At 45.6% G+C, this 288358-nt stretch overlaps 1 long non-coding RNA gene across 2 annotated transcripts; it reads left to right on the forward strand.

The window, feature by feature from the left end:
- Positions 1–105356: 105356 nt before the first annotated feature.
- On the forward strand, positions 105357–223729 carry LOC138524447 (uncharacterized). 2 transcript variants are annotated; one of them, XR_011283338.1, is made up of 3 exons: positions 105363–105465; positions 192656–192780; positions 192867–193144. It is a non-coding gene; the product is annotated as an uncharacterized lncRNA (long non-coding RNA). The 2 variants fall into 2 exon arrangements; XR_011283337.1 differs by lacking the exons at positions 192656–192780; positions 192867–193144 and adding an exon at positions 220688–223729 and having other exon boundaries at positions 105357–105465.
- The last annotated feature ends 64629 nt before the right edge of the window (positions 223730–288358 follow it).

Consider the following 288358-nt stretch of genomic DNA (forward strand, 5'->3'; position numbering starts at 1 on the left):
ATTTATTTATTTATGCAATGTTTGTTGGATACTTGTATCCGACAAACATTGCATAAATGAATAAATATACAAGTATCTGACAAACATTGCATAAAGAAATAAATAGCCCTATTAACATTGAAACGATCACACACGATGCAGCCACCCAACTGCTTTCAGAGGGGAGCTGCAGGAGCTGTGCTGGGTGTGGTTCAAGTAAAGGAAAACGTTGCTTATGGCGAACAAAAATCACCCTGTTTGAATAGTACCCAAGGGGGAGGTTTTTTAATAAAATGGAATGCAAATTGTGCATTTTAAAGAATATTTACTCAGCAACACTGGTCAAAACTATTATCCACATAGGGAAGTAACTCATCACCAGTGCCATGTAAGTGGTTTAAAGTGGAATTGATATATAGTTTGTAAAAGAAGCACCATAAAAGAAATAGTGCCGTTTTAAACTATTATTTTGGACATTTCCTTTGATCGGAGGTCAACTGCCAGCTCCGTCCCCTTATACCCGCCTCCTCTGGCACCGCCCCCCCATCTCCGCCCACACCCCGGCCCTTGTCGGATCCCCCACAAATTTCTTTCCATTTCCACCATTGAAGGCAACCCAGCCATCATAGACACGCCAACACAATGTCACAACTCGGAACACAGCGTGTGCCCTCCAGACACTGGGCAAACACCTGACACCTTGCCCATTGCATGACATAGGCCAGAAAACATGACTGCATAACTGTAAACAGAAAGCAATGGCAATGGAACAGGAATCGCAAATAAGTGTATGCCGGGCAGGTATTGTTGTCAAGGCACACAGCAACCCCAGTATCTAGGATGCATTTTTGTTGGTTTTGATTTGCCCCATTGAGCAGCCTCTCACAATGGAGAGAGCAAGATATTGCTAACCACTAGTAGATGGTCCTTGGTGTCATGGTTACCCACCCTAATGTGAGGAGGTGAGCTACGCGCAAAGGATGTCAAGGTAACATATGCAGATAAGCGTGCATTTGGATTCTTGAAGGTCTAGTTCGGATGTGGGCACTACACTGTGGGCTGCGGGTAAGGTGCCAGACACTGCTGGCAAGGTGTGTAGGATCATGGTACTATGTGTACTATAATGAGGCGATATGGCATCCTATAGCAATTATCATACCTCTCTCATCACCCTCCTCACATTCATGAGGTGGCTTCTACCTCTTGAGAGTTTATATTAAAGGCATAACAGGCACTCTTGCTTGCTAACCCGTACTGCCTCAGTTAGTCCCTCCCATCAATCGGCATCAACAAGAAGGGCCCCGTCCATTCAATCATTCAATCTAGCTGTTTTTTTACGTCTTCTTTTCACAAAAGAGGCATGCCTGCAGGCTGAGGGCCACGCCGAAGATCCAAGAGATACAACAGAGGCACTAAAGGGGCCCGCTTCCTGCCGCAGACCCTGGTGGAGCCAGGGTCCTCCACAGAAGTGGTATAAAAAGGATCCATGACACTGCACATCAGCCCGTGCTTTCTGCCACACTGAAAGAGAATGCAGATGTAACAGTGGCAGAAGACAATAGCATGCATGGTACACAAATAAATACCTCAAGCAATCCTGCGCCCTCCCTAAAATCACAAGCCTTCAGAATCCTACCCCTCCCTACCCCAAATATAACATCACATGAGTGTCCCTCCCTATACATGACACACTCCATTAAACACATACAAACCTGTCCTCTCTCTAAACTCATCACACAGACACTCCTTTGCATAATAGCGCTGATAAGGTGTGAGCTGGTGCCTTTTTTTCCATCACACATCACTGACTGTCTAATTTTTCTTCCTCTCTTATTCTGAGAAAGCACTTGTGAACATATTCGGCTGCAAATTTAACCACCTGGGTTTGGCTCTTTTTAGTGAAACGCGTTTCCTGAATCTGAGTCAGCTTTTGGGTGGTTCGGGTGAAAATATCCCAAAAAAAGTCATGTGTGGTTCACTTTTGGAATCTGTAATCAGTCTTTTGAAGAGAGAGTCAAATGTTTACACGGACATTGCTGGAGTTGGCTTTAGCTGAGGGATAGGTAGAGATTGATAGTATGTATTTGAGGCAGAGGGAGAGAATTGATAGGATTACGTTTAGAAAGAGGACTATATGAGGGGGAAGTAGAACATTAAATTAGGACTTACAAGAGAGAGCGAGAGAGAGAGATGGACAAATACAAATAGTCACTTCTGTAATTACTACTTACTTTGCCGGACATAACTGGCATTGCTTGTCAGATTCAGGAGAAAGGCATCACAGACGTGATTAGAGGCACCTGCAGCTAAGAGATTAAATGTTGTGGCTTTATGTGGCCAGCCCAAATACTTGCTGCTTGTGAGGTTGCCAATAAAATGTATTAGGACCCTTTTTGTGAATAGAAACTCTGCTCAGGTACCCTAAATTTGGATCTTACACCAACCCCATCCTCTTTCTTGCAGAGCCACGTGAGCGCCTGGAGACTGCCCTTGGGTGGTAGTGTTGCACGGTATAAATCAACATAACATAACCTAACATAACTTGCATAGAAATGTCTTAGAATTCTTTGGAAACAGGAGTAGATTTTCTTCAGTGGCTTCAACTTTGTTCCTCATCCGCACGTGGTAAAGGACAAATACTTGCTGTTTTCAAAGTTGCAAATACAATGTTTTCTAATTACTTTTACATACAAAACATTTTGGAATTATTGTAGGCAAGTAAATGCATTAAATGTCTGTAACGGAGTGCATCGCTGTTTGGTGGGCAGCCCAAATCCTTGTTGATTGCATAAAAAAGGCGTATAATTGTTTGGAGGCATAAGGAGACTGACATTCAGAGGTTGTAAATGCGTGTGTCATCTCAGTATCAGGGATGAGGGAATCCCAGTGACCACTTTGCAAAGCATGAAAGCACATGCTATTGGGTGTCAGATTAAGGAGAAGACCATTACAGAATTGCCTGCACATAGCAGCAATCAGGAAACTACATCAAATGGCTACACCAGCTTTTTGTGGCCAGACCAAACACTTGTTGTTTGCTAAATTGCAAAAAAAAAAAATATCAGTCTTTCTAGGCAAGATATTGCAGCATTCAATGTCTGTAAATTAACGTATCATCTTTAAGTGGCCAGACCAAATTCTATTTGCTTGCACGGAAAGTCATATAATTCAGCGTGCCATCTTTTTGTGCCATACTTTTACTTGTTGTTTGTGAATATAAAAGTTTAGAATTCTTTTTAGGCAAGCATGTGCATTCATTGTCTGTAACTGAGTGAGTTGTCTTTTTATCCAGACAAAACACCTATTGCTTTTGTGGAAAGCCCCTAAAAGTCTTTGGAGACAGGAATGATATTTACTGGTTGTAAATCAGTACACCTTCTTTTTGTGGTCGGACCACACAGTTGTTGCTGCAAAGTTGCACATAAAATGCCTATTTTGAATGAATTATTTTTGGAAAGAGAGTGCATTCGGGGCCTGTAACTGAATGTGTAATCTTTTGTGGCCAGACCAAATGCTTGATGCAATTCTATGTGGAATGGATGGGTTTATATTCAGTGGGTGTAATGCAGTACACCGTCCTCTTGTGGCTAGGCCGAATACTTGTTGTATTCGAAGTTGCAGGACAAAATATTAGATTTTCTTTAGGCAAGTTCACTGTCTATAGCAACTGAAAATGTAATTTGGCGATCAGACCAAATCTTATATTTCTTTGAGGCAGGAGGGGATTACATTCAGTGATAGTTAGTGTTCCATGTCAATTATAAGAGGGCAATAACCCCAGTGGCCACCATTTATGAAATAAATGCATGTTCCATTGCTTGTCAGTTTGAGAAGAATGGCACCACATAATTGTTCGGAGCAGCAGTAGGTAGGAGATTACATTTAGTGGCTTTAACTCATTGCAACATCTTTTGTGGCAAGACATAATACTTGTTGCTTTCCAAGTTGTGATTAAAAGTCTTACAATTAGTTTTAGACAAGAGAGTGCATTCAGAGTCTGCAAGTGAGTATGTTGCCTTTTAGTGACCCCACCACATACTAGGTGCTTATGTAGAAAAGTATTAGAACTGTTTGGAGATAGGAGGAGATTATTTTCAGTGCCAGTAAGTGAGTGCACCATTTCAGTAATAGGGAGGCGAAACTCACAGTGACCACCATGCATTAAGTAAATTCATGTTCCATTTCTTGACAAATTGAGAAGAAAAGTATCACCGAATTTGATGGTGATAGTGGCAGCCAGTAGATTGCATTTAGTGACTTTAACTCACTGTGCTATCTGGTTGTGACAAGACAAAATAGTTTTCGAATGAAAAATTCTCAAAATTATTTTTAGACAAGAAAGTAGAGTCAGTGTCTATAAACGAGTGTGTTCCCTTGCAGTGGCCTGATCAAATACTAGTTTCTTATGAAGAACATTCTTTTAATTGTTTGGAGGTAGGAAGAGATTATATTCACTAACTGTAACTCTCTACACCATTCTTTTTGTGGCTAGATCATATAATTGTTGCTTGTGTTGCAATGTTTTATAATTATTTAGGGTCAGGAAGAGATTATATTCTGTGATTGAAACTCAGTGCAGCATTTATTTTAGGGCAGACCAAATATTTGTTTTTTGCAATGTAGCAAATCAAAAGTCTTATACTTTTATGGAAGCCAGAGAGTCCATTCAGTGAATTTAGACAAGTGTGTTGTCTTTTCTGTGATCAGACTTAATAGATGCTACTTGAGTATAAAAATCTTATAATTCTTTTGCGGTAGGACACGATTATAATCAGAAGCGGTAATTTAAAGCAGCATCTTTTTGTGCCATACCAAATACTTGTTGCTTGTATAGAAAAGTATTTTAATTATTTGGAGGCAAGAGGAGATTATATCCATTGGCTGTAACTTAGTGTGCTATTGTTTGTGGCCAAACCACATGCTTGTGAAGCTGGGAATAAAAGGTCTTTGAATTATTGTAGTCAAGAGAGTGCATTCAATGCCTGTAGCTGAGTATGTAAAAACTTACTATTTATATGAAAACGTGCTTACTTTATTTCAAGACAAGAGGAGATTATGATCAGTTACTGTAAATGTGTGCAAGCAGAGAATAAGAATAACCATCTTGAGTGCAGTACCTAAACTTGCAAAGGGTTAATATGTGGCCTTAAGGCATGTGATACCAGCCACATCAGCTGCTCCATGCACTGAGGAGTCCAGAATTGTGTGTGTTGTCTTGAAGTCACCAGTGTCGCATTCAGCAGGACTGGATGCACACGCGATAATAGAACATGCCAATGTATTGCAGTTGAATGAGGAGGTTCTGCCTATTGTTTCTGTGGCAGATGGGAGGGTGGGGCAGCAGATTGCCTCTAAAGTTGAGCGAAGAAAGCCGTGACATGTATAGGGCCATGATGTGAAAGGGGGTAAAGCACGGTATCGAAGAGGATGATGAGCCAGGAGAGACAACAGAAAGTATTGGTGAGCAGGACATGAGAAGTTAGTTCCTGGTCTCCAACACTGATATCCAGTGACAGTGAGAATAGTGCTGATAAAGATTATAGCCCATCTGAATGTAGGCATCAGCAACACATGGTTCTTTAACCCACTGAGGAGGCGGACGACAATTGCCCTGTTACAGGGATGAGAGAGAAAGCACCTGTGTACAGTGGCTTTCAAATGCCACTGATAAGTGCACAATATCAGGGGGTGGTAGCCAAACCAAGAATGCAACCATCACAACCACCAACTTCGCAGTCAGATGTCTGTAGTAGGCCACATCTTAGCCCACCACAAAACGTGTCATCTTTTTTCAACCAGGACAATGATCTACAGCATCTCTCCGCCGGTTTTCTTTGCAAGAAAATTGTTTGTCGGGGACGCCTGGGACCAAGTTGGGTACTACATCTTTACAGCTCCATGCAACGGACTGCGAGGAACACAGAAGAACTCTACCGCAGCCGCCCCAACCAGCCAATCATCAGCCCTCCCTTAGCCCATACTGTCACCTGAGAAAACTACTGTGCCACTACCTGCATTTTCCAGACACCAAGCCGCAGACTTACATCCTGCAGTAATACTACCCCTAAACCCTAAACTCAAGGTCTGTGTGTCAGAAGCGTTTGAGCATGGACACACATATCACACGTTGCATGACAGGGTGCACACGCTCACACATGACGTGGAGCTAAGGGTGCCTATTAAACTTTTGCTGTGCTCTTTTCTCAAAAGCTTCAGTTTACATTATTTCATGGGTAAAGTAAAGCAACTGAAGGGAAGTTCTCCATTGGCATTACTTTTCACACAGAGATGAACTAGAATCTTACAGCGGGATACTTTATGTAGTGGTATTAAACAAAGTGTGCCATTATCTATTGCGCTTATCGCACTTAATACATTGCCAATAAATCTATCTAGACAATAATGGGAATCTCAAGTTTACATTTTTGAACTGTCACTTTCAGAACAAAAATTGGTCAAAGCATAAAATGCCAATTACAAACTGAATTTGCCACTTGAATTTGCCGACACGTGTTTCGACCAGTATGGTCCTTATCAAGGCAAAACTGGGATGAACTGATCTTCACGACAATCTACACCATCAAATACTGCAACATTGTCATGTGGCTTGATTCAATAGTACTCCTAAGCTGTTCTTTTTAACATCTCCCTTGGTTCATAAGAACCACTGTCATGGAGCTCGATTCAGCAATAATATTGAGCTGCGCTAATTACTATCTCTTTTCGCTTGTAGAAGCCCTTTAATCATGCATCAAAGTCCATTCGGGTTCCAGTGTGAGAGAGAGCACTGTCTTTGTCTGGCGCCCGCGTGCTTTTACTTTGTTTAATAGGTTTATCATTTTCTTTTGTCAAGGTCTCAGCTTAACAGTGCCAGAATCTGAAGCTATCTGTAGTAACACAGTGGGCCTCATTACGACCCTGGCGGAGAACCATGGTGCAATTTGCACCATGGTCCATGGCGCAAAGCTGCCAACTCCGCCATGGGGGTTGGCGGACTTACCGCCCCATTCCGACCTTGGCGGGGCGGTAAGTCCCCAATCCCCATTTACCCTTCCCCATTCCCATTTTTGCCCCATAGGGTATAATGGGAGTGGGGAAGGCGTTAATTACGCCACCGTAAGTTACGGTGGCGTAATTAACGACAAGTCCCGTAGCGCCATGGATTTTTCCGCCTGCAAAAAGCAGGCGTAAAAATCACCATGGCGCTACGGAACTCGTAGTCGGGCGGAAAGGTACGCCATGGTTTACGCCGGCGTAAACCCCTTTCCGCCAGGGTCGTAATGAGGGCCAGTATCATCTTTCTTTTTCTCCAAGGAATGTAGTAGACTACTGATCCTAAATGCCCACGATCACTTGGATTAGTCTCAACTAACTTACAAACTTTATGTAGTGGAGCAGACCCTAGATCAGATTGAGGACCAGGAAGTCTGGGTCATCATGGACCTGTAGACCAGTGGACAGAATGCTGGCTTCAAGGCTGTGACCACAGACTTAGTGACCTTCATTTCCTCTGCCAGCTGAAAAGGCCTACATCCATAGGTGATCCTAAAGGAAAGAGAGTGCATGCAGTCCAGCATCAGGCAGCTTTTTTGGACAAGAATTTGAAGACAGAGGCCGCAGAGGAGTTTACGTATGTGAGACGGTGGTGGTGCAGTGGCAAAAACCACAAGACCAACAGCTGGGATTTATTGCTGCTGAAAATGGGTCGGCTCACTCTAAAGCCCTTCTAATTGGTAAGCCAGTGCATTGTACTTGCTGTGTGGCTGTCCTTCACCTTTTGGCAGCCCATTACATCTGGAATTGCCAGTCCTTTCAGGAAATGATTGCTGTGGCTCAAAAGATTATGCAACACATTTAGCCTGGCTACAGTCTAATAAATGTGATGCGCCAAGTGCAGGTGGACCACAGGTTGCCAAATCAACACTTGAAGACTGCAATTGCCACCCTCTCCAAATTTCCCACATTGGACCAGTCAAGTGAACAATGCAACGCTTTTGCTGATAACTGCCACACTCACACCCAAGCTTCAGATGGGGCGCTCTTTCTGCCAAGATAGTGGCAGCTTCGGTCTGATGGCTGTTGTGGGTTACACACTTTTAATGAGGCCAACAATTGTGGTACCTGGCACAGTGCACCACTCAATGTGGTTCATCCACTGGTGTACCTGCTAGAACTCAATCTATCCAACGTTATAAGAACCAATGATTTGGCTGTTGAGATGGACACAGGGATTGGCTCCCAACCATGCGTGTTAATCCTGGCATAGCCTCAATAAACGATAGCATGGATTACCTCCGGTCCTTGTTTCTTAGCCTACATTTCAAGATCAAATTGGCTGATGTTCAACCGCACGAGAACTTCGAGATCCCAGAAGAATGGAACACAGTTAAGACGTTTAAAGATGCACTTTTGGAGAAGTTGGATGTGGAGTTGGATGGTGAACAGAGTTATTAGGATAATGCAAACCCCTATTCCCACCATATATGTCAAGAACTTTGTCTTCTTCATCATCCTCTGTGAGCACCGCTGACTATAGCTATAGGCTGGAGATGGATGGCCTTGGGATTCACCCCTCACCATATCAAGAATCCTCATTGTGGATGTTTCTACTGAACATGCAGCCGGCCCTCAGCAGCTCAGGCGGTGCATTAATACCCAATTATATCCCCATCTCCATATCTACTGCACTTTTACCCTAGGACCAGCACTTTTGCCCGACGCCAGCTTGAAGAAATAGCATTCTTTAAAATGTGCCAACACTACATTGAGGGAGAGTATGGCAAGACACCTAGCCATAGCCAATACACCAGCTCTGTTTATGGAGACTTGTCTGCTTCAAGTTCCACACCGAAAAGTGGAGTGGGGCTGTTTAGTGGGGCTTGTGGCTGTGAAAATGAAAGCCCAAGTGATTGACTGTTGGTGTGGGAGAGCCGCGACTGACATATCATTTTTAGTGTTTTCCTGCTACGTAAAAACAACCAACATTAGAATTGTTCAGGTCCCCCTGTTATCTGAGTGCCACTTACATGAGAATAAGACCTAAAATGTTAAGCGCAGGACCACTGAATATTAAAGGTGATTCTCAGCTTTTCCTGGGAGCTCTAGTTGGTGGGGGCGTCACCCTTCCCTTTGTGGCTCTAAGACTGGTCACGGTAGTACTGGGCAGGGGCAAGAACGGACACAGCCGCACACACAGACACACGCATACACAGGCGTGATATTACTCTATGAATGTACTCATAGGGGAAATTCTATTCTCTGATGCACCAAAGTTCTGCTTATGGGTCACTTAGTTGGCACATAAGTGCCAACTCTGACTTCTGTGCGCTTGGCTTGTGAAAGTGAACTACTGGATCAGCCACATCCATTCATCCACGTGACCAGGCCCACAAGCCTTTGTTCTAGATTCTGGCTGCTACATTGGGTCCTACATCCACCCTCACTTGAGGAGGCAAGATGGTTCCCGGGGCAGAAAAGGGCTGGACATTGTCTTCCAGACTTGATCTGCGTAAAAACACGGGCAGCCAACGATAAGGCCAATCATCATTCGTGCTTCCCGTCTACCTGTCGGTTGTTTGGTTTTAAGAGGCCAGGAATGGCATTGCCCTTGTCATGGTCCGGGAAGGCTTAACTAGTGGATGAGTGGAGACACTGGCCCTAGTCAGTCTTCCCGGGCATTATCCCTTGGCTTCCATCTTTCCAGCCAACCTCCAGAGAACATTCTCTCAAGCACTTGCAAGATTAGTTCAGTTGCATTAACATTCGCACAGCCCCTGTCAGCCACCCTCTACTCTCCACTCCCAGTGGCCAATGTTTTGTCTTCCATCAAGGCCAAAGACTGTCCATACAAAGTTGCGAAAAGAGGAGGGGGAGGGACACTTACTGGATCTTTTGTGGCCACAGGTTGCCGTTTTTGGATCAAAGTGGCCTGTACGTGTAGACACAGGCACATTCAGCCCCTGCTCCCCGTCTCTGGCTCCTCCTAAACTGCTGCAATGTGCACATCATCCACAAGATGGTGCTGCTCCAAAACATTAAGGGAAACATTGATGACATCTGTGACTGCAACCTGTGAGGGTTGGCATTGATTGGCCCTGCCAGATAGGGGCGTCTGAGATTCTTGTCCTGGTGCAGGAGCAACCCAGGAGCCACTGTGATCTTCCCGTCTTGGAATCCCTGTGCATTCCCAATACACCATCATATGCCATGTGTAAGGAAGGAGTATGTCAGTGATTACACGTTATCATTAGTGGATGCTTATGGCGTTCATTCTTTCTTAGAACATGGCATTCTATGTAGGTAGCGTTGTATATGGCTCCAGTGCCCGCGCTGACTACTCTGGATCCCCTGTCTATATTTTATGAGGGACCCCTTAGTCCTGTGTTCTCATGATGCACGTGGGTTGTGTGCCCTTTCCTGCTGAAAATAACTACCTGGGGTGTTCTGCCACCTTGCTCTTCACCTGCCACTGCAGATGTTTCCACCCCTTCTGAATATGCTTCAGCGGTATGCCACCATTGCAGGCATCTGTGGACAGACATTCTCCCACACCCTGGGATGAGTCTGCAGCATTGTTTTTGGCAAGGAGATGAACATATAGCCACGCCCCCTCCATTAATTCCTTGGCTAAGTAAAAGCATCTGTGCACCCGGAAACGACCGTCTTTTTCTGGGGCTGGGCATGGATGAGGTCTGAGGGGCATGAAGGTTTCGATGCAGAGAAGTAGGGGGGCAATCCATCCGTTTCCCTGAGACTGTATGTGTGAGCAGAAGGCCAGAAGGACACGAGCGTCAGCAGAAGATGTCCCCAGGATGCCTCGGGGCCACATTAATAATGCATCTTTCTGAACCCCTTGGCTTTTTCCCCCCTTACAAAGTGCTGAGGTAATAGTGCAGAGTTTGCCCACCACATAATCAAAGGCGTGCTACTTACACACCAGGTACCTTTACTGGCAACTTGCTGATTGCAAAACGAAATCACACTCACTACAGGTTTTTATTTATTTATCTATTTATTTTTACAAGCATAAAGCACGCTAAGCCCAAAGGCATCAAGGCACTGTTACAAGACGAGTTACACATCAGACATAATACATAAAGCATCATTGTCGTACATTCCAGGTAGAGAGGACGTCAATGTTTTTTGCAAGGGAGGCCATTGCCCATATGTCCGGACGAGCATTAGACCGAGGATAGTTAAGTGAACAACATTGTTTTTAGAGATTTGCAAAAGGTCTTATAGGAGTGCTCAGTTCTCATGGCAGGAGGGAGAAGGTTCCAATGTTTGGCAGCCATGGAGGGGAAGCTGGAGCCTCCCACTTTGGCTCGTTTGATTTTGGGCTGGGTGAGATGATGAGCGTAGGCAGCCCTTGCCGTTCTAGAGGAGGCAGCTTTGGAGAATTTGTGGGATAGATAGGGTGGGGCATCATTGCTCCGTCAAGAACATCTGTGCTTGACGGAGAGCGTTTTAAAGAGAATCCGCTCATGTACAGGGAGCCAGTGGGCTTATTTTTGCTGCTGTGATATGCTCCAATTTAGGGATGTTCATAGCTGCCCTTAGTGCATTACTTTGTAAATACTGCATCTTTCTGATGTTGTTCACAGAAGTGCCAGTGAAGAGGGTATTACAATAGTCAAGCCTTGATCCCATTGTAGCCCTGGCTATAGTGTGGCAGCTGTCTTGGGAGGGGAAGGGTCCTGCTGCATTGATTAATTTTGTTGAGGAGGAAAAGGCATTTAATTGCTGTGAGAGGCATAGTGTATCATCCAGGTACACTGCTAGCATTTTCACAGAGGCTGAGACTGGTATCACAATACCATCAATACTTAAGGAGGAGTATTGTGGACTGAGCTTCTTGATCATCGACGGGGTTCCAATCAACAGGATCTCTGTCTTGTCATCATTTAAATGCAAGCGGCGGATAGCCATCAATGCCCGGATAGACGTGTGGATGGAGTTTACAGTGGTAGAGTCCTTGAGGTAATTTCCGGGAAGGGGAAGTAAAATGTGTGTATCATCGGCATAGTTTGTGTAAAATATGCCAACTGAGTCTAGTAGGATGAAAAGTGGTTTTGTAAAAATGTAAAGCGTTCTGTATACACAGGATCCTTGAGGTACACCACAAGTGATGCGTGCAGCGGGGATGCTGGCATTCTCTGCAAATACTCTGATGCCTTTATCGCTTAGGAAGGAGTAAATCCAGGTTGTGGCCTCAATTATATCCTATTAAGGTACATGTTTACTTATTAGCCTTAAAGCTTTCATAAACACATTTTGTTTTTGGTAGATGGATTCCCAAATGTTCTCAAAATATCTTTGATTTACTTTTGGTTCTGTTATTTTTTTCAAATTTATTTAATTGCGGTAGAATTCATTGACATTTATTTTTCCTGGAATATTACGGGGAAGACCCCTTGCAGCCTCCCTTAACCTCCCAACATACATTTTTCACCTAAACCCCCCGCCCACATATATTTGAGGGAAAATCCGATGCAAAGAATTCAATGAATTCTTCCACGTTTAAATATGCTGCAGCAAAACTCCTTATCCTTTTACTTTCTACAGTGGTGAAACCAAGAACAGCCGCATTGAGTTAAGACGCAAAGTATTCAAGGCCAGTAGTTACTCTACACTTTATTCCGCAAACCACAAAACAATACTCCAATGTTGAAATAATTCCTTGCAAACGTAGTTCCAATTGGCGATTGGCTGTAGGACGGAGTAACCATGCTTGCTGTCTGAGCCAGCCTCCTGAATTTGACATTAGATCTGTCCATTTGAGTTTCTGAAACCCCAAACTAGGGATCTTTACGAGAATTTGGTTCCATTCAGTGGTATTCACAGCAAATTACTGGTTTCACCAGTATACCAACATAAACCATTTTTATAATACAAATTTTGGAGGCCTTTGTTTAATTACTCATTGAAACTATCCATGGACTTCTGAAATGGGGTATTAGTCACACATGCTGATAAGTAGTTGCCTTCTCTCTGTATCACTAGAGTATTGTTTTTGAAATATCTAAATCGGGCGCGAATTTCTCTCAGTTGCTTTAACCCAGCTTCATTCCTCTTGAGTTCATCAGTTATCTCTTCTCCAATATCTGTCTGCCTTTGCGGACAAGTTGGGCGAAAACAGAAAAATACTGTCCCCTCGGCATACATACTTTTATGCTTAGTGTTTTGATCCTATTCAGACAGATGTTTCCTATTGGAAAAAGTTGGGACATATCAGCCAAAAGCAGATGAAAGGGCAAGGGATTCAGACCTTTAAACCAAGATAATTCTCTCCTCACATGGGCACGTGCCACCAGGAGTTCCTCGGAGCAAAGTTGAACCCAAGCTTCTTCAGATGTTTCAGTTTCTAAGCGAACTAGATGAAGGCCATTGCCAGCCTAATTCGCCAAGGGGAATATGCATTCACTTCCTGTGTCCAGTCCTGAAAACACCAGAACCCTAGCAGACAAGTGTTGCAAAGTAAACAACAAGGCTATGCTCTGACAATACTCTTCATATGCTCTGGATACTCATCTATAAATCTGCACCAAGATGCTGCCACTTCTTAACCTAGGAATCTTTGGAGAGTATACAGCAGAGTTGTTCAAAGAGGCTACAGACTTCTGGGTTTAGGTTAGGTCTGACTTGGTTAGGAATTGTGATAGCCGAAGAGGCCAACACGGAGATAATAATAATAATAATAATAATAATAATAATAATAATAATAATAATAATAATAATAATAATATGCATTTATATACTGCTACAAACCCTCAGGCATCTAAGCACTGCTTATTACTACCCACAGTGTGTGATGCTCATTTATTGACCTCGGAAGGAGGAAAGGATGAGTTTGACCCTGCTGGTATACAAATCTGCATCAGCAGGCTCTGCATGGATGTCAAAGTGAGTGCTCTACTCGCTTGCTATCTAACCGGCATGAAAACAAATATCTGACCAGAGATGAAAAGAGAATACTATTTTTCCTGGAAAACACAAAGATCCATGTAAAAAAATGTATCACAAACACACAATTCTGTTAAGGTTTTACATGTGAGTGCCCAATAAAAACATCCAACCAATTAGAAAATATTGTAATATTGCAATGCAGTCAGATGTTGGTACCTTTCACCACTAACTGTAAAATTCCCCTTACACACAGGTGATGTGAAGAATGCCGACCTTTACTCTTGATTTGTCTCTTGCAAGATTGTTTCATGAGCCATCATCATTTTGTTCCGTCCTTTTTCCACTTTTGGGTGATGGTTCACCACTTTGAACAGACTTTTCAATCTGTCCTGCCTTGGCGATTAGCATTTCCTTTAAAGATCTTTCTTACTCAGGACTGATTGTTGTTACATAGGTGTATGTGTATAGTTATTCATCTAACACTATGTAGAGAAGGAGCTAACTACCCCCACCTCAAGCATCTCACCCATATTGCCTATATGTTGGGAACCAGAGTGTGAAACACATGCAGTACCAGTGAAAATACTGATACTGAGGAGAATCCTGGAGGCAAGGGTCCCATTAAGAAAGCCATACCTGCATACACGACAGTATGATGGCCAACTGAATGAAATCCCAGAAGAAACAGGACGAATGCACGAACAAGCAGATTGGTGACCTCACACGAAATACGACTGACGTACATAGAAGAGATGCAGAAACAGAGAGAATGTATATATTCTATAAAGCATCAAGAAGGTATCAAAGATAGCAACAATTCGGGCTGGAGATGGAGAAGTTATTTTACACGAGTACAGATTGAAAGAAACGCAAGCAGACAAAGTATTCTTGAGGCTAGCTATGTAGTGAATAGATTGGGGCAAGGGCCAATGTATACATATATAGGAGTAAGTAAAGAATGGATGATTCTACTACGTATTATAGTATTATAGCAGAGCTGGACCATAGAAGGAAGGCCTTTTCCAGTGTGTTGCAGTTAAAAAAGCAATTGAATTGCAGAAGTGAATCTCAGAAGGGCAGGGCTGGACCAGCCCCAAGAAGCCAAGGTTGTATCAGACTGGGATTGGCAGACAGTAGTCACAATTGTGTGAAAGAACAAAACTCCTGTTCAGAAGGCATGGACAAAAACAAGGAAGGCGTTAGAGGTTCATTAAATAAAAATATTTTTAAATACACCAGAGCTCAAATTTGTGGTCTTTAGTCACGTGGAGGGATGAAGTTGGACAAACATGATGAACCACACCTAGGCAGATAGGCAGAGCGTGCCTCTACTCCCCTAGATTTTCCAGAACAAAGAACATTTCCTAGGCCAAGTTCAAAGTCTTACGTGAAGTGCAGACCACTGAGGTGATGATAGATGATATGTTAATTGGTGGGAAGCTATGGTTATGACCAGCTCACCAGCACCTGCAAGTCCAGCCTGTATGCTGCCAACATGGGTGGAAAAGTACTGACGGATGTAAGAGTGGCAACCAATTATAGGGGGCCGCATAATTAAGGGCCCTATAGCTTGTGTAACCAATGGAACATCATGTATTTAGTGATGTTCGTAGAGAAGAGCTTAGTTGCCCCACCTGACGTTAGAGAACCTATCACTTTCTTAGATTAGTATGGAAGATATACCTAGATGTTCCCTCTAAGCCTATCACATTTGCCACTAGGTTTTTGTAGTTTGCCACATAGGATGACGTTAGCAAATATGTAGGTTAACGTCAGTAGTGATGAGTTTTTGCTATAAAGATGATGTTTTTTATAATTTGCTTTGAGATCATGCTGTGAGACGTCCGTTGATGTCCGTTGTACTCCCTGTTTTAGATAATTGACATTAAAACAGTCAATTTTGCCAACTTCCTGAGTCGTTTTGATTATTGATGTTTGAGTGTCTTCTGCATCCCCATTCATCTAAAAAAATTGCTACCTTGTCTTAAATGGCTGGGTCGGCTGTCGCGGTTCATGTGGTAGCAGAGAGATGATGGTTAAAGAACCGTCGAAAGAGTAAGCTTTGGGGTCCCGGCAATATCGGATGTCCTCTGCCATTTGGCTGAAAGGACATGATGCTCCCTGTAGATAGCGGAAAATAGTTTAAAATAAGGCTTGCAAGCGTAGCTGAGACAAGTCCCTTGTTTTCAAGCAAAATCCCCCTCCTGATTTCTACAGGAAGCTGAGTGGACAGAAAGTTGAAGAGGCTGTTTGAAGAGGTGTCGATCCCGAGAGTCGGAAGTCAAAAAAGCGAATGGTGAGTAAAAACTGAGTGAGACGGCAAAATTGTGAATGGGCAGTGAGTGGAGAGAGTGATAAGGGGAAATAAGAAACAAAGGGAGGTTGGGGTAAACAACTGGAGACAATGAGCGTCAAGTTATTAAGTAATTGACTTGAGGAAAGGATAGCCAAGCAATTAAGAAACTGTGGGATGAGGAACGTTACAGTAGAGTAAGTCCAGTGTACTGCGTCATAGCACATATCAGAAGGAGTCATATCTACAGTCCCAATAGCGGGCGTCGTAGGCTACGGCCACATTTAAAAACTGTCTAGAGAGAATGACTCAAACTCCTTAGGAGTGCTTTTAGGGTGGTCATGCAGATCATGAATGAAGATATAGGGCCTGATTACGAGGTGGGAGGTAAGGGATTACCGGCACCGGTAAGGGCACCAGTGCCATTAATCCCTCACCTCCCTACTACGAGTTCCTGTTGCGAGTCGTTCCTTAACAGCTGGTTTTTGCAGGAGTTAAGGACGGGACCCACAAATGGACTCTAGAGCTAATAACGGTACCGCAATTTGTGGTACCGTTATTAGCGCCTTCCCCATTCCCATTGAGCCCTATGGGGGCTCAAATGGGAATGGGGAATGGCCCTGGTGAATGGGGAATTACCGGTCCATCAGACCTCGGAATGGACCGGTAATTGCTCCATTCCCCAGGGCGGAGTCGGAAGGGTTTTGGAGGCAGCCATGGAGCTAATAGCTAATAGCTCCATGGCTTCCTCCAACCTCGTAATGAGGCCCATAGTCTCGAGGAACGTAGGCTGAAATATATATGGGCCGGCCGAGTTTGTCCATTTGTTTTATGTGTTGTATAAATATATATATGTTGAAAAAGTAAAAGACAAATTAAGAGACGTGAAAAGAAAACACAAGACTTGAAAGTCAATTATTTGTTATTTAATTGATTTGATGGTGTTTTAGTGAAAAAATAGAACTTGATTAAACGAGATATAAAAGGCCTGGAGCTGCGATGATTGGTGCACGCTCATATTGTGTTGTTTTTGTGAAACGTATTTTAGAAAAAGTGCATAGAGTACAAGGTGAGTATTGACAGTCAATTATGATGAGTCAAAATGTAGGATACTACTCTGCTTATACATATATGCAAGCAGTTACCAAAACACGCACCAAAATGTAAACAGTACAGTGAGGAGGAAGAGTGAAGACGTGATTCAGTTCAGCTAATGATTATTCTCGCAGAAAAAGGATATAAAGTAGACAAGGAAAAATTGCAGTGTTGTCAAGAGGAGGTGTTGTACATAGGTCAGTTAATTTCGCATGAAGGAAAGAAAGTTACTCCTGAAAGAGCTGAGGCATTTTAAAAACAGCTAAGCCACACACAATAAAGCACATGCAAAGATTTTTGGAACTATGTAATTATGTGAGATCATGGGTCTTTGATTATAGTTCATATATTAGACCCTTGTTGCAGGCTCTGAAAAAGGCACAGGCAAAATAGGAAACAATTCTCTAGACTGAGGACATGGAAGAAGGATTTGTTGAGTTAAAAAAGGCGATTTGCACAGCTCCAGGTTTAGGGATTCCCAATTATGCTGTGGATGAATTCTTATTTTTCGCATACAAATGGCACAGTCATGACAGCAGTGCTCACGCAGAGAACTACGTTGGGGTACAAACCTCTAGCATATTACAGTGGGATTCTGGACCCAGTGATGAGGGGTCACTTTCCTTGTGAACAATCTTTGGCAGCCGCTGCGTTCACCATTGAGAAAGCTGCCAGCATAGTAATGGGGTGCTCTATGACGTTATTTGTTGAACATGCTTTGTTTGCCATTTTGGAAAAACCTAAGGGCGCATTGACTTCTCAAAGGGCTTCTGCCTATCAAATCCAGCAATTAAAATAGTCTGATGCAGAATAGTGAACACTGCCATATTTATAGCAGAACCATTGGCAGAAGACGAGCATGCACATGATTGCTCGAACTATGAGGCATTCTATGATGAGATCCCGAGGGTGAAAGAAAATGCCTACATGGCTGGGGAGATTCTTTTTATTGACGGTTCTTCTAGAATCGATCAAAATGATGGGCAAAGATATACAGGTGCCGCTGTAGTGAAGCACATGGCCAATGGGGAGTTTGAAGTATTGACAAGTGCATAACTACCGTCTCACTTTTCAGCACAGGCTGCAGAATTAGTGGCACTGATTGTCGCACTCGAGAAAAACGCAGACCAGGAAGTAACTGTACAGTGACTCCACCTATGTGACATTGACGGTACACGCAGGGCTAGCACATTGGAAAAGGAGGGGCTACCTCTGAGCGGCTGGCACTCCAGTGCAACACCCTGCCTTATTGCACAGACTCATTGGTGCACTACCACTACCATTAGCCATCGCAGCAGTTAAATGCGCAGCTCACACTAAGAGAGCAGACTTTATCTCACACGGAAATCATGCTACAGACAAGGAAGCAAAACATATTGCAGGTTCAGAAATCATTATGAAATTTGATACGCCTGATGTGAATGAAAGCACGGTGGTGATGACCAGTGTGTCCGATAGTTTTAATAACTTGTTGAAAGTTCAGCTAATGGAAATACAAGGAGAAGCGCTGCAGGATGAGAAAGACCTGTGGACACGGAGGGGGTGTTCTTTATCCTCTTCCGAAGCATTTTGGTGACAGGAAAGCACTGGTAAACCGGTGATGCATGTAGCCTTATTAAGGGTGGCATTGGAACAGCTGCACTACCCTGCACATGTCACTAGAAAAAGCCTTGCAGCAACTATTGCAGAGGACTGGTTTGTTACGAACTTGCTAGAACATGTTGCATTTTATGTAGTGAACTACATTGTATGTCAAAGGTTTACTGCCGGGCACATAATGCGTACAGTTAGTGGAGTTATATTGTGACCTAATGGTCCTTTTCAGAATTTACACTATGTCGATATGCTGCAAGTCTGTAATGGATACAGATATATGATTTTAGTGGTATGTCCCTTTTCAAGGTGGATTGAAGCAGGTCCCTGTAAACACCCAGATTCCTCCTACACAGCGACATTTTTAGCATGAGAAGTGTTTCCTAGATGGCGACTATGTGAAGTATTAAGATCAGATAATGGCCCTCATTTTGTTAATGAAGCCCTTCAGCAAATAAGCTTGTTGCTCAGTATAAAGCACACATTTTTATCTGCTTATCACCCGCAAGCGAACGGTATCTGTGAGAGACTCAATGACCTGCTTAAAGAAAGGATAGCCAAATTGAAGGTTACATAGAGGAAAGGATGGTTGCATTGCCTACCACTGGCATTGTATGCATTGAGAAATCAACCAGGTCCCGACCACCATTTTACGCCCCATGAAATAGTTACAGGGAGGTGGATGAGGACACCCCTCACACCTCCATCTAGAACTAGAAGTGATGCCCAGACGACAGCAGAATTGTTAGGAAATTATTGCTACCTCAGCTGTCCTGGTTCAACTATCATAATGCAGCTTGAGACTCCAATATCACTGAATGTACGGCTACATTAACAAAGTAGTAAGAACATTTGTAGGAATGGTATAGCTCAAGAGGTTGGTTTTACAATTTGAGGGTGACGGTGCACTGCAGGTCATAACAAATGTCGCTCTTATCTTTTGTTTAGTTTTCTTCATTAGGACTCGGGCTAGAAGCACAGCCAATTGGGACACTCAGAACATGGACTGTATTAACTAGCCCAAATTTGGGTGTTCTGTGCAGCCAGAGAACTGCTCACTGCTTGACCCTCTTGCAACCCTACATCCCCTTCAGCCACATTAGCACCCTCATAGACCTGCCGCAACTGGTCACGTCTCTCTTTAAATTAGAAAACAATGCAAAATAAAGCATACCTGAGGTGCCGCTTGTGTTAAGCTGCACTACTGAAGTCCCTTTTCTGTTTTGATTAACTTTGTGAAGCTACCACGCTCCATCTAGCCTGAAATACTATCATGCGTTACCTATTATTTGTACTATTATTGTTTGTCTGTACTTTCTCTTACTGTTGCCAGTGCCCAGTTGCCTCAGGGTTCGCTGCACTTTACAAATGCCTAAATAAATAAATAAATAAAGATTATGTCACCCTAATCAACACAAAACTGAAATTCATTACAGCGGGGTGATGTAAAAGATACATCAGGTAATATACATTTTTCATTTTTGTAAATTTGTAGGCAGCACTCAGCACCCGCGCTTGGTGTTCACGGAGGCTAATGGTGATATAACCTGTGGCGGAGGGCTGACCCTGCCAGTAATAGTACATGTGCCGATATTAAGGGACCCTTGCTTTGCTCAGGCTGTTAACTTGGGTGGCAGGCTGTTTCCAGCAAGGTCGGCACACCACCAAAGGTTATATCACCTCAGTAATCATATGTTGTGCACTACCACCAAAGGAAGAGTGCCCAATGTGTGATGATCAGGGTTAACCGAAGCGTAAAGTTGCAGGGGATGATCAAAGGTATCTGTCACTATGGGATAAATTGTTACAGTCTTACATAACCACAGAAGTGATAACACAGTTGGATCTTTTGAATGATCTTTCTGTTTCTCCGATTGGATAATACTTTCTTTTTACAGTGATCTTCTCTTAGAGTGATATCATGCCCTTTTGAAGATCCTTATTTTTTTTGGAGAATATTGACCTCATTGCATCATCCACTTTACTTTGGAAGGTTATTCTTTTTGAAGGCACTGTCTTCCTTTTGAAATATTGTTTAATAAAGGAGTAATTTTGTTTCTCTTTGTTTGCCCTGCATTCACTTTGCTGGATCACTCTTCCCCCGTGATGATCTTCCGTAACTTTGCTGGATTATTTTCTTCTATTGAGTGATCCATCATTTATTGGGAGAATTGTCACTCACAATACACACGTTCTGTAACTGGGATGCCTTTCAATAATTCTTCTTATTGCCCCTTACCAACATATGAGCCTGAGCCACGTTTGGGGGTGCACAAGGAGGGGAATAGACAATAAATATGTGATTGACAGGCCCTGTGGTCAGCAATGCTATTACTACATGCATTTTTCAGCACTGATGCCTGTGTCTGTGACAACCACTTTTTCTGTTCCTCCATTCAGCAGTTTTGCCCGTTGCTAATTGTCAAAGTTCGAATTAATTATTTTATGGGATAGTGGAGGGCTGTAACTTTAACTATTCTCAGCTAGCTGTCAAATGCGATTGGCCAGCCATCCCCAGCAATCCAGTGGGTGTTTTGTGCATCATGGTTCTTGCTTTGGAAGCAGCTCTCCTTGTCTCCTTGGTCTTTCGCGTCCTTAAATGGTATCTTTCCTAGGGTCCTTCCTCTTCATTCACTTCTATATCAAAGCTCTGTTTTATCTTTCCATCAGGATTCTTGCCTGTGACTAATCTTCCTTCTCTTTAACTTACAGTTTACCTCTGGTCAATTGGTCTCTCGTTTCACTCTCTATGAACATTCTACTCAGTGGCATGTCCATCTTCCTACTGTAGGATCACGATTTATTCTGAATATCCATTATCTCACTTAAGCGATCTTTCTACCTCTGGAGCATCTTCTGTCTAAGTTACTGTGTGTGTTTACTTCTTTGGGCCATCGTAATCTGAGTTAGAAGTTCTTACTCCTCTTAACAAGATTTATTTTTTCACCGGGATGTCGTTTTCTCTCTTTTTGGCAATAACAATTGTTTTTCTTTTTGATAAAGATTTCTGAAACTGGAGTTGTCTTGCTGCCATCCTGTGAAACCTTCCTAAATGTTATCCTACTGCCTCATCCTTCTCTTTCTGTCCCATCTCATCAGATGATTCATATTACATTTGTGTGATCTGGCTTTTTGGGAGTAATTTTTCTTATATCACCTCATATTTTGCTTGTTTTTGCCTTTCAGTTGCCCCAAAGGGAGCAAGGGAGAAGGAATAAGGTTGCATGATGCCATATCATGCGGATATTGTGCTTTTTGCTGCCTTTCCATCACCCCAAAGGGAACAAGGGGCCATATCATGCATATGTAGTGCTTGTTGCTGCCTTTCAGCCACCCCAAAGCATTGTGTGGCATCAGAAGAGGGGATGAAGTAATATTAGAGAGAAGGAGGAATCAGGTGACAGGGAATGCTAGTTAAAGAGAGAATCGGGTGACGGGAAATGATAGTAAAAGAGAGTGGTAAAGAGGGAGAATGTAGTGATGCCATGATATTTGCTTGTGTAATACTTTTTTGTAAGTCTATTTGAAGTACTGGGTAAAAGAGTCAAAATATATTGCAGAAGATGATGAAATGGACAAGAAATCTGCCATTGGCCACTTGTTTCCTCTGGGATTTTGTGGCCTAATTCCCACACTATGAGTGAAAATCCCAGCAGATTCCTGTGCAAAATCGTGCCAGAATACATTGAATCGTGAATTATTTGCGCAGCCACTGCACATATTTTGTTTTTTTACAGAAGTCGTTTTACCATGAAACAGCCAAACGCCAAATATGCTCAATATTCAAATTCCATGCCCCGCCACTAGTAATTTTGCACAGTCCTGACTCCAAGTCCCTCGTAAGTAACCTGTGGCCTTCAAGATGATTTGCGTTGTAACTTCCATCAAGACTAGCAGGCATGGTCATGGGTGAGGGATCAAGGGAATTGTAGGCCAAAACATCTGCAGGACCCCATGTTGACTACAATTGCTCGAAGTGCGGGGCTGGGGCTGGATCAGAAGAATGTCAAAAGGGGAAGAAACTAGGTGAGGGGCAGAATGATGTAGGGCAGAATGAGTCAGGTAACATGATTTCATACCAATTTATTGGAACATCTAGTGCTTATGCCACACTAAACCAATTTCTAAGCGAGAGTTGGCCATCATGTTCATGGGACCAAGTGCTACTCTCATACCCCCATCTGCACGGCTCCTTCCCCTCTTTTCTCATACTGAACTCTGCAGACAACCCCCTTCTTCACTGTGACGAGTGCAGCAATGAGTCAGAGCTCACTTCCTCCCCTTTTTACATACTTAAGATCAGACAAGTCCTCTAGCCCTCTCTCCCACACTCTCTCTTTCTTTTCCGTTGATAGGCACATTAGCACATGGCACAGGAAAGCCAGCCTATCATCTCTCTCAAAGACTGAATGTGAATGGGCACTGAGAGTCCACATTCAGAGGGAGCTGTAGGCTTGCTGTGCCACAAGTGCCATTGTACTTTGTGGCCCTTTCTCTTCGATTGTCTGTTTGCCCCCCACCTGCTGTCTCCCGCACACCCTCCTCTACCCACGCTTAGCTTCTTTGCCCAGCCATTGGTTGCTGCAACCTTCCTCATCACACCCGGCCACCCTAAACAGCAACAAGGGACTTGCTCCCCCATCTCTGGCAGACATCTTGAATTTGGGAAACCTTCCCTTTGATAAAGTATCGCATGACTGCACATGCCCCTTGATCAAAGAGAATGTTTTCCTTTATTTCTTTAAGCTATACATGCTATCAGCACCGGGGCAACAGACAGGGGTACTAATGCTATTAAGATTCACGTTCATGGTCGGGCTTGGCCATTAATGGTCCACAGCCCTTTCGAAGCCCTCACTTTGCTCAGGCCTTCTTTGGCTCAAGCAGCTGGGTTATTAAGAGCTACACCTGCCCACGGACATGGGGTGTTAACGCCACATTGTGCTCCCATTGTTCTTTCATGAATTTTCCAATTACTCAAAATGTAGATTGCCAGCTAGACATGGGTGACCAGCAGGGACTTGGCAACCACTTCATATCATCATATTGGCCAAAATGCACCCACGCATACTAGCACTTCCTTGAATTTCCCATACCTTTACTTCCGTCCCTCAGAGGGCATTCAACCTACAGCGCATTGTAATCATACCAATGGTGAAAGGCGCTATACAAGAGACACATTATATTAAACTACATTATATTATATTACATTACACAGATGGGGATACTTGGCCATTTGACTTCAAGACAATTACTCTACACTTGTGATTTGTGAATAATTGAAGGCACTAGCCAATTCAAAGTTGGATGTTGCTTCAACTGGAAACCACAAAAAAGGCATATTGTCCTATTGCGAAGTACCGAATCTTGTCAGGCATGCAAACCAGTAATTGGACCATTCAGACACTCGAGGAACAAAAGGTCGTTGTAGCACAGTTAACAAATACCAGTGACAAACCTAAATTAAAAAACTGTCTAAATCTCAAAACCCCCAAAACATCAAAACAAACCTTTCTTAATATGTTGGGAATGATCTCATCAAATTATTCAAGCTAGATAGCTCACAGGTTCAAAGCACTGCTCTGAAATGAGGGAAGCCTTATTTTTGCAAATTGGAATCCCAGCAAGACCAACACAGCCCTTATACTTCTACGGTTGATCAATTGAGTACCAAGAATCTGAGTACACATAACAACTATTGTAACAGTGCTTAGAAGTGAGGGGATTCTGCCACGAAGCACAATATGAAAACCTTATGTGAATCCATATGACCAATCATGTATTCATGTGCCCAATTTTGAAGCATACTTTGTGGCGTGCCAACTACAGTTTGTCACAGGATGGTTGTCAGATGAGCAAACTCAGGATACTCCCCTGTTGCAACCTGCATGTATCCCTTTCTTCTTGAAAGAGGTAATAGGGCTACACGTGACACAACTCACAAAGCTCCCGCTCTTATTGAAACTTGGGTAAACAATATGGCATAGGCTTGTCTTCTACTAGGGAATGGGACAACCTATTCTCCTCAGATCACACTGGTGGCAATGAGAGAAGAAGATTCGCAAACCAGGTTAAATGTGAGAAAGTATTGGGAACCCTAGGGCGTGGCGACTGTTTGGGACCTGCTATGGGAGAGTGAACGAGCAGACTTCAGTACACTCATCACAAAAACGGGATTACATGGAGGGCAACACTTACTCCATGTCTCTTTTCTCACAAGACTGAAGCAGAAATGGCCGGGCAGGGTGGGGGAGTTAAAGTAGGATGATGCGATAGAAGCACTCTATGATATATCAAAAGGCGGTCATGTAGTATCGAGATTATACAAACTAATTATGACCCAGCGAGGAAATGAGTTAGCGCTGACCCGCCAATACTGGGAAAAGGAAGTGAAGAACCAATAACGGACAGGGGATGGGACAGAGTGATAACATATCACAAGACAGTGCCAAGAACACGAGACTCTAGAAACACAAGACTCCAGCTAATACAGTTATACATGACTCACAGGGCATATCTAAACCCTGAAAATCACAAGATTTAACAAGGCAGCAGAACAACGTTGCCCTAAATGTGGTCTGGTTAACGTGGATGTGATACACATGTTCTGGGCCTGCAGAAAGATTCATCAGTACTGGGAAGACATAGCACACATGTTAGCCAAAGCAGATATAACACTAGACATAAGGTCTCCCACAGCTTGCCTGCTTGGGATTTTTCCACGTCCAAAACAGGCGAAGTATGTTAGCAAACTGAAGGACCTGGCGTATATCCTGGCGAAGCGCAAGATAGCTATGAACTAGAAGATGCACAAAAGCCCAGAGGCACGGCAATGGTGGGTAGGATCTCCAGAAATGGTCATACGCTGAGACCTTGGTTTAGCAGGAAGCAGCACGTCAAGGACACGAAGAGCAAAACTTAGACCTAGACACTTGGAAAACATTGCTTCAAGAACTGTTGGCCTCTGCACACACCACGATTCAGGTGGAGGAACAAAATCCTTCGCCATTATTAGAGGAGTAATTATAGACCTGAATACTCTGTATGGACCAGATTGTGTTTGGTGACAAAATACAGCGCAGGTGGCATAGGCTGGTGGTTGGGAGGGGGGAGTTAGGAGAGTGGGAGGGAGGGGATACAGACGTAAACATTTGCTCAGTGTTGCAAAGATACATTTAATGTCTGTAAGTCAGGCAAACCGTTAATAAAACATACATATATATATATATATATATATATATATATATATATATATATATATATATATATATATATATATATATATTTAAGCCTGGTATGATTATTATTATTAGTAGTATTATACTTGGTAGTAGTATTATTATGTGTAGTTCTGGGAGACAAACCGATAACAAACAACCATAACTGATTATTAACCCCTGAAAGGTTTACCTCTGGCAAAATATATAACAATGTATGTGCAAGTGTCAATGATTAGTGTAGCTCTAGGGTAGTGTACCAGGCACTGGGGGGGATGTTCATGGAGATGTATGCATCATGACAGGCAAATGAAACGGAACTAAGGAATCTTGCACAGAAAGCAGTAAGAAGCACGTAGTGTGATTGGGAAATAATCTAAAATATGTTATTTTTTTTTCAATTTATTGAGCATTGGCTATGTGATGAAATCATATTAAAAACAAATAGCAGGCTAAATGCAGAATTGAAGCTCTTTCTGTTATACCTCTGATAGTATCTTCTTCTGGCATGCTTCATTGCTGAATGTATTGCTTTTCTTTGTGGTAAATTCAATTATTCTGCTAGAAGATGTTTCTTTGTATAATGAACTCGTTCCGCACAGGCTAGAAGAAAACAGTAGTCTACGTATATTACAGAGTCTGCAATAGCGACTCAGTAGTCATGGTTAAGTTGGACTCATCACAAGAGGATACGTATCTAAATATATGTGTGTGTAGATATATGTATTTTATGTATATTACATATATAATGCATCAGACTAGTGAAGAATAGCATAGCTAAGGTCAACATGAATTGTCTATACGGTTTCAGAAAATAACATTTCCCAATAACTTTCGAGCCCAATTCCATGTACAATGATGTGCGGTATGTTTGGGTGGTCCCCTGGGGTGTCGAAGCGATATCATAAGATGTTAGCGACCTGTATGATAGCAGCCAGAAGGTGCATATTGATGAAATGGACTAATGCATCCCCGCCAGGGGTGACTAAATCGCTGAGAGATCTAACTTGGCTGAGCGATACGGACAGGAACTATGCAGCCATTTGTGGGCATCAGAATTGACCTAAAAACATCTGGGACCCTCTCAAGGCGTACCTCTTGACACAAGACAATGCTTTAAACAGAGAGGAAGTATGATTGAGAAGAGAAAAGGGCATGACGTCGGCAGCCCCCTCTGGGATGGAAACACCTAGACAAAGTGGACTAATGAACAGAATCCAATTGTTGTGGCAAACACCCCCGCAGGGTGGTTGTCAGTGAATATATGTTGTATTTTATGTACTACTGTGGTTTGATGATGTGATGATGTGAACCGTATAATAAAGATATGTTTAAAAAAAAACTTTCGAGCCCTTCCATGAACAATTGCCACAGTACAGTTTACATACCTCTGCTTCTATGTGGAACATTTCTTAATTTTTCATGGGCAGCTACACATTTTTTTAAAAGTTCATTTAATTGAGTTTTGAAAGCCTTTTAACATGGGTTTTTGAGCAGGGAAACAACCTATTTTCGGGACCACATATCTCAAAAGTGTCTGCTTCGATGTTTGAGAATTTGCTCATGTGCTGTGACCAGATCTGGTCCCCTAAAAAGCAAAATGGTGCTGGCCAATTTTGAGATATTTAAGTTTGAGAATGTATCTATATTTCAAACGTACACAGACTCAATACAGATCTTCTATACAAACGCTACATGCAAGAGATGTACATTTTGTACATGTACATCTGTGAAAATTCACATCAAAGCCAAGACTGACTTTGATGTGAATTTTCATATGAATATGAGAGGTGTAGGAGATGTAAATTGTGTACATGTAGGAAATGCAAAACTCTTATACGTATAAAAACTCACATCACAGTCAGACCTCATTTTAATGGGAGTTTTCATACGCATGAGAAATGTGCTTTTCATATGACTTTACACCAAACACTCATACACTACTTAAACTCCATACACACACAGGCCTGATACTAACACACCAAACATTCATATGCCTTACACCACACACTCCTAAGCCCCACACACTTACACCACGTGCACTTATGCTATGTGCTCTTAATCCACACACTCTTTGAGCCCACACGTTCACAACAAAGCTCTTACATTAATAGTGTGTGTTGTACTGTACTATGCCAAAAGCACTTATGCCATGTACTCTTACATCACACCCTACTACACCACATGCGCTTATGCCAATGCACTCTTACGGCACACATTCTTACGCCACACACACTCACTCCATGTGCACATACAACACGCACTCTTATGGCATGCACTCATAGGCCACACACTCTTACACCGCACGGTTTTATGACATATGCTCTTACACCACATGCACTTATACCAAATGCTCTTGTTCCTTACACTCTTATGTCACTCACTTTCACCAAACGTGCTCTTACATAACGTGATTTAACACCACAGGCACTTATGTCAGGTGCCCTTACATTACACACTTGTGCACCACACACTCTTATGCCATGTGCTATGGTGCCACATTCTCTCATGTCACATGTCTTATACCACACAAACTCATGCCATGCGCTTGTATGCCACACGCCTATGGCAAACGGTTTTATGACACAGGTTCATAGTGCACAAACTCAGAGGCCACACACTCTTATGTCACACACACACATCAACAACAGATTTTTACAACATGTGCCCTTACGACACATGCTTGTGTGCCATATGATCTCATGCCACACAATCTTATGTCAAACACCCCCTACGTCACATAATCCTAGGCCACACAGAAATGCCAAACGCTTATGCCAGATGCTCTTATGCCACAAACTCTTAGGCCACAGACTCTTATTTGAGAACACTAAAACCACTGATTTTGACTAAATGCGCCCATACGTCACATGCTCTTGTGGCACACACTCTCACAACACACATTCTTATGCCACAAACTCTTACACCACACACTCTTAGTCCACAGACATTTATAACAAATGTTATGTCACATGCTTGTAAGTCAAATGCTCTTAACTCAAACACTCTTATGCCATACACCCTTACTCCACACACTCATATGCCACATGCTCATATGCCACACACATGACATTGACTCACACACACGACAGACACTCACACAGCATACACTAATGCAACATACACTCGCACGACACACACTGATATGACATACACCCATAAGCCATGAAACAACACTCATATGCCAGGCACTCATATGCCACTGATATACCAGAAGCTCATATGCCATACACCATAGATATATGTCATGCACTCATATGGCAGACAATCATATGGCATACATTCATACACGATACAATAATATGCCATACACTCATTGACTTGAACACATTCATTATATATGTCATATGCCATACACGATATACTCATGCACCATACAACTATACCGTCATATGACATACACTCACACTCCACACACTCATGAGCCATACACTCATATGCCATTTGGCAATTTAATGTACCTCCGAAACTCACATACAACACACTTATAAATCAGATTCTCACATTGCAAATGTTCATATGCAACTCTTATGCTATAGACTCATATGCCATACATGGTACAGTCATAGACCATGCACTCATACAATCCTCATACACCTTACACTCAGACACCATACACTCACATGCCATACGCTTATATGTAATACACACATGACATAAACACATATGACATGAACACATATGACATATATTCATATGCCATGAATTCATATGACATACAAAAACACGTATACCCCATACACTCATATGTAATAACCATACATGATACATACATATAACATACATATTGGGCATACGCTCATATGCTAAATCACGTGATGAACATATACGTCATACACTCATGTGCTATACACCATGGTCCCACAAATATCAAAATAAAATAGATGTATTGTTTTAAACGAGTTATGGTTACTATATCAAAAGGTACAGTCTACAAACAGTAGAAATAACAATGTTAATGTGCAAACACTCATTGTACACCACCATACATTCAGCCATGAAGGATTAAGTATAGACACTCACTCTACATCAATAAAAATCCATACATATATATATATATATATATATGTATATATTTATATATATATATACACATACATTACGCAGCCACGGTAGTGGCTGTGTAGTTATGGTTAAGTTGCTGTTTCCATAGGAAGAGCACTTTTTGGGCAGCTTATAACTTCGCTCCCCCTGGACGAATCCTCACCAAACTTTGCAAAAAAAGTATATGGGCCACTCAGAATTGTTTTGCAAAGTTTGGCAAACATATTTTTTCCCATAGACTGAATGGGGGAAAAACTTTGCGCATGCCTACATCTCAAACTGCTGGATGGATTTTCACCAAATTTGCGTCGGGAGGAGGATCTTGGTGCCGAAAGCATGCTTTTGTAAATTTGGTGCCAATCGGTCCAGTAGTTTTCTTTAAAACAACCAAAAAGTATGTCTAAAAAAATTAGTGATAGCTATGTCCGCTCCGCGGTCACACTTCCCTGTTCGCTCCGCGGACAAGATACCGATTGGCTAAGGGGCTCGCGTCATGACCGCGGACACGCGACGTGTCCTCTGATTGGCTGGAGTGAGGTGTGATGTGCATCAGATTGTTTGGATGCGCCCGACATCTTGGATCCGCCGACATCGCAGCGCCGACCAGAGGCGAAATGCTGTTTTCGGGAGTGTTTTGGTGTGTCAGAGTGCTTGGGCAGGTTCAGAGAGTAAGAGATGGGTGAAATACTGTATTTGTTTAGGCGGCAGGTGCTAATGATGTATTCGCCATGCCCGCGCTGTCCGGGATGTTTGTAATTACTGAAAATGAGGGGTCTCATAAGGATAGTACTTCCGTCTGTGCTGTGCGCAGGCAAGTTGAAACTGTTCTAAGGACACGCGTGTTGTTAGCGAATGTTAAAATTTACTACATGCCGCAGTTAAAACTTTTGTTTCTATGGGTGTAGTACTGACTTATAAGCCGCCATGGGTGTGACATGCTGCAGTGGTTGTGGCCAGGGCCTAGAGTGTTGAGTGCATGGCTGTAGGCCGTAGCCCATACTCCCAAGACTCTAGGTCCTGGCCACAACCACCGCAGCATATCACCGCAATAGATACACCCATAATATCGGATATCAATCAGGTGGTTGTGCGGAGGGCCTAGAGCGTTGGGTGCATGGGCGAACGCCATGCACCCAAGACCAAATTTATGCGTAGTGAAGTTATAAGCCACAATGGGTGTGATATGCTGTGGTGGTTGTGGCCATAAGCACTGGAGTTATAAGCCACCATGTGTTTTATATAGTGCACACCCATAGATTTGATTATCTATGGTCACACACCCAAGACTCTAGGCCCTGGCCACCACTGCAGCATATCACAGCAATAGATACACCCGTAGTATCGAACATCGATCAGGTGGTTGTGGGGAGGGCCTAGATACTTGGGTGGATGGGCAAAGGCCATGCACCCAAGACCAAATTTATACGTAGTGAAGTTATAAGCCACAATGGGTGTGATATGCTGTGGTGGTTGTGGCGAGGACCTAGAGTCTTGGGTGCATGGCCAAAGGCCATGCTCCCAAGAACAAAGTTATAAGCACTGAAGTTATAAGCCAACATGGGTTTTATATAGTGTATGCCCATAGATTCCAATCTATATGGCCATACACCCAAGACTCTAGGCCCTGGCCACAACTACTGCAGCATATCACAGCTATAGATACACCCGTCGTATCAAACATCGATCAGGTGGTTGTGGGGAGGGCTTAGAGTCCTGGGTGCAAATTGAGTGTATGCTGCAGTAAAATGTGTCATTCTTTGGGTGTGCTAATGACTTATAAGCCACAATGGGTGTGATATGCTGCGGTGGTTGTGGCCAGGGCCTAGAGTCTTGGGTGCATGGCCGCAACATATCACACTCATACATCACATACATAGAATCGAATATCTATGATGTGGTTGTGGGCAGGGTGTAGAGTCTTGGGTGCAAATTGAGTATATGCCGCAGTTAAAATGTTTGAATGTATGGGTGTGACAATGTGTTATAATCCGCAATGGTTCTGATATGCTGCAGTGGTTGTGGCCAGGGCCTAGAGTCTTGGGTGCAAGACTTTAGGCCCTGGCCACAAACACCCCACCTTATCTCACCCATAGATACATCCATAGAATTGAATATCTGTCAGGTTGTTGTGACCAGGGCCTAAAGTCTTGGGTGCATTGGCCGAAGGCCATGCACCCAAGACCGAAGTTATAAGTTATAAGCACTGACGTTATAAGCCACCATGGGTTTCATATACTGCGGTGGTTGTGTCGAGGACCTACAGTCTTGGGTGCATGGTCGAAGGCCATGCACACAAGATAAAAATTCTAGGTACTAAAGTTATAATCCACAATGGGTGTGATATGTTGCGGTGGTTTTGGCCAGGACCTACAGTCTTCGATGCATAGCCTAAGGCCATGGACACAACACCAAAGTTATAATCAGTGTAGTTATAAGCAGTGAAGGGACCAAAGTTATAAGCCCTGAAGTTATAAGCTAACATGGATTTCATATACTGCACTGGTTGTGTCCAGGACCCAGAGTCTAGAACAAAGTTCTAAGTACTGACGTTATAAGGCACAATGTGTGTGATATGCTGTAGTGGTTGTGGCCAGGACCTACATTCTTGGGTGCATGACCAAAGGCCATGCACCCAAAACCAAAGTTATAAGGTGTGAAGTTATAAGCCAGCATGGGTTTTATATAATGCGGTGGTTGTGGGCAGGATGGAGAGTCTTGGGTGCATGGCCAAAGGCCATGCACCCAAGACCAAAGTTGTCAGTACTGAAGTTATAAGCCACAATGGGTTTGATATGATGCAGTGGTTGTGGCCAGGGCCTAAAGTCTTGGGTGCATTGGCCGAAGGCCATGCACCCAAGACCGAAGTTATAAGTTATAAGCACTGACGTTATAAGCCACCGTGGGTTTCATATACTGCGGTGGTTGTGTCGAGGACCTACAGTCTTGGGTGCATGGTCGAAGGCCATGCACACAAGATAAAAATTCTAGGTACTAAAGTTATAATCCACAATGGGTGTGATATGTTGCGGTGGTTTTGGCCAGGACCTACAGTCTTCGATGCATAGCCTAAGGCCATGGACACAAAACCAAAGTTATAATCAGTGTAGTTATAAGCAGTGAAGGGACCAAAGTTATAAGCCCTGAAGTTATAAGCTAACATGGATTTCATATACTGCACTGGTTGTGTCCAGGACCCAGAGTCTAGAACAAAGTTCTAAGTACTGAAGTTATAAGGCACAATGTGTGTGATATGCTGTAGTGGTTGTGGCCAGGACCTACATTCTTGGGTGCATGGCCAAAGGCCATGCACCCAAAACTTAAGTTATAAGGTGTGAAGTTTTAAGCCAGCATGGGTTTTATATAATGCGGTGGTTGTGGGCAGGATGGAGAGTCTTGGGTGCATGGCCAAAGGCCATGCACCCAAGACCAAAGTTGTCAGTACTGAAGTTATAAGCCACAATGGGTTTGATATGATGCAGTGGTTGTGGCCTGGACCTAGAGTCTTGGGTGCATGGCCGAAGGCCATGCTCCCAAGACTGAAGTTATAAGCACTGAAGTTATAAGTCAGCATAGGTGTGCTGTGGTGCGGTGGTTGTGTACACGACCTAGAGTCTTAGGTGCATGGCCACATGCCATGCACCTAAGTTCAAAGTTATAAGCAGTGAAGTTATAAGCCACCATGGTTTTGATATGCGGCGGTGGTTGTGGGTAGGACCTAGAGTCTTGGTTGCATGGCTGCAGGGTGTAGGCCGTAGGTTATACATCCAAGACTCTAGGCCCTGCCCACAGCCACTGCACCATATTACAACCATAGATCACACGCATAGATTCGAATATGTATGAAATGTGTGAAATTATACTTACTGTTTAATTTGTTGACATTCCATATATTTCTTACATGACTTTAGTACTTGGAGAAAATATTATTTTTCAATTTCTGTGATAAAAGAAAAGAGCATGTTAGTGTTTGAATTTTATAAAGACTTATTACATTGTATAAAAGACATTTTAGCTTTTTTGTACCCTCATATTTAGTTTACAAACCAGTGTACTGTGCATTTTGCTCAGTTTCTGTGTTTGTTTTTCAAATCATTGGGTCTGGGGGAATAGAAATCCTTGTTGGATTAAAAAAAAACCTTTCTTTGCTATGCTACAAACAATTTCTTTGTTTCCTTTGAGTGTTCACTTGTTATTTCTGATTAATGTTCTATATGTTGGCTTCTTGCAGATTTTTAAACAGTTAGATACCTGTTGACGTATTGTAACTGTGTATTTTTTGTTACAAATCAGTGGTACTGATTTATCTGTGTGGTTGTTGTACAATATTGGGCAGTTAGATACCTGTTGGCGTATTCTAACTGTTTATAGTCTTTTAATTGATTTTTTGTTAATGTTGACGTACACATTAGTTATTAAAGTTTGGCATTAAGAAGATTAAATAAGCATTTGTAAGATTTGCTGGTAATCTCTGCTTTACAGTAATGCTACTATCATTACATTTGAACCATCCACTTTTCTTTTTAATATATGCAGTGTATTGACCTGCAATGATTGTGGCTCCTGCGTGGAAGATCATACCTATTGTTGTGAAGGTTTTCTTACCAAGTGATACTTGACCGTGTGTGAATCTAGTCAGCTTGCAGTTGTTTTTGGTACCATCTGCATTGTAACGTAGAAGCATTAGTAGTATGTAGTTACCATGTGTTTGTATCAGTAAATTGGAGCGATTATCTGAATTGCAGATAGTACATAATCTGCCATGGTTTGCATTTTGTAGAAGTTGCTGAAATGGAATGGATTCACAATTATGTATGGATACATGCACAAATCGCTCATGAGGGATTTGTTACTGTGTCACATTGTTACAGAGAGTGCATGTATGTTTCCACATGTATGAACTCTAGAAGATTTCATTTATAGGTATTTTTTGTTTTCAAGTACTTGTAGTAAGTACATTAGAAATTCTTGTGGATCTTCTTGTGAGTTTATAGTGAACCTCACCATTCCAGCACAGTAGTCCAATTCTTGTCTTATTCCGTGAACACTATACGTGTTGTCAGGATTGTTTGTTGCATTTCTATGAAGGACTAACATTTGCAAACACAATTGGTCTATACTGTGTAAGTAAATGTTGTTAACAATTGGTGGCAATTGAAATAGAATATTCATTGCTACATTTGCGTAGCAACTTACACCAGTTTCATTTGAAAATTTGAATGGACCTGATAGTGTCTGAGTGATTTTTTCGGAGTTTGTGTTCCTTTTTTGAAGAAGTACCTGATTTACTTTCACTAATAGGTTCTTCTTTGCTTGTGGTAATTGATGAAGTATTAGTTTCTTTTGCTTTCTTTGAAGGATTTGCAGACAGATCCTGTTGCATTTCTGTTTGAATTAGTTTTCTTTTACAACGTTTTCCTTTTTCTGGTACAGCATATGATTTAAGTTGGGGGGTGTACAGTGAACACAGTCTATTGTATTCTAAAATGCAAGGAATATCAGCATTTACTTTACTTGCATCAAAGTTGATTAGAAATAGACCGTCAAGTGTACGTAAGCGTGATAGTGCTACGTAGCTCATGCCTTCTTTAAAGACTGTGTTTCCGATATCTATCAATGCTTTGTCTAGGGCATGGGTGCACAACATACGGCCCGCGGGCCAGTTGCGGCCCGCCATGCTGTTTTTTCCAGCCCGCGAGGCACAAAGACTTTCCTAATGGAGGGCGGCCCGCAAGCTGCATCGGCCGCCCTCTATTAGGAAAGTCTTTGTTGTCTTCCGGGCCGGACAAAACACTGGCCGTCATTGGCTCAGCACACACGCACCACGTCACTCCTACGAGCCACGTAGTGCGTGTGTGCTGCACCAATGGAGTGCCAGCACTACGACTGGCGTGGCCAGTAAGGCTTGATGCCAGAAGGCATTTCAGCCTTGCTTGCCACGCCAGCCGTAGTACGATTCCACTTACCTCACCAGCGTTCCAGCTTACCTGCCTTCCAGCACGTCTCCGGTAAGTGGTCTGTGTGTTTGTGTGTCGGGTCTGTTCTGCTGTATGTTTGTGTTGTGTATGTTGGGGTGGGGGGGTGTTGGGTGTGTATGAATGTTTGGTTTTGAGTGTTTGTGTTGTGTATGTTGAGATGGGGGGTGGGGGGTGTGTCGGATGTGTATGAATGTTTGTTTTTGAGTGTTTGTGTTGTGTATGTTGAGATGGGGGGTGGGGAGGGTGTGTCGGATGTGTATGAATGTTTGTTTTTGAGTGTTTGTGTTGTGTATGTTGAGATGGTGGCGTGTCGGATGTGTATGAGTGTTTGTTTTTGAGTGTTTGTGTTGTGTATGTTGAGATGGGGGGTGGGTGGGTGTGTCGGAGTTTTATGAATGTTTGTTTTTGAGTGTTTGTGTTGTGTATTTTGAGAGGGGGTGGGGGAGTGTCGGATGTGCATGAATGTTTGTTTTTGAATGTTCGTGTTGTGTATGTTGAGATGCATGTATGGGTGCATGCTTGAGAGTGTGTGCTGAGTTGGGGGGTAGGGGGTTCGGGTCTGTATGGGTTCATGGTGTATGCTTGAGAGTGTGTGCTGAGTTAGGGGGGTGGAGGTTCGGGTCTGTATGGGTGCATGTTTGAGAGTGTGGGTGCTGAGTTGGGGGTGGGGGTTCGGGTCTGTATGGGTGCATGTTTGAGAGTGTGAGTGCAGAGTTGGGGGTTGGGGGGTTCGGGTCTGTATGGGTGCATGTTTGAGAGTGTGTGTGCTGAGTTGGGGGGTTGGGGGTTCGGGTCTGTATGGGTGCATGTTTGAGAGTGTGAGTGCTGAGTTGGGGGGTGGGGGGTTCGGGTCTGTATGGGTGCATGTTTGAGAGTGTGCTGATTTGGGGGGATTGGGTCTGTATGGGTGCATGCTTGAGTGTGTTTGGGGCATAGTGTTTGGTTGGGGTGAGGGGGCCATGGGGCATAGTGTTTGGTTGGGAGTGAGGGGGCCATGGTGCATAGTGTTTGGTTGGGGGTGGGAGCCATGGGGCATAGTGTTTGGTTGGGGGTGTGGGACAGGGGACATAGTGTTTGCTTGAGGCGTGGGGGCCATGGGGCATAGTGTTTGGTTGGGGGTGGGAGCCATGGGGCATAGTGTTTGGTTGGGGGTGAGGGGACCATGGGGCATAGTGTTTGGTTGGGGGTAGGAGCCATGGGGCATAGTGTTTGGTTGGGGGTGAGGGGGCCATGGGGCATAGTGTTTGGTTGGGGGTGAGGGGGCCATGGGGCATAGTGTTTGGTTGGGGGTGGGAGCCATGGGGCATAGTGTTTGGTTGGGGGTGAGGGACAGGGGGCATAGTGTTTTCTTGAGGCGTGGGGGCCATGGGGCATAGTGTTTGGTTGGGGGTGGGAGCCAAGGGTCATAGTGTTTGGTTGGGGGTGAGGCGACCATGGGGCATAGTGTTTGGTTGGGGGTGAGGGACAGGGGGCATAGTGTTTGCTTGGGGGGTGAGGGACAAGGGGCATAGTGTTTGGTTGGGGGTGGGAGCCATGGGGCATAGTGTTTGGTTGGGGGCGAGGGGGCCATGGGGCATAGTGTTTGGTTGGGGGTGGGAGCCATGGGGCATAGTGTTTGGTTGGGGGTGAGGGACAGGGGGCATAGTGTTTGCTTGAGGCGTGGGGGCCATGGGGCATAGTGTTTGGTTGGGGGTGTGAGCCATGGGGCATAGTGTTTGGTTGGGGGTGAGGGGGCCATGGGGCATAGTGTTTGGTTGGGGGTCAGGTGGCCATGGGGCATAGTGTTTGGCTGGGGGTGAGGGACAGGGGGCATAGTGTTTGGTTGGGGTGGGAGCCATGGGGCATAGTGTTTGGTTGGAGGTGAGGGGGCCATGGGGCATAGTGTTTGGTTGGGGGTGAGGGGTCCATGGGGCATAGTGTTTGTTTGGGGGTGGGAGCCATGGGGCATAGTGTTTGGTTGGGGGTGAGGGGACCATGGGGCATAGTGTTTGGTTGGGGGTGAGGGACAGGGGGCCTGGTGTTTGCTTGGGGGGTGAGGGACAGGGGGCATAGTGTTTGGTTGGGGGTGGGAGCCATGGGGCATAGTGTTTGCTTGGGGGGTGAGGGACAGGGAGCATAGTGTTTGGTTGGGGGTGGGAGACATGGGGCATAGTGTTTGGTTGGGGGTGAGGGGGCCATGGGGCATAGTGTTTGGTTGGGGGTGGGAGCCATGGGGCATAGTGTTTGGTTGGGGGTGAGGGACAGGGGGCATATTGTTTGCTTGAGGCATGGGGGCCATGGGGCATAGTGTTTGGTTGGGGGTGGGAGCCATGGGGCATAGTGTTTGGTTGGGGGTGAGGGGGCCATGGGGCGTAGTGTTTGGTTGAGGGTGAGGGGGCCATGGGGCATAGTGTTTGGTTGGGGGTGAGAGACAGGGGGCATAGTGTTTGGTTGGGGGTGGGAGCCATGGGGCATAGTGTTTGGTTGGGGGTGAGGGGGCTATGGGGCATAGTGTTTGGTTGGGGGTGAGGGGGCCATGGGGCATAGTGTTTGGTTGGGGGTGGGAGCCATGGGGCATTGTGTTTGGTTGGGGGTGAGGGGACCATGGGTCATAGTGTTTGGTTGGGGGTGAGGGACAGGGGGCATAGTGTTTGCTTGGGGGGTGAGGGACAGGGGGCATAGTGTTTGGTTGGGGGTGGGAGCCATGGGGCATAGTGTTTTCTTTGGGGGTGAGGGACAGGGGTCATAGTGTTTGGTTGGGGATGGGAGCCATGGGGCATAGTGGTTGGTTGGAGGTGAGGGGGCCATGGGGCATAGTGTTTGGTTGGGGGTGGGATCCATGGGGCATAGTGTTTGGTTGGGGGTGAGGGACAGGGGCATAGTGTTTGCTTGAGGCGTGGGGGCCATGGGGCATAGTGTTTGGTTGGGGGTGTGAGCCATGGGACATAGTGTTTGATTGGGGATGAGGGGGCCATGGGGCATAGTGTTTGGTTTGGGGGTGAGGGACAGGGGGCATAGGGTTTGGTTGGGGGTGGGAGCCATGGGGCATAGTGTTTGGTTGGGGGTGAGCGGGCCATGGGGCATAGTGTTTGGTTGAGGGTGAGGGGGCCATGGGGCATAGTGTTTGGTTGGGGGTTGAGGGACAGGGGGCATAGTGTTTGGTTGGGGGTAGGAGCCATGGGGCATAGTGTTCGGTTTGGAGTGAGGGGGCCATGGGGCATAGTGTTTGGTTGGGGGTGAGGGGGCCATGGGGCATAGTGTTTGGTTGGGGGTGAGAGCCATGGGGCATAGCGTTTGGTTGGGGGTGAGGGACAGGGGGCATAGTGTTTTCTTGAGGCGTGGGGGCCATGGGCATGGTGTTTTAGTTGGGGGTGGGAGCCAAGGGGCATAGTGTTTGGTTGGGGGTGAGGTGACCATGGGGCATAGTGTTTGGTTGGGGGTGAGGGACAGGGGGCATAGTGTTTTCTTTGGGGGGTGAGGGACAGGGGGCATAGTGTTTGGTTGGTGGTGGGAGCCATGGGGCATAGTGTTTGGTTGGGGGTGAGGGGGCCATGGGGCATAGTGTTTGGTTGGGGGTGAGGGACAGGGGGCATAGTGTTTGCTTGAGGCGTGGGGGCCATGGGGCATAGTGTTTGGTTGGGGGTGGGAGCCATGGGGCATAGTGTTTGGTTGGGGGTGAGGGGGCCATGGGGCATAGTGTTTGGTTGGGGTTCAGGTGGCCATGGGGCATAGTGTTTGGCTGGGGGGTGAGGGACAGGGGGCATAGTGTTTGGTTGGGGGTGGGAGCCATGGGGCATAGTGTTTGGTTGGGGGTGAGGGGGCCATGGGGCATAGTGTTTGGTTGGGGGTGAGGGGGCCATGGGGCATAGTGTTTGGTTGGGGGTGAGGGACAGGGGGCATGGTGTTTGCTTGTGGGGTGAGGGACAGGGGGCATAGTGTTTGGTTGGGGGTGGGAGCCATGGGGCATAGTGTTTGCATGGGGGTGAGGGACAGGGGGCATAGTGTTTGGTTGGGGGTGGGAGCCATGGGGCATAGTGTTTGGTTGCGGGTGAGGGGGCCATGGTGCATAGTGTTTGGTTGGGGGTGGGAGCCATGGGGCATAGTGTTTGGTTGGGGGTGAGGGACAGGGGGCATAGTGTTTGCTTGAGGCGTGGGGGCCATGGGGCATAGTGTTTGGTTGGGGGTGGGAGCCATGGGGCATAGTGTTTGGTTGGGGGTGAGGGGGCCATGGGGCATAGTGTTTGATTGGGGGTGAGGGGGCCATGGGGCATAGTGTTTGGTTGGGGGTGAGGGACAGGGGGCATAGTGTTTGGTTGGGGGTGAGGGACAGGGGGCATAGTGTTTTCTTTGGGGGGTGAGGGACAGGGGGCATAGTGTTTGGTTGGGGGTGGGAGCCATGGGGCATAGTGTTTGGTTGGGGGTGAGGGGGCCATGGGCATGGTGTTTTAGTTGGGGGTGGGAGCCAAGGGGCATAGTGTTTGGTTGGGGGTGAAGTGACCATGGGGCATAGTGTTTGGTTGGGGGTGAGGGACAGGGGGCATAGTGTTTTCTTTGGGGGGTGAGGGACAGGGGGCATAGTGTTTGGTTGGTGGTGGGAGCCATGGGGCATAGTGTTTGGTTGGGGGTGAGGGGGCCATGGGGCATAGTGTTTGGTTGGGGGTGAGGGACAGGGGGCATAGTGTTTGCTTGAGGCGTGGGGGCCATGGGGCATAGTGTTTGGTTGGGGGTGGGAGCCATGGGGCATAGTGTTTGGTTGGGGGTGAGGGGGCCATGGGGCATAGTGTTTGGTTGGGGTTCAGGTGGCCATGGGGCATAGTGTTTGGCTGGGGGGTGAGGGACAGGGGGCATAGTGTTTGGTTGGGGGTGGGAGCCATGGGGCATAGTGTTTGGTTGGGGGTGAGGGGGCCATGGGGCATAGTGTTTGGTTGGGGGTGAGGGGGCCATGGGGCATAGTGTTTGGTTGGGGGTGAGGGACAGGGGGCATGGTGTTTGCTTGTGGGGTGAGGGACAGGGGGCATAGTGTTTGGTTGGGGGTGGGAGCCATGGGGCATAGTGTTTGCATGGGGGTGAGGGACAGGGGGCATAGTGTTTGGTTGGGGGTGGGAGCCATGGGGCATAGTGTTTGGTTGCGGGTGAGGGGGCCATGGTGCATAGTGTTTGGTTGGGGGTGGGAGCCATGGGGCATAGTGTTTGGTTGGGGGTGAGGGACAGGGGGCATAGTGTTTGCTTGAGGCGTGGGGGCCATGGGGCATAGTGTTTGGTTGGGGTGGGAGCCATGGGGCATAGTGTTTGGTTGGGGGTGAGGGGGCCATGGGGCATAGTGTTTGATTGGGGGTGAGGGGGCCATGGGGCATAGTGTTTGGTTGGGGGTGAGGGACAGGGGGCATAGTGTTTTCTTGAGGCGTGGGGTCCATGGGCATGGTGTTTTAGTTGGGGGTGGGAGCCAAGGGGCATAGTGTTTGGTTGGGGGTGAGGGGACCATGGGGCATAGTGTTTGGTTGGGGGTGAGGGACAGGGGGCATAGTGTTTTCTTTGGGGGGTGAGGGACAGGGGCATAGTGTTTGGTTGGGGGTGGGAGCCATGGGGCATAGTGTTTGGTTGGGGGTGAGGGGGCCATGGGGCATAGTGTTTGGTTGGGGGTGAGGGACAGGGGGCATAGTGTTTGCTTGAGGCGTGGGGGCCATGGGGCATAGTGTTTGGTTGGGGGTGGGAGCCATGGGGCATAGTGTTTGGTTGGGGGTGAGGGGGCCATGGGGCATAGTGTTTGGTTGGGGGTGAGGGGGCCATGGGGCATAGTGTTTGGTTGGGGGTGAGGGACAGGGGGCATAGTGTTTGCTTGGGGGGTGAGGGACAGGGGGCATAGTGTTTGGTTGGGGGTGGGAGCCATGGGGCATAGTGTTTGCGTGGGGGGTGAGGGACAGGGGGCATAGTGTTTGGTTGGGGGTGGGAGCCATGGGGCATAGTGTTTGGTTGCGGGTGAGGGGGCCATGGTGCATAGTGTTTGGTTGGGGGTGGGAGCCATGGGGCATAGTGTTTGGTTGGGGGTGAGGGACAGGGGGCATAGTGTTTGCTTGAGGCGTGGGGGCCATGGGGCATAGTGTTTGGTTGGGGGTGGGAGCCATGGGGCATAGTGTTTGGTTGGGGGTGAGGGGGCCATGGGGCATAGTGTTTGGTTGGGGGTAAAGGGGCCATGGGGCATAGTGTTTGGTTGGGGGTGAGGGACAGGGGGCATAGTGTTTGGTTGGGGGTGGGAGCCATGGGGCATAGTGTTTGGTTGGGGGTGAGGGGGCCATGGGGCATAGTGTTTGGTTGGGGGTGAGGGGGCCATGGGGCATAGTGTTGGGTTGGGGGTGGGAGCCATGGGGCATAGTGTTTGGTTGGGGGTGAGGGGGCCATGGGGCATAGTGTTTGGTTGGGGTGAGGGGACCATGGGTCATAGTGTTTGGTTGGGGGTGAGGGACAGGGGGCATAGTGTTTGGTTGGGGGTGGGAGCCATGGGGCATAGTGTTTTCTTGGGGGGTGAGGGACAGGGGTCATAGTGTTTGGTTGGGGGTGGGAGCCATGGGGCATAGTGGTTGGTTGGAGGTGAGGGGGCCATGGGGCATAGTGTTTGGTTGGGGGGTGAGGGACAGGGGGCATAGTGTTTGGTTGGGGGTGGGAGCCATGGGGCATAGTGTTTGGTTGGGGTTGAGGGGGCCATGGGGCATAGTGTTTGGTTGGGGGTGAGGGGACCATGGGTCATAGTGTTTGGTTGGGGGTGAGGGACAGCGGGTATAGTGTTTGCTTGGGGGTGAGGGACAGGGGGCATAGTGTTTGGTTGGGGGTGGGAGCCATGGGGCATAGTGTTTTCTTGGGGGGTGAGGGACAGGGGTCATAGTGTTTGGTTGGGGGTGGGAGCCATGGGGCATAGTGGTTGGTTGGAGGTGAGGGGGCCATGGGGCATAGTGTTTGGTTGGGGTGGGAGCCATGGGGCATAGTGTTTGGTTGGGGGTGAGGGACAGGGGGCATAGTGTTTGCTTGAGGAGTGGGGGCCATGGGGCATAGTGTTTGGTTGGGGGTGGGAGCCATGGGGCATAGTGTTTGGTTGGGGGTGAGGGGGCCATGGGGCATAGTGTTTGGTTGGGGGTGAGGAGGCCATGGGGCATAGTGTTTGGTTGGGTGTGGGAGCCATGGGGCATAGTGTTGCACTCCAAGAATGAACCCAATAATAAAGCTAAAACAGGCACAGTTAGGAGATGTACATCCTTTGCTTTTTTGAGGAAACCTGACTCAACGAAGGCCATACTCCTCTTGGGCAACCCAAACAGCAAACTATAGCAGTCCAAAATAACGGAATGTCCAATCAAGGGTCAATAAAATATATATAATTTAATTAAACAGACGATATACAATAACTACATTGAAATAAATGATAACAATGGAAAATGTGTAGTACAAAATGTAAGTTTGAAATGCAATAAAAATCGTTACCCCTCAAAAACATTCTTTTTCCATGTGTTTAATACAAATTGGGGGTTGAAAAAGCCTCCTGACATGTCCCGCCTACCGCCTCACCCACTTTTACTTTTCGGCCCACTATAGCCCCCATGTAAGGTACTTTCGGTTCTCTGTCAAAATCAGTTGTGCACCCCTGGTCTAGGGTAAGACCTTGGGATGTGTGAATGGTGACTGCATATGCAAGACGTAGAGAAAATTGTTCTCTATGTACATACATATCTTTGAAGAGAAGGAATCGAGCTGTTGAGTGCCCTATCCTTTTTACTTCTGAAAATTTGGCAAAGAGAATATTGACAAACTGAATGTTGTTGTCACGTGGGGTATGTTTGAAAGCCAACAACTGTACCCAGTGCCCCATCAACTAGTCCTTGCTCCACGTCAAGGTTACGTTTAAGCATTACTCTACAATTTAAGGACAATTTTAATATTTTTTCCAACCCAGCTGTGTTGGAGATTGAATTTTCTAAGGTATTTAGTCTTGTTGTGGCTTGCTGACACATGGGTAGTGTCATACCATGTACGTCCAGTTTGTCTGTGGAGCAAATTTCAATTATTGGTTGCATTTCTTTTTTTAACATTGTTTCATTGAATTTGGGACAGCTTGCAAGAGTTGTCATTAAGGCCATACAATTGACATTTTTGTGCGTTAATTGTTCCATAACATCAGTAGCACTTGCGTTATCGCCATAAAGTACATGGATGTGCCGGTTTTTCAATATTGCTTGTGTTCTTGAGATAGTACACCAATTCTAATACTTTTAAAAATGTTGGCGTAAGTGAGGTCTGCAGATTGACACATGTTTTCTGTTAATTCTCTGTATTGGAAATGTTGCCAAAAGTTGACATTTCCTATGCTGCCAACAGTTTTACGGCAGAGTTTGTGTCCTAAGGTTTTAAAAATAGGTTTACCTTTCACTGGTGTCAATTGTAGAAGATCTCCGAAAACGATAATGTGTTTTTCTGAAAGAACATTCATCTATTAGTAGCATTTCCATTTGTTTTAATACTCTGTGTAGTTCCATTGCAGCTTCTGTATAACGTTTATAGTAGTCTAATTTGTTTTGGTGTTCTACTGGAAGGAGTAGTAATCGGTGTAAAGTCACACCGCCTATGTTGCAGGCAGCTAAACCTGTGGGGGCAGTTACAACAGCTGACAGTTTGTTGTTTGTCAATTGTTGAAGGAACTTGCTGATGATTCTGATTAAGAATGTTTTGCCTGAACCAGCTTCCCCACTGACGTACAGCAGTATAGGTTTGTAATTTTGGCAGGTACATTCTTTATTTTTGTGCTGTACACCATGTGCAATTTCTTTTGTTACTTCTTCAAAAATGGTGCGCTGGTCTTTGCTAAGTTTTGATTGTAGTACAGTTAAGTCTTCTGTATGTTCTTCATAGTGACACATGGTGTTTTCCACTTCTGTCATAGCTAATTCTGTCTCATTTGCTATTAGTGGCTGTCCTAGTGGTTCCTGACTTCCTGTTACAGAAGATTGACTACTGTCGGAACTGTCCTTATCTAGTTGGGCCTCGAGTTCTTCTTCGTGTTGCTGTTCATTGTGCAATATTGTTTTGTACTGCGTAAAGTTCACATCAGTGATAGCGCTTCCTTTTGCTTTGAAAGCCTCGTCTTAGCAGTCATAGTTATCTAGTATCTCTTCCTCTTTTCTCCATGGTTTAAAAAAGCTGTAGCAGGGACATGTAATATAGTTCTTTCTGTTGAGGAGTTTTTAATGACAATTTGACATGATTAATTAAGCTTTGTTTGGTAAGTTTCACTAAGCTGCCTTCACAATCTGTCACTCTATATCTACCTTTGTTTTCATCGGGTTTTATATTATTTTTGTATGCAAAGTTTTGGGCTATGTGGTATAGACACATGGTTTCCAAAGTGGTACTCCTGTTCGGGTAGTATGTGTCCAGTAAATTGTTCTTTAAATGTCTTGGCTGTTGGGATCATTTTTGGCTATTGTTTCTATGTCCTCATATGATTTGAGAACTCTTTTTCTAGATTTAGCAGGACCAAGAATTAGCCATACTATATTTTCAGATTTTCCATACAAAGCAGTACCGGTTAAACAATCTGCAGCTTCATAGGCGCCACATTCTCTATGAGAGAGCATTTTTATGGCTAGGCTGTACAATTTCTGAGATAGTATTTTGTCTGATGATAGGTCATTGCAGAGGTCTTGCAACTCTGTTTTTTCTGCTTTTGTTAAGTAGGCTGTAACATATTGTGCATTTGCAGTGGAATTGTCTGCACTGTACTGCACATCTATGTTTGCATTCCATAAGAGGGCAATGATTGCATTGTAATCATTGATATATTTTGATTCTTCTGTTCTTTTTATGCAATACGTGTTCTTAGGTGATTTACCTTTAACACTATGTCGAACTGAAGACATGAAGTTGTTCACTTCAGCTGTTTCTGTAACTGGTCTAGGGAAACCAAAGCAGCATTTGGTGTAGTATTTCCCTTTGCTTTTGTATTTGCGATGACAATATTTGCCACATTTGTGTCTTTGAAATTGTACAATCTGTCCATGAAGGTCACTATGTGTCCTTTGTGAAGGGATTTCACAAGTGACATATTTTTGGATGAACTGCAAAACAGTGGCATCACTGTCCTGACCAAATTTAGGTGCACCTTTAATCCATAAAAGCATGTGGATATGTGGTGCTCCTCTGGCTTGGTATTCTTTTCTCCAAAAGAAGTGTTGCACTTCTCCGAGGGGAGGAACAGTTTTATTACAAATAAAGTGTAGCATAGCAATGAAACAATGGTGGAAATATCTTGAAACATTAACAGGATCTAGAGAGCAAAGTTCTCTGGATGTTAGTATATCTATGTTGGTTTCGTTGTTGTTTGATATGCGTAGGAAATCATGTAAATCTTCCCATGTATATTCTGCACAACTTAATGTAACAAACCAAGTGGGTGGTCCAAGGTTTCTGATCATACAACGTACATTTCCGTGACGCATGTTTGCAAACAGATTTGTTATGCTTGATTGTAAAACCTCATCTTTTTCTTGCACTTTTTGTATTAATTGCATAGCTGACATATTTTGAAAGTGGGTTCCAGATTTCAATATGTGTGCAGCTCCATAACATAGGGTTGCTAGTTCACTTTCAAAGACTATGTGAATATGTATTCCACATTTTGTCTAAATCTGGGATCTTCTGAATACATTCGTAATGAGCGGTATTCTGATGCTGTTATCTGAGTGGGTCTATCCTCGAATCTTCCTCCTTTGCCAGTAGGAAATAGCAGTGGAAAAGCACATGCTTCTATACTTTTTTCCCATATGCTCATTGGTGACCCTTTGGTTTGTCGCATTTGGTAAGTTTCTAGTGCATCATCTATGCTCTCATTAGAGTGCAATGGATGAATTGTATAATGGTCCAAAAGAGTGGATACTGCAGCAGGATGCAGAAGTTCAAATTGACCAGTTTCTGATGACTCTTGAATTATTTCAGTTGTTTCCCGTAAGCTTTCTTCAATATTTATTTCTTTGTAGTATTCATTATTGTCTTTCAGATATTGCAAGGCTTGTCTATCTTTATGTAAGTCCACGAGTTGTTGCCAAATTCTTTTGTCTTTTGTTGGTACACCATTTACTAAGGCAATTAAAGAATGCTCTATTGGACGTTGCACTCCTAGAGTGTGCACATTTTCTGTGAGATCTAATGGCAATTAAACTACTTTGCCATGAATGCCTTTCACCAATTCAGAGGCAGGTAATTTTGCTGTTTTTGGTTGAAAGCGCAATATTGCTTAAAATAGGTGTACTGTTTGAATTACGATGCTCTGATACAAATTGAGTTGTTGCAGGGGTTTTGGTAGTGGGAATAATTCCAAATTATTTGTGATAGCACATGAAGGAGTTTGGTTGTTGTCAAGTTTTGTAGTGCAGTAACTGCAACATGTTAGGGGTTCACTTATTTCGTATTTGTTTTCTGCTAAAAGGTAGAGAGCTAATTCAAACTATTTGGAATCTTCATTGTCTTCTATTTTGTATGTTACGTCTATAGTTTTTGTGTTACTTTTGTAAAAAGTTCTGCGGCAACACACACACACATGAAATTTTAGTATTTCTTTTTTGTATTTGTGTAATAGAAGGTTGCCATGTGCAGAATTGTTGCTAGTCTGTTCTAAAAGTATTGCATTTTGTAAGTGGCTTTCACCTCCAAAATATTTTCTCTGGATACGGTCGATTTCTTCTTATAGGTATTTGGGTGTACCATGCAGAAGAGTGTTATTTAAATTGGCTAGTTCTAAAGCTGGACTTTTAGCATAGTACAGTTTATACACTAGATTTCTTACATTTGAATGATGTGTTGATATCATTTTGATATCATGGAAGGTGCTTTTGCAAATAGGTCCTGAAATGCAGGCTAATGAATGCCCTTGTAGTCCTGTGTATTTGCGCACTGGACAGGTATCCATATTTTCCAGCACTTTCATTTTGATTTTGTCTTTACCTTTCACATACTGATTGAGGAACTGGTGTAAAGATTTGAAAGATTTGTTAGGAATGTTACACATTTACGTGCACAGCCATTTGTATACTGGATGGTCTGGTTCAGTCGAATGGAGAGGTAATTTTGAGTTTTCTGGGGATGCTTTTGTAAGCAGTGTTTCTTGTTCCATGATGGTATTATTGATTTTTTCATATCCTCGTCCACTGCTATGGATGGCAATTGTGTTTGTTTGATTTTGTTTGTATGCTTCTTCATTAAAATATGGTTCCGTGGTCGTTGTGTGACTCCATTCACCTCCACAATTAGCTAAGAAGTTATTTTTGTTGACGTTCCGTTTATTGAGAAGTTTCTTTTGTAGTTTAGTACTTAGTCTTGTTAGTGGTTTCATCCTATTTAACACTAAAATAAATATCTTCCTTTTGAGAAGGATTGTGCTGTCTATGCTAGCTTGTAGGATTAATTTTCTACGGTAGGTTTTAAGGGTTGAAAATGATTTCGTTCCTCTTCTTATTAGTGGTTTCATCCTATTTAACACTAAAATAAATATCTTCCTTTTGAGAAGGATTGCGCTGTCTATGAGAGCTTGTAGGATTAATTTTCTATGGTAGGTTTTAAGGGTTGAAGATGATTTCGTTCCTCTTCTTCTTATTAGATTCTGTGGCGGAACATTTTTGCTAAAATACTTTTTTTACTATGGTTTCTTGCTAGTATATCAGGATTTATAGGAGCATTGTTAGCAGTAGTGGTATCCGAATTCTTGTAAAGCATTTTCTGTTTCGTGTCACATTTTGATAGAGGAGGCATAGTTTCTGTAGTTGAAGCTTCCTTTGTTTCGCTAAATGACTGTATTAGCTGTTTGTTTCAACATTTTGTACAAACTCTGGTACAGATGGATGCTTACTTTGGACACTTTTATTTTCATTTGCTCTATTTCTGCGTTCCTTTTTACGGACCTGCTTTTTGGTAGGGATTCTTTGGGGTCTGTTGAAAATAAAAGAAGGTATGGGTTGTTCTGTTTTACAATGTATGTGTGCTGTGTGCATGCGTGTATAAGTTTGATGGGGAAGATGTTTGTGGTGGTGTGTGAATGTGCATTGGGCAGTTACAATGAGTTGGGAAGGCCATTTTTTTTGTTTGTATATTACTACACTGTGGTTCAGATGAGAGTAGAAAGTGACCTAGTGGTGAGGAGAACCATTAATAGTAAATGTAATGGTATTAAATTAAAACAGCTATTATTTTTGTAGTACTAACATTCTAAGTCTTGTGTATGTTATTTGTGTTCCAAAACACAAGGATTTGAGTGCCATTCTACCTGTTAATCTTTGTTTAATAAATGGAGATTCGTGGGCAGAATGGTTCAGAAATCGATGTTTTTTTTGGTGCGCAAATTACATAAATAACCCACACAGTCTCTTTGAGGAACAGTAAGAATATAAAGGAAGTACTGTATTTACTTTTTTTGTGGAATGACCAGGTTTCTTCGGATATGTTGTTTGCAGTCTAGATGCTGTTGATTTTCAGGAGAGTGGTCTTCACTGCTATTGTAAAAGGAAGAAGTTAGTAATTTTATGTGTTTAAAACAGTGATGTTAATGTACATGTTCATTTTACAGCTTTCATGGGAGTATTCTCATTTGATATCTCAGCACAGTGTATGCGTGCATTTCATTTCACTATGTGCAGCCTTTATATGTTATTTGCAGTATGTTAGTTGAACCTGCTTTGCAAATGAGTACAATTTTCAGTTCATGAAAATCCCTTGTTTTTTTCCAGCTGTGTTGTACATAGCAGAGAGGTTTGGAAGTGATAGGTCATTATAGTAGATGGGAAACATTTGAATACTTTCATATTATAAGTAGGAATGTGAAAAATCGGGAGCACCTGAGAGGGAGATGTCGCCACAGCAATCGGGAACGTTTATTTCTCTTATACAATCACATTGGAAATAGCATTAATTTAGGCGGAAGACAGTAAAAATTGGTGACTTTTTTAATGGAAAATCGAGTTTCACGTGTAAATCGGGAGGGTTGGTACGTATGTATAGGTTATGCGCAAGATAGTAAGAAGTAGTGCGATTTGTCAATGAAAAATCGGCAGTCTCACGCTTAAAGCGGGAGCGTTGGTATGTATGTATTGGCTATGCAGATTTAGTGGCATTCATTTGTTTAAATGGAATCATAAGAGTTGCACATATACTCTGAATAAAATATGCATACCTGTACTTTGTAATCATGCATGTGGGTATGCATGGAGCTGTAAGTAGAAATCTGCGACACTTGCACAGTAGTTTTTGTACTAGGTGCTTTGCAATGATATGAGACTTGTATTCAGAGTGATCAACAGTACATTTGAAGTGTGGAACTCTGATTACGGAGTTAGATGTAGAGGTCTTGGATGTGATTGGTGGATGGTTGTGTGACTGCTTAGCGGTGTCCAATGAGGGAATGGATTCGCGAGTGATGTGGAAAGGGTAGAAGGACTGGCTAAGAGTTACGTGCCGCATGGACACTGCGCTTGTCTGCGGGTACGGCGTGCCACATACGGGATTTCACAGCAAATCCAGAATGGAAAGGGTACTGTAGGCATCAGCCAATCAGATGTTGACATTGTTGATTTGTGTAGAAAGAGAGTGTGTGTAGTGAAGATGACAGAGGTGGAGACAGTCAGGGTGTTGGCGCTCGGAGACATTTTTGTCCATGGTTTACAGCACTATTCAGAATGTAGGCATGTGGCAAACAATTTCGAACTCAGAGGAGTGGAGGTGGTGTGGAGCGCTGCAACGGATTGCAATGTAGAGGCAATTCTCCAAGTTTGCAGAGATATGCGTAGGATGAACAGTCCCCATGTGGTAGTTTTGCACTATGGTGCTTGCCATTTGGGCTACGTGAGTTCACCTACTTTGTTGGGAGATTTGGAACAGGTGGTTCAAGCAGCCATAAACATCTTTCCAACTACGAAAGTAATTTTTTCTGGCTTACTCCCTAGAGCAAAATGGGACAACAGTTCTGTTTTTTGTCCTGATCAAAGTATTGGTAGGTTTGCAATTAATCGCGGCATGCATGCTTTCATGTTAAGAGCTCGTATGTTTTTCTGCAGCCACAAGAACATTGTTTCCAGTAATGCGGCTTATTTTGAAGCAGATGGTGTTTCTTTATCTTTTTTGGAAATGCCATGTTCTTTTGGAATTTAAGGCTTGCTTTGGAGAAGGTTATGTGATGATTGTAGGAGTAAACTAAGAAGAACGAAACCCCCAAAAAATACAAAATACCAGGTGTCTGTCAAGCATCTGCAAAAAAACAAAAAAAAAAGGCTCTTTTCAGAGCCCACCTTAAAGGGGAAAAGGGGAACACTGTTTAAATGTACAGTCGTCACGCTCAGATCCTCTACATGTCCGCGGACATGGTGGTAGTCTGCAGGCCGCGCGTACTACATACAGGGATTCTGGGGTGGAGAGGCACGCAAGTGAGAATGAGCAGAGCTAGGGTTTGGTCAGTAAAGTTCAGTGGGTGTGTTGTGAACGGACACAGTTAGTGAGAACGTCTTTTTCCTGAGAGGAGAACAGACAGCTATGGCTGTGTGTGCTCGAAAACAGATTATCTGGATTTTGGGAGACTCATGGATACATTGGTTGAAGGTGCATGCAGAACGTTGTGGTATATTTGCAGATCTTGGTTTCCCTCATGTGGAAGTGCACTGGCATGGAGTGCGTGGAATGAAGTGGCTGGACTTGGTACCTTTCTGTGCTACTTTACAGACAGAGCGTCATCCTGATATAATTATCATTCATTGTGGAGGAAACAGTTTAGGGCATGTGTCGGGAATTTCTTTGCAATTTGCAATGAAGGAAGGACTTGAGAATGTTTCCAAAGTGCCACGTAATTTTTTCACGTATTGCACAAAGACAAATGTGGCTGCCTTCTTCTTTATAGGGTCCACAAATGGAGAAAGCGAGGCAAAATGTCAATAAGCCTATTTGTGCCTTTATAAGAGATGTTGGCATGTCCTCTTTCCACAATGAAAATATTATGTTTTGCAGCACATTCATTTTTCGCAGGGATGGCGTCCATTTTACATATGCTGGCAATAAGATTTTTCTTCAAAACGTACAAAATGCATTGCAACCTTTTTTGCCATTCTAGTCACCTATTTTGCATTACAAGTTGAGGAATCTAAGTTTTTCAAACACACAAAACACCACCAAAAGGCTCTTTTTAGAGCCACCACTTACTCCCAGAGAAAAGTGCATTGGTTGCACCCAAAAATTTTGTCTGTCCTAAGACTGTCCGCAGACTTTTTGAAAAATGCACGGAGGCCTACACCGTTTACTTCATAGTTCCATTTTTAAACTGAGAAAGGCGGCTCTGAAAAGAGCCTTTTTTAAATTTTTGTTGTTTTATATTTTTTGGATTTTTTACACACGACACACTAGGAGAGGAGGGGAAAGGAGGGTAAGGGAGGGGCACCAACCCCGGGGATAAGAAAGGGCAGGTGGAGAGAGAAAGATGTAGGTGGGCCTTATTTAGGTAGCTAGCAGCTCTTCTGGTGCTCAGTGACCTTAGTCTCGAAAGCACTTCGAAGACTCTCCCCGTTGCAGTACATACACAATATTGTGACCTTCGAAAGGTAAGGGTCAACAGCATTGCGAATGGCCTGTGAGGCAGCTGGAGGGATGCGCTCTCCCACAGGAGTGTCTCTTGTGGTGAGAGGATTGTACACGGAGGATGCTGCGGAGGAATTCAACCTACTATGTTCTTTACATGGTACCACCTTGCGAATGTCCGCACCGTGGAACGAAGTTAGGTGTCGCTTCATGGTTGTCGTACCAAAGCTGTACGCACCAGGTCTCCCATGACTTAGCACCAAGTTGCACTGTTTACAGGTGACCAGGTTCGCATGTGCTTTTGGTACGTTACCAAAAACGGTAAACAACAGCCACAGCCACGACTCCCGGCGAGTGCTGGTAGTAGGGAGTTCCACCCCCTCATTCTCTTCATCCTCTTCTTCCTCGTTCTCTACATCCTCATGCGTATTTCCCTCTGCAGGCCCTTGGGGAGGTGGTGGCATGGAGGGTTTGGGGGTGGTGCTGAGGCTGATGTAGCAACAGCAGCCATGGATGCCATTAGGGTTGGTGAGATAATCTCTGCTAAAGCACTAAAGGCAGCAAAACTCAATCTACAATCGCCAGAAGTACAATGGGGGTGTGGCCTTTAAAAGGGGTGGAGGGGTGCGCCTCGTGACCATATCGATCACTCAAAAGCGTTGAAAAAGTTCCTAGCAATATGTGGAAAGCTAGGGCAATTGTATGGGACTGTGAAATGGTGATTTTGTATTGTAAAATAATTTGGCTTGTCTGCATAAGTTCTTTTGAAATGTTGTGGAAGCGGACAAAGTGTGCAAATTAGGACACACGCTCAGCGTGGGTGCATTCACATGATGACGTCGTGAACACATCCGTGAAGGAAATGGGTGCCCGCAGGACACCAAATGCACAGGACCGGTCGTGCGCATGTGCGCAGGTGTTCTACGGACAGTGTTCGGGTCCTGAAACTAATTAAAAGTGCGACACAAGTGAGACGGACAGTTACGAACAGGCGCAATGTTCGCAGGACTTACGTCTGTGGTGCGCATGTGCGTAGATGTTCTGCTGACTGTACGGCCAGGTACAGTGTCCTTAGGACACCTCCATTTTGTTTGACTACAGACATGCCGGACACCGTGCCTGTTCAACAGACAGTTCCATCTTCACTGCGGACGGTACGGACAGGTATAGTGTCCTTAGGACACTCCCTTTTTGTTCATTTACGGACATCCCGGCCACCTGGTGTGTTCTAAGAACAATTCCATCTTGGTTGCGAATGGTACGAGTAGGTGTATTGTCCTTAGGACATTCATATTTTATTAATTAGGGACAGGCTTCACAGGCGCTCTGTCCGCAGACATTTTAACTCTTTTAAAAAAAAAAAAATTAGACACACACAATTCCATTAAAAGTAACATAACATTTTTTTTTATTAAACACATACACAGCAATTAAGAGAGATAGGGGAAAGCAGACTCTGAAACAAATATAGGGGAATTAGGGGTTTCCACAGGCTGGTTGAGAGGGGATGAAGGGATGGAAGTTTTGTCGAAATGTTTATGTTGTTCTTCAGGGTTTGGGGATAGTTCACTGGGAAATGGAGAAGGGGGACAGGTACAGGTTGGACAGTGGTATCTAATTTTTCCTTTGACGTGGTCCTCCACAAATAGCCTTAACCCATTAAAATTCTCTTTTAGCATGTCCGCTTTTTGTTGTATCCATTTCAAGGTGTCTTGCACTGTGTCTTTTGGTGGACTTTCTCCAATTTTTACCTTGTCCGTTAAAAATAAATATATATATATATGTTAAGTACCCATAAAGTACTGACTATTACTTTGCTTATGCAGAGAAGTGTGTACCATTGTTATCGCTATCTTCCGACATTTCGCCATGCGGAAAATTCTCCTCCAGCCAGTCCAAAGTACTGCACATTTCTGTGTGAAAACAACAGAAATACATTCTTTGTTCTGCACCTCATACAAAACGTGTACAAACATACAAGAAAAATGAAGTTCACTTACTACTTTCTTGTAATTTGTATTCGTTGTGTTGTGTTCGTCTACTGTCACTCCTAGCTGTACAGTTTCTTTGAGGTAATTACGTTGGAGGCATATCTTTGATGTCATCAATGATATTTGTGATGTCATCTTTGATGTCCTGGGTGTTAGTGTTAGCAGTGCACGGTGGTGGCGCGAGTTATGGTTGCTTAGCTTACCATAACTGGCGAATTTCAAGGGTTTTTCGGTTTTACTTCGAACCATAACATTCCGTTAATAAAATTAATTTAGTGAATTTCCTAGGTTTTTAGTAGCGCAACTTAACCATAACGTCCCTTTAACAAAGTTTTTTTTACTGAATATATATATATATATATATATATATACATATATATTAAGATAGAGTTACGGTGGTCAGATTTATCACCAAAGAAACCTTGAAATTCAGCTGTTTTTTTGTTTTTTTAATATGGAGCCGCAGGCATCAGGGCACACCAACATAGACACAAGTGAGAAAGATACAAAGCAGACAAGACACCAAGAGCTCCAGCAGGATTAAGAGCAGGAAGGGATTTATTCAAAGAGGAAAGTGTTCCATCTACAACGAAAGCTGAGATGGTTTTCCTCAAGTCTCAGATTAGAAGGAAGGATAAAGATCTTACTAACCCTATCTCGGAGGAGCGCAGGGATCTAATCGGGACATAGGAAAGAATCATGGATTCAATGTAAGCAGGGGAGGTGCCATAAAGGCTGTTGTGTACCGATATCGCTGACTGAAATATACTAGTGGTGATGGGAAGCCAGTGGAGTTCTTGCCTACTCTTAGAGATGTGGTCCCGCTTCGATTTGATTTTGACAATTCTAAATGCATCGTTCTGGGAAATGTTAAGTTTAGATAGGCATTTCCTATTAGCTCCAATCAAAAGTGAGTTTCAATTATCTAGTCTAAACAAGATTATGGCCTGGGCAATAGAGCCGCAGTTTTCTCAGATAGGAAGAGCTGGGTGTTCCTCAGCAGTTGGAGATAGTAGGAGCAGTTTTTAGACACTTGGTTTACATGAAGGTCTGCAGAAAGAGATGAATCGAGGTATGTGCCAAGCGTTTTGACCATTTCTACAACTGTGATATCATAATTGTCAGGGAGAAAAGATTGACATTTGGGGTCCAATTAACTTTAGTGAAGATCAATAACTCTGTTTCGCTGCCATTAAGGCACATTCAATCAGTGTTCCTCCAAGACTCAATGGAAGCATAGATGTACCCTAGATGACTTCAAGTCCAAAGAGTAGTCACCCGATAGTTCCATCACCAATTGTGTGTTGTCGGCATAGTGAGTAAAGTAGACACCCATGCCTTCCAGGAGGCTACACAAGGGACTGATGTAAAGTTTGAAAAATATGGGAGACATACAAGCTCCCTGTGGGACACCGCAGGTGATCAGAGCTTGAGAGGATGTTGCGTCACCGCAGCCCACTCTGGACATTCGATATGTCAAGAAGTAATTCACCCAGTCAATAGAATCCTGACTACATAAACCCACATCTTTTAGTGTGTGAAGGAGGCGTTCGTGGTCCAGCAAATTGAAAACCGATGAGAGATCTAAAAGGACCAGAAGGACTGTATGTCCCTTATCAATGATCCCAAGCACATAGGTCTGAAGATCTAGCATAGCTGTCTCAGTGCTGTGACAGGGTTTAAACCCTGACTGCTTAGGGTGTAAACTCCCAACAGATTCCATGAAGTACTGAAGCTGTAATATAGAAAATGTATCTAAGATTTTCAGTAGAAAATTGCAGCTGGTGATTGGCCTAAAATTACTGGCTTCCATGGGGTCCAGGCCTGTTTTTGTTCAATAATGGGGTAACTGTGACAACCTTGATGTCCTCTGGTACCAGTTTGCGATAAAAGGATTAGTTAACTAATCTAACAAGAAAAGTGGCAAAAACGCTTATGTTGTCAAGTATCAGTTTTGGTGGAATCACATTTTCTGGACAGGAGGACGGACACATTGTAGATAAGGTTTTATTCATGTCAGCAATCAATACCAGATAGAATTCGAAATGCTGCTGTCCTGTCTCACTAGCGTGCACAACTGTAGGTGGATGAGCCTTGTGTTTTAATAGAAAGTCTCGATTTTATCACATGCTTTCAAGATCTTGGTATCAAAAGAAAGCTGAACATTGGCAGAATGTAGTAGAGATTGGTACGTCCAGGAGGTCTTGCGTGGCGTCTGGGATTCGAGGGATTGCTGCTTTGCGAAGATATTCCCTTTGTTTGCTCACGTCCCGTGGTGGAGCGGTCATTATCTGTTTCAAATGTTCAGCTGCCAGGCGTTGTTTGTCTTGTTCTGCATACTGGATTCGACCATGTGTGTCTCAGAGCCCAATAACCGTATTGTTTCGTTTTGCTTTGGCTAGTTTGGCCACCAGTAGCTTATTTGCTTTATTGTTTTTGGCGTAATAGAATTGCTTGGCCTTGGCAATTTGGTGTGCTGTGTGTTCGGCATAGTGGGCCTCAATCTTCTTCTGTGCCGTGCGAATGGCTCGTTGGGTTTTCGGGGACCATCCTTTTTCTTTATGAGTTTGCTCCGCCTTCCGGAGGTCTTCTTCGAGGGCTAAGCGGGTTTGACGTCTGGCTTTGTGGAAGGCAACTCCCCTTGCTATTAACTCCCCCCTCACGACCACTTTCATAGCGTTCCAAGTGTTGGCGGGCGATGTGTCCATTACGGGGTTTTCCAGGAAGAAGTTCTTGATTGTGGTGGCGATCAAGTCCCTAAGCGGCATTTCGTTGAGAATTGGACCATAGAGTGTCCATCTACGTCGGGCCTGGTGGGGAGAGCCCTGGATTCGGATTTCCAAGGATACTGGACCATGGTCCGACAGAATCCGTGGGCCTATGGAGACCTCGTTGGTGAATGAGAGAATTTGGGGGGAGACCAGAAGGAGATCAATCCTTGAAAATGTTCTGTGGACGTGGGAGTAGAATGACAAGTCTTTTTCGGAGGGGTGGAGAACCCTCCACGCGTCTACCACATCCAGAGTCCTGAATAGCTGTAGTAGTGCCAAAGCTAAGATGAAGTCCCCAGATGATGGGGGTGGGACTTGTCTATTGTAGGGTCCGTCACTCCGTTTACGTCACCCCCAATGATAACTTGGCCTTCTAGGAATGAGGGGAGAGCAGCGCATAGGGCCTCGTAGAAGGCGGCTTGAGCCAAATTAGGAGCATATTTCGACACAAAGGAGTATAGTTCCCCAAGTAGAAGGCATTTCACAGCAACGAACCGGCCCTCCGGGCAGGGCTTCGTGTCGAGAATCTGGGGTTCCACCGCCTTCCTGAAGAGAATGGCTGTGCCCCCTTCTTTGGAGTTTCCAGATACAACAAATTGTTTCGGGAAGAGACGAGAGAGTAGACATCCAAAATCGGCTGGTAATAAGTGTGTTTCCTGCAGCATGGCTACCGCCGCCCCTTCAAGTTTTTGAGGTTTTTGCAATATTGACTTGCGTTTGGCTGGGGAGTTTAGACCTCTGACATTCAGTGAGACGAAGTTCAGGGTGGAGTGGTCTGGATTGCTAGACAAGGGAGTCGTTATGTCTGGTGGAGGTGCGGGGGACGAGGTTGTGCCCGCCAGCATCTCATGGGTACTGCGGATGCGTGCTTCCCTGCCATTGAGGTTTTGCTCCAGCCTCAACAGGGAGGTGGAGATTTAACTGGGGGGGCAGGTTATTGTGTCCAGCACCCCCCCTTGGCCAACATGGCCACGTAACTATTCATAGCCAACATGGCTAAACTTTTAGGTATCGCCTTCCAAGGATATAGATGGGTTGATCCTCGGAAGCGGGCATTGGCCGTGGGGTAGGGCCCGCCACCCCGACAGTCTGGGTCTTCTTTTGTTTCTTATGGATGGTGAGGTTCCTTTAGGTGTGGCTATTTCTTCTTTCTGAACCTCGGGACTCTGGACCAGGAGTTTGCCTTAGTGATTGGCGATTTCGGGAGGTCTGAGTCAAAGGCCCTCTCAGAGTTCATGGGTGACCGCGCTTCAGAGGGCGTCGGGTTCATGATCTTTTCAGCGTCTTCCAGGTGGCTGATTCTTCTTTGAGTGCCTTTGTAGGAGAACTGTAGGGCCATGGGGAAGAGCCATCGGTAACAAATTTGTTGGTCTTGTAGAAAGACAGCTAGGGGTCGAAGGGCTCGTCTTTTCTGGAGAGTGAGGATGGATAAATCTTGGTAAATTTGGATTGGTGTGGTCTGGAAAGTTATTTCATCTTGAGAGCGACTGATTGCAGAAATGGCTTCCTTTGTCGTAAAGAAGTGCACTCTGATAATGACGTCTGGTGGAGAGTCTGTTTCCACGCCCCAGCGAGGGCGCATCCTGTGAGTGCGGTCCAGGAGGAGTTGTGACTTATCGAAATCCGGTAGAAGAGCTTGGAATAGGTCCCCCACATATTCCGCCAGGTTTCTATCCGGAACTGAGGTTGGGACCCCTCGGATGCACAGGTTGTTGCCTCAGGCCCTGTTTTCTAGGTCTTCTTGTTTAAATTCTAATATTTCACATTTATCCTGGAGGAGTTTGACTGAGCGCTGAACCTCCGCCAGGGTCGATGCTTGGTCCTGTGTCCGGTCTTCTACTTCTCCTAGCCTCTGCTAGGCATCTGTTACCCTTTGGTTGGTGTTTTCCAATTTGGTAGACAATTCCAGCATGCATGATCTGATTTCTGATTTAATGTCTGCTATGAAAGCCTTGATATCATTTTTCGTAGCGAGGGTACCCTTATCCCCTAAGGCTGTTAGAGGGGTGGAACCAGGGGGTTCTTGTTTTTTAGACTTATCCATCACCGTCAGCATTGTTGTAATGTCTGCATTTTTGCCGGTCTTGGCTTGTTGGACATCTCGTTCCCCTGGGCAAAACAAGGCTTCTATATACCCCAGAGTAGAGGGGAAGATTACTGCAGTGTTAGGGGACAAAGAGTCGCAGTGGGTGGATGGGGGGTTGCAGACGGTGGGCCGGGGCACCCCAGGAAGATGGAGGAACTTTTTGTGCGTCAGGTAGGTAAGGGGGTAGTTGTGTCTGGTTGCCCCCTCTTAGTTGCTGATGGGAGATCACCAGGCCTGCTCAAGCCCTGCTGCGTATCTCCTAACATGACTCCAGAGCTGTAGCTTGTCCCACCCAGAAGCTGAGCAGAGATGTAGTAGGGAGGGATCGGGGGAATAAAATGTATACCATGTCTGGGCGTAGGGTGGGGGCTCCGGCGGCCCAGTAGGGGCCCCCCTGCTGTTGGCGGCCTCTTCCGATGGTGGGGAGGAGGGATTGCTATAGGCCACTAAGGACGGTGGCTGCCACTGGCTGTGGTGGTTCAGTATGGGAAGGCACTGGAGCAGCGCCGCTGATGTCCCCCCCCCCCCGGCTCACCTCCACTCCAGGCCGGGGCTGCTTCTTATTGTTGTTGGCGGAATCCTCCCGGCAACTCCCCGCCCGTCCAGGGTGCGGGCGCAGGCAGGGCCGCCAGGACGTCCGCAAGGGCCCCTTCTCTCTGATCACGGGCAGACCGCCGCTGGCACCCTGCAGCTGGACTAGGTCACATTCAGGGAGGCATTGAGTTAGACTTCAAAGTTTTTCCCGAAGTGTTATTCGAAACAATATTTTAACACACAAGAACACTTATTGGGGTACACCTTTTCGGTGCGGAGGCTGATCCTTATTTAGGTCCCATTTAATGGGTGACCTCAGAGGATAGGTTTCACAGAAGATTCCTCATAATGTATGGGGGCTCCTGTCCTTAGGCATGAGGTGCATGGGGCTGTTGCCCATTTCAGAAACAGTTGTGTTGTTTCATAAGAATTTGGGGCCACATTTCAGTGAGGAACTATTTTTTCTTTTTATTCGACCTTCATAGGAAGTGTGTGGTCCCCGAATTACAGATCACTCGGTGAGTCTTCAAGAGTGAGGTTTTTGTAGAAATTTTTTTTTTAAAAAAAACAATGAACTTCGTCGATAGAGTAAAATTATGTGGTGTTATTCACAGGGTATCCCGGGTTGGTTTTTGGGATATCCTTAGTTAAAAAATGGTCGACCGGTTTCGATGAATTTAATTGATCATCTTCTTCAGGACCTTGATTTTGGCTTGTCTCTATGAGATCAGGGGTATGGGAGGGGCATAGACACCATCATCCCTTTTACCTAAGAGAAATCAAACCAGAAATGGGTTTTAGATCTTGAGGTCACAGTGATTGTTGAAGTTTTATTCTATAGTACTTTCTATTGATTTTATACAATTAAATTGATATGCTAACATTTTTTTTAACAGTCATTGGCAATTTGGGCTAAAGTTGACATAAAAGGCAGTTGGAGATTACCTTATATATATATAGACGCTGACAGCCAGGTCTTTTTTGTATCATGCGTGTCTCCAGTCCTGCAAGACATTAACAAGGTGTATTTTAGAAGACAAAAAAAGCTGCATGAGACCTCGTGGTGCTGTATCATAAGCGAATCGTAATACGACTATAGGGGTGCCTGGTACCGTCTGTTTTGGGTTTGACAGACGGAGCGCTAGTATGCGCTTATATCTCTATGTTTGCTTCCATTCGCACCTGCAGCCGTTGGTGTAGCTGTTCGCGGCACAGTGCGGGGAAGCCATTTATTCTAAGGAACGCCACTTTTCATAAAGAGGGGCCATCCCAGTCACATGTGCATGGGCCATATGGGAATGCATCTGTCCGCATTAATGCGCGGTGAACAAGTCTGCATACCTGTCCATCGGGCGTTGATGTGCGCCCGAATGCTTGTGAAGATACCGATCGCGTGCGCGGCTGCTGTCCCAGTAACAGTTCGCGGTCGGGCACGAGGGATCTTAGTTTTAAAAAAAGGGGGTCGTAGGTGTCGACGCATAAGTCGCGTACGTTTAGGAGATCACTCACCGTGTGTCATGAATGCTTCCTGGTGTCTATGAGACGCCGAAACGCTGTTCTGTTTTTTGCAGCCGTTGCCCGGCAACGGCGGCATTTATACGTTGGCCGTTTTCGCTGTTGCTGATCCTCGTTTTTGGGGGCCATCTTAGAGTGACTAAAGTTACATTTAAGGAATATACATTTTTGCTGCAAGAATAGCTGGGGCAGCAGCCTTATTTACTTTTCACTCCTGTGTTTGTTACGGCAATCCTTTTTAAGGTGCAGTGTTCTCGTTCCCTTATTTGGTTTTTGAAAAAAGGGGGAAAGGGCAGAGATAATTTGTTATTCCAAGTAATGTCCATATTTTGTTTATGCCACCTACATATGTATTCGCCTTCTATCTTCATCGCGGGCGCTGGGCAGGGGACTTGGGCGTAATTGCGATTCCTTATTGGGGTACTTAAAAAAAAAAACCTGCAGCTGGAGCCAGGGGGCCGGCGGGCCTCTGCCAGGCCGCACGGGCCGCGTCAGGCTGTTGTGTTGTGGCATCAGCGTTGCCCGCAGACACAGGGCAGGGGAATGAAGGGGGGGCAATCCCCAGCAAGGAGAGTTATATATGTGGGGGTCGGCGTGCTGGAAGGGGACCGCCGCGAAGATCCCCCGGGAGCAGGAGCTCCTCCCCTTCTTTACGCCACTCCTCGGCCACTGCAATCCTCTGAGCCCTCGTCCGCCATCTTGGAAAAAGGTGCGGACGGGGAGCTCAAAGCTTCGTATCTCTGCGGCTTGTCCCCAGAAGACTCCCGGAGCGCGGCCATCACTGCAGCAGGCTTTCACCAAGCCTCGGTTATGTTTCGGTCCATCGTCCTAGCCTAATATTGGCCCCAATTCCACACGGCCGCGGGCATCCCACAGAGGCCGTCCAAGGAGCGACTGCATCATCGGCGCTCCAGGACACGCCCCCCCCTTTTCTTTATCTTTTGTCATTGTATGCAGCTCTTGGGTGAACGATTTTTGATGACTTGGGTTCTCTCTACTTAGTTTAGGTTTAAGAGGGGCCACTTTGTCTAACATTTGGATCAAAATAGACTTACGGTTTGACAGTAAGTTGGCTGGGGGATCAAGATCATTGCAGGAAAGCATAACTTGATCAATGGAGATCTGCAAATCTGGCAGGCAAATGTTATTAAAATGTTGAATAATAGCTTTCATTAATGGGTTCTTGGCCTTTGGGAGGGGATCATGCAACTGGATCTGAAAGATAATGGCATAATTATCCGACCATATGCAGGTGAAGGTGCTATCAATATGCACATCAAGATTTTTGGCCACGAACCTGTCAAGAGTGTTACCTTTGGCAGTGGTGGGTTCACTGTTAGCCACAGTAAAGTCAATGGCCCTCATTACGACCCTGGCGGAGAGGGGTTTACGCCAGCGTAATGCATGGCGTACCTCTCCGCCAGATTAAGACTTTCCGTAGCGTCATGGTGATTTTTCCGCCCGGATTTTCCGGGCGGAAAAATCCATGGCGCTACGGGACCTCTTGTTAATTACGCCACCGTAATCTACGGTGGCGTAATTAACGCCTTCCCCACTCCCATTATACCCTATGGGGCTAAAATGGGAATGGGGAAGGGTAAATGGGGATTGGGGACTAACCGCCCCGCCAAGGTCGGAATGGGGCGGTAAGTCCGCCAACCCCCATGGCGGAGTTGGCAGCTCTGCGCCATGGTCCATGGTGCAAATTGCACCATGGACCTCCGCCAGGGTCGTAAGGAGGGCCAATGTCATTTAGGGTCCCAACAAGTGTGGAGGCTTCTTTATCAGCTTTATGGTTTAGCCAGCGATTGAAATCACCAAGTAGTAAGGTGGAATGATTAGGACCATTCAAGTCTCCTAAAATTGCCAAGAGATCTTCATTGAAGCTTGGCATACCAGCTGGAGGGTGTTATGATTACATTTACACAAGTGCAGGGACTTGTGGTCATCTTTAGATGGATTATTTCACATTTTTGACAAGAGATAGGTGCTTGAAACGATTTCAGGGTATTTTTGACAATAATAGCCACTCCCCCTCCATGCCACAAAGCACCATTTTTACACGTAATAGTGTATCCATCAGGGGTTGCAAGGGAGATCATAGGGCCAGTTGTATCCATGATCAAGGTTTCAGTTAAGAGGAGCGTATTTAAATCTAGTTCTAGGATGTAGTCATGAATGTTAGTAGCATGGTTATTAAGGGATCTGTTGTTTAATACCCGTCTCTCCTATATGTAATTTTATATGGCATGGTGAATCTCTTTGGTAATATCATGAATGTGCTCATGGCCTTTGCAAAGGGGGTATTGGGCATCGAGTTAAGATGGTCATCGCTTCCTACACCAGCTACATTTCAAGGCTTTTGTTAAATTATAGTTTATTCGGTGCCCACCAGCCATAGCCTTCCCCTGTGGCCACTGTACATGTTGAACCAATGATTTTAAAAGAGGGAGGGCAATGGTCAATTAACCCCTAGTGACCTCAGCAATCCACTGCCCGTCTGCCATTTCAGGTGGTCCCCTAGCCATGGCCAATGGACTCAGGATCTCATTACCATGGCTGTTTCCATTGTATTCCACTGGTCACACATGTGTCCATTGTACATGAAAAAGTCATCTGTTCATGTGTATAAGACTATCCCAGTGACTTTTTTCCCCTCTACCTATTCTTGCACTATTCATTTTCAGGAACGCTGATTCCCACAGTAACATAACATTTGCCAGTTCCTGCGGTAATGGAAAATGTTTGAAAATTAAAATGTCTTCCCTGTTCTCGCTGGCACTCCCCATGAGTCCCCTCCAATTTCCTTGTTCCCCCCACTCCCATCCATTGTGTTTTCCCTCGGTGACCCTCTCCCTATTTCCGCCTTTCACTCTTCAGTTTGTGTGGCGCATTTTATTTTCCGATTTCGTCTTGCAACGCTACTGGTGTAATCACACAGGATTTTACAGGTATTCCCCCGATAACCCCAAAAATGTCTCCCACACAGACTCACCAGCCCATCCCAAACACCTGCAGTTCACACGTTGTCCTCCTTCCGCCTACCCATTACAAGCCTGATGTTAATACACCCATTTCCCCCCTCCAAATAGCATTTTGAGTGGATTTTTTTGTTTTGTTTTTAGCTTACCTCAGTATTACTGCAGTAATCACTCACATCGAGCAAAAATAAAATGGCTCCATTTCATTTCTGAAAATACACTTTGCTGCAAAGGACCATGGGATACATATATGGGAGATATAAAAACGTTTTTCGGGAGCAGGGGTTATTGGAATGGTGCATATGTCCTGCAGGAAAAAGGACACAGAGACGTTCTTACATGATAACTACTTTATTCGAAAACCAACTTGTAACTAAACGTTCCCCAGAATTCCTCCCTGGGGCTCCTCCTCTTCCTCTTTAGATGACTTGTTCTTAAAGGGCAGGTTTGGCATTCGGTTCCCTCACAACACCTCTCCCCGCACTTATCTCCTTACGACCATCTCATATTTCTTCAATGAGTCTGCTGGGTCTTTTGTTGGCTCGTCGCGGCCGGTCGCCTCCCTCAGTTTCAATTTCCGGGAGCGATGTACCCTACTGCTGTGTGACTCCTCCTTCATCTCGTGCCGTGTCTTGTGTAGTCTGCATCTCAGGCCATTCTTGGTCTGCCACTCTCTCATCCCCAGTTATAGGGTGCTTGAAGAATGACGTATTCCTGGTCACTTCCCTCTTCCCTTTGGTGCCAGTGATCATAATACCTTTTATCTCTGTCACCACTAATGACATGTTTTTATATCTCGAATCTGACACTTTCTTTTATGTCCCTTTGCTTCACCAGAAGTTCATCTCCTTCGTCAACAACCTTAATTTTCATCTTTCTCGCCCAGTCTGTTTGCTCCTTGGCCACTTCCTTCTCTCGGGCATCTCTCTCATGTACGTCTGCTTCCATGATATCTGCCTCTCCTGACTGGGCCTGATTCGCTCCTTTTGCCAGAGGTAGTCGTGTCTTTGCATGGTAGGCCCTCATCAGGTTGCCGGGCGGCACTCCCGTCACAGTGTGTGATGTGTTCCTGTAGTGTCACAACATTTGACACAGAGCTTGCTGTACTGGCATCCCTGCAATTACAGCTTTCTGTATTGTTCTCTTTATGGATGACATGAATCATTCAGCAATGCCCTTGGCCTGTGGCCACAGCGGACATATCTTCTGGTGCACGAACCCTAGGTGTTTTGCTAGTTTGTGGAGCTTCTGGCCCCTGAACGGTGGCCCCTTGTCCGTTATTACGGTGTGTGGAATGCCCCATTCACTGAAGACCTTGCATTTTACCCCCACCACCTGAGTGAATGCAGTGGAGGCAGGTCTCTTCACCAGTGGAAATCTCGAAAACTCTTCCATGATCACCAACAGGTAGTCTCCTGTTTCCAGTGGTCTGCAGAAGTCCATTGCGACTCTGTGCCACACCCTCTCATGAAGTAATGTCACTTGTAGCGGGAGCGGTGGGTCGCTCTTGGCCGCACATTGACGTGGCAAAAACTGCCTGACCGCCTCATCCACCATAGCATCAATGAATGGGAACAATACGGTCTGTCTGAACATCTTCCTGGTTTCCTCGACTCCCCAGTGTCCTTCATGCGCCAGCAGCACCAGGCCTCTCCATAGGGAGGACGGTGTAACAAGGCAACACGCTCTAAGCAGTGTCCCCTGCTCAGACATGGCAAGCTCCGTGATTACATTTGTCATTCATTCTATTTCCTGCCTGTTGGCACCTCTGTGTTGTGGAAGCTGTCGCTTATAGTCCCTCCACTTGTTGGTGGCTCTCTGGCCATGCTGATGGACTGGTCAGCCATTGACGCCTGCGTCAGTTCTTCGATGGGCAGTTCTGGCGGGATGGCATGTTCAGTGACGTAGCCGAGATAATCTGCATCCCCTTGTCTCAGCGCCTGTAGCTTTGGGTTCGGATGCCGCAAGATGTAGTCGGCTGGATTGTAATCCCCTCCAGGTCTGTGGATGATGTCATAGTCGTATTGTTGGAGGCAGATGCCCCATATCTCTATCCACTGGGGTATCTTCGTCCTCAGGGTGCCAAACAGTGACAGGAGGGCCCGTGATCAGTAACAAGCGTGAACCTCTTCCCGATTACAAAGTGGCGAAAGTACTCACATGCCTTCCATTCCTTGGATCAGTGGAATGGTTTTTCTTTCTGCAGCAGTTTCTGTAACGGTTCAGTGGTGATGGCATATCTCATAAGGTACCGAGCGCAGGACCCTGCCATCCCTAAAATGACCTGACATCAGCTACTTGTGCCGGTGCCGGGAGCTCCCTGATGGTGCGCACCTTCTCCGGGTCTGGTTGGATTAATATGTGGCCGTAAAAGCGTAGTTTGTCCTTGCTGATGTTAAATTTCTCATAGTTCAATGTGAGCCCAGGCCTACTCAGGATGCCACCAATAGCCATGAGGGCTTAATCATGCTCTTCTTAGGATGTTCCAAAAACTGGTAGTCATCAGAGTAGTTAAAACGTGACTTTACTGGAATCAGTAGTTGCCAAACTGTGAGGAATTTGACCATCCACACGAGGAGAGTGCGTTCGCCTGGGCTTTTTTGATTTTTTAATAAAGAAAATGAATGATGGAAGATCAGCCTCCAAGAAATGTGTGGGTCATTCGGCCCCCATTTCATCTGCTTCCCGCACAAAACGCATAGTCACATGTACTCCGGGAAGACACCACCTACAGACCCCATCTTGCCCTGTCATATTCAGCTGGAATGTGACAGCCACGGTTACATCAAAGCATTCCAAGAAGGAGAGAAGTCACACCTTCCTCCAGCAATGAGCAGCCTAATTTAAATATCAAAGACTCCATGGATCTGCATTCCTTTTGTCTGCTCTGGCTGGGGGCGTTACATACTAACGAGATAATTGAGGCAAGCATGAGGGCTTTATTGGCAGACAGACAACAGGAAGGCAGGATTAACAACCCTTTGGTATGCAATGTGTCAACTTGAAGCTAGTTTCCACCTCTGCATGAAAGGCAGTGAATGTCCTGTCTGGGTCCAGCAGTTCCCGCAGGTGACCCCTTTCAGAAGGGAGAAGTATGTGATTTGGGGAGACAAGAAGTCTGCTCTTGCCACATACTTCAAAATCAAGAGTCACAGAGTGCTCAGTTAACCAGAGAGACACTTTGATGTACAACAGAGAAGAAGACGGGTGGGAATTAGGTATATTCTGTCACCCATTGTCTGTCCTGTTGCAGAGCACTCTCGTCCTGACCTCATGCATAACAGAAGACTGTTGGTGAGGACCCAGGATTGGTGGATTAAGGTGGGCTTAGCCTGCACCAGTCCCTGGGGCCCATTTGGTTTTAAAAGAGGGCTGAACCCTTCACTTAGCAGATCATGCGACGGCTTCGGAAGGTGTAAAAAGAAGGACTCATTTTTACCCGTGCTGAAGGTACAGTCTACCTTACATCTTCCGCCAGTGAAGGAAGGCCAGGAATTCTAAGAGGGAAGCAAGATCCCTCCCCTAAACATCTCCCAGGGAACAGAGGGAGATACCATACTCATAGGACTGGTCCAGCAGCTCCAGAACCAGAACCAAGCCAGCACACAGCGTGCCCTGCTAGGTTCTGCCGGCAAGCTTCCTAGGTGGGAAGCGACAGAGAGTCTCCGGACAAAGGACAAGGCCGTTGTCTGCAAACACTCTCCTGAGCTTTGGGCCATCTGCCTTCAAAGGACGATACGAGCCCTGCAAAGAAGCTAGGAGGAGTGCCACACAAGCATCATCCAGCATCCATCTGTTAAGGACATTTTCGAGACAGTCCAGTCCTCAAACCACATCCGGCTGCACCGCTGACTGTTGCCACGCCGCAGTCACAAGAGCCGTACGAGCTGCCTCGACCAGCATTCCAGCTCGGCCGACCAGCACAGAGACAATGATTCTAGGTCCCTAACCACCGCACCGAATATCCTGCAGATGTCCGTCCAGCCTCGTTTGCCAAACTGCCTGCTGCCTGGTACCCGCAGCTGTCCCCCGCCACTAACTCTGTCTCAAGGGCCGCAAATCATCCTGGGATCGCCTCGACTCTGTTGAGCACCAAGAACTTCTTCAGCACCAGGTACACTGTGCTTCTGCCCCCCCCCCTGGTCCTTCCTCGAAAGCTCCTAGAGACAGTGATGACCCTATGCTCCCTCCATGCTGGAAACGAATAACCTTGAACAGTAAGACTGATTACTTTACCAACTACCTTCCTGTCAGTATCCAGAGTGCAACCCTTTCCTTCATGAATCTGTCTGTCCTCTGTGTTCCTTTACAGGGTGGGTTTCATTTTGTAGTGTGCTAGAACTGTCTGTTGCAGTAATAATAAAGTAGATATAATTATACAACCTTGACTGGACAGTTCCTTTTATCATTGGGTAATAATTGTATGTTCGCTGTATTGTGAAAACAAGGAAATAATATGAGGCAGGGTAACCAAAAAGGAAACACACCAAACACAGGTTACAAAGGAACATACAAAGCACTTTATTTTATACTGAATCCAGTTACAAAAGAACAGAACAAAATTCAGATAGCTATCGACCGTCAGTACAACACAGCGTACTCCGGCGTGGTTCGGTGTGCTCAGTGAGTGCAAAAATTCATTGAAACAGTCAGGCTTTTATACATTTCAAGCCTGCTGTTCAGCCCTCCTTTGGGTTAACCATTCCATAAATAAGTTACTGCTCTAGGGTTCCTTGCCAGGTCAAATCTAGTTCATCTTAGGTTTATACATTAACAAGAAGAAATGGTAATAATGTATGCTCTAGGCCTAACATTACAATGCGGGCCTTCATTTATACAATATAGTTAAGCAGGTGTTCTCATTCAATTATAGATCAGTTTCGGTGATACAGGTAATCCATTGCACACAGGTCAACAGAAGGACAAGGTCTCAGCTCATGACCCTAACAAGTGGCCTGCAGGCAAGTTATACATTGGCTGTACAGAGGTCATGACAATCGAGTTCTGTTCTGAATAACATAGTCTACCATTTTAGCTCACATGGTGACTTTATAGAGCAAGAAAACCTAAAATGGCGGCTTGACCCATAATGACAGTTTACATGGTTTCTAAGGTCAGGACCTTGCAATGCGAGTTTATTCACATGTAGTTTATAAGCAGCTTGTTAGCAGCTTGGCGTAGGCCAATATACATATATTCATAGCAATAGGAGGCACGATATAATTTCTAGTTTGACAAACCCTCCTTTTGGCCTACGCCAAGTGCTAAACTACTTCTGATCTCCCTGCAAATAACTCCATGTGTCATCGTCCATACACCCTGAATAGCTGTCAGAAATATCTATCGCCATTAGATCTTTTACTAAGATCTCTTTCAGTACACACTCCTTAGAGGTTTTATCCGGGGCATACACTTTATGTCCTATTGTACCTATCGCCTGAGCGCAACATCCCCCTATCATTGAACATATACTTGGTAGACATTGGATACAACAACAAAGAAATAGCAGAATTCCCAAAATAATCAGCAAGACTGAAAGCACTTTCCAACCCCAAGACCGCAAGAAGTCCCAGAACCAAGCGCTAAGATCCCAATTTCCCTCGGGAACATGCACTTCTGAACTAAGAATGTGCAGATTCTGTATTGCCTTAAAAATAGTTGGGGAGGAATCCGGTACAAAAACACAGCAAGCGGACCCCACTAGTTTACATACTCCACCACGTTCAGCCAGAATGACATCTAATGCCATCCGGTTCTGAAGCGCTACCAATCTGATCGCTTTCTGCTCTAAAGTCATATTATAGAGTATATCTGTGATCCGGTTGATGGTTCTCTCCAGTACTCTCGCTAGCTTCCTGATATCCTCGGAATTCGCTATCTGCCCAAAGAATGGAAGGAATGATTTCGCTACATCTCCTAAAACCTGTGCTGGAGTGTCGCCATTCTCGTCCCGCCGTGGACGAGCCTTCGAAACCTCTACAGTACTTGCTATAAACACCCCAGGTAACAGGATTCCTAGATAACAAGTTCCCTGCCAATCCCTGGGCAACCATGGAAATGCTACATTACCGCAAACAAAATAGATAGGTTCGCCTACATAGAAAGGTCTGTCTTCCCCAGTCAAATTTGCAACATTGGCACAACCTTTAAAATCTCCCATTGACCGGGTGCCATTCCTCTGTATGCAGAAAGAAACTGAATCGGGGCTATGGTTAACAGTATAAGAAGGAGGCACGGGATCCTTATTGCCTATCGGAGCCATTTTAAAGGAAATCAAAGATTGGAATGGACGAGACAGTCTATCAGAAGGCCTAATAGAAGCAATATTGAGCTTACTCCTATTTGCAAAAAGCGAGCATCCCAGGGGAGTCAGAACACGTTTCTCAAAACTATTCAAATTAGTGCCATCAAAGTTCCCCGAGATGCTATCGTTCCATCGGCCAAAGAACAGTGCTCTAAGTGAAGCATAACAAGCAGTTGTCAAAGGTAAAGGGTGAATATACCAACCTAGCCCCTTATCCCCATGTTGCGGTAAATGTGAGCAGACCCAACAATTAGTCTTATTAAAAATGGCATGTGTTGCATTCATTATAAGCAACAAGGTATTATTGTGATACTTCTGTCTATGCTGTGAGTCCCTAGGTGACAGAGTATGCAAATGTACAAAAGCTGTAGGAACAGTGGGTACAATTTCAGTCGGCAGCAAAGACTCTAAAGAATGAGTTTCTTCGAAATACCAAAGGCCTAAGACAGTGACTATTATAAAACCAAATATTATCATAAAAACACAGCAATACGTTTTCGGGGGGCCCAGGCACATTGTTCATTGTCTGAGTTGGTCACCCCCTTATTTATAAGTCCAATACAAGCAGCAGCGGTGGCGGTAGCAGGCATTGTAGATTTTCAATTGATGACCCCAATGTTCGTTGCTGGCGACACTACGGTCGCGCGGCTTCTTAGTCCTTCCACAACCCCTAGCCAACAGAATCCCCTTCCTCAACTTTTTGGGCAAAAGCAAGCCCTTGATGATCCTTTCCTTCCTTGAATGCACAGCCGAACCATGCCGTATGTCTATCAGATGCACAGCAAAACCGTGCCGTATGTCTATCTTCGTGGCCGGAAGTTGTATCTTGTTGTGCCTGGTATTGTTTGATCTGAGAACAAGATGTCGTCACTTCCCGTTGGAAGCAACGTATCAGAGGCAAGTGAAGTTGGAACAGCAATTTCTGGGAGCAAAATTTTCAGAGAGTGCGGAGACAAAATGGCAGCTTCCCCAAGCCTCACGGGCTCAGAAAGATTCTCCGATGCACTCTCAGTGCTACTCACTGCTTTGGGATCATTGGTTGCAGCGTTAGCGAGGGGTTCTGTTTCTTCTGTAACGTGTGACACTGGGTGAGGAAGTTTCTTGACATGCGTCGCGTGGATCCAATGCTTCCGGCCTGCGACACGCACTGCTGTTTGGGTGACCAGCAGGACCTGGAACGGGCCCCGCCACCGAGGTGCAAGGCAGGAAGATCGGTCAAAGGATTTGACCAAAACCCAACTTCCAGGTTGTATACTGTGGTCTGGGCCCTCGTATCGCGCGGGTAAAGCGTCTCGTACCTGGTGATAAATTAAATACAGGTTTTTAGTCAACTGGCTACAATAGTCTGAAAGCAATACATTTTCTACATTCCTCAATGCCCTAGGCTTCGGAAGATCCCAGATATTGGCAGGTCTCCCCATTACCACCTCAAATGGAGAGAGCCCAGTCTTAGTTTGAGGGGTTGTACGCATTGAAAGTAACACTATCGGTAAGGCGTCCGGCCATTTTAGTTTGGTGCCGGCACACGTCTTAGCGAGCTCGTTTTTTATGATACCATTGTGTCTTTCCACTAATCCGGCGCTCTGGGCATGTCTGGCCGAATGGAATCGTTTGTCAATTTGCAATGCCGTACATATCTGTAGAATTACAGCAGCGATAAAATGCGGACCATTATCCGACCAGATAACTCTCAGCAAACTGAACCGTGGGAAGAATTCCTTTAACATGGTCTTTGCAGTGGTCATGGCTGTAGCGTCTTTAACAGGGAAAGCCTCAACCCACTTACTAAAGGCGCAAATGACCACAAGGACATATTTTAGATTGTTACATCGCTCCATTTCAATAAAGTCAAAGTGAATCACTTCAAACGGGACAGAAGGAGGCCCAAAGCTACCTCTTGGAGTTGCTGTCCCCTTTCCCACATTGTGTTGTAGGCAAATCATGCAATTTTGGACATAATGCTGGGCAATTTTTGAAATCTTATCATTTACCCAGACTTTCTCTAACATTCTCGTGATCTGTTGAGCGCACACATGTGTGGGACCGTGTGCCATGGTAACCATCATTACTATATAGGCATTAGGAAGCAACCATTTCCCTTCAACCATGTCCACCTAACACCCATCATCATCGAGTTTCCCCAAGCCCTCAGCCCATCTCTTGGATTCTTCTAATGTGGCATCGGCTTGGATATCCCGTACAGACCCGACACCCTCATCCATTGCATAGGCACCTACAGTCTCCCTTGAAACATACATCTCCGTGAAGAGATCAGAGGAAGTTTGTCTAGCTATTTGATCAGCAAAAGCATTCCCTTTCCCTACATCATCTATAATCTTGCGATGTGCTGCGCACTTAATGATTGCTAACTGACTAGGGAGCGCAAGCGCTGAAAGCAATTGTACTATCAGGGAGCCATGTTGGATCTTGGTGCCATGCGAAGTTAAAAACCCTCTCTCTGACCAAAGTCTCCCAAAGTTGTGAGCCACCCCAAAGGCATACTCGCTATCAGTATATATGTTTACTGTTAGCCCTTCGGAAAGCTCACAAGCTCAAGTCAATGCTATAATCTCTGCGGCCTGCGCAGAGTTATGCGTAATTCTCTTGGTCTCCACAACCGTACTCAATGTAGTGACTGCATAAGCAGCTGTGGATGTACCATCCAGTAGTTTGAAGCACTAGCCATCGCAAAACAGCTCCCCTTGTGGGTTATCCAAAGGAGTGTCCCTCAAATCAACTCTGCCTTTTGTATCTTGTTCAGTAGTATACAGGCCGTCATGTGACTCTTCGTCACCGCAAACAGTATTTTGCGGGAAAGGTAGGAGTTCCGCCGGATTAAGAACGCAGCACCTCCTAATTTGAATGTGGGGAGCAAACAAGATGAATTCATATCTTGTCAGTCGTGCGGAAGTGAGGTGTTGCGTTTGGGTTTTGTTCAATAGAATATCTACAGAGTGAGGAACCATCAGGGTTAAATCATGGCCTAGGACCATTCCCTCACTCTGTTTTACAGACGCAGCAACAGCAGCGACAGCGCGCAAACATCTTGGCAAAGCGCATGCAACAGGATCAAGGGCGGAAGAGTAGTAACCGCATGGCCTATTCTTCCCTCCATGTTCCTGCGTTAATACAGCCAAAGCACATCCATCACATTCATGCACAAACAACACAAAGGCCTTCTCATAGTTCGGTGTGCCCAAAACTGGCGCTGAACATAATGCAGTCTTGAGCAACTCGAATGAATGTTGATGCTCCGTATTCCATGGCAATGGCAAAGAAATACCCTTCTTCGTCAAGGCCAACATCGGTTTTATCACTAGTGAGAAGTTTGGGATCCATAACCTACATTAAGAAGCCATACCTATCAAGGCTCTAACTTCCTTTTGTGTATTTGGGACAGACATGCCATGAATGTGTTGTATTCTTTCAGGTGTCAATCTTCTTCCCTCATTTGACAGGAGATAGCCTAAATAGGCGACCTCCTGGCAACAATATTGAAACTTTTTAAGCGAAGCTTTGTGACCATGCTTAGCTAGATGGATGAGCAACAACACAGTGCCCTCTTTACAAGAGCTCTCAGAGTCAGCGGCTAAAAGCAAATCATCAACATATTGAAGCAACGTACAAGTAGGGGGCAATCCAAGGGTATCAAGCTGCTCTTTCAAAGCCCTACTATAAATACTAGGACTCTCGGTATAACCTTGAGGTGCAGGAGTAAATGTGAATGAGCGTCCTCCTAAGGTGAACGCGAACAAGTATCTACTATCCTCATGTATAGGAATACTGAAGAAAGCATTCTTTAGGTCCACAACACTGAAGTGAGTAGCCGTAGCTGGAATCATGGTTAATATTGTCGTCACACCAGGCACAATTGGAAATTGCGGAGCGACGACTTTATTAATGGCACGTAAATCAATTATAAAACGAAATGGAATTGCATTATCACCTTTTTTGTACACGGGTAAAATCGGACTATTGCACAAACTTCCTGCAATCTCCTCAATCACCCCACGATGCACAAAATCAGAAACAATGCTCTTCAAAGATCGCTCGCCTTCAACTGAGATCTTATACTGTGGAATACGGGGCAGCTAAATTCCATGTTTCAAAACTATTTTAACAGGCTCAATCTGCAAAACACCGACATCATTGTCATCAACTGCCCACAAACACTCTGGTACATTACTGAATTCTGGCGTCAAAGGTCTAGTCAAGAATTGCGAAACAGAACATTGCTGTGGTGAAATCGTCAAACGCACTCCATCAGAAGAACAATGAATTACCGCATTTAATTCCTTCAACAGATTCAACCCCAGCAAATTCTCTCCACAATTCGAAGTCAAGAGAAATGGACAGTGGTCCGTAAAGGGACCCAAAGAAATAGGTACCGGTGAAGAAACCAGACAAACAACTGGTGTGCCAGAAAACCCTACAGAAACATTGGTTTGCCCTTACAGTGGAATGTTTGGAACCCGAGAATGATCAATGGAGCACTTCTGTGCTCCAGTGTCTATCAAAAATTGATGTTTCCTATTTCCCACTACCATTTCAACGTAGGGACCTTTCTGATTAACGGGAATAGGTGTAGGTTCCAAACCCTGCTTCGGGCAATTCTAACGAAACAAAATATCATCAAAAGGAAGCTCTTCAGATAGATATGCAGCAGAAGGATGATCAAATATGTTTCTAGTATCCACACTCGAAGTCTGATTATCCTGTGAAAAAGGTTGTTGGGGATCCTGCGAAAACTGACCTCTACCAGGGCCCCCTACACCCGGGCGACCTCTGGATCGTCTACCCATATTTCCAAATGTGTTATTCGACCTCTGTCGAAGGACGGGGCATTGTGCACACCAATGACCCTCCTGGCGACAATAGGCACACTGGTTAATATTCACAGGACCCAAGGGCACATTCCCTTGTGGAACATACTGACCTCTAATCTGCGAACTACCCCCTCTGGGGCCTCTAACAATTTGCTGTAACAATACTTTAGACTTCAAATCACCTTTTCTCTTCTCGACTCTATCTTTTTCATTATTGACGCGGTTCTCGTAGTGCTGAGCCATGTGCAGTACTTCTGATTGGGATTTCGCCTGCCAAGCGCTCTCAGAAGACATAATTTGTGACTGGATGTCAGGCAGCAATCCACGTACAAATTTGTCCACAAATAATATTTTCCCAGACTCTGTGCCTAAGTCTTGTCCACTGAAATCCGAGAATACCTGTTCGAACCGATTAAAGAACTCGGTAGCACCCTCAGATTTTCCTTGGACACAGGCCGTAAGCTTGTCCCAAATAATTCTCTTTTCGGGGATTATAGTTTTCAGTTTTGCAATGATTCTGTCAGGCAAAGTTAGTATCACCTGAGGTGGTCTCTCACCAGCTGGCCTTTCCCCATCAAGCCTAACTATGTTAGCCCATGTATCTCCCAACCCTGGTACATCGTCTATAGTTCTAACTTGTTTCCACAAATCTACAGGCAGGAGTACAGGGAATAGCAAATCAATGTCGCCTAGGGTAAACACTGAGGACTGCAAAACGGACTCTATCTCTTTATAGAACCCTGTCGGATTTTTCCTAATGTCAGGGATAGTTTGTCTAATAGTATTCACTTCCTGTCATGAAAACGGGACGTGAACAAACTGCGATACATAATGTGCAGGAATGTCCACAGCAGGTGTACCTGCTGCAGCATTAGCAGGAATCTCAACCTTTGGGACAAATGTCGGAGGAACCTCTCTCATAGGCAACTGAGATGTAGGCAACTCCGAACGCTTACTAAGCAACAGAGCTAAGTCGAGCGCTAAAGCAGTTGAAGAAGTGTCAAGTGAAAAAGCTCTCTTATAAATGCTCAATAACTCTGTGGGACAACTAACCTTTCTCTTTAAACATTCATCCTGCAGGTACTCTACCATTACCTGTATCACTTTCCTCTGCATTTCTAGCGTATATTGACTGTATGTGTCATATACCTCAACTGGAGTTATCGATATGTCTGAAATCCATCTAATCGCATCTTTTGTACAATTTCGCGCCTCCTCAGATGTCGATTTACGACACGGAAGAAATCGTTTCTGTACATACATACTTTCTTCTTCGTCATCCTCATTCCGTAACCTTTCCAACTCCATTCTATGCTCAAATATCCTCTCAACATGCTCATGTACCTTCTCCACAGTGTCTCTTGAAAACGCTAAAGTATTCAGGTCCCTCAACCCTTGTGGGAGGTCTGCATTATTTAATTTACCCCACATTACACATAAATGAATCCCTAAACCTTCAATGAAAACATTTTTCTAAGGAAAATTATCCATATTAGAAAGTGTGGCAAGAACATTAGCTCGATCATCTCTCTCCATACAATGCTTAGCCCATGCAAACAAATCCTGTTTCTTTTCTGTAGGAACAGTATTACGAGTAACAATCCTTGACCCCGCACCCTGATCAACTACAAGCGGTACAGAACAACTTGGGAGTGAGGGTGCAGGCAAATTCAATGGAGGTACTATTACTGGTGCAATGGGAAGAGGCAGAGGAGCAGGTGGAGGAACAACAACCGGAGGAATAGGAACAACAGGTTGAGCAGGAAGAGCAGGAATAACAGCAGGAAGAGGTATAGTAGGAGGAAGAGGAACATACGGAGGTGGTGCAGAGGCACCAGGCCTTCGTTCATTTAACAATTTGTCGATAAACTCATCAGAAACATGAAGATCTTTAGAAGGATAGATTTTCTGAATACCGAGTGAGAAAGCCCTGTCCATATTCCTAACCGACTCAGACTGTTTGTCCTGATTATCTAACAACACCTTTTCAGCATTTGTTTTATGACGGCGCACATGTTTTTCCCTACTTTTAAGCTGTTGCAGTGCTTCCCTTTTCCAATTTTGCAAAACATCAAATGCTGCAGGTCTGGCCTTCTTTTTTAACAAGACTGACTCTAAATATTCAATACGAGGGATCTCAAAACTACCATTGACTGGCCACTGAAGTTCAGAGGCATGTCTGGTTTGTCTGTGCCAAATTTTATTAAATACTACACTTCCAATGCCATGCTTACAGTACATAGTACATGCCGGTGACCCCTCCTGTGGTGCTGGACGGCTAAATTCCAAAGATTGTCTATCGCTGCGGAATAATGCCCTAAAGCAGCTAGACAATTTCCCAGGCATTTCTCAAATACCCGCTGTTACCTGGTCAATAATTGTGTCTGCAGATACAATGCGCCAAATTCAAATTGTCAGGGTTGAATTAAGAGTCGGGTAACGACTCACCTGACCAAACCTAAGGAGGACCGATCGGTTTACAAAGGACTTACCTAACGAATTTTACCTTGTTTATGGTGATTTCGGCAAATCTGCCCGCTTAAAAAAATTGACCCTCGTCAAGATGCCGTCTCAGACCACACGGCTATCGTCCAGGGAACGGATCGTGCAGTGCTGTTGAGGTGTCGCGTCTTGTTCAGTCGGGCCCGTTATGTCACACCGTCCGATCCCGGTCCGATAGCGTGCGTCAACCTTCAATAATCCGGCATCAATCTTGAGGGTCCCTATTCGGGCGCCAACTGTGAAAACAAGGAAATAATATGAGGCAGGGTAATCAAAAAGGAAACACACCAAACACAGGTTACAAAGGAACATACAAAGCACTTTATTTTATACTGAATCCAGTTACAAAAGAACAGAACAAAATTCAGATAGCTATCGACCCTCAGTACAACACAGCGAACTCCGGCGTGGTTCGGTGTGCTCAGTGAGTGCAAAAATTCATTGAAACAGTCAGGCTTTTATACATTTCAAGCCTGCTGTTCAGCCCTCCTTTGGGTTAACCATTCCATAAATAAGTTACTGCTCTAGGGTCCCTTGCCAGGTCAAATCTAGTTCATCTTAGGTTTATACATTAACAAGAAGAAATGGTAATAATGTATGCTCTAGGCCTAACATTACAATGGGGGACTTAATTTATACAATATAGTTAAGCAGGTGTTCTCATTCAATTATAGATCAGTTTCGGTGACACAGGTAATCCATTGCACACAGGTCAGCAGAAGGACAAGGTCTCAGCTCATGACCCTAACAAGTGGCCTGCAGGCAAGTTATACATTGGCTGTACAGAGGTCACGACAATCGAGTTCTGTTCTGAATAACATAGGCTACCATTTTAGCTCACATGGTGACTTTATAGAGCAAGAAAACCTAAAATGGCGGCTTGACCCAAAATGACAGTTTACATGGTTTCTAAGGTCAGGACCTTGCAATGTGAGTTTATTCACATGTAGTTTATAAGCAGCTTGTTAGCAGCTTGGCGTAGGCCAATATACATATATTCATAGCAATAGGAGGCACAATATAATTTCTAGTTTGACAGTATTGCAACTAATCAATTACCCACAACCTTGCAGAGATAAGCCTGGCGTTCTGTCCATGTTACCAAAAATGGTACATGCTTGTATTCCAATCTGTTCCGATCCCTTCTGGTGTACTAGAGGTGTGGGGTTCATTGATGGTTTAGAAACCGATATTCATCTCTGGACCACTGGTGCCCCGGACATTGATTTGTCACACTGATGGCCTCCGGAAACATTTCTGTGGCTGATGATATTCCAAAATTCAGGTGTTTGTAGCAAAATAACCCTTCATGGCTGGCGGATGTTGTGATCACCCTTGAATCTGAATGTAGTTCCAACTGGTGATACCCCTGGTTGAGGTCCGGTTAAGAGAATTTTGTGGCACAGTTTAGCTGAACAATCATATCCTCAGTTTTAGGCCCTGGATGTATCTCCCTCTCTATCATGGTGTTGGCCACTTGCATGTCAATGCATAGTCTTATTTTGTTTCCTTCCTTTGGCACTATGACCTTGGGTGAGAGCCACAGTGTGGGGCCAGTTGCCCTCTCAATAATGTTGTTGTCCATCAGCTGCTGCAGTTCCCAGAACACAGCCTCTTGTACGTGAAACACTACCCTCCTGGGGTGTTGTAGGACAGGCCCGATGTTTTTGTTAATGTGTAGCCGAACCACAGTGTCTTTCAGTTTTCCTAGTCCTTGAAACAGCTCCAGGAACGCTTGTTTGATTGCCCTTTTCCCCACTGGCACCCCGGACATGTGGGCAATGTTCTGATCCCCCAATGGTTCCTCAATACACCAGACTACATCATTGTCCTGGAAGTGAATGTCTATCAGGCCAAGTGCCATCGCTGTCCGATAGCTGAGCAGACACTTCCTGCTCACTGGGCTCCTCAGCACGTGGAGGGTGGTGTCGGTCATCTTACCATTGTGCAAGAGCGTCCTCTGAAACTGACCAAGTGATGGAAGCAGTGTTGTGGCTCCCCACAGGAAAATGCATACCTTGGATTGTGTTAGATCTCTCTTGTCTCCTGTCTTCAATAACTCCAGCTCCCCCATAATGTTGCTGGCGGAACCTGTGTCAATCAGAAAGCAGTGCCTTGCCTCCCCATTTTAATAATTACTTGCGGGGCTTCTGTACCTTCTTGCTCACCATGCATTACATTAACAAACTTGTCAGTGTACTCGATGTATGGTTCCTGTGGGAATTCATCATATTCATTGTAAAAGTCTCCCAAATATTCATAATATTCTGGGTAGTACCTGTCATGCGCCGTATTATGCCTTGGTGCATTTGCCACCGTTTTCACTCGAGGGGACGCTAACATTCCGTCACGTCTTTTCCCTCATCCGTCCAGCGGTCTAGTTCTTTTCCGCTCACGGACGTAGGGGCTCATAAGCCTAACCACACTCCCTCGCATTGCGTTGCAACCTCTACGGTCAGCTACTCTCTCGCACTACCGCTGTTGCCAAACGCTAGTTTTCTCCTGCTAACCACTTTTTCTGTGCTTTCAGCAGGTATTCTCTTTTCTATTACTTCCTTTCTTTGTTTGTATTTTGCTGCGCTTGCTCTCGTGCAGAACGGAGTTCCCTTCCTTTCTCCTGTATTGTTTATCTTGCTCTGCCCCTGGTTCCCCGTCTCCTGCTTTCTCCACTTCGCTTCGCTCTGTTTATTTGCTTGTTTTGCTTACCTGCTTGCTGAGGAGCCTTCCTGTCTTTTCCTCAGTACATTACGACCTGTTTCTTGGGCATCATGGATTTGGACACTTCAAGACCCTCTTATTCCATCGGAGCCCAGTTTCCACGAGGACCACTGCCACAGTTACACTTAAACTGTGGTTTTTGCGCCTTATTTGGCTTTTTCCCCATTTGGTCCCTGCCGGGAAGGGGGTCACAGCGGGGGCTCCCTGTTAAGCCTTTCCTGTGGCGTTCTCCCGTGCGAGACACAGTCTTCTGACCAAGAAAGTAAAGGATTACAGAGCCAGAAGAACACTAAGCCCGGTGGACGCGAACTCCACTGGATCAGGTGAGGAGGAGGAGGAGCAGTGGCGGCTGGTGAGTTTTAAAGCTGGTGGGGCGTAAAGTTCCCAGGTGGAATTTGGGAGCGAGTGCAAGCAGCGCGCAAGCCCGCACCACCCAAGGAGGGTGTGGGAGGGTTCTCCCCGCAAAACATTTTGAAAAATGGCCTCCAAAATGTGCCATTTACTGTCCAAAACCCACCGAAAAATGACATAAAATGCATTAGGTTTTACCTACTAATGGTGGTACATTATTATTACGTGTGCAAGTGTGATGGTGTATTTTACAGCAGCTTGTATTAAGAATCGCTGGTACTATGATGTATGCATAAAGAAATTCATCATTATATAGTCAGTAATGATGGAAAAATATCATTTTGTCATGCTGTTACTGGCATTCATATGCATTCATCCTCTCACTTCTAAGGCCACTTCTACTCCTCCTACTCCTCCTGTTCTCTGTGGCCCCGGTCTTCTATTTCTCAGGCCTATTACATTCCTAGCCCTCCCCTTTTCTATAACCCCTGTCCTCTACCTTTCAGGCCTCTTCCACTCCTAGCCCCCACACCCCCTTCTCTGTACCCACGTACTGTACCTCCTAGCCCTTTGTACCCCCGTTCTCTTTCACCTGGCTCTGAAATATCCCATAAGGTGGGCGCAGCTGCACTCAACAAAAGCACTTAAATAATTCAAAGATGTGTTGGAAACAGATATATCTGCTTAAAAGTGTGCTTTTGCTTTAACAAACACTTTTGCAATTTGATTCACATTTTTCTTAAAATGAGCAAAAGTGTTGATAGAATGCATTTTCCTAACCAAGACACCATTTCATCAAAAAATAAACCTCAAACTTGCGTTGCATTTCTGGTCTTCCAATGAATCGATGTGAGCAATCGCCTCCCAGTCCCGACCCTAACCCAGGAAACCGTGAACCCCCATTTGTCTGCATCAACAAAATCTGGGTTCATCCCGCCGTGAGAAAGAGGGGCTGACAGGGGAGGAGGGGTAAGCAAACCCTTCACAAACTACATCCTCTACAAAAGATCATAAAACAGCATATGGAGAACAGAAGAATAACTCATCTAAATAAAATTCAAGTCAACAGGGGCTCTGACCGTTCTGTCGAGCACAACAGACACCACAAGCTATGTCTGCCAAGAACTTATTAGATATAGTTCAAATAAGCAAAAAACATATGTTCCCAAAAGTTTCCCTCTGTCGGGTAGGGCTATTACACTAAACTCTATTAAATTATACTGGCTATTATGTAGATGGTACATCATTATTATTATTATCAATGATGATGTAGGATCTGGGGCAGATTAGATAGCGTTTTGTGCACTTCTTAGGGGCTTCAGTGGCAGTGCAGGGTTGCATCACTTACGCATAGCTGCAGCAGCGACGTGAAAGGTGCGACGGGAGTTGCTTGGCGGGATTCGGGAAGGACCACCCTGCCTATGTGTCCGGCATTGCTGGTCATTCAAATCCCTCAACATTCTACATGCACCATGCCATGGAAACACAGGGCAGTTTTCGTAAGCACGCCACTTAAGGTCCCGCGGGCGCCCCTTTTAAGACCTGCTCTTCAAATATAAGACTGTGTAATACTCATTTTACCTACCCCCAATTTAATTCGTCAGGGTTCACCAAGTGCATTAGCGAACAAATGCACTTTCAACCCGCTACCTTCCCATTTCGCACAAACTCACACCAGCAGCTTTCAGTGACTGATATATTCCTCCATACCCAATCCGCCTCCCTGAAAATTTACCATTTCCAAAAATATTCCAGCCCTTTGTACTATTCCCTATCTCCAGAAGGACGCCTGATGGTAACCGCATGCACTGCTTTGCCAAAAGCTGCGCACGTTATACTGGAAAAGTCTCTCATGTTAAATAGCAAAGCAGGATCCTCACAGCCGCACCCTTTCAACTCAGACACTCACATGGAGCTTTTTTAAATCCCCGCTTTGAGGCCATAAAAGACTCCAGTCAGAAATTAAATAGTTATAATTAGACATACCACTGCTACTGCTACCTGGGTCACTTCGATGACAGTGTATAGCACACGGAAGAGACCCAGGCCAGCCGCTGAGCCGCTAAAAGACATTCAAGGCCTCGACAACATGATAGGTGTCTTTTACTCGGGAGGACACAGCATACATCTCTCACTGAGAGTCAGGTAGAGGTAGGCCAAGTGTCCCGCGGCCGCCATTAAGTTTTAGTTAAGGAAACTGTCTTCTTAGAAGACTAATAGTTTCCTTAACTGAAACCTAATGGCGGCTGCGGGACACTCAGCCTACATCTCAGTTTTAGTTAAGGTTAAGGAAACTCTTAGTCTTCTTCGCCAATGCGGCATGGAAGACTAAGAGTTCACTTAACTAAGAAGCCAACACAAACACAATTTATATGCTCACTTACCTGGGGCTGCAGCAGCACACGTCCGTCCGTGGATGGGCCTGGTTCTGGGCCTGGGTCACTGCGACGACGAGTCCTCGACCACCACACCAGCAAGCAACTAGGATCAGATGGAAAGAACGAGAAGAAGGTGAGGCACACTGTGTGCCCATGACCGTCACCCGACTCCACCCACACGGATTGTCATTGGCTGGTAGACAGCCAATGACAATCCAACACAACCTGTTGCTATGGTCCTGCATGGCCTGCAATGCTAGCACAGGAGTCAGGTTTCCTCTACTGCTGCGCTGTTTGCGCAGAATACCGACAGTGAGGGGCCACCATTCCACCGCCCCGACAGCCTCCCAAATGTGGGAATGGGATACGTAAAGTGCGTGGAGCTCAGAGCTCCACGCACTCTACATGGTAGAATATGGACGTAGTCTACGTAGATCCGGACGCGCCCCGCTGCTCTAGGTTGGGCAGGAGCAGGCCTGGCAGCCCAGCATACTGCAGACATAGCGGCAGATTAATAAATAAATAATCTGCCGCTCTGCAAAAATTGATTAAATTAATTCCAGCACAGCAAAAAGAGTTGTCTCTTCTTCTTTCTGTGGTGGGGAGGGGGGGGCGGCGCCCCCCCGCCCTAAGTAAGCAGCCGCCACTGAGGAGGAGGAGGGAAACAGGGAAGTTAAGGACACACAGAACACAGAGTTTGACAGTACCCCACTTGCACCACCTGGTATTTGCTCGGGGCCTCTCCGTAGTCTTGACTGTGGTGCATCACCCTGATCACCCTTCTTGGCAATTGCGGGTAGAATGGTGATGTTCTCCACTGTTGTTGTGGGTTTGATCTGGCCGGTGGCCACCATCCCGTGGGAATCGCTTGCGGTTGTCATCCAAGTGGGAATGGTCTCCCTTCCCGACAGTGTGAAAATGGCCCTCTTGGTCCCACTTCGAACATCATTGGCTGATGACGGCACATCCCGAGTGCGGGAATGCCTGGCCAGATCTGTAGCACAGTCTCTGAAGGCGGGGGCCCGTACGCACCTGCATGTATCCGTCCCTCTGCGGGCCTCTCATTGTGATTGGATTGTTGCTGGTCCTCTTACCCTGTCTCTCGATGCCGAGAGCACTGCCACCGTCTCCTCCATTTCAGTTTTCTTCTTGGGCATCTCCATGGTGGTTGTCTGAATTTCTACTATTTCATGGACCTTTGCCATCTCTGTGACCTCGTCGATGGTCACAGGCTTCTCCAGGAGCAGCTTCCATATGGCGGAAGATGCACACCCCTCTATGACAAAGAGTCGAATTGCCGCACCATCCGAAAAATCCCCAAACTGGCAGTGTATCAATTTCTGCCAAAACGGGTGATGAACTCCTACACAGTCTCATGGGTGGATTGTTGGCACTGATTGAATACGTATCGCTCGTAGACCCTATTGGGTTGTATCACAAGCTCCTTGTTCGACTGAGTCACATGTTAGTCATAGGTGGACCTTTCCCCAGCCGGGATCGTCTGGATGATACCCTTTATTTCTTTACTAACAAGGTTCATGAAGATGTCTTTTAGGGCTGGCGATTTCTCCTCCCCCGCGGCCCTGATGAAGTCATCAAAATCCTCAACCCATTCAGTCCACTGAGGCCCTTTGTCCTGTTGCGGTCGGAGGGTGAATGGGCACGGTTTTCTCAGAAACACCACTTTCGCTGTGCCTTGCTACGCGGTCCATCATGACAGCTTCTCACTGATCACACTTTACACCTTGCGGCTGTCCGCCACTCTTGTCCACGAGCTAGCATGGTCTGCTGCTCCCTAGGAGGCACCTGTTGCACTGCACCAGTGTGCACGTGTTGATGTGAGCCAGCACACTGCTCGGAGGATGGGTCACTGGTGGTGTGGGTTTGTGAAGGTCCAAATGTCCTGCAAATGTCCTGCAATATGGGCCAGCAATGTGTAGATATAAAGGAATTTGAATGTCCTTCCTTACGATGCCCTGAAAGTCAAGTCAGATGCAGGGTAGTGAGTGTTGTCCTTTACACCACACGTGGTGAAATGTAGCAGCACGTTCACTGTTGTATATTTTTCTTTTTTCTTTGGGCTTGTTCACTCCCTGTGCCTCACAACATGTGTGTGCATATCACAAGCCCTGCAGCCTGAGCCTGAGCAGTGTGGCACCGCTGCACAAGGCCCCTGTCCTTGGGGGAGGCCTCCAGGCCTCATGGCAAGCTACACGATCAGACAGAAGCTCCCGGATCTCCAACGGGCACACAACGGTGCACACATGCACTTTACCGGCAGCACCGCCCCTGTGCGGGGCAGGCAGATAGTGTGCTGCCTTGCCATCACTCACACACCTTTGGTGGCGATCTGGGCTGGATCCCAACGGGGCCCTCAGCCGCTTCTCCGGCCGTGCAGGACGCAATAACTCGGCCGCAACTGTACCAGGACGCGGAGTACCAGCCGCAGTAAGGACCACAAAGGACGCATCAGCGGATGTGGGACGCGTCGGCAGATGTGAAGACAGCCGCACAGCTATCTCAGGGACTGCAGGACATGATGCTGCACATGGAAGCTGGCTCATTTCGCCTCGTTGCCAGTTGTTGGAAGGGTGCATATGCCCGGCAGGAAAAAGGACACAGAGACATGCTTACAGGATAACTACTTTATTTCAAAACCTAACTTAGAACTAAACTTCCACTATCCTTCCTCCCTGGGGCTCCCCCTCTTCCTTCTTATATGACGTGTCCTTAAAGGGCACGTTTGTCTTTCGGTTCCCTTACAACAGGGGGCACGTCATTCTCCATCATATATTTTAAAACTGCTGAACAGATTTACCCCAAAAAAACAAAAGCAGTGATGGCTGGAAGGTTTAGAATTATCTTAACCTCTGGCATTGCTCCAGAGGCGTTGCTGGGGGGGGGGCTTAGGGGGCTATAGCCCCGGGTCTTTTGGTTGTAGCCCTGGATAGAATCTCAGGAGCCACAGCCAAAAAACTAGCTAGTCCCCAGTCCCGACAGTTCCAACATTAGCGTAGCCCCGGGTCTTTTCCAGACCAAGCAACACCCCTGCATTGCTCTAACCCTCCAGACCATCGTTCTTTGCCCGCCAAGCCATTACAAAACGGAGAAAGACCATATGCAAATCAGGCTTGGTTCCACCCCCAAAGGGGCAGTCCAGCCCGAAGTGCTTGGTCACATCCCTTCTGAAGGAGACCACAAGCATCCCCAGACATCTTTCGGCCTGGTCTTTCTCCCTGTTGTAATGGCTTGGCAAGGCGAAAAACGATAGTCTGGAGGGTTGCCCAGAGCAATGCCAGAGGTTTAGATTAACTCTAAACCTTCCAGCCATCACCTCTTTTGTTTTGCCCAGATTTACCCCAGAACAGCAAAAGGCACATCTGCAACGCTTTTTTTCCCCAAGTTGTGTATATTTTTGTCCCAATCTGAACCTGTTTTCTTTCTGAAACACTTGTGTACGAGGGCGATAGAAATAAAATATCAATATCAATATCTTCTGGTCTGAAAGGGACGCCATGGAAATTAATGGGCCATGGCTGTCACTGGGGTGGGGGCTTCTACATACTGGGCACACCATTTTTTTCACCAAATGTGCATATTATACTTTTATGGAAAAAAGTAATTTCCAGACTCAAAAACTTACATTCACTAGTTTTCTTTGAAATATGTTTCTTTTTTTTTGTCAGACTTCTACACAAATGCCCTGTCGTTTTGGTGCCCCTTCCTTTGTGTTTTATGACAGGTTATATTTATAAAGATGATATATGCTTGTCAAACTGTTAGATCACAAATACATGTTTCTGTTGTGCTGACAGCAGTTATTAGGAAATTAAACTCTGGGTTCATGGGTGCCAGCTTTTGATTTTCACAACAGGGTAGACATACCCCCACCTCTGCCCTGTATATAAGGAGGCGACCAGCCCAACCCATGCTCCTACCAAACACATTTTATAGCACTTGTTTTTTTTTTTATAAGGAATGGCAACAAGTGATACGATTAACAACCATGTTTTTAATATCTAACATGTCAGCAACGGTCTCTCAACCTGCCGAGCTACCCTGGTAACCTGCTACTGTAGAGCGTGTCTATGGATCCCATAATGTACTAAAAATCAACAGTATTTTGGGTGCACCACTGCCAGAGAAGTGATTTCAAGTGGAATTGATGTACATTGTGGAGTTTGGAAAGAAGCAGCATGAACAAACTGCCCCATTGTAAAACTATTATGTTGAACATTTCCTTTGAGCAGAGTTCAAATGCCACCTCCGCCACTTTCGACCTCCGCCCCCACCCTGGACCTTGTGGGATCTCCCTTCACATGTTTTCCATGTCCACCACTGCATGTTTGCATATAGTGTGCGTCATGCTTCCGGGAGTGCTCAGTGGTTGCCATGTTTTGAGCTGTGTCAGCCCTCAACTGAGCTGTTGTTGGCCCACCCCTAGGAGCACACGAACACCTTCTGCTGGGAGAGAGGGGGTAGGCCATCGGAGGAGCTTCCCATCCTCTGAATGTATAATGCCTTCGAGCAAACAGAGTTATTTATGCATTTTCTGGCAAACTCAACTTTCAATGGACTCGCGTGACCCGCCATTACTAATGGCTGCTTCGCTTTTAATGGACGGGTTTAAATCAGCGAGAGGTACTTACACGGCCATTTCCGCCTACATTATCCCCCTCGCGCTCCCAGGCCCGCCCTGAGTGTCTGCCCGGCCCATCCATCTGCCTGGAAGGTTTGTTAGACGGCGCTGTTGGGAGTCGCAGCTCCTGCTTTGCTCCCCTTGGTCAGGCAAGGCAGATTGGGGCAAGTGGCATTTCGCACACGGTTTAAACCACTTGAACCAGAGAGTATTTCTCAATTCGTAGCGGACATCAAGCACGGGGGAGCTTGAGCAAGTCACCATATCACCCTGTCTGTTTATGTAAATATGCTAGGTTTGCTGGATGGGTATAGCACTACAACCTTATTTAGGGAACCAATGGCGTCGTACGGAAGCGCTCAGACCACCCCCTTTACAGGTTCGTGGAAACAGGTGGGTTTTGGGTAGCAGATGTTGTTCTCTGCTCTTAAATACTGTGTTTTTTATGTATTTCCCACCCCTGCTCCCTTGCCTGGACCTGTGGGCGCTTTGAAACAGTATTGTCTTATTGTATAAGCATCTAACAAGCAAACAAATAAATAAACACTGGAAAGTCAATAGGTTGGGGTGTCGAGTGAACAGGTGAGGGTCGGGTTGAGTCCCAAGTTGTGGTCTAGAAGATTTTTATATTTGGGATCTTATGATGTGATATGATATGGCATTTATAACGCGCTTATACACAAGTGTCGTGTTGCAGTAGTGGGTGAGAACTGAGTTGCTGATTGAAGGCTGCACATCTGGGGCTTAGGGGTAGTGAGTGATTCTTGTTCTGTTTTTTGAAGTGGGTTTATTTGGTGTGTCCGCAGACCAGGCGAGTAGTGAGCTGCTGTTTGGAGGCCCCCAGAGGGGGCACTGGGGTACAGGAAGGTCTTGATTTGAATGCAGGCAGGTGGGCTGGGGGTGTTCAGAGGACAGGTTAGTCACATGGTTGTATAACGTATCATTGGTGGGTTGTTGGATGGAAGGTGAATTGGTGTTCAGCTGTTGGCTGCAAGCGCGCCGGTGGGTTAGTGTTCCAGTGTGGTATGACGGGTAATTGTCTGACATGCTGGGCTGACACACGAGTCTCCCGTTGTTGCCTGGAGGCAGACAGTTTGGGTTTGGGGGCCGAAGTGAACGTTTTGAGGCTGGCTTGACCATTAGTTCCGCTCCACTAGAGGCTCATATTTTTCTGTTTTCTCAGATCCTGACAGCTTTCCCAGTGTTTATGTTTTTCCGGTTACATGTTATTATAACTAATGAAATAATAACTAATGAAAAAATGTATGAATACAAAATAACTCATTACAAAATAATTATTTGTATGTTGTTTGGGGGGGGTTCCCCCAAACCCCTCCTTTTAATAAATAATAATACCTTTCTGCAACTGCCAAAACCACTACTCTCTCTCACAACCCCATTTTTAGTTTTTTTCAAAATTAGATATTTTGAAATCCGTTATTTTATCATTCGTTATTTTTTCATCAGTTGTTTTGGATTCGATATAATCACTGCATACCGTTTTTCCTGATTCCGCCAGATGTAACACTGCTTGCATCCTCTTAATGCTGAAGTTTAGCGATGTGCAAATATGCCTAGTCCTGAAACTGTAAACCCCTCTTTGGGGAAACCTTGGCAACAGTCTGGTGGTGGTGATCTGAAAGAAATCAGAAAATAATTTAGTTACAAGCTTCATTAAAGAGTGACAGCAGCATTTGGCTACAGTGACCTTGTTTAACAGCAAAGCACCATTACAAGATGGCTCTAAACTTGCCTTTCATTTGCTTTGAAATGCCAGAAAGCAACATTGTGGAGGATTTGTGGTTGTCAAACGAGCGCATGGAAGCAAGGGGCTTACCTAGGGGACTCCCATAGACAGCCAGTGGCACGGGGACCTGTACTGAGAAGTTACAGGCAAAACTACCCAGCCCAAAGGATTTCCCATTGATTAAACTCTTTTTTCCAGCTGCACAGAAGCTCCCTCTGCTTCTGAAATTCTAGAAGATCCCGTCTCAAAGATGGTGGCTTCACGGTAGTGGGCATTTCCGTCTTTGGAATAATCCACTGTGTGGTGCGGCATTTTCGGTCACAGTTGCTATAACCTGATTGGAGGCATCGCTATGTGAAGTCCCCACGTTGTACTAAAAATGGAGTCCTCTTTTGACTTGAAATGGTGTACTACGAAACTGCCAGTGATGGCCTCCTGGTTTCAGTGCTAGGATTCGTCCTCTGCTTGTGGCCATCTCTCCTGGAGGAAGCACAGCCGGCTGCATTCTCACTGGGGTCCAGAATCAGTGCCTCCTCTAGGCAGGTGCTGCCTTGCTTGCGGAAGCCAACCTGATCCTTGGACGTCTGTATACCTACTTTGGGAAAGAAGTGCCGGTTTGTGGCACCCATTTCTGTGCCACCCGGTGGCAGCCTCTTCAATCATGGTGCACCAGTGAGCGTCCCCCTCTGCAAAGGGCGGCCCTTCTCATCCTTACACATTGCTTGGCAAGGGCTGTTTTTTCCCCAGCAGCTACTGCCTAGATTTGGGCTTTGTGAGAACTGAACACATTGGACACTGTCCTTGTGATGAAGAAAGCTTTGCTGCCCCCATGCAGCCCAGAAGCTGGAAGATTTGATGTAACATATGGCCTGAATCATGGAATTTTTGCGTGGTGCAAAATGACCTTGCACTGGTGCAAAGCGACTTTGCACTGCCAACACGCACCCTGATACACAGAGCAGTGCAAAGTATAATGTTGCAGTGCAAAGTCAATTTACATTACAAAAGTACTCATTGCACTCTAATTTAGGGCCATTTAGTGCAGTCCAAAGAGTACTTTTGCATTGTAAATTGCATTTGCACTGCAAAAATACACTTGGCACCACTCTGTGAATCAGGGTGTTTGTTGGTAGTGCAAAATCACCATACACCAGTGCAAAGTCACTTTGCACCACGCTAAACATGTCATGAATCAGGCCCTAAGTCTCACACTTGTGTATCACAGTCCATCCTGCCCTGGATGGGGGAGCTGGCATGTTTACTAATTTGACGTAATAATACTCCTTTTGTGTTTCTTATGCAGTCTCATGTGCTAGATTTCTCCTGCTTCTCAACGCGCTAATAACAAGTGTAACACACGTGTTATGTTATGTAAAAGGATATTGATACCGTGCACTATCACCACCGTAGTGGTCCCCCAGCGCTCTGGCGGAACTGAAAAGAAAAGAGGGTGGGATGTGTTAGTGAGGTTGAGCGGGAAAAGAGCAAGAGAGCTCTGATGTGCTGTTGGCAGCCTCAGTTCGGTTAACACCGTTCGACGAGCCTAGGTGTGCTTTTCGTTCGGTAGCCGTCATGTGTTGTTGTTGAGCGTGGCTATGTGTGTTGTGTTTTGTTGTTACGATGTAGTGAAGAGGTTTGTAGTGCTTTGGAGGCGTGGTTGTGTATGTGTAGAGTGTGAGAGGTGTATGCAGAGGGGAGAGGTTGTTTAGTGTGGTTGGTAAGTGGCATCGCTATTTAGACATGACGCATGCTAATCTTCACAATCCTGTCCAGGCGTGGCGTAGTGCTAATCTTTACACTTCTATCTAGATATGAAATAATGTGACTTTACTCACTGTTCTTGGAAGGATAAAAGCCCACACTTATCTGTGAGGGGTGCGCTTAACTCGCTGAGCTATCCTACAGGCGTGAACTGTTAGATCCTACAATTTGGGAACTTTTCATGTCCCTGATAGCTTTCCATTCCATTCACGGTACCATCTCTGACTCACACGGAGCTTGTTCACTTCTGTGTACTCTTTACAGCATTAACGCTGTTTAAAGGATTGTCTCCAGTATTTGCCGCATGACGTGTAGTTTCGACGGCTTCCGAAGGACTGACCCCTGGTCTTCTACCTCCTACTACCTTTCAGTAGAGAGCACCCACAGGCATCAATGGAGATGCTACGAAATTCTCATTGTTAAGATTTGTCTTTCATTGTTAACTTGGTTACGTGGTCATCTATGTACCTCCTGATGAATGTTCCATACTAATTCTAGGAATTGAAACATGTCGAGATAGCTCTCTGTATTTTAACCAGAGATTATAATTGATGACACATTGACTCTAACTGGTGTAGGGTACTATACCCTTGATTTGATATGTACCGTTTTGTGTTCTGTGTGTTTATTTTTGATACACTGGTAACTAGCTAGCCAAGCTTGTCACGTAACTTCTGTTCAAGTTTTTTTTGTTCATTCATTTGTTTGTCCTGTGGACCGCATTATTTAATTAGTTTCTACCTTTGTGACCTAATAAACTTGATATTTATCTTTTAACTGTGACTGATCCCCTCGTGGTACTCCAATTCTGGGAGTTTTGTGTTTTTCTGGCATCTAGCTTTGTCTCACTCTATAATAATGGCTTTTGGAGCAGCCCATGCAGACTCTCTCTTTCTTACATAATTTTGGACTCATGGACTAAGGTGTTGCAGTACCACAGGGAAGTCCTGCAGCGGGCGCGAGACTGTGTCAGGCAGCACCTACTTTTGTGCATATAGTGAACCTCTGTGTAGACCCTTGCATGCTATGCTACGAGCCCGCCGGTCTATGTGCAATACCAGACCAGCTGCTGTGGGAGTTTGCAGAACATAACCGGCACTGCCAGAAGCATTCTCCTGCTGCAGATTCGCTAGAGACTAGCCAGTGACTTGTTCAGGGAAGAAATGCTGCACCGCTATTGCTTGAGCGCAATGCAGGTGTGGCATACTTCTCCACTTCCCATTGTGCTCCCATTGTTCCTGTCCTTTAGAAAATAGCCACAGCAAGTCTATTCCGATGTTTGTTATTGATTGTACTGCTGCTTACGTGTTATTGTGTTATAATTGTCTGCTCCACAAAGGTGCTCTGAACCAGAGCAGTTTCTTGCCAACTTGGTTCCCATGGTGAAACACTAGAATGCGCCCTCCCCCCCACCCTCGCCACCCCCCTTCCCCCGACTGCCACACGTCACTCCCAATCTACTCCTCTGTGTCGTCCGACAAAACCCCTCCTTAATATCAATACATAATTGGTATATACCTCACTGATGATCCCCAACAAGGGTGAAACACGTGTGTGGGGTTGCTGGTGGTACTCTCGTTCAGATTGGAATTGCCATTGTATTTCGGTGCTGGACTGCCCCTGGGCAGGACAAAGACTGATATGCAAATGGATATTTCCCATCTGTGAAAGGCACAGTGAGTAAAAGCAGTGGCTGCGAACTCTCAAGTGGTTAATAACCACTGAACAGTTTATCATGTCTGTTCTTGCGAGAGAGGGGCGCCCGCTACCTTTGTAAAACTATTTTTTAAGGAACCTGGGATTGGTAACCCTAGGTCTCCTGGGGGCAACCAGACGTGGTCTCCCTCTCACTGTGCTTAGAGGGGCATCAGCTTCACCTCACTGATGATCCCCAACAAGGGTGAAACACGTGTATGGGGTTGCTGGTGGTACTCTCGTTCAGATTGGAATTGCCATTGTATTTCGGTGCTGGACTGCCCCTGGGCAGGACAAAGACTGATATGCAAATGGATATTTCCCATCTGTGAAAGGCACAGTGAGTAAAAGCAGTGGCTGCGAACTCTCAAGTGGTTAATAACCACTGAACAGGTTATCATGTCTGTTCTTGCGAGAGAGGGGCGCCCGCTACCTTTGTAAAACTATTTTTTAAGGAACCTGGGATTGGTAACCCTAGGTCTCCTGGGGGCAACCAGACGTGGTCTCCCTCTCACTGTGCTTAGAGAGGCATCAGCTTCACCTCACTGATGATCCCCAACAAGGGTGAAACACGTGTATGGGGTTGCTGGTGGTACTCTCGTTCAGATTGGAATTGCCATTGTATTTCGGTGCTGGACTGCCCCTGGGCAGGACAAAGACAGATATGCAAATGGATATTTCCCATCTGTGAAAGGCACAGTGAGTAAAAGCAGTGGCTGCGAACTCTCAAGTGGTTAATAACCACTGAACAGGTTATCATGTCTGTTCTTGCGAGAGAGGGGCGCCCGCTATCTTTGTAAAACTATTTTTTAAGGAACCTGGGATTGGTAACCCTAGGTCTCCTGGGGGCAACCAGACGTGGTCTCCCTCTCACTGTGCTTAGAGAGGCATCAGCTTCACCTCACTGATGATCCCCAACAAGGGTGAAACACGTGTATGGGGTTGCTGGTGGTACTCTCGTTCAGATTGGAATTGCCATTGTATTTCGGTGCTGGACTGCCCCTGGGCAGGACAAAGACTGATATGCAAATGGATATTTCCCATCTGTGAAAGGCACAGTGAGTAAAAGCAGTGGCTGCGAACTCTCAAGTGGTTAATAACCACTGAACAGGTTATCATGTCTGTTCTTGCGAGAGAGGGGCGCCCGCTACCTTTGTAAAACTATTTTTTAAGGAACCTGGGATTGGTAACCCTAGGTCTCCTGGGGGCAACCAGACGTGGTCTCCCTCTCACTGTGCTTAGAGAGGCATCAGCTTCACCTCACTGATGATCCCCAACAAGGGTGAAACACGTGTATGGGGTTGCTGGTGGTACTCTCGTTCAGATTGGAATTGCCATTGTATTTCGGTGCTGGACTGCCCCTGGGCAGGACAAAGACTGATATGCAAATGGATATTTCCCATCTGTGAAAGGCACAGTGAGTAAAAGCAGTGGCTGCGAACTCTCAAGTGGTTAATAACCACTGAACAGGTTATCATGTCTGTTCTTGCGAGAGAGGGGCGCCCGCTACCTTTGCAAAACTATTTTTTAAGGAACCTGGGATTGGTAACCCTAGGTCTCCTGGGGGCAACCAGACGTGGTCTCCCTCTCACTGTGCTTAGAGAGGCATCAGCTTCACCTCACTGATGATCCCCAACAAGGGTGAAACACGTGTATGGGGTTGCTGGTGGTACTCTCGTTCAGATTGGAATTGCCATTGTATTTCGGTGCTGGACTGCCCCTGGGCAGGACAAAGACTGATATGCAAATGGATATTTCCTATCTGTGAAAGGCACAGTGAGTAAAAGCAGTGGCTGCGAACTCTCAAGTGGTTAATAACCACTGAACAGGTTATCATGTCTGTTCTTGCGAGAGAGGGGCGCCCGCTACCTTTGTAAAACTGGTATATAAATGAAGCTGGTTTCATTACATTGTAAATCAAGTACTTTACAGGAGAAAAAACATGTGAAAATGCAGCTGTTGCTGCACAAATACATGTTTTTTTCTGTCACCTACTCTTAGAGAAGGCCTTGCTGTATGCAGTTTCAAACTTTCCGTACTGGCACACTGCGGTGTGACCAACCTGCTGGGGGTCTGAGAGCCCACTGACCAGTGGTCCTGTGTTGCAGGTGTTCTGTACGTGCCACCTCACTTTTGCAAGGGGCAATACTTGACTAACCATATGAATTATTTTCTGATAGGTAGTTATCATTCCAGGTTGGATAGTCTGGTATACTTTTTTGTACTCTTTCAAAATACCTCTTTCAGAGTGGGAAAGGGGACAAATGGCACCAATGAGGGTTCCTGTATGCTTTGCATTAAATCACAGAGCATTATAAGAAAATAATAGTGGACAGAGATCTCTATATTTGATAAACAAGTCTGTGATAAAAGGATTGTATGTGTGGATTTCTAAATTCATAACAGACACATTTATTTTATTTATTTCATTTAAAAAGCACAGAAACAACCCGGAGGCATTGAGGCACTGTTACAAGTACAAGTCAGGGAGGCACACTGAGTCAAAGCAGTAAGGTATTGGTGGAAGGAGAAGGAGCATATGTAAGGTTTACATTAGTTACATAGAGACATGGGGATTTCATACATACTAGTCATACTGTACATGTTGAGGTTTGAGAAAATACCTGACTTGATGGTGGGGGGGTTAGGAGAAGAGCTGGGTTTTGGGTGTTTTGTGAAAGACCTAGTAAGATTTCTCAACTCTCAGGGACAGGGGGAGGTCATTCCTGAGTTTGGCGGCGTAGTAGGGGAACCTGGAGCCTCCAGTTCTGCATCTTCTCACTTTAGGAATGAGGAGTCTGTCTGAGTATGGGGTCCGTTCCTGGATGGGCAGCCAATGAGCTTCCCTTCTGGCATTGGTGATGTGTTCTCGTTTCGAGATATTCAGGGCTGCTCTTAGGGAGTTATTTTGTATTACTTGCAATTTTGTAATATTTCCCGGGGAGGTGCCTGTAAATAGTACATTACAATAGTCTAACTTGGAGCCAATGATGGCCCTGGCAATAATGAGACAATTGTTTTTTGTGTGGAAGGGTCTGGCTGCATTAAGAACTTTGGTTGCGTAGGCTGCCGAGGAGGCAATGACAAACTTATCTGGATAGGGTGAGTGAGGCATCAAAGTAGACTGAGTGTCTTTACTGTAGTTGAGACCGGAATCACACACCGGTCGATCTGGAAAGAGGTGTATTGAGTGTTCAACAACTTGCAGGCATTGTGTGTGCCGACAATTAGGATTTCTGTCTCGTCGCTGTTTAGGCAGAGGGGATTCGCTGCCATCCATGCATGAATAGTAGAGTAAATGTTGTTGAGAGAATTGGGATCCTCTGTGTAATTGCCTGAGAGTGGGATCAGGATTGGAGTGTCATCGGCATAGTTGGTGTAGGCTATGCCGAGGGAGTCTAAGATGTTGAAGAGTGGCCTGGTGAAGATTTTGTAGAGTGTGGGGGCGATTCAGGACCCTTGGAGACGCCACAGGTGATTGGGGAGGGTGAGGCATTGGCCGTGTCTGAGAAGACTCTCATGACTCTGCCTTCCAAGAAGGATGCAATCCAGGCAACAGCTTGTGGGGAAATGTTGACGTGAGTGGTAAGGTGTTGACATAGGATTTGATGTTTGAGCAAATGGAGCGCTGCAGATAGATCTAGGAGGAGGAGCATCGGAGCACATGGCTTGCTGCTCCCATCATGGTTAGCAACACTCACCCTAACATTAAATTGTCGGTAACCATGAGCCATACATAATCATTCGGACATGTTACGTTATTATCACTTTAATTTCTATTGATAGTGAAATTAGTTTTAACTGTGTTACCCTCTTTTGTCCTTAGGCCTCGCATCGTGTTAGCTAGGTTTTCTGGCCATTTGTGTTCCCCACTTTCCCTCTTCTTCTATTGGATATTGGTCATTTGCATTTAAGCTGCTCTCTTGCATGATGAGAGAGGAGGGAGGACAAGAAGAGCTCCAATCCTGTTCAGCTTGCCACCGCCGGGGGCACAGCTGAATAACTTCTGTCTATCAAGGCATGCCACTGCCTTATATTCCCCCGAAGTGCCCGAGGCCAGGCCGGTTTGGTCTCTAGGTGTTAGATTTTAAACGTCAGATCCAGACCGACTGTCATAGCTGCACTGCCCACCCCCCAAACTCTTCTTGGGCGGACATCCCCCATTAGCATGTCAGCTGGGGAGCAGGTGTAAGTGCATCTAGGTCACCTGGCCTAAGCCCCGCCCACCTGGTGCCTTCCTGCTTGCCGCTCTTTTTCACCACTTAGCAAGCCCCGCCCACCTGGTACGTTCCTGCCTGCCGCTCTTTTCCCTACTTAAGGAGCCCTTCAGCCTCTTTTCCTTTGCAGCTGGGGAGCAGGAGTAAGTGGATCTAGGTCACCTGGCCTAAGCACCACCCACCTTCTTAGCCCTGCCTCTTGCTTCCTGCTCTTAAATCTTAGATCAATGGCGTCTCTCGCCCGGGCGTCCAAAGCGAAGGGCAGTCAAATAAAAGGGCAATTCCTGTTTGGACCTGTTCGGACCAGGAGGATCCAGGACCCCAACCCCTGCTAAGACAGCAGGTAAGCATGCACCAACATGTGTTTACACCCTCTGTCCCCACAGGCCATCCCCACCCTCTCTGGTCTCCCCGTGTTGTTCCCTTGTGCCCCCCCTTCCCGCACACAGGAGTCTGTTCTGATACATTCTGGTTCACCATCACCGTCTTGTGGCCAATGCTGGATTTTACTTTTCTGGACTTCATTGATTCACGGAGAGTTACCCTTTCTCAACTCTCATGCTGGACTTCTTTTGCATCTTGTACTCATGGTGGCCCTGAATCATGCTGTTCCCATCTTCATCTTGTATCCAGGCTTGCAACATTATGTGTTACTACTGACTTCTGCAGTTGTATTTGCTCTCCCCTCTTGCTTCTCCACTCTTGTTGACTGCTTACTCTCTGTTCTCTCCTCCCCTCTCCCTTTTCCTATCTCCTCCCCTCCTCCCCTTACTTTCTTCTACGCACTTGCTCTATCAGAATTGTCCCTGGACCAAGTATGACAGCAACCTCGTCTGTCGCTCCCCCATCCCCTTACTGTTCCCCTCGCCCTCCCTCTAGCACTATCTGAAACGCTGTTGTGAGTGGTAAGGTGTTGACATAGGATTTGATGGTTGAGCAAATGGAGCGCTGCAGATAGATCTAGGAGGAGGAGCATCGGAGCACATGGCTTGCTGCTCCCATCATGGTTAGCAACACTCACCCTAACATTAAATTGTCGGTAACCATGAACCATACATAATCATTCGGACATGTTACGTTATTATCACTTTAATTTCTATTGATAGTGAAATTAGTTTTAACTGTGTTACCCTCTTTTGTCCTTAGGCCTCGCATCGTGTTAGCTAGGTTTTCTGGCCATTTGTGTTCCCCACTTTCCCTCTTCTTCTATTGGATATTGGTCATTTGCATTTAAGCTGCTCTCTTGCATGATGAGAGAGGAGGGAGGACAAGAAGAGCTCCAATCCTGTTCAGCTTGCCACCGCCGGGGGCACAGCTGAATAACTTCTGTCTATCAAGGCATGCCACTGCCTTATATTCCCCCGAAGTGCCCGAGGCCAGGCCGGTTTGGTCTCTAGGTGTTAGATTTTAAACGTCAGATCCAGACCGACTGTCATAGCTGCACTGCCCACCCCCCAAACTCTTCTTGGGCGGACATCCCCCATTAGCATGTCAGCTGGGGAGCAGGTGTAAGTGGATCTAGGTCACCTGGCCTAAGCCCCGCCCACCTGGTGCCTTCCTGCTTGCCGCTCTTTTTCACCACTTAGCAAGCCCCGCCCACCTGGTACGTTCCTGCCTGCCGCTCTTTTCCCTACTTAAGGAGCCCTTCAGCCTCTTTTCCTTTGCAGCTGGGGAGCAGGAGTAAGTGGATCTAGGTCACCTGGCCTAAGCACCACCCACCTTCTTAGCCCTGCCTCTTGCTTCCTGCTCTTAAATCTTAGATCAATGGCGTCTCTCGCCCGGGCATCCAAAGCGAAGGGCAGTCAAATAAAAGGGCAATTCCTGTTTGGACCTGTTCGAACCAGGAGGATCCAGGACCCCAACCCCTGCTAAGACAGCAGGTAAGCATGCACCAACATGTGTTTACACCCTCTGTCCCCACAGGCCATCCCCACTCTCTCTGGTCTCCCCGTGTTGTTCCCTTGTGCCCCCCCTTCCCGCACACAGGAGTCTGTTCTGATACATTCTGGTTCACCATCACCGTCTTGTGGCCAATGCTGGATTTTACTTTTCTGGACTTCATTGATTCACGGAGAGTTACCCTTTCTCAACTCTCATGCTGGACTTCTTTTGCATCTTGTACTCATGGTGGCCCTGAATCATGCTGTTCCCATCTTCATCTTGTATCCAGGCTTGCAACATTATGTGTTACTACTGACTTCTGCAGTTGTATTCGCTCTCCCCTCTTGCTTCTCCACTCTTGTTGACTGCTTACTCTCTGTTCTCTCCTCCCCTCTCCCTTTTCCTATCTCCTCCCCTCCTCCCCTTACTTTCTTCTACGCACTTGCTCTATCAGAATTGTCCCTGGACCAAGTATGACAGCAACCTCGTCTGTCGCTCCCCCATCCCCTTACTGTTCCCCTCGCCCTCCCTCTAGCACTATCTGAAACGTTGTTGTGAGTGGTAAGGTGTTGACATAGGATTTGATGGTTGAGCAAATGGAGCGCTGCAGATAGATCTAGGAGGAGGAGCATCGGAGCACATGGCTTGCTGCTCCCATCATGGTTAGCAACACTCACCCTAACATTAAATTGTCGGTAACCATGAACCATACATAATCATTCGGACATGTTACGTTATTATTACTTTCATTTCTATTGATAGTGAAATTAGTTTTAAATGTGTTAGCCTCTTTTGTCCTTAGGCCTCGCACTGTGTTAGCTAGGTTTTCCGGCCGTTTGTGTTCCCCACTGTCCCTCTTCTTCTATTGGATATTGGTCATTTGCATTTAAGCTGCTCTCTTGCTTGATGAGAGAGGAGGAAGGACAAGAAGAGCTCCAGTCCTGTTCAGCTTGCCACCGCCGCGGGCACAGCTGAATAACTTCTGTCTATCAAGGCATGCCACTGCCTTATATTCCCCGAAGTGCCCGAGGCCAGGCCGCTTTGGTCTCTAGGTGTTAGATTTTAAACGTCAGACCCAGACCGGCTGTCGTAGCTGCACTGCCCACCCCCAATCTCTTCTTGGGAGGACATCCCCCATTAGCATGTCAGCTGGGGAGCAGGTGTAAGTGGATCTAGGTCACCTGGCCTAAGCCCCGCCCACCTGGTACCTTTCTGCTTGCCGCTCTTTTTCACCACTTAGCAAGCCCCGCCCACCCGGTACGCTCCTGCCTGCCGCTCTTTTCCCTACATAAGGAGCCCTTCAGCCTCTTTTCCTTTGCAGCTGGGGAGCAGGTGTAAGTGGATCTAGGTCACCTGGCCTCAGCACCACCCACCTTCTTAGCCCTGCCTCTTGCTTCCTGCTCTTAACTCTTAGATCAATGGCGTCTCCTACCCGTGCGTCCAAAGCGAAGGGCAGTCAAATAAAAGGGAATTCCTTGGTTTTGTTCCTTCCCTCCCTTTCTGCACCCCGCTCCCTCACCTTTTGTTTTTCTCTGGCTCTACCAGAAATGTCATCAGGCCTAGTGCGGTAGTCGCCTGTCTGTTTCCATTTCCTTCCCACTCTCCCTCCCCCTTCCTTATCTATGTCTTAGCTCTGAACTATCTGAAATGTCGTCAGGCCGAGTGCGATAGTTAATTTCACATCCTTACTGTTCATGGCCTGTAAGAATGTCATTGTAGTTTCCCTTGTTCCCTCCCTTGCCTTGAAGCGCTTTGAAACACATTGTGTATAGGCGCTATATAAATAAACTATCATATCATATCATATTATGTCCTGGCGGCAACCCTTTGATTTCATGGTGTATTGGGTAAGAAGGGGGTGGGTGTCCCTTATGCTGGCAAAAAGGTGCTAACAGCCCTTTTGTACAGTCATCACTGCAAGCGCCTACAAGGCGCTGAAGTTACCCTGCCTGTCTCCCTTGCCTTATACCTCGACCTTCATAGCTTTGTGGCCATTGTGGGTCTAAGGCAATCTTCTCTGGAAAGCTAAGAGGCAGCTTTCTGGGTGGGCCCCGTCCTGCGCCCACCCCCTGAGCTATTTAGCTCTGCGCCCCGGACCGTGGCCTGCTCCGCCTGGGCCAAGAAACAGGTCTGCTCTGAACCTTATATATTTGTGTGTTGTGATTGTATCCAAGTGCTATGCTTTAATCTGAGCAGCTCTGTCGGTGTAGGGCGTCACCCTATGCCTAATGGTCATTGGTGGGTTGAGAATGCCCTAGATGTACTGTTGTGAATTTAAGTGTATAGAGCAGCCGTATCAAGCCGGTTAGAACAGGCATCATTGTGCTGCAATTGGTGTTGTTTTAAATTTTTGTTGCATTTTGTTAGTGAATGCGGCCAATTGTGTAGCAAATAGAAGGTTATGTGTGGTGTGTTATCTTCTTCCGGGCACTGGCACACACATCTGTACACTTGCACACACATCTACATAATGAGGCTGAGTGTTCAGCCTTGCTACCAAAAGACAAAATGATCTTGGAAATCCTCTTGATTGACGTTAGGTTGAGGGTTGCATATCTTGGTGTGTCATGAATAATGAGGATAGCCAGAGGATCTCTCTGAGGTAATGGGCCCGGATGTCTTTCACTGTGGACCGAGTTTGGCTTTCTAGCATTTAGGGTAGGGTGACCAAATGATCCGGGTTTTGCTCTGTCCCCCTTTCTCAAGATTATGTTTCCATTGCAAACTGCAGTGGTCCCGGTTTTTTGTAGTAGGTCTTCACAGATGACAGGCAGGAATGCACAGTCTCACACTGAAGAAATGCTGCATTTTACATCTTAAGATAGTGTTAGTTTGTCATAAGTTCATTATAATATGTATTTATTTGAACAGTAACACTTTAAACCCCCTTCTTCTCCAACCACTACTGAAGTGTAGTGCCTTGACAGCCACATTCAAGAGTTAGTCCTACTTTTATGTTAGTTGCCCTGTCCCAGTTTTTAACTTTTTAAATCCAGTCACCCTTGTTTAGGTGGATGTGCTGCAGCTGTCTACAGCATGGTGTATGTCTGCAGTGTTGTAAACAGGGTGCTGTCTGCAGCTGATGACTGAATGCAGGAGGGTTGGGGTACTGTGGTGGTGGGGAGGAGAGGGAGTGGGCTGAGTCCTTAGGGTACTGCGGTGGGGAGGAAAGGTGGTGGGTTGAGTCCTTGAGGTACTGTGGTGGGGAGGAGAGGGGGTGGGGTGAGTCTTTGGGGTAGTGTGGTGGGGAGGAGAGGGGTGGGTTCAGTCCTTGGGGTACTGTGGTGGGGAGGAGAGGGGGTGGGTTGAGTCCTTAAGGTACTGTGGTGGTGAGGCAAGGGGGTGGGCTGAGTCCTTGGGGTACTGTGGTGGGGTGCAGAGGGGGTGGGTTGAGTTCTTGGGGTACTATGGTGGGGAGTAGAGGGGTGGGCTGAGTCCTTGGGGAACTGTGGTGGTGAGGAGAGGGGGTGGGTTGAGTCCTTGGGGTACTGTGGTGGGTAGGAGTGGGGGTGGGCTGAGTCCTTGGGGTACTGTGGTGGGGAGGAGAGGGGTGGTCTGAGTCCTTGGGGTACTGTGGTGGTGGGGCGGAGAGGAGGTGGGTTGAGTCCTTGTGGTACTGTGGCGGTGGGGAGGAGAGGGAGTGGGCTGAGTCCTTAGGGTACTGCGGTGGGGAGGAAAGGGGGTGGGTTGAGTCCTTGGGGTACTGTGGTGGGGAGCAGAGGGGGTGGGTTGAGTCTTTGGGGTAGTGTGGTGGGGAGGAGAGGGATGGGTTGAATCCTTGGGTTACTGTGGTGGGGAGGAGAGGGGGTGGGTTGAGTCTTTGGGGTAGTGTGGTGGGGAGGAGAGGGGTGGGTTTAGTCCTTGGGGTACTGTGGTGGGGAGGAGAGGGGGGTTTAGTCCTTGGAGTACTGTGGTGGGGAGGAGAGGGGGTGGGTTGAGTCTTTGTGGTACTGTGGTGGGGAGGAGAGGGGTGGGTTGAGTCCTTGTGGTACTGTGGTGGGGAGGATTGAATCCTCGGGAAGAGAGGGGGTGGGTTGAGTCCATGGGGTACTGTGGTGGTGAGGCGAGGGGGTGGGCTGAGTCCTTGGGGTACTGTGGTGGGGTGCAGAGGGGGTGGGTTGAGTTCTTGGGGTACTGTGGTGGGGAGGAGAGGGGGTGGGTTGAGTCCTTAGGGTACTGTGGTGGTGAGGCGAGGGGGTGGGCTGAGTCCTTGGGGTACTGTGGTGGGGTGCAGAGGGGGTGGGTTGAGTTCTTGGGGTACTGTGATGGGGAGGAGAGGGGATGGGCTGAGTCCTTGGGGTAGTGTGGTGGGGAGGAGAGGGGGTGGGCTGAGTCCTTGGGGTACTGTGGTGGTGGGTTGAGAGGGGGTGAGTTGAGACCTTGGGGTACTTTGGTGGTGGGACGGAGAGGGGGTGGGTTGAGTCCTTCGGGGTACTGTGATGGGGAGGAGAGGGGGTTGAGTCCTTGGGAGCATTGAGTCCTTGGGGTACTGTGGTGAGGAGGAGAAGGGGGGGGCTGAGAGGTTGGGGTACTGTGGTGGTGGGGCAGAGAGGGGGTGGGCTGAGTCCTTGGGGTACTGTGGTGGGAAGGAGAGGGGGTTGAGTCCTTGGGGTACTATGGTGGGGAGAAGAGGGGGAGCGTTGAGTCCTTGGGGTACTGTGGTGAGGAGGAGAGGGGGTGGGCTGAGTCCTTGGGGTACTGTGGTGGTGGGGCGGAGAGGGGGTGGGCTGAGTCCTTGGGGTACTGTGGTGGGGAGGAGAGGGGATGGGGATGGGCTGAGTCCTTGAGGTACTGTGGTGAGGAGGAGAGAGGGGGGTTGAGTCCAGGTAAAGGCTCCCCTTTTGTCAGAAGGACGGGGGGGTGGGAGTGCGTGTTGGGGGTACATTGTGTCGGCTCGGCGAGCTCTCCTCGTTCCCAGCTGCTGGCAGCCTCGCGCCTCTCCTCCAGGCCTGCAACGGTGCCTCGCAGCAGAGCTCATTACCGGCGTCCAAGGCCGCCAGGACGCCCATGAAAGTCAAGTGTGCAGGCCGAGCCGTCTGCCTCTTCAATGGATGTCTGCTCTGGACTTGAACTCTGCCCTTTGACCTCGAGGGCTCTGACATTTCTTTTGTCCCTCGGCCCGCTGCTGCGGCCTGCTCCGGCTTCGCCTCGGCTGCCTCCCACTCCATCTGCCTCGCCCGTGTCCCCAGATGTCACCGTCTGTAGTGCTCTAGAGGCGCACCTCGCCCCCGCTGCGGCCGTCATCCGCTCCTGTTTATGCCTCCCTCTGCTTTTCCGAGGCTCCCCTCCCGGTCTCTCTTTACATGTCATGTATACATTCGCCTCTTAATTTCTCTGGCTCTTCTGCGTTCCTCTCTTCCTGTTCAATGGGTCTCGCTTTTATCTCACTGTCCCTCCTTATGGTCACCCCTTTTCCCTGGCTTGCCTTCTCTTACGCCCCCTCGACCTGTCTCTTCCATGTAATCTCTTTCTTTCACCTATTCACTACCCCAGGACTCTGTCTCTCCAGGAACTGCTTGCTGTCTCTTCCCTTTGCAACTGTCTCCCACCACCCCACCCACTCCCCACAATGCGTGTCTTCACACCTCTTTCCTCCTGTGCGCCTCCTTTTTTTTGCCCTGAGCCCCCCCCCCCCTACCCTCCCTTTCTCCCTCTCTGCCACTATTGTATCCGTCTAGCAGTCTCTCCACCCCCTGCCCGTCTCTCAGGCAGCTGGATTCCCTTCCCAGCCTCCCTGCACAGCAGCCCAGCCTATGCAGGCCCCCACCTGCAAGCCCCAGCCTCCTCAGTCTGCTGCTGGGGAGCAGAGAGAGAGGCGAGGAGAAGAGAGGGAGGCAGAAGAAAGAGATGAGAGAGAGAGAGGGAGGGAGAGAGCGGGGGGCGGCGCGCCCGGCTCCCCCCGCGCAGGTAATTAGAGGCACTCGTCCAGGGCTGCATGAGCAGGGCCTTTTCTGTCTAATGAAGCATCGATCTGGCGGAGTGTGTGTGGGGGGGGGGGGGGGTGGCGTGCAGTGCCCCGCGGAGCCGGCGATCAGTGCACTGGAGCCGCTGCCCGGTCCGCGCTGGCAATGCACCCCGAGGGAGGGGGCGACGCTCTTCTATGTTAATGAGACTGTGACAGAAGACTCGGAGCGTAAATTGCGCAGGGCGCGCGGTTGCGGCCATTCTCAGCTCACCTGCGGCTAATGATTGCAGTGGGGGCGTGACAGCCCCCTGCCCCTTCCCCAAACAGCCCTACAGCCTCCATGCGGGGCATTTATCCACCCGTCTGCGTAATTGAGGCTGGCACTGAAGCGTGATCCTTGGGTACACCTTGGTGCACATCGCGTGTGGAGTAGGTTAGGTGTTGACACAGTGCCCTAAATCTTCATTTTTGGAGGGGCATCATTAATGCACACTTGGGGTTCTGGTCTAGTAGTGCTGGGCATTTTGACCTCGGGTGTACACGGGAATATTTTCTGGACCGCCATTGAGGGGCCCTTCAGGTGCACACATGGATGACATGTATGTCCAGGGAGACGCCAGGTCGAAAGTGTACGTTCATTTCTCACTTGCCGCTGGTCAGATATCGACCATAAAACATAGGTATCCGCCGGTGCGCATTGGAATGGATATCTCGGGCCTGCGGGCCATATACACCTCGGTCGCTGTGTGCACACGGGGACGCTCGTGTCTTGGCGGTGACGTTATTGGTGGACTTGTCATGCACCGTTTACCGATTGAGGCGCATTTGCGTTTTTTGCGACGTCGATGGCTGCTTTCGTGCACGCGCGGACTTGTGTTAGCCATGCACAGAAATGGCGCGGGTGTCGTTGTGTTTGCGGGTGTCGCACGGCCCAGCAACCGACGAGGACGAGGCGCGTATATAAACTACGTGTTGGCGTGCACGGAGCGGCGCCCTAGGGGCGCCCACTGGCAGAGGACGGAGCATGGGTCCGCACCGGGGAAGGGGGTGCGTGCACGCTGCTAGGAACTCGTGGCCCCGCCGCGTTCGCGTACTCCCACCGCGGGGGCGCTGGACCGGCGCGAATTACCAGCCGCCCGCACGGGGGTGATTATCCCTGGCAGTTGGGTGATTATCAGTGGGCGGGGTGGTGATTATCTGTGAGAGCTGGGTGATAATCTGCGCGGTGATCTCTGGTTATTTATTGGGCTGTGTGTGTGTATCAAAGATAGATGTGTGATTATGTGAGGGGTGCTGGGTGAATATTTATTGGGATTTGTGTGATTGTCCAAGTTAGCTGTGTGACTATCCGCGGGATGCTGGGTGATTATTTATTGGTTGATGTGTGATTATCAAAAGAGAGCTGGGTGATTTTCTGTGCGGTGCTGTCTGATTATTGGGATGTGTGATTGTCCAAGAGAGCTGTGTGATTATCTTCGGGTGCTGTGTGCTTATTTATTGGCTATTTTGTTATTATCAAAGAGAGCTGGGGTTTATCTGTGGGGTGCTCGGTGAGCATTTATTGGGTACTGCGTGTAAATCAAAGAGAGCTGGGTGATTATCCGGGGGAGCTGGGTGATCACTTATTGGGGTTTGAATGATTAACGGGAGGAGCTGTGTGATTATCTGTGCAGTGCTGGGGCATTATTCATTGGGTGTTGCGTGTACAGTAAAGAGAGCTGGGTGATTGTCTGGGGAGCTGTGTGATCATTTTTGGGGCTTTGTGTGATTATCAAAGCGTGCTGGGGGATTATTTTAGGGGGCTGTGTAACGGAGAGCCAGTGTGTAATGTTCATAGGGGGGGTGCTGGGCGCTTAGCAATGGGAGCGGGGGAGTTATGTGACTGAGCCGGGGGATTTTCTGGTGTGCTGTGTAAATTACCAGATGGGATCTATGTGCTTCCCAGAAGGACGCTTACCCATGGAAGAGGAGCTGTGTCCATTTGCAGGGGATGCTGGGTGATGGTCTGAGCGGTTTGGCGAAATATTTGGGGGCCACTGGGCGTGTCAGAGGGGTGCCATTCGATTTTCCGAGGTGAGCTGTGGGATCATCAAAAGGACATTAGTGATTGGCGCAGAGAGAGCGGTGGAATGAACCATCCTTTGACCAATATGATTGGACGAGGGGAAGCGTGTGATGAACAGAGGGAGCTGGTTGTTTATCAGCGTTACCTGGAAGTTTAACCAAAGGGCGGTGGCATGGACAGGGCAGGGCAGAGTGGGCAAGGCTCACCCAAAGTCTGTAAATGCCCACTCAGCTGTGCTGTGCAGGCCTTTACAGATGTTAATGTCACTGCGGGGGGCCCGATTGCATCAGCTTCAGGCCCACTTGTAAGACAATCCTGGCTACCCTCTGCCAAGGGGAGCTGGATTTATCAGGGGGCAGCTGCGTGATTATCAGAGAGGACGAGGCGGTTGATAATCACAAGGCGGGGGTACAATAGGCCACTGTCCGTGCCAGCCTCAGTGCTGTGAGAAAACTACCATAGTGATTGGCGCAGGATAAATGCTTTTCAAAATAACGTAACATAACTGCGTCATTATTAGGCCGCTCTGCAATTATGAGAGGGTTGTGTGTGATTATGCAAGCTGCCTTGATTGTTGACCGAGGGGAGCGGGGTGTCTGTCGGGAGAACCGGGGTGATTACCAGAGAGAAGGGAGCGAGGTGTCTGTCGGGAGTAGCGGGGTGATTACCAGAGAGAGGGGAGCTGGGTGTCTGTTGGGAGTAGCGGGGTGATTAGCAGACAGAGGGGAGTGGGGTGTCTGTCGGGCGGGGTGATTACCAGAGAGAGGGGAGCAGGGTGTCTGTCTGGAGTAGCAGGGTGATTACCAGAGAGAGGGGAGCGGGGTGTCTGTCTGGAGTAGCAGGGTGATTACCAGAGAGAGGGGAGCGGGGTGTCTTTCAGAAGTAGCGTAATACCCAGAGGTTTCTAAGCACGGACCCGGGGATCGAACCTGTGATGCTGCGTCTTGTCTTGCTTCCAAGGCAAGCATGTTGCCGCTGAGCTATCCTCCCGAGACAATGCATTGCAATACTGGCAGGTAGTGATAGTGTTAGCGATAGTCTGCCATGTTCTGCCAATAGGTCTGTTAGTCTGCATGCAATATTACGTTGAATACCATTCTGGAGTCTCTCACGCCATCACACGAGAAGTCCTAAACTGAGCTCATGTGCTCTCCCAAACGCTCATCATGATATCAACACATCATGGAGAACTCTTCTTAGAATGTCTCAGTTATAGGAACTGTGCTTCCCTGCAAGCTGGTTTCCCTATAGAAGAGCTAACTCTCCTGAACAAAGATTAAAATAGATCAACTTGATTGTGACTGTCCCTAGGTCACGGTGGTGTGTCACCTATCTGGTAAGAGAAGTTATCCACGCCTTCCTAACTCGAAACAATCCGTCCTCCAAGAGAACATGATCGAATAAATAGACTGCAGTTCCTTCGATGGGACCCAAGGATAACCATCAAAGTATCTCATTGTTCTCACTAAACAAGGAAGAAAAAAACTGGGAACTATCACTTTATTCTGCCCTTTTTTTTTCTTTGTTGTTGGCAGTGAGGGAATACAATAATTATCAGGACACCTATGACAGAAAGTACTCCTGTGTCTTCTTTCATCAGGACCCCTATGGGTAAGGGTATTCCTGTGTCTTCTTTCCCCAGGACACCTGTGGGTAGGGGTATTCTTGTGTTTCTTTCATCAGGACACTCATCAGGACACCTGTGGGAAAGGGAATTATTGTGCCTTTTTTCATCAGGACACCTATGGGGAGGGTATTCCTGTGTCTTCTTTCATCAAGACACCTATGGGTAAGGGTATTCCTGTGTCTTCTTTCCCCAGGACAACTGTGGGTAGGGGTATTCTTGTGTTTCTTTCATCAGGACACTCATCAGGACACCTGTGGGTAGGGGAATTCTTGTGCCTTCTTTCATCAGGACACCTATGGGGAGAGTATTCCTGTGTCTTCTTTCATCAGGACCCCTATGGGTAAGGGTATTCCTGTGTCTTCTTTCCCCAGGACAACTGTGGGTAGGGGTATTCTTGTGTTTCTTTCATCGGGACACTCATCAGGACACCTGTGGGTAAGGGTATTCTTGTGTTTCTTTCATTAGGACACTCATCAGGACACCTGTGGGTAGGGGAATTCTTGTGCCTTCTTTCATCAGGACACCTATGAGGAGGGTATTCCTGTGTCTTCTTTCATCAAGACACCTATGGGTAAGGGTATCCTGTGTCTTCTTTCCCCAGGACAACTGTGGGTAGGGGTATTCTTGTGTTTCTTTCATCGGGACACTCATCAGGACACCTGTGGGTAAGGGTATTCTTGTGTTTCTTTCATCAGGACACTCATCAGGACACCTGTGGGTAGGGGAATTCTTGTGCCTTCTTTCATCAGGACACCTATAGGGAGGGTATTCCTGTGTCTTCTTTCATCAGGACACCTATGGGGAGGGGTATTCCTGGGTCTTCTTTCCTCAAGACACCTGTGCATAGGGGTATTCCTGTGTTTCTTTCATCAGGACACTCATAAGGACACCTATGAGCAGGGATATTCCTGTGTCTTTTTAATCAGGACACCTGTGTTGTGATCAGCCGGTTCCTGCGGAATGTTATTGCATCGCATTCGTCAGGACCATGAACACTCTGAATTTGAAGTGTTCTCTAATATCCAACAGTTGTAACTTGTTGTTATTGTTATGTTGCTTGGGTCAAGGGGCAGGTCATTGCTTCCACTGCTTGGCCGGGATCATGTAAACTTCTGTGTTACTTGAAAATGGTCGATTCAACCACTACGATTCCATCTCCAGGACTGCCCAGATAGGTGGTCGGGATCCTGTGCAGTGGACCTGTGGGTTACCCTGGATTCCACTTTGTCTAGCCTGCTCCAGGCTTGAAACTGCAGATGGTCCCTGAGGCCAAAATCCCCTTAACCGTAAGGCCCCATAGGCGATAGAGAAGGGGAGGGTGGAGGCAGGAGGCAGGCTGGTGGCCGTGCTGTGCCTGCCATTCAAAGGTGCTTCCATGGCAGGTTGTATACCTGCTGTTGCAATCCTCTGGGCGTGGAGGCTGGAATGAGGTATAACGGTGCGGCCTCTTCTGTTTTCAGGCACAGCAACCATTATTCCCATGATGCGCCTGCGTGCGCGGGGTTCGGGGCGCGTGCTGCCGCTGTACCTAGGAACCATAGATTTGCCCTAAGCAGTGATTCTTTTGCTCTTCCTATGAGGGAAATGGCACCGGGCCGTGCATGTATAGGACGTCTGATGGCCACCTACTTATGCATCACTGATATGATGCTTGAAGTTTATAGGGGCATTTCAGGTGGGACGTGACATGTGACAGCCAAAACCTAAGCCCATGCTTGTTTTACCCAGCATGCTCAGATATCCACACTCCACCTTCTGATAAGCACCCGTCTCATCCCCACATCCCGATAAAGCAAAATACGCCCATGGCTCTTTATCAACCCCAGACACCATCTGAAAATCACACCTTGTCTGATAACAATCGCCCATATGCTCCTCTGATAACCGTACGCTGCGGCCTTCACCACAACATCCCAGCCGCTCTCTTTAACATTCGCCTAATTTAGGGTGATTATCTCGGGGGAAGGAATGATTAGCCTGGGTACAGCGTCATACGGTCATTTGCATGCTTGTCTTTTGACATTCACAAATTGAAACCGTGAGGCGGGATTTAAAAAGAGGACGCATTACCCAAAAAAAACAGAGAAGAGAACAGGCGTAACATGAACCCGGCATCTTGTGCTGTTCCGGAAGCGGCCCCAGCCATTGCTGACATGGTGAATATGGGAAAATAAAGCCAATACCTTCACCCCGGCCCCCGCTAAGAGTCATGCCTTGCTCCCGAACACTCATCGAGTGACCCCGGTTCATAATCACCATATGAAATACCCACTCACCTCTCCCCAAACCATCAAGCACCCTGGCAATGAGGCCGCCCGTGATCACCCTGGGACACTAACCGACTGCTAATCACACAGCACTGCGTGATAACCTGCGTGCGCCTGCGATCATTACTGAGCCTGTGATTATCAGCTAACAACCTGTTCTAATCACCCAGGAACCTACGATTTAAAGTCAGCACCATGTTATGATTACCCAGAGACCCATGATTTTAAATCAGCACCAAATGCTAATTACCGAGAGAATTGCGATTATCAGTCAGCACCATGTTATAATCACCCAGAGATTTATGATTATCAGTAAACAACCTGTTATAATCACCCAGACCTACAAGTGTAAACCAGCACCAAACGCTAATTACCCAGAGAATTGTGATTAACAGTCAACACCATGCTAAAATCACAGACACCTACGATTATACATCAGAACCAAATGCCAATTACCATAGAATTGCGATTATCAGTGAACACTATGTTATAATCACCCAGACACCTGCTATTAACAGTCAGCACCATGTTATAATCACCCAGACAGCTGCTATTAACAGTCAGCACCATGTTATAATCACCCAGACACCTGCTATTAACAGTCAACACCATGTTATAATCACCCAGACAGCTGCTATTAACAGTCAGCACCATGTTATAATCACCCAGACACCTGCTATTAACAGTCAGCACCATGTTATAATCACCCAGACAGCTGCTATTAACAGTCAGCACCATGTTATAATCACCCAGACAGCTGCTATTAACAGTCAGCACCATGTTATAATCACCCAGACACCTGCTATTAACAGTCAGCACCATGTTATAATCAGCCAGAGACCTATGATAATAAATTGGCATCAAATGCTAATCACCCAGAGACCTGTTATTTTATGTTGACTTATGACACGCACCTCTACCAACCAAGGGCTTTCCCCAGGCATCAATATTAATCAGCTGCCACAGAATAATTGCTTACCATAATTATGTACGATACTAATACTCGCTATGATTATAAATCAGCAAAGTGGAATAATCACAGAGACCTACAATTATAAATCTGTGCCATATGATAATCATACAAAGTCCCACAATTGTAAATCAGCACGACTTGACAATCGCCCAAAGAGCTATGATTATCAATCCACACCAGAGATCTACGATTATAAATCTGCACCGTGTGATAATCATGCAGAGATCTATGATTATGTATCCGCACCATGTTAAAATCACTCAGAGACTTATGATCATTATCAGCACCATATCATGATCACCAAGATACCTATAATTTTAAATAAGCACCATGGAATAATCGCACAGAGACATGCAATTATAAATCAGTACCATACTCTATTCAGCCAGGCCCCTACAATTACAAATCAGCAAAATGGAATAATCACCCAGAGACCTACAATTATGAATCAGCACCATATGATAACAATGTCGGAGGCCTATGAATATAAATCTGCACTGTGGAATAATTATCCATAGGCCCATAATGATAAATGAGGACCATATGATACTCATGAAAGACCCAAGAATATTAATCAGCACCATTTGATAATCACCTAGATACCACAAATTTTAAGTATGCACTATGTTACAATCATCCAGACACCTACGATTATGAATCAGTACAATGCAATAATCACCCATAGACCCCTAATAATAAATAAGGGCCCTGTGATAATCATGAAAGACCCAAGTATATTAATCAGCACCATGTGGCAATCACCTAGATACCAACAATTATAAAAATACACCATGTAATAATCATCCAGAGACTTACATTTATAAATCAGTACCATACAATAATCATTCAGACACCTACAATTATAAATCAACACCATGTGATAATCACACAAACACCTACTATTTTCAATCAGCACCATTTGTTAATCACCCAGAGACCCCTTTTTTGTCAATAGGCGCCATGGAAAAATCACCCAACACCTATGATCATCATCAACGAGCACCATGAAATAAGCACCCAGAGACCAAGCATTATAAGTCTGCAAAAGAGAATTATGAGCCAGAAAACTATAATCATCAATCAACACCATGAACTAATCACTCATAGACCTACATGATGGAATAATACCCCGGAGAACTAGAATTATAAATCAGCACTTTGTGATAATCATCCAGAGACCTACAATTACCAGTCAGCAGCAAGCATGCACTAAATCACTCAGAACCTAACATTGTAATTCTGAAAAGTGGTATAATCCATCAGAGACCTACGATTATAAATCAGTACTATGTGATTATCTCTCAGAGACATACGATTATGAATCAGCACCATGTGATAATCACCCTAATCACCCTGATACCCACAAATATAAATTAGCAGCATGGACTAATTACTCATAAGCCTATGATTAGGAATCATCACCATCTAATAATCACCCAAAGATCTACTATTATAAATCAGCACCTTCGAATAATCACCCAGAGACCTACGGTTCTAAATCCGTATCAAGCAAAAATCATCTAGAGACCTTCGATTATCACTCAGTACTATGGAATGATTACTCAGAGACCTGCAATTATAATGGAATAATCACACAGAGACCGAAAATTATAAATCTGTGCCATATGATAAGCACACACAGACCTACCATTATAAATCAGCCGCATGTGACAATCACTCAGAGCCCTAAAATGATCAGTTAAAACCACTAAATTATCACTCAGTGACCTACAATTTTAAATCTGCACTATGGAATAATCACTCAAAGACCCGCGTTTATAAATCAGTAGCATGCAATAATCACCCATGTACCTACAATTATAAATCTATAAATCAGCACCATGTGATAATCACTCAGAGACCTACAATCATCAAACAAAACCATGAATTAATCACTCAGACCTACACTTATAAATCTGCACCATGAAATAATCATCCAGAGACGTACATTTAAAAATCAGTACCATGCAATAATCAACCAGACTCTGACAATTATAAATCAACACCATGTGATAGTCAACCAAACACCTGTGATTTCCAATCAGCTCCATTTGTTAATCACACGGATAGCTACTCTTTGTCAGTAGGCGCCATGTAATAATCACCCCCAACACTTATGATTACCAATCAGTGCCATTGAATAATCACCCAGAGACCTACGTTTACAAATCAGTACCAACGAATAATTACCCAAATACCTACATATATGAATCAGCACCATATGATACGCACTGAGAGACCTAAAGTTATCCATCTGCACCACGTGATTACCACACATATGCATACAATTACAAATAAGTACCCTGGAATAATCGCCCTTGTCATTGTAAATAATCACATGGCATAATCACCCAGAGAGCTATGCTTATCAATCTACACCATTAACTAATCATTCAAAGACCTACTATTATAACTCTGCACCATGTGATAATCACTTTGAGACCTATGTTATCAATCAGTGCTATAATCCTCCCAGAAACCCATGATCATCAGTCAACACAATGGACTAATCCCGCAGAGAACCATGATTTTAAATTAGCACCATTGAATAATCACCCAGAAACCAACTTGCGTTTATCAACCAGCAGCATGGAATAATCACAGAGAAACCTATGATTATAAATCAGAACCATGTGGGGTGTCAGCAGTTAGAAGGGGCCAACAGGTATATGGCAGGGCATACGTGGGTCTGTGATGGTAGCAGTACAAGGGAGCAACTCTGAGGAATTCGACCATCCGCATGGCGGGTATGCACTCGCCTGGGCATTTCTTGATGGGAGATCAACCTCAGAAAATGTGTGCGGCTAAACCGCACACATTTTCATATGCTCACTGCACAACAAAAACAGTGTTCTGTGTACTCGAGCCTACAGACCTACAGGCAGAGTCCTTCCTGTCACATTTGGTTGGAATGAGACAGCCAGGAGTACATGAAAGCATCAGGAGGAGGAGGGCAGCCCCTTCCTCCTGCCATGACCATCCTAATTAAATATCAAAGGCTATATGTATCCACCCTACCCATTGTCAGTCTGCTGGTGGCAGCACATACTGATGAGAGTTGATTGAAGCAGGCCTACGGGAGGCCTGGTCGCAGAGCTGACTAATGGGACAGGAAACCCAGCACCTTTTTTATATGCATCTGTGTCAACCTGAAGTCAGCTCCCACCCCTTAGTATGAAGGGCAGTGAATGTCATGTCTCAGACAACTGTTTACAGTAGGCAACCCCTGCAGGGGCACCCCCTTTTAGAGGGAAGGAGTTTGTGATTTGGTGGAGACAGAAAGTCTGTTCTCGTCATAACTTCAAGGGAGACCTGCACTTTGATCAGGAACCACAGATAGCTCAATTAACCAGAGAGACCCTTAGATCCACAACAGAGAGGGAGATGAGTGGGACTTCGTAGTACATGTTTTCAACCCTTTACCTTTCCTGTGCAAAGCACTCTGGTTATGCCCTCACGCATAACAGAAGATTGTGGGAGGGGACCCAGGATTGGTTCATTAAGGTAGGCTTAGCATGCATCAATCACTGGGGCCCATTTGGTTTAAAAAGAGAGCTGAGCCCCTCTCTTAGCCGATCATCTGAAGACTTCACAAGGAGTAACACAAAGGACTCATTTGGACCCTGGCTGAAGGTGCAAACTGCATTACAGCTTCCGCCAGTGAAGGAAGGCAAGGAATTTCAAGAGGGAAGCAAGATCCCTCCCCAAAACATATCCCAGGGAACAGAGCGAGATACCAAATCCAGAGGACCCTCCAGCAGCTCCAAAACCAGGACCCAGACAGCACAAAGCACACCCTACCAGGCTCTGCAAGCAAACTTCATAGGTGTGAAGTGCCAGAGAGTCTCTGAATCAAATGAGATGGTCCTGTGAATATTGGGCAGGTCTATTGACAGATTTTATAGTGCTAACATTATCATGAAGATCATGAAGGTGACCCTAAGGACATGTGGCTTGTTGGTAAAATATTAAACTATGCTTCTCACAGATCTCTGGAGCTGGCACTCTTTTTGGTTTTACTTCTACTTGTTTGGTCATGGCTCCCAGTAAGAGAGGAGTTTTCTGAGCATGTGTGATTATAAAAGGATTGGTGACTTTTGTTAGGTGGTAAAATGGGAAAGTAGATATATTTGCTGAGTGTTGTTGGGGATGTTGTAAATGCTTGCTGTAGGATGCTTGAAGATACATGTTATGGTGGAACGTGTGACAAATTAAACCTGGAGTTGTGCAATAAATGCAGAGGTGTTTCTAACAGGAGGAGATAGGTGCTTATGGAAGTGGAATGGTAGGTAAATAGGCGGGAATGCTTATGGACCGAACATTAGGATCTCAGTGAGGATTGAAGAGATTTTTTGTTGATGATAGACAGTAAAACACTAGTAATCAGGGTTAATTGTTATGGCAGGCAGTGCACATTGGATGGGTGTTGGCTGTTGGTAAAATGGCAATGAGCTTGTTTCAAAAAGAGGTTGGTGACTATCAACACAGGAGTGGTTGATATGATGGGTTCGTACGTTACTGTCCTCTCGTCTTTATGGTGGACCAGGGCGTGGTTACTGGAGTGGTTGGTTATGGTTGGAGGTGACTGATGGTTTGACGGGTTTGTTAAGATGGGAGTTCTTGTAGTCAGATGGCGATTAGCTGGTTATTATTGGAAGTCAGATGTAATTAAAGAGAGACCTTTCAGTAGTGATGGGGGTGAGTGTGTACCAGCTGAAAGTCATTTAAGGGGTCTCTATGGAGGAATACATTGGGCCTCATTACGACCCTGCCGGTCCAGAAAGAACGGTGGTGGTAAATCCGCCACCACTGTTCTTTCCGGACTGGCTGATTAAGAGTCCTGCAGGTGGGAGGTGTCACTCCCGCCAGGTCTGACCTGGCGGGTATAACACCACCCGGCTGCCGGCGGACATGGAAACACTGGCTTTGTCATAGATGGAGCCGGTGTTTCCATGGTCACCATCCCCATGGAGTCCTGGGAATGGGGATTTACCGATTTCTGCCTCTGGAATTACCGGGTCACCGGGGTTGTAATGCCCCGATGATTCCGGCAATCACGGAGGCGGAATGGCAGTACGTGTCCGGCGGTAACCTGCCGAAATTTCCGGCATGGTTACTGCCGGACTCGTAATGAGGCCCATTGTCGAAGAGGGTCTGCTAGGCCCTGGTGGGAGGTTCATATCTTATTGGAGAAGAGACGCGAGGGATTATTGAAGATGAATTTGCTATATTTAGGAAGTAAGTCCTGTTTGAATGTGGTGTGGTTAGATACTGGTGGTCTGTAGCACTTGTTGGCGGGCTATTTATTAGTTATTCAGAGGATATGTTACGCCCGAACGCCACATGCCGGCTCCTCTAGTACCAAGATTGTGTTATGTTTACCATGCAGGCTTCATAAATCAATAAGCATGAAAGATAAATTAGGAAAATTGGCTCATTATTGGAGGAAACCTGTTTATGGTGTGGAGGGGGATATGTAGAATATGTTGTTTACTAATAAAGTGTTAGAGCTCTCAATAGAGGGCTCTATTGTGCGGTAGATGACCTGCGCCCAAGTTAGTGGCCCTGAGCCTAAGATGAGGTCACCAAGCACGCGCTACAGCTTGACAACTCCATTAGAGCTTTGCGGGGGACGCTGGGGTGGGGGGTGCAACCCCACCCCTGGCTTGCTGTGACAAACCTTGTGCATCTCTCCTTGACCCCTGCCCAGTGTGTACACATTATAGCTTCAAATGCAGCCTCTACAGGCAGTTAGAGCCTCTGTTCCAAGCTTGCTGTTTGGCTAGAGGGCTGACAACAGTGAGAAGAGCAAAGGAGAAGCACTGAATGTGGGCTTCTACAGTGGTAAGAGCCTGAACTCTACCATTTCAGATTGTCTGAAAACAATGCTGAGAGTGATTATTTTACAGGTGTTGGTTGCGTTATTGCTGAGGAGCTGTTTGTAATGGGGGGATGAGTTTGGAGAAGGGTTACTAGGGGCTGGTGGGGATGAACAGAGCTGCCTCTGCAGGGTAGGGTATCTCCACTTAGCCATGTTAGGATAAGGGGGCGGGCATGGCCCTGAGGCCCGCTTTGGTATATGAGGAGGATTGCTCGCGGGCAACGTTTGCGAATGGCACCAGAAGCTCTTCAGGCATCAGAGAGCGCGGGCATCCTGCTCCCAGGAGCCTGCCTGTGTCCACCCTCGGGATGGCGCTGGAGTCAGGATGCAGCTGTCGGGGCTGCCCCCCATTGTCATGGGCCGGATTGCACAGATTCTGCGAAGCGGTTCCCCGGGATCGCAAAGCCGCAGTGCAAATGGGAGCTTTATGAATTCTAATCAAGCAGAGGACCCATTAACTCCCCATGAAGGCAGATTAAAATCTTTAATTATAAATCACACTAAAGAAAAACCAAAAAATGGGCTGCTCTGGGAGTACAGGATATTAACAATGCTGGGATTATCTCTCGCTGACCACAATCTCCTCTTTTCCCCTCATCACCAGGCATGGACGAGAACCCTGGGCCGCATTTCCTTGCAACACTTTTGGGTGGAGGGTGTATGTGTGTGTGTGTGTGTGTGAACATATTCACACACATAAACACGCATGCATACATAACTGTACTACACACACACACATGTGATTACATAACTGTACATATAAGTGTGCAGGGACACTGTGCTAGATCACAGTATTCAGGAAGACTGAGTTCCTGTGCAGGTGTGCAGAGTGCAGCAACTGGGTGTATATATAGAAACGTGTTGTGTTACAATGTACATCGAGAAACATACATAGGAACTCAATTTGCATACAGACGTCAATTGGTGTCCATATAAAAGTGTGCAGGGAGAAATAAAGTGTATGTTTGTAAAAGTGTGCATGGCAGCTCGGGTCCGTCAAGGGAAGCCCAGCATGGTAGGTAGGGCAAGATGTCAATAGAAGCCCAGCAGGGTAGGTAGGGCAAGCAGTCAATGGAAGGCAAGCAGGGTAGGTAGGGCAAGCAGTCAATGGAAGGCAAGCGGGGTAGGTAGGGCAAGCAGTCAATGGAAGGCAAGCAGGGTAGGTAGGGCAAGCAGTCAATGGAAGGCAAGTAGGGTAGGTAGGGCAAGCAGTCAATGGAAGGCAAGCAGGGTAGGTAGGGCTAGGAGGCTGCATGATATTCTGAATGATTAAAGACCACAGTAGCAAAAGGCCCAGGGACCAAAGGGCACAGAGTGAGATTCTAACGTGCATCTTCCAAGTGAACAGTTGGAGAAAACGTGAATGTCAGGCCACGGAGAAGGGACTCGGCCTCGCTTGGAGAGTCTGGCATGATCAAAGGGCATGTGAGTGGATGGTAAGGAAGACGTCTCTGGTAAAATTAGTTTCAAATGCAGTAGAAGAGCCATTAACGGAAACAGCCTAAAGTAGCCAAAAATCAATATGAACATTTAATTTAATGTATATTAACTACAAACATTCGCAATTTCAGCCCAATTCTAAACATTCATTACCCTATAAAAATCTTGAAAACATTGAAGAAGGTCCACATATTTCAAGAAACCAGGAGGACAATGTAACACATTTAAAGCATCCTGTGTTTGTCTTACTCCCCATTTTAGTGAAAGGGGTTGTTCCTTCCGTGCCCACGGGGCATGTTCAGCATGGGGCAAATGAACCGTACACGAATGCCATCATGAGCGGCCTCCTTACAGAATGGAGAAATCCTTTCTTGATGGGTAGGATTTTCCCAGCCCCAGTTACTTCCATAGTATTTAATTGGTCAATTTGAAATTGTGGAAAGAACCTTCAAACTCTTTGATTTGTTAATGGATACAGATATTGTGGTTTTACCAATTGCACAGCTGACCACGGGCGTTTGTTTACTCTGCCCAGAACTCGTATGGACTTGTGACTAAGCCTCCGGGAGACACAGTTTTGACAACATGAAATACCACGTTGTATTAATGGAATGCTTGTGAAAATGTGTGATTTGCCACGTGTATCCAGTAACTCAAGAATTTCCATTACCAATTTATATGCAAGGAGACAGACGCAGGTGTCTCTTTACTTTATACCCTGGGGCCAGTGACATGGATGAATACATTGTGCACTGAATTTCTACATAAGGGAAATATGCCTGATTAGTTATTCAGGCCACTTCTACCGCAGAAGGGCTGAGGATTAATTCCTGTGTTGGCACCACCCCCAACATTGTTATTTGGCGATTCAGGCCAGATGATATCTTCCACCCTATAATACCGGGCAGGTTGTATTTTTATCCTACCCACATCCTGAAGAAGGCTGCATTAAGTTTTTTTGTGCTCACCTGTAGCTTTTACAATGACCGAAACATATGCCGATTATGTCAAATAAGCAGATTGCTGTTTGAATTGCATATAAACACTGATGTAGAATGGAAATAGGTGTTAGGAATTGTTTAATTGCTTGAGTACTTTTGGGTGCTTTATTAACCCATTTGTGTAGATACGTTTGATAATGTGTGTGTGAATGAATATGATATGAATGGTGGAATACACATGTAGATGTCAAAATATTTTTTCATATATTTTTTCATTTAAGTAAGATGGTGTACGAATTAATACTGTGAATATTGTATATAAATAAATATATTTTGTGATATCGACAAGATTAACATTGTTTATATGAAGAAAGGTTTCAGTCTCAGCTGCCGAGATCCATTCTTTTTTCTGATTCATGTGAATCGCCTGAAGGATCTGCAGCTTAACAGGCACCCTTATTTTTGTAACAGCTGACCAGCAGACACCTTCCAGCGTGTGTCTTTCTGGACAGTGAAACAAAGCGGAGTTACAACTTGCCTTATTAGATACTGTTTTTATAATGTCTTTCTTCATTGTGCATGATTCTAATAAAGCCAGTGCATTATGACTCTGATCTAAGGTATCATGGATTAACTTATAAACCACCCTGGTCTCTTTCTTATGTGTGTGTATACATGTATATATATATATATATAAAATCAATGAAACATCTTTAGATAAGGGACAGTTAAGGTGATCACATGTAACGCAATAAAACCCTTGAAATTCAGTGGATGTGGGAAGTGATGATCATCTTATTTGGATGCCCACCCATTGATGACCCCTAGAATCTAATGATGCGTTCACACACACATCGCAGCAGCGAGCGCTCAACCCACTGAGCTATCTTGCCAGCCTCTAACTTTATTTTCATTGTGAATCCCATCTGTTATGTATTTGCCTGTGGGCTTTTCAACAGGGGGGGCGGGAATTGAGATGATCATCACTTTGCACGTCTGCTGAATTCCAAGGGTTTTGTTGTGTTACATCTGGTCACCTTAATTGTCCGTTAGGTAATTTTCTGTGAATTTCAAAGGCTTTGTTATACCATATCCACTGTGCATGTTCCACACATGTGTACAGGCGCATTATAAATGCCATATCATATCATACCTATAAGTTTCTTTAGGGCCCACTAGCCATGGCCTTACATTCTTTTCCCAATCCTGCATTACCTGTAAAATGTCCTTTTTAAAAAAACTGTTTTAAGATGCCTGTGGTTCTGCCATTGAACTACCAATAACCTGGGTTATCCCCGGGTATAGCCGCGGTTATATGAAAACGCTTCAAAAATCCACAGTTCTTTGCCACCCTCACAGGCACCCACCAAGTGCCCCCTCCTCTTCCCATGGTCCCTACACTCCCCTCTTGTGCTTTTTTCCTCCTTAGCCCTCTCCCGTTACACCCTACACTCTTCATTTCATGTGACGCACTTTCATTCCCGCTCGCGTCTTCCGGTGTAACCACGGTTATAACCACGCTTAATCCCAGGTATAACCCAGGTTATGCAAACATGTACGAACTGTAACTCTGTCCCCAGACCACCCCCAATGCCCCAATTTCACATAGTGTCATCTTTCCCTCTACCCACCTCTATCCTGGTACCATGCCATCCTTTTTCCTCCTCCAAGTGGCTTTTTTGCACTTTTTGTTTTCGGTGAACCCAGGTTATAACGGCGGTTAACTCTCGCGTTGAGCAAAAAATTGGTGGCTTTTTCATTTCTGAAGGCTTCACTGATGCATTTTGGGACACATGTATAGCTATAATTTTGAGAGAAGGAGGTATCCCCATCTGCATCAAATAGTGTGACCATCTACTGGATGGAATAGCCCCAGACCCCTCCTGAAAATCGAGTCAATGATTCGTGCCCAAGTTGTTTCACACATGTTCCAATTCTGTCCAGTTCGGTCCAGCGATTTTTCCTGTGCACTGCACACTTTTTCTCTGTGGAGAGATGGATGGGAGTAGGCCAAAAACAGCATTTATTTGCTTTATTAATAACTTTTAACACAGTTGCTTCCTAGCCGGTCAAGTGGCACAGCTAGTAGAGTGCTTGCTTTGACATTGTGCAGAGCCTGCTAACGCAGGTTCAAATCCCAGCAGGGCCAAACTTTGCCTTTCATCCTTCCAAGGTCAATAAATGCACACCATACACCGTGGGGCCTCAGATACCTGAGGGTTCGTAGCGCTATATAAATGCCAAATTATTATTATTATTATAAGTTCCAGTCTGGGGGTAGAGGGGTGGGGGCCCGTGACAAACCTTTTGTTTGGAAAATGTTGGCTAAATCCATCATGCAAGTCAAAAGTTATTAGCAATAGAGTTTTCAGTTTTCCTATCAATTATGTGGCTCACCTTAACTATAGTGTGGCGACCGCCACACTATAATACATAATGCAGTAGAGGCTGGGGATGGCTACATACAGCTTCTGTCTGAGATCAAAAGTCACCTCCAATCCATTAAAATGAGATCGATGTGACCCGATTCTAATCTCAATGCTTGGTTAGAAAAATATTTTTCCACGGAAGGAATTCTATCTTCTCGAATTTTGAAAATGACTTCAAAGATAAACATTCAACACAATATACTACCCGGGACGTATTTTTGCTTCCCAGACTGTTACAACTGAAGTAATGTCACTGGCTTCTTGAGTACTTGCAAATCATTTAAAGGCATTTATCGTATTATTATTATAATTCCCTTTTTAGTTGTTTCATTTGTTTGCATTTCCCATTTAAGATACTGTTGAAAAACTACTGCAGTTATCTGTAGTCCCTCGCCAGCTACAGCTCAAATGAATTAAGTGCCATTTAAATGGATAATGTTTTTTTGTTTACTAACAAATTCTATGAATTTGGCTTAGTTTATCTTCCAGGAATTCTTCGTGCAGTAACTCGGATACAGCTTGTTAAAGCTTGAATGGAGTTTTTAAACAATTACAATGTCGCTGCCTACAGCAGTGCCTGCAGGGAATAATTAGCCAAATGTGGGGGAAAAAATCGAACTAATGTAGGAGTTTGGGGAAGATCTGCGAAATATGAGAGGACATTCGGGGATGGATTTCAACCTTGTCTTTGTCCATTTTCTGTATCAATTGCCTTAGATGACCAGATGCATCCAATTGCACACATACCCACTGCTTCATTTGTAATGTAATAATAATATTCACTATTTGATGAAAAACTGCATACCCCAATATTTTAACATGGTCCCAAACTGTGGCCTATGCACTGTGTAAAAATCACTAGACATGTCATTATGTGTAGCACACAGAATTAAATCTGATGTCATCTCTCAGTTAGGCACGCAAGTACTATACAATTGTTTAGGGTGCATTGCTGTTTTCTTAGCCCGCACTGTCCTACAGGAAGAATCTCTCTATCCTCTGACAAAACGTGCAATTCTCAGACAATATGTCTTGAAAAACTGTTGCCAAAGTTTTCCGATATAGTTATTGGCCGGTAATTATCAGGCAAATATCTCACATTTTGTGAATAGGGACTAAAATGCTGCCCCCTCCAGGATTCAGGAGTGAGATTTGTCATTATACACACGACAATGCAGGGGATGATCCATTTCGGTCCATGATTTCTCATTTCTCTGTAAGATAAAAAGTACTTCGCTCAGGGGAACTTGTTTAGAACACAAGAGCCAGTTGGGCTGCTTATATGTATATATATATATATGCAGCCCAACTGGCTCTTGTGTTCTAAACAAGATCCCCTGAGCGAAGTACTTTTTGGTTAGGAATAGAGATAACAGTGTCCGGTATTGTGTCCAGACATATAGTTGGTCCACATGGAATAGGACGAAATGTCAGAAAAAAATTACTGACCCCACCAAAAGACCTAAAACACACACCACGAAAAGTTCTAACTACCAAAAGTTCGAACTTTAGGGTCATTGTAAAAAAAATGTTTTTAAAGGCTGCGGGGGGTATACACAGTATAGCGACCGGGGGTTGCGGGGGACACCCCTGCATGTTCGCATGGGAAATGTACAAACATTTTGTATTCATGCATTTCCCATGTGAACATTTCCGTTGCAGTAAAATCAGTCGCCGAAAAATCACGTAGATCTACCCTATATAGGTGGCAGTGACAGAGATCGACCAGGAATTGTTCCCAAATAATATTATGAATGGGGATTGATCGTACCAGAGTTATTTTGCCAATTGATTGTGCAATATAGTGCAAAACCTCTCTCTGATTTGTATCTTTGGCAGCTCTCACTAAATTAGCCCAACATTGCTCTTGATAGCAAATCTTTTTTCTTTTTTAGGCCTTCTAATCCTTCCTGATCCTACTTAGTTTCCCACAAAATGAGAGATCATCACCCCCACTCCACCCCGGCAAGATTCTCATCAATTTATTTAATAACTTCCTCAGATCGCAAAATCCGTCATCAATCCATGGGTTTTCAGATTTTATGTTCAGACTATATATCAGTTTATTATGCCCACAAGAGGCATCCAATTTCATGAGGGCAGAATTAAACATGTGGTAATCTTCCATAGTCACCCTAACCTGATTCTTTATGGAGGTACTATTGACTGAATGTAACATTAAAATAAACAAAGCTATTCGTACGTAAGAGATCCAAGTTATACTCTTCTTAATGATTTAAGACCTACCGGGTCATTACGAGTTCAGTGTTACTATGGCGGCAATTCCACCCAGCAGAATTACTGTTACCGCTGTGGCGTCTGGTGGAATTACCACTTAATTACAACCTGTCAGGAGTGCACACACACCATCGACAGTAACGATAATTACACCCGGCTGAATTACTGCAAAACAGGGTTCACTGGCATTCAGCAGAATTACTGTTACCGCCAGGCAATCGGTGCTAATTACGCTGACAGAATTACCGTCAACGGAAATAGCACCATCGCCAGAACGGGAAGCATGGCGCCAGCCATCTTTAAAAACTCAATCCATCTGTATCCACCACTTCCTGCAGCTATCCACAGCAACAGGATACAGGAGCCATGTTCCAGGAAAAATCCATAGGTAATGTACCTGAACATAGGCTGTCGAAGCCCAAATTCAGTGAGAGAGAGCTCCAGGTCCACACTGATGTGGTGGCTGCCAATTGTGAAAAGGTATATGGCACACACCAAGGAAAAACATCTGGGGAGCGCGAGTCATCATTCTGGACATGAATAATCCTGAAGGTGACATTCGTAGGCATGGTCCCCCGGGATGGGGAGGACTGTCTCAAGCGATGGAATGACCTCAAGGTCAGGGTGTGCAACCTCCTCTCACAGCACCGACAGGAGGCACTGGGCACACACAGGAGGAGGCACCACAGAGCCCCTTGTATTGACCCTGAGGGAGGATAAGGCCAGCTCCATCCTTGACATGGAGGGGATCGAAGGAGTCGGTGGAGCAGAGGCCGGTGTCCACAGCCAAGAACAAGGAGGTGAGTTTGTCCCCTCCCATGGGCAATGCAAAGTGCAAATGACCAACCAAATAATGTGGCCCTTAGCACAGATTGGCCCAATGGACAGGGTTAGATGCCAGCACATGGCCGTAAGTATACGTTACCCAATGCATGTCCACGCAGAGCCAGTTGCGTGCATGGGTGATCCAGCCAGTTGCCCGGGGTGCCACTTCAGCCTCACAAACACGTCAGGGGGCACAGAATAACAACATTCCCCGGGCGCTGCCTAGCCAACACTGTGACTGCATGCATGGATGTTGAGTGAACTGTGCACGTACCTATGCACAGCAGCATGAATCTGCAATTGCAGCCCCATGTGTGCTCAGAAAGGCCAAGTGTCAAAGTGGACCCCTAGACCAATTGTATAGACAGGCCGCCTTGGCAGCACAAGGGGCAAAGAGCACCTGCCCATGGAGTGGACACCCTCAGCAGCGACTATACCCGTCTTGCTGTGGTCACATGCAATGGCCCATGAACAGCCATACCCTTCTGCCTACATGTGTGAGATGTCCTTCAAACAATTAGCAGGTGTGACTAGCAACCCAACGTAGAGGAATGCACATTGACTGACAGCATGTCATTTGAAAGTGGAAGGTAACTTTGCTGTTGTTCTGTGTTTTTTCTGTTGGATTTCCTCAGTATTACTGCCATGTCCTGACCTGTAATTCGATGGTAATACAGCTTTGGTGTTCTCTGCAGTAATTTCACTGACGGTAATTCCGACAACTGTAATACGGACAAATTACCATTGATGGTATTACCATTGCCGGTATTACCACAGACTCATAATTCAGCAGAACAGTAAGTGTGGTAGTAGTTCCATTATTGCCACTTTTACCATATACCACCAAACTCGTAATGATCCCCACAATGATTCCTATAACATTGTTGTGCTAGGTTGGTCTGTAACATTATCTTGAGATTTCTAATAGTCGGCTCGGTCAAGATCAAAATATGAATGTGACGATCCATGTTTGTCCATTGTAATTAAAAATCAATTTTATTCTAGAAATGATAAATTCCAAAGTTCTAGCTAACACGTGTTTCGATCCAACCGAGTTCTTCTTAAGGCCAAGAGAGACATGCTCACCTTGTTATTATCTCTAAAATAATAATGAGTTTTGACCCTGCTGCTTCCCGGAAAGTGCTTTCTGGAGGTATTCTCTCAAGCCAGTGTACCTTTCTTGAAATTGTAAGATGGCTGTAATCAACTACTCTTACATCCTGTTCGGCTGGGTTACGGCGTTCCGCGTGCTAGAATTCGTGAATCAATTAGATAACTTTACCGACTGACCTAGAGCAGCAGTGTTATAGGAATCATTCAGCCTCATCACCGAGTTTGGCGGTAACCCTTAAATGCGGCGCTAATGCTATTACTGCCGCATTTAGGGGTCTGCCAAATCACAGATTATGCAGCATTTATCCCCAGCTGTTTTCGAGGCAGTTACCGCACGGTAATACCGCTGATGGTAGTTGTGCCAAAAATTATCCATTGGGCCCAATGGGGAATTACTGAACGGACCCAATGGGGAATGGAGAATTACCGTTCCGCCAAACCTGTGATCCGGCGCTAATAGCACTGGGAGTTTGGCAGTAACACTATTAGCCCCGGCGGTATCCCGGCGGTAATCCTGCCGGGATACCGCCCAACTCGTGATGAGGCCCATTGTGTCTTTAACTGTAAATTCTTGGTGACATTAGGCCATTGCCACCAGTTGCCTACACACGCTGCAGGGTCAGTGTCACATGGACGTACATTTGAGAAGTGTTTGTAATGCCCATTGCCAGTGACTTATCCTTTTAATGGTTACTTCTTATATGAAACTTACAGGTGAACGGAATACCTTCCTGTCAAATTCAATCATTTGTTATTGCAGATAAGCCGGTCAAGTGGCACAGCGAGTAGAGCGCTCGCGTTGACGTCCCTGTTAACACAGGTTCGAATCCCGGCGGGCCAAACTCAGCCTTTCATCCTTCCGAGGTCGATAAATGAGCACCACACACCGTGGGTAATAATAAGCAGCGCTCAGATACCTGAGGGTTTGTAGTGCTATATAAATGCCTAATTATTATTAATCCTGACGCAATCCTGGCATTCAAATCACCCATCATAATAAATACATGTGCTTTGCACTTTTATAGCAATTGATGCATGGGCCATAGCAGGTCAGGCTTCCCTCCCACAGAACGGGTGCAGCAGAGCAAGCTCTGCTCAGAAAGAATGGGTACAGCATTAGCCACAGCAGTGCAAGCTTCACTCACACAGTGTTACAGCATGGGCCACAGCTGGGCAAGCTTCCCTTACACGAAATAGGCATAGCATGGGCCAAATAGTGCAAGCTTCACTCACACAGTTTTGCAGCATTGGCCACAGCTGGGCAAGCTTTCCTTACACTGAATAGGCACAGCATGGGCCACATAGTGCGAGCTTCACTCAGGCAGCATTACTGCATGGGCCACAGCAGACCAGGATTCCCTCCCACAGAACGGGTGCAGCAGAGCAAGCTCTGCTCAGAAAGAATGGGTACAGCATTAGCCACAGCAGTGCAAACTTCACTCACACAGTGTTACAGCATGGGCCACAGCTGGGCAAGCTTCCCTTACACTGAATAGGCACAGCATGGGCCACATAGTGCGAGCTTCACTCAGGCAGCATTACTGCATGGGCCACAGCAGACCAGGATTCCCTCCCACAGAACGGGTGCAGCAGAGCAAGCTCTGCTCAGAAAGAATGGGTACAGCATTAGCCACAGCAGTGCAAACTTCACTCACACAGTGTTACAGCATGGGCCACAGCTGGGCAAGCTTCCCTTACACTGAATAGGCACAGCATGGGCCACATAGTGCAAGCTTCACTCAGGCAGCATTACTGCATGGGCCACAGCAGACCAGGATTCCCTCCCACAGAACGGGTGCAGCAGAGCAAGCTCTGCTCAGAAAGAATGGGTACAGCATTAGCCACAGCAGTGCAAACTTGACTCACAGTCTGGCTGCTTCAGACAGCAGCGCGATCCCCATACATTGCACATACTGCATCTTACGGGGTCAGGCTTTAGACAGCAGAGCTATACCCCCACATCTCACACACTGCAGACCCTGAAGCAACCACATGTCCCTAGAAAAGAGAACATGCACAGACAAAAGGAAGAAATGTTACTGAAGAGGCCTGGGCAAAGATGGAGACTGTGAACGGCATATGTGTCAACATATAGCATAGAATGTACAGACAAAAGGGGTAAAGGCACTGAAGAGGTCAGTGTAAAGCTGGACACCATGTCGAGTTGGGTGTCAAGACAAGACAGGAAATATGCAGATTGGTCAGGCAAGAAATAGGCAAGAGAGGGCAAGCTGGCACCCATGGAAGGGGTGGGTGTCATGAGAAGACAGAAAGTGGCCAGGCAGCCAAAAGGCCCACGTGGATAAAACATATTAATTTATTTACATTTATTAAGCGCACAACAGCCCTTGGGCATCGCGGCGCTGTTACAGAAGGCTTACTTAGTTACATAAGTGCTTGCAAAAACATACAGGATGCCTATCCCCATCTTGCAGGGTGGCAGCGGCATACAAATGCAGAAAGTCAGTTTTAGGTGGGCGTGGCTTGGAGGAGAGGGAAAAGGGGAGGGGAAGGACAACGAGATGGCGGATGGAGGTCACTCACAGCAACACTAGCAACCATGGGGGTGGTGGGACACACACACAACTTCACAGGCGACCAAGGGGGCATTGGGGGTATGCACAACATCACAGGTGACCATGGGGGGTACTCACAGCAACACAGGCGACCATAGGGGTGGAAGGGGTCACTCAGAGCAGCACAGGTGAACATGGGGACTGAGGGGCACTCACAACATCACAGGCGAGCATGAGGGGTACTCACAGCAACACAGGCGACCATGGAGGGTGTGGGGGGGTACTCACAACATCACAGGCGACCATGGGGATGTGTGGGGGTGTGGGGTTGATCTGTAATATATTGGGCATAATAAGTAGTGGAGTATACAAAATAGGAAGGCTCGCCTCTTGTTGCGGGGAGCTACACCTACTTTACGTACATACACCACGATAAGGGTAATAAATGCATAATAGGAAGGCTCGCCTCTTGTTGCGGGGAGCTACTTTTACATTACATACATACACCAAGATAAGGGTAATAAATGCACAATAGGAAGGCTCGCCTCTTGTTGCGGGGAGCTACTTTTACTTTACGTACATACACCACGATAAGGGTAATAAATGCATAATAGGAAGGCTCGTCTCTTGTTGCGGGGAGCTACTTTTACTTTACGTACATACACCACGATAAGGGTAATAAATGCACAATAGGAAGGCTCGCCTCTTGTTGCGGGGAGCTACATTTACTTTACGTACATACACCACGATAAGGGTAATAAATGCATAATAGGAAGGCTCGTCTCTTGTTGCGGGGAGCTACTTTTACATTACGTACATACACCAAGATAAGGGTGGTAAATGCATAATAGGAAGGCTCGCCTCTTGTTACAGGGAGCGGCAGCTATGTTGCATGTAATAAGACATGATAGATGGTGACGGACGCCATTTCGTGGGAGCCTTGACATTAGTAGGGGGCAGCTGCAAGGTTGCTGATGCTATTGCAGGGCCTGGATAGGATGAGAAGAGGTGCTGTATGCGTAAGAGTTGGAATACTGCAGCGTGTTAGCGACACAGGGCCATAAAGGGCACGTAGGTAGAGGGGGCTACGGTGTGAGCAGGGTTATGATGGAATCATAGAGATGGGCAAAGTAAGTCAAGCTGGGTAGAGGGTAGCGCGGGAACGGGACATCTAAAAACAATAGTGGAATAGTGTAGAAGTAAGAGAGGGGAAGGCAGTTCGGGCTGATGGGGATGAACTCATAGGTTCTGGGCTGAGGCAGTCAAACTTGCAGAGGCATAAAAACATGCGCAGAATCATAGATGACAACATTGATGTTGAGAGCACAATGAATGGAAGAACAGTACACTTGCAATATTAGCGGCATTACAACACGATAAGGCGGAGGAGTTGAAAGCGGTGATCAGTTGGAAAGTACGGCAGTCCGGGATGCATAGTGGGTCAACCCAAAGGTTTGAAATATGGATAGTGTTAGCGGAGCTCTTCGTGGCACTAAAGCTCCAGTGATGATAGCGGAGCTGGACATCCATAAGAAAGGCCGGCGAGCTTTGTCTGGTACGAATGATGCATATGAGCAGCGGGATTATATGCAAGGTGTCAGGAGGGGAGTGGCTCGAGCTTCGGTGCAAGGAGCAGGCTTGAATTGCAAGATACGTGTGAGGTACACGTGTAGGTGCCTCTTACCTGGAAAAGCGCCGGGATAAAAAGGATGGGAAAGTAGATGACTGGGGAGCTGCATACTTGCAAGTAAAGTAGACGATAGTACCGTGCCGAGTAGCCATGGAGTAGACAGGGAAGAAGACAGGGCCTTGATTACGTGGCCCTTTAGTACAGGGCCCGGCTTCGCCTTACTGCTCGGCCGGGTCCCGGCATTTGTTGATCCTCCCCACCAATCAGGCGACTCCATAGGGCGACGTGCGCATCACAGGAAGCTAGTCAGTGGTGCAAAGGTGACAGCCATCTATGTAGATTTCCCAGATTCTGCTATTGGATGTAAAAGCTGCAGACAGTGCCCACGATGGTAGGAGGGCAGATCCTTCTGCTTGGCGCATATGTCTTTGTGTAGCTTTGGGAATGAACTTCAAAAGTACACAAGCTCAATCGTTCACGCACATCCCAGACATCATACCAACTTGTGTAAATGTGTAAATATTCGGGTACGAATCAGTCATAGCCACCTTGCTCCAGGAAGACATCCCCACCCCTCAATCACTTTTGTAGTGCCAATAGATGTTGATGGTTGTGGTGGTTGCTTCTTGGATCCATGACAGCCCCGGTGGGGACAGCTAAGAAACAGCTCATGCATATGATAAACACTGACGGCCCCTCCCTCGCTCTGGAAGGACAGCTTCTAAAGACAGCTGAATACTGCTTACCTGCTTTTGCCCTGGTATCATTAGTTAGCTCTGCCACACATTTTTCCTGGGAGCACAGGCATAGAAGAGTACTGAGTAAGGGGCAGGAGATACTGTAAACTTACAAAAGCAGTGTTACTGGACTCCCGCCGTATTCTCCTGCCCCAACTGCTCTCTCTTTCACTGTCAGCATGCATCTCCTCCCCTTCTTGCAGCTGCAGCACCCTTCTAGGCATAAGGGATGGTGCACACAGCTTCATGGGGCACTTTTTGGAAAGGTTTCACCATGAAGAATCCCTGGCAGGGTTTCACTATTATTATGAAACTTTAGTTATGGAACGGCTGCAAAACCATGTCAGGGGTGGTGGGCTGTGGCATGGAGGGAATTTATTTCAATTCACTGTGGACTGTATGAGAGGATCTAGGTGATTATTGACGACTTTTTTTAAAAACCCCTTTACACACATATATATGCGGGGGCAGACCCCCGCTTCCCTCCATATTAATATTATATTCTATACCCCCCACATATATATGTGGTGTAGGGGGGGTCCAATAAAAAATATAAGTCAGCATTTTCGGCCATCGAAATTGTGAGGGCGACATTTTGGTATGATTGCGTGTGAGATACTGGGTTAGATTTCCAGGAGAAATGGGCTGGGATTCTGACCCGTGCCCTTGATCACCTGACAGGCACTGCTCAATGCCTCAATGGGCTTTGCCCTGATGGGCAAAAGCCCTTTCTAGTCACTGAGCAAGTTAGAGTGAAGTTTGAGACAGTGTGCGGCCTGCCAATGTGCATACTAAAGAAGTTGAAAGGAGTGCCTTTGTCTTCATATCTCAAGCTGCTGTTTCTCTGAACGAAATGTCTTGCTTCCCATAAGCCTCCGCACCTAGTAAATGCTGATGAGTGGAGTCTCCAGACTGTCCCCTTCCTGTATCTGCCAATTCCGAAATCCTTTCAGCAAATAGGGTACATGTATTTATTTGAGAGAGTGGGGATAGGGGTTGACAGTGGAAATGTGAAAAAAATTAATTGGGACCTATCTCTAAGATTCTAGTTGTAAGAGCACATCAAAGGCACCATGCTGTAAGACATTTTCCATCTATTTCAATGACTTGTAATGCTCTGAGATGTATTTCAATACGTTTCACAAACCTTGTTATACCATGTTATGATATGTTTTATGTATTTTCAGGTTTTTCTGTCCATCAAGGTCACTGACTGCTCACTAATATGCTCCAATTATTCATTCAAACACACAATGTTATATCATCTAAGCCACCCACGCATGGCAATTGAAGACTCCTCCCCGTAGACATCAAATATCGGTACACTACAACTCTGAAGCCAACTCCCCTACCAGAGCCCAGGCAAATGCAGCCTAGCACCCTGGGCACATGAGGCCCCACTTCGTACATGCGTGCATCTACGCTCTCAACACAGAACACCTAGAAACCGACCCGCATGCAGAGCACAGGGTATTTCAGGTCTGCACGCATCAACACACCAGCAAAGCTATCTTGCATTTTCCCTCTCACCCCACTTTGATCTTATATACATACCTGAGCTATAAGAGACAACATGTCTGGTTTAACAACATTTACTCAATGTGGAAATTCACTTTTATTTGCCACCTCTCTCTTGGATCAGTGGTTGTTGGGGCAGGTTTTAAAGAAAGTCAGTTCATATTGCCTGGAACCCACCAAACATGAGTACAGCAAACAGTGAAACGAGTGGCAAGTAAATAGTTGCAACCTCAAAAATGAAAACAAATTGGCCCTCATTCCGACCCTGGCGGAGAGGGGTTTACGCCAGCGTAATGCATGGCGTACCTCTCCGCCCTACTACGAGTTCCCGTAGCGCCATGGTGGTTTTTTCGCCTGGTTTTTCCGGGCGGAAAAATCCATGGCGCTACGGGACCTGTTGTTAATTACGCCACCGTAATTTACGGTGGCGTAATTAACGCCTTCCCCACTCCCATTATACCCTATGGGGCAAAATTGGGAATGGGGAAGGGTAAATGGGGATTGGGGACTTACCGCCCCGCCAAGGTCGGAATGGGGCGGTAAGTCCGCCAACCCCCATGGCGGAGTTGGCAGCTCTGCGCCATGGACCATGGTGCAAATTGCCCCATGGTCCTCCGCCAGGGTCGTAATGAGGGCCATTGCCAGTTATGGAACAGTTTATAAGAATGGTTTACAAACATGTACACCATAGATATGACATGGAATAGGTCAACACTCATTTTTGTATTTCCCCTCAATTCAAATGTGGGCTTGTGATCATTAATTTACAGTACAATGATAGGACTAGGATCGTGAGCAACAGTCAATTCCAACTCTTTCAGAGAGAAAGAAAATTCCATACATGTAGAATTGTACTCATTAATTACATTGAGCAATGCCAGGGGCCTTTGGTCAATTATGACAGTAAAAGGTCTACTAAAATGTGTGTACTTAACTTCTCCAGTGCCCAGATGATTGCAAACCCTTCCAGTTGATTGGTTTCCCAATTTCTAGTGGATGAAGATTCCAGCTGATTAAACCTGATTCTAGCTCACATGACAAGGCATAGCCCCCTCTACAATGTCTGATGCATGGATCTTGGCAATCAACTCTGCCTTGTAATCAGCAGCTCTGAAGGCTGGCCAACTTCACATACATTGACATCATATTGATACCATCAGAAGTGCCCATGTAACATGGGCAGATTAATTGACCCTACATAGTCCCATGCTATGCTATTAGGGCCCCTGGGTCATTAGCCAAAGGGCCTTACTGGGGCAAAGTGGAGTTACTTGGAAAGCCGGCAGGTGTAGGCCTAACTCCATACCACAGATACAGTGATCCTAACTGCAGTGATCTGAGGACACTGTGCCTGGATCAATGATCCACCAATCAGTGCTGCATGCCATAACGTGCGACCATGCCCTGAAGGCAATGTTCCCGTTGCATGGCTGTAGGGCATGCTCAACGGGCAGAGACTCTTTCTGCAATGAAGGTGAGTAGATCATGTGGCCATGCCTTGAAGCATTGTGCCCTCAAAATGCCCACAGCGTGCGACCTGGGACCATGCCGGAGGCACTGTGTCCTGCATACTTCCTCCACAGGACTCATTGATTGGAATCTATCGGGACAGGGTGCCAATGGTTGGCAGTTGGTGCCTCCAGAATCTACTGAACAATTGCTAGGCCTGCCATCCAGGGGGGCTCAAATGTTCTCCTAAATTTGGAGATTGATGCAATGATGTTCGTTACCCACACCCTCTGGATTCCTGGACCTACATCTGCCCTCTTCAGACCCCTCAGCCAAATGTGGCCCTTTTTTGTTCTTTATCAAGCCTAGTACCCCTTTTTGGAATGCCCTTGCCTAACCTCGGGTCAGGACATAGATGAAAGGTCTGCAATAGACCCTGTCCTGCAGAAATATTTTAGGAAGGCTGGGGTCCATGGAAGCAAAATGGCTGTCAGATTGAAAAGGTTTTCCTAAGCATCAACAAATCCTGTCCACGGGTTCAGATTAGAATTTTGGTCTGCCAAATGCATGTGGATCAAAGGGAAGAAATATCTTCAATTTACTTGTTCGCTTTCATTTTAATACCAGATTTTCACCAAAACAAAAAAGGATTTCATGTTGACTTGCTAAGTTTAGTGTTGATTTGTTTGTGATATATATTTATGGGCTTTGATAATACAGGGAGTTCCTTCCTCCACCCATCAAAAGTGCCACACCAAGAAACCTGTACGTTCTATCCAGCCCTGTCTGTGACTCATCTATAGAACTAGTGAATCTCTCCCCCTTTAGCAATGTCAAGCCAAGAACCAGGACAGTGTATAAAAAGAATATATTTGCATTAATTATTCTGGAAAATGTAATATTTTCACAACTTCACATGACACGCCACATTCTCTGTGGCACCAAAACAAAGATTCTAGACAAATAATTCACCTTTTGGGGAATAAACAGTAATAAAAGATCTGAGATTACCCTGCGTGTGCGTTTTTGCTTTTCAGTCTCCAGTAAATAGAATGCAAGTTAAATAAGCATTTTAACACTTTTATCACACACAAAAATCCCTGAATGCCAAAATTATGCATTTCTTTAAAACATAACAAAAGAATTTAACTACACCATAGAATTTGTATTAGGTTAACCTTTCACAATGTTTTATTTAAATAAAATGTCACTCTTTTCAAAAAGGAAATTTGACATGCGCAGCGCTCTTTATTTTAATCTCCCTGCGCACTTTGCAATGCTCACGATGTTCTAGCACAACAAAGGTTTAAAACAAACACTTTCACATAATTATGTAGAAAACCTTTTTCATCCCCATTCTGCACTGCAAAATCACACTTCTCTCAGTGAACACTATCCAACTTTCTGTAGAAAGTGCGCTTTCCAGATATGAGGCTTTATTCTGTTTCTTTGGGAAAACACTTTGTTTTGTCTCATCACACAAACCAGTTACTCAGTTAATCATTTGTGACCCCTCTGCCTTAATGCAGGGTTCAGGGGAATCAGAAAGCAGTAGGGAATTTCATTTTTATGCGCCCCTCATTTTAGGGAGTTTTGGGGTTGGCAAAAAGAATAGGAATACCCATTTACTTTATAGGCTATCGTTTTTTATTCACAATGGAAGCAATGATGTTGATTTTGAACTTTAACAAAATTACTCCATTTAATTGGGTTATATGGGAATTATTGTTTAATAAAATTGCTAAGGGCCTACTGCCAGCCCCCACCCACTAATTAAGGGAAAGGTATAGGGCCTCATTACATGGAAGGCGGTAATGGTTAACGGCCACCGTTAATGGTAACGGTGACCGTTAACCATTAACGCCTTACTACGAGGTGCTTTAGCGGGTTGGTGCTTTAACGCCTGCTTTTTGCAGGCGTTAAAAACCAACCCGCTAAGGGACCTTGGTGCTAATTACGCCACTGCAAAATTGCGGTGCCGTAATTAGCTCCTTCCCCATTCCCATTATGCCCTATGGGGCAAAAATGGTAATGGGGAAGGGCAATGGTGGAAGGGGGAATTACCGCCCCGCCAACCTTGGAATAGGGCGGTAATTTACCGGCATGGTCCAGGGTGCTAATAGCACCCTGGATTACCGCCTTCCGTGTAATGAGGCCCATAAACTCAAGCAGATCCCCACAAGACTAGGTTTAGTTGGAAAAGTTGGTTGGACAAGTTAACCTACATAATCATCTCTAGGTCTGCATTTAGGAAAAGTCAGAGAGGTCATCTTTTAGGTTCATGACAGGAGTCTGCTCACAAATCCAACATCCTTCATGGATATTCTCCAGTCTCCCTTCGTTCTCCCTCCTTTGGTCAAATATCCCAATCCTCTGTCCCTTTTTGTGGTTAGGAGTTCCACCCGATGATTTCAGTCAATCATTCTCCTTCATTTCCCAGGCGGTTCTCGCTGTGTTCCCTTGTGTGTATCCTTTCGAATCTTGTACCACCCACCCAAAGAAAATGTCTAAATGATCATATGCCAGCTTATTGGTCATCAGTTTTGATTTGACAATTATTCCCCATCCCCTTCTCCAAGGGGATGGCCACTTTTCTGTGATTGACCTCTTCAGTTTATCAAGGCCAAATTGGGAGGGGATCAGTCCACCCACTAAAATTTACTTTTTTACACATTTCAATGTTTGCACTTCAAAAATCACTACATGGCAGCTGCTGCGAATTTATAGTTAGTATAATAATCTTTATATGACTAAAATGGTCTGCCCATGCCGGTTCTGGTGAAACGTGTCTCATCTCAGCATGATGTTGCACGTGCAAATGTATTTTTTTCTTGATTAATTCAAAAAGTATAACGGTTATCAATATGAAATTTCTAATCAGATATCTAATTTAGTAAGCTATCACCTCCCGGAAGCTTAGCTTTTTTACATTTTCTTGGGATCTAAAAACACAATTTAATTTGTAACTTTAGTTCTTAAGGTCAAATATTTATGAGAGTTGTGTCAAGAGAAAGCCATTTTTATATTTTTTACAGTGATATTTGGGTTATTTTTCTGTGATTTATGGTTCCTGAGAAAATCAACAAAGTTTGAATATAATCTATGGTAAAAGAATTACAGCATATTGAAACTTCAGTGGCACATTAGTTTTCATTTCTTCAAACTGAACTATTGTGGTCTGGCTATTTGCTTTCTTTGTTTAGTCTGCCGGCCATAAAGCCCATCAACATTCTTACATAGTCAAAAGCCCATTCTCCCATAGTCAAAAGCAGGGCTTAATGGATGCTCAAGCAATCTCATCTCTCTGGCCAGGTGGTTCTCTAGCATCATGTGACAGTCTTGATTGCAGGCAATCCCCCCAGTCAGCCCAGAGAAGGATCATACAATTTCTTGAATTTTGGGGTTTATACAACGTTGAACCGATTTAGAGCTGCCATTATTTACCCAGATGTAATAACTCCACCCCAATAAAACCCTCAGTCTAGCACAAGGTGGCTCTTCAAAAGAGATGTTCAGATAACGAGTAAAGGCAAGACTCGCCCTTTACATCTGTTAGGGCAAGTGAACAGAAACTAATGTTTTCAAATATTGCTATTCCTTTCTCACATGAGGCCTTTTAATATCTTGCTTCATGGCATCAAAGTGCATTTTACATTTAGATACATATTTCACATGACTCTGGCAATGAAGATTTGTTTTCCCATGTGTTCATTGTTCTAAAGCTGCAAATGCACTACTTTCCCCTGTTCACTTTTTTGTGTTTTCAGAGTTGCCCTTTATTCTTTGCTATCTGTTTCAGCAAGATTATGCTTAAAACATGCCATTGCCTATAATGGAAAGTAGGTTGCGGGTTTCTGGCTTTGACAACTGCATGAAAGTCCCATTCTGTACTCTTGATTTTCAATGTGCATAGCATTTTGATGTGTGGCAGTTGTGAGTCAAATGCTGCCTTTTGTCTGTCAGGCACAATGTGCCCGTTCAATTACCTCTGCAGCCTGGTTTCAGTTTTCACATGTTCCTTGCTTCAACTGCAGAAGTACCTACATTTGAATTCACTAAGTACACTGGCAGTGTTGACATTTTTGATGCTGGCTTTTTAGTCTGCCGGTGTGCCTTCCCATGACAAGGAGGTATTTCTGCACATGTTGGGCCTAACATGGTCTTTCAGTTCATTTAATCCTGGGGCTGCCATTAAACCCAACAAGTCCTGACAACCACAGCATCCCTTCATGATGTGTTTCCATTGTTTTTTGCTTTATTTTATTTTTTTGGTATACTTTAACCATGCCAGCAAACCTGCACTGCCTGATTCACAATGGCCTTGTGGAGCTCAATGGGAACTGATCCTAGGCATAGTGACCCTCCCTGATATATCTGCTTGGCATGCTCATCAGCCATGACCTTGTGTGTAGTGGATGCTTTACAATGAATAGGGCCATGCCCCCAACATAATGACCCCAGTCGCACTATCTTCTGGCCAGCAGCGGTTGGCAATTTCTGCCCCCCAGATCCAGGATCTAATTCCTAGGTTTGAGGCTCATGGGATACCAAATGCCATGCAAAGTAAGAAGGGCAAAGCAAAAATGTTCAGAGCCCAGGAGGTGTGGTCTGGTCAAATGGTTCACAGTCACTCAACAAAAATGTTGCTTTGTTCTGGTAAGGGGCATGCTCTAGACCTCTGGGGTATTTCCTTTCCCTCACCTACCCCAAGGTCAGGGCATGCTCCAGAGAGCTGTTGCGTTATATTGAGACTACCCTGGCCTTACAGATTCTCACAGATCTCTCCCCCCCCCCCCCCTGTGCCCACAGTGAGCCAAGATCCAGGCCAGGGTATAGGAAACATATTTGTATTTATTTGGAGGATAGGTAATAGAGATCACACTAAAACGACACACACCACCTTTTTTTGTGGCTCACAATTAAACTTCTTGTTACACAAATAAATCATGCAAGTTTGTTGGGAAAAATACAAAACACAATACTTTACTTTCTACAGATTTCACTCCAAGAAATGATCAAACTGGTCAATGAACACAAGCAATTGACATATGTATTGCTGTGCTATTTCGATTTTTCTGCACACTCAAAAGGCTAGCAGTTGGGTTTAGGGATTGGTACAAATGCATATGACAATTATGATTTCACCCACACGTTTGGTTTAAAATCAACACAGGGTGATTTGGTGGTTTCTGTTCAGCCCCCCCCCATCCACTTAAAGGCCTTTTTTGGGTAAGATGGACAGTAACTATTGGGATGATTTGAGAACTTTGGATTTCAGCCCCCCTCCACTTAAAGGCCTGTGTTGGGGAAGCTGGCTGTTTAGGGATTTCTTGGAGTTTTCGTTTTGTGACAAAAACACCCATCTTCCTAAAAGAAGTTGAGGTTAACAGGCAAACTAGGATTGCCCAATTACATTAAAGTCTATAGTTTTCAGCGCACACTGGAAATGAGCTTTGTTAATTTTAAATTTTAACAAAAATCACTCTGTGGTGTTTCCCCAAGGGGAATTAATTAAATTAATATTTTTAGTTAAATAGGCTAAGGCTCTACACCATTTTCCCCCCATGGATTACCCTCCCCCCCCACGCCATAAAGTGAAAGGATTTAAGGCAAGCAGATTCCCCCACCTTTGGTTTCAATTGGCTCAGTTGTATTCACATTGAAAGCCTCTGTTTAAATTCCAGGAAAGCCAGCTGCATTTCAAGACCCTCCTGGAGGACAGGGCAGGGGTCTGGTCACTCCACTCTCAAGGATGGTCCCCCAGTCTTCACCATAGGGCCCAGTCAGCTTTTTTAGGCCTCCCCAGCAATAGACAGCTCCACCCAGATGCAATATCAGCAATCTCCTTTGGTGTTTCCTTGCAGCTGTCAGATGGTGGGTTTCAGCAGCTCTGTCCCTTACTCGTGGTGCATTCACGTTATATACCAGTAATGACACCATCAAGTCTACAACATTGGGCTGTTATCTGTAAGAGTTCCTGCAATGAGGATTGTCCAGTTACTCTTCTCTCTCTATGGATTGGTTTAGAGTCTGGTACAGACATATGACAATTCCCATTTGCAGTCCCCTTTTGTTTTCATGTCAAATGTTGGCAAAAATCTACTTATGCACAAAAACTTAGTGATTTACTAGTAACTGCCATAATATATACATATATATATTCTGCTTTAGGTAATCATGGGGAATTTAATAAAACAGCCAGAACCACACCATGTTGCATGGCCGTTTTCCACCATTTTACAAAAAACATAATTGTTAGGAACTTGCAATGTATCCCTCACATTCCTAATTCTACACTCCACCAGTTCGCCAACTCTCAAATTCGGAACATGTTCAGAGCAGCCAGAAACCCCTTTTAGCTGGTCATTACAATTCCCTAAGTCACAGGTGGAAGAATTAGATATCAACAGAATTGCCAGAAAATTATCTAAAAAATGAAACATACATGCAATCAGTATGACTTGTGGTTTCTGGGAGAATGCAACAATTGTGACGGAGTCTGCTGCAGAGTCTTTTGGTTGCGGTTGTGAGAGGACTCTACAGCTTTTTGCTCCTGAACCCAGTGAGGACCTGCTTCTTGTCCTACCTTTGTTTTGCCTACTTCCACCTGGTGACTTTAAAATACCCAGAACACCGCGGAGCGGCCGCGGAGTCTGCTGCAGAGTCTTTTGGTCTTTAGGCTCTGCAGGCTCCGCGGCGCCTCCCCCAGAAAAATCCACCTACTGAATCACCCAAAGACAGCCAAAATAGTGTAAGTGACCTACTTCTCATCACGCTACATACACCTAAAGCATCGCTCCCCGTCCTGCAGGATCTCAAACCCGTTACATGCTCCTCGCCTACCACCCATCCACGCCCTGCATCACTGACCCTGAACTTGCTGATCGCCTTGAGCCCAGTTGCGACCGCTGACAGCCCTGCTGTCCCTTCGTGTGCTCGCACCAGCTGGCCTGTAACCAAGCGATTCATCTTTGACGCCGGAGCCTGCCTGTGCCTACTGTACACGCGTCTTCACCCCACCTCACACCGAATAGAATCCTCTACCGCCCGCGCTTTTGCGGCCTCGCCCCTGCTACTTAACGTTCTAACTTCTGGCATCTCCAGTTACCCTCGTCGATCAGGAGACGGAAAGGGCTTCGCCCTTGGATCCTAATCCTCCAACCCCAACCGCTCCAGAGAAACAAAACAACCATACATCCTCGTTCCATTCGTTGATCAAGAAACTGAAAGGGGTCCGCCCTTAGATCCTGAAAGCGTACCTGACTTTCTACAATAAATCGAAACGAAGATTCACCAGTGCAGCCTCGCTGACCGGGAGACCGAAAGGGCTTGCCCCTTGGATCCTGAAAGCGCAACTCGCGCCACTACAAAAGGACGAATCAAACACTCACCTGCGCAAAATAACTGATCAGGAGACCGAAAGGGTTCGACCCTTGGATTCTGAAACCACAATTTGATCCACCAGAGAAAACCGAAACAAGGATACACCTACGCAGCCCCTGCTGACCAGGAGACCGAAAGGGCTTGCCCCTTGGATCCTGAAAGCGCAACTCGCGCCACTACAGAAGGACGAATCAAACACTCACCTGCGCGAAATAACCGATCAGGAGACCGAAAGGGTTCGACCCTTGGATCCTGAAAGCGCAATTTGATCCACCAGAGAAAACCGAAACAAGGATACATCTTCGCAGCCACTGCTAACCAGGAGACCGAAAGGGTTAGTCCCTTGGATCCTAAAAGCGAACCCGATAAAAAAGAAAAAAAAAAGGAGACCAGCACTCTGACAAACCAAACAGAAATCTTGCAAAACCTAAGCCTAGCATTCTACAATCGGGAAACAATGGCCACAACTCGCACTAATAAACAAAACCCAACTCAACGTCCAAAAACAAGACAAACAACTAAGAACGCGACCGATAACACCACGGAGAGAGACCAACTACAGCTAACATTGGAACAATCCTTCAAGAAAGTGACACTGTACAAAGAAATTCCAAAGTCCCTGACACAGTGTTCAGACTATAAACAGAACTTAGAAGACTCCAGAGCCCAAACCCTAGAAACTGCCAATCCAACTGCATGGCTGAAAACCAACAACTTCGTTAAATCCGTCGGCACAGTGGAACTCCAACTATCAGTAGACTCACACAGTACAGTAGAAAATCACCAAATAATCTCATCTGAACTAAACAGCTCAGACACTACCAAACCTGGACAACCTATTATGTCCGCGCCATCATTACTGCCTTCCCAACTCGAATTAGAACAACAACTGACCAACTCATCAACTGATCCGAACGCAAACCACCAGCTCGCAAAACAAGACCCCTTAAACAACGGGATACAAGACACCTTGACAAACCTTGCAACCAGCAACGAAGAACCCATCGAACTTACAACCAAACAGATGCAGACGACCACAAAACAGGACTTAATATCAGACAAACAAATCCAGAATCAACAATCCATGAAATCGGAGAAACTACACGAAATACACAGCAACCCTCAGGAAATAACTAATAATCAAGAACCAAAACTCACAGCTGACCCTGTCGCCTCCAAGCTAACCGCAACCAGCCAACAAACAGAACGAACACAAGACCTAACCACAAAACCAGCAATCCCAACACCAGACCAACTGAAGCAAAAAGAAAAAGCAAGATTAGCCCGCCTTGCATGGCTTAAAACTCACAATTCCGCCAAATCCGCCAGCACTGTGGAACCAACAACATCCAAAACAAGAAATAAACTACCAAAACTATCACTGGACACCACCGAAATAGAATTCATCATGTCTACTGCAGAAAAAACAAAAGAAGTACTTGGAGAACGAACAGAAATAAATCAAATACAATCAACCTCAACCCCTTGCATCCCCTATGGAAACCAAAACAAACAGATGAAAAAGGAACGACAACCAGAATTGGATGAACGTAAAACTGTCCCATCACGATTCAACTATGACTCGGATGAATCCTACTATACCCCAGACCCAATAATCAAGAACCAAAAACCAAAAGACCCACAACAGAAAAACGACAATCATGTACAAGATGAAGAAGATATGCACCCAAGAATCCCAACAACAATGTTGGACTTACAAAATATGCTCATCGCATTACTCTCCCAATCAATGATCCCCTTCTTGAAACTACAAGAAGACCTGAAAGATTCAATAAAAGATCAAGCGACCCTTTTAGCACTAATCCATTCAAAACAGATACACATCGAACACTTTGTCTCGACAGTGGAATCAAGACTGACAATAGAAGCAGACGAGACATACCGGTGGCAACAAAGATTAGCAGAGATCGCAAGAGGAGACCGACAAGAAAAAACAAAACTTACAGGAGAATTACTACAGATGCTTAAAGAACACCATCAGCAACAAGCAACCAGACCCAACGACCAACGACTACAAACCTCGCCGCTTTCAAAACCATCACAACCTCCAACTCAGATACAACCACTACCTGAAACAATTACAGATTTTGCCCAACAAACACTGAAAGAACCACCTCAAAATAATACTAACAAAAAAACAGAAACCATTATCTCAAGCAACATAACAAAGAATCCAAAGGAAAACTTTCAAATCTTCGAAAAAGAAAAAACAACGAACGAAATAAAAGGAACCCAACAGAAAAATAACAAAAAACGACAAACGGGCTCGCGAGCATTTCTAAGAAATATAACCCAGAATACCCAAATCGCGCATCAACCAAAGAAGAAACAAACAGCTGTCAACACACAAAGCATTCAAGTTCAGCTAACCCAGATAAAACCCAAACTAGCGCAACCTACCCTGCCACAATCGCTGATTGACGAGGACTTGCTCGACATCACCACCCATGAAGAACAACCACTAGAAAACAATCAACAATCTTCACAACCACTAATTCAGACAAGCTACATAATAATCGACGAATACGCCTCAATACTTGAACAACAATCGAACCAAAATCAAGACAATTCTACTGAAATCTCCCTAGAAGAAATCTCAATGATCTCGATGGAAAACATCTCAACACTCACAACCAGAGATGAACCGTATGATTCAATCTCGTCGACCTCGATAACAACACCACCACAAGATCACAGTCAACACAGACAGACCAGACCAATATTCGTCAATCCACTACGACAAAATGAAACATATGAAATCCATATTGAAAATGCAAATAAAAACCAAGAACCGGTAATTCTAAATAGAACAAACCTACTACGCCTCTTTGGCGTAATACCTCGCCTGAAGAAACTCACAACAAAAGATATTGCTCTGATAACCTTCAAAGACGACCGGAACCTGGATAAGATCGTCATAGAGCTCCCAGACCAAAATAACCAAGAACTCATCATATCAACAAGAAAACAACTACACAAATTAGGCTTCTCATGCTGGGCATCAATTTCCTCAAGAATACCAAGCAAACCAAAAGACAAAGCAACCACAAGGTATGAAGAACTACACATTGAACAGAGGAATCAAAAACAGACAACTGACGATAGATACTCAAATCGTGCCTCAAAAGAAGCAGACTCAGATAGAATTAACAAACCCAACAGAACTAGCTTTGAAACTCCCTCATCAGACACTGCATCTACAGAATACTCTATAAGAAGCCAACATCCAGACAGATATGCCGATGCAATCAGAAGAATCTATGACTACGAAAACACCCTCTCAGATACAGAATCTACAGAATACTCAATGAGCTCAAACTCATAACAATTAATGAACCATAGATTCAATTGGTCATTGTGCTCGTGGAACACCAGAGGCAATTTACATCTATTCACGGACACAACCGCTGAATTAGAGCAATATCATTTCATATGCCTTCAAGAAACCTGGCTCAGCGACCCACCGGCATGCGATGGCTTTATCACATTCCTAAACCCAGCTATCGTACAAAAACAAGGAAGACCTGCTTCAGGCTTACTTACCCTGATCAAGATAAACCCATACATCAGAGTAATACTCTCCGAGAATATAAACCCTTGGACGCAACTGACCATAATAACATCCACAAAACACCAGCAAAAGCGAGAAGACAAAAACAACTCAACAATCCTAATTCTAAACCTCTACTGGAACCCGCTAGCAATATCTACAAACACGTTCCTAGATGGAGTCTTCATTTCGATTGACGAGGCCTTAGCTAAATACCCGTTATCAGAAACAATAATCTGTGGCGATCTGAACATCAAGTTATACGATAAAAACGGTAGCCTCTTAAAGCACTCACAATTATCACCAAATGCAAAGAGATGGATAAAAGAAACCACAACGCGGAACCTACTCCTTCTAAGCCAAGGGAACACTTTGAATTCCTATACACCCACATGGAGCAGAGGTTCGTCCCATGCAATCATCGATTATATATTCCTATCTGAAAACCTTCACCATTCAGTTACAAACGCACAGACGATATCAACGGACAAGAGCGATCACAACCAACTTACCGCACACTCAGAAGCGAAACCAGAAAAAACAGTGACAGCACTACCACCTCCTCCATTAGAACTAAATGGAACAACTACAAGACTGAGAATCCCGCAAGCCTCCTCAACCTCATTGCCGGAACAATTCCATCAGGCAAGACTGGCAAATGATATAAAAATCGACTATGAATGGATACTAATCCCATTCCAACAAACCAGAAAAAATCGTCCGCAGAAAGACCACCGACATTTCTACAACCAGGAAATTGCCGAAAGGAAAAAAGACCTAAACCGAATAATACGACAGCTAAAGAAAACTCCAGCTCCCGACACTTCACACCAGATCAAAACCCTGAAAAACAATCATCGAAACTGGATCAAATCGCAAAAAAGTCTCATTCAACAAGCGGATGCTGAACAAATACTGAAAAGCCACAAATCCCACAATACCAAAGAACTTTGGAACCTACTCAATGACAATCAACAAAAACAGCATAAACTCATAGCTAATGTAACCCAAGAAAAATGGATAACGCATTTTACTACCATTTACGCACTACGAGAAACAGCTCATCAGAATACACAAACTACAGCAGACTCAACATGGAAAGTACAAGCAGAATTTGAAGACTTCATCTGCCTGATTAACAAACTCAACACTTCTAGAGCACCAGGCCCAGATGGACTATCTAATGCCATGATCAAGGAAGATCCAACCGCTTGGGCAACCCTTCTATGCCATATTACAACCCTGATCAATAAACTGCATAGAATACCTAACTCCTGGAGAACAGCAGTAATCGTACCAATCCACAAACAAGGCCCTAAAGAAGACCCTCAAAACTTCCGTCCGATCGCCCTGCTCGATCCGCTAGGAAAACTATTTGCAACAATATTATTAAACCAACTCACTGCGTGGGCCACAAAAAACAACAAATTCTCGACCAGACAAACAGGATTTACAGCCAATGTTGGAACAAACCTCAACCTGGTATTACTCCAAGTAATCAAACATGAAGCTATCAACTCCAACTCGGCAATCTACGCAGCATTCATTGACCTAAAAATGGCCTTTGACTCAATCTCGCGAGAAAAATTATGGTCGAAACTTAGAACATGGAACTGCCCAACCGACATCCTAGAACCGATCATTCTACTATATTCAAAAACCACGATAAAAGTCAGATTGTCGAGACAAGGAACTACAACACCCGCCATACCAACAGAAAACGGACTCAAACAAGGCTGTCCACTTGCAGCGACACTCTACAACCTCTACACTGCTGACATTGAAGACCATCTAAAATCAGACAAAACTAATCCCCCCAAAATCAACTCGATCCCAGTCCCAGTCATGGCATACGCCGATGACATCGTGATACTAGACAAAACACCGACTGGGTTACAAACAACACTGGCAGACTTAAGCCAGTACATGAAAAAAAATGAATTAATGATCAATACGGGAAAAACAAAGATAATGACCCTAACCAAATCACTAAAAAAAAAAAGAATAAACCAACGTACATTCATGATAGACAACGTCGAACTAGAAAATGTTACTGAGTTTAAATACCTTGGGATCACAATAAACCAGTCTAAATCAGAAGAGCAGTGGCTGGACAAAATCGAACAAACATCCCAAACGCTATCAAGACAAGGCTGCCTCCTTCACAGAAAATACGGCAAATTCTCCTTCAAGCCAATTATCTCCTACTACAGACACAAATACATCCCGATTCTCACCTATGGTACCGAAGCAATGCTAAACGCTCAGAGAGTCAACTGGACAAAATATGAAGCGACTTTCTGGCGCAAAGTCCTTCGCCTCCCACAAACATTTCCAATGCCAAGAATACGTTATGAATTGGCAACTCAATCAATTGAATCAGTCGTACAGTGGAAAAGACTAGACATCTTTCGCAAAATATTGACAGACGGGAAAACCCCAGCAATTCAAATACTGCGACATAAAGAAAATACCTTCAACACGACAATACTGCAAAAATGGAAAGCCACAATGAGAAAAGAAATGGTTAGTGAAAATATCACAGAAGAATTACTTACACTTCGTCCACAACACGCAAAAACAAAACTGCTACATAATGATTGGATAAAGACCATTCAACAAAAAAATACCTACAAACAGAACTTACACTGTACAAAAGACAACAGGAGAATCCATGAACCACCGGCCTACCTGCAAACCTTTCCAGACCCAACCATTCGAACAACATTTTTGAAAATCCGCCTAAACATTCTCCCTACAAAAGCACACCTAGCTACAAGAAGACAAATCAAAAAGGAAGACAACTACTGCAGGTTCTGCAAAGACCAAAAAATCGAGGAAACCATATTCCACCTCGTCATGGAATGTAATGCACTCGCGCCACAACGCAAAGAATTTGGTGCCTTTTATCAACTCTCATCGATACAAATGTGTACGCAAGAAAGATGGACCGCTCTACTCAGCGGCCACAACAACAAGTACACTTACACAATTGCCCTCTTTTTATCTTCTATACTCGAACTGGACAAACAATTTTTTAAAAAAAAGGATCCAACTTAACTATACGATGAAAAAGTTTTCAAATAAACTACAGCATCAAAAAAAAAAAAAAAAAAAAAAATTGTGACAGTCTATTTAAACAAAGGAAATCTTCATATTCGCAAATATGAGGTACGATTCCTCCAGGCCGTTTGCCAAACTGGGCCAGCCTGTGACCAGAGTTTTTTTGTATTAGTCTCTTTGTTGTTAGAAGTTGGTTCAGCCTTGATTGCAGCTCGTTTTCACACCTCTCCCTTGCATTCCGGTCATGTACCAGCTACAACATTTGGCCTGCAAAGAACTGCCCTCAGAGACAGAAGGTCTAGGGAAACTTGGGTTTTGCTACTCTTTGGGCAGGCCAAATTTTATTGCAGTTGTAAATAGTGGGGATGCAAGCCAGGCTTTCAGTGGGGGAGTCCTTTGTGATTTTGCCCAGGGACCCACCATTTGTCCTTGGTGTTTTACTGATTACGGTTTACTTTTGCTTTTGTGCTGAAAGTACAGGGCTGTTTCTTTCGTGCATTAATACAATACGCTTTTAATTATCTGCTGTTCAGTTTTCTGCTGAAAAGTGGGTCTGAATTGTCACAGTGCACCACCTTTTGATGGTTTTCAGTTTCAGTGAAAATGCTGCATTTATTTCTCTGCCAATAATGTGATGTGATTTTCCAATCTACACTTGGATTATATTTTTGTTTTAATTTTCTCTGGGTTTGCACTGCAGAAAGAGAACCACAAAGTCTGCCACAGGCATGCAGGAACTTTTCATGGAAACAAAGTGGGCTTTTCCTTTCAAATGTTTGCCGGTATTTTGCATGTGAAGCATAATATATTTTACTTTTTGTCAACACACATTCTAGGCCCGATTAATGGACTATTTGCCCAGTTCAAAGTGAATTTTCACTGCTGAAAAGTGACTTTGCACTGCCGACACAAACCCTGATTCATGGAACCGTGTAAAGTGTATTTTTGCAGGGCAAAGTCAGCCCATAGTCATTTTTGCAGTACAAATGACTTTGCCCGGACTTTGCATGGCAAAAATACAATTTGCACGGTTCCATGAATCGGGGTTTGTGTCAGCAGTGCAAAGTAACTTTTCAGCAGTGCAAATTCACTTTGAACTGGGCAAATATTTCATGAATTGTGCCCAATGTCATTTCCCTGACATCTTTATGTTGGCAGGGGAACATTTTTCTCATGTCTTTCTTTAAACTGCAAACACACATGCAAAGCAGTTTTGGTGTCAATGTTTGAAACTCCTGTTTTTCATGTGAAAGGGGCATTTGGAATTCTTCTGCCACTGCGAATTAAAAAGGCTGCTTTTCCTTTTGTAATTATAGGTAAGCCTTTTCACATAGCACATCCTTGTGTTACATGCAGAAACCCCACAGTTCGCCTCAATAGGCCCCTTTTCAATGTGAAGGTTCTTTTCTCTTTTTTATTAAGTCTGGCAGGTTATTTTTCCCTTATGCCTTTCAGTTCTGTGGGTTTGGGGCTTTTCGTTACACCACACAGAGCTGATAATTAAGACAGTAAAAGATTTTTCACCAAACCAAGTGAAGATGTGTTGGCAGCCCAAACACCAGCCACTAATCCATGTTTGGCGTTAATCCCACCAGGTATTTGATCTGCTATTCGGCCAAATTTTCCCTCAGAACTGGGATATGCCATTTTTGGGGCCATCCCTTAATGTTGACGATCAGGACAAAACTTCACAAAACTTTCAAAAATAATCAGAGTGAACAACAGTTTTTGTTTGGGAAAATGTCATGCAGATTGGTCAATAGCTGCCCCAAGTTTAAGCCTGCAAAAATCTTTTTTGATGTGGGGTTCAGCTAAACCAAGACTACAGAGGCGCTATATCAATGGTGTGCAAACTATGGCCGGCTGGATGTTTTTGACTACAAATCCCTTGGTCCCTGCCCATTGACTATAGTAACTAGCGCTGATGGGAAAACGAGTCCAAAAATATAAATTCATTTCTTGTCATTAAAATTAAGCAAATCTTACGTGTAGTTCCAAAGGACTCGTTTATTTGCTTGTGTACATGTGAAAGGTATGTTCACTCAGGAGAAGTTGTACACTTAAAAAGTCCCACTTATTCATCAGATGGGGGTCACATAATGAAATGACAAGCTTAAAAATGATCGCTGCTCTTAAGCACACACTTGGCGGATGACGTCAAGGTTGAAATGCAAATGCCCGCTAGAGTGTTGACGGCACCCGTGATCTATCTGTCTAAATTTTGTATATTAGTGTTAAACATACGCTGCCCCTCCACACACCTCCATCATGTATAATGCACTGTAAATGTATTAATTAGCAATAACACAGGTCACGTTAATTGGCGCTATGGAGACACTGCGTTCACAGAGAATGCTTTATAAATCACTTATTAATGAACAGTTGGGGCCTGATTTACAAGGCGTTTTTCTATGGTATTTTCCCATAGAAAAATGCTTTTGTAAAGCAAGCCCTGAGCATGTTGAGGCAGTGTTTTTCCTACCCTTGGCTAGAGGAAACTGCATACAGTTGAAGGTGTATGACCATGTGAGAAGCGCTCTTATAAGAAGAAAGGCAGTGTAAGTAGTTTGCGAAAATCCTCTGCATGAACTGGCGGATTGCTTTATAGAATATTTGGTTTCATTTTTATAATGGAGAAATCCGAATTCACATAAAATACAAATGGTGATACGAATGATAATTTCCATATTCTGGTCTTTGAAAAGTTACCTGTTGACGATGTGTTGGTTGGTTCTGCATTATTATCCCCGGGACTGTGGGCAAGTTACTCTGTGTTTGTCGGGTTGTTCATGTGGTTAATGCACCTCCGCGTCGGAGTCGCGGGTTCAAATCCCACCTTAGATACACCTGCAGAGTAGCCAGGGAAGTGTTCGTAGCCTTGCACAAAAGGAGAATTTTTAAAAATAGAATGGCATCAGAGATTGATTATATCAATAGGGCAAACCGAAAGAGTGAAGGTTTAAAAACAGTTGTTTTCTAAAAAATAGCACGCGGGCCTGAGTGAATATGACAGATATCTGTGACGTAGAAGTTAAGGAGCATATGCATCGGGCTTGAGCGTGGGACGTTGAAGGCGGGCTCCTGGAGTCAGCTAATGCTGACAAAATGTACACGTACAAATGCTCCTCTTCCCATCCTGGCAGGTGGGATAGGTTGTGGGGACCCAGACGCAGGTCATTCCTCCCTTTCATGCCCATTACCAGCCCTGTGTGCCGGGTGGTCGGTCACCCCCACCCTCATGACACCCGCCTGTTTTCCCCCAATGTAGGCTTTGGGGGTTCACGCCCCACCTAATCCAGCATTTTAAGTCCACACTTGCACATTCAGAGCAGAGAAAAATATACACAATCGGGTGTTCTGCCCAGAAACAAACGTCCACCCACAGAAAAACAATATGTGATACGTGGGACTTGCGCCCAGGAGCTGCATAGGTCTCTTGTCGTTCAATCGCAGGGCCCTGTCGTCAGCAACTTCTTGCACTGGTGGACCCAGCATTTAAGTGGCAGAGGGCACCCACTCATAACATAGCAGTCGGGTAATGATCAACCCCCCCCCCTCAATTTCAACACACCCTGCAATTAGTCTGTGGCTTTGTACGAATAACTGGTGCCAAACCAAGTTCTTCTTATTGTGGCAAAATAAGGCCGCAGTTTATTATTGCATATTTACAACCATAAATTCACACACACATTAATTTTAATAAGACAGACGATTAGCAGCTCCTTTTGTTTGGTCTTCCTTCATCAGCAACACCCTTTTCCTTTTTATAATTTGATTCATCTCCAGTCAGCTCTCTTTTTGTTCTTATCAACTCTTTAACAAGCATCTTAGACTCTCACTCCCCGACCATCCCTGAGCTTCCCGCTCAGGGCAAAACACATTGGCAGCCGTCGCTGTTGGGCTGTGGGGAGAGCCGTCATGCTTTCCTTTCCACCAGCCAAGGCTTGAAGTAGATGACCAAACCGGTGGGTGCACCTCTTTATCCAGCATTTTCGCCCCCTTATCCCCCTGGCTGAGCTAGGCTAACAGGTGGTTATTTACTCCTGGTCATCACTGACTCCGCCAGGAGGTTAGTTTTGACACTGCTCAGTCTCCTGAGTAACCGCCTGGGACAATACATAAAAAAAACATATTAAAATCCTGAAATAGAAGTCAAGTTAGGGTGTGGTGGGACACAGTTTGACTTGTAGCAGGGGGTTGAAGCATCCCCTCTATAGAGATCTCAATCTGATGTCATCTGTTGGATGTGCAAAGTTATCTTCTCCCTCCAATCAGGGGATTAACCAGGAGAGAGGGCTTCCTCCCCTTGCTGACACTGAGCCCGTTTTTCCTTACACTTCCTCTTCCTCCAGGGTCACCATCCTGGTGACCTTGGCTTCCTGCTCCTCCTCCAAAGTAGAAGGATGCGGGGAGGGGGGCTTTGCCCCTTCACCATGTTAAGCCCTGGCACCTTAAGCCCCTTTGGGGCACGAGCCGTAGAGGACGATGAAAGGCAGAGGGAAAGGGGAGAGGAAATGGAAATGCAGGACTCCTGAATCAAGAATTGGGTGAGCACACCGCAGATACAGATGGCAACCATGGCCCCTCTGGTAAAGGAGGGTTCTGGGCAGCCCGGCTACTGGCAGGGGAGAGGCCCCAGCTCTCCGCAGCCTGGGCTGTGAGCTGTGCACAGGGCCAATAAGGGAGGGGAAGAGAGAGAGACTGCGGCCGCGATGAATGTGCCATATGATTTTATAAATAGAAATTCGAACATGCGTAATTCCTCAAGTACAAAGAATTAAGTGGACGTGTTTTAGTTTCGCAACTTCGCTCGAATCTCTTTTCCCGCCCTCCTTTACTTTTTCTGTGCACTTACTCTATCAGAATCTTCATCAAATGAATCTGTGCAATGCAACAATTTGTACCAAGCTCTACCTTTTTGTTCAGCTGCATTCTTGTAACCCTGAATCAAGCCTTCTTATGCTCATCATAGCGCCTCAATGCCCATGGGCTATAGTGCACTCTACAAATACAAAAATAAATAAATAATAAATAAAAGATGTGTCCCTGGAACTAGTATGATAGCAACAAATGTTTGTCTTCTCCCCCCTCCCTTCACTTGGCCCCCTCCCCCACTATCGGAAATGCTGTCAGGCCTAGAGCGATAGTCGCTTGTTTTGTTCCTCTCCCTCCTTTCTCCTCCCCCCTCCCTCACCTCTTGTTAATCTCCGGCTCTACCAGAAATGTCGTCAGGCCTGGTACGGTAGTCCCCTGTCTGTTTCCCATTTCCTTCCTACACGATTTTTTGCTCTTGCGCTATTTGAAATGTCATCAGGCCGAGTAAGATAGTTATTTTCACATCCTTACTGTTCATGGCCTGTAAGAACGTCATTGTATTTTCCCTTGTTCCCTCCCTGGCCGAGAAGCGCTTTGAAACACATTGTGTATAGGCACTATATAAATAAACTATCGTATCTACCAACAGTCATGTACACGTTTTGTGAAGGATTGCAGCAATGGTCTTGTGAGGCTGTTGCGCGTCGCGGTGTTTACACACGCAAATGGGGTGAACACACAATTTCACATGCACCTCTCGTTTATATCGGCAGGCCCGGCTCTCTAGAGCCATCAGTGTGCAGTGCATTGGCCGGGCGCCCGAAGAATCACACGGCGACCAGAGGAAAGCTTGTTTTGTGTCAATTAGGAGCGGGGGGGGGGGGTGGGAATCGAGACGGCCCAAATTCCACTTGTTCACTCGCTGTTGCCTAAAATAGAAGAATCGATTTCCTTTAAATAGCCACAAAATCGCACAGGCGACGCAGCGCGGATTCCGAAAGGCCGCGGAGGGCCGGGAATGCGCGGCTGCGTCACGGGCAGCTGCGCGCGGATGAGCGGCGCCTCTCGGCGCCCGGGGTCGCCATGCCCGTCTCTGGCGCTGCACCGCCCCTCAGCCCTCGCTCTCGAGTTCTAGGGCACGTGCTCGCTTTTACGTGTTGTCTTCCGAGTCCCGGTCTTTCATTAGCCCCCCAGGCCCCGCCATTTCTGTCCCTGATATTATGTTCTTAATTTATTTAATGTCTTTTGCAAAGCACTGTCTAGATATTTGGCCACCTCAGGGCGCCGTCCGAGTATCCGGGGAGCTGACTCTACCCTTCCTCTTCCCCTGACTCTGTCTTTATCTCTGGAGTCCTCTCCTCTTCCTTTCACCCCCCTGCGCGCGGTGAGGGGATGCGTGAGAGACAGGTGGGCGGGGGGGGGGGGGGGGGGGGTGGTGATAGCGAGCGAGAGAAGAGTGAGATAACTGAGAGGGCGAGAGAGGGGGTATAGTCAATGTCCCCTGTCACCCTCCTTTCTCTCGCGATCACTCTCCCTTAATACCCCCTCTTGCTGAAGCGTTCCCTTTCTCCTACTCACCCCATCGCTGTCTCTCCACCGATCTTTAACTCTCCATCTGCCACACTACCGCCGTTCTGTCTCCTCCTAGCCCCGCACTACCCCCCTCCCTCACAAACGATGTCCCTTTTTCGTTTCCTACTCGTCTTGGTGCTGTATATCTCTTCCCTTTATTCGTCTATACGTCCTTCTCCTGGTCTGCTGCTTTCGTTTTGACTCTTTCTCCCCGTCGCCTCGGTGTACGTGTCTTTTTTGCGTCCTCTTCCTTCTACACACCCCCTCTCTCTCGCTCTTTCTCTTCCGCTCAGCTTTCTGTCCCCAGACTGTCCATACCCGGCTATCTCTCCCTTCTTTCGCCGTCTCGGTGCCTGGTTGCCACTGTCGCATTGCTGTTTTTCCGGGGTTGTGTTTCTGTGTCTCCGTGTGTTCGGGTGTCTCGTGCCTGCTCTTGCTCGCCTCTCCCCTTGCTGTGTGCCTGTCTCGGGGCCTTTGAGAGACTACTCGTGTCCTTTTGTGTACGCCCTGTGCATGTCGATATCGCCCAGGTGTTTCACTTTCGTGTTGCCCCTTTTTTCCGGCCGACCAGGCGTCTTTTTCTCCATATCTGCCTCCCCCCTTTCCTTCCGTGTTCTGTATTTCCTCGGCCTTGGCGTCTTTTCTTCCCAGTCTCTTATTTCTCTCGGAGCTGCTCCCTGTCTGTCTCACCTTTTCCCGGTGATAACCTTCTCCCCCTTGTATGATTTCTCGCGCTTTCTGTTTCCTTCCACCTCGGACACTCCCTCCCTTCTGCCTACGTCTCTTTCTCTGCGTCTTTTCTGCCTCCGTGTGTTGCCTACTGCTTCGTCTGTCTTTTAGCTTTGTGGTGTGTCCATTTCCCTTTCCCCTTCCCCTTCCTCTGCCACTACCCATAACTCCTCGTGTTTCCTTCTACGCTCCCTTGGCTTGCTTGTCCCTGTCTGGGTGCGCGGTCTCTCTCTGCGTGGGCGCTCTCTTCTCTGCCTGTCTGTGGGTGTCTAGTATGTCGCCGTGTTGTCTCCTAGCCTGTCACTCTGCCTCTGCGTCTCTCTCACTCAACGCATGCCCACGTATTTTCTGCGTACTCCCGTTCTGGCGTCTGTCTCTCGGTGACCTCTGCCCCTGGTGTAATTTTCAAGTGTGGGGGGAACTAGGTGGTGCGAGGATTTGGGGGAGGAGGGGCGAGGCTCTGCTAATCCTCCAGGCAGCCTGAACACTAGCAACGGGGCAGATGATACGCGGGGGTGCGGGGAGCGGGCGATGGAGAAATATGAAATCGTATTTGTGATGTTTTTTTATGGCTGTTTTTGCTGGGTTCACAATCACACGTGAAGCTCGGGCTCCTAATGAAAGTGGCAGGCTTGTCTGTGCGAGTGTGTCTGATTGACAGCCTTGCAGATTGGAAGCCACGGGAAGCTCCTGGCTCTATGCAGTGGTGTGAGAAAAGGTTGGGGGACGGCGGGGGGGCTCTTATTATTTTTTTGTCGGTCAGACATTTGGGAAATGACCACTGCAAATGTAATCACAGTTGGGGGCGAGGGGCGGCGGAGGGAGTGCGGGAGCTCTGCACGCAGCAAGGCCCATGTGTTATGGTTGAGCGACAAGCTTCTTGCATCACTGGCCGCTCCATGGTGCCCGTCTACTCTGTCCCCCAACCGCCCTGCCCCATATGCCACTGTACTCTGCCCCCAACACCATCGCCTGGGTCCTGCTCGATGCTGCTGCACGCTCTGCCTCTGCGCTCTGTCCACATTCTGTCCCTCTGCGGTGTCCCTGCCCGGTCACCACACTTCTCCTGCACTCTGTCACCCCCTTCCCCGCTGTACCCCGGTGCTGCACGCTGCCCCTGTAGCGGCATTGTAACCTGCCCATGTCCCCTGTCACCCCTAACTCTGAGTGGTGGGCCAGAAGGCTGGGGGGACAGGAGGTACACCCCCCCACTACACCCTGGTGTCAGGTGCGCCCCCAGCCTCCCGCTGGTGCCCAATTATCCGCCCCTCCCGGCACCAAAAGCTGCCTCCGATACTGCTACCTCTCTGTACCCTGCCCCTGTGGCTACCCTGTAACCTGCATTGCCCCTGCACTCGGTCACTCCAACCCCCACCACAGCATGTCGCTCCACTCGCCCACCCCCAGACTGTTCTGTGCCGCCAGTCAATCGCCCAATTGGCTCTCTCCGCAATGCCCCATCTCCACATGATGTCCCCATATGCGCCCCACTCACCCCCTCTTCCATTGTAGGCCTTCACACCTTTTCCTTCTCCCGCACAGTGACTTCGCCCCCTCTTCCCTATCCATTTACCTGCCCCTGATCCCCACTGATTCCGAATTAACTGTCTTTCATGTTTTAGATAACCACCTCAGAGACCCCATCACAAAGATAAAGCCCACACCCCCACATTAGAGACCCCAATGTTACAGGCGGGCTTTCAGCACAGGAACCCTGGCAATCTCTGGTAGACCACACCCCCACTTTCTGCTTAGCAGAGGCCCTGGCTGGAGCTGGGGTGACATTTCCCTACCTGGCCGGGATAATTGCTCCCCTGGGATGGCCACCTCCAGCCTCTAGATTTCTTGCGTGTACATTTCATCTGACATCTTTATATAAAATACCCATTTCCATCTGACCCCCCTCCCAGGGAGTACACGTGCCCCCCCCACCCTCTCCTCCTCCCAGACAAAGCCGGGCACATCCACCCTGACAGACAGATCAAACGTCTGCAATGAATGCTTCACTTCCGGTCTAAGAGTATGTGCATATCCGGTCTGAACAGCCATCGACGTGTCTATCTATCTATCTATCTATCTATCTATCTATCTATCTATATCTCTTCTATCTCTCTTTCTCTCTCTATATATGTATCTTGTAGCAAAGTATTGATGTAGCGCATTATGCCGGACCCTTCACGCTTCCCTGGGGTTGCAGTAATTACTGATATTGTAGCATATATATTTAGAAACCGCGTGACATACACATTCAGGGAAAGAATCGAAAATGGGAATGAGACTAAATAATACAAAAGCAGGGACGGAAGACAGAAAGACAGGGAGTTGCACAGGACAAAGGGGGCGGAAAAAAGAAACGTTCACGAAAGACGCAGAAAGTGAGAAATACAAACATATGATGGAGAAAGAAGGAAAGAAAGAAAGAAAGAAAGAAAGAAAGAAAGAAAGAAAGAAAGAAAGAAAGAAAGAAAGAAAGAAAGAAAGAAAGAAAGAAGTGCCAAAACGAGCAGAAAAAGAGAGACAGGGAAGGACATAAGGCAACATGGAGGGAAAAGAAGAGGAAGAGGGAATACACAAGAGTGCAGGAAAGATGAAAGAAGAGTGGGAAAAAGAAAGTAAGATAGAAACACACACAGAAACAGACCGGCAGAATTAGTGTGAATTGGTGGCAAAGGGACCAAAGCTGGGAAACGGAAAAAAGAAATGAGAAGACGGGGAAAGGAGAGCGCAACACGGAATGACGCGCCCAAGGAGAGCGGGAAATACACCGAGCACATGAAACGAATAAGGCACGTGACTGCGGGACAGAGACATGGAGAAGAGGCACAGAGGGAAAGGGGACATTGGAAATGACCAACAAAGGGGGGGGGACATGGGGGACAAAAGGGGGAGGGGGGCGCAGTCATGCAGTTAGGAACCATAAGGAAGAATGGGATTGGGAGGGGGCAGTGTGACAGCAATTAATTAAGGAGGAGCCAGAGAAAAGAAGGAATATAGGACTGAGGAACGTGAGGAAGAAGGGAGGGAGGAAGAAAGAAAGAAAGAAAGAAAGAAAGAAAGAAAGAAAGAAAGAAAGAAAGAAAGAAAGAAAGAAAGAAAGAAAGAAAGAAAGAAAGAAAGAAAGAAAGAAAGAAAGAAAGAAGAGTAATGGCCATGCAGCTATGCGTTGTGTAGCAGTTCTGCTACTTGCACATGTCTCACCCCCCCCCCCCCCCCCCGCAGTTCATTGAAAGTCGCCGACCCCCGTCCCAGCCCGAGCGCGGGGCCCGGCGAGCGCCATGGCGCAGAAGGCACCCCGGCGGCTCCCCTTTCATAGTGAGTGGACGTGTGGTTTCGCCGGCCCGCTCATATTCTGCCGAAAGTTGGCCCCCGCCCTGGCTGCATTTTAAATGTGTATTTAACAGTTGTGTTTGCCTGCAACTCGAGCCGCCTTTTCCGGCTCATCTTACTTGTGTGCCGCGTGTAACCGAGGTCCGAATATCGCTTATAGCTAAACATTGGGCACATCGTGCATTTTTTCGGTAACGCAAGAACACTTGGGTGACTAAAATGGGAATCAATAGACACGGGGGAAGGGGCGCTATTTCTATATCGACACCGCATCTTCTGTCTCCGCTTGCATTACTTTACATACATGGCTGCCCTTCAGGCTACATGTGCAATTAATCGCACCTGTTTTACTGGCATAAGAAAAAAAACACTCCCAGAAGCTGATATTCGAATCCGCAGTTTTTTTCCCTGCAACAGTGTTTGCTTTTCGGGCGTTTTCTAAATACAATGTAAAGTGTAAAGGGCACGGTGTCTAAACATATGCGGCATGGGTAAACCCGCGACTTTTAGCGCGAGTTTTTCTCTAAATTCGCAACCATTGCTTAACCGCACAGTTGAAAATTGAATAGAGCTGTTAACATAACAAGCGATAAAATATAAACTAAAACAAAGAAATATACCCCAAAAGATTTGGTGGGTAACACGGGGACTAGCCACGGAGACACCCAGTGGGTACAGGGTGTGGTGCCCCCTTGTCAGTGAGGTAGAAGGTCACTGAGGTTATTCGAGCGTCTGCAAGATGGCGGCCGGATGGGGTCTTCGTTTCTGGACAACATGGGCGCGCACACCAATGAAGACTGCAGCGCAGTTCAAGACGCCCCCATCGTCCCCCCACACACAGTGAGTGCTAAGGTTCCCTCGTGTTAGCAGGTGCTACTGGCAAATCTTTATCCGCTGGGTTTCCTCGTTGGTGAAGAAATGCTGTATGCAGTGGTGTTAGAGAGGTCGAAGTGCATAATGAAGAGGCGTTTGCGTCACAGGCTTCGCATTTGTGTCTATGGGCCCTCGGAGGTTTTCTGGGAGGCTACACTTGGGATGTCGTTCGGTGGGTTGAGGCCTACCGTATCCTTGTCACGTGTTGTTGGCCACCTGTGTTCCATGTCGTCCCTCGCGGTTTGCACTGTTGATATTCTTTAGGCCTTGCCTTCTTTAGTTAGGCCCTGCAGTCCAGTCTAGTGCACGTGCGTTTAGGTCACCTTCCTGGGCTTTGCTCTGCACGTTTGCTTGCAAGTTGCTATCAACATTCACAGTTTATGTCCTGCTCAGGCTGCTGTCCGTAACCACTTGTATGTGAGAGAGATTCAGGGGCCTACTTTCTGGCTGTCTTGCGTATTTAATGCTTTTGGACTATTTCTGGTCATAGGCCATCCCGAGGAGGTGTATGCGGCTGCATGTCAACATGTGGCCATGTTTTCGTTGATTGCCTGAGATATATGGGGTGGTGTTCATGAGTAGTGTACGTGTAGTCCTCACTTGCAGGTGGGTGATTGTGCTTTGTTCCTTGATATGCAGTGTGGTGGCTTATTAGTGGCATGTGTGGCCCACACTTTGGTTGGTCCACGAGAAGTGCCAGCAGATTCATGGCGTGCAGCGCATGCACGTGGTGTCAGCTAGCAAAAGCCTGCATCTTAGACCTGAGCGGTTGCAACTACCAATGGCATCAGCACCTGTGGAGCTTAAGTCTTGTGCCTTTACATATTTGATGTTGAGGTACCTCGTTGGGTGATTTATTTGCTGACTCATGTGGTGCACCTCATGTAGTCTGTAACTTGCATGTAGGACTCAGGGAATGGCAGAAGCTCTGCCAGCAGTCTTGGCCATTTGGTGCAAAGGCACACGCGAGGTCAGTGAGGGGCTGTGTGGGTATTTGTCTCCTGCTTGTGAGTGGCGTATGCGGCGGGGCCCGTCAGGGACCCCAGAAACAACCAGACACAAATATTCCTTGGAAGGCAAACTGGCCGTATGTGTTATATTTCTTACATCATCCACACATGCAACAATGACTCTCCTCACCAAAGATGGTTACATGGTCATGACGTCGTAGTTACATCATCAACTAAGTCATTTTCGTTCTAGAGCGTGGGGGAGTGGCGATGCCAGCCCCGCCATGCTCCGGGATGGGCCTGAGCGAAATATGTGACTCCCTAAACCGATCAGACCTGCTCCCCAGGACCAGTGAGGACCGCACTTTGAGGCCATGGCATGACACCTCACCGTACCGCTCCAAACCTAGTCCCATAACCAATCAGCAATAAATCTCCCTTCCAGTGACCCAAATGGTTGCGTCCCTCGCTTAATTCAATGCAATTTACCTCAAACTACCGCAAAACACATCAACAAAAAACACATATGTAAGAGGGTGGGTGGGCGGTAAAACAAATGAATGCTGCCCATGCAGCTGACGGTCCCGGGTGATGCAAAAGAAAGGGAGGCAGGCACTTTGTGCCGCTCCTCCTTACACCCGCCCTGTACCCCGGTCTTCCACTTCCAGCGGTTACCAGTGACGTCCTGGGCCGCACAGTGCCAGAGTGGTCTACCTCCTTTTCTGGTGACCATCCCTTTCTGGGCACGCCAATACGCCTTTCAATATGGCGCCCTGCAAGATTGCCGGGGCTGCTCCAGTTTTCACTGTGGTGTCCTCATTAATTTACAAATGCTCACTTGAAGGAAGGGTGCAGGAACACAACAAACTTCAACATCACAGGTTAAAGTGTCCCCCAAGGCACCAATGCCACTACCCACCGTACAGCCTTGCCCAGAGCCCTCCCATGCACTCATAAGGTGTGCCTCCCATTCTCAGGACTCTCTGGGTGTCAAGAACACTCATATTGAGTACCCCGATACTAGAGACAATGGAGCAAGAGAATCCAAGGATAGAGACTAGCTAAGCCAGTGGTATGGCTTAGCTCTAGGACCTAAAAATGAATGGGCAATCAAAAGAACGATTCTTAGCACCCTGGTTACCACAGCTCACTGAATCTGCCTCTCGTTGACTATCACCCACCGAATCATGCCCCTTGAATCCCTCTCCTCTGAGCCCAACCACAAAATCCCATTTTGTAGCGCCCACAACTCGTTCCCTACTCTAATCAATAATGGGGCGGGGGGGGTTTCATCCTCCTCTGCCAACTAGTCCATCTATGCACTGAATCGGGGGCTCTGCCCACTGTGTCCCCGCCCGAGACCCACGCCACCAGATGCCCTGTGAACCGACTCCCCAACCTCACCCCATCACCTCGCCTTCACCCCAGTTGCCATGATCTCCTTAACTCTGAGTACTTGCCACACCGTCCTCCATATCCCGGCTCTGTGCAGCGAACACTGGCTATAGAAAGCAGACAGTGCTTTCGCTGACACTGTGTTCACTGTGCGGGTCAGTCGGTGGACAGAGGGATCAGTGACCTGTATTTGGTGAAGACAGATTTGAGGAATGCATCATCACGAACAGGCATAGATCCGGCATCATACCGCCTCTCCTCCCGCAACACAAGATCCATACTCAAAACACAAGTCCCAAATCTGGCGTCCTTCCTCCCCAACTCCCCCAAAAACAAGATCTAAACATGACGTCCCGCCTCCACTCGTTACACAAGACCCAAACCTTGTGTCCTGCTTCCCCATTTCGCACAACACCAAAACAAGGCATCTTGCTTCTCTACCTCTCACAACACAAGACCCAAAACTGGCCTTCTGGTTCCCAACCGCCAGCAACATAAGACCGAAACCTGCCATCCTGCTTCCCCACCTCCCACAATGCAAGACCCAAATCTGGCATGATGCTTCCCCACCAGCCACAACACAAGACCCAAACCTGGTGCCCTGCTCCCCCACCTCCAACAACACAAGACACAAACATGATGTCTTGATTCCCCACCTCTCACATCACAACATGCAAACCTGGCATCCTGCTTCCTCACCTCCCACAACACAAGACCCAAACCTGGTGTCTGGCTTCTCCACCTCCCACAACACAAAACCCCAACGTGGCATCCTGATTCCCCACCTCCCACAACACAAGACCCAAACCTGGTGTCTGGCTTCTCCACCTCCCACAACACAAAACCCCAACATGGCATCCTGATTCCCCACCTCCCACAACACAAGACCCAAACCTTGTGCCCCGTTCCCCGTCTGGCACAACATAAGACCGAAACATGACATCTTGCTTCCCACCCCTCACATCACAAGATGCATACCTGACATACTGCTTCCTCACCTCCCACAACACAAGTCCCAAACCTGGCATCCTGCTCCCCGCTGCGCATATGACAAGATGCAAACCTCACATCCTGCTTCCCCACAACACAAGACTCAAACCTTGTGTTTTGCTTCCCCACCTCCCAAAACAAAAGACCCACACATGACATGTTGATTCCCCACCTCTCACATCGCAAGATGAAAACCTGGCGTCCTGCTCCCCTCACCTCCAACAACACAAGACCCAAATCTGGTGTCACAATTCTCCGCCTCTCACAGCACAAGACCCAAACCTGGTGTCCTGTTTCCCCACCTCCCACAACAAAAGATGAAAACCTGTAATTCTGCTTCATCACCTCCCGCCACACAAGACCAAAATCTGGTGTCACCATTTCCTACCTCCCACAACACAAGACCCAACACTGGCCTTCTGCTTACAAACCTTCTTCAAGATAAGACCAAAACCAGCTATCCTGCTTCCCTACCTGCCACAACACAAGACCCGAACCTGACGTCCTGCTTCCCCAACTCCCACAACACAAGATGCAAACCTGATGTCCTACTTCCTCACCTCTCACAACATAAGACCCAAACCTGACCTCCTGCTTCCCCACCTCTCAACACACAACCCAAATCTGGCATCCTTCTCCCTCACTGCACATATCACAAGATGCAAACCTCATGTCCTCCTTCCTCCCGCCCCCCAGCACAAGACCCAAACGAGGCATACTGCTCCCCCAAACTCGCAACACAAGACCCAAACCTGGCATCCTGCATCCCCACCTCCCACAACACAAAACTTCAACATGGCATCCTGCTTCCCCACCTCCCATAACATAATACGCAAGCATTGTGCCCCGCTCCCCACCTCCCACAACACAAGATCCAAACATGACCTCTTGTTCCCCACCTCTCATCTCACAAGATGCAAACCCGATGTCCTGCTTCCTCAGCCCCACGACACAAGACCAAAACCTGCCACCCTGTGCCCCACTGCGCATATCACAAGATGCAAACCTCACATCCTGCTTCCTCGCCCCCCAACACAAGACCCAAACCAGGCATACTGCTCGCCCACACTCACAAGATAAGACACAAACATGACGTCTTGATTCCCCACCTCTCACATCACAACATGCAAACCTGGGGTCCTGTTCCCTACCTCCTACAGCAGAAGACCTAAACCTGGAGTCCTGCTTCCCCACCTCCCAAAACCAAAGCCCATACCTGGAGTCCTGATTACCCACCTCCCACAAAACAAGACTCAAACCTGGCCTTCTGGTTCCTCACCTCCCACAACAAAAGAACCAAACCCAATGTCCTACTCCCCAACCTTCCAAAAGTCAATACCTGGCTTTCCAGTTTTGGCAGATCCATTTATTTTATTTTATTTTATTTTATTGAGCATTTTTAAGCCGCTTCATACACCAGTATATTTTCAAAGCACCACAAGGCTAAATGGGAATGGAACATGGGAAATAATAACAGCAGCAACAGAGTAATAACATCCGTGGTCCTACTAGCCCTTGTGGCATTTGGCTGTGCAAGTGGATTGGGGAGAAGTGCAGGGGAACGGGAAGGGTGGAGAAGTGCAGGGGAAGGGGATGGGTGGACAAGGGCTGGTGGAGGTCCTGGGAGGGAAGTGCTAAGGGGAGCCAGGAGGAGAACCTCAGGCTAAATGCTAGTACAGGTGACTCTCAAGGGTGGTAAGTGGAGCCACCAAGCAGGGGCCCTCTGGGCAGTTCAGTGAAGGGGGAGTGGTGCTGGTGTTGACTGGGGGGAAGGGTCTAGGATCCTGTGGGACTCATGAGGATCAGGCCGCCGGTCACCACTGCAGAGGGGCGATTAGCAGGGAAGGGAAAGAGGTAGAGAACAGCAGAGTTTTTAGCAATTTCCATAACTTAAGGCGGTCCGGCTCAAGTCTGAGAGGTTCACGGAGGCTCTTCCAGAGGAAGGCACCATCTGAGGAGAGAGATCTGCCCCCAATCTCTTCTTGGAGAAGCGTTTGACTGTCAGAAAGTTGAAATTAGATGAGCGTAGTGCTCTAGCGGGGGAGTATTTAGGGAGGAAAAGTTGGAGATAGCGTGGTGCCAGGCCCCAGAAGGCCTTGTGGATGAGGCAGAGTGTCTTTCATTTGATCCTTGCAGCGACCAGGAGCAAGTGGAGAGATTTTAGGGCTGGAGAGATACGGTCCCTGGTCCTGAGGCCAAGGATAAGTCTTGCAGCCTTATTCTGGGTTAGCTGAAGGGGGCGCAGGGAGTAAAGTAGGAGATTGACAAAGAAGCGGTTGCAGTAATCCAGCCTGGAGAGGACCAGAGCTCTAGGGACATTGAGCTTCTGGGGCATGGTGAGAAAAGGAAGAATGCCTCTAAGGAGGTGAAGCTGGAAGTGGGACTTGGTATGGTCCATGATGTGAGGGATGAAGGAGAGAGCGAAGCTGAAAATTACCCCAAGGTTTTTGGCCTCACAAGATGGTGGGGTAGAGAGCCCAAAGAGGGTTGCCAGAGGGTAGGAGGAAAGGAGGGCACAGGTGTCTCGATGAGGAGGATCTCCGTCTTACTGGCATTGAGACAGGGATCATTTGCTGCACACCTTAGACAGACTGTTGGGGATGCAAGCGGTGGAAGAGGGGAAAGACGAGGGAAATTTGAAGGAAGGCTGTGTGTCATCAGCTTAGCACTGAGAGAAAAGATTTTTGGCCCAGGATCACACACTTAGTGGTAGGTAAACCATGATTTGAGCTTATAGTATATCTTTCGAGGAACACTTTCGGTGGGGTTATCCTGTTGCTGGACCTCAGCGCCCTTGGTTATATTGCTGGTATGACTTTTCAGGGTCGCATGGAAAAGTAACAACGGAGTCCTTGGTTCCTCTCCTCCGTTTTGAAAAATTAAACTCTTTAGGGTGTTACATTGGCTTATTCCCAAGCACCCACAAATAACTGAAAAGGATGACAAATGATTCCCTTTACAGTGTTCAGAAACTCCACATCTTGTGGTTTATTATGAGATATTCTGGTGCCCTTTGTGATAACACGTGTTTTGATGACTAAATCATCTTTTTCAAATCAGCGCTATTAGTATTACATACAAATTTGTATAATTTGGTAACTTACACATGTTAAGCACATATCATGATATTCCCATATTAACAACATATGAGAGTCATCGATTTATCAAGTAAGAACATTCAAGTCAATGAATTTTTTAAATCAAAAATACACAAATTAAGTAAGATAAAATAAAATTTCAATCAATAAGTGTGCTAAAAGAAATGTTACTACTTACTTTACAGAACAATGTATTTGTATTTAATGGAAATTTCTTTAGACAAACCCGAGGGGTAGCGATGGGGATTAAGTATGCCCCGGTGCTTGCCAACCTAAAAATGGCTTTGTATGAAGACAAACACATTTACACAGATGAATCTTATGAATCCAATGTGATATTATGGACACATTACATAGATGATGTTTTATTGATTTGGAGAGGGGAAGAGAAGAACTAGAGAATTTCAGGAAAAGAGCTAATGCCAATGAGATGGGGATTGAATTTACTGGCATTGCAAGTCGAAAAGAAATTGATTTCTTAGATTTGAACATTTATATTTCAGACAACTCAGTTAAAACAAAAACCTTTAGGAAGAGCACAGAGGCCAACTCAATCCTATATGCTACAAGCTGCCATCATAACGCAGTAATCAGAAACATACCAAAGGGAGAATTCATCAGATCATGATGTATATTTGATTTAAGGAGTTTGCATTCGAATTCCTGCAGATATGGCACAGTGAGATACACCTCTGGAGAGCCACAATTGCAGACCACTGGTCTAGGTGGTAGAAATGTGATAATGTTTTCCTCATAATATTAATCTATGTAAAGAGAGGACTTGAGAAGTACAAAAGTCACGATAAACCAACTTGACAAATAAACATTTATAGAAATATGTTAAGCAAATAGAGTATGTGTGTGGGTTTCCTTTCTTAATCTAGGTTTGAAGACTACAAATAAGAGTGATTGTATTTGTAATTTTAATTGTTTATTTGCCTAGCGCTTTTACACAAGTGAAGTGCTTCAAAGCGCTTCAAGGCAGAAAGGGAACAAGGGGATATCAACATCATTCTTATGCCTTGAAGATTCTGAATGATCTAACATCAATAACTAGCATGGTGGGGGATGGGTACATAACAAGACAAAAAGGTTGGTCGACCTATGGGAGGGGAGCCAGCAGGGAACGGGGATAGAGGAGGACATGACAGACAAACATGTTAAGCCAAGTGCAGCAAGGTTGTGTAAGTGCGCAGACAGAAGTGCAAGGGGGAGGGGGGACAAGTGCACCCAGTCCAGTAAGGGCCAGGGTTCAGTGCAGGGTGGGTGCCACTCTCATGGACCATATTCTGAGTGCAAGTGCAAGGCAGAGTGCGGCCCAGAGGCAAGTGCAGGACTGGCGGGGGGAGCCTGGGCCCTGTGCAGGTTAGGGGTGAGAACAAAGGAGGGAAGCAGTAGAGAGGAGGAAGGAGGTTAGCCAGGGAGAGGGAGAGAGAGGAAGAAAAGAGGAAAGTCTTGAGGAGTTTCCAGAACTTAAGGTCAGGCTCAAGACAGAGAGGGGCAGGAAGGCTGTTTCAGAGAGAGGCACCTGCAGAGGATAAGGATCTACCCCCAAATCCTTGTTTGGAAAAACGGCTCATCCGTAGAGAGTTGGAGGAGGCTGAGCAGAAGGCTCTGGGAGGAGAGAATTTAGGTAGAGAGTGTTGTAGATAATAATGTGAGCCCAAAACATGTATGTTTTGAAATTCAGTTTAAAAACCCTCATTACAAGTTTGCTAGGTCGGTAAAATGGCTGTTAATTCCGTGGCCAGCAATTTCCCTCGACCAACAAACTACAGGGTTGCCAGTGGGTGTCCACTGGTTTTCCTCTAGCCAAAAGCTGGAGGTAAATCAGGCCCCCACTGTCCTTTCTTAGCTCTGCTGGTGATAGCTTTGCATAATAATCAGAGTTAATTCAAACAGGCCCAGGAAACCCCAACTACCTTTGATATGCATCTGTGTCAACCTGAAGCCTGCCCCTCCTCATAGTAATAAGGGCAGTGAACTGTCATGTCTGGGACAGCTGTTTACAGTAGTCATCCCTGCAGGGCAACCCCATTCAGAAGGTACGAGAATGTGGTTTGCAGAAGTCAGAAAGTCTAGTCTTGCAACAGTTTCAAGGGAGACCTGCCGCTTTGAGCAGGAACCACAGAGAGCTCAATTAACAGAGAGACCCCTTAATCCACAACAGACAGGAAGATGGGTGGGACTTAGTATTACATGTCTTCACCACTTTAACTTTTCTGTTGCAAAGCACTCTGGTTAGAACCTCATTCATACATGAGATTGTTGGTGGTGACCCAGGATTAGTTAATTAAGGTAGGCTTAGTGTACACCAATCACTGTGGCCCATTTGGACTTAAAAGAGGGTCAAGCCCCTCTTTTGGGCAAATCATCTGAAGAATTTGCAAGGAGTAGGAAGAATACCTCAGCATTCGACCCTGGCTGAAGGTACAGTCTGGCTTACATATTCCGCCAGTGAAGGAAGCCCAGGACCTCCAAGAGGGAAGCAAGACCCCCCATCCCTAAATATCTCCCAGGGAACAGAGGGAGATACTGAATCCAGAGGACCCTCAAGCAGCTCCAGAACCGGTACCCAGCCAGCACACAGCGTGCCGTCCTAGGCTCTGCATGCAAGCTTCCTGGGTGGGAAGTGCTAAAGTCTCTGAACCAAACGGAGGACAAGGCAGTTGCCTGTACACTCTCCTAAGCTTTGGGCCATCCACCGAAAAAGGCCGACACAAGCCCAGTGAAGTAACTAGGAGGGGTGCATCAACAAGCATCCACAGCATCTACCTTAAAGGACATTTTCGTGCCCATCGAGCTACAACCGACTGCACCTCTGGCTGTTGTTACGTGCACTCCCTAACACCGTCCGAGATGCCTCAACCAGTGCTTCAGACTCGCCAACCTGAGACAATGATTCCTGAGTCGCTGTGTAGGCCAGCCTGCAGCCGTCCATCCAGCCTCGCTCGCCGAACTGCCTGCCACTTTATACCCGCAGCTGTCTCCCGTCTTGAACTATGTTGCAGAAGCTGCAAAGTGCCCTGAAATGGACTCAATGCTGTCGAACACCAAGAACTTCTACAAGCACACGGTACATTGTGGTTCTGTCCCCCTGGTCCTTCTCCGAAGTCCCCTAGTGACATTTTACGACCCATTGCTCCCTTTGTGTTGAAGCCAAGTATCCTTGAACTATTGCGATTACTTTACAGACTACCCGCCTGTCAGTATTCAGAGTGCATCCCTTTTCCTTCTTTGAAACTGTCTGTACTCTGCATTCCTTTACACAGTGGGTTGTATTTTGTAGTGTTCTTTAACTATCTGTTGTGATAATAATAAAGTAGATTTTTTTATACAACATTGACTGCACAGTCCCTTTTACGATTGGGTAATAATTGTATTTTCTCTGTGTTGCAACCAACCAAAGCTGATTCATCACACCTATCTCGTTGCTGTCCAGCGGCCAGGGTTCATCCGCGCTGCTCCGCGTCGGATCTTTGTGATTAATGCACAGATTTACTTCAACAGCCGAAAATGTCAATTAAAAAAAATAATAATGTTTTGCCCCTTTTCACTGCATATGTATGCGACGGGAGACCCTCCCGCACTCTGCCCCACACCTTCCCACAGTTATTTACTGTACCCATCTGTGACGAATCAAACATTATTTACTGTACCCATCCCCCCACATGGGGGTGAAATGAGGATGTCAAAAATCGACATTTTTGGCTGTCGCAGTAAAATCGGTGTAGTAGTTGTATGATCCCCTCCCATTCCCAAGCAAAATATCTCTGCTGCGTTAGGCAGGTGGGGGTCTTCCATATCATTTGGCTTTTCCGCTTCATCTAGCCTGCACAAGACAACGACCCCCTCCTATCATACAGTACTCACGGATGGATAGTCTCTCCTTCTCTTTGGAGATGTGCGAGGGCAGTCGTGTAAAGGCACGCAGAGCTCAGCCAAAGCAATTCCGGCACGATAGCGCTGCTAATTGAGCATGGGCACGTGATCACAGCAGGGCATGGGTTTGAATCCTGCTAGGGGTCCAAGCATGTCTTTCCAAGCAAACCAGACAAAGCTTGACCTGCGTCTTAGCCAGGGACTCACTCGGTCCAGACTCGAGATGAGCTTAAGTCAGCCCTACAGCCCGTGCCAGTCTGCAACCAACCTGTGTGTGTTTGGTTATGGAAGAAAAGGGGAGAGGCAGTTCAGTGGTGAGGAGGGTCAGAGGGAGTGATAGGTGGAAGTAATGAAGTTGAAGAGGAGTGCTGGCTAGAAGATCCCTTTTCCTGTATGTATGGATTGCTCCGGATTGGTCCGTAGAGTTTGTGAGTGTATCCAGAAGGGACCCTCAGCTGGTGGTAAGATGATGTGTGGTGCATGTGTGGTGGGAGGGTGGAATTGGTGAAGGGGTTTGCAGAGTAAGCGCTGCACATCTCCACTAGGATTAGTGTGAGCAGATCTAGCAAGCATTAAGCTGCAAAGTGTGTGTTGAGCCGCGATCTACATGAAAACATTGCATCCATTATTGCGAATGCGATTACAACAAAATGTTTAACAACAAATTACAATGAAAATAAATGCGGGGGGAGACTCCCTGCAGCCCCTGTCAATCCCCCTCTTTTTTGATTACCCCAACCCAAACCCCCTTCTATATGTTCAATGATATTCGTTGTTTTGTATGCGTTGTAATTGCATTCACATTGATGGTCTGCAATACTGTTGTATGATACTGTTGAGCGTGTGCATTCAAGGTGGGAAGAAGAAAAGGTGAGTAGGTTATTTGGGTGTGGGATTCTGGGCTTCGAATTCTTATGAAGATAAGGAGTCCTGGCAAATTTTGATTTTATTCCTGTTCTGAAAATGGGTGGTTGGTAGTTTGGGAATCTTCTAGTTTTCCTTGGGCAGCCTATGTCAATGCTTGTAGTCTTGTCCCATGTCTGTGGTGGATGACACGTGGGCGAGATCGACATGTTTTGATGTGTCCACCAGCTGGGCCATTAGCATAATTGTTGCACTTGATGCGAGAACATGAAATCCAGTGTTCATTGTAGAGGGTGGCTGGATGGGACTATACCTATCACGGCAAGTCTTTGTAGCATGCAGTCTCAGGTGGTGGTTGTCCTTGACCGAACCAGCTGGACCTTTGATCAAGATGTGCTCTTGATATCCTGCCACCACTGCGGAGCGATTGGAAGTGAGACCAATCCAATCGTGCCACTTTTCAGAGAGCAAGTACCGGCAGGATTTCCTTCATTGCGTTCTGGTGAACAGCCAGGTTTTTAGTTGTGGCTAAAAAGAAGAACCCTCCTTGGTGTTTGCAGTGCAAGAGTGGGCCTGTTAATGAACACCATTGCTGGATCAACGTGTTCCGACAGGCTTGTATGTAATGCAATTCTCCATCATGGTTTCTGGGTTTCTGCCCTGATTTACAAAGAGGGCAATACACAGGGTTTTTAACTGGATTTGCATTTGATTGAGAACGAATGGACTGTCCGGAGTGCCGGGATGATGAGTTCCCTATCGATCCAGTCTGGGGAGGTGTCTTGCTGCTGCATTTTGTACTCCTTGTAAATGGTTCTGCAGGCATTCTGGGAGGTCTGAGTGAAGGTTATTGGCATAATGAGGATTTACGAAAATTAGGGCGATGACTTCCAAACTACTATGTAGAAACATCGGGTAGGACATGATAACATGAATGGAACTTAGACTGAAAGAAGCAGCTTCTGACTAATAGTGATCTGATGGTACAAGACGTATGCATGGGAACATTTTAGATTTGTAGCAGTTGTGGTTGACTGGGGTCACATTTTCATTTCTTCCATTCAAATAATATGTGTGAGGTGCATTCTTTGAAGCTGCAAATTCTGATTTCTGTTTTAGTTGGGTTAAGTTTCAATCAGCTGAAACTGGTTGAAACGTCATCCGTGTGTGTCTACTTGTTAGAGGGAATTGATGAAATCTTCTTGATGTTCAGTAATTGTAGCAAGTGAGACCTGAGAGTTCAGGATTTCTTATAGTGGGTTTATGTAGATGTTGAAGACTAGGGGTGACAGGCTGGACCTTTGAGGTAACCCCGCTGGTGACATTCAAGCAGGGTGATTTGAAAGCAGGAATGCACAGTCTCCATCCTGTGGCAAAGGAAAGACATTCCAATATCTGCAAGTCTTTGTAGGAGTAATGTGTGGCTGATGATTTGAAAAGCTGCAGAGATATCCAGGAAGATGAGTGCACTTTGGATCTAGATGAGTACGTTTGTGGATTCCGTTCCTGTCATTGGCCTTAATCTTTTGTGTAACCCATACATCATGCTGTTGTCTCGGAGTTACAGTCAGATACATTTCTCGAGGTGTTTGGGAGCATAGAGTGTTGTAGGGATAGAGTGCTAGCTGGCGTGGTTGTCAGGTTTCGCTATGCGCTTTTTTAAATCGAGGTGTTCTACATGCATATTGGAGGCTTTGTGACTGGTTCCTTCTAGGAAATGATTAGAAGTGGTAGGCAAGCCCTGGTTGCGGTTGACACGGCTTTGTGGCTGTTAGCTGGAAACAGTCCACCAGAAGATCCTGCTGGGCTGCTGGACTTGTCTCGGGTCATACATTCCCATGTGGAGATGGGCCCAAGTCTTCCAGAGTACCTGAGGGTGCTTTAGTATTAGAAAGAGAGAAGGATAAGGAAACAACTGCAGAGTGGGAGACAGTGGTTATGGGTGTTGTCTGCGAGGCCAGTGGACAAGGGGGTATCGAGGGCTAGTTAGGGCTGTGTCTAGAATGGTAACAAATGGGCAGTAAACAGGCATGGTACCTCTACCCTTTGTTTCGCTTGGCACTATAAAGAACTTTCACTTGCTAAGAAAAACTGAAGGCTGAAGGAACAACACAGTCACTTAAGAGATGGCCTCATGCTCTCTGATCCCTTGCATCCTCCCTCCACCTCTACTGCTTGCCCCTCCTCTCTCCTCGCCTCTCCCCTCCATCCACCTTTACTGCTTCCTCCTCCTCTCTCCTAGCCTCTCCTCTTATCACCCCTACGTCCTCCCTCCACCTTCCCTGCTTCCTCCTCCCCTCCCTTCCCCTCTCCTCCGCTCTCCCCTCCATCCATCTTTACTACTTCCTCCTCCTCTCTCCTAGCCTCTTCTCCTCTCTCCACTCCATCCACCTTTATTGCCTCCTCCTCATCTCTCCTAGCCTCTCCTCCTATCCCCCCGTCATGGTCCCTCCACCTTCCCTGCTTCCTACTCCTCTCCCAGCCTCTCCTCCCCTTGCCCCTCGATCCACCTTTACTGCTTCCTCATCTTTCTTAGCCTCTCCTTCTATCTCCCCTACATGCTCCCTCCACCTTCACTGCTTCCTCCTACTCTCCCAATCCACCTTTGCTGCTTCCTCCTCCTCTCTCCTAGCCTCTTCTCCCCTCTCTCCTCCCTCCACCTTCACTTGTTTGTTTGTTTGTTTATTTATTTATAATGCGCTCCAGACCCACAGGTTACCGGGCACAGCAGCAAGCATATGCGAGACTTACAATGTTACATGAATAAGTTTACAGTATGACAATATTACATGAATGTACAAATAGCAGTTACAAATTTACAAGAATGTACAATTGGCAATATACAGAGTTAACAGTTATATACATAAGGGTCACTAAAACATCTAGTACATTGGGTGGGCTGCACGTGTGAATGGTTCATAGCAGGTGTCTAGTCGTTGATAGCGTTAATGTATTTAATGAAGTTCCTTCTGAAGTGTGGGAAAGGTTGGTCTACTCTTAGGTTAGGTGGCAAAGCGTTCCACAAGTTGGCAGCTCTCACTGCTCCCTCTTTCTCTGCTCTCCTAGCCTCTCTTCTCCTCTCCCCTCCATCCTCCGTCCACCTTTGCTGCTTCCTGCTCCTCTCTCCTAGCCTCTCCTCCCATCTCCCCTCCACCCTTCCTCCACCTTCCCTGCTTCTCCCTCCTCTCTCCTCCCCTCTCCTCCCCTCTATCTTCCATCCACCTTTACTGCTTCCTCCTCCTCTCTCCTAGCCTCTCCTCCCATCTCCCCTACCTCCTCCCACACCTTCACTCTTTCCTCTTTCTCTGCTCTCCTAGCTTCTCTTTCCTTCCTCTCCTTCTGTGATGTGAATAGGATGGTAGGTGGCTAACAGCGTTAAACAAGCAACTAGCATAACATGACACGCCCAACTCATGTCAGAGTACATTAGCTCGCCACATTTTATAGCGCACAATCCCGATAAAGCATATATCAGTTTTCAGAACCTCACTCTATGTATCAGAAGTACAAAAATCTCTCTGTTAAACATATTAGTGTCCGAAGAAGCCTAGTCTTTTCCCGTTTTGCCCGCGTCCCCATCCCCTCAGAAAGGCCCCAATTTACGAGATGTGTGTGTTGCCGGGGCCCCAGCCACCTTTACTTTTTTGGATACATTACGCGCGTCGGAAGGAAAGCGGTTGTTTTCTTCATGTTATTCTATAACTACGCCCGGATTTCACTGACAGTTGGAAGTGAAATACGAGTAATATGTTTGTGTGTCTATTCTGTAGTGGCAACACGAGAAATAATGCATTTTTTTCTATAAAAAATGCCAATGATTTAGCAAGTAAACATCTAGGGGAAAAGCCGAATTTGGAAGTTATAATTTACTTTGAATCGTCCAATTCACATATTTTTAATTGGTCAAATCGAAAAAAAAACGATTTTGTGCATTATTGTTTGGTTAAGAACTACTCCTGTTTTGCGTCGAAATGAACCATCCCTGTCTTCCGCGCGCTCTCGTACTTGGCGCGCTTCTGGCACTTTCCCTGAGGGAGGGCGGGAGCGCGCGCCTGCCCGTGGCGTCTGCACTGCGCCATTTTACTTCAGCCCCAGAGCGTTCCCTGATAGAAGCGCGCGCGCCTTCGACGGGCCGCTGATATTCACGAGGCAAATAGATGACGTCTCTTCAGATGCTTTCTTATTCAACAAAACAATTCTTAGTAATACACTCATAAGAATAACATAATTAAAACGGACTTGAATTCAAATGCGACACTCGCAAAACGTATTCTATGATGAAAAGCAACGAAACTGGTTTGTAAATATCAGAGGAGAGCCCTTTTATCATTTGGTGTATGAAGGAATGGGAATATTGACAACATCGTGCAAATACATTACGTTTTTGTGCTATTTGTCCGTTTTATATTAGGTGTAGGCGTGTTAATGAGCCGGTTTTGCATATTCAGATAAGACGCCTTGCGTTTGTAACGGAATGTGGGTCTCCGTTGGGACACCTGTGACCCTTCTTAGATTATTGGAAACCCTATATTTTGCTGATTATTTAAGCGGGTCTTGGTTTAGGAATCGGGCCGTCAATGGACAAGAAAGCTGGCGGATCCCTGAGTCGGGCATTTCGCAAGTAGGGTCCTCGAATGCATGATGCGTGGGTGGAATGGGGTCCATAACCAGTTGGGCAGTTGGGAGTCCTTTTTGTTATGGTTTTCAACCCACCCACCCTCACGCAAACACTACACACACCCCTTGGTCAGTGGGCTGCATCTCACATGAATGGGCTGTTTGCTGAAGGATGCGCGGTACCCTGCAGTGCACCAACGAAGCGGTGGCGGGGGGAGGGGGGGGGGTGTTTGCGCAATTACTTTAAAATTACCTTCAGCGAATAAAAGAAATACCCCTTAGAGGAATAATGGAGTAATAACAGGGGTGAGGCTAGGTGGGGCCCTGGTTTCTGTAGCCCTGTGCGTGTCCCACCATCGCTAGAAAATCGAGGGGTGGGGTTCAAAGTAGGGGGTGATTTACCACCCCCAACCCCGCCCTTCACCCCCCAAAAAAATACACAGCGACATGAGGGGAGGGACTCTGAAGTTCGGGTCGAGATGTCCCAGCTGTATCGCCAGTTAGTGAGAGGGGTGCATAGGGTGTCGGGGGGGGGGGCGTGGGGGCAGGGAGTACGGGGGGTTGGGGGTTAGCTTCTTGCATTAAAAAAATGTCTTTTGCGGCTGAACTAGGATTGGGGGTCGAGCCGTGTCCGCAGGTCCCTCTTCCCACCACCCCACCCCAAGGGCGGGTAGAAAGGGGGAGGAAGGTCCGCGGCTACTGGCCCGATACATACATTAAATATCTGTGCCGAAATAGGCCAAAGGGGAGGGAGCTGTGCTAAGGAGGGGGACGTCGGTGTCTTTAGGTCCTTCTGCATAATAGAACCCCCACAGCCCCCCGTAGCCATTCATACGAATTTGGCCCGGGGGTACAGGCGAAGGAGGTGTGTGTCGTACTTTATATTAAATACCCTCCTCCGCGACACAATAAGTGCTGAACGGCGCGTGTCTCTGGCCCGAGCGTCTCTCTATACCCACAATCAGTGAAAAGGGTGGGGGTAGGCGACCCGGGGTGACCAGGGACCCCCGGAAACACCTTGGCATCTCCATGATGCGGGGTGGGCTGTCATGCGGCGGCGTGAACTCAGGCCTGGCTGCCGAGTTCTTATTGTTGGCACAGGGCAGTGACCGACCTTGGTGACCCCCCCCCCCTTCTGTCACCACAGACCCAGATGGACCCTCTCATTGAAGGGACCAGACCTTAGGCATCCAGCCATTATTGTCACCCCCGCCAGAGGTCACGGCCACGGGCACACCCCTCAGGACCTCGCCGGCCACCATCAGGTCTTTGATGGAGTGGACAATTACCCGAGGCAGGCTGGACACTGTCTGGGATGCGACGGAGGGCCTTCTGGCAGAGCACAGGCCGTCCAGCGGGCCCAGCAGGGGCGACGGGGCGTCTCCGCCCTCCACACGTACCACTCGGCCCCCACCCCACCCCCCCATACGATGAACTTGAAGCCTTTCATATTGATAGGAATAAGCAACGCGTGTAACCACCAACTAGTCGCCCCCACGCCGCCCCCCCCCCCCCCAGCCAGGGTGTGGTGTTATTGGGCGCATGAGCTTCTTTGGTAGCGGTGGAGGGGCGGCGGCCTTCCTGGCAATTCTTATTTATGCAGCTTTCGGATTTTTAATAATACTCATTCCCAGAAGATCCCCTCGCGAAGGCTCCTGTTTCCCAACAATACGCAACACAAAACTCTGAGCGGGGTGAACCCGATCTCCCGGCCCTGGAGCTGCCCGCGCAGCAGCCCTGTCAGAGCACCCCCGTCCCCCCAGCGCACCCCCCGGGTGGGGCGCGACCCGCCACACACAAGCACGCTGCTCGGGACGCCGAATATCCCCACCCCTTCAGCGGCGCTTCCTTATATGTATCAACTTCCCATCTACTTTATCCCTCCAATACAACCCCACACTCCATACCAAGGTAATAGACAACAGTTGTCGCTTTTAGGGGGCAATTACAGATATAAAAAGCCCCCCTCTATTAGCACACGATAATATTTGAAATTAATAATAATGCGGAACTTGACCCACAGAATCCCCCTATTAATATATGTTCCCGTCAAAGGCGAAATCATTAAAATATTGATATACCCATTTCCTGGGATATTTTTAGTATATTGCACGCGCGATGCGAGCGCTGTCTGAACAAACAGATTCAGGCAAAAGTCGAACGCCCCCACACGCGCCTCTTCATTTGCCTTCAAGACAAACGCGGTATTTCGGGTTTAAAATGAACAATTTCTTCAAGAAGGAAGGAATCGCGCCTATTCCAGCCTTGATTTTTGTGGGCACGGAAATCGACGCATGTTAGCCGTTTAGCATTTTTACAGCAGTGCACCAATTTGAGCATTTAATCATTTTCATTGCAGCGCACCTAGCCCAGTCATATATATTTGACAGCAGACGCCGCCACTCACTCCACTCTAAAAGCCGTTTTACTGAAGCAGGGTACCCACATTATAGTCCTTCGTATATTTTTAAAGCAGCAGCCTATTCCTTAAACACTGTTTACAGTAGTGTAACTAATATAGCGCTTAAACAGTTGCACGGAAATGCACCGATTCTACATATTAAACGCTTTTACAGCATTGCACTAATTCTAGATTGTTAATAATTTATCACGACCCCCAAATCCGAGCACTTAAATGTTTCCAGCAGCCAACATAATACTTACGTTTATCTTTTCTTTTAATAGCGGTTTAGGCACCCTAGTTTAATTGTTTGGAAAGCAGAGCACCCATCTAGGTCCTGATTTACAAATCCGTCGTTTTACTCAGTAAAAATGTCTTGGACAGTCCACGCATTCAAAAACATTTTTTTTTACAGCAGTGCACCCTCCCCGACCTTACAAGGGGTGTTTATTTGCTGTTTCACACCCATTCTAGTAATTACACATTTTACACCAGCGAACGCTGTCAGCTCCCTGCATGCAGGTACCGTAGCGCACCCGCCCACTCTTGACCTTAAACAGCGCCAATAGCAGTGCGTCCATTTTGATCTTTCAACATATTGACGGCAGTCCACACATTCTTTTGCCTTAAATCGTTTTCACACCCGTGCGCCCATATTTGTACATTAACATTATGTTTTCAAACAAGTAGACGTGTTCTGTTTTAGACACACCTTATTTGGAATACGACAACCGTCTTTGAACAGTGTACCCGTTCTAGTCAGTGTAGATTTTAACACTTCATTGTTTGTTGCATTTAAATAATTTTACACCTGTACTGGATTTGAGTGCACCCATTTAAGGTATACGGCGGTATACCCATTTACGCCCTTTACATTGTCTTCCTTACGTGCGCCATTCTAGAATGTAAAGACTTCTGCAGAAGTTAACCCTTCCTTGTACTGATTACACGTCATTTCTACTTAAGGGCGCACATTCTAATGCTTAGACAATTTTATCGAAGCACCTCCATGGTAGTGATTAGCATTTCTAAAGAACTTCTCCCTTCCGAGTGCTTACACGTTTTTAACAGAAACGCGCCGTTCTAGTGCTTATCCCCTCCTGCAGAAGTGTAGCACTTCTGGAGCATAAACAGTCCTGAGGAAGTGCGCTCATTCTAGTGCTTAATATTTTTTTTAGACGCCTCCCCAATACATTTCTACAGATGTTCTCCTTTTCTAGTGCTCACTATTGTTTTCAGAAGTGCACCAATCTAGTACAGAAGTGTTCCTTTTGTAATGCTTAAACATTTCTAAAGAAGTTCTCCCTTTTGTATCGGTTTATCGAGAGGCCACCTCAACACGGGAGTTCCTTGCCGCCCCACTCTAGATGTCACAGAATAAACGGTTTAATGTCAGTTCTTTATTCAGCTCTATTTCTGATGCATATCAATACCCCTTGGATCCAACCCCCTAAGCTACCAATGAGCCAGGAACCAGGCCGGTGCACAGGAAAAATATTTGTATTTATTTGGATGACAGGTATTAGAAAATTGCACTTAAACGTCACACAACACTTTATCCATGACACAGCACACTAAACTGCTCTCTACATAATAACTCACACAATTTGGTTGGGAAAACTCAAATCACAATATTTCACTTCATACAAATTTCAAAATAAATTATCATCAACACTTGTCCCTGGATAAAATCGCTTTACATTTGCAATGCTGTACAATTTTGGTTTTCCTGCGCGCTTAAACGGCTAGCAGTAAATAAACACAGGGGACTTAGTAGTGGGGTTTTGAGACCCCCCAACTTTATGGTCTATGTTGGGGAAGCCAGTCATACAAATTGGGATGATTTAAGAATTGGATTTCACACACCCTCCACTTAAAGGCCGGTGTTGGGGAAGCTGAATGGTCAAAATTGGGATGATTTGAGAATTTTGGATTTCAGACCCCCTCCACTTAAAGCCCTGTGTTGGGGAGCTGAACAAAAAGATTGCCCAAATAAATTACAGACTAGTTTTCAGCACACACTGGTAATGAGCTTTGTTTAATTTGAGTTTAAATAAAAATCACCCAGTGGTGTTCCACCAAGGATAATTATACTTTTTTATTTTTTAGTTAAATATGCTAAGGATCTACACAGTCCCCCCCACCCCACCCCTCTACTGCTCCCGCCTCCAATAAAGGGCAATGATTTAAGGGCAACAGATTCCCCCACCTTTTGGTTGCAAAGGGTTCAATTCTACTTACATAGAAAACCTCTCTTTTTACATTTCCGGAAAACCAGCTTCATGTCTAGACCCTCTATAAGAACAGGACAGGGATCTGCTCACTCCACTCTCAAGGATGGTCTCCAGCTCTCCACCAGAGGACCCTGTCAGCTTTTAGGCCTTCCCAACAAAAGACGGCTCCACCCAGATGCAATCTCAGACAAATCTCCTTCTGGTGTTTCCTTGTGGCTGTCGGATGATACATTTCCACAGCTTTGTCCCTTCCTCATAGTGTATTCACTTTATGTACCAGTGATGACACCATCAAGTTTACAACATCTTTCTCTCTCCTCCCAATTATAGACTCTCTCTATGGATTAGTTCATGTCATGTGCCGCCATTGGAAGTGCTGGCAGCGGTCGAAGTTTCATTAAACTGTCCACCGGCTTCATTCGCACTGCGCGGTCTAGTCCTCTTCCAACATGGCCGCCACCATTATTTAGGTAGGGACAAACACTCCTTGTGTTGTATCCGTACTTTGGTGATTTGCCTTGCTATACTTCTCTCGCTGGAGTACCAGTCCGCTTTGCTTTGTGAGATCCCCTCTTCCTCAGTCCTTTCTTTTCTAGCCGCGTCCTGTTTGGCTCCTCACTCTCTTTCTTTGTTGTGGTACTGTGCCGGTCATTTTTTACCTTTCTGTGTCAGGGTCCTGCCTGATCAGCTTTCCTCAGCTATTTCCTTGCCTGGGATACACAGTGGCTGTCATTCCTTTCCCACTTCTTTAAATGTCTGTCCTTCCCATTCCTTCAGCTTTCAAGCAAACGTCATTATCCTGCCATTTGTTTATCCACTTGTGACCTGGAGTCTTGATTGGGAGACTGACCAGCAGACTGATCCAGTCTGCCGACTTCCTCTCCCTGAAGCACTGCATCCCAGGAACTTCAGGGTGTTTCCTGGGCATTCTATTCCGAAAAAGCTTACCGGGACATTCTATTCAGAAGAAGCTTACCCATGTTTGGATTAATGAGTCACCCTTGTCATTAGAGAACTCAGACTCAAACCTCAGAAGGTACAGAGTACCTGCCATGCAATTTTCCTTGCAAGACAGTGCTTTCTACTGGGATTTGTACCACGAAGCATTCAGAGTTTTTTGTGCCAACAAAGGCTTTTCCCCTGAACTAGAGGAGCCTGCTCCTTGGGGTTCCCCGGGGCTTGGTACACGTACAGGTCAAGGTAGCCTCTGACAGAGCTCACCCCTATCTTCATCAAAAGAAGGAGAAGAAGCCGAAGGAGGCAAGGAAACCACACTGAAAGAAGGAATCGGAAGCCCAGGACAGCTCTGTGGAAGATCCAGGTGAGGAGGAAGCACGGGAGGGATCTCCAGGGCATGACAGTCAAACGCCAAATAGTGCCAATGGCTTCCTTGGAACAGTACCAAGAATTAGTCAATGCAATCCAGGGACTTACAGTAGAGGTCCAGACTCTCTGCTCGGAGAACGTTGCTCTCCGCCAGCAGGTGGCAGCAAGGGACCACAACAGAGTTGACCTACGTCCTCTACCATTACCCTTTGGTAAATACGATGGTAACCCCAAGCAGCTTAAGGAATTTTTGGATGCCTGCTTAGTGTACTGCACTTTTCGCCCACAAACTCATGAAACTGACTGATACAAGATGGGGTTCCTGATTGCAAACCTGGTTGAAAACGCATTAGCCTGGGCAACACCTCTCGTCACCAACGCAGATCCTTCACTGAATGATTTTGCACAGTTCATCCAACACTTTAAGGCTGGATTTGACTAACCTGAAGTCTGGTATTCGTCTTACGAGGCAATGCCGGATGCCAGACAAAGTTCGCAAGATGTACAGTCTTATGTCTCACTATTCCAGAAGCTCTCTGTCAACGCCGGTTGGCCACATTCGACCGAGCAGAACTTGTTCCGGAGAGGCCTACACAAAGAGATAAAAGATGAGCTTGCCCGGATCGAAAGACCAGCAACCTTCCAGGAACTGGTGACACTAGCACTGCAGATCGAATTGCGTCTCACTGAAAGACGTCAGGAGAAGAGAAGGAGTCGCAGTTACCCCCCCCTTAGCCTGCTGTACCTTCGGTTCCAAGGGAGAAGGTACCATCTGACGAACCTATGCAAATCGCACGGCCGAAGGTCCTCTAACCCCTGAGGAGTGAAAGAAACGTTGTGAGATGGGGCTGTGCATGTATTGCAGCTTGTCCAAACACATACTGCGTAACTGCCTTCATTGCCTCCTAGACATCAGGGAAACACACCACCCTGTTCCTACACAGGGGAGCTAATGGGGAGAGCCGCCCAAATCCCTGCAACAACACCCGACCAATAGAAGAGTCTGAAGGCAGTCGTCTCATGGTCTTCCGGATTTCCTTCTCGATCCCTCCCACTCCTCCCCTGCAAGTTTTAGCAATGCAGGACTGTGGAGCTGCAGGCAACTTCATAGATGTTTCCTGGGCTTAAGAGAATATCATTATATTACAGAAGAAGAAGACTCCCATTCCAGTTGAGGGGGTGGATGGTTCTCCTCTATCCTCCGGTCCCATTGTGATGGAAACCTGACCTGCGTTGATGTCTATGGTGGAACATAGAGAGACCTTAGTATTCAATGTCATCATAGCGGCTCACTTCCCCGTAATCCTAGGGATACCTTGGCTACACCACCACAATCCGCAGATAGATTGGAAGGCCAATATCCTGCGGTTTGAATCCCCGCATTGTATTCACAGATGTCTGGCAGGTGCCACTACCGAGGCTCAGTGTGACAAGCCTATGTTCCTACCTCAGTCTACAGTGTCCTCAGTCCCAGTGCAGTATCAGGCCTTCTCTGAAATCTTTGAGGATAAAGTACCCAGAGTCCTGCCACCTCATTGAACTGAGGATTGCGGAATAGACCTAAAGACAGATGCCCCAGTGCCTTTCGGGAGGATGTTCCCTCTTTCCTTCCAGAGAAAAATGGCCTCATTCGGGAATCTAAGTTGTCTGGGGTGCATCTATCATCTTCATTCCCAAGAAGGATTCATCAGAGCTATGTACTTGCATAGACTATCGGGGATTTAACCAGATCCTCACCCGGGACAGGTACCCAATGCCCCTCATATGCGACATCCTAGAGGTTGTCCAGGGATCCAGAGTCTTTACCAAACTAGACCTAAGAGGAGCCTACCACTTGCTGAGAATCAGACAGGGAGATGAGTGGAAGACTGCTTTCCAGGCTCCGCTGGGACTGTTCGAATACCAGGTCATGCCTTTCGGGCTTGTGAATGCCCCAGCGGTGTTCATAAGATTTATAGACAAGATTTTCTCAGACCCCCTGTATATTTCGGTCATCATATATCTAGATGACATTCTGCTGTTCTCACACTACTTGGCTGAACACCGCAAACATGTTAAGGAGGTACTCCGCCGTCTCCAGAACAATCACTTGTTTGCTAAGTTCAAAAAATGCTTATTTGAGTCTTCATCCATCTCCTACTTGGGATTTGTGCTATCACCCGAAGGGGTGATGATGGACCAGAAAAGGTGAAGGCGATTCTCCGCTTGTCAGAACCCATGACATTGAAGGAGGTGCAAAGGTTCCTGGGCCTGGCTAATTTTTACCGGCGATTAATTCCACATTTTTCTGACATCTTTCCACCTATATCTTCTTTGCTCAAAAAGGGAGGTGCAGTTTGTATTTGGTTCCGAAGCTCAGATAGCGTTCAAGAAACTCAAGACTTTGTTTACTACCGCTCCGATTCTAGTTCAACTGGACCAATCTTTGCCATTCATTGTTGAGGCAGATGCCTTAGGTGGGGCATTAGGAGCAGTTCTCTTGCAAAAGAGCCCAGATGAACTTGAGCACCCAGTTGCTTATTTATCCAGAACTCTTACACCCAGTGAAAGGAACTATTCCATGCTGGAAAGGGAATTACTGGCCATCAGACAGGCCTGCGAGAAGTGGAGCCACCTTCTTGAGGGAGCGGTTCATCAGTTTGTTGTAAAGACCGACCACAGCAACTTAAAGGTACTTCAGCAAATGGAGTGTAGTAACTCGAGACATGCCCGATGGGCAAGCTACTTCTCCCAATTTGATTTCATAATCACCTATATACCTGGATCCGTGAATGCAGTGGCTGGTGCATTATCAAGCAGTATGGTTGAAGACACAGGAGGGTTTTAAAGTAACGTGAAATTGTTACCAAACAAGAGATTCCTGGCCATAGTCAATCCCTTCCTCCAGGAGGTACAAACAGAAACCAAGACCCACATGGCTACCAATCTCCCGAGACAGGACTTGGCCCAACAAGGGGATTACCTCTTCCGCAAGCAGGCCCTCTTTTTACCCTCGAAGGCTCTGCAATCACAGGCTCTGAAATGGTGTCATGATCTCCCTATGGCAGGTCATAAAGGGCAAAATGCTACCTTGGATCTTGTATCTCACAACTTTTGGCGGCCACCTATCCTACAGGACGTTAAGGCCTATGTATCATCTTGCCCTAACTGTGCAGCATACAAAGTTTCCAGACAAAAGCCTATCAGACTTTTGCAGCAGGAAAATCTTGCATCGAGACTCTGGGAGTATGCCTCTACTGACTTTGTAGTAGATCTTCCACCTTCCCGGAATAATACCACCATCATGGTTACTGTGGACACCTCCAGTAAATTGGCACATTTTTCAGTCCTTCCAGGGGTTCCCTTGCTCCTGAGACATCAACAGTGTTCCTAAGAGATATTGTACAGTTGCATGGTCTGCCACAAACCCTGGTGTCGGACCGGGGGTCCCAGTTCACCTCCAAGTTCTGGGCCTCCTTATGCAAAGAACTGGGGATTCACAGAGCAATGTCATCGGGGTATCATCCACAGTCCAATGGCAAAACTGAGAGGCTTAACGCTAACCTCAAACAATATCTGAGATGCTTTTGCAATCTAGAACAGAACAATTGGGCACACTACATACCGTTGGCTGAGTTTGCATACAATAACACCCTTCATACAGCTATCAAGATGAGTCCCTTCTGGTGCACGTATGGCTACCATCTGCAGCACTTACCTTGGAAAGACTTTACAGCCTCATAATCTCCTGCGGTAGACAGCCGCTTGACTTGTCTCAAACAGGTGCACAAGGAAGCCCTATAGTCATTAGAAGACAGCCGCAAGTGACACTAGAGGGTCTCTGACCTCAAGAGAAGACCGAATCCAGAATGGAAACCTGGAACACTGGTTTGGCTTTCGACTAAGTACTTACCCGTCTGGGAAGTTTTCTCCCCGCTACATAGGTCCCTCTGGATCTTGGCTAGGATCAACCCAGTAACTTTCAAACTGCGACTGCCACACAGTCTACGAAGAGTGCACTCTGTCTTTCATTCCTCCCTCCTGAAGGAGCACGTGGAAGACCCCTTCAAACAGAGATACCACAGACACAAGATCTCCGCACCACCTGAACCTGAAGAATATGAGGTATCCTGTTTGGATGACTCCAGATATTGGAGAGGAGCCCTACAGTATCTGGTGCACTGGAAGGGATATTTGTATGCTGGGAGAACTTGGGAACCCAGCAGCCACATCCATGCCCCCAGGCTGGTTCGACAGTTTCACATGCTGTACCCGGGGAAACCTGGGGAAGGCATGTTAAGGAGGGGGCATACCACCCTTGGAAGTGCTGGCAGTGGTGGAAGTTTCATTAAACTGTCCACCGGCTTCATCCGCACTATGCGGTCTAGTCCTCTCCCAACATTGCTGCTGCCATTATTTAGGTAGGCGGGACAAACGCTCCTTGCGTTGTATCTGTACTTTGGTGATTTGCCTTGCTATACTCCTCTCTCTGGTGGACCAGCCTGCTTTGTGAGATTCCCCTCTTGCTCTGGCCCCCCGCCTGCACTTCTATGGTCTGTTTCTGCCTTCTTCCTTTCACTACTCTAACTTTCCTCCCTCGTCTGTACCTACACGGTTTTCGCTCGGTTCCTTCGGTGCTCGTTATAACAATCTTTCATCTGCCACCTATGTGTTGGCTGCTTCTGACTTTTCTATGATCTGTATGGGGCCCCTTCCTTAAGTGCTCAGTCCTTTTTTTTGTAGCCACGTCCTGTTCGGCTCCTTACTCTTTCTTTGTTGTGGTAGTGTGCCAGTCATTTCTTACCTTTCTGTGTTGGCGTCCTACCCGATCAGCTTTCCTCAGCTGTTTCCTCGCCTGGGATACTCAGTGGCTGTCATTCCTTTCCCAATTCTTTTAGTATCTGTCCTTCCTGTTCCTTCAGCTTTCAAGCTAACGTCATTATCCTGCCATTTGTCTCTCCACTTGTGACCGGGTGTCTTGATTGGGAGACTGACCAGCCGACATATCCGGTCTGCCGACTTCCTCTCGCTGAAGCACTGCATCCCAGGAACTTCATGGTGTTTCTGGGTCATTCTATTCAGAAGAAGCTTACCCAGATATTCTATTCAGAAGAAGCATACCCATGTTTGGATTAGAGAGTCACCCTTGTCATTAGAGAACTCAGATTCAAACCTCCGAAGGTACAGAGTACCTGCCACGCAACTGTGCTTCTACTCGGATTTGTACAACGAAGCATCCAGGGTTATTTGCGCCAACAAAGGCTTTTTCCCTGAACTAGAGGGGCTTGCTTCACGGGGTACCCTGGGGCTTGGTGCACGTACAGATCAATGTGGCCTCCGAGGGAGCTCACCCCTATCTTCATCAAAAGAAGGAGAAGAAGCCCAAGGAGACAAGGAAACCACGCCGAAAGAAGGAATCATAAACTCAGGACAGCTCTGTGGAAGATCCAGGTGAGGAGGAAGCATGGGAGGGATCCCCAGGGCGTGACAGTTTAAGAGTCTGGAAAAGAGATATGGCAACTTCCCTTTGAAATCCCCTTTTGTTTCTATGGCAGAAATCTAACTATGTGTCAAAAACATTGTGATTTACTAGTAACTGCCATGATATATATACATTTTCGACTACAGCTAATCATGGGTTTTTTTTTACAAAACAACAGTATATTCTGCACCATGTTGCATGGCCGTTTGGCAATTTTCTGCCATTGTAACAAAAAGCATAATTGTTAGGAACATGCAATTTATTCTCCACATTCCTAATTTTACTCTCCACCAGTTTGCCAACTCTTAAATCCAAGACATGTTCATAGCAGCCAGGAACACCTTTTAGCTCACCATTACAATTTTCCTTAGTCCCAAGTAGATTAATTTTATTTCAACAAAATCACCAGAAATAAGCTTTCAGAAACACCAAGTCTAGGGAAATCTGTTTTCAACACCTCTTAGCAGCCACACTTTATTGCAGTTGTAAACAGCTGGGATGCCAGCCAGGCTTTCAGTGGGGAGTCCTTTGTAAAGTTTGCCCCACAGCAAGCAAACGGGAGGCCTACAGGAAATTTTTCATGGAAACAAAGTGGGCTTTTCTTTTCAAATGTGTTCTGGTATTTTCCATGTGAAACACAATATACATTACTTTTTGTCAGTACACACCATGTCTTTTCCCTGACATCTTTATTTTGGCTGGGGAACATTTTTCTCTTGTCTTTCTTTAAACTGCAAACACCCATGCAAAGTCATTTTGGTGTCAGTGTTTAAATATCCTGTTTTTCATGTGAAAGGGACCTTTGAATTTCTTCTGCCACTTATGAATTAAAATGCTGCTTTTCCTTTTATAATGACAAGTAGGCCTTTTTCACATGGCCCTTCCTTGTTTTACTTGCAGAAACCACACAGCCTGCCTTAATAGGTCCATTTTCTGTGTGAAGGTTGTTCTTATTTTCTTTGATGAAAGCTGGCAGGCCTTGCTTTCTGTGGCCCTTCAATTTTGTTTATTTGGGGCCTTTGATTAATCCTCACATTCCCCCCCCTGGGTCTTCAATGGTTCTTTCGTGGGGAAGAGCAGGGCAGAGTGGGGTTTTCAAGAACCCTAATTGTTTCCCCTTTTTCCTTATGTTGGAGCCCTTCTGGTTCAATTTCCTTAAATAGGGAGTTGGTACCACAGCCTCCCATTTCAACTTTGGGTTGGTCAGTGTAGCACAGCACCCCCTTTCTTCCTTCATTGGGGAGTGGGCACCACAGCCTTCCTTTCCATCTTTGGGTTGGGAGGTGTAGCATGGCACCCCCTTTCTTTCTTCATTAGGGAGTGGGCATGCCAGCCTCCCCTTCCATCTTTGGGTTTGGGGGTGTAGCACAGCACCCCCTTTCTTCTTTCATTAGGGAGTGGGCACTCCAGCTGCCCTTTCCATCTTTGGGTTGGGGTTCCAGGGCCCCTGGCAATATCACCGGATTCCCTTCCCACCTCCAGGCTGGAAGTGAATGGAGTTAATTATCTAAGAAATAGAAAAAAAAGAGGTAGACTACGTTTTACACATCATATTTTCCCAGAAGATGGACATTGTATTTGAGAGAAACATATTACCTAGAAATAGACATGGCATTTCAACACATCCATTCAAAAGAGGACAACATTATATAAAACTACAAAAAAGTGATAGCTGCAGACTCTCAAAGTGGATAAAAAGAACAAGTTATCATGTCATGTTCTTTCTAGAGAGGGGCGGCTGCTTCCTTTTTTGTATTACATCAAACTAGACACAACATTTGAGAACATCAAATTGAGAGGAAATGTCTGCTCCTTGGCCTGATTCCTTGCACAAGCAAACCTTGTCTCCTACTTCATACTCTTTATTGGTGGTCTTTAGGTCATAAGAGGACTTCATTCCTTCAGCCAATTTTTCTAAATTGTGCTTAGCAGAAGCAAAAGCGTGCTGGTGGTGCTTCCTTACATTTTCAATGTACTCACGAGTAGTGGACGCATTTATCAGGGTCTGCTCCTGAGTTCTCTAGAGCAGATTCTGAGGTAACACCATTTTCTGTCCGGTCATGAGCTCAAATGGAGACATCTTTGTTGCAGAAGATGGTTTAGACCTAATAGCCATCAGGACAAGTGGTAACTGCATGTCCCAATTGCGTCCAGAGTCTGCAACAAACTTCTTTGAGATAATTACAATTGTCTTGTTGTATCTCTCTACCCCCCCGCCCACTAGAGGCCACCCGGTAGGCAATGTGGCTTTTTATTTTGTCTCCTAGAATCTCCCACATCTTCGCCATCACCTCACTAGTAAAATGACTTTGTCTATCCAACTCAGTCCTTTGTCGGAGGCCAAAACGAGAGAAGATGTGGTTGATCATTAATGCAGAATCTGTGTCCACCTTACAATTCAGGGCTGGAAGACATTCTACCCACTTTGTGAGCAAGCATGTCACAGTCCACATGTACTTGTTTTCTCTAGAGGCGCGCATCACTGGCTCAATGAAATTGACTTGCAAATCTGACCAAGGCAGTTTCATTCCCCTTTTTGTAGGGGAGTCTGTGTGTGAGTGAACTGAATTGAAATTGAGTAACACAAGACACACCTTTAGGTAAGTGTCATGGTCATGGCACATGTGTGGCTAGTAGGCAACCTCAAACACGTTTTCTAATGTCGTATGAAACCCTCTATGACCGGCAATGGCTGCATCATGTGCGTGGTTCAATAGCAGGCTTCAAAATTAGGTAGGTATCACCCACTGGTCAGGGCTCTCCTCACTAACAAACCGTCTTGGATCCGGAACATCTTAGAAAACGTCATCAACACCCAGAGATCCTCTATACTGGGAATAATCTGACTTTGTTAAAGGAAAACGCATGGGGTCTTCAATGTGTTGATAGAATTTACCAATAATCGGGTCCCTTTCCTGTGCAGTGATCAAATCAGCATCTAGGGTATTTTTACTCCACTGGGCAGTCGAGAGTTCACTATTCGGACATGTCTGTGACCTGGCGACAGCAGCAACTTGGATTTCCCCCAGCAGGGATTCAGTTTCTATGAAATCCCCCTGTAGAGCTTTGGTTTTCGCCAGCTGGTCAGCGAGGTCATTCCGAGTCTTATCTGGGAGGTCACCAGATTGTGAATTGACTGGATTAGTTTAGCATGCTTTAATAATTTATTAGAACAAAGCATGCCTCGATTTCCTGATGCATGGACACCAATAGTAGGGAGTTTGTGACCACCCACTTCCATGCACTCCCCAAATACATTATGACTCAGCTGGTGCGGGAGTTTCATGAGCATAAGACCCTGGATTGGGTGAATGAACATGCCACAAGGATCTAGGAGGTCCAGAAGCCCACTGAGAGTAAAAACAGCCACAAACCCTCTAATCGCTCTACTGCACCTACCGCTGTGAAGGTGGTGTAGGTATAAACTATCCATCCATTGGATCTGGAGATGGGGGCGTAAAAAAACTCCTTCTACAAACAGACCCTCTGACCCAGGCCAATCGAATGGTAGTCAGGTGGGGTACCAGAATGGTAACCTATCTGACCCTGTGTTCAATGACCTTGGCCGTGAAGCCAGCAGTGGGGCTGCGCTCCTATAGCCACTAGTAAGTGGAGTCTTTAAACTTCAGGTACGTAATCTTTCAAAAAGACAAACAAAAAGAATCTCTTTTCAAGTGTGGCTGTATTTTATTCTTAACTCTCACGAGATCTTAACCTATCTGACCCTGCCACCTATGTAAGCCCAAGATACAAGGGTAATAGGCCAATCCTGGAGTATTGTTTGGACAAAGTAAGTGTATACATAAGTCGTGGCCGAAATGCCCCTGAAACCCCCCCATGCAATGTGAAAACAGCCAGCAACAGCTACCTTTGCATGCTCCCCACATGCATCTATATGCTCCCTCAAACCAGCGCATGGGGTCCCCTGCACGCATGCCTGCATCTCGGGGACCCTGCGTATGTATTGTTCCGCACAATAGTGGTTGTGCGATGGACTGACTATGGGCCGTCCCTCGTAACGCCCACATTTTCCCTTGTTCTTCCTCATTTTACATATGATATTGTAAAAAACGGTTTAAATGTTTCCATTGAGTGGAACCTGTTTTTCTGAAATAAGACCCCAAAGTGATACAAAATCATGAATGGAGTGGAAACTGCTTTTTCTGCAATAAGAACTTAAAGTGGTAAAAATCAAAGAAAGATGTGTCTATTATCTATAATCTATGATGTAACAATGAATACAATGGCTAAAGTAATGTGAACTGTGAGTCACGCATTCATTGTACTTAATCTGTGAATGTTACTACCAAATTGAACATAATGACATGTTGCCAATTCACTGCTGCCTCACACAAGTCCATAACACTGCATCTACACATCCTAACACATAAGGATAGCGTAGACTTAGACACTATTCCCCTAGTTCCCAAAAGACAGGAACACTAATCGCGCGCGCATGCGCAAACGCTCTACGGTTGCATAGATACGTACAACCGAGCCCACAAGTAGTCTATCCGCATGCACGCAACTACAGCCACTTTCACAGATACGGCCAGCAGCAGTAGCGAGTGGACGCAGGTAAGCTTGCAGCGCTGCATCAGAGCGGTCTCCCCTGTGCATGCGATAGATGCCACGTCGGCACAAGAGGCCAAACGCCTTGTACCAAGGCTTTCTAGAGCTAATGCAATACTATAGCAGCCGATCACGGTGTCTAGCCACACACACCGATTGAGTTAAGCAGCAACCGAGCACAAACACGGCTATAATCTGATCCCAGTAACTGATCCTATGTAACCTTTCACCACCAGTGCCAGTAATGGCGTATTTTCGGGAAAAGGCTATTTGAAGCACACCCAAGTGAGTTACATCACGGTTATAAGTCAAATTTCACCACCACCGCCAGAAATGGCAGCTCATGAATAAACAACATGTATCGATGTGTATAGAAGCTTATCACATCACAATTCGATTATTATAATCTTTTCCCTACAGCTAACTAGCTGAAGACCAGACCCTAGTCATAAAGGATCCAATAATTCAAGGTGCACAGAAGGTTCCTTAGCGAAGAACTCGATAGATCTTCGGCACACCTGTGACACTGGAAAGCAATGGCTCAGGTAGGATTGTTTACAGCACACTTCTCAGGCACCTACGTTCCTACAGAGAGATACCCATATTCTAATTTTAACCTTCTTACCTTTAGATGTTCCATCCTTGAGGTACATCAGTGACACTACTCAGTCCACTTCAACAGTCCTGAAGACGGCACTAGAACACTAGCTACCCACTAAGTGCCAGAAACACCATTTAGTGTCGATTAGACAGATGTTCGGTTATCACGACCGCATTCTAAGTCACTATTTGTACTAACCCACACTGTGCAAAAACTAAATACAAATAGTCATTGTATGAGTTTGTTGAATATGCCTTAAGTATTGTATATTCCAAGCAACTATGGGCATGACAAAGGTTATGACAATGGCCCCGTTAGGCTATTTCTAAATCACATGAAAAATAAAAATTGTTAATGTGTTACATGCAAATTGGGTGCTCTCTTATGTACAGATCATGTGCTGTGATTTGTCAAGCGTGTGCTGTATCTACTACCGGCAAGTGGTAGACAGGTGGGGTAGCCTGTGTCCCCTTATTTCTAGACTGAACTAACCTCCAGTAGTGGGAAGAAGAACCAAGAAAGGCAGTGCGGGGGAGATGACAAACGTGTTCCTGAGAACTCTATGATAAGCTGAAGGCTGTAATATGAAGGTAGGGTATGCAATGAATACATACAAGGAATACAGAATGCTGTCCTGAACAGTAAAACAAGATAACAGATCTGGGTTTACCAGCAGAAATGAGTCTCGTAGTCAATGAGATGGTACAGTAGTCCAATGCAGGCGCGCTGTCCCGACTGCACGAGAACACCTAGCAATGTCATTCAATAGTTCCACAATGACTAACACGAGAGGAGGCGATCCATTGATGACGGGAATGTGGCGTTGGTAAGAAGGCAGGTTTGATGTACGAGTTGGAGGAGTCAGCCGGTCGAGATGGTGATGGGGAAAAATAGAGAGGGGGCAGGCATAGAGAGACACAGAGAGAGACCCATAGGGAGAGAGACATACAGAGACACAGGGAGTGGGGATAGGCAAAGAGACACAGACACAGGGAGAGGGAGAGACAGGGGAATAGACAGCCAGGAGCCCCACCATTGGAAATATAAAGCAAGTTGTGGAGGGAAGGATGGAGAGGGAAGACAAGGGTACCTATTTAAGGGGCCTCCTGAGCTCTGCTGCCCCCGCCAGCACATCATTGCCTGCAACCAAGAAAGAATGAGCCCCATAGTCCTTTCTCCACAGACTTATATAAGGCTGTTGCTTCTGCCCACTCCAGGGCTGGCCTCTGACCCAGGCAAGTGTTTTTTTGACTGTTGCCAGGACATGTTTTGTCGTTCAACCCCCTTCTGGGCCAGACCAGTATGTTCTGACACCTAGTCTGTTTATGTCTTACTGGCATCATCTGACATTGTCTGGCCCATTCACTGTAGCCATTGGTGTCACAGGGGAATCAGGGGAAAGGCTCACTCCCTGGCTTGCAGATTTTCCAATTCTGACACAAAAAAGATGTTGTACACAAACTAAGATGTCTTTACAAATACTGAATCAATACAGGGCGTAGGTCAGCATCACTGAGTCCCTACTATCCAAGTCTGTTACCCAGGGTTACACTAGCACACTCACAATCACTCACAGACACTCACAGATGCACACTCACAGGCGCTCAACTAGGAAAGGGGCTGGATGATAAACTGTTGCAGGACAGAGGGTACGGCAATGCCAAGCTACTGGTCCACTTCCAAAAGCAGTGTTAAGTACAATTCACAGGCGTTCTTAAAAACTACTCAAATTCAGTATGGCAGGCAGGTCGGGCAGGCACTCAACACAAAAGAGTTCCCAGCAAAGATGATTTCTAGAGGCCCACTCTTGTGCTCCTAAACAAATACACAGCTCTCATGACTAGGATATGGACACAATAAAAATGGGTAAGTGGGTCAGGTTGGGCCCTCTACTAGCCTTATGCACTCCTAGTGAGTGTCTATGAAATGGTGCTGGTACAGACTAGGTGGCTCTGATACTAGTAAACTGAATTTGGTGATTTGGTGGGGTGAGGGCTCCAGCTGCCCAGACAAGCAAAATTAAGGGTATCAAGGCACACTCCACAAAGGTATCTACAGAAAGACTTACTATTAAGATGCCACCTCACCACTCTTTCTTGCCAGATTCAGACAGACTAGTAAACTGAATTAAGTGACATGTAGTGCACTCTAAAAGGAGGCACTAGACAGACCAGTCCCTAAGGTGAGCAATGAGCCACAGCTACTATTTTTCACCCTCCAGTATGGCCGTAGAAGGTGAGTTTGTTATGGCGTAGGTGATTCCTCTCACCTGAGGACCTCTCAGGGTTAAAACCAAACACTGGATACAATTAGGGGTTGAGAATTGGAGGCTACGACTGGTTGGGTAGATTATCTGGAAAGGTACACCCTACAATTTGCCAGTACAATTGTGTGATGGTGTGTAGGTGTGCAGATCCTCATCTGACAGTGGCACCTTTCCACTGTGGGAGTGGGACCTGGGTTGACTGGATGGGTACACTGACCTACCCTAAGTGTTACCACCCCCTTCAGAGACTAGGAGCCGCACCTCAATTTACAATCTGGCAGTGTCAGTGCGCGTGACTGATGTGGCAGTTCTTACCTTATTATTTGACACGGCAGACAGACAGCTAGACACTGTTACAGCAACTGAATTGACGGCAGGTTCACCTTTTCTCTGGGACTTGGTCCAAAGATTGCTGGAAAAGGGGAAAGATAGAATTAATGTGGCTAGACACGGCTGTTGCTAAAGGCAGGAGATGCACAGAGGATCAGCGTACAGGACGCAGAACAGGGGTGAGTTTAGTCAGAAAAGTTGCAGACGTTAAAGTGCTCTTCACGTGATCAGGGACCTAGACCCGGTTCTGGATCTGTGGAACAGGAACCAGAAAATTGTGGAAATGGGAGGCAGGCCAAAATGGGGTGTGCTGTGTGGGAGACCACAGTTTTGGACGAGGGCGTCAACAGACCGGTGGGGGTAGGTTGTGTACGCAGACAGACTGGGTTCCCCCCCTGACAATAACAGGCCAGCTGCACTGAAAAGTGGCAACACAATGAAGGCGCCAAATTCTTTGTAGAAACCAGGAACAGATGTGTTAATGGAAGAGGTGTAAGCCCATTGCCAGCAGGATAATTTATACACACTGGACACAGGTGATTGCCTGCACTGGTCTGCAGGCACAAGGCGGGGCATTGATGGCAGGCATACTAGCTAGGCACATCCACTGCATGGAACCAGCAGGCCTGGGGAGTATCCTTGAATGCAAGGGGGCGAACGGGACCCCAAAGGAGAAAGAGAAGGGTTGGAGAGGGAGTTGGAGGAGGGGGAGGTAGAGATGGTGAGGGGGAAAAGAGAGAGAGGGGCAGGCAGAGAGAGAGAGACACAGGGAGAGAGAGATGCAGAGACAGACACAGAGACACAGGGGAGGCACAAAGACACAGAGAGGGAGAGACAACAGGGCATACATGGCCACAAGCCCTACTGGTGGTAATATAGAGCAGGTTGAGAAGGAAAGGAGGGGAAGGATGGTGAGGGAAGACAAGGGTACCTGTGGAAGGGGACTCCTGAGCTCTGCTGCCCACATCAGCACACCACTGCCAGCAACCAAGAAACAAGTCTGCAGTTCTTTTTCCACAAGCTGTTTATCCCACTCACTCCAGGGCTGGCCTCTCACCCAGGCAAGTGTTTGGCTGTTGCCAGGATGCGTTCTTTTGCTCTACCCCCTCCAGGGCCAGCCCCATTCCCCCATGCAAGTATTTGTTTGGCTGTCACCAGGACAAATTTTGTGTGTTTTCTAGGGGAAATGGGATGCTTTGGCAGACACACATTTTCAGGTATTCTGTGTGATTCCCAGGTCAGGGGAGTTGAAATTATAGAGTGCAGGGCAGTTGGAGTCCAGAGGGGAGGTTAATTGCAGGGTCAGGGAGATGGAATTTTAGAGTGCAGGACAGTTGGGGCCTCAAGGGGAGATTAATTGCTGGACTGGAAAATAGAGGAGGTTCCCAGAAAGGGTGCAAGAGGTCAGGCGCTGGCTTGGTGACTTGCAGAGGAAGGATAATTACAGGGCGTGGTACGAATGGCTTGCCAGAGCCCCCTACCCACATGATGAGCACACTTGGAACTAGTTTTGCAGGGATCAGGAAGAGCAGGACAAAGGGGAGATGGAAATTGCAGGTCTCAGGAAGGGTTGAGCTGTACAAAAGGTAAAACTAATTCCTGGAGAAAGTGGAGTCCTGGGGAAGGAGCATGCAGGGAACATAGAGCAAAGCAGGGTCAGACACAATGTCATTGGTGTGCAATGTCCATTGTTCTAGAAACTAAATAGACACACCATGGAACATGCAAGCACTTGACATAAATAAACAGCTAGCATAAACAGTGCAGTGAATATACAGTAATATGCAGTGCAAGGTGGAAAACACATTTGCGAAACATGAAAGTCACTCAATACATTAGTAAAATGAAAATCCACAGTAAACAACAAGTGACATATCGATAATGTAATTTCCACAGGGCTGATGGCAGTTGTAGTCCAAAACATCTGGAGAGCCAAAGCTTGAAGACCCCAGCCATATAACATTCCTCAAAGCCCCACTGGGTGCTGGCAGGCCCTCGCATGGCCTGGGGCATGTTACACATTTTATTTCAACTGCTCCTGCGGCAATGCTGCATGCTGTGCAGGGTGGGGGGCAGGCCATTGAGAAAAGTGGGTAGTCTGCAGACAAAAGAATAGCAGGCTTTGTAGGAGTGGCAGGGGGGTTGGATTATAACCCCAAAAGTGTATGCGGAAAATTTGAGAGGATTTGAATTTGTGTCTGCATCCCGCAAAAAAAGTGGCGGAAAACCTTTGTGGGATATCATACACGCTTATTTCTATCTCACAATTTTGACATGTAATGACCTGTATCATCTGTGTTTAGTGCTATATGTTTCAACACCTACCATCTAATTTTGCTCAGGGTAGAAAATGTCTCAAAGGATGTAAAGCCACAACAGCAATAGCTCTGTATTTCTGCACAATCGGGAGGTTTTGGGTTTCTGTAGACAGAGTGGGGTTTAGAGCGAGAAATACACTCCCTGGCCAGCGTTTCTGCACGCATCAGTTTAATGTGAAGAGAGAACCTGGTATGCCAAAAGATCCACCTGCAGTTTGTGCATGCAAAGGACAGGTGAAATCCATATGGATCCAATGGTACTGCAGACACTATTATTGATTCCCTCTGTGAGCACAGTCGTTTATTTATAGATAGCTTCTTGGTACAACGCCAATTGCAAACAGACTTACTTCGAGGGTTACCATCGTGCATTTTTCAGATGGGTCGGATAATGGCTAGGAATCTGGGGCACCACCCAAATTCCCATCCAATTATCTGCCCCTGGTGAAAAATATTAAAAATAGCCTGGAAAGAAGTGAACACTTTAGAATTGGTGGTGTACCCACTTCTTCTGATCAATATTCACTCTTAACAAAATTAGGTCCTTAGACTTCAGTACTCCCCCCTGTATCCTGCTGAGTATGGCACTTTGTAGCACAACTCTCTGCTTCAGGGAATCTTTGCTGGTCACACAGACTGATTGGTAATAGCTGGTACGTGTCTCATTGCTTAGATTGTAATGTTCCTGCAATCCTTGCTAGGGTACAGGGCTTTGAACTGAAGCTTCCAACTTCCAGAAATATTTGCTGGTCACACTGATGTCTTGGTTGGATTAAGCCTATCGCCATGTCTTCATGACTTCTACAGTCTAGCCAGACATGCATACTTTTACTTTACTTTATTTAATTTATAACGTGCAACCAAAAGGCCCAGAGGCGTACGGGCGCACATAAGGACAAAGACAATACACACAAAACAATCATAAAAAAATAAATATTACATTGAACAAGAAAAAACAGAGATTACAGACAGGGATCTCAGGGACAATTTCAGGGTCACCAGGGATACCAGATGATACCCTTGGCTTTACACTTGGAACCTCTAGCACCAACATTGCAATACCTTGATCAGAAGTCAGCACCACAAACAGAACGAAAACAGAGCTTTTCCGCAAGCCATGTACTTTCCACTGTTCCTTCCTTTTGTCTCCCCCTCACTCCCATAATCCAACAAGGAGACGGTGAAGGGATAATGGTGGATCAAGATATATGAACATTCACCTCTTGTGCCACCCACACACAGGCAGCCTCTGTTGATTTATGGAAATGGTCCTAACTTTCCAATAGCCAATGGAGGCTGCTTGTGAAATCTTGAGGGAAGAACAGTTTTAGTTCCCCTGTGACTGCCATTGGGCTGGCACTATCAGAACAATTCCTCTTTTCATGGAGAGGGAGATTGTAAAGGCTATGTGTGAGTGAAACAGGTGTAGAAGCCTGGTTTTCCTTCCCCTGATTCTGAGATCACCCAGATACCAACTGGCATAACTACTGCTTGCAAAGCCTTCTGCATTTGGGTGAGAGAGCTGGGTGAGCCCTTCACTCCATCTCATCGCTACCTGCCTCCACAGCAGCAGGAGCCCCGTCATCCGGCTTCCCTCTAGACCATCTGCAAGAGTGTGAGCCCTAAATGCAAGAGTTGGTTGAAGGGTGATGGGCCGTACCTGGTCTGCTGAGGCTTTACCTTGTATATTAGGACCATACCAGTCAAGGGATACATATAATTGCATAACTGGGTCATCTGAGGATGCACATCAGATTTGTGTGGCTTTAACTTACATTTTCAGACTACAAAACGTATTTGAGGCATGAATTAGCATTTGAGGCTGCACTTGGCATGTGGTTGCTATAGCAAAACAAAAGAGATAATGGCTGGAAGGTTTAGAATTAATCTTAACCCCTGGCAACCCTCCAGACTATCGGTGTTCACCTGCCAAGTCATTGCAAAAGGGGAATGGCAAGTGGTTGCAGCAGCCCAGCATATGAGGATGCACATTATATATAATGACTATACTATGCACATGAGACATTAATTGAAATGTAATTGCATTACTGGGACAATTGAGGCTGCATGTGGCATATTACATCATCGTTTGGATGGTTCAGGTGTCGCAGTTTATTAGGCGATCACACTCAACTCAGGGAGTTCTTTCCGCCCCAAGCAAGGAGGCACCCACCCAAAGCGCTAATACAGATTCACTTTGGTGAGGCCTCCAACCTGTCTCGCACCCACCCCAACAAATACCCTATGTCAACAATGGACTAGGAACCAGGCCGTTGTATAGTAAGAATATTTATTTATTTATTTAAGGTTTGGCTAGCAGCCAACATTAACCACCAATGCTGTGGCACTACACTCAGTATCACAACTCCAAATTACCATCTATCATTAAAACAACACAGGCCCAATTTTGAAACATGCAGTCACAATTTACACCAGATTTAATTGTAAAGTAACCAATAGAAACCATCCACAATACATTGGAAACATTGTTTTGAAACACACATTCAAAGGACAGGCAGTGCTTTTGGATGCTGGTTTGGGAGGCAAGGGAATCAATGGAAAGTGTAGTTTTTTAGGCTTTCATTTGAAAGGCACAGTTGAGAAAAGGAACTCAAATGGGGAAATCGTTTTTCAACTTTTAATTAAAAGGCAAGGTTGGGAAAAGGAACACAAAAGGAAATTGCTTTACAACACACATTCAAATGAGAAGCAATGCTTGGTAATTCTGGCTTGGGTTACACAGGAATAAAGGGGGAATTTTGTTTTTCACCCTCACATTTACTTGAATAGCTGCATTGTAGGGTTACTTATTTTGGGATTATGGACACCCCCGTTCGGGACAGGAGTCAGGGGTTTCAGAAGGACAGTCACCCAAGTCTTTATGGTCTATACCGACTCTAAAACACTCGGCCTGAACTTTGTTCATTTTGAATTCTAACAACATTCAACACCTGATTTTCTATATGGAAATTAACTGATTTACCTTCAATTCAATGCGCTAAGGATTTACACAGCTTCTCCAATCCCCACAATTTAATGGAAAGGATCAATGTGGGCTGTTCCCAACACAATGCAATTTAAAATGATAGGGTGACCTTCTATAGTGGAATTAATAAGAATTGGATTTAATACAATGTGCCAAGGGCCGTCCCAGTACCACCCCCTACCCACTATACAAGATGGAGATTAAGGCTGGCAGTTTCCCCCTCACACTTTTGATGGAATTTAGGGTATCTCTATTTACATGGGAGGCTTTGGTCAGGGAACAACAGTAGGGCTCATCTGAGGACGGCACAGATCTGTACAATGATTTTCAGTCAAGGATTTTCTCCTGCACCCAAACTCCCTCTGGCTCCTCTGATTGAGTTCCAGCTAGCTTCTAGATTTCTCTGTCACTGTCTCCAATGCAAGGATTGTGGCCATTCTGCTAGTTGTTCCTTGCAAGAGTCCAGCAGCAGGCTATCTCCAGGAATAATGTAAAAAAAACATGTTCTGATGCAAAATGGACCTCTTATAGGGCTGATGACACTCATACATTATCATAATTCCAGCGGTAAGGATTGGCTAGCACTCTCCCTTCTCCTCCCACCAAGACGCCCACTGGCTGGTGATAGGACCAGAAGTTGGGAGATATGCATGATGTAGGCTGAGGGAGGAGAAAGATTTGTCATCCCAAAATGACATGTGGGATTTACCCTTTTTTGGTTCTGAAATCTAATAACATGGCAACTACACACATTTTTCTGATAACTACATAAATCTATATATTTTTGGATTCTACCTTTTATGACGAGTCGGAAAATACTAATTTTATTTCAGCACGCCGTTCCTGGGCAGGACCACCGTTTTTCACGGTTTGCTGCTGCAACGATATAGGTACAACTCGGACACTACATACTTCCAACAATAATTTCATCGTCTATTAATCTATCAATATTTCCAATTACTCAGATTTATGAAAATTCCAGAATCATAATTGTGATCATAACTTAAGTTATGTACATCACAAACATTTAGTGTTTACATGGTCCCAACCAGCGTTCTATCACCTTTAAAATGAACCCACAGTGAGCTTGATGGGACACACAATGCACTTTGTTTTCGAGAAAATATATTCAATGCTTAATCAATGGCACTGCATAATAGGTGCTCCCAGTTTCAGCTGGCCCCATCCAATTCTTAAGTTTCTATTTCTCCTTAAGCATGTGACCAGCCACCTGCTTGGGCCAATGTTTATCCTACCCCCTCCTCCTGATCTTCAACGGGTCTTTGTTCAGAGCTAATGCACAATTAATGGGGAACCTGACATTCAAGGTCATTTCTGTAGGTTGTATTATCTTTAATTCCATAATTTCAATCTACTTCTTTGTTTAAAAAAAAACTTTATTCGACATAAAGTCATTTGAATACATTATATAAAATATAAAATGCATGAATCAACCAATTGATTATCACATATACAATTAAAAATAGAGATTTGAAAACAAATTGCATCCCTGCTAAAATACAGTTCTCCAAAATGTTGCACTATAGCCAGAACTACCATCACAGGATGTCAATTAACTATCTCAGAGGAATAACTGGGGCACAGGAGAGCTATCCTCGTGGCCTGTTGTCCAGTTGAAGAGTTACCATTTTTCTTCTAAGGATCCATGCTCTATGCAAAAAAACAGACCATGGCATCTGTAATTTGTGGGATAGTCAATTGGACCAAAATTTCTATGCCACTGGGCCATGTCTTGATCCCTGCCTCCAACAGGATGGGTCACAGATATTTGATGCTTAGCCGCTAGAATGGTTAACAAAATCACATTAAATGTGATAAAGACTCCTCTGAGGCATCACACAGTGGACATCTGGTAAAATCATAATTCTTACATTTGGCGCTAAATGTGGTGATAGACAAAATGCCTAATTTTACCCTCAAATATAGTGATCTTGCATCAGCTGGCCTGATCTGATCCAGGTATGATTTAAAACTATCACTGTGTCTCTGAGCTAGGTAAGCATCCCCAGACTTAGCTTTGAAGCCTCAAGATGGAGTCACTCTCTAGCTCTGTTTTATTAGAGGCTTCATTTGTATCCACCTCAAATCACAGAGCCTACTTAGCTCTTTCCCAAACTCACCCATTTTCATGTAGGATAATACATTTTTTATGTGGGAACGCCATTTCAATCCGGTTTCACCTTTCAGTGACATGACATGTACCATTGCCTCCCTACACGGTTCAAGGGCTGGTCTAGTCCACAATCTAACCCACAAGGAGATGGGCTGATAGATAATAGTTTGGCTTACAGGGAGTGTGCCTCATTCCAAATGCACTAGTGCAGTTGATGTGCTTGTCTGTAATTGCAACAGTTTCTTTAAAATGTTAGTTTCTCTTCTTGAAAGAGTCTCTGCGTTCTCATAACCCCATAGCTTGTCACCATAAAGCGCAGCTCAGGCGGCCTGCCTCTGGTATAGCTTTAATGCGGGTAAAATTGCACCACTCCCATGCTGATTAAAGGAAGCTAGAACTGCACCACTATATTTGTTCAGCATACCTGCTGCCCTGTCTAATTGGTAAGCCCATCCAGGACAAGCCTGAATTCTCACACACAGGTAGTGGAAACTTATGACTTGTTCTATTTACTTATTATCAATCACAATTTGGATGGCAACCCTCTTCCCACCTTTTGGTTTAATAACCATTGACTTTGTCTTGGCCGTGTTAATGCCAAGACCCAGCTCCCTAGATTTCTTAATAAACATTGCAAGTGAGTCTTGCAGGTCCTGCGTTGTCATAGCTATTAGGACTGCATCATCCACATAGAATAGTGCAGGGAACTTTGTTGCGGCCGGTTTCGGGCAATCCTGCCCCCCCCTCACCAACTCATCTACAATTCCTTGTATATATAGGTTGAACAAGAGGGCGGCGAGGGAACAGCCCCGCCTAACTCCCAAAGCTACCTCAAAGTATGTGGTTTCTTCATGGCCTAGGTTATAATGTACACAGGACACAGTATTTGTGTATAAGACTGATGTAATACCTATCAAATATTCTGGTACTTCCCGCTCCACCAGGGCACCCATAGCTGTTTGAGGGACACAGAGTCAAATGCTGTCCTAAGGTCCACAAATAATACATACAAGCACCTTTTTAATAAGACTGTGAATTTTTGAATAATAAGAAATAACATGAATCACTGGTTTATGGCACCCCGACCCTTTTGGAACCCTGCTTGGTGGACACTTATTATTCATTTTTGGTCTGCCCATGTCTGGAGGTGTTTCGGGATTATTTTTCCAAACAGCTTCCCAGCCACACCCAAAAAGGATATAGGTCTAAAATTGTCTGGGCTATCCCTTCCTCCCTTCTTGTACACCGGTATAATAATTAATAATAATAATAATAATATAATAATAATATAATAACTGCCCTACACCACGAGTCTGGGACCTTGCCCGTAACTATCACTGCCCTAAACACCTGGAGTAATATAGCCGCCCACGTGCCCGACTCGTCCTTATAAAAATCCAATGGGATTAGGTCTGGACCAGCTGCCTTAACATTTTTGGAAGAGGATATAACTTCCTCTGCATCCTGCAGGGTAATAAACAACGGGCTGGTGCCTGGTCCACCTTAAATGGCCAATGGATGGGATAAAATAGGGTCTGCTGGATAAAGAGCACTAAAATGGGCCCTCCATCTGTCTCCACCAATGCTCTCAATCTTTTTCGGGTCCTCTTTAAGGTCACTATTGGAGACCAGTTTCCAAAACAAAACATTGTTTCTCGACTGCCAGGTATTGTATAATCCCTCTAATTTCCCTTTAACATGTTTGGTTTTTCTATCATGGAGTATGTTTTTATAGTTGGATCTCAGGGAACGGAGCAGAGGTCTATCAATCCCTGAGGGATCTCTGAGGTATTTTTCTATGTCCCTATTTGACGCTCTACAAGAAGCATCAAACCATACCCACCGAATGGTTGGTTTGCTCTTACGTATCGCCCCAGTGCCTGAATGATATGGTTGCCCATTTGTTTTCAACAGTTCAAACTCGTCCAAAACCTCAGTGGGCTTAGTTTCTGGATTCCAGATTACCTTGAGGTTCACTAAAATTGATGCATACACACTCTGCTTCAGCTCTGGGGTTAGAATCTTGGGCCAATTCAGCGGTCTTCGCACAAGGACTTTGTCCCTATTGGGTCCCTTCATTGGGGCTTCCCTTCCAGAGTCTTTGTATTCCAATTTTAGATGGATAGTCAATGGGCGGTAGTCACTTTCATACCTATCAATAACTCTAAACTCTCTTACCTGTGCCCAGGATGAAGCTGATATTAGTATGTAGTCAATTAGTGAAGAGCCATTCACTCCCCAAAACAAATGGTTTTTTTTGGCCAGTTGGTCTGTAACAAACCTTCCGTTGCATGCTCTTAGTTTGAAGTTATACAGGGTTGACAAAGTGTTAGCTGCCAAGGGCTACATCGTAGTTGGGCCATGCGCCACACAGGTCAGGGATAGCCCAGGCTTCATCTTGGTCTGCCCACAACCCTTCAAGTGCCTTAATCGGCTCCAATTGTAGGTTAAAGTCACCCACTATCATTAAAAAGGAGTATTGTTGCGCTGCTGCTTCTTCGGTGGCTAACACCTTCTGGACAGATTCTATGCATGCCATTCCTATTATGCCGTTGGGTCTGTTATAGATATTAGTTAGGTATAGTGTCTCTACGGGGTAGAGTTTAATATACAACATGAGAACATCCAGGAACAAGGTGTGTGCCCTCTTCACCTCCCAGCCCATAGAAGAGTCAATCCAGATCAGCAGGCCCCCCCTCGGCCTGCCTCTCAGACCCTTAGAGGCTGGTATGCAAAAGGACTGATAACCATATAACATAACTACATCCAACGCCCATGTCTCCTGCAAACCAATTATATTAAAGCCGCCTATAAATCCCATCCACGTTGGGTCACCCAAACGTCTACTCACACCAGCGATGTTTCAAGAAAGCAAGTTGAATCCCTGTTTGTCTCCCTCTAGGCACATTCCTTCATCATGTCAGTTACATTTCTCCTGGTTGGATTGGCTCAGGTCATACTTCTTTAGCATTTAAATAGACAATGTTGTCATTTTATGTGCTGAAATGAAGTCTCTTTATTCTTCATGAAGGCAATTTGCCATTTGACTTTATTTTTCCAAAGTAACACATCATTCCTCCTCTTTAGCTTCCAAACGCACAGTAATTCAAATGTATTTATTTCCTTCCACGTGCACTTTACACAAAGTCAGCATCTGCAATGCCACGTCCTTGGAATCCAATGGACGCAGTTAACAATATTCCAGTTCTAAGTCTCACTCTTTTCCAGCTAAATCCCTATACATTCTTACAAAATGGAGGAAGGCCCATTCTCACTCATTCACTAGGCCTCGTGTTGAAATCAATGTTTTGTACAGGCTTCTATATTTCAATGGAACTCCACACTTAACCAGCTTCACTCTCACAATGGGGCCCAGCATGGCCTCTCCATCTCTGTTGCTCTGGGGCTGTCTTTTTACCCCACAGAGGCTATACCATATACCATATGGTAATCTACAGCAGGAGCATGAGACAATGCTTCCCATAGGATGGTAGCATTGGAGCTTTTAAGTCTGCACTTGGTATATGATGGCAGCCATGCAAGTCTGTACATTACATATGATGACTATCCTTGGTTTGTGAGGCTATAACTAGCACACGCATGCCTGCATGTAGGAGGTTCCTGTATTTCGCATATGATAACTACATATGGCTTGTGTGCAGAGGGGATCGCCCATGGGGGGTGTTATGGCCCCACCCGTTAGTTTTCAGGACCTTCTAGGTCTTGCCAAAAAAAAGCAGAGAAGCAAAATAAAATAAAAAGTTTAAAAAATGCATTTGGATTATTGAGCGAGTTATTTTATCTAGCGCCATACTACAAATGCAAATACTACTTTGCAAAGAATCTAAAAACATTTCAATTCTCTGCAAAGTGCAAAGCATGGTGGTGGCCTTTATGTCCTACACAGCACTTTATATGGGCGAAGGCCAGCAAATGAAACGCCCATGCCTTCACTCATGTAAAGCGTTGTGAAAGGCATTAGGGAGACTACGGGTGACATCACGCCCTTCAAGATGCCTCAGGGGCGCTGGCGAATCCAACCCTGGAGGCATCCTGAATGGCTCTTCACCCCTCGCTCTGCCTGTCTGTCTCAGGCTGGGAGGCGGAGTCAGAATGTTGACGCTACCTTCTGCCTGTGCCTGATTGAGGAACAGGCAAGAGGATGGGTAAAGGGTATCTCCTGACCCCTGACCCTCTTCAACCAATGTGAGGAATTTGGAGGGAGAGGAAGAAAGTACGGACTTGCCAGAGAAGAACACTGCAGTGGTCCGCTCAGGTGTTTAAGATAAACACATGGTTGTGTGTGTGAGTGAGAGACAGGGATATTTTATTTTTAATGTGTGAGTCCGTTAAAGTGTATTTGCGTGAATGAAGTGTTCTGGTGAGTGCCTTGTATTGAGGGAGGCTGTATGGATGCATGAATGTTTGTGTGGATGCTGTGTATGTGTATATGAAGGCCTGATTGTGAGCTCCATGTAAAATAAGAAACATGTCATTCCATAATGGAAGGGCACTTTTCTTATTGTACATGGAGCTTGCAATCAGGCCCTAAATGTATGTGTCTATGTAAGTGTTCTTGTGGGTGTCGTGCATGTTATGTTATGTTATTTTGCATTTATATAGCGCCTTATATACCATTGGTATGGTCTGAAGGTGCTGGTAGGTTGAACGCCCTTGGGAACCGAAGTTCAGATCAGTAGAGAGAGTAGAGAGAGTCAAAGGTGCGTGTGAGCACCGGCTATGTGTGCAGCTGGTGCGGTATTTGTGTAATAGCTGCTTCTTAGCGGTAGGTGTGGTGATTGAGAGATCAGGAGTATGTATTCATTCTGGCAGGATTTATCCAGACCGAGTGTGGCTGCGTTAGGCCTGAGGAGAACGCCTGGCTGGGGGGGGGGGGGTGTAACCAGCAGTGTTTTACTTAGAATGCTGTGGAGTATGCGGCGGATGTTAGTATGAGAACAGTTATACCGAATGGTGTCATAGTCTCTCTGTGTTCTAGTTGAGTGGTGGTGTAGAGGGGAGAGTAAGCGTGGTGGTGTGATATGATGTGTTATATGCTCTTTCAAAACGTTCTCTGCATTCCAAAGCATACTATATACGTCACGCAGTTCTATGCGCTCCAGTCTGTTCCATGCACTCCTATCCACTCCATGCATCCCAATCTCCTCCACACACTCCGGTTCGCTCGACGCACTCATGTGCTCCAGTCCACTCCCTGCACGCTCCAGTCCGCCCCACGCGCTCCAGTCCACCCTGCGTGTTCTAGTCTGCCCCATGCATGCACTCTTGTCTGCCCCACGCGCTCCACTTCACTTGATCCATCCACTCTACGCATTCAGTATCTCTATGCAACTTGTCCGCTCTAGCAACAGGTCAGTTCCACTCTGGGCACTCGTTCGCTCTAGGCACTCGTTCGCTCCAGGCACTCGTCCTCTTTATGCCCTCACACGCACTATATATACACCTGTTTTGCTCACTCATCGGCTCCATGCACTCGCCCCCTCAATGCACTCGTCCCCTCTACGCACTCAGCTCCTCTATGCACTCAGCCCCTCTATGCACTCAGCCCCTCTACGCACTCAGCCCTCTACGTACTCAGCCCCTCTACGCGCACAGCCCCTCTACGCACTCATCCCCTTTTATGCACCTCTTTTTTCATATGCCCTCTTTCGCTCATATGCACTCCTCTGCTCTATATACTTGTCGGCCCTACACATTAGTCTGTTCTATGCGGCCCTCCACTCAATACGTTCTTCTGCTCAGCTCATCCATCCCGTTCCGCTCATCCATCAGTTCCCCGCACTCATCCGTTCTACGCACTCATCAGCTCTGCATGCATTCCGCACTCATCCGTTCTACATGCTTATCCGTTCTGCGCACTCACCCGGTCACTAGTAACTCCTCTGCTCTAGGCATTTGTCTGCTTTATCCCCTTGTATGCACCATACCTTCACCTGCTCTATGCATTCATCCACCCTACGCAATCACGTGCTCTCTGCACTTGCCCGCTCCCCGAACTCACCAGCTCCCCACGCGTATCCGCCCTCCGCACTCATCCGCCCTCCGCACTCACCCGCCCTCCACACTCATCCGCTCCCCGCACTCATCCGCTCTCCGCACTCATCCGCTCCCCGCACTCATCCGCTCCCCGTGCTCATCTGCTCGCCGCGCTCTTCCGTGCCCCGCGCACATCCGGTCCCTACGCATTCAACAGCAATATGCGCTCATCAGCCTTATAAAGTAATTCGCTAATACGCAGTAATCTTGTTCCATCTATCCGTCTGCTCTCTACACTCATCTGCTCTATACCTTCATCCGTTCTGTACACCCATCCGTTCTGTACACCCATCCGTTCTGTGCACCCATCCGCTCTGTGCACCCATCTGCTCTGTACACCCATCCGCTCTGTACACCCATCTGCTCCGCTCTGTACACCCATCCGGTCTGTACACCCATCCGCTCTGTACACCCATCCGTTCTGTACACCCATCCGCTCTGTACGGCCATCCGCTCTGTACGCCCATCCGCACTGTACACCCATCCGCTCTGTACACTCATCCGCTCTGTACACTCATCCGCTCTGTACCCTCAGGCTTTCTGTACACTCAGGTGCTCTATACACTCAGGCGCTCTATACACTCAGGCGTTCTATACACTCAGGCGCTCTATACACTCAGGCGATCTATACACTCAGGCGCTCTATACACGCAGGCACTTTATATACTCAAGTGCTCTATACACTCAGGCGCTCTAGGCATGATTGAGAGCGAGGCTGTATGGGTGCTTCACTGCTTGTGTGAATGCTGTGAATGTGTATATGAGGAACTGCTTGTGAGCTTAGTGTAAAATAATAATAGTGTCATTCCGTGATGGTGGGTGTCGTGTATGAATTAGAAATAGGCTGTGTGGGCGTGTGACTGCTTGTGTGAATACTGTGAATGTGTTTATGAATGTGTGAGTACGCGTTCTGGTGGGTGCAGAGTTCATGATTGAAAGAAGATGTATGAGTGTCTGCCTAATGGCTACTCGTGTGCCTGTGTCTATATGAATGGGTGTATTTGCATCAGTAAAGTGTTTGGCTGGGCAGTGAATCATTCACACAGCGCCCAGCAGAACACTCAGATAGATACACATATTCATATATACATTCACACCAGCAGAGACAGACACATGCAGCTTCTCTCAATTATTCAGTGATTGAGAGAAGATGTATGGGGGCATGACTGTGTGCATGCATGGCTGCATGCGTGAAGTGTTCTTGTGGATGTCATGTGCATGATTGAGAGAGGTTTTATGGGTGCATCACTGCTTGAGTGCATGTGCATATGAATGTTTGTGTGGGCTCAGGTTTGAAGGGGGCATTGGAGCTGGGCAATAACAACATGAGAAAACCTGTTCTTACTGACTGCACTGCATACAGCCAGCAAAACATGTTTTCTTACCTTGGTATTGCACTGCACCAATGCCCCATCAAGCCCCCCCCACACACACACATTCATATACAGAGTCCCATGCACACAAGCAGTCACACACCCATACAGCCTCTCTCAATCATTCACACGACACAAGCTAGAAGATACTCACTCAGATACACACAATAATATGTCTGTGTGAGTGAAGGTTTCTGGTGGGTGTAGTGTGAATGATTGAGAGAGGCTGTACGAGTGCATGACTGCTTGTGCACATGTGTATATAAATGGGTGTGTGTCTGGCCGTGTGGGATCGGCCTTGAAGGGGGTGTTTATGCCGAGAAATACCAAGGTAAGAAAGCATGTTCTTGCTGGCTGCATGCAGTGCACACAGCCAACAAGAACGTGCGTTCCTACTATGGCATGGCATTTTCTACTGGATATCTTTGTTAAAGGAACCTTGATGAGTGCTATTATGTGAATAGACAGGCATATGTAGGTGCAGCCAATCTACCTATGATTTCTTACCGTGGCATGGTATTTTCTACTGGGCATCAATGGTAATGCATGCATTAGAAGTGTTATTACATGTCTAGAGTGGCTTACATTGTTGAAGCAAATTTTGACTTTAAACAATTTTATTTTTGGCATGGCATTTTTAATGGCAAGCCAACAGGAGTATGTCCTTACAAGGGGATACTGGCATTATGCGCAAAGCAATACAGGCATGTGCAACGCAAACATGTCTATGCTCTTACATGTTAATACCAACATATATTGGTGCAGCATGCATGAAAATGTATGGGCACAGCCAGCGTGATTTTTTTTTATACTGGCATATATTGTGGGGGTAGCCATAATGAAAATGTGCTACGAAATGCTCCCATGCACTGTTGGTAACTTGCATTTATTGAACTTTTCCATGAGTTACCCTACAAAACTGATTCCAATCTGTCTGGATTGTTACCCAATTTGTCAGTGTTCTGTTAATGCACCATTGTAACCCATTATTAAAAACATAATTGCAGGGGAACCCCCCTGAACCCACCATGGTCGATTCGGGCTCCCTCGCTCAGTCGCTCATGAAGATGTGTTAGAAATATTTCCGCCCTTCCAAAAAAAAGAATTCACCAGCCGCCAAATCTTGTGAGGCTATAACTGCATAAAATGGTGGTTATTGGTCATGTGGCTGTACTGGCACATTAATGCAGCTGAGTTTTGCAGAACTTGTAGTCTATTGAGATGGTACTTAGGCTAAGCTAGCAAAGTCACACTAAATCATAGATCCCCTTAACAGAGGTAGCAACTACTGGTCCACAAAGAGCATGCAGAATGTAAGGTATAACCTTTTTTTAGAGTTATAAGCTTAAATGGCCCACACTACACCTAGCACTAATTTGAAGTTCGGGAGAAAGGGAGGCAGTGATTTTAATTCCCAGATTTTTTACGGAACTAACCGAGGTTGGGAAAGTGCCCAAAGAGGGGTGCAAGAACTCATGGGACCAGAGTGACCAGGCTCTCGATGGTCGAATCACCAGAATTTCTATCTTATCTCCATTCAGTTTCAGCCAGTTATTGTTTATCCATTCCCGATGTCCGTCAAGCAGCCCCTCAGACAGGTAGAAGCTCCTTTCAGGTTTTGATCAGGATTAGCTGATTGTCGTCTGCATCGAAATAAAAACGACACCAGTGAGACACCTGTGAGATTGAATGAGACTTGCCAAAGGAAGAACATAAACATTAAAAAGTAAATGAGATTTTGATTTCTGACCCTGACATATTATCACTGCCCAGTAGAATATCATAATAATGTCCTTTGGAAATGTGACCTTTTAAAGCTTTTGTAGTTATTTGTTAATTTATTCATGTTTTGCTTGTCGTAGTTTTTATTTTACATATGTTATGCCGTTTCCTGTGATCTTAGCAGGGTCAATCCCACGTTACAGCACATTCTGTAATGGAGTTCAAGTCAAAGGTCATATTAAGTCACGTCCTGTGATATTATCAGGTGAGTGATGGTATTTTCGCTCCCCATGACATGTTAGTGGACGAATGCCTTTGAGCAATTCTCAAAGTCGGCAAATCGGCATCACAGCTCGTGGTGGTGACATTATTACCACCATCCTTTGTATGGCACCTACATTTTATTATCTTAATTTGGCGTGGTTTTATGGTGACCTTTTTCTTCCTTTTACCATAAGTGGGCACAGAGTTACCTGGCCCAGATTCCAGTTGGCTAATTTGTTTAATTTCCTTGTAAAGACTGTTTCCGAAGTTTGTCTAGACTATATCATGTTTGCTTGGTGAGCCCATTAAAAAAAGATAACCTTCTTTTAGCTTGATTCTGATTGGTCTTCTGGATGAAATGGTCCCTCCTGCAGCCCTAATTGTACGCTCACTTAGTGGTCGTACATATTTCAGCACTGGCAATGCCATTACTCACCATCTGTATGGTGCTTGCATTTCAACATCTTAATTTGGGCATGTTTGTCTGGTCACTTTTTTATTTAGTTCTTTATTCTTTCTTTCTAGCTGACGAGTACAGCGTTGACTGGCCCTGATTTAATTTGGTAAATTTAATTTGTATTTCCTTGCAAGGACTACAGTCCAGAGTGTTCCAGTGTAGAGGAGGGCCCAAGCATGACCCGCACTCCAACCGTCCATTTTGAAGTACCAGGAACGTTCACATCGAAGTATGTAACGTATGATGAACAAATAAACCAGCAGAGAGCCGCAGTGGGGCTCTGTCCAGTACCTATCAGGAGAACAGCACCTATTGAAGTACCGACACCAAAGAAAACATGGACAGTAGGGAATCCATTGAGAAAACCATATCAACAAATGAAACAAAATGAAGATCGTCTCAGTACAGTCCCTAAAGAAGCTAAAAAGGTCTTAATAGAAAACGAATGGTGATAACACAAGAACCCAGACTGACTCACATATAGAAGATATGACGACCTGAGAATGACGTAAAGAGAAGAAACGCCATGGACAAGGGACATTGTGAACCTAAAGTGAAAGGACAATGTCAAATGTAAGAAGCTTATGCCATGAACATGATGAAGATATTTGACCAGTTTACACATGTACATATGCTTGGAACCGCAAGAAAGCTAAGAAAATCGTGCAGATTGCAGCAAGCACCACCTATAGATATCTACCTCAAAAGAAGCACGTTATATAAGTATGCTTCCACTATGCACAAGAAGCAGAATCAACCAAAGGTTACTAAAGGTCACATGAGGAGAGCTTCATATTTAGCAAATCAAGAATAAAAGGCTGAAACGAAACTCAGCAGAGACAAATCGTGCTAATAAGCCAAGGTCAGATCAGCTAAGATAGATGAACAGTAGCTACAATTAATGAAGCAAGGAACATAATATCCGGCTCAGAAAGGTCAAGATAAGAAACCAAAGGCAGGTGGTGGGGCAAAACGAAAATCAAATACACGAATTACATGGAAAAGGCGGCGATTTCACAGTGTCTGAAGCACATGACCAGCCGAGTGAGAAGAAGTGAGACTTTCACACCTACGCATGGCAGCGGGCCAGGCGAAGATATCAGAACTTTTACAGACAGGAGACACAGTCTCGAGGCCAACCACAGTGAACTAATTGACACATGACCATTGAAGCAGTGATTGATTGTAACAATAATTGGAGGAAGGCCGGGGGAGCTGATGAGCACCCTGCACCTGGCCGACCATTCTGCATGCTGCTAGGCAAAGTGGAAAAGTATGAGTGGGGTTGGTGCCAACCCAATCATAGTGGACCAAGTAATCTAGGGTCCTATTGTTAGTAGAACCAATGGGACGTCATACTTTTAGTGACATCTACAGTAGCCATTTTTTAAGGAAGGGCTTAGATCCCCCACCTGACAGTGTTAATCCCCTTACTCCCCCTCCTGCAATTATTGTTCCCCCTCCTGCATCTCCACCCTTACCGACAGTTGCTGTTCCCTTAATTCCATCTCCACCACCAGTGGTAGTGTCTCTGCTACCTATTGAACTTGATTTGTCTGAACTTTCCTTTCCAAGTGGTTCTGTTTCACTTTTAGAGGTTGAAGGGGGGGAGCTGATTCAAGAATAGTGAATCGTGGTACAGCATCTAAAGTTAGAAAAAGAGAATTGTATACCTTGTCTAAAAAATATATAGAAGAGGGTGAAGAATCAGCTGTTTTTGTTGTGATTTCTGTCCAAGACAGTATTCCCGAACAGACTATTTTGATAGAAGGGATGGGAACGCATTTGCCTGATATTTGGAGGGATTTGATGGACATGAATGTCCCACAGGGGTTGAGGGGTTTGAATGTCCTTGCTCGCTCAAGGGACACTGCAGAGAAAGTACATGAGGATGATGAGAAGGGGCCTCATTACGACACAGGCACTAAAGGGTTAACGGCGCCGTAAAAGGCTGCGGCGCCGTTAACCTATTAGCGCCTAATTATGAGGTCCCTTTGCGGGACCCGACCTTAACGGCTGGTGTAGACCAGCCGTTAAAGTAGGGACCCGCAAAGGGACCTTGGTGCTAATTATGGTGCCGCAATTTGCGGCACCGCACTTAGCGCCTTCCCCATTCCCATTGAGCCCTATGGGGCAAAAATGGGAATGGGGATGGGCCATGGAGGAAGGGGGAATTACCGTCTGCCAACCTTGTAATGGGATGGTAATTCCCCCTTTCTCCATGGCGGTGTCGGTAACTTACCGGCATGGACCATGGTGCTAATAGCACCATGGTCTTCCGCCAGGGTCGTAATGATGCCCAAGGTATTTGAGTTTAAGAGGGAGCTATATCCGTTACAGAAATATGAAATAGAGGATAATAGACTGGAAGCCTCATATGTGCAGAAACAATTTCTTCCTCCATTGAAACCAATGAGTAAGGAAATGCGCATTTGCACATAACACGCTCTTAGATGGATTTCGGATGTTTCAATTTCTCCAATTGAAGTGCATGACACGTTTAGTCAGTATGCTCCGGCAATGCAAAGGAAAGTGTTACAGGTGATGGTAGAGTATCTACAAGATGAGTTTGTGAAGCGAAAGGTTTGTTGTCCCGCAGATTTGATGGTGATTTATAGGAGAGCATTTTCACCTGATACTGCTTTGACTACTTTGTCACTTGATTTAGCCTTGTTGCTTAATAAACGTTCAGATTTGCCTACTTCACAATTGCTGATGTTCCTCCGACATTTGTTCCAAAAGTAGAAATTCCAGCTAATGCTGCAGCAGGTGCGCCTGCTACTACTGTCGAAGCCCATTATGTTTCTCAGTTTGTTCATGTCCCGTTTTCTAGACAGGAAGTGAATACCATTAGACAAACAATTCAGGATATTAGGAAGGATCTGTCTTGCATTCATCAGTTTTTACGTTGGGTTATTGTTTCGTGTGATCGTTCCTGCTGATTTATGGAAGCAGATTAGAACTGTAGACCATCAGGCAGGGATGGGTGATACATGGGATGACTTGGTATGGATAGATGGAGAAAGGAAGGCTGTCGAGAAACCGCCACAGGTGATAATGATGTTGCCAGACAGAATAGTAGTTAAATTAAAAACTCTGGTTCATAAGAAAGAATCGTATGGGATAAACTTACGGCCTGCATACATTTGAAGTCAGAGGGTACAACAGAATTTGTTAATAGATTTGAGCAGGTATTTTCAGACTTTAGTGGTCAAGAATTGAGTACAGAGTCAGGGAAAAGGCAATTTGCAGACAAGTTTGTATGCAGATTATTGCCTGAAATTCAATCACAGATTATGACTTCTGAAAGTGCTTGGCAAGTGAAATCACAATCGGAAGTATTACATGTGGCTCAGTACTATAAAAATAGAGTTAATTCAGAGAAGGAAAGAGTGGAAAAGAAGAATGTAGACTTGAAAACTAGAGTACTGTTGCAGCAGATCGCTAGAGGAGCCAGAGGTGGGAATACACAGTTTAGAGGCCAATTTACACCACAGAGTAATGCGCATCTGGGTCCTGTACACATTAACCAATATGCCTATTGTAGACAGGAAGGTCATTGGGGAGCACATTGCCCGATCCTTCAGCAGAGATCGAATAGCACATATGGTGTCATGGGTAGACGATCCAGAGACAGTCATCTTCACAGGATAGGCAGCAACATAGTGTTAATAGTGGGTACATTTTCGATAATCCTTCGACTGTCTATTTTTCTGAGGATCTTGCATTTGATGATATACTGTTCCGCTAGGACAGCCCGAAGCAGAGTCTGGAACCAGTACCTATTCCCGTCAATCAGATGGGGCCCTACATTGAAATAAAGATGGGGAATAGGGGGCATCTATTTTTGATAGATACAGGAGCACAGAAGTGTTCTATTGATTATTCATGGGTTCCAGATATTCCCCTGTCAGGGCAGAACAACATTTCTGTAGGGTTCTCTGGTATGTTACCTCGGAAAAGGTAATCTCCCTCAATTTTTGTAAACGAGGGTCAGAGTCTCGGAACGGGAGAACACAGTTCAATACACTATGAAAAGATGAGACTCCTGACTACCCCACTCATTGTCAAAACAGGTTGGGCTGGTGATATATAATGTCGTATTAATTAATACCTTCCCATTCGGTAAAACAATCACACATATAGACAAAGTATTTTTGTTTTGAAACTACCAAATACAGTGGACTACCACATGTTATTCACACGAGAGAAACCACATCGCTTATACATACTCGAGCACACACTGAAAATCATCATTCATAAATGAGTCCATTATACATTTATTGTTAAGACAAATTTAGAAAAATTAAAACAAGGAGAAAAGCAGAGCATACAAATGTAAATTACAATTCATCACTGCATGATCATCTTAGTCCATTTCTAAAAACAGTATCATCTGTACGGGGTTAGTTAAATAAATGAACTGACTCAATTCACTTAAGCAGTATAACGATACGCAACTTCAATTTTTAGTGAGTCGGTTGTCAAATGTCGACATGTTTCGGCCCTTCTGGAGATTAAGGCACTATCTCTAGAGTCTCTAGACCCAATAATTTTTCGGCCTTCTTCAGGACAGACAATTTCTTTTAGAGCAGATGGAAAACCTCTTTCATATACCCCAACAGGTTAGCACAATCTAAAAACAAACATACACAGTTGTGAGCGACAATGGTTCTCTAATTGCAAAAATACAAAGCTTCTATCACATACATTATACTTCTCCTAGTCATCACAAGTTCATTCCAAAACATTTTTATCAACGATGGAATTCCTGTTTAACATCTTTCTAAACAGCATATGACATTTATACCCCAAAAGGTTCTCTGGTATGCCAGTGGTTAGTCCGGTCTCTCAGCCGGTACCGATTTCACTGGGGCCATTTACTGATTCATGTCCATTTCTTCTGATGACAAATTGTGGCGAAAACTTGTTGTGATTGAATTTGCTGAAAGAATTGAATGCTGTAATTTATTGTTCTCCGGGTGGAGTGTATTTAAGGATTTCGCCTCAACAAACGTACGTTCCACATTTTTTGTCTAGACCTTTACCACCCACATTGAATAATGTTCCAACAAGTCTATGGGCAGTTAATGACAACGACGTTGACATTTTACAAATTGAACCAGTTAAAATTGTGTTGAAACCAGGTGTTAAATTATCGCTTTTTCCGCAATATAAGATATCGGTTGAAGGTGAACAGGCTTTGAAGAGTATTATTTCTGATTTGTACACATAGGTGTGATTGAGGAAATTGCAGGGAGTGTGTGTAATAGTCTGATTCTACCTGTGTATAAGAAAGGGGATAATGTGATTCCTTTTCATTTTATTATTGACTTACGTGCTATTAATAAGGTTGTTGCACCCCAGTTTCCAATTGTACCTGATGTTAATACAATATTGACAATGATTCAAGCCTCAGCTACTCATTTTAGTGTTGTGGATTTAAAGAATGTCTTTTTCAGTATTCCTGTACATGTTGACAGTAGATATTTGTTTGCGTTCACCCTAGGGGACGCTCGTTTACATTTACTCGTGTGCCACAAGGGTACACTGAGAGTACAAGCATTTATAGTAGAGCATTGAAGGAAAAGCTTGATATGCTTCAGTTGCCTTCCACCTGCGCGTTGTTGCAGTATGTCGATGATCTACTTCTAGCTGCAGATTCTGAAGTTGCTTGCAAGGAGGGCACTGTGTTACTGCTTATTCATTTAGCAGGACATGGGCATAAGGATTAGTTAAAAAAGTTTCAGTATTGTCAACAGGAAGTCACCTATTTAGGCTACCTCCTGTCGAAGGAGGGAAGAAGACTGACACCTGAACGGATACTAAGCATCTCTAGCATGTCTGTCCCAAATACACAGAAAGAGGTCAGAGCTTTAATAGGCATGGCTTTATACTGTAGACAGTGGATCCCAAATTGTTAATTAATGATAAAACCCATGTTGGCACTGAAGGGCATTTCTTTGCCTTTACTGTGGAACATGGATTGCCAGAAAGCTTTTGATCTGCTCAAGGCTGCGTTGTGTTTAGCGCCAGTTTTGGGCACACCAAATTACGAAAAGGCCTTTGTGTTTTATGTGCATGAATGTGATGGATGCACTTTGGCTGTTTTAATGCAGGAACATGGGGGTAAAAATTGACCATGCAGTTATTTTTCCTCCACGTTAGACCCTGTTGCATGCACTTTGCCGAGATGTTTGAGAGCTATTGCTGCTGCCGCTGCATATGTAAAACAAAGTGAGGGTATGGTTCTGGGTCACTCTTTAACAGTAATGGTACCTCACTCTGTAGACGTTATAATAAACAGAACGCAGGCGCAACATCTCACATCAGCACAACTAACAAGGTACGAGCTGATTCTATGTGCACCGCATATCCAAATTAAGAGATGTTGTTCATTAGATCCAGCCAAACTATTGCCTCTTCCGCAAGAAATTGATTGCAGTGACAAAATGTCACATGACTGCCTCTATACCACAGAACAAGAGACTAAGGGCAGAATTGACCTAAGCGATACACCTTTAAAGAATCCGCAAGGGAAACTGTTTTGCGATGGCTACTGCTTCAAACCTCTGGATGGTAAATCCACTGCTGCTTACTCAATCACTACATTAAGGACTATAGTGGAGACCAAACCAATTCTGCATAATTCTGCGCAGGCTGCAGAGATTATTGCATTGATTTGAGCTTGTAAACTTTCCGAAGGGCTTAGTGTGAACATATATACGGACAGCCAGTATGCCTTTGGGGAAGTTCACAACTTTGGTCGAATATGGGCAGAGAGAGGTTTCTTGACCTCGCATGGAACTAAGATACAGCATGGCACTCTAACAGTTCGGCTACTTTCAGCACTTGCGCTTCCTACTCAGCAATAATGAAGTGTGCAGCACATCAGAAAGTAAGGGACGATGTGGGAAATGGAAACGCTTCTGCTGACAGAATAGCCAAAGTGACTGCCACCGATTTGCATTCCAAAATGCATGTGATAGAATCAACAAAAGGGGTCACTAACACTTGTGTCATAGATGTAGGAATTGGTTGCATAAAAGAGATTCAAGCTGATGCCACTCCAGATGAAATTAAAAAGTGGGCTGAGGGTCCAGCAAGTTTAGATGATGAGGGTTGTTGGGTAGATAATGAAAAACAAAAATGGATGCTACCCAATGCCTATGTTACCGCTATGGTGACAATGGGCCATGGACCAACACACATATGCGCCAAAAAGATTTGCAAATTGTTAGAACACGTATGGTATAATACCAATATTTAAAAAACTGCTGAACTTTTTGTCCAAAGTTGTATGGTATGCTTACAGAATAATATTGGCAAAGGTACACCGACACCAACGGGTGGTTTTGGTCCACCCTCCATGCCGTTTGAGCTCATACATTTTGATTTTATTGAAATGAAGCATTGCCAAAATTATAAACATGTTTTGGTAGTCATCTGCGCTTTTAGTAAATGGGTTGAAGCTTTTCCTCTAGGAGATGCCACAGCAATGTCAATGGCGAAAGTCATGCTTAAGGAATATTTTCCTAGGTTTGGCTTGCCGAGAGTCATATGGTCTGATAATGGTCCACATTTTATAGCTGCTGTCATCCTTCAAGTATGCGCGGGATTACAGATCAATGAATGGTTCATTCAGCCAGGCATGCTCAGAGTGCCGGATTTATAGAACGCCATAACAGCATATTAAAGAACAAGATTGCAAAAGTTTGTGCTCAGAGCAACTTGAAATGGCCTGATGCATTACCAGTAGTGTTATTATCAATGAGGACGACTGCACAATCAAAGACAGGGCTCTCTACTTATGAAATTGTCATGGGGAGACCAGCCAACATATGGAAGTTACCAAAACCCAAACTGCTTAAAAATGTTGAGCATTTGCTTCTTTCTGAATATTGTGACCAATTAACTCAAAACTTGTATTTGATTCTTCAACAGGTGCGAGAAGCCCTCGCAGTAAAATACGAGGGTCCAGGTCATCGACTTCGACCTGGTGACTGGGTTCTATTACAAGCCTTTCAAAGAGCCTCCTGTCTCGCACCTCGCTGGAGAGGACCACATCAACTCCTCTTGGCCACACAGACTGCTGTTAGAGTCACCGACAAGAAGAACTGATCCACGTGGCGCACGTTTAGAGGATTCCTTTTCCTCTGGCCTACGACAAAGGCAAGGAGAAGGGAATTGGTGATCTTGATGCTCACAACGCGCCTGCTCTGATCGACACCGAGGGTGTCCAAGGAATTCTTCCTGAGCCCGTGGGGCCTGGGGAGATTGGTGTTTCTTCTTCAAATTCTTCTTCACCATCAAGCAATCTTGCTTCTCCTTCCTCATTGTCTTCATTACCTTCAGAAAACGACGACACTTTTTTTACAGATCACACCGTACCTGCAGTCTTAAGGTCTGATCTGCGACCATCAAATTGAGCTTATCGTATAGCATTCGCTGTGCCTACAAGAGAGCATCGTTGAGCCAGTCCCTCGTCACTCTTCTGCTGAAAAATAAATAAGAGTTGGGGACCGGCAAAGTTACCTTCAAACAATATAGGCAACGTGGTCAGGAGCCACCGACGGATGAACTAAAAAAGCCTAACTAAGAGGCTTCTTAACGGACTCTGAGAAACAATGCCCCATTTTAAAGCCACTCATGCGAAAATGAATGTTGGTCACTTCTCTGATGATGAATCTGCCCATCAAGGGTTATGGTTCCCAAGGACCAAATGTTTACTAGTCACAATGGCTGTTTGTTTAGTCATTGTATTTTCATTTGGGTTTTGGTACCTGGAAGGTGTGCATCCCCTTGATAATCTATTACCGACTGCAAGTATCCCTACTACGCCTTCGCCTTATGTGCATCTGCACACTCTTCCTCTGCGAGACCTCCAACACAGAGGAGGTTATCATAATAACACTCTTTTAATGATAATTAACGCTATCCATGCGATTCTAAAAAAAAACAAATTGCTGGGTGTGTTCGCATTTGCCACAACATGGGGAAAAGGGACTAGGCTGGTATATTCATCCTCTCCCTTTAACTACTGCTTGCTATGCCTCGCGCAGGGCACTATTCTTTGGCCGTTGGAATGACAGTATTTCTGGGAACTTTGATGGGACTAATCTAAATGAATTTGAGAAACGAGTCTTAACACCTTTAGGATGTTCCCTCTTTGCAAATAGGAGCAAACTCAATGTTGCTTCTATTAGGCCTTCAGACTGATTTTTTAGACGTTTTCAATCATTAATCATCTTCAAGATCGCTCCCAAAGGTAATAATATAAGAAGGAGGCATGGCATCCCTATCAACCATAGTCCAGAAACTGTTTCGTTCTGCATACAGAGAGAGGGTTCCCGACCAATGGGTACATTTGAGGGATGCACGAATATTGCAATGTGAACTAGTGAGGATAGACCTCTGTATGTAGGAGATCCTGTTTATTTTGTTTGCGGCAATGAGGCCTATCTATGGTTACCCAGAGATTGTCAGGGTACTTGTTACTTGGGGATATTGTTGCCAGGACTATATATTGCCACCACCACCAAAGTCTCTAGAGCTCGTCCAAGGCGGGATGAGAATGGTGATGCTCCTTCACAAGTCTTGGGTGATGTTGCAAAATCCTTTGTGCCATTCTGGGGATAGGTAATGAATTCCGAGGATATCAGAAGATTAGAGAAAACCATCAATAGGACCTCTGATATTTTGTACAACATGACGCTAGAGCAAAAGGCAATTAGATTAGTAGCCCTCCAAAATAGAATGGTGTTAGACATAATTTTAGCTGAGCGTGGTGGAGTATGAAATGGTGGGATCTGCATGTTGTGTTTTTGTACTCGACTCCTCCCCCACCATATTTAAGGCAATTCAGAATTTACATACTCGAAGCACTGAAGTACGTGTCCCAGAGGGAAATTGAAATCTAAGTGCATGGTTCTGGGATTTGTTGCAATCTTGGGGTTAGAAAATGTTCACAGTATTAATTGTGATCCTTAGTATTTTTATCTTCTGCAGTTGTTGTATACAATGTCTGCCTGTCATATGCTCCATGATGGGATGCTGTGCACAAGTAATAGGTACACTAGGACGTGAGATACAAATGATTGAAAAAGCGATCAATGCCTTAGTAATGCAGGAAGTTGCTATCAAAGAGTTAATGGCGATTGATGTCTTAGAAACCAGCGACTCAGGGTGTTCTAATAGCGACACATAGTTTTTGTACAGTCAAAATGATTGAGTAATGCTCTTGGCTTAGGCCAAAAGGAGGGTTTGTCAAACCATATTTGCATAATACCATCTGATAATGAATATTGGCCTAAGCTCCTTCGCATTTGTACTGAAAAACCGTGTTTAAACAGACCTGATTAGAGTTGACTTCGCCGCCATTTTAGAAACATCAGCCATTTTGATTCTAACTCCTGCTTTCTGTCCTGAAATGCTAAACTGTGTTTCTGGCTGCGGCAGTGTAAAATTAACTTTGAACTATGTCAACATTGAAGCTGCTGAGAGCAGAATGTTTGTCTTGTGCTGAGAAACCTTGGATCTAAAGTGAACCTGCAATTTAGCTGTTGTCTGAATTCTCATTCAAACAGTGGAACTGAATGCTGAACAACTTAAACCGTGTGCCTTTGCAGAAACCCATTGTGTTTGTGTCTTGAAACTGGACTTACTTTAAGCTTGAAAACAAGGAAAAATCAACATGACCAGACAGAACAAACTTTGTCACCATTGTATTTGACGGATAGGAAAAACATGTTAAATGTTTAGAAACAATATTGCTGTATTTGCCATGTGAACTGGGCTTGAACCCTTTTTGTCACTTATTAGTTTGGAGAAGGGCTGGACAATAACCAGGACTAATTATAAATAATGCATGCTTTGTGATGTTCAGCACACTCTTCACTCACGGTTTCTGCTGGTACACACTGCGAGGCGCTTGAGAGCCAGATAGCTATCTGTACTTTGATTAAAAAGTATACTTTTAACTCTGAACTCGTGATTGGCGTATTTCATTTTGGTGGTACTAAGCCTCAATATTTTCCTTTGGTCTTTCAGCAAGATGGCCAAAGGACAAGACAAAGGACCTTGTGACATGCCCATTTTGGCGCCAGGTCACTTATTCCTGCCAAAAGCAGTTTAAAAATATACGAAAAGATAAGCTGCAACCAGCCCTGTCCAAGGCACATCTGCACTTCTCCTAAAAAATCCTTTGAGAGTATCTAGGGCCTTTAGAAATGACAGGAAGACCCAAGTGCACATTACTGTAAGGTACATTGTGCAGCTAGCTGCAACATGTTGCAGAAAAGTTGCAACATTGACAAGCACTAATGGAAACAAAGACTCCCAGTACTGACTGTCTTTAAGGGCATGTCAGTTTCCCCATAATAAAGTGAGCGAAAGCCCAGGGGAGTGCAGCAGAAGGCTGTGCTCCACTGGCAAAGTCAGACTATGGTGTAAAACAGCAGCAAAAAAAGTTGGGGGTACACAACTGGAGGGAAAACTTCAAATATATGGGAATCTTTCCTAACAGCCACAGTCTTGAGCCAAACGCGGTAAACGCGGTTTAACTTGATAAAAAATAATTAAAACATTATAAAAAGTAACTGCTGCCACCAGCTCATCCCAGGTACACTCGTACAATCACCAACAAATCCTTCCAGGGTGTCTAGGGCCATAAACAAAAAGGGACCCCAGTGCAAGGCACATTGTGCACTGGTAAAAAGTTACCAAGAAATGGCAACATAGTCAAAGACTAAGAGAAACATAGTTTACCAGTACTGACAGTCTGAAGGACGTGTCCATTTCCACATAACAAGTGAACAAATGCCCAGGGGAGTTCAGCTGAAGGCTGGGCTCCACTGGAAAAAGTCAGGTTAGGATAGCCAAACAAAAGCAGAAAGTTTGGGATGTTCACAAATGGAGGGAATATTGCACATGCATGAAATCTTTCAGGACATTGAGCACACTGCTATTAAGTAAAGAAGTGTGAGCATTGTTCGCTATGTGACGAACCTGCTTAACTTCAGAGGAAAAAACCTTAAAACAAGGCCTATGTGTATTTTGTATAGCAACCTACCATGTCTAGAGAATACTGGTTGGCAAGGATTTCGAAGAAAGGACCTTGGAGTGTAGCCGGCATGCAGGGGTGCATAGTAGCTGATTGTGCATTCAAGCTTTAAACTGAGCCTCCAGTGTGAATGATACTATGCTGTCTAGCCTTCCCTAGGATAATAATTACATCCTCATCAAGCGAGTACTGATCATTTTGAAGTGAAGGTGTTACTACCATAGACTATACATTGTTTATCAAAAAAAGAATTCAAAGACTTTTGGAAGTACAACAAGTTCCCTCCTTCACATAACATATGCCGCATTGAAGGTGGCAGGTTTTTGAGACTTTCAGACACTACTGAATAAAAAATGCAAAGTATACTAACACCACAGTACTTTCTCAACACACAAGGTGATCCACAGATACCTTGGAAAAGGTGGAAGTGTAGCTTTGAACATTATGTACAAGATGCTCATTGAGTAAATTATGCTATGGGAAGGACGAAATCACTAATTATTCACTGTCTTGGAAATGTAGTGCAAGTACATTTATGTCAAGTGGAATTGCATGGGCCAAAGGAACATCAGAAATGTATCAAAGGTTAGACAAGCATGATGTCCTCTGTCTCCATTGCAATCATGGAACATGTTCTTGAGCAATGTTGCCACTTGATGATATTAGGGATAAGCAAGTGTTGTGAGCACAAGGGTTTCCTCAATTTTTTAAGGGGGCTGTGGTATGTGAGGAGAGATACAGCAGAAAAAAACGTACATATACCATAATGCAGATTCCATGATGCATTATGGGACATGTAGTATCCGGAATACCATAGAAACTCGGTACACTACTGAAATTTCTCTGCAGGACTTGAAACAATATTCCCTGCCTTACACATAAAGTGGTAAATATGATTGATTCATATATCAAAATGTAACTATTGTTGGTTCAATATGTTACTTGTTTCAACTTGTTTCAACTTGTCGCACCTTGAAACACTTGTGTATAGGCGCGTTACAAATGCCATATCATATCATAAATAAATTTACGTATTGATTTACAGCTTGAATTCTTAAGACGGACTGGTCTGCCGCCTCAATTAAATTGATTCATGCAATCGCTTTGCCCATCACACCAAAAGAAATCACTTTTAAGGTTAGCAACCTGGCTACTTGTTTTGTGTGCACACAAACACCACCATTACCGTTTTTATCATGTTTGAGTAAAACAATTTTTATTTATCTTTTTAGGTCACTACACTACACATAGGCGCCATGTTGCCAGTGTAACGTGTTTCTTTAACCTATCGCATCCTGAAGACGGGGCGTTGGACTTTACTGACGAGCTTTAAACTGCAGCAGTGTTGTCCTTCTCCCTAGAAACATATTCAAATGTTGACGCTATTATACCATGTTGTTGTATAATTGAAAATGCGATCAAAATACACCATTACTAACATCACGCAAATTGTACATTGCAAATGTTTTGGTGTCTGCTTCTTCCCCCCATTTGTGTTTCTACAAATAACGAACGCTGGAAATAGGTTTTTTATGTTGTTTTACCATGTTGTTTGATATAATAATTAAAATATGCTAAACACATTTCTTTGTCTATGGTGGGAGATATAATCCTATGAAATTCCAACTGTGAATTCTGGAGATTAAGGCACTATCTCTAGAGTCTCTAGACCCAATAATTTTTCGGCCTTCTTCAGGACAGACAATTTCTTTTAGAGCAGATGGAAAACCTCTTTCATATACCCCAACAGGTTAGCACAATCTAAAAACAAACATACACAGTTGTGAGCGACAATGGTTCTCTAATTGCAAAAATACAAAGCTTCTATCACATACATTATACTTCTCCTAGTCATCACAAGTTCATTCCAAAACATTTTTATCAACGATGGAATTCCTGTTTAACATCTTTCTAAACAGCATATGACATTTATACCCCAAAAGGTTCTCTGGTATGCCAGTGGTTAGTCCGGTCTCTCAGCCGGTACCGATTTCACTGGGGCCATTTACTGATTCATGTCCATTTCTTCTGATGACAAATTGTGGCGAAAACTTGTTGTGATTGAATTTGCTGAAAGAATTGAATGCTGTAATTTATTGTTCTCCGGGTGGAGTGTATTTAAGGATTTCGCCTCAACAAACGTACGTTCCACATTTTTTGTCTAGACCTTTACCACCCACATTGAATAATGTTCCAACAAGTCTATGGGCAGTTAATGACAACGACGTTGACATTTTACAAATTGAACCAGTTAAAATTGTGTTGAAACCAGGTGTTAAATTATCGCTTTTTCCGCAATATAAGATATCGGTTGAAGGTGAACAGGCTTTGAAGAGTATTATTTCTGATTTGTACACATAGGTGTGATTGAGGAAATTGCAGGGAGTGTGTGTAATAGTCTGATTCTACCTGTGTATAAGAAAGGGGATAATGTGATTCCTTTTCATTTTATTATTGACTTACGTGCTATTAATAAGGTTGTTGCACCCCAGTTTCCAATTGTACCTGATGTTAATACAATATTGACAATGATTCAAGCCTCAGCTACTCATTTTAGTGTTGTGGATTTAAAGAATGTCTTTTTCAGTATTCCTGTACATGTTGACAGTAGATATTTGTTTGCGTTCACCCTAGGGGACGCTCGTTTACATTTACTCGTGTGCCACAAGGGTACACTGAGAGTACAAGCATTTATAGTAGAGCATTGAAGGAAAAGCTTGATATGCTTCAGTTGCCTTCCACCTGCGCGTTGTTGCAGTATGTCGATGATCTACTTCTAGCTGCAGATTCTGAAGTTGCTTGCAAGGAGGGCACTGTGTTACTGCTTATTCATTTAGCAGGACATGGGCATAAGGATTAGTTAAAAAAGTTTCAGTATTGTCAACAGGAAGTCACCTATTTAGGCTACCTCCTGTCGAAGGAGGGAAGAAGACTGACACCTGAACGGATACTAAGCATCTCTAGCATGTCTGTCCCAAATACACAGAAAGAGGTCAGAGCTTTAATAGGCATGGCTTTATACTGTAGACAGTGGATCCCAAATTGTTAATTAATGATAAAACCCATGTTGGCACTGAAGGGCATTTCTTTGCCTTTACTGTGGAACATGGATTGCCAGAAAGCTTTTGATCTGCTCAAGGCTGCGTTGTGTTTAGCGCCAGTTTTGGGCACACCAAATTACGAAAAGGCCTTTGTGTTTTATGTGCATGAATGTGATGGATGCACTTTGGCTGTTTTAATGCAGGAACATGGGGGTAAAAATTGACCATGCAGTTATTTTTCCTCCACGTTAGACCCTGTTGCATGCACTTTGCCGAGATGTTTGAGAGCTATTGCTGCTGCCGCTGCATATGTAAAACAAAGTGAGGGTATGGTTCTGGGTCACTCTTTAACAGTAATGGTACCTCACTCTGTAGACGTTATAATAAACAGAACGCAGGCGCAACATCTCACATCAGCACAACTAACAAGGTACGAGCTGATTCTATGTGCACCGCATATCCAAATTAAGAGATGTTGTTCATTAGATCCAGCCAAACTATTGCCTCTTCCGCAAGAAATTGATTGCAGTGACAAAATGTCACATGACTGCCTCTATACCACAGAACAAGAGACTAAGGGCAGAATTGACCTAAGCGATACACCTTTAAAGAATCCGCAAGGGAAACTGTTTTGCGATGGCTACTGCTTCAAACCTCTGGATGGTAAATCCACTGCTGCTTACTCAATCACTACATTAAGGACTATAGTGGAGACCAAACCAATTCTGCATAATTCTGCGCAGGCTGCAGAGATTATTGCATTGATTTGAGCTTGTAAACTTTCCGAAGGGCTTAGTGTGAACATATATACGGACAGCCAGTATGCCTTTGGGGAAGTTCACAACTTTGGTCGAATATGGGCAGAGAGAGGTTTCTTGACCTCGCATGGAACTAAGATACAGCATGGCACTCTAACAGTTCGGCTACTTTCAGCACTTGCGCTTCCTACTCAGCAATAATGAAGTGTGCAGCACATCAGAAAGTAAGGGACGATGTGGGAAATGGAAACGCTTCTGCTGACAGAATAGCCAAAGTGACTGCCACCGATTTGCATTCCAAAATGCATGTGATAGAATCAACAAAAGGGGTCACTAACACTTGTGTCATAGATGTAGGAATTGGTTGCATAAAAGAGATTCAAGCTGATGCCACTCCAGATGAAATTAAAAAGTGGGCTGAGGGTCCAGCAAGTTTAGATGATGAGGGTTGTTGGGTAGATAATGAAAAACAAAAATGGATGCTACCCAATGCCTATGTTACCGCTATGGTGACAATGGGCCATGGACCAACACACATATGCGCCAAAAAGATTTGCAAATTGTTAGAACACGTATGGTATAATACCAATATTTAAAAAACTGCTGAACTTTTTGTCCAAAGTTGTATGGTATGCTTACAGAATAATATTGGCAAAGGTACACCGACACCAACGGGTGGTTTTGGTCCACCCTCCATGCCGTTTGAGCTCATACATTTTGATTTTATTGAAATGAAGCATTGCCAAAATTATAAACATGTTTTGGTAGTCATCTGCGCTTTTAGTAAATGGGTTGAAGCTTTTCCTCTAGGAGATGCCACAGCAATGTCAATGGCGAAAGTCATGCTTAAGGAATATTTTCCTAGGTTTGGCTTGCCGAGAGTCATATGGTCTGATAATGGTCCACATTTTATAGCTGCTGTCATCCTTCAAGTATGCGCGGGATTACAGATCAATGAATGGTTCATTCAGCCAGGCATGCTCAGAGTGCCGGATTTATAGAACGCCATAACAGCATATTAAAGAACAAGATTGCAAAAGTTTGTGCTCAGAGCAACTTGAAATGGCCTGATGCATTACCAGTAGTGTTATTATCAATGAGGACGACTGCACAATCAAAGACAGGGCTCTCTACTTATGAAATTGTCATGGGGAGACCAGCCAACATATGGAAGTTACCAAAACCCAAACTGCTTAAAAATGTTGAGCATTTGCTTCTTTCTGAATATTGTGACCAATTAACTCAAAACTTGTATTTGATTCTTCAACAGGTGCGAGAAGCCCTCGCAGTAAAATACGAGGGTCCAGGTCATCGACTTCGACCTGGTGACTGGGTTCTATTACAAGCCTTTCAAAGAGCCTCCTGTCTCGCACCTCGCTGGAGAGGACCACATCAACTCCTCTTGGCCACACAGACTGCTGTTAGAGTCACCGACAAGAAGAACTGATCCACGTGGCGCACGTTTAGAGGATTCCTTTTCCTCTGGCCTACGACAAAGGCAAGGAGAAGGGAATTGGTGATCTTGATGCTCACAACGCGCCTGCTCTGATCGACACCGAGGGTGTCCAAGGAATTCTTCCTGAGCCCGTGGGGCCTGGGGAGATTGGTGTTTCTTCTTCAAATTCTTCTTCACCATCAAGCAATCTTGCTTCTCCTTCCTCATTGTCTTCATTACCTTCAGAAAACGACGACACTTTTTTTACAGATCACACCGTACCTGCAGTCTTAAGGTCTGATCTGCGACCATCAAATTGAGCTTATCGTATAGCATTCGCTGTGCCTACAAGAGAGCATCGTTGAGCCAGTCCCTCGTCACTCTTCTGCTGAAAAATAAATAAGAGTTGGGGACCGGCAAAGTTACCTTCAAACAATATAGGCAACGTGGTCAGGAGCCACCGACGGATGAACTAAAAAAGCCTAACTAAGAGGCTTCTTAACGGACTCTGAGAAACAATGCCCCATTTTAAAGCCACTCATGCGAAAATGAATGTTGGTCACTTCTCTGATGATGAATCTGCCCATCAAGGGTTATGGTTCCCAAGGACCAAATGTTTACTAGTCACAATGGCTGTTTGTTTAGTCATTGTATTTTCATTTGGGTTTTGTTACCTGGAAGGTGTGCATCCCCTTGATAATCTATTACCGACTGCAAGTATCCCTACTACGCCTTCGCCTTATGTGCATCTGCACACTCTTCCTCTGCGAGACCTCCAACACAGAGGAGGTTATCATAATAACACTCTTTTAATGATAATTAACGCTATCCATGCGATTCTAAAAAAAAACAAATTGCTGGGTGTGTTCGCATTTGCCACAACATGGGGAAAAGGGACTAGGCTGGTATATTCATCCTCTCCCTTTAACTACTGCTTGCTATGCCTCGCGCAGGGCACTATTCTTTGGCCGTTGGAATGACAGTATTTCTGGGAACTTTGATGGGACTAATCTAAATGAATTTGAGAAACGAGTCTTAACACCTTTAGGATGTTCCCTCTTTGCAAATAGGAGCAAACTCAATGTTGCTTCTATTAGGCCTTCAGACTGATTTTTTAGACGTTTTCAATCATTAATCATCTTCAAGATCGCTCCCAAAGGTAATAATATAAGAAGGAGGCATGGCATCCCTATCAACCATAGTCCAGAAACTGTTTCGTTCTGCATACAGAGAGAGGGTTCCCGACCAATGGGTACATTTGAGGGATGCACGAATATTGCAATGTGAACTAGTGAGGATAGACCTCTGTATGTAGGAGATCCTGTTTATTTTGTTTGCGGCAATGAGGCCTATCTATGGTTACCCAGAGATTGTCAGGGTACTTGTTACTTGGGGATATTGTTGCCAGGACTATATATTGCCACCACCACCAAAGTCTCTAGAGCTCGTCCAAGGCGGGATGAGAATGGTGATGCTCCTTCACAAGTCTTGGGTGATGTTGCAAAATCCTTTGTGCCATTCTGGGGATAGGTAATGAATTCCGAGGATATCAGAAGATTAGAGAAAACCATCAATAGGACCTCTGATATTTTGTACAACATGACGCTAGAGCAAAAGGCAATTAGATTAGTAGCCCTCCAAAATAGAATGGTGTTAGACATAATTTTAGCTGAGCGTGGTGGAGTATGAAATGGTGGGATCTGCATGTTGTGTTTTTGTACTCGACTCCTCCCCCACCATATTTAAGGCAATTCAGAATTTACATACTCGAAGCACTGAAGTACGTGTCCCAGAGGGAAATTGAAATCTAAGTGCATGGTTCTGGGATTTGTTGCAATCTTGGGGTTAGAAAATGTTCACAGTATTAATTGTGATCCTTAGTATTTTTATCTTCTGCAGTTGTTGTATACAATGTCTGCCTGTCATATGCTCCATGATGGGATGCTGTGCACAAGTAATAGGTACACTAGGACGTGAGATACAAATGATTGAAAAAGCGATCAATGCCTTAGTAATGCAGGAAGTTGCTATCAAAGAGTTAATGGCGATTGATGTCTTAGAAACCAGCGACTCAGGGTGTTCTAATAGCGACACATAGTTTTTGTACAGTCAAAATGATTGAGTAATGCTCTTGGCTTAGGCCAAAAGGAGGGTTTGTCAAACCATATTTGCATAATACCATCTGATAATGAATATTGGCCTAAGCTCCTTCGCATTTGTACTGAAAAACCGTGTTTAAACAGACCTGATTAGAGTTGACTTCGCCGCCATTTTAGAAACATCAGCCATTTTGATTCTAACTCCTGCTTTCTGTCCTGAAATGCTAAACTGTGTTTCTGGCTGCGGCAGTGTAAAATTAACTTTGAACTATGTCAACATTGAAGCTGCTGAGAGCAGAATGTTTGTCTTGTGCTGAGAAACCTTGGATCTAAAGTGAACCTGCAATTTAGCTGTTGTCTGAATTCTCATTCAAACAGTGGAACTGAATGCTGAACAACTTAAACCGTGTGCCTTTGCAGAAACCCATTGTGTTTGTGTCTTGAAACTGGACTTACTTTAAGCTTGAAAACAAGGAAAAATCAACATGACCAGACAGAACAAACTTTGTCACCATTGTATTTGACGGATAGGAAAAACATGTTAAATGTTTAGAAACAATATTGCTGTATTTGCCATGTGAACTGGGCTTGAACCCTTTTTGTCACTTATTAGTTTGGAGAAGGGCTGGACAATAACCAGGACTAATTATAAATAATGCATGCTTTGTGATGTTCAGCACACTCTTCACTCACGGTTTCTGCTGGTACACACTGCGAGGCGCTTGAGAGCCAGATAGCTATCTGTACTTTGATTAAAAAGTATACTTTTAACTCTGAACTCGTGATTGGCGTATTTCATTTTGGTGGTACTAAGCCTCAATATTTTCCTTTGGTCTTTCAGCAAGATGGCCAAAGGACAAGACAAAGGACCTTGTGACATGCCCATTTTGGCGCCAGGTCACTTATTCCTGCCAAAAGCAGTTTAAAAATATACGAAAAGATAAGCTGCAACCAGCCCTGTCCAAGGCACATCTGCACTTCTCCTAAAAAATCCTTTGAGAGTATCTAGGGCCTTTAGAAATGACAGGAAGACCCAAGTGCACATTACTGTAAGGTACATTGTGCAGCTAGCTGCAACATGTTGCAGAAAAGTTGCAACATTGACAAGCACTAATGGAAACAAAGACTCCCAGTACTGACTGTCTTTAAGGGCATGTCAGTTTCCCCATAATAAAGTGAGCGAAAGCCCAGGGGAGTGCAGCAGAAGGCTGTGCTCCACTGGCAAAGTCAGACTATGGTGTAAAACAGCAGCAAAAAAAGTTGGGGGTACACAACTGGAGGGAAAACTTCAAATATATGGGAATCATTCCTAACAGCCACAGTCTTGAGCCAAACGCGGTAAACGCGGTTTAACTTGATAAAAAATAATTAAAACATTATAAAAAGTAACTGCTGCCACCAGCTCATCCCAGGTACACTCGTACAATCACCAACAAATCCTTCCAGGGTGTCTAGGGCCATAAACAAAAAGGGACCCCAGTGCAAGGCACATTGTGCACTGGTAAAAAGTTACCAAGAAATGGCAACATAGTCAAAGACTAAGAGAAACATAGTTTACCAGTACTGACAGTCTGAAGGACGTGTCCATTTCCACATAACAAGTGAACAAATGCCCAGGGGAGTTCAGCTGAAGGCTGGGCTCCACTGGAAAAAGTCAGGTTAGGATAGCCAAACAAAAGCAGAAAGTTTGGGATGTTCACAAATGGAGGGAATATTGCACATGCATGAAATCTTTCAGGACATTGAGCACACTGCTATTAAGTAAAGAAGTGTGAGCATTGTTCGCTATGTGACGAACCTGCTTAACTTCAGAGGAAAAAACCTTAAAACAAGGCCTATGTGTATTTTGTATAGCAACCTACCATGTCTAGAGAATACTGGTTGGCAAGGATTTCGAAGAAAGGACCTTGGAGTGTAGCCGGCATGCAGGGGTGCATAGTAGCTGATTGTGCATTCAAGCTTTAAACTGAGCCTCCAGTGTGAATGATACTATGCTGTCTAGCCTTCCCTAGGATAATAATTACATCCTCATCAAGCGAGTACTGATCATTTTGAAGTGAAGGTGTTACTACCATAGACTATACATTGTTTATCAAAAAAAGAATTCAAAGACTTTTGGAAGTACAACAAGTTCCCTCCTTCACATAACATATGCCGCATTGAAGGTGGCAGGTTTTTGAGACTTTCAGACACTACTGAATAAAAAATGCAAAGTATACTAACACCACAGTACTTTCTCAACACACAAGGTGATCCACAGATACCTTGGAAAAGGTGGAAGTGTAGCTTTGAACATTATGTACAAGATGCTCATTGAGTAAATTATGCTATGGGAAGGACGAAATCACTAATTATTCACTGTCTTGGAAATGTAGTGCAAGTACATTTATGTCAAGTGGAATTGCATGGGCCAAAGGAACATCAGAAATGTATCAAAGGTTAGACAAGCATGATGTCCTCTGTCTCCATTGCAATCATGGAACATGTTCTTGAGCAATGTTGCCACTTGATGATATTAGGGATAAGCAAGTGTTGTGAGCACAAGGGTTTCCTCAATTTTTTAAGGGGGCTGTGGTATGTGAGGAGAGATACAGCAGAAAAAAACGTACATATACCATAATGCAGATTCCATGATGCATTATGGGACATGTAGTATCCGGAATACCATAGAAACTCGGTACACTACTGAAATTTCTCTGCAGGACTTGAAACAATATTCCCTGCCTTACACATAAAGTGGTAAATATGATTGATTCATATATCAAAATGTAACTATTGTTGGTTCAATATGTTACTTGTTTCAACTTGTTTCAACTTGTCGCACCTTGAAACACTTGTGTATAGGCGCGTTACAAATGCCATATCATATCATAAATAAATTTACGTATTGATTTACAGCTTGAATTCTTAAGACGGACTGGTCTGCCGCCTCAATTAAATTGATTCATGCAATCGCTTTGCCCATCACACCAAAAGAAATCACTTTTAAGGTTAGCAACCTGGCTACTTGTTTTGTGTGCACACAAACACCACCATTACCGTTTTTATCATGTTTGAGTAAAACAATTTTTATTTATCTTTTTAGGTCACTACACTACACATAGGCGCCATGTTGCCAGTGTAACGTGTTTCTTTAACCTATCGCATCCTGAAGACGGGGCGTTGGACTTTACTGACGAGCTTTAAACTGCAGCAGTGTTGTCCTTCTCCCTAGAAACATATTCAAATGTTGACGCTATTATACCATGTTGTTGTATAATTGAAAATGCGATCAAAATACACCATTACTAACATCACGCAAATTGTACATTGCAAATGTTTTGGTGTCTGCTTCTTCCCCCCATTTGTGTTTCTACAAATAACGAACGCTGGAAATAGGTTTTTTATGTTGTTTTACCATGTTGTTTGATATAATAATTAAAATATGCTAAACACATTTCTTTGTCTATGGTGGGAGATATAATCCTATGAAATTCCAACTGTGAATTCTGGAGATTAAGGCACTATCTCTAGAGTCTCTAGACCCAATAATTTTTCGGCCTTCTTCAGGACAGACAATTTCTTTTAGAGCAGATGGAAAACCTCTTTCATATACCCCAACAGGTTAGCACAATCTAAAAACAAACATACACAGTTGTGAGCGACAATGGTTCTCTAATTGCAAAAATACAAAGCTTCTATCACATACATTATACTTCTCCTAGTCATCACAAGTTCATTCCAAAACATTTTTATCAACGATGGAATTCCTGTTTAACATCTTTCTAAACAGCATATGACATTTATACCCCAAAAGGTTCTCTGGTATGCCAGTGGTTAGTCCGGTCTCTCAGCCGGTACCGATTTCATTGGGGCCATTTACTGATTCATGTCCATTTCTTCTGATGACAAATTGTGGCGAAAACTTGTTGTGATTGAATTTGCTGAAAGAATTGAATGCTGTAATTTATTGTTCTCCGGGTGGAGTGTATTTAAGGATTTCGCCTCAACAAACGTACGTTCCACATTTTTTGTCTAGACCTTTACCACCCACATTGAATAATGTTCCAACAAGTCTATGGGCAGTTAATGACAACGACGTTGACATTTTACAAATTGAACCAGTTAAAATTGTGTTGAAACCAGGTGTTAAATTATCGCTTTTTCCGCAATATAAGATATCGGTTGAAGGTGAACAGGCTTTGAAGAGTATTATTTCTGATTTGTACACATAGGTGTGATTGAGGAAATTGCAGGGAGTGTGTGTAATAGTCTGATTCTACCTGTGTATAAGAAAGGGGATAATGTGATTCCTTTTCATTTTATTATTGACTTACGTGCTATTAATAAGGTTGTTGCACCCCAGTTTCCAATTGTACCTGATGTTAATACAATATTGACAATGATTCAAGCCTCAGCTACTCATTTTAGTGTTGTGGATTTAAAGAATGTCTTTTTCAGTATTCCTGTACATGTTGACAGTAGATATTTGTTTGCGTTCACCCTAGGGGACGCTCGTTTACATTTACTCGTGTGCCACAAGGGTACACTGAGAGTACAAGCATTTATAGTAGAGCATTGAAGGAAAAGCTTGATATGCTTCAGTTGCCTTCCACCTGCGCGTTGTTGCAGTATGTCGATGATCTACTTCTAGCTGCAGATTCTGAAGTTGCTTGCAAGGAGGGCACTGTGTTACTGCTTATTCATTTAGCAGGACATGGGCATAAGGATTAGTTAAAAAAGTTTCAGTATTGTCAACAGGAAGTCACCTATTTAGGCTACCTCCTGTCGAAGGAGGGAAGAAGACTGACACCTGAACGGATACTAAGCATCTCTAGCATGTCTGTCCCAAATACACAGAAAGAGGTCAGAGCTTTAATAGGCATGGCTTTATACTGTAGACAGTGGATCCCAAATTGTTAATTAATGATAAAACCCATGTTGGCACTGAAGGGCATTTCTTTGCCTTTACTGTGGAACATGGATTGCCAGAAAGCTTTTGATCTGCTCAAGGCTGCGTTGTGTTTAGCGCCAGTTTTGGGCACACCAAATTACGAAAAGGCCTTTGTGTTTTATGTGCATGAATGTGATGGATGCACTTTGGCTGTTTTAATGCAGGAACATGGGGGTAAAAATTGACCATGCAGTTATTTTTCCTCCACGTTAGACCCTGTTGCATGAACTTTGCCGAGATGTTTGAGAGCTATTGCTGCTGCCGCTGCATATGTAAAACAAAGTGAGGGTATGGTTCTGGGTCACTCTTTAACAGTAATGGTACCTCACTCTGTAGACGTTATAATAAACAGAACGCAGGCGCAACATCTCACATCAGCACAACTAACAAGGTACGAGCTGATTCTATGTGCACCGCATATCCAAATTAAGAGATGTTGTTCATTAGATCCAGCCAAACTATTGCCTCTTCCGCAAGAAATTGATTGCAGTGACAAAATGTCACATGACTACCTCTGTACCACAGAACAAGAGACTAAGGGCAGAATTGACCTAAGCGATACACCTTTAAAGAATCCGCAAGGGAAACTGTTTTGCGATGGCTACTGCTTCAAACCTCTGGATGGTAAATCCACTGCTGCTTACTCAATCACTACATTAAGGACTATAGTGGAGACCAAACCAATTCTGCATAATTCTGCGCAGGCTGCAGAGATTATTGCATTGATTTGAGCTTGTAAACTTTCCGAAGGGCTTAGTGTGAACATATATACGGACAGCCAGTATGCCTTTGGGGAAGTTCACAACTTTGGTCGAATATGGGCAGAGAGAGGTTTCTTGACCTCGCATGGAACTAAGATACAGCATGGCACTCTAACAGTTCGGCTACTTTCAGCACTTGCGCTTCCTACTCAGCAATAATGAAGTGTGCAGCACATCAGAAAGTAAGGGACGATGTGGGAAATGGAAACGCTTCTGCTGACAGAATAGCCAAAGTGACTGCCACCGATTTGCATTCCAAAATGCATGTGATAGAATCAACAAAAGGGGTCACTAACACTTGTGTCATAGATGTAGGAATTGGTTGCATAAAAGAGATTCAAGCTGATGCCACTCCAGATGAAATTAAAAAGTGGGCTGAGGGTCCAGCAAGTTTAGATGATGAGGGTTGTTGGGTAGATAATGAAAAACAAAAATGGATGCTACCCAATGCCTATGTTACCGCTATGGTGACAATGGGCCATGGACCAACACACATATGCGCCAAAAAGATTTGCAAATTGTTAGAACACGTATGGTATAATACCAATATTTAAAAAACTGCTGAACTTTTTGTCCAAAGTTGTATGGTATGCTTACAGAATAATATTGGCAAAGGTACACCGACACCAACGGGTGGTTTTGGTCCACCCTCCATGCCGTTTGAGCTCATACATTTTGATTTTATTGAAATGAAGCATTGCCAAAATTATAAACATGTTTTGGTAGTCATCTGCGCTTTTAGTAAATGGGTTGAAGCTTTTCCTCTAGGAGATGCCACAGCAATGTCAATGGCGAAAGTCATGCTTAAGGAATATTTTCCTAGGTTTGGCTTGCCGAGAGTCATATGGTCTGATAATGGTCCACATTTTATAGCTGCTGTCATCCTTCAAGTATGCGCGGGATTACAGATCAATGAATGGTTCATTCAGCCAGGCATGCTCAGAGTGCCGGATTTATAGAACGCCATAACAGCATATTAAAGAACAAGATTGCAAAAGTTTGTGCTCAGAGCAACTTGAAATGGCCTGATGCATTACCAGTAGTGTTATTATCAATGAGGACGACTGCACAATCAAAGACAGGGCTCTCTACTTATGAAATTGTCATGGGGAGACCAGCCAACATATGGAAGTTACCAAAACCCAAACTGCTTAAAAATGTTGAGCATTTGCTTCTTTCTGAATATTGTGACCAATTAACTCAAAACTTGTATTTGATTCTTCAACAGGTGCGAGAAGCCCTCGCAGTAAAATACGAGGGTCCAGGTCATCGACTTCGACCTGGTGACTGGGTTCTATTACAAGCCTTTCAAAGAGCCTCCTGTCTCGCACCTCGCTGGAGAGGACCACATCAACTCCTCTTGGCCACACAGACTGCTGTTAGAGTCACCGACAAGAAGAACTGATCCACGTGGCGCACGTTTAGAGGATTCCTTTTCCTCTGGCCTACGACAAAGGCAAGGAGAAGGGAATTGGTGATCTTGATGCTCACAACGCGCCTGCTCTGATCGACACCGAGGGTGTCCAAGGAATTCTTCCTGAGCCCGTGGGGCCTGGGGAGATTGGTGTTTCTTCTTCAAATTCTTCTTCACCATCAAGCAATCTTGCTTCTCCTTCCTCATTGTCTTCATTACCTTCAGAAAAAGACGACACTTTTTTTACAGATCACACCGTACCTGCAGTCTTAAGGTCTGATCTGCGACCATCAAATTGAGCTTATCGTATAGCATTCGCTGTGCCTACAAGAGAGCATCGTTGAGCCAGTCCCTCGTCACTCTTCTGCTGAAAAATAAATAAGAGTTGGGGACCGGCAAAGTTACCTTCAAACAATATAGGCAACGTGGTCAGGAGCCACCGACGGATGAACTAAAAAAGCCTAACTAAGAGGCTTCTTAACGGACTCTGAGAAACAATGCCCCATTTTAAAGCCACTCATGCGAAAATGAATGTTGGTCACTTCTCTGATGATGAATCTGCCCATCAAGGGTTATGGTTCCCAAGGACCAAATGTTTACTAGTCACAATGGCTGTTTGTTTAGTCATTGTATTTTCATTTGGGTTTTGGTACCTGGAAGGTGTGCATCCCCTTGATAATCTATTACCGACTGCAAGTATCCCTACTACGCCTTCACCTTATGTGCATCTGCACACTCTTCCTCTGCGAGACCTCCAACACAGAGGAGGTTATCATAATAACACTCTTTTAATGATAATTAACGCTATCCATGCGATTCTAAAAAAAAACAAATTGCTGGGTGTGTTCGCATTTGCCACAACATGGGGAAAAGGGACTAGGCTGGTATATTCATCCTCTCCCATTAACTACTGCTTGCTATGCCTCGCGCAAGGCACTATTCTTTGGCCGTTGGAATGACAGTATTTCTGGGAACTTTGATGGGACTAATCTAAATGAATTTGAGAAACGAGTCTTAACACCTTTAGGATGTTCCCTCTTTGCAAATAGGAGCAAACTCAATGTTGCTTCTATTAGGCCTTCAGACTGATTTTTTAGACGTTTTCAATCATTAATCATCTTCAAGATCGCTCCCAAAGGTAATAACATAAGAAGGAGGCATGGCATCCCTATCAACCATAGTCCAGAAACTGTTTCGTTCTGCATACAGAGAGAGGGTTCCCGACCAATGGGTACATTTGAGGGATGCACGAATATTGCAATGTGAACTAGTGAGGATAGACCTCTGTATGTAGGAGATCCTGTTTATTTTGTTTGCGGCAATGAGGCCTATCTATGGTTACCCAGAGATTGTCAGGGTACTTGTTACTTGGGGATATTGTTGCCAGGACTATATATTGCCACCACCACCAAAGTCTCTAGAGCTCGTCCAAGGCGGGATGAGAATGGTGATGCTCCTTCACAAGTCTTGGGTGATGTTGCAAAATCCTTTGTGCCATTCTGGGGATAGGTAATGAATTCCGAGGATATCAGAAGATTAGAGAAAACCATCAATAGGACCTCTGATATTTTGTACAACATGACGCTAGAGCAAAAGGCAATTAGATTAGTAGCCCTCCAAAATAGAATGGTGTTAGACATAATTTTAGCTGAGCGTGGTGGAGTATGAAATGGTGGGATCTGCATGTTGTGTTTTTGTACTCGACTCCTCCCCCACCATATTTAAGGCAATTCAGAATTTACATACTCGAAGCACTGAAGTACGTGTCCCAGAGGGAAATTGAAATCTAAGTGCATGGTTCTGGGATTTGTTGCAATCTTGGGGTTAGAAAATGTTCACAGTATTAATTGTGATCCTTAGTATTTTTATGTTCTGCAGTTGTTGTATACAATGTCTGCCTGTCATATGCTCCATGATGGGATGCTGTGCACAAGTAATAGGTACACTAGGACGTGAGATACAAATGATTGAAAAAGCGATCAATGCCTTAGTAATGCAGGAAGTTGCTATCAAAGAGTTAATGGCGATTGATGTCTTAGAAACCAGCGACTCAGGGTGTTCTAATAGCGACACATAGTTTTTGTACAGTCAAAATGATTGAGTAATGCTCTTGGCTTAGGCCAAAAGGAGGGTTTGTCAAACCATATTTGCATAATACCATCTGATAATGAATATTGGCCTAAGCTCCTTCGCATTTGTACTGAAAAACCGTGTTTAAACAGACCTGATTAGAGTTGACTTCGCCGCCATCTTAGAAACATCAGCCATTTTGATTCTAACTCCTGCTTTCTGTCCTGAAATGCTAAACTGTGTTTCTGGCTGCGGCAGTGTAAAATTAACTTTGAACTATGTCAACATTGAAGCTGCTGAGAGCAGAATGTTTGTCTTGTGCTGAGAAACCTTGGATCTAAAGTGAACCTGCAATTTAGCTGTTGTCTGAATTCTCATTCAAACAGTGGAACTGAATGCTGAACAACTTAAACCGTGTGCCTTTGCAGAAACCCATTGTGTTTGTGTCTTGAAACTGGACTTACTTTAAGCTTGAAAACAAGGAAAAATCAACATGACCAGACAGAACAAACTTTGTCACCATTGTATTTGACGGATAGGAAAAACATGTTAAATGTTTAGAAACAATATTGCTGTATTTGCCATGTGAACTGGGCTTGAACCCTTTTTGTCACTTATTAGTTTGGAGAAGGGCTGGACAATAACCAGGACTAATTATAAATAATGCATGCTTTGTGATGTTCAGCACACTCTTCACTCACGGTTTCTGCTGGTACACACTGCGAGGCGCTTGAGAGCCAGATAGCTATCTGTACTTTGATTAAAAAGTATACTTTTAACTCTGAACTCGTGATTGGCGTATTTCATTTTGGTGGTACTAAGCCTCAATATTTTCCTTTGGTCTTTCAGCAAGATGGCCAAAGGACAAGACAAAGGACCTTGTGACATGCCCATTTTGGCGCCAGGTCACTTATTCCTGCCAAAAGCAGTTTAAAAATATACGAAAAGATAAGCTGCAACCAGCCCTGTCCAAGGCACATCTGCACTTCTCCTAAAAAATCCTTTGAGAGTATCTAGGGCCTTTAGAAATGACAGGAAGACCCAAGTGCACATTACTGTAAGGTACATTGTGCAGCTAGCTGCAACATGTTGCAGAAAAGTTGCAACATTGACAAGCACTAATGGAAACAAAGACTCCCAGTACTGACTGTCTTTAAGGGCATGTCAGTTTCCCCATAATAAAGTGAGCGAAAGCCCAGGGGAGTGCAGCAGAAGGCTGTGCTCCACTGGCAAAGTCAGACTATGGTGTAAAACAGCAGCAAAAAAAGTTGGGGGTACACAACTGGAGGGAAAACTTCAAATATATGGGAATCTTTCCTAACAGCCACAGTCTTGAGCCAAACGCGGTAAACGCGGTTTAACTTGATAAAAAATAATTAAAACATTATAAAAAGTAACTGCTGCCACCAGCTCATCCCAGGTACACTCGTACAATCACCAACAAATCCTTCCAGGGTGTCTAGGGCCATAAACAAAAAGGGACCCCAGTGCAAGGCACATTGTGCACTGGTAAAAAGTTACCAAGAAATGGCAACATAGTCAAAGACTAAGAGAAACATAGTTTACCAGTACTGACAGTCTGAAGGACGTGTCCATTTCCACATAACAAGTGAACAAATGCCCAGGGGAGTTCAGCTGAAGGCTGGGCTCCACTGGAAAAAGTCAGGTTAGGATAGCCAAACAAAAGCAGAAAGTTTGGGATGTTCACAAATGGAGGGAATATTGCACATGCATGAAATCTTTCAGGACATTGAGCACACTGCTATTAAGTAAAGAAGTGTGAGCATTGTTCGCTATGTGACGAACCTGCTTAACTTCAGAGGAAAAAACCTTAAAACAAGGCCTATGTGTATTTTGTATAGCAACCTACCATGTCTAGAGAATACTGGTTGGCAAGGATTTCGAAGAAAGGACCTTGGAGTGTAGCCGGCATGCAGGGGTGCATAGTAGCTGATTGTGCATTCAAGCTTTAAACTGAGCCTCCAGTGTGAATGATACTATGCTGTCTAGCCTTCCCTAGGATAATAATTACATCCTCATCAAGCGAGTACTGATCATTTTGAAGTGAAGGTGTTACTACCATAGACTATACATTGTTTATCAAAAAAAGAATTCAAAGACTTTTGGAAGTACAACAAGTTCCCTCCTTCACATAACATATGCCGCATTGAAGGTGGCAGGTTTTTGAGACTTTCAGACACTACTGAATAAAAAATGCAAAGTATACTAACACCACAGTACTTTCTCAACACACAAGGTGATCCACAGATACCTTGGAAAAGGTGGAAGTGTAGCTTTGAACATTATGTACAAGATGCTCATTGAGTAAATTATGCTATGGGAAGGACGAAATCACTAATTATTCACTGTCTTGGAAATGTAGTGCAAGTACATTTATGTCAAGTGGAATTGCATGGGCCAAAGGAACATCAGAAATGTATCAAAGGTTAGACAAGCATGATGTCCTCTGTCTCCATTGCAATCATGGAACATGTTCTTGAGCAATGTTGCCACTTGATGATATTAGGGATAAGCAAGTGTTGTGAGCACAAGGGTTTCCTCAATTTTTTAAGGGGGCTGTGGTATGTGAGGAGAGATACAGCAGAAAAAAACGTACATATACCATAATGCAGATTCCATGATGCATTATGGGACATGTAGTATCCGGAATACCATAGAAACTCGGTACACTACTGAAATTTCTCTGCAGGACTTGAAACAATAATCCCTGCCTTACACATAAAGTGGTAAATATGATTGATTCATATATCAAAATGTAACTATTGTTGGTTCAATATGTTACTTGTTTCAACTTGTTTCAACTTGTCGCACCTTGAAACACTTGTGTATAGGCGCGTTACAAATGCCATATCATATCATAAATAAATTTACGTATTGATTTACAGCTTGAATTCTTAAGACGGACTGGTCTGCCGCCTCAATTAAATTGATTCATGCAATCGCTTTGCCCATCACACCAAAAGAAATCACTTTTAAGGTTAGCAACCTGGCTACTTGTTTTGTGTGCACACAAACACCACCATTACCGTTTTTATCATGTTTGAGTAAAACAATTTTTATTTATCTTTTTAGGTCACTACACTACACATAGGCGCCATGTTGCCAGTGTAACGTGTTTCTTTAACCTATCGCATCCTGAAGACGGGGCGTTGGACTTTACTGACGAGCTTTAAACTGCAGCAGTGTTGTCCTTCTCCCTAGAAACATATTCAAATGTTGACGCTATTATACCATGTTGTTGTATAATTGAAAATGCGATCAAAATACACCATTACTAACATCACGCAAATTGTACATTGCAAATGTTTTGGTGTCTGCTTCTTCCCCCCATTTGTGTTTCTACAAATAACGAACGCTGGAAATAGGTTTTTTATGTTGTTTTACCATGTTGTTTGATATAATAATTAAAATATGCTAAACACATTTCTTTGTCTATGGTGGGAGATATAATCCTATGAAATTCCAACTGTGAGGTAAACTTCTGACAAGTAGCCACCTTTCGGTGTGTTAGAGGTGGGTAGCTAGTGGTATATGTACGTTTTTTTCCACTTGGTGATATTAAACATCCTATTTGTGATCAAGAATAACGCCCAGTCCGTTCTTAGGTGACATAAGGCACCCCATTCTTGAGCGTGGAAGAAGATCATGTTTGGTGATATAAAACATAATTTCTTAGTCAACGTCTTGCTCTAAACAGATGTTCAGTCCGTCTTAGGTAACATAATGCATCATGTTGTGTATGACCTCTACAGGAGGCTATTAGCAAGGCTTCCCCTTTCTGAATGCCTTCCTACTATGATGTCAAGGCAGAGGATTATGGAATCCGTAATCAACTGCTATGACCTCAGAGAAGGGGAATATGGGATTTTCTCATTTGTGTGATGATGTAGTATACAGAGAGGGAGAGCCTAGTATTTTCTATGTTCTATATAGTTCTCTCATGCCTCCCCTCTCCACCCTCTGCAATGCTGGTCCATGGGGAGTAAAAGTGAGGTAGGAGGCCACACAAAACATAAAAGTATAGATGCAAAACGTTTAACTAAAATGTGTATTCTGCATTGGAATTCCAAGTTACATCATAGACAACTTGCGCTTTCTTTTCTTATCTATCACTATGGTGCCCGCGCAGGAATATATCCCAATGATTGATAGCTGCACATCTGTTATTCTATATGATCATGGACATAGGTGAATGTCACGTCTGGTGATATAATAAAACACATTCTTGCACACCGGTAGGTATGAAATAGTAAATCCTGTTTCTGAACACAAGTGCGGCTGCATTAAAAATATTTTTTGCGAATGAGAGCTGTTTGAGAGCCGGCCACAATGCTTCTCTTTTTGAGTCTCTTGGCTTGAATACTGAACTTACTGAATTTTTAAATGAAATGGGCACCAAATATGTGCCATGTGTGTCACTGAAACCCTTTTAGGAGTGCAAGGCCCAGAAGAACAATACCTTGTGGTCAAGAAGATACCAGGAAAAATCAGGGCTGTCAGTACACCGAAAAACAAAGATGTATCAGAAGTGACATAACACAGCCTTTGGCTTTTGATGGCATTAAAGGCAGTGGCATATGTATGAAACCTGAGGGTGTTCTCATAAGCAGATCCCGGGAACCCCTTATTCAGGTGGCCACAAAAGTACTGACCGTCTCTTATCCCAACCCTGAAGGCAAACAAGCAGGGAATGATCACCTGGATAGGGGATCCTGGGGTTCTGCTCAGGAGAATGTCCAAAAGGAGACGCAGTATGTTGCTGGGGAAGGAGAAGAGGAGGGTAAAATCTTTGGGTCCTTTTTGGGCTGTGCCACATCTGACCCCCTTCCTTCGATTAAATCTCTCCTACACAAACCCATCTACCCCTCCATACCGAACCAATCCCCTAAGTTCCCAAAACCCTGTCATACAGTGTCCTACCCGATTACTCCTATTCATTCTTCTCCACATCCTTCAGGTTATTCTGTCCCGATCATCAACGCTACTTGGGTTAGACACTACAGTTCCCATAATCCCCCTAGTTTATTTCACAATCCCAGTTATTCCCATCCCTCTGATTGTCACTTTCTGAACCACCAGGCTGGTTTGACAACTCACTACCATTCCCACAATCCCCCATATTCAGGTCATGATAAGAACTCTGGTCATTCTCTTTTGTTTGGAAAACCCTCCAAAACCTACTCTTCCGAGATCACCCCAAACCCAAATATGAAAGCTAGAATTCCATGTGACACCTCTTTTCCTTCAGACCCTGTAGAATACTTTGACAGTGCAACCCTCCCCTTTTACGACACAGACACTTTCGCACACCACAAACAAGGGACAAATAAAACTGTGTACCTGACATGTCCCAATACAAGGGTCAACAAAGTCAGGCAATTGATCAGAATCACACACACCAGACTGCCCTTTCCCTTCCCCACAGGGATAAAAGGTGGAGCCAGAGAGCACAGTACGAGCACAGCAGACAGCATGACAAGACGGCTAAGCATGCGCATCAATTCAAACGAAGGAGAAAGGCTGCAAAAATCAAGAGGGTGTCAAGGAGAGAAATGACGTTGCCCTTTTCATCCCAGACCCGCGGAACCTTCACGGAAGAAAACCTTAGGCCGCGAACAGTAGCACAAGGGTCTTGCAGCAGATGTCAACGTTACACAGGGCAAGCCTATGCTGATAAGCAGGAGCAAGGGAAGCTCCCGTAACTGTGGTACAGGCCTTAACTCCAATGGAGAGGATAGCCAACTGGTTCATCACAGCCGGTGAGTCAAGGGGAGAGCTGATAAGAAGCAGGCTGTGTTCATTGATAATCGTAAAGTGTCAAGTTTTGAACCAAGTTTGAGGAACTGTGAAAGAACAGTAAAGTGTTAAAGGGAGACCAGAAGCAGAGGGGAAACTGGCACCATGTGGGTGCTAACTCAAGAGACTCTGGTCGATCCCCAACTAATCAAAACTACGGGTACCACAAGGACGTAGGAGAGTCGCCGAAAGAGGTCAAAGTGGTCATACCGGAGGTCTAGTAAAATCCCCTTACAATCGAAAGACTTTGATCTACAAACTGTGTGAAATCAAGGGAAGAGAATCCTGCCACATGAAAAAGTAAGGGAAGTGAATCCCATAAATTCAAGTGCATGTAAAGTTAGCAAGAGGGAGCCCAAACAAGCGATGCTAAAAAAAGGGGGGTAAGTCTAAAGTCCCAAGAAACAGTGTGTTAACAATGTGAAACCGGCAGAGGGATGTCCACTATGAACTGTTCAAAAAGGCATTAGGAAGACAAGGAGAAGTGCACTGTCCCACTTGTCAGTGGGGACCCGAACCCGAATGTGGGCGAAACGAAGAGAAATTATAGGACAGGAAAAGTACACTATCCCGATTGTCATTTGAGATCCGAGCCCGGCCAAGAGAGATCCAGGGGTGAAACCATCATCCAAAAGTATTCTGAGGGGTCTGTGCCTAGAACAGAGGTCTTCAAAATGTGGGCCGCGCCCCCCCAGGGGGGCGCGGCCACCTCCTAGGGGGGGCACCAGAGCCCAGTATGAAATGTTAAAATGTTCTTTTTTTTTAGATTGGAGGAAATGGGAGGGGGCAGCTCACATGGTCAGACTGGACCATAAAATGGTCTTGGGCACCAATGAAAAAATGGTCAACAGTTGCAAATGGATATTCAGTCCTTTAGTCACAGACTGTTTGAATAGTTCCCAAGGGGTTGTTTTTTGTTGAAATGTAAACAAATTGTGATATTTAAAGAATATTTATTCAGCAACAATGGTCAAAACTACTAGCTGCATAGTGAAGTAACTCCTCAAACTGGCCCACATTGTCCAAAAAAGTGGCCCATTTTGACTGGCCTACACAAGCATTTTTCATTTTTCGTACGGTCATCGCCCTATTGCCCTATAGGCCAGACCAAGCCTGCCGGCTCATCCATAATGGGTGAGGGGGCATCCACCCACTGGCCCGCTCACCCATTATGGAGGAGCCTAGGAGCCAGCCCAGTGAAACACTCAGCTGCTTTTTCCAGCTGAGGGAGTGCTCCTCGGCTGGCTGAACTGTCAAAGGGAAACACTGGGCCTCATTACGAGTTTGGAGGTAACCATGCCACTATTTGCGGCATGGCTGCCTCCAAACTCGTTCCAACTCCGGCCTGGTGAATGGAGTAATTACCGGTCCATTCCGAGGTCAGAGGGACTGGTAATTCCCCATTCACCAGGGCCATTCCCCATTCCCATTTGAGCCCCCATAGGGTTCAATGGGAAGGGGGAAGGTGGCAATAACGGTACCGCAAATTGCGGTACCGTTATTGACCCTGGTATCCCTTTGCGGGTCCCGTCCTTAACGCCTGCAAAAACCAGGTGTTAAGGAAGGACCCGCAAAGGGAACTCGTAGTAGGGCGGTAAGGGATTACCGGCACCGGTGCCCTTACCGGTGCCGGTAATCCTTTACTGCCCACCTCTTAATGAGGCCCACTGTTTGCCTTTGACAGTTCAGCTCCCCAGCCGCACATGATCACTGAGCCATGCAACGCTGGGGGAGTTTTGCTTTGCCAGCCTTGCATAGCTCATTGGAAATGCTGACTGGGGCACTGCATGTATGTATGTGCGAGGGGGTGCTCCTGCGCCTCCTCGCACATACGGGCAGAGCAACCTGGAGCGAGGGGCATTTTAGCAACCGCACGCAGGCCCCTGCAGAAGGTACGTTTATGGCGATTTATTTTTTATTTAAATGTGTATGGATGTGTGTATGCTTGTGTTATGGGATTGTGGTAGGAGCAGGGTGGGCGGCAGCACTGGGATAGTGGTGGGAGTAGGGTGGGGAGAGCCCAGGGTCTGTACTGGGTATAGGGTGCGGTGATGGCACGCAAAAGTTCATAGCAATTTCTACATACTATCCATCTGGCACTTTTGGGGGGACCCGGCCTGCCCAAACTTTGCTCAGGTGGGGCCCAGGCCAAAAAAGTTTGAAGACCACTGGCCTAGAAGAAGGGGACCCAGGAGTGAAGCCATCAATGAAAGATATATGCAACAGACCATTGTGTTTGTTAGTTGTTTTGTGAATTCAAAAGGGCCTCGGAAACTAGAGACTCAACTGCCGAAGGCCTTGATATCGATAAGACCTGTTTAGGGGTCAGCGCCCAGGAGAGTTGGACCCAGGGGTGAAACCATCACCTTATGTGAACTGTGGTTAACAATAGAGAAGGGTCAGCGCCCAGAAGAGTGGGACCCAGGGGTGACTCAGTATCACCCTAAAGAACTTTCATTTGGTTAAATGAACTTTTGTTTTATTATTTTGAAGACATCAGGTCCACGAAGGCAAGAGACTTTCAAGTGAAACAAGAGTTAGCCATTGATAGTTCTTATAGCGGAAAGCTAAAGTGTCATCTCGTGCTGGGAAAGCTCGACAGCGGGCTGTGCTCCACGATCCCACCTAACCCTGTGCCAAACGGTGGGGAAGGGAGACCCAGGCTAATGCATCCTGATGTATTATTTGAGAACACTTCTTTCTTTTCTTGAAAACCATCCCACACCCTTTTTGTATTAGTTGTAAAGTTTGCAATAGGTTTCTTACTATAGGCCACTTTTATTTGACACAACATCACTAGGGCTGCCTTATTTTTCATTTGATGGTCGACATTTGTTCCCATTTTAGATTTAGGCTTAGATTAGGGTTTTTCCAACCTACATACAGAATCCATTGCTCAATAAAAACCATTAAACTGTGATCACTTGTGGCTGCATTACTTGTTGCCACCATGAGTTCCTCACATATAGTGTCAGGAGTGAGATATGATCCAATTGATAATATTTGGAGAGCCCACTTACATATCGAGAATCCAAATAGAAATGTCCATGCCCTATCCCCAGAAAATGTAGAGTCAAGAAACAAACCCTACAAAACTCCTTTTTCCCTCAATGGTGAGAAATCGATGGTGAGCAGGACACCACCCTTCCTACCAATGAAACAGAAAATGGGAATCCGATTTCTCCCCTTGACCGCTGAAGCCATTTCACCTGTATGAAAGAACATTGAGGGTAACACCTATTAACTTCTTTGCCCTCAGGATTATGTACTACAGGGAAGGGACAATGCCCTTATCTCTTTGCAAATAAGAATGGGACATCCCTTGGGAAGGTCCTTCTATATTCTACCCTATAAATAAGGTAAAATGAGTAACATCTGTCTTCCTGAATTTCTCTACGAGCCCCATACAAATCCATAGGGGAGATCGAGCAGGGATCCTAGTATATGAAACCACTTGGAGAGCACCCAGAGATAAACTCATATGTGAGACCTTAAGAGAAATATCCGTTGAGGAAGCGTCAAGAGGAGACCTACGGATCCCTTCTACTGAAAAGAAAATCCCAAAGCCCCATTTTTACTATTCAAAGTGGACAGTGGAGTATGAGCAAGGGAGAGAGAAGGAAGGAAGCCCAAGCGAGGAGATGCGAGAAGAACCTTATGTTAACCAGGAGGGACAGAAATTAGAGATGCCTAAAACCCTGATTTGTTTTTTGCCCCCTGAATAAGAACAAAGGAGGATAAACATCGACTATATCTCGAAACTCTCTGGCTGAGTCAGAAACCAATCAGTTGGAAGCATGCCTATTCTGTGGCGAGATGGGCCATGCTATGAAATCCTGCACTGAAAGGATAGAGGAGGAGTTAAAGCACCCTTAACAAAGGGAAAGGAGAATAAAGAGAGAGAAAGAGGGAAGTAAGAAAACCTTTTAGACCATCTCCCATGCAAGCAGTGATCAACAGAGATTGGGTTGAGCATCCCGATAATAACAATCCCGGTATTATGCTGGAAGACATGGACCAAATGTCTAGGTATTCCATGGTGGAATTCCCACATGAAAACCCCTTGTCCAAACAGCATATGGGAAGGGCATGTGAGAACCCTGGTGGTGTTCCCCCAAGTAGATCCCGGGAACCCCTTATTCAGGTGGCCATGAAAAGACTGACCCTCTCTTTTTCCAACCCTGAAGGCAAGTGAGCAGGGAAAGATCACCTGGGTAGGGGAACCTGGGGTTATGCTCAGGAGAATTCCCAAAGGGAGACGTGGTATGTTACTGAGGAAGGAGAAGAGGAGGGTGACATCTTTGAGACCTTTATGGACTGTGCCACATCTGCCCCCCTTCCTCCCATTAAATCTCTCTTACACAACCCCATCAACCCCCTCCGTACCGAACCAATCCTCTAGGCAGAGGCATATCCAGGATTGTCTAGCAAATGGGGCCTAAAGCTAATGTAGTTGGGCCCACTGCACTGACAAAAATATCTGTAAATGCCTACAAAGCGTTGCTGAGTGGGCATTTATAGATTTTGGGTGGCCTTGCCCCTCAGGCTCTACCCTGTCTAAACGTCTGCTCTCACCCCCAGGGGAAAGAGTGGGAAAGGCTTGCTACAGCAAGAGTCTTTCAAATCTTTCACTTTTGAGAGCAGAGTGTTTACATTTAAAAATCATAAACAAGCAGCAATAAGAAAGCATACAGTAGCAGATGACAGAAGACTACTCTGTGCATATCAATACACCCCAATGACAAATTCAAAGATTTAACTGACCTGCTTAGCTATTAGTGACTCACACCTCACAATCATTATCATCTCTCCGTGAAACAAAACATCCTCTGAATTTGAGGTGAAAGATAGATCTAATGTGCCAAAGGAAGGCAACATGGAAATTCAGTTTCCTGCTCTCAGAGGAAGGAGGGTCGACAGCCCAATGGGATAATGCACCTACTGAAGCCTCCTCTGTGTAGCCTGCAGGCGACACATTCAGTTGCTGGTGAGATGCTGATACAGGTTTTCTTGCTGTGCAGGGTCCGGTGGTCACCTCACAGCACCTTGAGAAGGTGTCCTGTTTGAGTCCCAGTGCAATTATCTTACCAACAATGACCCATAAATTACACTTTTTCCCCTCGTTTTTTCCAGTCAGTTGGGGCCAGAGACATAGGCTTTTGTATGGGTGTTACGAAGGCCAGAGTGCAGAAAACAAAGGCACAACTGTTAGTAGGAATGCAAATATTAAAGGGGTATTAGCTATTGGCTGATCGCTCAGTGCAATGCATACCCATTTTCAAAAGAAAAAAAAACATTTTAAAATATCACCATGATATTCCAGACATTGGACTAGAACTCAGGTCTCCAACATTCCAAGACCAAGTACTTACCACTTGAGCCACTGGTGGCTGTGTTTCTTATCGTAGCTTTTGGGCATATATATCTTTCTCATGCATGCCCCTGTGAGCATACCCATTTGCATTGTGAAACATATTCACTGAAGCCAACGAGGATAGAACATCTGGCCCCCGCTCTACCAAATACCAGCTAACTGCAGTGGCCTAGAAGTTAAGTGCTTGTGTTACAGCGCTGGGGGCATGGGTTTGAGTCCTGCTTTCAGAACATGAACGGAATAGTAGAGTAATCTCCTTGTACATTTGCGAGTACCCACACTCCTTCTAAAAGGTTTAGTGGTAATGAAAAGAGTTCCCCGGTAAAGGGAGGCTGGAAGACAGCAGAGAGGCAGAACTGTGGAAGCGAGGAAGTGCCGGCTAAAGGGGGAGGTAGGGCCAGATGAATGGGTCGCTGTGGAGAGGAGGTGGGACTGGGTGAGTGAGTTGGGGTAGGTCTAGAGGGGCATGGGGATGTAGGATGAAGTGGGCCCTGGGGAGACAGGGAATAGGTTGACCCTCGGGATTGTGTCATGGGACAAGAGGGCCCTGAATTGTGGAGGGTGGGGTGTGTAAAGTAGGGTCCTCATATGGGGCAAAGGGACATTGAGGAGAGAAAAGGGGTGCCTAGTGGAGAGTGGAATTGACCCCACAAAGGGTTTACATTTTATTTTAATCCATGTTTAGTGAGTGTTTCCCAGAGGCATACACAGGGTAGGGCCTCAGGGGCAAGGCCCGCCCAAAATCTGTAAATGCCCACTCAGCAGTGCTGTGTGGGCATTTACAGATATTTTTGTCAGTGAAGTGGGCCCAACTACATTAGCTTCTGGCACCATTTGCTGGACAATCCTGACTATGCTTCTGGGTGAGAGGTCTGCTTTCTGCCTTCAATTTCCTCAATTTTGGAGTGGCTGGCTCCACCATTGACAATCAGTGCCTAATTCTGGAGGGAAACGGGCAGAGATCTGTGCCCTGTGTCCTCCACGCGTCCCTAACCCTCCCAAATGCGACCACAGCCCTTACGGGCATATCACTATATCCTATGCAGCCTCTCTGGTGCAGCCACCCACACCGCTTAGGGTTAGCATATGTGCTCTTCCATGTAGGCCTGGCCACATGGGCCCCAGAAAGTGTCACAGCTTGCTTTGTAAACCTTAGTGATGGGGGCATAGGTGAAGATGATCTTGCTGGAATACTGATGACTTTTTCCTCCCAGAAGCCACCTGGGAACATAGTAAAATGAAGGGGTGTGCCTGCTCAGCTGCCCTCTGTTTACCCTCTGCCTAAGTGACATTAGTTCTGGGCTCACCAGGCAAATGTATCCATTCGGGGGAGAGCTAGGAAAAGGACGTCTCTATCTGCAGGCACAGTGGGGAAGACTCAGAGAGCTGCATGCCTGAGACATCTTTCCTTGTCCCTCATTGTTGTGTTCCCTAACTTCTGACTCTCTGCCACTCTCTCCTGTTTCTTTTACTGCCAACCCCACTGACCTCTCATCTTCCACCTACTTCCCGCTCTATCATGCATTCTCCTTTTTTTCTCTCTTCTATGGCTCTTTGAAAAGGAATGCAGGCCTAGCTAAGTCTCATGAAGGAAATCTAGCAACAAAAGATGCATTCCTCACTTATGGGAGGTGCTGTGAGATGAGTAAGAAGGGCTGAAGGGGTGATTGGGTTGTTGAGTTTGAAAGCGTAGCTAGGATTGTCTTGCAAATGGGGCCTGAAGCTAATGTAGTTAGGCCCATTGCACTGACAAAACTATATATATTTTGGGTGGGCCTTGCCCCTCAGGCCCTACCCTGTCTACACCTCTGCCCCTAGGATTCCAAAAACCTGTCATCCTGTTTTCTACCCGATTACTCCCATTTATTCTTCTCCACATTCTTCAGGTTATTCTGTCCCGAACACCCACTCTACTTGGGCTAGACATTACGATTCCCATAATCCCCCTGGTTTATTTCACAATCCCAGTTATTCCCATCCATCTGATTGTCACTTTCCGAACTCCCAGACTGCTTTGACAACTCACTACCAATCCCACAATCCCCCATATTCAGGTCACAATAAGAACTTTGGTCATTCTCATTTGCTTTGAAAACCCTCCAAAACGTACCCTTCCGAGATCACCCCAAACCCAAATACAAAAGCTATAATCTCATGTGACACCTCTTTCCCTTCCGACCCTGTAGAATACTTTGACACTCCAACCCTCCCCTTTTCCGGCACAAACACTTTCGTACATCACAAACAAGGGACGAATAAAACTGTGTACCTGACATGTCCCTATACAAGGCTCAGGAAAAGTCAGGCAATTGATCAGAATCACACACACCTGACGGCCCTTTCCCGTCCTCACAGGGATAAAAGGTGGAGCCAGAGAGCACAGTACGAGCACGGCAGACAGCACGACGACAATTCAAGCAAAGGAGAAAGGCGGTAGGAATCGAGAGGGTGGCAAGGAGAGAAGTGACATTGGCCTTTTCATCCCAGACCCATGAAACCTTCAAGGAAGAAAGCCCAAGACCGTGAACAATAGCACAAGTGTCTTGCAGCAGATGTCAACGGTACACAGGGCAAGCCTATGCTGATAAGCAGGAGCGACGGAAGCTCCCGCGACCGTGGTGCCAGCCTTGACTCCAATGAAGAGGATAGCCAAGCAGTTCATCTCAGCCGGTGAGTCAAGGGGAGAACCGATAAGAACCAAGCTGTGTTAATTGATAAAGGCATGGTGGCAACAGTGAAAGAACTGTATAGTGTTAAAAGGAGACCAGCTGCAGAGGGAAACTGGTACCACGTGGGTGCTCAAGAGACTCTGGTCGATCCCCAACAAAATGAAACTACGTGTTCCAGATGGCCATAGGAGAATTGCCGAAAGAGGTCAAAGTGGTCATACAGGAAGTCTAGTAAAAATCCCTGTACTATCGAAAGACTTTGATCTGCAAATTGTGTGAAAGCAAGGGAAGTGAATCCCACCAAATGAGAACATAAGGGAAGTGAATCCCATAAATTCAAGTGAATGTGAAGTTAGCAAGAGCCCGACAGAGGGATGTTGACGAAAAGGGGGCAAGTCTAGAGTGCCAAAAATCAGTGTGTTGACAAACGTGAACCAGGTGGAGGGATATCCACTATGAACTGTTCAAAAAGACATTCGGATGACAAGGAGAAATGCACTGTCCCGCTTGTCAGTGGGAGTCTGAGCCCGAACGAGGGAGAAACCAAGAGACACTATAGGACAGGAGAAGTACACTATCCCGATTGTCATTTGGGATCCGAGCCAGTCCGAGGGAGATCCAGGGGTGAAACCATCACCCAAAAGCATTCTGAGTGGTCTGTGCCTAGAAGAAAGGGATCCAGGGGCTAAAGCCATCACCCGAGATTCATATGCGACAGAACTTTGTGTTTGTTAGTTGTTTTGTGAATTCAAAATGCCCTCGGAACCCAGAGATACAACCACCAAATGCCTTGATATCGATAAGACCTGTTTAGGGGTCCTAGCCCAGAAGAGGGGGACCCAGGGGTGACTCGGTATCACCATAAAGAACTTTGATATGGTTAAAGGAACTTTTTTAAAATTATTTTGAAGACTTCAGATCCTCGAAGGCATGAGACTTACCCTGTGCTCAAACCGTGGGGAAAGGAGACCTAGGCTACCGCATCCTGACTTATTATTTGAGAATGCTTCTTTATTTTCTTGAAAACCATCCCACACCCTTTTTGTATTAGTTGTAAGGTTTGGCAATACGTTTCTTAGTATAGGCCACTTTTATTTGACATGACATCACTAGCACTGGCTTATTTTTCATTTGATGGTCGACATTTGTTCCCATCTTAGATTTAGGTTTAGATTAGGTGTTTTACCAAACTGCATACAGAATCCATTGTTCAATAAACACCCTTGAACTGTGATCACTTATGTCTGTCTTACTTATTGCTCCATGTGTTCCTCACACGTAGCACAAAATGTCCCCCCCCCCCTGGCGAGCCATGCTGAGGCTCCACCCCTCTGCCCAGCTCAGAAATAAATTGCGGGTTGCACCAGACTGTGGCCCGCATAGATAACCACGCTTGCGCAATATGCACAAACGTGCTGCTGCAGGGGTACGGCCAAACACTGCACTAGGAGAAAGATATAAATATGTGTTTTAATGCATTATACAGCATACTTTCAGAGAAAAATTGGCTTGAAAGCAAGAGCATTTGCAATTGTTTTTTAGGGTGTCACCAGTCCAAAAATCCAATACATGCAAGTCACCAACAGTGCACATGAACATTAATGCTATAATGTATTTAATGCTTTGCTATTAAAAATGCCATGCTAAAATGACAACATGTCCTACTGGCTGCACAATGAAGACCAGTCTAGGCACGTAATAACATATTACACTAAAGCATGTCAGGCCACATTTAGACATACCTAGACTGGTTGCACTAAAATGCCAGTTGAAGCAATAACACTCATCGTGGTTATTTCATCACAGATGCCCAGAAAAACATAAAATGCCACAATAAGAAATGATTAGACTGGCAGCACTCAAATGCCAGTCTAGCCAGGTAATTACACATAGCAGGACTGCTTTATCAGAGATGCCCGTTAAAAAAAGTCAAGCCAACTAGGAAATGACTAGACTGGCTGCACCAAAATGCCTCTCTAGCCACGAATACCACATATCATGCCTGCTTAGCCTGGACATGGATGACAATTAGGTTTTGTCGCACAATCCCCACCCCATCCCACCCCTCACCCCACAGTGCCTGTCTTTCACTGTTAATAAAGGCCCAACAATTACTAACTTGAATCATTACACTGTTAGTGCCTGCATTCAAATGCTTATGTTTTCAGGCAATTGAAATTGTGATGTGGGTTAAGTACTTGCATACCAAGGGAGTGATTTGAATGGTAGAGAGGGGACAGGAGACCACTCATTCTCAAAGTAGTCCACGTGTGGGTGCTTTCAGACTTAAAGGAGAGAGTTAACTGCTTGTAACAATGAAGCTGCACTAGACTAGTCTCATTAGAATGTGTAAAGAAGCCCACACACAAATAAATGTGCCCCTCCCCACCACTCATGAAGTTGGCGCCTCTCCCAACATTTGAAGGGTTAGCCACCGAAAAGGAGGTTTAGCTGTGTCCCTGATCACAAGCACATTCACCATTCACACACGTGCATACCCAGCCATCCATACATTTAAGTGTGTACCCTTTCACCATACAAGCACACCCAGGCAGCCACCCATGCCTTTAAGTGTCCACACTTTAACCATAAAGACACACCCAGGCAGGCACCCATACATTTAACTTTGCATCCTTTCACCATACAGGCATACCCAAGAAGCCATCCATACATTTAACTGTGCATCCTTTCACCATACAGACACAACGAGGCAAGCACCCATGCATTTAAGTGTACCAGCTTTCACCACCACCCATACATGTAAATGTGCACCCTTTCACCATACACTCACACATTCACACACAGCCACCCATACATTTCAGTGTGCACCTTTTCACCATGCACTCACACAGGCACACCAAGGCACCCGCCCATATGTCATGCACTCACTCATTCATGCATATCACATTATATACATATACACACACACACTTACATGCACGCACAGACATTTAAAGAAAATACATTTTCTTACCTTTAATCCGTTGGTTCAGGGAACAAGGCCTTTAGCTCCCTGCAGCAGGCAGGAACACAAGAGCCCGTCATCTGCAGAGGAGCTTGAGGCCTCCATGTCATGGGGTGGAGGTGAATCCTATTACTTCAAAAATAAATGGTTTCTTTTTTAAGTCACTCTGACTTCATAAAGAAATTATTTCCTTTAAAGGACCGAACCGCAACGGATAATTTCTTTATGAAGGCAGAGTGACTTCATAAAGAAACAATTTCATTTGAGTCTTTTAATGTTTTTTGTTGAATTTTGTATTTAATTTTTAAGTCTGAGGTGGCCCCCTCCCAGGACGTGTACTGTAGGGCCCCCACACTGCAGGAGCTGTGGGGCCCCCTGCTACACCAGTGATTACATTCTTTGACCCTGTGTGTGGGCTATCGCGTATATGTTTTGGAGTTTTATATAGCGCCAGCATGCTGCTTTATTGTTGATTCCTAGTGCTTTAAGACACTTTAGAATGTTGCAATAACAAAACAAAAGGCCACATTTAGACAGTCGCGCCAAGATGAAGTGGCATTCAACTCATTTTTAAACTAACTTTATATACAGAAGCTTGAAACGCTGCAGAATTTCTTATTTTTCAGACAACTGCAGTCGAATTGGTTAAATGAAAATCAAAGTGACTGCAAAGCATTGCACCGAGTTAGTAAACAAAGGCAGCCTCTATTACCCCTTTTAAACCTTAAATGGTGACTCTGTGGGCCATCAGAGCAGAGGGTGAGCGATTTATAAAACACACGAGCAGTGCCTTAAGCGGCAGGGCAAAACGAGCTGGGGCTCATCAGAGGGGCTGGTCTAATGGAGGGGGGTCACCTGGGATTGCTAGGCCACACCCCCTTGGTGAGCCCCACCTTAATGGCTTACAGGCAGCCCCACCAGGCTGCCGTTTGTCCCCTTGCGAGGCATTTGACGAGTGGCAGCAGCACCATTCAGGCTTTAGAGAAAAAAAGCCCTCTGCTTGCAGAGGCCTCACCTTTTCTTCTATAATGCTGGCATCGGCCCATGGACATCTCGTGATTAAAAGGGATGCCTCTCAGGTGCCAGCACCACCTTTGTAGAGAAAGGTAATTTTTTTGTGAAACCTGAAAGTCTTGCACATAAGCAGGAGCTTCAGGCTTTAGTAAAAAAAAAAAAAAAAAACTTGTCCTCTAGTAGCTGAGGCTGTTCCCTGGGGACATTAGGGGGCCCCATTAGTGCCCTGCCTCAGAACCATATTTCTGAGCCTGCCGGGGCTCTTCCCCAGCCAGCCCCAGCTCACTTAAAGTCCCGGTGAGGTAAGACTGGCTGAATTCATACAGACTAGCAGGTCTCGACATTGCTGCGTCTTCTGAGAATAGACAATTGACATCATTTAAGACTGAACAAAGAGGCCGTCTTGTCAGCACAGTGCGAGAAGCACCAGGGAAACAACTAATGAACAGACGTAAAACAAAGATGGCACTGCGTGTGATCCCCAGGCTGGGAGTCGACACAGCGGCAGCTTGCGTTGCTCTTTTCCCGCTTGCCTGTCCTCCTGGAGACAGGTGAAACGTACACGCGCTAATATTTTCGTCTCACCGTGCCTAATTTCAGTTAAAGAGTTCGTTGCTGATGAATGCGCTGTTACTGGAAAGATCCATACATGAACTTGTTTTCTCCAAACAAGACAAATAATGGAGTGAACATCCTTATGTAGCAGTATTATGTCATTTATATAGTGCCTTTATCCCATTCGCATGGCCTAAAGCTATTATGAAAACTAGGAAAGTAACGCAGTGGACTGGAGCTGAATCCACGCCGTTTAGGCTAGGCAAATGATCCAAGATCAGCCGATCCATGCCCATCTTTCCGCTTAGCTCCGCCCAGATTACCTGCCTAGAACCTGCCTATCTCGGTAGCATAGTGTCAATTCATTACCATTACCCGGCCAAGCCCAGCAGTTAATGCAGGAATTACCGCTATTAGCACTCCAGCATGCACAGTGTCCTTTAGCAATGTTACTTAAGTTCCCTATGAGGATGGGCTGTGTGCTGCCAGCTGTCAATTCATCAAAGCGAAGATATATGTTCTAGCCCAAGATGAACGCCATGGCCCCCCTCGTGTGGCTCAGGGTTGCGTCCCTTTTTTTCGCTATGCATGGTGGTAGGAAGTAGTGGGGAGGTGTGACGGCGGAGGGGGGAGGCTTCATGGCAGAGAGCGTATATGGTTAGTGCCGGCGGGGGGATTGGGGAGGTGAGGAGGTATAAAGAAAGCTTGAGGGTGAGAAAGAGGGTGAGCAGATGGCTGGATGGCACCTGTCATACGGGTGGGATGTAGGCGGGCCAGCAGGTCCAGCCAAATGTGGTCATACACTGCCAGTTCACCCACACCCCCATACTTGCCAACATTCTGTGACTAAAAAGATGTAGGATTTTTCAAGTTTCAAAAATAATGCTTAGCATAACAATGACATTATAAGAAATTACAAAACATACATTGTTGGCACTACTGGACCATTCAAAACGCACAACCCATCAAACAGCGCAACACGGAAAGATGCTCAAATGTAAAAAATGTATAATTGTGAATGGTAAGCTAACATAAAATTAAATTATCTAACTTCACAGAGGGTAATCACACAGAGCTGGTAGGCAAGGTTTGCCACTGCTCTGTTGCAGCAGCCCAGGCAGTACATGTTTAGTCCTGCAGTGCAAGATGAATAACTGAACAACATGGAGACTGATACCCTCCTCGGTCTGATAGGCAGATGCTGTGTGATGGTGGTACGCTCTGCCACTTGCCTTCACTGGTGGTTCACCTAAGGTCTGTCCCTGCAGGAGTGCAGGGCAGAGTCATGTAGCTGTCAGGTCAGTGGATTGATCTGAGCCCAACACTCAAATGTATCACTTATCCACCCACCGCACAGACAGATTAATTGCCTTAGAGTCACATAAATTACCTTCCACTATAAAAAGCAGTAGGATCTGTCACCCAAATCTGTAGGCGGTAGGACTGCTTAAAAAGCAATAGCCTACTGCCTAAATCAGTAGGGTTGGCAAGTATGCACCCCTCCCCCACGCATGGCAGTGTCAAGGCAGTGAGCAGGAGGGTATTTACTCTGCTCTCCTGGCCAATGCCAGAGTCCTGTAGTGACCTTTTCACCCAGAATGAGCTAGTGTCAGGTTTATGAGTGACAAAGCACAAGGAGGTTAGGAGTCTGTCCCACATTACTTATTTTTACTTGGACTGCCTACTGTCCTATGTCTAAATGACCCTAATTTTAGCAGGGAGGGGAATCGACTCATAGCTTTCCTATAGCGGATTGGACAGAGAGTAGTTCTCCCTAAGCTGAGAGTCTGGGTTCCACTCATCAGAGAACTCTCCCGTGGTCTGTCTCCTTTAAACATCAGATGAAATGACTCATTTTTCCAAACAGACTAGACTATCATGGCGGCTAATCGATGTGATGTAGTCAGGTAACGAGAACCGAGATTGGTGGCCGTGACAGGCCATGTGACCTGGTGGAATAAAAGGGAGTTGAAAGCCCGCAAGGGGATCTTCCGCCCCCACAACCCTGGCGGAGTGGGTTTCCGCCAGCGCTAATCGCGGCGGACCTGTCCGCCGTACTACGAGTTCCCTTAGCGCCATGGAGGTTTTCTCCGCCTGGTTTTACCGGGCGGAGAAAACCATGGCGCTAAGGGACCTCGTTGTTAATTACGCCGCCGTACTTTACGGCGGCGTAATTAACTCCTTCCCCACTCCCATTATACCCTATGGGGCAAGAATGGGAATGGGGAAGGGTAAAATGGGGATTGGGGATTTACCGCTCCGCCAAGGTCGGCATGGGGTGGTAAATCCGCCAACCCCCCATGGCGCTATCGGCGGCTTTCCGCCATGCTCCGCGGTGCATTTAGCACCGCGGATTCCGCCAGGGTCGTAATGAGGGCCACTGTGTGTGCGTCTTTTTGTTCCGTCCAAGGTCCTGTGCTCAGGCCAGACGCCGCAACATCGCATTGGTGACGAGGGCGGAGAGCCGACCCCGCAACAGCGCCTCAACTGCAGGCCGACACCGGCAACACACAACGTTGACACCGGCGCACAACAGCGTGTGCGGCGGCCGAGAGAGACGTGCAGCGGCAGACTATGGGCCTCATTACACGGTAGGCGGTAACCATGGCGCTGTTAGCGCCATGGTTGCCGCCGGTATTTTACCGTGTGCGCCTTGGTGGATGGCGGAATTACCGCACTACTCCAAGGTGAACGGGGGCGGTAATTCCCCATTCACCAAGGCCCTTCCCCATTCCCATTTTTGCCCCCATTGGGCATAATGGGAATGGGGAAGGCGCTAATTATGGTACCGCAAATTGCGGTACCGTAATTATCACCAAGGTCCCTTTGCGGCACCCTACTTTAACGGCTGGTAAAACCAGCCGTTAAAGTCGGGTCCCGCAAAGGGAACTCGTAGTAAGGCAGTAAGGGTTAACGGTCACCAGTAGCATTACCGGTGACCGTTAACCCTTACCGCCTTCCATGTAATGAGGCTCTATATCTCGGCAGAGCCAGCATCTGCAATGGGAGGGATGAGAAAAGCAGGCAATCACCCTGGCAAGTCGAGGCACAGTGGCAGCGGCTTCACAAGTGCGAGTAGGCACGCAAGCACCATGCTGCCCCTCCCCAGCCTGTGGCAGACACATCAGCCGCCCACTAGACCACCAGGAGAGCAGCTTGTGCAGCAGCACAGCCAGAAAGGCACTCCTGTGCCCAGCACAGTGTCACTACAACAGAGGTTAGTCTGTTAAGAGACTGAACACGAGGAACTCCCTCAGTAAACACCCACTTGTGCAATCCACCCACAGGAGACTGGTGACGAGGCAGATCCACAGACCACCAAGAAAGTGCCCAGAGCACAGCCCATAACATGGCATCTGACCCGGTTGCGTAACAAGCCAGAGCGCAGGGGCAGGGCCAGAAACCCAACACCAGCACGTGGCTGGAAACAACGCAAGGCACGTTCATGAAGACATTTGAGCCTTTTGGGCCCAGGGTAGCACTCCGCTAGCTACTATGGGTTCAGCAGTTCGAACTTAGTCTGAAGTCCACGAAGATCACGGTCCCAGAAGAAATGCAGACTCTATTTATGCTTAACCTGGGCACGATGGCACTACGACTTTTCAATGTGCTCCCGAACAGGGGCACCGAAGACGATTACGACACAGCCAAGGAGGTACTGACAAGGAAGTTCAATCCACAACTAAGTTCGAACTTTGAGAGGGTCAAAATGAGCCAGGCACGACAGCGTGAGTGTGAACATCAATGATTTTCCAGCCCACCTCCGTGATATGGCCATTGGATGCGAATGAAGAATTTGCCGTCCGGCAACAGGTCATCCATGTCCTCTCCTCCGAAAAGCTCTGCAGGACCATCGTGTCAGAAACAAACGTACACCTTGAGACCATCCTCACCATGTGTCGGCGGAGAGAGAGGACCGATGAACATGTGGCAGAAATGGAACAGATGATCAGCTGACTGACGCTTGACATATGGAACTCAAACAACATCATGACTACCATAAATACACTACGACAATGTAAAAGCCAACAGAGACGCACGCAAAAGAAACCCAGAGACTGCCTATCGTGCGGAGGACAACAGCACAACGACGAGCCATGTCCAGCGTTCAGCAACACATGCAACAAGTGTGTGAAGCTGAACCATTTTGCAGCAGGGTGCCTTAGCTCCCGAGGGACGAGAGAGAACCAAACGCAGGACAGACCCAGAGAATGGAAGGGAGATACACGGCAAAGGCACACACAATCCTACTGACCCCAACAGCAAGAACCACGGCCACATCGGCAATCGACACAGACACACAACAGGCCAGGAGGATGAGCATGAGCGGTAGAGGCCGATGACGTCGACATTTGCAGCAGGGAAGATGACCAGTCAAGCAGAGGCTCCTCCCCAGACCGTACACCCCATCAGAGGAGATCAAGGAGCGAGAGAGTGCACATGATCTCAACTGTGAAGCCTGCAAAGGGAAATGGCACACAGAGCACAAAGTCACACGTGAGTAGTGATGGCAGGGGAAATCCCTGTGAGGATGATGATAGACACTGGGCCACAGTGAACGTGATGCCGGCAACCAAATTTGAGAAACTCCACCACCAGCCAACCCTGCGACGCAAAGCTGTGCAATTCTTCGCCTATGGGTGCAAGAAGCGTTACCCGTGAAGGGGTACTTCAAAACCAGGCTCAAGTATGGTGAAAGGAGCGGAAAAACACATATATATGTCATGGACGCAGGAATGGAGACATTACTCAGCTTCCCTACGGCTGAAAGGCTGTAACTTATCCTGTTCACCTTTCCAATACATTCCAGAGACATTGACCGCATTCTGAAGAAACACAAGAGACATTTCCAGGGAATTGGATGCCTGAAAGGAAGGACAGTGACACTCCACATTAACCCTACCGTGGAACCAAGGGCTGTCAGACATAGGAGAGTTCCCTTCCACATGAGAGCAGCTGTGGAGGCCAAACTCAACAAGCTGGACGACCTCTGAATGATTGAGAAAACCATGGGTCCCACATCATGGGTGTCCCCCATGGTGGTGACAGCAAAACCAAAGCAGCCCCAAGCAGTGCACATCTGCATCGACATGCACCTGCCGAATGTAGCCATAGGGCGAGAGAGACACATCACCCTGACAATCGATGAACTGATTGTAGACCTCACGGGAGCCATTGTCTTCAGCAAACTAGACCTGTGGTCAGGTTACCATCAAATTCGCCTGGCAAAAGAATCCCGCTACATTACAACGTTTTCGTGTCATTTGGGGCTAAGAAGATACCACAGGCTCAACTTTGGAATCTCGTCCGCAGCAGATGTTTTCTAGCACAAGATTAGGAAAGTACTACAGGACCTCCCCAGAGTCACAAACGTGAGTGACAACATTTTGTTCTATGGAAAATCTGATGAAGAACACAACTCAAGGCTGGCAGCAGTACTCCAATGGCTGGACTCAGGACTCACTCTCCGTGTGGAGAAGTGTGAGTTTTGAAAATCGACACTAAGCTTCTTCAGGTACATCGTCAACGAAAAGGGAGTATCCCCGGACCCCAGCAAGGTGTCAGATATTAAGAACACTAGAGCACCCACAAACACCACAGAAATCCGCAGTTTCCTGGGGATGGCAACCTACTGTGGGAGGTTTATCCCGACCTAGCCACTACTGCCACCCCCTACGTGAACTCACCAAGACAAAAACCATGTGGGAATGGAACGAGACACATGAAGCAGCATTCCAGCGAATAAAAGACTCGCTATCAGGGGATGCTTCCATGGCGTTTTTGACATGTCTCGCAAAACGGAACTGTTGATAGACGCTAGTCCGCTCAGCCTAGGAGCAGTACTAACACAAACAGACTGGGATGGAACGGTAGTCCCCATCGCATTTGCCAGCCCAGCACTCATGCCGACCGAGAGGAACTACACACACATTGAGAAAGAGGAGCTGGCCATATTGTGGGGCTGCCCACACTTCCATATCTATTGTAGGGCACGCAGTCAAGGTACTGACGGACCACAAGCCCCTGATTCCCATATTCAAAGGATCGGCACCTCACCACCCAGCAAGAAAAGAACGCTGGATGCTCCAACTCGAACAATTCGACCTGGTAGTGCAGTACCAAGCAGGTACCGACAATCTGACTGACTTCCTGTCACAACAACCAAGGCCAGCCACCGTGCAGAGTGTGAGGCGGCAAAAGAAACAGATGAACACGTTTGTCTCATCATTGCATGTGCCAGGCCAAAAGCGATGCAACTGAATGAAATATAATCTGAAACGGACAAACACACCTGCCTCCAAATCACAAAGGAGGCAATACTGATGGGCGAATGGAAAAATTATCTCACGCTCGTGGCTCACTGCACACCACAAGCTCAACAACTAATGCAGAGTCTGTTTGGTATCAGACATGAACTGTCTGTTTCCCAAAAGGGCTCATTGTCATGCATGCTCCTTCCTTGCGCCTATGGGATTGTTGGCGAGCTTTTTGTGCCTAGTCAGGCTTTTCCTCCTATCTGGTTATCTCGGGAGCGGGGTCATTGGCCTGCTTGTATTCCAAGCAACCATTGTGGCGTTGTCCCGAGGTAGGCCATACCTCCATAAAAATAAGGATTACAGAAACAGAGGAAGGAAGAAGACAACTGCGATCAGCTCAGGTGAGGAGCTGGGGGTGTGCTCGGATTCAGACAGTGAGTTTGACACTCATACTCAAAGGACACTGCATCATAGTACTCTCCAGCCTACAAGAAAGAGCACTCCAACTGGTGCAGGAGGGTCACCAGTTGATCGTAAAAACACAAGCGTTCCTGAAACCATGAGAGTGGATGCCACATATCCAACAAAGGTGATGACCCTAGTAGAGACCTACTCATCATGCCAGGCAGCTCGCCAGGTAGGCAACCCGGAACCAATGGCCAGTCCACCCTCAGAGTGAACCCAGATGGGACGCGGTCAGTGTTGAATTTTGCACAATCGCAAATGAAGCTTACCTCATAGTGGAGGTGGACGAGTTCACGAGATACTCAGAGGTGGAACCAGTAAGATCCACTGATGCAGCATCCGTAACAACAGCACTGGAAATGATGTTCACCGTTCACGGCATACCCTTGTCAATTAAGGGTGACAATGACCCGCCATTCAGCAGTAAAGAATTCAAAAGATTCCTTGACAACATGGAAGTACAGCACCACCACATCACACCCTACTGGCCCCAGGCAAATGGAGATTTGAAAAGGTTTATGTCCTCATTCAACAAAGTTGTGCGAATAGCCAAGGAGAAAGGTCGACCGTGGCTGCCAGAACTCTACCGTTTCCTCCGGTCCTACCGACAAAACCCACACTCATCCACTTTGGTCAGTCCAGCTGCACTCATGTTCAGAGTTCCCATTCAAGCAGGACTCCCACTGCATCACACCTGGAGCCCTGACAGAGTGGATGGAGCTTGAGTTGAACAACGGTGAGAGGAACACAATGAAAGAGAGAACAAGGCCAGGGGATCAATGTCAAACCAGCTACAAGTAGGGGACACAGCCCTAGTCAAGAACTGTGCCTCGCCAGGAAGATGGCGCTTCCATACAAGTCCCAACCATGGACTGTTACGCACTGTGATCACGGAATGGTGAAGGCCTCCCGCGCATTGGAGACTGTAACGAGGAATGCATCCCACTTCCGAAGGATACCGTCAACCACCTGGGAAGAAGTGCAGAGAACACCCCAACAACAAACTCGCACCTCCCCCCCTGGATCAACCACGCCAGGGAGAGTGACCAGAGTCTCACACGGAATCAAGCAAAGAGCTGAAAAGACTTTGTATAGTTGATACCCCGAAGAGGGAGGGCAGTGACCAGTATTCGCTCTGCCACTGACCAGCTCAATCCATGTGACTGCGTGGGTTCGTCCTGAATGGAATCTACCAGTGACCCAAGGTTCAGAAAGAAGCGAAGACAGTAAGATAAGACTGGTTGATGTTAAGAGTACTCTAGGATATGCAGGGGGACATTGTTAGATCCTTCACTAAAGCCATGTTTTGTTTGTTGTCGAAGTTGGGGAGGGATGTGATGTAGTCAGGTGACAAGAACGGAGGTTGGTGGCCGTGACGGTCCATGTGACCTGGGGGAATAAAAGGGAGTGGAAAGCCTGCAAACGGATCTTCTGCCTCCAGCAACATACATGCTGTGTGTGCGTCTATTTGTCTCCGTCCTTGGTCCCGTGCTGTGGCCAGACTCCGGGACATCACAATCACCATGAGAGCAAATGTACAGCATGGCTCCACCCACATGCCAGACAGGCACTTAGTAGGTATCTCATGGCTTTCTGCAAAACCATAAGTAGTTAAGAAAATATGTAAATATTGCACCCATTAGATGACCAGTGTGCAACTTGAAAGATACCGTTTTTCAGTAATGACAGAGCCACTCAGCTTAACAAAAGCATAAAAAGATCTCTATTGAGAAGGGTAATCGAAAGACCTGTCAATGAAGTGGTTTAGGAATTGGGTGACAAAGAGGTAGTTATTCATGCAGGTGCTATCTTTAGGTGAATGTCTATAAGTGAGAATTGCATGGCCCTGAACGCAACTCAAGACTAACGGCCAGCACCTCTTCACCAAAACATACACTTCCAAAAAATAAGGCTCAGTACCCTCTTTGTAGTGGGTCAATTGATTACTTTTTCCACACAAGCAGAATCAGTGATTTGCACCCTTCCCCATTATAAACAATTCCACTACCAAGCTGTGCAACCCCTGCAATTGATTGCCTTGATTTGCTTTGCAAATGTATCACCTATGTTCTCTTTGAATTACCCATATGCCGTGCTCCATGATTTCATATGAACGCTATCACCCGAGATGGAAGATTTCCACTTCTACGGAAGCTTAAGCTTGCAATGAATTCTGTGTATAGTGTCAGTGTGGGTCAGATATCATCAATGTCTCTTTATCTTTGGCAGTGCTCCCAGACCCATGGATAACCCGGATTGTCTATCTTCACACGAGCTAGCCCTCAGTTGTCTCCACTTTGCTGAGAATTATAGACACATTTTGACAAAGCTCATGAAGAAATTGATTATGCATCAACGCTGGGATGGGCTAACATAGACTATGTTCTTGCACTCCACCCGGTCAGGGTTTACATCGTTCCATGGCACTGAATCATGATATTATGCGTGTGAAATAATGTCCTGTGGGTGGATCTTTGGATGTTGGTAGTATGAGACCTTTGATAGGCTGTCTCAGTGTGGAAAAGGTCTGGGAGCCTCTTCTACCGAGAACAAACACAGCCAAATAAACTGTTCTTTGGGTAGGTTCCCACTCGGGTGAGTCTACAACCACATTTTAGCTCACTGTATCTTTCACAGAGGAGAAATAACCATTTGCATATCAGTCTGGTCCCACCCACTAGGGCAGTCCAGAACCGAAATGCCAGGCAATTCTCCTCGGAACAAGAGTACCAACAGCAACCCCAGACACGTGTTTCGGCCTAGTCAGGCCTCATCAATAAGGTGAAGCTGTGCCTCTCTAAGCACAGTGAGCAAGGGGTCCACGTCTGGATTGCCTAGGGTAACTTTGGGTGAAACCCCAAGTTCCTAAACATACATACAAAAGGTCTGGGAGCCCTTTCACCGAGAACAACCACGCCCAAATAAACTGTTCTCTGGGTTTGTTCCCACTCAGGAGGGTCTACAACCACATTTTAGCTCACTGTACCTTTGACAGAGGAGAAATATCAGTGTGGCCTATTGGCTTGAGGTAAATGCGGGGGTCTTGTGCCCTAAGTTGGCTTCGATACTTTCTGGAAGACAGAAGACCCAAGGTAGGTATGAGCAATGTCCCTTCTAGCCCTAACCAGCTCTCCAGCCATGTGCACCATGGGTCATTTCACTGGCTGATTCTGATTCATATGTATGCAATTTCTCTCCTTAACACTATTTCTGAGATGGGTATCTGGTGTCAGTCTTATGCTGATGACTCCAAGCTTTACTGGGTGTCTATAAATGTATGCTCTTCTGGGGGAGTGCCCAGTAAAGATGAGCAGGCAGATAAGGGCTAGTTGGATCCAACCTAATTGTGGAAACATTGAAGCAATGCTCCCCTATACACTAGGGACGGGGTCAGCACATTAAATGATAAGGGATAATGGGAGATGTAGTCCAAAATATCTGGATAGCTGTAGTTGGCAGGCCTCTGTCTTAGAAGGAACAGTCTGTCGGATATCATTCCAGCTATTATGGAATATCATCCTGCTGAAGGGAAACATTAACATTATCCGAAGTTGTCTGTATTTAAACCCTTTTCTTCTAGAGCTACCACAAAATGAAAGGAACCTTCTGCAAGATCCATAGACCAAATGAAATCCTTCTTTTGTGCCTAGCCCTGATGGAGTAACAAACATAAGGGCGATGACCAATTATGAATTAGAATGTTGTGAATAAGGTTAATGTGGGTCTACTGACCGACCATTAGTAACACAGAGCTCATCACACCACCATCAGAAGCACTCATCCAGGGTCAATGTACAGGCTGCTCAGGTGACCTCTGACCCCAAACCACCATCTTTGAAAGGCCTTTGCATCCCCAGAAGGGGCTTCAACTGTGCTGAGAGCAACACAGAGCTCATCACACCCCCACCAAAGGCACTCAGCCTGCAAAGGGCAGGAGACCTACAGGAAGCATCATGGGTCGATATACGGGCTGCTCAGGTAACTTCTGACCGCAAAACAGCCTCATGACTCCTTGCTTTGACGCAAACCAGCTTCAGTGACCTACCAAAGGGCAAAGAGCTAGGCTCCAACTTCCAGCCTTTCCTCCAGCCTCTTTGCCTATGAGCATATTGAATTGCTGTGTCCTGCTACTTGATTGCAAATAGCAACTACATCATTGCAACCATAAACATCCTTGAACTGTGATCACTTGTGTCTTTCTTTACTGTTAGCACCATGAGTTCCTTACACATCGCTGACACCTATGTCAGCGAACCTCCAGAGGGGTCTTCACGGATATCCTCTTATCTGTCCCCTCTCTGATCTATGGACTCCTCATCTCTTCTCTGCTCTCTCCTATTTCACTTCCTTTCCCATTAACTGTGGCACCAAGTAGGAAGTCCTCCTGGCTGGCTTCTCATCCCCACGTTGCTTCGTTAATATCTATCACATTGGCACTATCCTGGTTCTTGTATGTCAAGTTGTCCTGACTCGTGATCAGGAGGCCTGGTAGAAGAACTCGAAGTGTAGCCGTTGAGTTCTTCCTACCAATGTGTACCTTTGTATTTCTAAGTAAAATTACAAAGGAACCAATTAGTCGAAAGATGGTTCTACTGTTGCAGCTGGAGATGGAGACAGACGCCGTAGAGCGTAGACAAGCAGGGGATCAAGGAACACTGTAACGATGGCTGATGTACACTGAGAATAGAGGCTGTAGGGGTGAAACCATATATCAGATGACTCAGAGCATAGAGCAGAAAACAAACAATTTCAGGAAAGAACAAAAATGACAATCAGGAATCAGATAATAGGCAGTGAGACTTACCAATGGTAGACAAGGGAAGGACACTACTGAGCAAACTCTGCAAACCCAACCTATCCTAAGTCACGACGAAACGAGGACGCCTACACGGAGTTTGGCAGTCTCAAGTCCACAGACTATCCCGACGAAACGAGGACGCCTAACGACCTGAGCGCCGGGAATCAGTCTCTAGTTCGTTGCGCTATTCTTTCGGGCATGCAGATTTGCTCAGGTAGGTGATGATAGTGCCACAGTGTAAAAACAGTTGTTGTTCCTTAATCCGGCGTGTTGAATCCGAAATGTTGAAAAGGACTTTGCTGGAAAGCCGGTGCGAACAGTAGATGCAGAGCAGGTCCAATAACAGTCCGGGGTTCGGCAGCGTGCGGACAATAAGGCAGGACAGAATCAGCAGGCAAGGCAGGTCAAATAACGTTCCGGGATTCGGCAGCGTGCGGACAATAAGGCAGGACAGAATCAGCAGGCGAGGTAGGTCAAATTTCGTTCCGGGGTTTGTCAGCGTGCGGACAGAGATGCAGATCAGAATCAGCAGGAAAGGCAGGTCAAATAACGTTCCGGAGTCTGGCAACGTGAAAGCAGTTCAGGAGGTAGCAAACAGTAAACAGACAAGGAAGCAAGAGTTCAAGAAACACAGACTGCGGTCAAAAAAGGCCAGGAAAGGATAAGCGCAGTCAAAGGAAACAAGACGTGGGTTCAGGAGCATGCAGCGATTTTGACGAAAATCAGAAGCAGCGAGTAGAGCTACCCGGAAGCGTTATAATGGGTAGCCGCGAACTTGATTGGCCCCCCTCTTCCTTACCGCGTGATAGTTTGTTTGTGGAGAGGACGCCATAGTCGCCATGGCAACATGGCAGCAGGGGTTCGGAAAGGGTGTTTCAGCTTTTTATCAAAGGAACAGAGTTTCTTTGAAACGGGCAAGAGCCGTCGTTGAACACTTTGGGTTGGATGTTTTGCGGTGATCTTGACAATGGTCCTCAACCCAACCTCCTTCTCTTTGATCAGATCCTACCTGCCCTCATTAACCTCCTTCCTTCTTCTACCTCTCCCCCACCTCTTTCACTGTCCCTCCCACTCTGGCCAGAGTACTATGCCCCTGTACTCCTCCTCAGAAACCTTCAAAGGCAGAGACCTCCTCCACCTGGCGCCTCTCAAAGCCCACTCAGCCAACAAACACTCGGCTGATATCTGCCTCCTTCCTGAAGACACTGACCTTGACATTCTCACTCTCACGAGACTTGGTTCATTGCCAGCTCAGTCACTGGTTTTGACTTCCTCCTCCATGACAGCTTCAAGATCATTTCCAAGACTCAACCTTACTGTGCTGGCGGTGGGGTCACCTTAATCTATCCCGAGTGGGTTTCTTCTTCCATCGTACCCACCCAACTCTATTCTTCCTTTGAGAGCCTGGTTTGCAAGTTGGTCATCTCTCCCTCTTCCAGTCTGAACATTGCTACCATTTACCGGCCTCCAGGCACTTCCACCCTGTTCCTCTCTGAATGGGCTGATTTCTGCTCCTGCTTACTTTCATCCACCTCCAACCTCCTACTCTTGGATCACTTCAACAACAAATTAGACTCCACTGCTTCAGCTTCCACTCTTTTCATTGACCTATACACCTCTCTTTACCTCTCCATTCTCCCCTCCAGTCCAACCCACTCGGCCGGACTTACCCTGGATATCATCATCCACTCCGACCTCTCTCATCTCCCCTCTTGTCACCCCTCTCTCTTGGTCCGGTCATTCTATCCTCTCTTCACACCTGGGTCCCATCGGTCCTCCTACCACACCCTCAAAAGCCCTGCCAACCTTGTTGTCGAGCATTCGCCCGATGAAATGAGTGTCAGCTACTGCCTTTGCTTCTACCTTCATCCCCCTTGATCCGCCTGAAACCTGCCTCTAAGAGTAACATCTGATATGACTCAGAACTTGCAGCACTGAAATGAAAGTGCAGAACAGAGGAATGGAAGTGGAAAACCTCAGGTTCACCATCTGACAAACTGGCCTGCCGCCTGCTCCAAAGGCAACACAGACTCTCCATCTGTGCCAAGGAAAGGACCCACATTCAGGCACGGGTATCTGGTGCATCCAGTAGCATGGATGAACTTTTTTAAATCTGCAGGAAGCTAGCCAACTCTTCCGCAGTCTCCTCCTCACTCCTTCCCTGACAGACCCTCTGCAACACACTGGCCTCACACTTTGCCACCAAAATTCAGGATATCCTGAATACCCTTGTTAATCACCCACCAAACCAATCCCACACCCTCTTGCCTCCTTTGGCCACTCACCCTCCTCCTTCCTCCTTCTCCTCCTTCACCCCTGAAGATGTTACCAGAGTTGTCCGCTCTATGAAGGCTTCTTCCAAACAGTTTTCCCCCTACTCGTCCAGAACCATCAAGGACAACATTGGCTCTCTTTCCCCTGCACTCGCTGATTTCTACAACCACTCTTTCACTGCTGGTTCTTTCCCCTCCTCCTTCAATCACTTCCTTGTGTCCCCCCTCCTGAAAAAGCCTTCAGCAGACCCTACCTGTCCATCCAACTACCGCTCTATTTCAATCACCCCCTTCGTGGAGAAACTGCTGGAGAAGCTGGCCTTGTCCCAACTCAACTCGCAGACTGAACTTGTCGATGGTCTCCACGATCATCAATCTGGATTCCAAGCATCCAGAGGCATGGAAACTGCTCTACTGAAACACTGTGAAGAACTGCTCCCATCCCTGGACTCCAACTCCCCAGCTGTCCTCATCCTACTTGATCTCTCCTCTGCCTTTGACACTGTCAACCATTCCATCCTCATGCAAAAGCTCCACAATACCTTGGTATCTCGGAATGGGAACTGGAATGGCTGACCTCTTTCCTAACTGACTGCTCTTCCCAAGTCATCTTGGGCACCTTCTCCTCTCCTACTTCTTTATCCAACTGTGGTGTCCCCCAGGGATCTATCCTCTCCCCCGGCTCTTTAACATCTGCCTTGCTCAGCTGGCACTACTCATCTCCTCTTTCTCCCCCAACTTCCAGTGTTATGCAGATGACACTCAACTCTTTTTCAGACTTCCCGTTGACTCACTTGAACCTTCCTTCATCCCTGACTGCCTATCTGCAATCCAGGTATGGTGCACTTCCAACAATCTCTGCCTCAATGCCAGCAAAACTGAGATCCTTCTGATTAGGAGCCCTGTCCTCTCCTTCTTCCCTTCTCTCTGGCCTCCCACCTTGGGCTCTCCCCTGCTTCTTCTTCTGAAGTAAGAAACCTTGGAGTCATCTTTGACTCCTCTCTCTCCTTCCTTGCTCCCTCACACTTAGGAAATTGCTAAGAAGTCCCACTGTCAACTCTGGTAGGTTCAGACGTCCCTTCCCCCACATTATTTATTGTATATTTATTTGTACTGCAATCCCATGTTCCCTCTCTGTTGCCCTGTGGGCGCATTGAAACAGAACGTATTTGCTCTATAATCACCTAACAAGCAAACAATAAACTAAACTAAACTCTACTCTTTATGCTAACGATCTTGCTCTCTACTTTATTTACAAAATGCCCACCATTCATATTACCGTCGCCAAATTACCTTCTGTCCCCTGCCTGCTCTCTTTTCTCCACCACCTGTACCCTCCTCTCCTGCGACAATGGCCCTCATTACAACTTTCCGCAATAGAAGAGGAATCAGAACTTAATCTGACCCTAGGTGTGCACTCCCCGCTCTCCTGATGGAGTTGCTTCAATTGTAAATACATATTGTAGTGTTCACTTTATAATCATCACTCAGTACTCAATTTGGGTAAAATTGTGAAGAATCTTGTCTTCTACTTTATTTCTGAGGCTTAGGCGTCCCTTGTTTATATAGCGCCAACAAGTATGTTTTGCCAATGCATTTCGGACTGGTGTCCATCATCAGGGCTCTTAGACACTATAGTCATCACATTATATTATCATATCAAAATAGCCATCAAACGTTTTCATCAATCATTCATATTGTTTTGTCAACAAGGAATAATATTCACCCATGTTTGAGAATTTCAATTGTGTTTAAGTGAAAATGAATGTCCAAAATCATTCACATTGTTTTGTTGGAAGTAACACCCACAGAGAATAACATCCACCCATGTTTGAAAATTGTAATTGCATTAGAGCAAAAATTAATGTCCAGCAACCAACATTAAATATATACACATACCATTTCAGTCGGTATCCAGATAATTCAGATCCAAGGAGATCAACCACCACATACAAACAAAAGTAATGACAAGTAAGCTCAGTGGTAGAACAAACACCAATACTGTTTAAGTACTCGTAGTATGTATGCTGTGTACCTATTTCCCAAAGTGGCACTATTTGTATCCTATTTCGTGTCACTCCGCTATACCTCAGTATGTTCTAATACTTGTGGCAACCTGTTAGAGAGATCAGACAACCATAATTATGCTTGTCTGTTCTGCGTGTTCTCAAACCTCCTGTCTTTACTGAACAATCATATTTGCTTACCTGCATTGCCCGCTCTCATCCGCGGCGCTCCTCGCTGTGAAAACCTGCGTCTGAATCAGACGCTGGTTTTCTGTTTGGCTTTGGTTGCTAAGTGACCCGCGCATGCGCAGGTCCTTCAAAGAAAGTTACTTTCACTTTCTTATGCCCGCCGTACTATGACGATGCACTAAATAATATAGTGATGCTCTGTCATAAAATCGCAGCGGTGTGCCTTACCTACATCTGCATGTTCTTGTCATTAAAGGTCTGGATACATGAAACCTAGTTCTATGTGTTCAAAATTTAAATTAAAAACAACAATCAAAATGAAATTACATCCCACCAATCGGCATGCAATACATGTCCCTTATGTGTTAGGGCAAATCGCTATACATTGAACAAATCCATTAGATCAAAATGACCAAATATGGAGTATGACTCCCACTGGGTATTTTACCTATGTATTTGGCCCCATTGTTCTTGTCCCAATGTGTGAGCATTTGTATGTTAGGAAACATTTTAACCTACGAGGTGACCTATGGCAGGAGATAATTCCCCTGCCTTGGGTCCCGCTTGGACCGAAGTCCCAAACGGGAATATCACCCCATAGTGGGTTCAAAAATCACATATACCCATCTGTCTCTTCAATAATTACTCTCAGATCGAGAAACAACAATAAAGTCTACAATGTTTCTCTTCTCCACATGTGTTATATACTATAGGAAGCATACATAGTTTGTCTCTTAGTTGATCCCGCTTGGTTTTAATGAGTCCAACATATCTATCCAGTAGGTCTGTCGTTGGTTGAGTCTCCTGGTAATGTCCTCATGTTAATCTCTCGGCTTAACCACTTCTAGGACTTGAATCCTAATTTGGTTGATGTTGTGTTTTTTTCATTTCCCAGTGTCTCGCTACTGCGGAGTTCTTGTTGTTTGTGCGTATACATGATCTATGTTCATTCCATCAAATCCTGCCTGACCTTGTCGATTGTCCAACGTAATAAATACCACATGTGCATTTTATAGCATAAATTATGTTGATGGTATCACGTGTTGCATAACTCCTTAATTGGATCTTTTCTCCTGTGCGGGGGTGATTGATGATATTTCCCTTGGTAATGAAGTTGCAGTTGCTGCAGTGTAGACACCGGTATGTGCCCGTTCTCAGTGTTGTAGGTTGTTGGGCTTTTGGTCTTGTTTTAACTAACCTATCTCTTAAGTTTCTTCTCCTCTTGTATGCAAAAATGGGGTTGTCCTTGAATAAATGTTCCACCCTCATATCATTCCTCAATATCTGCCAGTTCTTCAATAGGGCCACTTTTATCCGACTACTTTGTAGAGAATAACATGATACAAACACCATAGGGGTATCTGATTTCTGTGGTTTCTCTCTCCCTCATTTTTCAATTGCCTGTGATGACAGGCGTTCTTTTGCTGCTGTGATCTCTGCTTGTTTGTATCCTCTGGCTTCAAACTTTTTCCCCATAATGTCAATTTCCTTGTCACACATTACTGGATCATTAACCATTTGTTTTACTCGTCTCATTTGGCTTTATGGTAAATTCCTGAGTAGACTAGGCTGGTGGAAGCTAAGTCGATGTAACAGATTGTTACGATCTGCTTCTTTTCGATAGATATTTGTCTCATATCTCCCTTCTTTGACATGTATGGCCATACCTAGAAAAGGAATGTCTTTTGAGGAACTTTCGTAGGTGAATTGTATCCTTGGATTTATTGTGTTCAGGTATATAAAAAACTGTTGTAATGTGTCGGGTGATCCTATCCATATCCCAAATATATCATCTATATACCTTGTCCATAGTGCTATGTTCCTCTTCCAATTTGCTTGTGATAAGATGTGTTCTTGCTCGAATTTATGCATAAAACAGTTTTCATAAGGGGGGCCATGTTGGCCCCCATCAACGTTCCCGATGTTTGGAGAAAGAAAGTGTTCTTGTATTGAAAGTATAGAATTTTCTGCGATGAACTCAAGTAACACCATAATGAACTCTTGCACTGCTTTCATCTCTCCTTCATTCACAAGGAACCGTTCTATGGCCTGTTGTCTCATATCATGAGGTGTGGTGTCTTTAGTGTATGTACACGTGTTCTGTACCAAGGGTTGGATAAAGAAATCTATATATTGGCCAAGTGGCTGTAGTAAGCTGTCTGTGCCAGACACTATGGATTTGCCAGGTGGTAACGTGGGGTGTTTGTGTACCTTTGGAAGTGTGTAAAAGTTTGGTACTCGAGGATGTCTATTCAGCAGGAAAGCTTTGGTTTTCTCGTTGATCCACTCCAGTTCCTCTGCTTTGTCCAGCAATTTCTCTAACTGTCTCATAATTTCTATGGTAGGGTCCCCCTCTAATATAGCGTAAGTGTTGGTATCACTAAGTTGTCTGTTGCATTCCTTATCATAGTCTGTGCTATTCATAATGACTAGGGCGCCCCCTTTGTCTGCTGGTCTGATGGTGATTTTGTCATCTTCAAATAAATCCCTTAATACGTCCAACTCACCTCATTTCAAATTACTGTGTATTGGACGCTTATAGGAAATTACACATTACTGAACATACTCAGGTATAGCGGAGTGACACGAAACAGGATGCAAATAGTGCCACTTTGGGAAACAGGTACACAGCATACATACTACGAGTGCGTGAACAGTATTGGTGTTTGTTCTACCACTGAGCTTACTTGTATTTACTTTTGTTTATATGTTGTGGTCTATCTCCTTGGATCTGAATTATCTGGATACCGACTGAAACGGTATGTGTTTACATATATATAATGTTGGTTGCTGGACATTAATTTTTGCTCTAATGCAATTACAATTTTCAAACATGGGTGGATGTTATTCTCTGTGGGTGTTACTTCCAACAAAACAATGTGAATAATTTTGGACATTAATTTTCCCTTAAACACAATTGTAATTCTCAAACATGGGTGAATATTATTCCTTGTTGACAAAACAATATGAAGGATTGGATGGAAACGTTTGATGGCTATTTTGATTTGATAATATAATGTGATGACTATAGTGCCTAAGAGCCCTGATGACGGACACCAGTCCGAAATGCGTTGGCAAAACATACTTGTTGGCGCTATATTAACAAGGGACACTGAAGCCTCAGAAATGAAGTAGAAGACAATATTCTTCACAATTTTACACAAATTGAGTACTGAGTGATGATTATAAAGTGAACGCTACAATATTTATTTACAATTGGAGCAACTCCAACAGGAGAGCAGTGAGTGCACACCTAGGGTCAGATTAAGTTCTGATTCCTCTTCTACTGCGGATATTATAACCTTGTGCCAAGGTCTCAAGGTGTCCACCAAATATATGAAGATAGATTGAACGAGTTATTGAAGCAAACAAAGCAGTGCCCACCCCACGCAGATTAGTTCTATTCCCTCATTACAACTTTGCCAGTCCGGAAACAACAGTGCCGGTAAGCTTACCGGCACAGTTGTTTCCGGACCAGCAAAGTACAAGTCTGCGGGAAGGCTGCCTTTCCGCCCTCTAGGTCTGCCCTGTCAGGCAGAACGGCACCCGCCCACAGACTTTCATTGAAGCACTGGCACTGTTATTAACAGTAACAGTGCTTCCATGGTCCCCATTCCCATTTGAGTCCTATTGGACTCAAATGGGAATGGGGACTAACAATTACTGCTGCCTTACTTACCAGACCGCCGGGGCTGTAATGCCCCAGTGTTTCCGGGAAGTCAGTTGGTGGTAAATCATCACAAGTCTGGCGGCAGGCTGCCGGTTTTACCGGCACGGCTACCGCAGGACTCATAATGAGGCCCAATGTCTTCCTTTGCCCCAACTAACCTGGATGAGATTCTTGGCCTTCTCCTCTGGTCTAACACACCATGTGCCCCCATCAGCCCATCCCTGCACATAGCTCCCAGTGTTGCTCAATGTCGTACTTTCTTCTGAACTCCTCTCTTGACAGTGCCACTTTTCCATCATCATACAAGTCAGCTCCTGTCACCCCCATCCTTAAGAAACATGGCCTAGATCCTAACTGTCCTGCCAACTTTCATCCTGTCTCTCTTCTACCTCCCTATTTCAAAATCCTAGAGGGTGTTGTTTTGAACTGACTCACTGAGTTAATCGATGCACACAATGCCCAGGATCGTCTTCAGTCTGGCTTGCGACCTCTGCAAACTACTGATGCAGCTCTCCTGAAAATCATCAACTGCATCTCTTCCGCTCGCTTTGCTAACCGCTCATATATTCATATTCTTTTCGAACTCTCTGCTGCCTTTGATACCATCAACCATTCTGACCTTTTCTCAACACTATCTCTCCTAGGTTTTAAGGACAAGGGCCACACTTGGTTTGCTTAATATCTCACCCTCAGACATTTCTAGGTGTCCTGGAACAGTCTTACCTCGCCATTCACCCCCTTGCTGTTGGTGTTCCTCAAGGGTCAGTCCTGGATCCACTTCTCTTCACTTTCTGTACCTCTGCTCTTGGCACACTGATCTGCTCCTACCAACTCTTTACTGATGACATTCAGATCTTCGTGTCCTTTACTGCCTTATCTGACGAGCTACGGTCAATAATGTCTGTCTCACCACCATCAAATACTAGATGGCATCTCACTTGCTCATGCTCAACTCCACTAAGATTGAAGTTCTGTACTTCCCATCCAAACAGGCTATCTCTCCATCTCGCCTCTTCTATTCTTCTCTACTGACTACCTTGCCTACTTTGTTTCTGCTCACAAACTTGATGTTGTCTTTGACTCATCTTGCAACTTCTCACTCTTCATCTCCAAATCTGCCACTGCAGCCAGACATAATCTCCTCAACATCAGAAAAATAAGACATCTTCTCCCCTTCAAAACTGCTAAGCACCTAATCTCCACTTTACTACTCTCTTGATCTGACTGCTGAGCCAGTCTCCTCTATGGCCTTCCCAACTATGCTTTTCCACCTCTCTACAAATTCCTTAGCTTTGCCATCCATACACTCTTCAAACTTCTCTGCTTTTCCTCTCGCTCCCCAGACCATCGTTAGTCAGACTGGTTATCTATGAGACAGAGGGCAAAGTATAAACTCCTTCCCATTCTCTTCAAAACGATAAATGCACTTGCCCCACCCAACCTTTCAGCCCATCTCTCTCCCTACTCTCCCCCTCGCTCCTTATGATCATCCTCAGCTCACCTCCTTGCCACCCCTGGTGCCCCTTGTGCTCCTTCTTGTTTCTGCTCTCTACCTCTCCTCTACTATTTTCCTCGTCCCTGTTTCCTGCATCATCTGGTCTTATGACCACATCCTCTCACCCATTGTTAAGGACACTGGTCCTCTGCTCTGTAAATCAATGGTAAGAAATGTGTAAGCATTCTTGTGCCAAAATGTCTTAGTTTCCATAAATAAATTCAATAAATAAACCTTTGATGGAGGAGCTAATCATGGCAGTTTATTAAGACACAATTATACTTTTGTCAGCAAGACCTCAGTTTGACTTCGTCTCAGTAGCAAGTCCCTGTTAAAGCCTTTTGTTTGACCCATACAAGTTTCTGTGGACCAACCCCTGATTTGTTTTGAGCTAAAACATTTCGGTATTCTCTGGTGAGAAATGTTTGACTTCTTCTGCAAATTTCACCTTGAGCCTGTGGGCACGCACTCCCCATTACCTCAAAGCGCTGTCAAATGTTGTAATGTGATAATGTCTGTCAGTGCAAAGCAACAACTAGAGTTATGTGGCCTAACTATTTTTTCAAATGAAAAAACCGAATGCAGTTTTTCAAAAGCAAACTCTAACTCTTGACACAGACGAATTGTAGTTGCACACATTTTTCTAAAATCAATTTAAGGGTGGTTCCTGACCGACATTAACCTGTTTTCTTTGACCCCCCAAGATTACGCTTTTAGTCATTTGCATGCCAGATCATTTGACTCTGCTGTTTCGACTCACCGCAGGACTGGGAAGGAGCATGGGCAACTTCATAGGGCCAGACACAAGTGCGGGTTCACAGGGCTAAATGCAAGTGTGCCCAGCCCTGGCAGCAGGCTATGGAGAGGGCAGGCTGAGCCATCATGCTGCTGCCCCTTAGTGGCATGTTTTATTGCCGATAGCACACATGCTGTGCATAGTGACGGGACAGTCACTGATCAGTTTTTAATTACATGTTGCCATACCCTCTGATCCTGGTGGAATTTTGTCTCCTGCCACCCACAAGTTAATTACCCAACCTGACCCTGGACATCCAGAGTGGGTGAAGGGGAATTGCCCAGAGAACTGCAGTACCACCAGAGATGGCCCGGCTACATTAGCACTCCAGCCCTGGGCAATGTTGTGGTTCCCAAGTGTTATCCCTTCAAGCATTTCTCAAATCAGTAGGACAAGGTGCTATACTCTCCAATCGACCCTCCCAGGTCCAATCGACCCTCCCAGGTCCAACTGGGGTCCTTCCTCACTGACATCTTTTTCTCTTCCTGTGGTGTCCCCCGGGGATCTAACCTCGCTCCCTGGCTGTTCAACCAGTACTTGGCACTTCTTACCCACCGCATCGCCGCTCTCTGCCCCAATCTTCAGTGCTATGCGGATGATACCCAGCTCATTTTCAGGCTACCCTCGGCCTCCTCTTCTCCTTCCCTCATCTCTGACTGTCTTTCTGCTATCCAGGAATGGTGTGCCGCCAATGACCTCTGCCTTAATGCCAGTAAGACTGAGATTCTACTCATCGGCACACCCACTCCCTCCTTCCCTGCAGCTCTCTGGCCAGCCTCTCTTGGCCCTCTTCCTGCTCTTACCTGCAAGGCTAAAAACCTTGGGGTCATCTTCGACTCCACACTCTCTTTCTCTCCTCACATATCTGATGTCTCTAAGAAGTCACACTACCAGCTTCACCTCCTCAGAGGTATCCTTCCTTTCCTCTCCCTCCTCCAGAAGCTCACTGTCTCCAGAGCCCTGGTTCTCTCGAAGCTGGACTACTGTAACAGCCTCTATCTAAATCTGCCTGCCTCTACTCTCCGCCCTTTGCAACTCATCCAGAAGAGGACTGCGAGATTTGTGCTTGGCCTCAAGCCTAGGGACTGTATCTTTCCAGGACTGAAATCACTACACTGGCTCCCAGTGGCTGCGAGGATTAAGTTCAAAACCCTCTGCATTGTCCACAAGACCTTCTGGGGCCTTGGCCCAAAATACCTTCAACTCTCTCTTCCTAAATATCTTCCTTCTCGAGCTCTTCGCTCATCCACCTCCAACTCCCTCAGAGTCAGCCGCTTCTCCAAGCAATGAGTTGGGGGTAGATCTCTCTCCGCAGCAGGGGCCTCCCTCTGGAACAGCCTTCCTGCCCCCCTGAACATTGAGGAGAACCATCTCCGGTTCCGGAAGCACCTCAAAACCTTCCTCTTTGCCTCCGCTTTCTCTCCCTCTCTCCCCTGCTAACATCACTGAACCTGCACTGAATCTGCAACTGGGCCACTCACCGATCTCGGTCCCTGTCCCAGCCAATCTTCCTGCACTGCCTCCCTGCACTACGGGACTGTCTCTGTATCCTACAGCCCGTCCTCCCGGCACTTACCGTGCACTTGCCACCAGCTGGCCCTATTATTTATCTTGTATTCTTAACCCTGTACTGCACTTTTCCCTTCCCCTCTACCCTTGAACTTGCGCAATCTGAATGACACCTGGCCTAGTAGGATCGTTGTCTGTCTCCCCTTGTCCCCCCCCTTGCCTCGTCGCGCCTTGAAACACTTGTGTATAGGCGCGTTACAAATGCCTTATCATATCGTATCATATCATACTGATGAGGGAGACTCAAACGTGGCCCTCGTTACACCCTTCCCACTCTCAGCCCGGAGACAGAGAAACAAGAGATGTACATCACTTCTGGGCCCTTCATCTCCATCACTGATGTATCGCCGGTGCGAAAAGCGCTACTCACTCAGACAACCGTTCAGACCATACCTGGATGACAGTATTGAAGAGATACAGCTGTCATCAATTGAACAAGTCAACTGACTGGAACCTCGAAGAACGGCAATGATATCATGACATATATATGTTAGACATGAAGCGCATAGACATCTGTGCTCCAAGTTATGCAGACATTTAGCCTTATTGCTGATAGACACAAATAATATGCTTATGAATCACATAGTTAGAGGACTGACACACGTATACCCTCTTGCTATGCAGAAACCGCAAGAAGCATAGGAACATATATGAACTGCTTGCTGATGCTTAACCGCAACTAACATGGGCAGCCATGCAAATAAAGATGGAATCCATAGGAACATTGGAGTGAATGGGGAACGCAGGACGAACTCAAGCAGACATCGAAAGGCGGACAGGCTGATTCTGCTGAAGCATGCAGACCAGGCTTCCAGCGCAGACACCGTGCAAATCCTCGCCAAGAACACTGAGAAAGAAAGGTTTCAAGTTAGCAGAAGAGATAGGACACCTGCAAGGAACACAAACCGAAAGCCTTCATAATTGCAAGCAAGAGAAATCCATTTCGTGGTCCCTACACATGTGATCTGAACCTGCTTGACAGAGCCTATTCATACGAGCCAGACTGAGAAGTCTGTTCCCATCGCATCAGAGGCAGGAAAATACAAATTTAACCCAGGTTCAAAGCCGAATGTTCTGTCCCAAGGCCTAGGAGATTGGAGATGGTAATTTATTGGGAACAGGCAGCACCTTTGGAGTCGTTCCTGCTACCTTGAATAGTTGCACTTGGTAACTGTCCAAAGCTCCAAGACTGAGAAGACGCTTTCTGCCAAATCCTTAATCACCTTCCACGCTAAGCTTACACTATGTTTCATAGGCCAATCACCTTAAGTGAACTTGCCGCTTTGTATTCATAACACCTAGAGGTGCTCTCAGGAAGAGTGCCCAGATACGGCTTACCGAATGATCGCACTATTCATTATAGAATATATATGCAGTTCACCTCACTAACCAATCCCTTCATCCCTTCTCCTGTTAGGTTTTTGGGATGTAACCTCATTTTTGTGATGCCAGACCTTAACAAAACTTGATGACAAGTGCCTGGAAATTGAGAGTGCTTGGAAAATATTGTGTTGTTCATGCTACAATCCCTGTCATCATTTTGTTTATAAAGACAGTGAACTTTGTGCTATGGCTGGGTCTTCCGTTCTTGTGGCAGGGGATTTCCAGGGCCGGGTTCCTCTTGCATGTAAACGGGGAAATTGATAATAGTTCCTTTGCCACTATTACAAGTGATAGTGAGAGGATGGTTGCTTGGACACCTCGATAATAAAGCCATCTTTTTCCCGCTGTGTGCCCGAATGGATGCATCATGACCTGCGAGAACCAGAGTAAAAACCATGCATGGGCAGTGAGAGGTTGTCAGGAGCCACCTTGGAGAAATTCGTGCCAGCTCTCCGTGGAGGCCAAGCAGAAACGATGGCATAGTGGCAGATTATGGGAGAGCCGGTGCCCGAGAGCTTCAGCAGATCCACGGAGTGTAAGTATAGACTCCGCCATATTACAAATATTGGGGAGGGGAAATTGTTTTTTGTCATTTGTTTTGTGTCATTGTGGAGGATCCCTGTTTCCAGATGCGTTAGCTGAGGTTATGGATGAAAAAGACAGAAGACAAAATGTATCCCTTTTCTCTAGGCGGTCAACTTAGTTTATGGACGAAGAAGACAAAGAAAAAAATCACTATGCCTGTTCTGAAGGCACTAGCTTAGTTTGCGTATGAAAAAAGCAAAAAGACAAAAAAGGATACCTGTTTTGTAGACAGCTTGGTTTACAGATGACTTATGTATGGATCCCTGTGTCTAGGCATTAGCGCAGTTCGCTTAGGTCACTGAAGATGGTTTCACAGTTTATCTCATGGAGATGTATTACTATGCAACCGTATAGAAGAAGGACCACACGTTTTTGCTATTCCCTGTTATTTGAAAGCGGGAAGACGGCCATATGTATGTTATTTGTGTTGCTGTGTCTTGGGATGTCATTACATTTGAGAGTGCACCCAAGTATTGGGATTCTTATTCAAAGTATTGGTATTTTTGCCTTAAACTCGTAACGTCACACATAAGGTTATGGAATAGGATATGTTTGTGGGATGAGAGTCAAGGCCCGTAGTGAGGCACAGGTGTGGAGGTAAGAGAAAATAGAAAGAAGAGAGACACGAGAAGCGTTTAAGAACAGAAGACAATGGCCCTCATTACGACCCTGGCGGAGAGGGGTTTACGCCAGCGTAATGCATGGCGTACCTCTCCGCCAGACTACGACATTCCGTAGCGCCATGGTGATTTTTACGCCTGCTTTTTGCAGGCGGAAAAATGCATGGCGCTACGGGACTTGTTGTTAATTACGCCACCGTAATTTACGGTGGCGTAATTAACGCCTTCCCCACTCCCATTATACCCTATGGGGCAAAAATGGGAATGGGGAAGGGTAAATGGGGATTGGGGACTTACCGCCCCGCCAACCTCGGAATGGGGCGGTAAGTCCGCCAACCCCCATGGCGGTGTTGGCAGCTCTGCGCCATGGTCCATGGTGCAAATTGCACCATGGACCTCCGCCAGGGTCGTAATGAGGGCCAATGGTTTTTAACGCAGTGAAGTAATGTTTAAATTGTTAAACAGTGTTATTTCATTTGGGTTGGCAGAGCACGTGAACTAATTGTGCCTTGGCCTTAAGGGCAGATACTACAGTACAGGTGATGCATGGAGCACACTCTTGTTGACAGTGGTGAGCTGGAGAGGATGGTAGAATGTTTTGAGAATATTTTTGGTTTTGGAAAAGTTGACTGAGAACTGATGATAATTGTGAAATATACAGATTGAGATCAAGAAAGTATCGGCAGTCAGAAAGTGATGTGCCGCCATGGGGGATACTCCCCATAAGCATTTGTACAAGTACCTTCCGCGGTATCAAGACAGGATATGCAAGTATAGCTTGGAATGGACTAGTGATACAGAGGCCAAAATGCCAAAGCCATGGCCCTGGGAAGGTAGTATTTCCAAATATGTGCTGCAACACATGACCACTTATTTACAAGCCACTTAGAAAGGTACGAAACTGAGTAACAGATTAGCCATACTGGAGCTATGGAAAATGTTTCAGGATGGGGAAGAGGACCCACCCACCCTTGAAAGAATTAACAGCAGCGGCAGGATATACTAATCTCGTTTATTCACCACCCTCGTATAGCAGCGAGGTCACGTTTAGGGGTGCGAAGCAGACGAATAGGAAAATAGAGGCTACAAATGAAGAATGCAAGGAGTGCAGCGATCTGCAGACAAAACTAATGGGAGATGACAAACGGCTATTGAGACGTAGTGGGGATAATGAAGTGACAGTCCTGCCAAATGAGTGGGTAGGAGGACTGATACTGTTCAAATTGGACGGAAGGAATGTGGCTGAGCATAGAAGTATGGAGGAGGAAGTTCAGAAACGAAAGGGGACAAAAGAAACAGACAGAATGGGCAGAGATAATGGAAGAAGTGGAGAGAAGAGAGAGGGGAGAGAGAGAGGAACACAAGAGGCTCATAACGGAGAAAAAGAAAACAGAAGAGAAGGAAATAGAGGAAGGAGAGGAAAAGACAAAAGGAGATAGAAGAAAGAGCGATCAGAAAAGCAGAGGAAGAAAAAGAAAGGCAACTGCAGGTGAAGAAAGAGAAGAGGAAGTTAGAAATTGAAAGACTCGTTCAAGAGCATTGAGGCAGAGAATAAGAGGAAAGGCATAGGAGGGGCCTCATTACAAGTCTGCCGGTCTGGAAATAGTGTTGCCGGTTTATCCATACTGGCACCTTTTTCCAGACCAGCGTAGTCCGAGTTGCGATGCCGCCAACGGCATCCTCAGGGAGAAGTAGCGCCTGGCAACAACATTGCCGGTATCTGCGGTGACATGTGGTAGCCGTGCGAGTCATACCGGCATGGCATGAGTAAGACACATTAAGAGGTGCATGGTAACGCAACCACCGGTATGGACATGCTGGTAATAACGTGAAAATGATGCCGGAAACACTGGCATCGTGGACCAGGCGTTAAGTGGATCCTGGTGTGTCCAAACATGCCACAGGTGCACAAAATGAGCACAGCTAGGGCCAATGGGCTGTGCAAGAGCACTAAAGGACCACTCCCACACACCACACCCCTTCCAAAACCACAATGCTACCATTGGCACTAGCAGTACTGGAGCTGAAGAACATGCCTGCAGAGCTACTGATTGAAGAGCAGTGAGGCGGAGGTGCATGAGGAGAAGGAGGGCCATCATGCCCCAGCAAATCCCAAATGTGCGGCAGGTTGTACCCCATAGGCAGCCAACAATCCCTCACCTAAGGGCAACCCCATTCAATCTCACCCCACATAGATCCACACCCTGTACCGGCTAGACAGGGACACCATCACCACTATAGTGGACCTGATACATGATGACATGGTGAGCCTAATCAATATCCGGACAGCCACCCCCCCCTTGCTGAAGTTAGTGTTTGTGCTAACTTCCTAGCCACAGGCACATATCAGCACACAGTGTGGCAGCTGCATCGAATCTCCCAACCCTGTTTCTCCCGTGTCCTCTTCCAGGTGCTAGAAGAACTTCTGTCCCACGTATGTGACCATATCAGCTTACCACGTACTGCAGAGGAGGTGAATGCAACTAAAATAGCATTCCATGCACTTGCAGGCAGGCCAAATGTAATAGGTGCGGTTGACTGCA

Source organism: Ambystoma mexicanum, chromosome 1q, assembly GCF_040938575.1.
Source record: "Ambystoma mexicanum isolate Mex_15411 chromosome 1q, UKY_AmexF1_1, whole genome shotgun sequence".
NCBI lineage: Eukaryota > Metazoa > Chordata > Amphibia > Caudata > Ambystomatidae > Ambystoma > Ambystoma mexicanum.